The 288358-nt window shown below is 39.6% G+C and overlaps 6 protein-coding genes, 1 long non-coding RNA gene and 1 pseudogene across 11 annotated transcripts; 5 read left to right on the forward strand and 3 right to left on the reverse strand.

Annotated features, from left to right (window-relative positions):
* The first annotated feature begins 506 nt into the window (after positions 1-506).
* Positions 507-4244, forward strand: LOC134210244 (uncharacterized). Its single transcript, XM_062686287.1, has one exon. It carries the CDS (start codon positions 507-509, stop codon positions 4242-4244), a length of 3738 nt encoding a protein of 1245 aa, XP_062542271.1.
* Positions 4245-17814: 13570 nt separating this feature from the next.
* Positions 17815-68631, forward strand: LOC134213329 (neither inactivation nor afterpotential protein C). Of its 2 annotated transcripts, none has more exons than XM_062692311.1 (13): positions 17815-17876; positions 34859-35225; positions 35279-35582; positions 35645-35925; positions 35989-36264; positions 43715-44103; positions 44211-44759; positions 44823-44973; positions 48245-49253; positions 49322-49566; positions 49623-49996; positions 50053-50446; positions 68052-68631. In XM_062692311.1, the coding sequence occupies exons 2-13, from the start codon at positions 34935-34937 to the stop codon at positions 68484-68486; spliced, it is 4698 nt and encodes a 1565-aa protein (XP_062548295.1). In that variant the 5' UTR covers positions 17815-17876; positions 34859-34934; the 3' UTR covers positions 68487-68631. The 2 variants fall into 2 exon arrangements, with proteins under 2 accessions (XP_062548295.1, XP_062548294.1); XM_062692310.1 differs by lacking the exon at positions 17815-17876 and adding an exon at positions 18928-18947.
* Positions 68632-68675: 44 nt separating this feature from the next.
* LOC134217570 (cardioactive peptide) lies at positions 68676-80737 on the reverse strand. The gene is made up of 3 exons (XM_062696354.1): positions 80617-80737; positions 69659-69796; positions 68676-69390 (listed from the first exon to the last, which is right to left on the reverse strand). Exons 2-3 carry the CDS (start codon positions 69752-69754, stop codon positions 69019-69021), a joined length of 468 nt encoding a protein of 155 aa, XP_062552338.1. The 5' UTR covers positions 69755-69796; positions 80617-80737; the 3' UTR covers positions 68676-69018.
* A 14619-nt stretch (positions 80738-95356) lies between these two features.
* Positions 95357-103509, forward strand: LOC134217572 (uncharacterized). The gene is made up of 3 exons (XR_009981095.1): positions 95357-95441; positions 102864-103097; positions 103158-103509. It is a non-coding gene; the product is annotated as an uncharacterized LOC134217572 (long non-coding RNA).
* Positions 103510-108606: 5097 nt separating this feature from the next.
* On the reverse strand, positions 108607-110196 carry LOC134217573 (ficolin-1-like). Its single transcript, XM_062696355.1, has 4 exons — positions 110011-110196; positions 109700-109945; positions 108989-109648; positions 108607-108930 (listed from the first exon to the last, which is right to left on the reverse strand). The coding sequence occupies exons 1-4, from the start codon at positions 110184-110186 to the stop codon at positions 108804-108806; spliced, it is 1209 nt and encodes a 402-aa protein (XP_062552339.1). The 5' UTR covers positions 110187-110196; the 3' UTR covers positions 108607-108803.
* Positions 110197-122494: 12298 nt separating this feature from the next.
* Positions 122495-209967, forward strand: LOC134213330 (uncharacterized). Of its 4 annotated transcripts, none has more exons than XM_062692314.1 (8): positions 122495-122867; positions 133624-134109; positions 191995-192242; positions 192321-192496; positions 204634-204883; positions 204951-205097; positions 205513-206833; positions 207280-209967. In XM_062692314.1, exons 2-8 carry the CDS (start codon positions 134045-134047, stop codon positions 208031-208033), a joined length of 2961 nt encoding a protein of 986 aa, XP_062548298.1. In that variant the 5' UTR covers positions 122495-122867; positions 133624-134044; the 3' UTR covers positions 208034-209967. The 4 variants fall into 4 exon arrangements, with proteins under 4 accessions (XP_062548298.1, XP_062548296.1, XP_062548299.1 ...); XM_062692312.1 differs by having other exon boundaries at positions 122495-122807; XM_062692315.1 differs by having other exon boundaries at positions 122495-122807; positions 133828-134109.
* A 14271-nt stretch (positions 209968-224238) lies between these two features.
* LOC134210245 (uncharacterized) lies at positions 224239-224886 on the forward strand (annotated as a pseudogene).
* Positions 224887-228542: 3656 nt separating this feature from the next.
* On the reverse strand, positions 228543-230142 carry LOC134210247 (uncharacterized). Its single transcript, XM_062686288.1, has 4 exons — positions 230060-230142; positions 229756-230001; positions 229299-229631; positions 228543-228991 (listed from the first exon to the last, which is right to left on the reverse strand). The coding sequence occupies exons 1-4, from the start codon at positions 230127-230129 to the stop codon at positions 228543-228545; spliced, it is 1098 nt and encodes a 365-aa protein (XP_062542272.1). The 5' UTR covers positions 230130-230142.
* Between the last annotated feature and the right edge of the window lie 58216 nt (positions 230143-288358).

Consider the following 288358-nt stretch of genomic DNA (forward strand, 5'->3'; position numbering starts at 1 on the left):
CTGTTTGATTGGAGCGTGTAAAAGTTTGACAGTTCATTCAGAAGGGTGCTTTCGAATGTCGAGTGTATTTGTCAGTCTCATAATTGATGTGTAAGAGTAAAGTTCATGTTTTCCGTCGCGCTCACTTTATACGAAATCGGATGAAACAGTATCCGAAACGGAATTCACGACAATTCCGAATAAAAAAAAACAATAAAGTGAGACAGTTCCAAAGTGATAAAGCAGGTAGACTTCGACCGTGAAGCTGCCAATTGACAATCCGCGTAGTGTTTCCTGGTAGACTTCGACCGTGAAGTTACCATTCCCGAACGCGCTTTGCGAGTATTCCGTTCGACTCGTCGCGTCGTTTCCGCCGGTAAAATTCCACCGGGAATCTACCGTTTCCGAAGTATCAAAAGCCGATCCCGTCGGTATCGTTTGCTAGTACCACATGTGTTATGTGGCGTAAACTGCTGTATCCAGAAGAAGGTGTTTATCGAAGCCCAGTGAAAAATCCAGAAGCCATAATGTCCGAAGAAGACGTGAAATTGCTTGTGCATAAACGCGGGCAAGTGAAAGCGAAAGTGACCCGTATCAGAAACACATTAAGAGCTTCCGAAGAAAACCCCACAACGATAACTTTGCCTCAACTCCGAGTATTTGCGAAGAATCTTGACAACCACTATCGGGAGTTCAATGACGTCCACGATGCCATCATTGGTGCCTGTGCTGCCAACCAGAGGGATTCTCAGGAGAAGAGGTACGAAGAGTTCGAAGCGTTATACAACGAGACAAGTCTGGTGATTGAATCTCTAAAAGATGTCAAAGCACCCGAAGCAGTCGCCCTTGTTCCCCAGGTGGCGGCAATGCAACCACAAGTCATCCAACAACAAGCTATCCGAGCCCCTCTACCTACTTTCGATGGAAAGTATGAGCATTGGCCTAAAGCGATTAAGGCAATGTTCCAGGATATCATGGGTCGATCACCTGACTGCGACGCAATCAAGCTTTACCATCTGGAAAAGTCCTTAATCGGAGCTGCTGCTGGAGTAATTGATTCCCAAACAATACAAGATAACAATTATGCCCAGGCGTGGGCGATCCTGGAAGAGAGGTACGAAAACAAGCGCCTCATAGTCGACCTACACATCCGCGGTCTTCTCAATCTCAAACGCATGAACAGAAAATCATCAAAGGAACTTCGTCAACTACTGGATGAATGCTGCCGGCACGTCGAGAACCTGAAGTTTCTGGGCCAGGAGCTTGAAGGAGTATCGGAATTGTTCGTCGTCAATGTTCTAACTGCCGCCCTGGATAAGGAGACGCGCGAGTATTGGGAATCTAAGCTTGATCACGGAGACCTCCCGACGTATGATGATACCATCGAGTGTTTAAAAAATCGTTGTCTTGTTCTCGAGAGATGTGAGACCGCCAATCCTCCAACGGTGACAATGAAGTCTACCCCAAACTTCCAGAAGTCATCCATCCAGAAGGTAGCCAACGCTGTCACCTCGTCGTCCGCAGTACTCTGTGAAATATGTAGTGGGCAACATCCAAACTTCAAGTGTTCTATTTTCCGCAACATGACGGTAGCCCAGCGGATAACGAAGGTGAAAGAAGTGAGGCTCTGTTTCAATTGTCTCCGCAAGGGGCATCGAAGCAGTACTTGTTCGTCCGATAAAACGTGTGCTAAATGTTCCCAAAAACATAACACCTTGTTACATCTTGAGGATTCAGGTGTACCTATTGTGCCTGGACCACCGAAGCCAAATCAAGCAACTTCTCAAGCCAGCATCAATGTGGCCAACATCTCAGAGGAAGCCGAGCCGGTACCAGCAACAAGCGCGTTGGTAAGTCACATATCCAGCACCCGAAAATCTCGTTCGTCGTCGAAGGAAGTGTTGCTGCTAACAGCCTTGGTCAAACTGATTGATGATAACGGTCATCCTCATGCTTGCCGTGCACTACTAGATTGCGCATCCCAGGTATGCCTCATTTCCAGCGATATGGTCCAGAAACTTGGAAAGCATCCGTGGCCAACAAACACCGAGGTTGTGGGAGTAACAGGTAGAAAAAGCGCAAACGAAGGTGTAGTTGTTTCCGTCGCTTCCAGCTACAGTAAGTACAAGGTCGAAATTCCATGCCTTGTTATGCCTAAGGTGAGTGGAACCATCCCTACAAGAAGAATCGAGATTAGAAAGTGGCAATTACCGGTCAACGTCACGTTGGCGGATCCTGAGTTTTATTCTCCCAATTCAGTAGATCTTCTGATAGGTAACGAGTTTTTCTTCTCCCTGGGCCAAATAAAAATTTCCGATGATTTGCCCCTGCTCCAAGAAACCGTCTTTGGGTGGGTTGTTGCTGGTCCCGTTGATGTTCCAGAACAAGGTGTAGTGTTTTCCCACGTTGTTACCGAAAAGCAACTATCCGATCAGATCGAAAGGTTCTGGACTATTGAAGATGTTGCCGAATCATCGTTGGCTACGAGTGAAGAACAGAAAATCGAAGACCACTTCATAGGTAGCCATTACCGGGACGAGACGGGTCGGTTCGTAGTCAGGCTACCCTTTCGTGAGTTAGTCACTGAACTTGGTGACAATCGAGCGCTGGCGTTAAAACGTTTCTTCTTGCTTGAACGACGACTACAACGCCAACCTGAGATGAAGCAACAGTATGATGATTTCATCGCTGAGTATGAGCAGCTTGGTCATTGTCACGAAGTGTTTGAAGCAGCTGATCCACCAGGATTACAGCGATATTACCTACCGCATCATGCGGTTATGAAGTTATCCAGTTCAAGTACCAAACTGCGTGTGGTATTTGATGCCACAGCACGATCATCCGGGCCATCCTTGAATGATGCCCTACTAGTGGGACCAACCATCCAAAATGATTTGTTCTCAATCCTCTTGTCATTCCGTCGTCATCGTTATGCTATTTCTGCCGACATTACGAAAATGTATAGGCAAGTCATTGTGGACCAGCGTGATACGCCTTTTCAACGCATCTTTTGGAGGAAGCAGTTAACGGATACATTGCGCGTACTGGAGCTCAATACCGTTACCTACGGTACATCTTCGGCCCCATTTTTAGCGACAAGGTGCCTTGTACAGCTTGCGAAAGATGAACAGTCAAATTTCCCAGCTGCATCCGAGGTGGTCTGCGAGAATTTCTACATCGACGATGCGCTGACCGGTGCGTGTACAGAAGCAGAAGCAATTCGTCTGAGAACAGATTTGAAGCAAATGTTAGCCAGAGGAGGCTTCGACATCAGGAAGTGGTGCTCAAACTCCGATGGGGTTCTAGCTGACGTACCTGAAGAAGAAAGAGAGAAACTAGTGAAAATAGATGATTCCGAAAATACCGTTCGCACACTGGGCTTGCTTTGGGATCCTCGCAATGATCAATTCCGATATGAAGTTCCAACTACTGAGGAAGATATGTTGCAACCCGTCACCAAAAGATTTGTGTTATCTCGAATTTCAAGACTTTTTGATCCTCTTGGATTTATCTCGCCAGTAGTCGTTTTGGCCAAGTTACTGATGCAGTCCTTGTGGGTTCGAAAATTGGAGTGGGATGAACAGATTCCAGAAGATCTGCTTGCTCAGTGGTTAAAACTGAGCAGCACCTTGTCTTTTCTGAATCAAATTAAGATTCCTCGGTGTGTCATTCCTGAAGGCCAAGTTTTTCTCGAGATCCACGGATTCGCCGATGCTTCAGCATTAGCTTATGGAGCATGCCTTTATCTTCGTGCTGTAGGAGAAAGTGGGGCTGTAAGTTGCAATCTTTTGACCAGCAAGTCGAAGGTGGCCCCACTCACGGATATGACCATTCCACGCAAAGAGTTATGTGCTGCGCTCTTGCTATCGCGTTTGTTGGCGAAGGTCCTGTCCACTTTCAAAGTTTCCATTTCCAACGTAGTGTTGTGGTCCGATAGCCAGATTGTGCTATGCTGGTTGAAGAAACCTCCTACGCGTCTGGAGGTGTTTGTACGCAACCGTGTATCAGAAATCAACCGAAGCACACAGCAGTTTTCTTGGCAATATGTTCGATCTGCCACTAATCCGGCAGACATAGTTTCACGTGGGCAGTTAGCAGAAGCATTAAGCAGCAATACCATGTGGTGGAATGGACCGGAATTCTTGCATCAATCTAACTACGAACCAGACACGCTACAAGAGATTCCCGGATATGATTTGCCCGAAATGAAAACTGAAGTAATTGTCAACCTGGCTATAATTGAGCTTTTGCCAGTTTTGACGTAAACTACGTCTAAGGGGAAGACTCGGATACAGGGTGTCAAATGAGAATTTCAAAACTGGAGACCGTCACGAAATCATGTAAGATTTGTAACATTAATAGGTCCTTTATCTTTCAATGGATTTTATTTATTTATATATCAATCGATTCGTAAACTTTCCACCAATTTGCCAGTAGTATTGAAACTATTGATTATCAACGCTAAACTATTGAAAATTTTAGTTCTTTCATGCATCATGCATCCCCTATACAGCACGTTCCAATCCTTGATAATTGCCTACTTTTAGGGTATTATCTATTATTGAACTGGGTTGTATGAATGGGTTGGCTCAGCCGCTAGACAGTGGAGTCCCTACTCCAGTGGGAGATGCTGCTAAAGCTGGGTAGTATTGTCGTGGGATGGTTCCTTCTCTTCTATATAGAGCGGAATAGTCAGTTCAGTGTACTATATTTGGTTTTACGTAGTTTACGTCGAGCGGTCGTGTCTTGTATACAACCCCACTTTTTTACATCGTATAGCTCTTTCCGAAAACTTCAACGAGTCGTAGCTTTAGTATTGCGATTCATCAGAAATTCCAGAATGAAGATTTCGAGTGCTAGACAGCTGTCACGGTTGATTTCAGTTTCTGAAATGAGAGCATCGTTAATTGTCATCGTACGTGTTATCCAGCATACCGAGTTGCCTGATGAGGTACACAGTCAATCTGCTGCCACATCTTCTAAAAAACTTGCTCGTCTTAATCCGATTCTGGATGAATCCGAGGGTGTATTGCGAGTTGGAGGACGTCTGGAGAAATCGACTCTCCCATTCGATGCAAAGCACCAATTAATTCTTCCTGATCATCATCCTGTCACGAAAATACTGATCCGAACACTGCATGAGGAGAATTTACATGCTGGTCCATCCAATCTTCTGGCAATTCTCCGTCAACAATTTTGGCTTTTGAGAGCACGGTCAACAATTCGAGGTGTTATAAGATCTTGCGTTTCATGCTTCCGAACAAGTCCTACGAGAGTGAAGCAAATGATGGGAAATCTTCCTGATTTTCGCGTGAATCCTGCTATGCCTTTCGAATACACCGGAGTCGACTACGCGGGACCTGTAATGGTGAAAGAGGGAAAATACCGAACGAAAAATATTAATTAATTTCAGTATTTGTCTGCCTAGTCACAAAAAACGTTCACTTGGAGCTGGTATCCAGTCTCACTACGGAGGCCTTCCTTGCTGCTCTTGACCGGTTCGTCAATCATCATGGGTTGGTTAAAAGAATCCTGTCGGACAATGCGACTAACTTCACCGGGGCGTCTAACGAGCTTCACGCCCTGTATCAACAGTTTCAGGATGAAATCGCGGTATCCAAAATCAACGACTTTTTACTGCCACGGGAAATTGAATGGCGGTTCATACCACCGCGTGCTCCTAATTTTGCGGGATTGATGGAAGCCGGTGTCAAAAGCGTGAAGACGCACCTTAAGCGAACTTTGCAGAATGCTTCATTGAATTTTGAAGAATTTGCCACCATCCTGACGCATGTACAGGCTGTTTTGAATTCTCGGCCTCTGTATGCGTTGTCTGAGGATCCAAACGAACCGATGCCGATAACCCCGGCACATCTTCAGATAGGCAGACCGATGAATCCAGTTCCTAAGCCTTCCTATTGGAATATCAAGGAGTATAAACTGTCTCGGTGGGAATATTTGACGCTGCTTCGGGACCACTTCTGGAAAAGGTGGTCCAGAGAATATCTCGCTACCCTGCAGAATAGGGGAAAATGGACCAAACCATCTGCCAACATTGTACCTGGAATGATAGTTCTGGTCATCGAAGATAACTTACCTCCCCTTGCCTGGAAATACGCCAAAGTGGTGAAAACTTACCCTGGAGAGGATTCCTTGGTTCGAGTTGTGGATATAAAAACAGCTTCCGGAACCTTCAAGCGAGCCATAAGTAAATTGGCCCCTCTACCAATCCAAGATAACGAGAATCTTCAGCGACAAGAACTTCCATTTTCAGTTCTTGATGGTCCCATTGCACGGGAAAAGGCTTCTGCTCCTTGAATTTTGAAGTCTTCCTGTCTTCAACCCCGGGGAGAATGTTCAACTTCCGCTAACGAGTTGACAGCTTTTATACTTTTTTTCTGTGTGTGTTCCCGATTGCTGTGATTGCGTTTCTGTGTTTCCTGTCATGGCAACGTTGCGAGTGATACACTCAAAAAAATCTGCACGTTCTTTCCACCTGAAAAAATACGTAGATTTTTTCCACCTGAAATTCACGTAACTTTTACCTGATTTTCCGATATAAATTTCATTCTACGTGAAAATCAGGTAAGTTCTACCTGAGTTTTGGATAGAATTCACCGGACACGTAAGTTTCACCTGAATTTTCTGAAGCATTTGCAGCTACGTGTGCATGTAAAATGTACCTGAAAATTCAGGTGGAAACAACGTTTAGATTATTTGGAGTGTACTACCACATTTATAAAAACGAATCGGCGTGCGGCATATCCGCATGCGAAGCGGTAGAAGAATTGATTCATTGGACTGCGTGAAGTCGCGAAGTGAAGACAACTTATATTTTTGTTGTAGTTTTAATAAAAAATGAGTAAAAGTAATTTGAAATGTGTTTTCTTTTCAACGGAATAAGTGAAGAAATCTCCAGTGCTTACCGAAAAATTACAGTCCGCCAGTATAAGTGTCCGCCCCGAAAAATGAGTGTTGGATAAGTAACACTATCGCTTTAAGAGCAAAAAGCAGTTTTTCATCTTTGCTCTGATGCAGTCCTCGTCCTCAAATATATATAGATATAAATTATGAAGTATTGCTGAAAACAAATCAAATTGAAACATGAATTAAATAAACAAGGTTACATTACTTGACTTAATCCCAAGCAATATGAATAACTATTTGACTAACATTGTCGTAATCAACACTGACGAAGGAAATAAAAACTCTAATCAATTGAACTAGCATTTAAAATGGCTCCGCGGTAAGACGCGCGGCTACAAAGCAAGACCATGCTGAGGGGGTTCGATTCCCGGTGCCGGTCTAGGCAATTTTCGGATTGGAAATTGTCTCGACTTCCCTGGGCATAAAAGTATCATCATGATATACGAATGCAAAAATGGTAACTTGGCTTAGAAACCTCGCAGTTCACAACTGTGGAAGTGCTTAATGAACACTAAGCTGCGAGACGTCTCTGTCCCAGTGTGGGGATGTAATGCCAATAAGAAGAAGAAGAAGATATAAGAAAAAATAAGATATATATGATAGGAGTATTACGAACAAGTGACTAGTAAGGCACAGGAAAAAAATGGAGCAGAACGATATGCGCAGGTTTTACGAAACTGTCAATGGCGTGCAGAGGAAGACAGCGCCATATCTCGTCATGAGCAACGACCAAGAAGGGAATTTGCTGACAGATAATACTAAAGTGGCTGCCAGGTGGACTCAACATTTCGAGACTTTGTTGAACATAATAAACATTGGTGACGATGGACAACCAGACGAAAAAGGCAATACATTCAATGAAGTAAATTATTCAGGATATAAAAGCATTTTTTTTAAACACACTTGATCATGTGCGATTCCTTCTTCAAAGGATGCATTTTCCCAGCATATGGCAAAGGAAAATATCTCGCGTAACATTTGAAAAGGGCCTACAGCCAAAACGTAAACATTGAGAAAATGCCGATCGAAAAAATGCATAACAATTTCTATTCCTATTTCCCAGGTTTATGATATTGTATGCAGCAAAAACTCCTAAAAGCACATAACCAACACTATCTATGCATCCACAATCTAAATTGCATCGAAAACATGCAAAAAATTGTCGAAATCGTTAAAATAAAATTTTAAGTCTATTTTCATTTTTTCCCTGGAATAGGTTTTCTTGATAAATCATTCTGCGTTTGCTTGTTTGCTCATACACCATTTTTTTAAATTCATATATTTATTTGGTAGGCACTCTGTGTTCTTGATCGCTACTGTGCCGTGATCTACTATGGTATTCTGCTGTACAGAATCCACACAGAATCTATTTTTAGATATTCATTATTCGTTATTGTTGTCGTTGCCAGTTCATCTTGTCGTGAGTCCATTGTGTCCGTTGGTCCATGTCGTATATCCAATGATCGTTGCATTGCTCGATTGCCATTTATCCGGGTAACGTTGGAGGAATGCCTCCGAGAAGAACAAGTTGTCAGTCGCCATCAGGCAGCCGCGACGGTAAGGCGCGTACCCCAAAACGTCACCGTATGGGCTGCGGATCAAGCGACTGACGGGGGTTTGATGGAGGAGCTGGGAATCGAACCCATGACCATTCGCTTATAAGACGAACGTGTAGCCAACTACGCTACGGGGCCCCCTTCTTATTCATAGACCCTTTGCTTGTTGCATTTTTCGAAAGTAAACACGGGATTAGGCTTTCCGGTAGGGGAATTTTTTTCTCTCCGAGGTCGGGCCGATAACGGTTCGGAAAAAAAAATCCCGTTATCGGCTCGACGTTGGAAAAGGCTTATCCCTGACAGAAAAAAAACGAGTCGCTTGGGCGTTTTTTAGAGTGGACCTACAAGTATTTTGAAAATAACACGTTATAGGCCCAATCGAAAATAGTTTTTTTTCTAATTAAATTAATCGAATATACGGAATATTTTTATACGATTGGTAGCTATTAGAGGATGCTATCGAATGGTGTTAAAATTGATTTTGTTTACTTTTCAATTGTTAAGCGAGATATGACCCTTTTTTCAAATACACTAACAAAGTTTTTTAGACTAGAATTAAAGCTCATCCCTTTGATTCCTTCTTTAAATTGATTCTTTCTTTTAATCAATGCATTCGCCCGGCAGAAGAAAAGAGATTATATGATTCCTTCTTTCAGCTCATGTAGTTTCCCGTTTCAAGGCGAGGAAAGATATGATTCTTTCTTTCAACGAATGCATTTTCCGGCAAAAATCAGAAAGCAATATGGTTCCTTCAATCAATTCAGACATTTGCTCTGTTTAAGGCAAGAGAATGCATTTCCCCGACAGAAGGTAAGAAAGAATATGAGTCCTTCTTTCAAAACAGGCGTTTGCTTGGGTTAAGACAAGTGGGCATATGATCCCTTTTTTGAGAGATGCATTTGCGCGGCAGAAGGCAAAAGAAGATGTGACTTCTCTTTTCAATTCAGTCATTTGCTCGGCTTAAGGCAAGGGGAGATATGATTGCTTCTTTAGAAGGATTCACTTGCCTGGCAGAAGGCGAAGAGGATATGATTCCTTCTTTCAATTCAGACATTAGCCGTTTTAAGGGGCGATTTAAATATGACGTCCACTACTTTTTTGGTTTTCTAGACCCCCTTCCCCCCTCTGTCACGCTTTTTTGTATACCTAGTACATGTACTGTCTCAAAATCTTAGACCCCCTCCCCCCTAAAACTTGTGACATCATTTTTGAATGACCCCTAAGGTAATGGGGGTTATAAATTAAACTATTTAGATTGGATCTTTTCAATTCTAAATGAACTTCATGGGGTTTCTAAAAAATCAATAATGAGCGAGGAACTGTTAAAATACTTATTAATACGTATTAAAACAACATGTTTTGCCCTTTCAAAGTGACAAATATGTTTCATCCTCTAATAGCATTTGTTCATATTCTTTTTTGTATGAAGTAAAAGAAAATATAAGACTTTTTCTCCTAATGACATGCGCTCAGATTAGAAATTGATAAGTTTTCAAAATATTTTCTGATGATTTAACTAAACTTTGAAGATACCAATCAAATAAATTCGTAAATTTTAAATTTGAATTACCATTTGGAATTCTAGCTGATTGGTGTGGAACGAAACGCGGAATATGGGCAAAAACACGTGAAAACATTCGCGTAAAAGCGATTTCCAGGGTAGTTCAAAACTAAATTTCGCTTAATAAAAAAAAATTATACTAGATAACCAGAGATTGCAGAAATCGCTCTCAATAGAAAACGAACAACGATAAAAGAGAGGCAAAAACCTTTTCAAATCATAATAAGTGAAAGCCATGAAAACAAAACTATGTATACAAGTTGAAAAAAAAAACTGATTCGAATAGGCGGCCCCCACCGATGGGGTTTGATAAAACGCGTTGTTCTCGCTCATTTCATGTTGGGGACCATATTTTTTTCGCACAGCTGTGTAAAACAAGTTGAAATGCATCATCAGAACCGGTGCCTCCGCAATCGGGGCTTATTGAAAACAAAATATAGTGGGTTCTAGCCCCGCGAATCAGTTTATTATCGTAACAGCTACCGAAAAACGTCTCTTACGGTATGCTATTTATCGAGAGTGTATACAGACATGATAAGTGGGAGATTTTCTCATTCTCCTTTGGATTCAAACCCTGATTTTCTGTTATTTAGGAATTGCCTGGTATTTAAATATTTAATTTAATTTGATTTCAATAATTCCTGGATTTCTCATATAGCATGAATGAACATGACAATAATATATTTTATGAATTCATAATACGATGCAGATAATATTGGCAAGCATCACTCAAAACTTTCAGAACACAGTATTCTTTTACGAAATTCCGTATATTTTTTCAACTTTTTTAAAGGTTGTTCAATCAACGGCTCCACCCCACTACCCCGAATGACAGTGCCCCGAACGCCATTACCCCGAATGGGACAGTACCCCGAAAACCATCATCCTGAATGGGACACTATCACGAAAAAATTTTACCCGAAAGGCAATTACCCCGAAAACATTTCGTATCTGTAGTATTCTATTATTGTGTTTAACATCAACAGATATCGATGAATCGCAAAATGACAATCTGTGCAAAGAATAAAAAAAGAAATACTTAGATAAATGCATTACAGATTCTGTTTAAGATGATTATACAATGGCTTGATTGTTTTTTTTAAATTCACCACACGGTTTTCTACTCCTATGATCAAAATTTCAAATCTAGCGTAATAATTTTCGTAGAATGCTGAAATTAAAGTCGATTGTTTAGCATGAGTAAGCAAACGATCTACGGATGTTTCATCCCCATGGGCGTTGTGGATCTCTCAATTCGTGCTCTTGAAAAATCACTAGAAAAAGCACGTGGTTTCCAAGATGGCCGAATTGTGGCTTTGTTGTATAACCACCTTAACCAACAGTTTAGATTTTTTTTAAATTAACTTTAACTGTCATTCCTGTCATTATAACCTGGAAAAATACTATTCAACGAAATGGAGTGAGAGAGCCTTGAGCCTTTTACACACTAGCTCACTCACTTTTACTCACTCATTCACCTACATGCTTCATCCAGAATCCGTTGCTTTTACTACAGCGACCAGAATACTTAGTTCTATACTGCATTGAAAGAGTCTTTTATTGAGTAACATTTTTTCATTGAAATGAAGTATAAACTTAAAATAATGACTAATTCGGGTGTTCGGGGTAGCGGAGGGTAATAGAATTATGGGTAGTGGCGTAGAGTCCAATCAACAGAGCAACCTACTGTAGATTAGCGATATGAGTCAAAGTAATCGACGACTAGGAATTATTATTTTTTAAATCTATCATTCAACGTGACATTTTTACATACAGAGCCTTGGGGAAAAACTCAAAGTTGCAGCCCAATCGGGTTGTACGCTAAAGTGACGTAAAGCCAAGTAGCCATACAAAATGGATGGTATTTGTCATAATTTGTGTCTCTTTATTAACATTAAAGGTAGCCTCACACCTCGGGAATTTGGTCCGCCAATTTTTTCCTCATGTAATTTTGCATAAGCGATGTTTTCAGAATTTGGACACGGAAAATAAAAATCCCGGCCCCCTTTGAAATACACGTGGACCAAATTCCGGCGGAAAATTTTCCCGAGGTGTAAGGCAGCCTTAAGCAAACAGCTCGGAGGTCAACTGAATCAAGAAGCCGAGATTATGTTCTCCAGCCGTGTAGCAGGGATTAACACGACTCATCAGCCGAATCGCCCCTGAAGCCTCTCGCCTGGCTTTCAGTGCAGGACATCACACTACTAAAAGACACCATCCTCAAAAATTGTCTGAAATAAAGAAAAAATAAGTAGAATTGGAAGTGGCGTGAAACCAAAAGTAGGGTAAGACGGTACAATGCGCCCCACCTGGCCAAAACGCCCCCTTTGATTTCGAGAAAACTATACCTAACTATGGGTAAAAATCAGTTGGTACCTATAAATATTTGTAAAACCATGATACTATGTGAATGTGGAAGTATTTTTACACAATGAAATATACAAATACAAAAAGTTACAGTTTTGATGTAACTTTTCATGTTTGTTTGCTCAACATTCTAGAGCGACTGTAGCATACTGTCCGCAAAACTTGCACTGGAACACTCAGTTAGGCAACAAATTAACTTTTCGCAGTGGTTAATATGATATAAAATTGCTTCCATCTTTAAAAATGTAACGATTTTCGAAAATATGTTTACCTGGCCAAAACGCCCCAGTGTACGCAGGACAATATGCCCTTACCAAGTGGACACAAGCGCAGCGAGCTGGCAGAAGTTGCTTCCAAATTGTATGGAGAATAATGTAATGTAATTCACACCTGCTTAAATGGACCTATGTTGGTTTTTTAATATCAAGCACATAAGGATTTGCAACTTTTTTATTATGGGATAGATAAAATACTAATGAAGGGCTATTAAACGTCTTTGGTTACGGTGGGGCGTATAGCCCAGGCACTTTTTGAAATCCATTTTTTCATTCAATTCATTCATTCACATCAAAAATGCTTTATTGCTCGTTCTTAGAAATATTTTTATAAGACTACTTAAACGCAATGCATTTGCGACTTTTTGGACTACCAAATAAGACAAAGTTTGCATAAATTGCGATGAAAACTAAGAAGTTTTCATAGGTATTGCCTTAAGGGGGGCATATTATACCGTCTTACCCTGAATATATTTATTTGCAACGCTCGGTTTCCGCTTGCGATGGAAGCGTATGTGTATCGTTTCTATGGAGCTAATTCCACATAGTCCTTTTGAGAACTAAAATTATTTATCCACGAAGAGGTATTGACAGTTGGGAAAAATCTTTACCTGTACAAACAGGCTATTCGGGTTAAGTTTTCGAATTTATCCGTCTAAGCGACAATGACAATTCTGGGAAAATCCTTTATTTTTAATAATGTGCAATTTCAAACACTCAAGCAGCTAAATAAAATTTTCCACTGAGATAGCGATTTCATCAAATAGGCTGTCGTCTGCGGAAAGTAAAATTTTCTGGCAAGATTCTTTGGTTTCGTGTCTGTTTTGTTCCATTGGAAATGAAATCGATTTTTTCCGGGCCATCATTTTATACAAATGAAGACTAATCCGAGATTTATTTTCTCCAAAGTGCAAATATAAATTTGTTCGAATGGATGACATCACTATCAGCAAATAAGCTATCTCGGTGATGCAATCATCCCTTTCTGACCAGAAAATGTTGGTCCTGAGAAGGACCAATTTTCTTTCCCTTATACGTCTTTCCAATAACTAAATGCAACCAAACGCAAATCGGAATCTTGCTTTGGAATTTCACTTCGTGCTGTTCTTGTCCGACTGCCACACGATGAGTTTTCATTAAGACGCCGCCATTTGGAATAAATTTTCAGCATCGCCACTGGTGAAATCTTGTTCCACCGATAATAAAAAATCACGATAAAAAGGATTACAAAAATCTTGTTCCACCGCTCTCTGCGGAATACCGATCAAGGCAGAAAGCAGCTTTCTTGAAATCAATAAAGTTAGCACGTTGGCTCCGCCCCTTTGTGATCTGTTAAGGCCTTTATATGCTGTTATGTTATATGATGTGCACTCATAACAATTAACGAAGGAGCGGAGCTAATGATATTTCATTAGATACTCGAAAGATACTTTCCAGCGCGCGCGCTTTTTCGATCGTAACTCTACAGAGAGTGGCTCCGAAGCATGGGACTGGGAATTCAAAGCATCATATGAAATTTTCTCGCAAGATTCTGAATTCGGCTTGACCCGTGGTTGCTGTAGAAATTTTCTTCTAAAGTTCGTCTTTATCAATTTGGCTGTAGTCGGCAGAAAGTGAACTTTTCTGGCGAACTTTTCTTTGGTTTTGTTTCTGTGTAATTTTTAAATGAAATCAATTTTTCCCGGACTATCATTTCGTACAGAAGAAGGTTGATCCGAGATGAATTTTCTTCAAAGTGCAAAACTTAATCGTTTGGCGATGGGCTACGAAATAGTGAGTTGACATCCGGGAAGGAGCGCCTAACATAGCTCTGGTCCTCACAAGTTCCAATACTCACGCTTTCACGGGTGTTCCGATGACAACTGACCGCCTACTGACATCAGCTAGAGAGAGAACCAATTTTCTTTTCCCTGTGCGCTTTTCCAATAACTAACTGCAACCAAACGCTCGTCGGAACCTTGCATTTGAATTTCACTTCGCGCTTGTATTGTCCGACGGCCACTCGATGAGTTTTCGCTAAGACGCTACTATTTGGAATACATTTTTAGCATCGCGCGGGATCGCAACAGACGCCATTTTTGTAATCAACCCTTTTTCACATAAAATGCTAATTCGTTGAGGTTGAATGACGACTACCGACGTCGACGATTACCACCAATGCGATGAAAAGCAAAGAACCCTTAAAATGATGTTGTACTTTTAATTTTGAACATCATTTCATGTAACAGCTTGTAACTCACTGACTTATTATGAACTTTAAATAGAAGTCCATTTTTGTTTCTTTTTACAACTGAAAGCAATGTAGCGGGCTTGGTAGTCATATAGCTACTGCTTCTGCCTCATACGCAGGAGGTCGTGGGTTCAATCCCAGGTCCGTTCCGTTCTCCTACTTTGTATCTTTCTCTTTATTTCTCATGTTCTGGCAATCGCTAGAACTGGAAATGGACTTCCATACCGTTTCCATTACTATTCCTATATCTTCAACTTGAGTATTCTATCAGTAATCTGCTAGAATTGGATATGAACTATAGAGCTCGTTTCCTACATCCAATTAGAAATTCCATCAGTTACCTTCTCCTATCTATCACATTGGCAGCTCGTTAACCAAGACGGACCTCTGTCTCTCCAACCTAACCCAAAATTCCAACAAATTCCGCATGAACTCGTGGCAAGTGCAGAGGTATATTCGGCTTGCAGTGGGCGAGTGATTGCATCATCATTTCCTCCCCTTCCCTACATTGACTTGCATTCTGACGTGGCAGGCGCCAGTATGACCTAACAAATGAGATCACCAGTACTTGTACATTGAAGATGTGTGCTAGTCCCAAGCAAACATCTGTTGGTTCCCTGTGCAAGAACAGCTGATCTGATCATAATGGAGTGCAACTACGAGCAGTCAATCAAGCTCAAGCTCAAGCTTTTTACAACTGAAAGCAATGTTGATGGTAAAGGTAAAATCAGCAAACCGAGCAAATTTTTTTGTGATTTTTAAAGAAAGCATCACAGTTGAGTGTTTTTTATGCAAATTCACCTGGTTTCATTAATTTATGAATTTTGAATTTTGAGAAAGTTTTGCCTGTCCCGATCATTCTGTCCAACCCTTGTATCTAGGTACTTGCTGCACAGAATATGATCGAACGCAAACTCCCGATTCACTGATGTAAAGCAGCACAGATTTTAAATTAGAATTAAAAATTCGTGCGTTAAAATATCCGCAACCATTACATTTGATTTTGATGTGTTCAGTGCTTCAATGATCAGTCGTAGTTTCGCCATTCGCCGTTTCGCCGTTTCATTTTTACAGAGCACTGTTTTGAAATCAATAAGCAGATGATTTGTCTGCAAGTTGTACTCCTAGAATTAATCGAGGATTTGTCTCAGTTAATGATAAACTTACTATAATATAAAAAATCACTTAAATGAAATTTATAAAAATTGTCTCTGTTTGACGTTTGATCCGTCGTTAATCGGTTCTCAAGAAAACCAAGTAAGCCTGTAACGCGTTTATTTTACCACTTTCTCCACACAATCCACTTTCCACAATCCATTTAAAGTTTATTTGGGAACAGTATGGTAAATGCAACTTTCAGTAGATCAATTCTGCTCACACGAATAACTAAAGGTATGCTTGTTTTCTGATATAGCTTCAAGCAATATTCCTCATCGAAAATTGCGTATCGATTGATCATCTCAATAACAGATAGGGGAATGACGGCTTTGGCAGGTTTTGTTCTATTATTGGCAGGGGTTTTTTTTATGTCTGACTATGCTCAAATTTGGCCTAAAAATTCTTTGCATATCAAAGAACATTGTGGCCATATTTCATAAAATTTGGTCGACAAAAAACCCCCTGCCAATAATAGAACAAACCCTGCCAAAGCCGTCTTTCCCCCTAGCTTACTTTATTTCAAACCAAAAATACTGCTGGTTATGAAAAGGAAGATTTCGAACGAGATTTCAACTACTATTAATTTAATAAGAATGCTTCTAATAGAGAACATTGGTAAAGAGGAAAAAAGACCATGGAACCATGACACATTTATTGCCAAATTCGTAACATGTTCATAACAAGTACTTCATTTTTCCTCCCTGTTCCGTTTACTCTGCCCAATAGAAAAAAGTATTTGAAAAAAAATCATTCAATGATAATAATCAATGCACGGACAAATCACAGCTTTACCCGCCTTTGAAGAAACCCGACGATGGAGGCGAAAATAGGATTACTACTGCAGCACAACACAAAAGAACATTTATCCAAACAAAATAATCTGCTCATCGAATTACTCGCTCGAGTGCTACCGTTTGGGCAAGTATTTTCATCGATCATCTACATTCCGCTGTCCTGTCTTACACTCGAGCCGTCAGCTGAACCGTGAAGGCGATTTGTATCTCTTTGGTACATTTCCTGGGCATTTGGAGGACTTTGGGACTGGTATCCTTTTTGTCCTTTTCAGTGCTAGAGCACCGTTTGATGGGAGATAATGTTTCAATTATGTGATGGGCAGTCCCAAAGAACTAGATCAAGCAGGAAGGAATTTCACGCAGTTCGACTTTCGGGCGCTTATTTGTTCTGTAAGCGCAGCTGACGGATGAGTTTGAAGATATGTCACCCTGATCGGATTGGGCTCCTATCGAGTCGTTCCCTTTGATCACGACGGATTCTTTAAATATACAAACGCCCAATTATTGCATTGATATTTTCAAATATATTGAATTACGGGAAATCAATTGCATTGCATAATAAGTCTGAGGTGCCATTCACACGATTGAAATGAAGCGTTGCTGTTAGATAATTACATTTGGCTTCACATGGTTCCCACGGTGTGAAAAGCACGTTGCTACAAACGCATCGGATTAGAATCAACTCTTGCCCCAATTATCGCTGCATTTGTTTACTAACTCTACTTATGCCGAGTACCACACCGTTTACTAGCCAGCTGGACTACCTGTAGTCAATAGTTATTTAAGCCTAACGAAGCATATGCGAGGAAACGTTTTTCCAGCATGGATCGAACGGGACAAACTTTCGTTCAGGTGGAAGGCTCCAGCACGACCAACCGGACTCAATTTAATTAGGAACAGCCGATGGCTGTTGAAAGGATTCCCCATTCGGGTGGCATAGTTTTCCTGGTGAACAACAATTGGGGGGAACTTTCAGTTGCGGTTTTCTAGTTGAGCGGTACGGTCGGGAAAGCAAAGAAATTGTCTACGGTAGGCATCGGTGAAAATTAATTAGAAGTAGAAAACGGATAACAGTTTTAGAATAGTGACAACTTTTACAAAATGCCAAATAATATTCATCATTCGGGAAATGTTGAATAAGATGATGTGATGTTGTGGACATCTGCTTCGAATAGATTAACTTTACTTCATAATTTGATTTGAGTTTTCAACTTATTGGGGTGAAAAAATCGCATGAAAAATATCTTGCGGTAATTAAATTAACAAGTTTTTTTTTGCTTGTGTACCAAGAAGATGAACAAGATTATGTGAAATCGTTTCCAATAAATAAAATACTTGAAAAAGAGAAGCGTAAATAAAAAATATTTTTAGTGATTTATACGCAACAATAGTATATGCTCGAAATTCTAGTCTAACGTAGTATAAGTACACCGGCGGAATATTTAAAAAAAAACTTACAAAATCTGTATACAATTTTTGCATTTACAAATTTGGAAGATTTGAATACAAGCAATGTATTAATATCTCACAGTTTTGTATTATTTCAATACAGTATTTGTATAAAAAAAACTTACGCTTTCGTATTAAAACCTTGCAGAATCTTTATACGCCCAGAATTTATACAGAATTGTAATATTTGTTTTTGTGTGTAAAATTGCAAAGCAAAAATCCTCAATTTGTACGGGTTAAGTGCAACGAAAAGTAACCACACAGTATTGAAATGGAAATTTAGCAAATTCTTATTAAATCAACTAAGGTGAAAGTGGCGCTACAACAGCAGTGAACTATGCCCTGGAAAATCGATAGTCATAACAGGATTAAAAGCCACGAAGCCACCAAAATCCAATCATAAGTGGCGGATGCAGTCACGATAACTAAATCAATATTCCATGGCAACTGTTCTTGAACTCAATTAAAACGTCGGTAACTTAGTGATTCAGTGCAGTGCAAAAGAGAGTTGGTTTGGTGTTAAAGTGAAGATATAATTTGAACTCTTATGATGAGTATAGTGAAAAATTCACTACCGAGAAACAATCAATTTGAATGTGTATCACGCCGAGGATTACATACCGTCGTTCGGGGTGACATTGTGCCTAGGGGGTAAGATTGGGCCAAAACCGAAAAATGTTTTAACTCCTAATATCTCAGAAACTGTTACGAATTTTGATCAAAACTTCAAACAGTTCAAAATTATAGTAAAATTCACGTCTAGGAAATTACAAAGCAAATTCCAAGAACTAATTGTGCTCGTACCATAATGCTTGGAATTTGAATGAAAAATATTGATCGAATGAACCCGTGTTAAAATAGTATCAGTAATGCCCCACATATCTATTACATAACTAGTTTTTAGATCGATGGATACCTGGTTATCATGTTACGATAATCTGTTGTTGTTTTATCGAATTTTATGGATATAGCGGTTCTGGTTTTTCGTATCAACGAGCAATGCACGCTAAAAAGGGGTGAGATTGGGCCAAGCCTTTGGTTGATTTACCATAAATAGTTGGTAAGAGCCGTAATGTAGGAAATTATTTTCAATTAACGATTGAATCGTTGCATCGTCACCGTTGAACTTTATTGTACTTGGCCCAATGAGGGGTGAGGGATGAGAATGGGCCAATTTTAAACAACATTTAACTTTGAAGAATTTCCCTCATTTATTATTTTTTCCCCACACAGTGATAAATTCATTGTTCAAGCTTGTACCAAACTAATTAAAACTTGATTCCAATGTTAAGTACTAGAGCTTAGTAACATTTATTTGAAGCATACCACATTTTGGCCCAATGACACCTCCGTTGGCGGTACTTGAACTCCATACTAATGCAGTCGTAAAGACGTTGTCGGATCTTCAATTTCGCGGTTTTGAAATATGTGCTAGTCTAGTTAGGCTCCCATTTATAGAAGACTATAGAAGACAAATCTCAACGGCTAAGTGGCTACTAGCGCCGTAGATATGTGCAATGGAACATGGGTTTCAACCCCCAGTAAGCGAACATCTCTTGGTACTGTAAAATCTATTTAACGTTCAAAATTGAGGAGTGTAGGGAAAAAGTGTTTTACTGATCCATTGGGTGTGGATTGCCTGCCGGTGTTCAATATTAGGTGATAAGTGTCCATTCTTACGACCGCAAACAGTGACCCTGTTATTTTATTTCACTGCAGGTGTTTTTCCAAACGTTCTACAGTTTTGAATGTCCCTAAAATTATAGTTCCATTACAAGAGAACAATTTTGACATATCAGGCATATCAGCTTGTTCGTCGCCTTCAATGTGACAATGACCAGAAAAAATACAGGTTAACTCAATGCTGATTTATGTTCGACTGTCAGGCATTAAGACTAATCATGAAAGAATACAAAAATTGCAAACACCTTGACCGACCTAGCTTTCATTTCCACCAGGCCATAAGATCATTTCTCGCGCTTAGTTTCATAGGGGCGTAACTGTATTGATCGATTTCTTTTCGTCGATGTTTTCTTTTTATTATTGTGGCGAATTGTGCTAGTTTGTCGATGATTTAATGGTTTGGTGCGATAAAGGATAAATGTATCTTGCACCAGAATTGATAATCACGGTTGTAGCTTTTGAAACAATTGAGTTATAACCAAAATATAAAATCGATTAAGAAAAATCGATCAATACAGTTACGCCCCTATGAAACTAAGCGCGAGATTTGTTTTATTTCTCTGGCGTGCAGCAACGCAGCAATAAACCTATTCTTCGCTGTTCCCTAATCGTCAGAGGAAGGTTCGTCAGTTGGCCACTTTAACCTAGATACCTGGTTGGCTACAACGAGGATGCACATAAATATGCCTGGCATATTGTAGAGCTCCATAATCGTCGGTCTTGGGCGAGATAACTCCAGTTTTCCCGAACATTGAAGCTCCCCTCCCCAGGTTCGATTCCACCGCATGTAGCCAGCGTGTTCGTTGCCTTCCACGAAGTCGAAGCCTCTGTCTGGTTCTTTGTTCAATATTGTTTTCGCTATTCTTTCTTCCGACATTTGCGCTAAGTGACCAGCCCACTGAAGTCTGCCGTATTTTATACGCCACTTTTGTATGGACAAAAATTGTACACGGATATCGTGCATGAACTACTTTATTGCTTTTTTTTCTTAAAAATGTGCCACATATTATTTTAGGGGTGACGAAAATGAATGCGACTTATATTTCTACAGATATCCTAGATTCTCCAAATAATTCTGCATTTGAAAGCCTTTGTCTACCAGGTCAACACATGGGGTCCATACATGCCCTTATTGGCCATGCGCATGCTTTGCGATTCAAATATGTCCAAACCAGATGTTTTAAGTTCACCGAATCTGCTGGTGTTCAGATGGAATGGTCTACCAAGTCAACTGTTCTCAACACAAAGCCGATTGTAACACATGGTGTGCATCCATGCTCTTATTGGCCATGTGCATGCTTTACGATCAAGATATGTCTAAAAAACAGCAAAAAAATCGTTCATGCCCTATATTCGTTTTAAATTTTCGTCCATTTAAAAGTGGCCACTGGCTAACTGTTATTCCTTCATCCGACGATTACAGAATGTAGGTGTGGCTGATCAATAATCTGCGGTCACTTTCGGAAAATGTATGAGCTGACGATTATTTTGGTTATATAAACATGTGAGTTTGGCTGAGAAATATCAAATCCGGGTCAATATGACTCGAACACCGTAAGAGTGAGTTTTACAATTTGCAAGTGCGATTCGGGTCATATTGACCCGAACACGTTAGGAAGGTTAAGCAAACATTTGAATGCCTGTAATTTCGGCGCAAACATGAATAAGAGCGTTCCAGAATAGCCTGAACTTCAGCTTGGAAAAAAGTTGCCCACTTGCCCGTAGACATCGAAATATGTATTCCCAGGTCACGGCTGCTCCAGCATGGTTGTTCACTTATGAAACATCCGGTGTGAAATACAATTGATCCTGAGCCAAGATTTGTTACACCATTTGTTGATATATCTACTTCGCAAAAGAATAAAAACACCAGAACAGCGAGAAAAGTTGATAAGAAAATTATTTTGAGCTTTTTAGTGGAATGTCTTCACTTGTCATAAGACGAGTTTATACCATCCCATTGAATTCCACCACTTAAGTGTACTTAAGCACTTAAGTGGTGGAATTCAATGGGATGGTATAAACTCGTCTTATGACAAGTGAAGAAAAGTTGTATTCTCACCTCATCCAGTCATCATTGTTTGTGGTCAGTGTGTTAATACTTATTTTGTTTAGAATGAAGTCCTTTTATGTTACTCTTCTTCTTATTGATGTACTGATGCACCAGCAATTAAAAGTGAAGCAATTTTTTGAAGTTTTTCCTGGCTAACATTTTTTTTCGTTTCTGGCCACCATACTCATTCTGGGATTCACAATCGACGTATAAATAAATTGAATTTTTTTGGCTTCAATACTCGTCACCCGGGGGCCCTTCCTAGCCGTGCGGTAAGACGCGCGGCTACAAAGCAAGACCATGCCCGGTGCCGGTCTAGGCAATTTTCGGATTGGAAATTGTCTCGACTTCCCTGGGCATAAAAGTATCATCGTGCTGGCCTCATGATATACGAATGCAAAAATGGTAACTTGGCATAGAAACCTCGCAGTTAATAACTGTGGAAGTGCTTAATGAACACTGCGAGGCGGCTCTGTCCCAGTGTGGGAGAATAAGAATAAAAAGAAGACTCGACATTCCGGCGTGACGTTACAACGTTTTGACGTACTTTTAAATAGTTTTTTAAAGACACAAACATCAGTAAACATATGCATTTTATTACATATTCTGAGCCTTATAAAATTTTGGATCGAAGAGATACATAAATACCGAATATGAGTGGGAAAATGACGTTCTGCGATGCAATTTGTTGAGTGACGTTACAACGCTCGTGAATTCGTAATTTTGTACCTCGACTTAAACATGGTTAATTCTCTGCTCTGGTCGTTATTTTTTTTCTCCAAAAAATAATGAACACCCTTCAAATATATGGGGATAAAGGATGACCCTATGGGGAAATGTGCCTGAAATACGGACTAAGTTCGTTTACAATACAAAGCGAGGTGCTCTAAAAAATGGTTTTTAATGCGTTATAATGTCATGAGAAAGTACACCACTTTGAAATCAATTTTAACATGAGTTTATGATAGTATGGTACTGTACTAAAAAGAAAAAGATATATGATGTTCGATAATGTACTAGATGAAATCCGGGTTTATGATCAATGGCACCGAGCCTTAATTCCAATGCCCAAATTTGCAAATTGAAACACATATTGTGCCTTCTTCGTAAAATTCCACCGAGTAGAAACAAAAAGCTGATCGTTCGAGCATAATACACAGTGTTTGGTTTTATATTAAAATTGCGGCACAACTGAAATTGAAAATGTTATTAGAAAATACATTTAAAATCTAATTAATTTTATTATCATAGTAGAAGGAAGTGTGTACAATTAGACTTCATATCCCGAAAGCTCACTTTGATACTTGGGTTTTCAAACGCCAAATTATTTGAAGGTAACTGCAATAGTAGAACTAGTTCTGAAAAATTGTATTGTGAAATACACGATACTTCAAGTAATCTAACATTAATTATCTGATAAGTACATCGTCTATCAACACCATCGTTGAAGAAATTTTATATTTTATTCTCTGTGGGAATCAGACGCATGGAAGCACATACCCAACAAACATTTTTTGCTGAATAGGCTATTTTTTAGTAGAAGAAGACTTTTTTTGGGTGTACAAACGGATTTTTTGGAGCAACAAAACGCTTTATGTTTGTTGGATAGTCACTCTCAATACGGCTTGAGGTTCCTGCGCCCCGGAAGGCTATGGATACAGCCGCAACGACTTAGTAACGCCTAGACTTCAACACCGAGAAATATCACATTGATGGTTGCACAGTAATCTTCCTAACTAAACTGGCACCTATGGTCCTCTGCGGGCGATTCTCGACCAGTCTTCCCACGAACATGTGTGATGTTCAACACAAGTACATTTCCATCAACTCGTGTTGAACACTGAACATGGATTATTGACGTACTCGAGTACAAAGGGATACCCAGTACCTACCTAAACGAACTTGTACTTAAGTACATGTACATGTACAAACTTGCTTTCAGGTCCGAGAGTCGACCGGCAAGAGACAAAGAGAATGAACAAAATGGAATTCGAAAACTGTGCACGCTGAAATGAAGATGCACAGTGATGGGTGGATCTGGAAGACTTTTTTTTCGAATAAAAATGTTGCAAAACTTTTTCACGACGTTGGTAACCAACTGACATTGAGGTCTCCAAGCAGATTTTACCAACACTATCACAGAGTGAATTTTTTTTTGCTGCACACTGAATCAAAATGAAAATTATCATTTTCACCTGATGTCTAGTTCAAATTTGCGATATTTTTCTTAGTGTTTTCACGCATTGTTTGTTGTTTTCTAACAGCAAACAAGAAAAATATGACAGTTCTAACAGCAAACAAAGGAAAATTTTGTAAACACAGCACCAACACCAATGGGGATGGAGAGGGCTATGGGCTTTCAACATCACGTAAACAATAATTAAGTTTACAGAAGATGTTGATAAATTTGACTTCGATTCACATACCGCTATATAACTTTTGTTGAGCGTGTACATTCAACAGGGAAGGAATAGAAAGCGCATAATTATAAATACTATGCATACTCATAGATCAGTGGAACAATTTATCGACTCTGTTAATGTATTCCTAATAAATAAAACTAAATTGTGTATTGTCACGCTTTTAGAAATGCTCCATCGGGAGAGAGCCTTTCGTGTTGCACTACGGGACCGCTCACAAATTACCTAACATAAAATTGGGCGAATCCAGTCCTCTTCTTTGGAGCACATTATGTATTGACAAATTAATTCTTTTTTTTTAAACGTAACCCCTTAGGCCCTTCCTTTCTATATAACGTTACGTAATTTATCCACAACCCCCATGGATGCACAGCCTTTTTTGTCAAAAACCGGCTTCGTGTTGGAAAATGCCATACATAACATATCACGCAATATCCTCCACAGACTACCAACTCTTTGACTTAATGATATCAAAGATCACACACCTCATTTTATTTTAAAATGATATCAAATGACTATACTCGTAATCTGTACAGACTACAGTCGTCGGTTGACGAAATAAATAAATAAACTATAACCTAGGAATGTAGAACTGAACCATTCCGAATGACAACAACATTGTCCTCTCAGAAATGTCCTCAGAATTAACTAAACATGCAACAAGCGATTGACTCTGACTTTGCAACAAAATAGGGGCATAACAATTGGAAGATATAAACTTAATTTTTGCGTGAACACTTTTGGTGGCCATTCCCGAATAAAAAATATTATAGAAAAACAATACAATACAATACAAAACACAATAAATTTACAATAGATTTTATTGAAGATGAAATAATAGAAACAAACAATACAATACAAAACACAATAAATTCACAATAGATTTTATTGAAGATGAAATAATAGAAATACATTAGAATGTATTGTTATGAACCATTTGTTAAATTGTAAATGAAGTTTTCGCATTAAAACGTACGGGTTGTTAAGTATCGTAACTATACAAAATCTGAGATTTTTTCATACACTTTTTTTTGTAAAACAATAGAGTGTATCGTAAATATATTGTTGAAATATCCGAAGAAAACCGTTCAAATTACATTACATTGAATTGTATTTTTATAGTAAAACAATACAATATTGGATTTCTTAATTATGACGGCTCTACCGTTCAACAATGAAATTTAAAAAAAAACAATGCATATTTGCGGCAATGGGATAAATATTGTTAAATGCTTATATGCAATATGAACAACATTTTCAGAAGTTATCATTGATTAAAATTTATACAGTATATGTTCTAAAAACAATTGGAAGTATTGTTACATTAGAGAACTATGTTGACGTATTATATCCACGATGTTGATACAATATGGACAACCATCAAGAAACAATATATCTTATTGTATACCGTAGAGCATATGGTAATTCAATCGTTTACACTGTTGAGTATGAGCCTTTTATCCGGGTTTTACTGAGCCTTCTAAAGTACAAAACCTCATGAAAATATTGATAAGGTACCTCGGGACAAGTGGGACCCAAAAAAACGCTAGTTCAGCAAAATTATTAACGCATACTTAGAAAACAGGTTATTTCAGTACATTAACCACTGATACATCATTATACGCTTCCATTGTTGAAGTGTAGAGGTGTTGAAAGCCATTTATTCAATTACAAAAATATTGGTAGTGCAATAAATAAATTTTCCTTCAGGACCCACTTACCCCTTCAAACGGGGCAAGTGGGACCTAATCTGCATTATACTGTCGAACGACACTAATTTGAAGAATGTAGATATAATGTTCATGTTATTTCTGAGTCTTAGTATTTCAGATCATGGATGGTGGTTTATTGCTTGTCAGACTTTTGTTTTTTGCAAAAAGAAAGGGGTTACAATGTTAGCAGACATACAAACAAGACAACAGCCGGTTTACTGTTTAATTGGCCGTTGCCTGGCTTACCATTAGCTTACTTTCTTACCAAATGTGTTAGATGGAAAGGATAAGCAAATTTTTGTTCGAATGAATGTTTCTCTGTTTAGAACACAAAGTATTACATAAATCAGAACATTAAAAGGAACTTTTTTATTCAGGCGATGCGCAGTGTTGTAAATTTGCAATAGAACGAAATGGTCAATTTATTTCTTAAGCACTTTATTTATCTGAAAATCTGTAAATTTGATGCGAAGTTGAAAAATAACAAAACACAAGACAAAACCTATTGATCTATTGTAGAAAATGTAGATTATTTGTACTGTAAACGGAAAATTTCGCATTAGTTATAACCATTACTATTTTCCATGCGAGAGATAATTTTCAGAAAGTAAAATACACATATCGTAAATCAACTTTACAACTTAAACCAACGTTTCTTAACAACGAAACCAACGATATCAACTGCATTTGATTCAGATCCATATGATATATGATTGTCGAAATTATTTTTCACTAGACAACCATCTAAAAACTGGTAAAATGGCTCTATCGAAAATGTTGTTCAAATATGTCCCACTTGCCCCATTTATGTCTAAACTCAAGGGCAAGTGAAAATGGCAGATTTTGGCTTTAATCAAAGCTTTTAAATAGTTTTCGAAGTCACACAATTATTTAATTGCTCAAAATATTCACTTTCCACATCAATGATGAATTTAGAAACGAGTATTTTGTTGGAAATCTATTGAATTAAAATAAAAGTAATAGCTTTTGCCGGTAGTTAAAAGTCATGATTAAGCAATACCATTGGTATGGTGCCGCAAATGATTTTGATTCCAAATATTTTTGTGTCAGGCGTATTCGTGGATAGTTCTGCTTCATCTTCCTAGAACATTGTTACCATTAAAAACACTCATCGATTAATCGGCAGCCATAGTACCCACTTACCCCGTATTTTCACTTGCCCCGGGGTACCTTATATAATAAATTTGCTTATATCCGCACATCTATGAATTTGTTCACTGTCTACATTTGCTTTGTTTGAGAAGCTTCTGGAACGCTATTCAACTGCAAATTTTACAGCCAGAGTGTACATGTGTACTGTACAGATGTACAGTACATCGGTACAAAATGAAACTCGAACGCAAGTTCGGGTACAAGTATACATTTCGTGCGTATACGTATAAACACGAAGCAAGGGTACAGATGCAGTATTCGGACAGCTGTACTCAGCGTGTTTGATGTTCGTTTGGGAAGACTGCTCTCGACTCTCGACTTTCTACATATCGAGGTTCTATATCTCGATATCTCTCCCTATGTCGATGGTTTCTTCAGTCTCTTCAATCTACATACGTTTGGGCTTTCTACATCTCAATAACCTCCCTATCTCGATATCTCTCTAGCTCGATGGGTTCTGATCATATTTTGCTCATGATTCACTCTCTTTATGTCGATATGTTCAAATTTTTAGGCTACTAGACCATCTTTGGATAATAACAAATACATCAACAACAGGAAACGACTTTACTTTACTTACTTATGGATCCTGTACACCTCCGGTGGTGCAAAGGGCCGACTTGAAAGATCTTCATCCTGAGCGTTGCCCGGCTATCGCTTTAACCTGTTTCCAGGTTAGATTTCGGTCGACTTCTTTTATTTCTTTATTGAGACTTGAGCCTCTGGGTCTGCCTCTGCTGCGATGTCCCGCTGGGTTCCAGTCTAATGCTTGTTCATAGATTTCGTTTCCACCCCTACGTAGAGTGTGGCCAACCCAGCCCCACTGCCCATCCCGAATTTCTGTTGCTATCGGCCTCTTTTGACAACGACGATGGAGCTCGTTGTTTGAGATCAAGTTGTGAGGCCACCAGGCCCGAATTATATACCGCAGACATCTGTTAATGAACACCTGCAGCCGTTGAGAGTTCTCCACTGATACACACCATGTTTCACTAGCGTGTAACAGCACAGATTTCACGTTAGAGTTGAAAATTCGTATCTTGGTGCGTTCACTTATCTGCCTGTTTTTCCAGATATTTCTTAAACTCTCAAAGGCAGCCCTTGCTTTCTTGATCCGTGCGCCTATGTCGATCTTGGTACCGCCGTCTGACGCCATTTGGCTACCAAGATATTGGAAGCTTTCAACATTCTCCACTGGTTGCCCGGCTACTGTGAAACTGGAAGGAGTCACCGTGTTTACATCCAACGATTTGGTTTTGTTGACGTTGATGACTAAACCTGCCGAAGTGGAGCGCTCGGCAAGGTTGTTGAGCTTAATCTGCATAGCAAAGCGCGGTTGAGCGAGAAGTGCAACGTCATCAGCCAATTCAAAGTCGTTTTGGTGCTCCCTGGTTATAGGCTGCCATATCAGTCCGCGGTTTGGTTCACGGTCAATCGCATCTACCAGAATCTCATCGACAACAATGAGGAACAGTAACGATGATAGAATACACCCTTGCCTCACACCAGCTACGACCCGGATAGGGTCGAACAGGACCCCATTGTGCAGCACTCTACACGAAAAGGCCTCGTACTGTGCTTCGATGAGTCCGATGATTTTCTCAGTAACCCCCTTGCGTCTCAGGGCGCCCCACATATTCTCGTGATTGAGACGGTCGAAAGCTTTTTCGTAGTCAATGAATACCAAGTAAAGGGACTCTTGGAATTCGTTGACCTGCTCCAGAGTGATGCGGTCCATACAGGATCTTCCGGTACGGAATCCGGCCTGCTGCCGACGGAGAGTCGCATCGATCTTCTCCTGAATCCGGGCTAGGATAATTTTGCACAGAACTTTGAGAACGGTACACAGCAACATAATGCCTCGCCAGTTATCGCATACAGTCAGGTCACCTTTTGGGCACCTTCACGAAGATACCTTACATCCATTCGACCGGGAAAGTTGCGGTGTCCCAGATATTACGAAATAAACGATGCAGTAGTTGAGCGGATGTCATGGGGTCAGCTTTGAGCATCTCGGCTGATATGCAATTGACCCCTAGGGCTTTATTCGATTTTATGCTTTGGATGGCTGTTTGAATCTCTAGCAGTGATGGAGCTTCGGTATTGACGCGTGTTATTAGTCGGATCCTAGGCAGATCATGCTGAGGTGGTGATGGCCTGGCTGGCACTTGAAAAAGTTGTACGAAGTGCTCGAACCAGCGTTTCAGCTGGTCAGTTGGGTCGGTCAATAACTGATCATTCGCGTCTTTCACAGGCATCGTTGCATTCATCTTCGCCCCACTTAAGGTCACTCCTGACGGAATCCAAGTTTCAAAGTGCTCGCGTTTTCGGGGGCACACCACTCGATACGGAGGCGATGCACAACTGTAATTGTTGTTGATTTAGCTTTGCTGCGTCGCAGCATGCGTGAAAAAATAAAAATGACAGTTGTGCGTTGCTTCCGTATCGAGTGGTGTGCCCCCGAAAACGCGAGCACTTTGAAACCTGGATTCCGTCAGGAGTGACCTTAAGCGTCGTGAGATATTGTAGAGATGGCGAATGTCCCCGGTTGCGGCGGCTCTCTCTCCTTCGTCCGCCAGAGAGTCTGCCCACGCTCGCTGGTTCCGTCGACATGAGCGTTTTACTTCCTTTTCAAGAGCCGCGTATCGTTGACGGGCTAAGACTTTGGCTCCTCTGGTTTTCGATCGCTCTATCGCGGCTTTGGCTTCTCTTCGCTCCTCTAACTTCCTCCAGGTCTCATTGGTGATCCATTGTTTTCTCTGGGTGCGCAGTTCACCCAGATTTTTCTCGCTGGTGGTGATGAAGGCATTCTTGATGCGGTCCATTGGTCTTCTACGCTGCCACCTTCCAGAATATCTGCAACACGCGTCTTCAGTTCTTCAACGAAGGACCGTTTCATCGTGGCATCTTCCAGTCGGCGTGTGTTGAACCGTCGTCCAACTCTTTCCTCCTGCCGACGAATCCGCGCAATACGCAGGCGTATTTCGCCGATGAGGAGGTGATGATTGGACGCGATATCGGCACTACGTTTATTCCGTACATCAAGAAGGCTCTGTTTCCATTTTCGGTTGATGCAGATGCGGTCGGTTTGATTTTCTGTAAAGCCGTCACGGGAGACCCACGTGACCTTGTGAACCGGTCGATGAGGAAAGAGCTATCCCCCGACCGCCATGTCGTTATTACCACAAAATTCTGCGAACAGCTCTCCGTTTTCGCTCATTTCTCCGATACCGGAATTCTATCTACGACGGCATTGAGTTGACTGTAGAAGTTCTCTTTGTCTTGCAGATCGGCAGCATCGGTTGGCGCATAACATTGGATTATAGTAAGGTTTCGGACCCGTGTTCTAAATCTGGCAACGACTATCCTTTCACTTATAGGTTCCCACTTCATAAGCGCAGAGTGTGCCTGAGCGCTTAGTAGGAAGCCAACTCCGCGATGCCGGGAGCGTGTTCACCTCGTAAACCAGAGTATAGCAGAACTTGTCCCGACGGCGTTCTGTGTTCTCCAAAGTTTGGCCAACGGACTTCACTCAGTCACAGGATCTCAAGCTTCATGCGGCGTGCCTCATTGGCAAGTTGTGCAAATTTACCCTGCTGGGCTAGGGTTAAAACGTTCCATGTTCCTATTCGTGTCCGTTGTTTCGCGCTAAGAGTCGTCGCCGTAAAATCAGTCCGTATTCTTTCATTATCGGATTCTCGAACAAATTGATGTTTCGGGAACAGTAGGTTGTTGGCCCAAGGTTCCCTATCCTCCGGGATGGGGCTGCCATCTCAGGTATAGCTTCCGGGGAATAGCATTTCATACTCAGCCGCTGGATGCCAGAACAGACACTGTTGGAGCCGCACCTCCTTGGTGGACAGACGCTCGATCAGTCGGGTCAAATTTGTTTAAAGTCCCACCCAACACCAGGACTAGGCTAGTGCGCTTTGAGCGGCACACGGTCGCTTTGATAGGGCCTGCTTGGGGATAAATATGAGTATTGTGTTGTGTATTCCTGTTAGTACCTGCTTTATTTACTTTACAGAGAAACAGATTTTCACATGTCCTGCATGATACGGTGAATTCGTTCCATGATTGTGTTATATAAAACTATTTTCACTAAATATGCTCCAGTATCATAAATGTATATTACTGATATGAATTTTATATCCATGAAGTGTGAATACATTACATGTATTCATTTTATATCTGAGTGTATTTATGCGGGGCTTATTGTGCTGAAAACTATCTCAAGTTGTAGTTTGTAGATTCTTGTTATAGGTTTGTGGATGCACAGTAGAGCTATCACCTTCTATCTCCAGGACTAAAAGATGTTTTCATCTATGAATATTGAAATATTAACAAATATATGAAGACATTTTTCTTCCATAAAAGCATTGCCGGACTGTGCGAGATAGAATGGAAACACACACACACACACACACACACACACACACACACACACACACACACACACACACACACACACACACACACACACACACACACACACACACACACACACACACACACACACACACACACACACACACAGAGATTTTTCACTTGTCCTGCATATACTGACGGAAATTGATGACATCGCTGAGATACTTCTTCACCCTATGTCATATCGATCGAAAATTTGCTTTCTGTATTTATATTGATATGTTCAACCTGTAGCTAAACATAAATTGAGCAAATTTGTCCGGATATCTTACAGGCTTTGTAGGCTTTATGAGGAACGTTTTTCCGTGACGTTACAACTCAAATTTCAGCTAGGCGAAACTCAAGCTATTTACCCCCGATTTAATTTTTATTCTTAAGATGATTGTAGACCTCTCGCCCTCTGGAAAGGGGAGCTCCCCTACAAATGAAATACCAATTTCTACATAACTCAGGAAATACTCAAGCAAATGGAACCAAATTTGGCATGTGGAGGCTTTTATAGACACAAATATTTCTACGACGGTTCGAGCCCCCCCCCCCTCTGGAAAGTGGAGGTCCCATACAAATAGAACGATCAATAAAAAATGTGAATTCAAAACAAATGTGTGTGCTAACTAATTAATTTTGGAAACCAACTTTTTAGCGTGGCAATGAAATAGGTCTCAAAATATTGTTCAGAAGATTTTCTTCATCAAATGCTCACGGTAGGTAATACGCACAATGTTTATGAAAAATCCATAGAAGAACCATTGTTGTTTTTGGATTTTGTTCGTTTTGTACTGCGCCGTCTATTCAACCCTTCGGGGCAAAAAGAAATGCGTGAAGCGAGCCAAGTTGAAACAACGATTCAAAACGTCACCATCACAATTAAAAATAATATATTTTTTCCAGGATTTTAACATGGTCTATAAATTTATTTAAAGATCCACATTTCTGAGAATAATTTTAATAAATTTCCGTCGATCTCTTCATGAATGCAACCCTACTGCAATCTACACTAAAGAATAGAATGAAATGAGATCATGTTTAAACTGATCTGCTTGTCGTAAGACGAGTTTGTACAATCCCATTTTATTCCACCACTTAACTTAAGTGGTGGAATTAAATGGGATTGTACAAACTCGTCTTACGACAAGTAAAGCTCAAAATAATTTGCTTACCAAAATGCATGATCTGGTTTTCAGATTCTTAATCTACTTTTCCTCGTAGTGAGCACTTGCCAGAACCGAATTTTGGGGGGGGTGGGGTGGTTCTAATGTACCAAAACCAATCTTTTTTAGTACATTTTGGGGCTACTCCTTCCAAAGCGATGTAGAATAGCAGGCACGAAGGACCATCAACTTGCCGTAACCATCTGCGCGTTTGGAAGGGACACGAGAATGCCCCTAAAACTCGAACTACCCACATCACTCGATACATCGTTGCCTTTACCAACCGCATCAGTTTCTCCGGAAATCCGTGTACGTGAATTAGTTATCAACTATGGCAATCTCGATTGAATGTATCGTATGCGGAACTTAGATATGTGCGATATTTAATTTCAAGCTTAGACATATGTATGCTGTTGCGATTTAAATTTTCTGTGCAATATCGCGGAATTTTGTTTGCGGAAGGGAGCGGCAATATGCCCTAGCTAAGCAAATACTGGTTTAATGTCTTAGCTGTAACGATTTTTGCCTCATGCAACGGTTGAGTAATATAGCTAGCCGATGTTCAAAATTGTAGAAAATCACAACTTTATTGGTAGTCTAAACATTTTAAAAATGTGGTGATATTTCGTTACCGGAAAACTCATGAGATAAAACGCCCTTTAGCTGGCAGGCTCTTAGGGAACAACCCACCACAAGTCAGTGAATCAGATTTCTGGTATGGAAAGTGCGTGGAGACACGTTGTACATTTTAGATTAGTCCCACTAGGACGTTGTGTAGCCTCTTCCCCCTCAGTTTGTTGAAAGATTTTTTTTTCTTCTTTATTAAAGAGGCTTTCAGGCTGGTTCACCTCTGGATCTTGTTGAAAGATATTTTTCGGGCTTTTTTTCGGAATTTTACGAAACGAAACAACACACACAAATTAAGATTTTAAATGTTTTTAATGCATATATTTGGAGCATGCAAATACACGCAGAATTCAATCAATATTACTGTTCTCATAAATCAAAGTTAATTTAAACTGTGCTTGCTTGTAAAGTTCAATCGAATTTAATTGAATATCGATTGTATAGAATTGTTGGGATCAGCTGCAGTTTTACACGTCATTGAATTTTCAAAACTATTTGCTGTGAATCGAATTAGAAGTGACGTAATGACTAGGAACGAGCAAACCAATGATGTCGAGTCGGGATGCACAATAAGCCACCAGTTTTTGTCAGTTCCAAACTCTGGGAAATCTGCGACATTTTTGTAACCCAGACCAACAACAACGTGTTGTTGAGACAGTTGACACACGCTTGAACGATATCCGCAAATTCCGATGTAGCTTTAACTCACCATTGAATACAAAATACCACACGCACACATCATTCCTGCCCACCAACTGGTTGCCCAGCAGCACACTTCTGATTGGTCATCAGCTGGTCCTTCGTATGCAGTTTACCGCGCGGCTCGCAAGAACAAATCCCGACATATCTGGAACGCATCTCAAATTACGCGCACACGTGACGAATGCTCACGCGGAATTGCGTGCAACGAACAACCAATTAGTTTTGATCGACCGCAACACCTCGAATGTTGAGCGGTTCAAAAATGGCAATCGCACGAATCGATTAAAATGTAAATTGATAGCTGCGAGATGCATTCCTTTGTTTTTATTCTGCGTTATTCCTACTCGGCTACTATCCGCGGGGATGGTATCTCAGCCGCACACATAGAATGTATGTCATTTCAATGATTAGTGTCAATGTCTTGGGGGAACGCAGTCGCGAGAGGAACGTGATCCCCAGTCACGACCTTTCGCATGAACGAACATTAATGACGCGTGAAAATTTGTACACTCCGGGCACAGTGTGGCAATATGATTAACTTAATTGATTGAGGAAACCACGCTGCAAGCCCATAATTGACTGATCGGTTTTGTTTGCCTTCTTCATGGTGCAGCTCGCAACTTGTTTGACTGTGAGTGCAATTAGCAATTGCATGGAACGATCGGAAGCGACAAGACCCGCCAATTAAGATGTCCCACCTGAAAATCGACACGCTGCCAGATCCGGGCACTCGCTACCGGCTTGGAGAGGTTATCGGAACTGGTGTTTGTGCCAAGGTGTACAAAGCGGTCGATACCAAGGCGAGCAACAAGAACGTGGCCGTCAAGATTCAGAAGTATGAGGCGGAGCTGAAGATGGCCATCCAGGAGGAGTATCGCATTCTGCGTGATTTCTCCAATCATGGCAACCTGCTGGACTTCTACGGAGTGTATCGGAAGCGAATTAATGGGCAGGCGGACGAAATTTGGTTTGTTCTGGAGGTAAGTAGGTGAGGAAATTCTTCGAAACAATTTGTGCAAAACGTATTTTTTAGTACTGCGATCATGGACCTGTGATTGATGTGATCAAAAAGATCCATGTGTCTAATCGTCGTGTATCCGAGGAACAAATAGCTTACATTTTGCGTGAAACTGCTAAAGCATTAATCTTTCTTCATGAGCACCACGTTATTCACCGAGACGTTCGTGGAAGCAATATACTTCTAAACAAGGAAGGAGAGGTGAAATTGTGTGATTTTGGACTATCACGAGACAGCAAGTCTACGTTAGGGAAACGAGGGACATGCATTGGATCACCGAACTGGATGGCACCAGAGGTTATCAGTAGTTCTAAGAATGGTAAAATGAAAATAATTTTACTATAATCCAGAACTTGTGAAGATTTATTCTCTTCTTTCTAGATGAAGAGGCCTACGACAACCGGTCAGACGTTTGGGCCTTAGGTGTCACGGCAATCGAACTAGGTGATGGCAAGCCCCCGTTCGGAGATATGCATCCCACAAGAACGATGTTTCAAATTGTTCGCAACCCACCACCCACCTTATACAGACCAGCGAATTGGACCCAGAACTACAATGACTTCATCACGGAGTGCTTGGAGAAAAATCCAGATCATCGTCCATTCATGATGGAGATTATGGAGCATCCATTCCTTACGCAACTGCCGGAGAATGACTACCATGTAAAGTTTCCGTGGCCCTTGATGAAGTTTCAATGATATTAATTTATTTTATTTCATTAACAGTTGAGCCAAGAGCTAAAAATGTTGGCCGAATCCATCAAAGACATCCAAATCCCCCAGAAGGAAGAATTCAAACTGATCAAGGGGGCACTGAAGGCGGCCGACAATAAGACCGAGAAGATGTTCGTAGAAGACTTGGCGGCCCTGGAAACCGTGACGGAGGAATCGATTTTGGACGAAATGATACAACGCTATCAGGACGGGTCCACATACACCTTCGTGGGAGATGTACTGATTTCGATGAACGCCAACCAACCGCCTTCGGAGTATGTTCGAGGGGTAAGTGTTCACTTTTGGTCTTCGCATGATAGTTCCATTATTTCATTATTTCTGTAAATAAATCAAATCTTTATTAAAATTATATTTTGGGAAGTATATAAATTCGTCACTAGGAAACTCAAATAAAAGCATTTATTTTAGAGCTTTTTGGAATATCATAATTTAGGCTCTCTCTCAAAGAAGGAAAAATCAGCACATTTTGACAGTTGAGTACTTAACATGTTTGGGAACGAGAACAAAAGGAACCGCAGCGACAATTGTCCTCTATAGTTTATTGTCTCTATTTTTAAAATAATGGCTTACAATGATCAATTAAACCGAATTAACTTGAGCGATATTTTGAGGAACAGAAAAATCTTGTACCGTTTTTGTCTGGAAGTCGCAACGCAACGCTAGATTTCGCTCAGGTTTTTTTTTTAAAGTTTGTTTATTTGGCAAGGTCAGGCGCAAGGATGTTATCGATCATTTAGTAATTTACGTTCGATCATTTAGTAGTTTGTCAATAACTCATTTTAGAAGCTGAATTTCTAAAAGTGCTGTATGGTAGACTTCTAGTGCGAAGGTTTTTCTACAACTCTGCCTAATGGTTCGTTGTTAGAATTCAACTAATAACGGAGTTATAGCGCTAGTTGCAGTAACTCAAACTAAATGATTGGAATTTTGTTATCATTTAGTCTAAGTTACTGAAACTATAGCTATAACTCCGTTACTAGTGAAATTCAAACAACGAACCATTAGGAAGAGTTAAGCAAGCAAGCAGCAATGAGCATGATGACCGTGCATTTCGTAGTTGCTACTCCGTGATCGACCAGAACAATCGCAATTGCACAGGAAACTAATGGATGGAAGCATGGGATTTGCACTCCAACCTCAATGTCCATAGTCCGAGAGCTCTAGTATTTTGGAAGGTCGATAACGGCGCTGGCCACGTTCTCGCGGTCATCGGGGATGGGAAGGAATTGATGATGCAGTCACTCGCCCACTGCAAGCCGAGAACACCTCTGCATTCGCCACGAGTTCCTGCGGAATTTTATTGGAAGCAGGGGGTTAGGTTTTTTTATAACAGAGGTTCGTCTTGGTTAACGGGTTGCCAATGAAAGGGTGGTGTGTAATATTCTAATTCAATGCCGAAACGAACTTTTTAGCTCATTTCGAATTCTAACAGCTAGAACAAAATCAAGTTTTAGTTATAGGTATAGAAGATAGTAATGGTATGAAAGTTTCTTTCCAGTTCTAGCGATTGCTAGAACATGAGAAATATATGAAAAGATACAAAGTAGGAGAATGGAATGGGCCTGGGATTGAACCAATGACCTCCCGCGTATGAGGCAGAAGCGATAGCCATATGACCACCAAGCCCGTTACAACGAACCATTAGGCAGAGTTGTAGAAAAACTTTTGCAAAAGAAGTCCACCATACAACACATTTTGAAATTCAGCTTTTGGAATGACTTGTCATAAGACGAGTTTGTACAATCCCATTGAATTCCCCCACTTAATTGTATCTTGACAGATACGTATTTCGACCTCAACAGTAAGGCCGTCTTCAGTGTCTCGTACTTGATTCGACTTCGAGTCAGTTGAGTTGAGGTCGAAATACGTATCTGTCAAGATACAATTGAGTGGTGGAATTCAATGGGATTGTACAAACTCGTCTTATGACAAGTGAAGACATTCCACTAAAAAGCTCAAAATAATTTTTCTTAACAATTTTTGAATGTGTTATTGACAAACTACTAAATGATCGAACGCAAATTACTAAATGATCGATAACATCCTTGGTCAGGCGTGCATAACACTTTACAGAGCCACGGTTATTTTTCACATGTATAATCGATATCTTAGTATTATTGAATTGGTAAGAGAGGGCTATAAATTAACGTATTCGTGATGACTTAAGGTTAGGTTTACAATGTTTAAGGATGGAGGGAGCTAAGGATTCAGGATCATGGAATTTTGGCTGCACATACGGGCAAAAACTATAAATTTAAGACACAGGAATCTTTTCAATGATGAACGCCAATCGAAATATAAGGCGATGATTCGACTCAATTGACCAGTGTAAATTGAAATATCGGCATTAAACAGACTGATTGGGAGGTGTTCAAAATATGTAGGGGAGAACAGTACAAAATGCGCCCCTTAAATGTTTTCATCAATTTAAACCATTTCAACAAAGCCATTTAAACGTGTAGATGCAAAATATACAAAATCAACTAAATTTCAGAATTATCTCCTCTTCAATGCAGCAAGGTTTTTATGACTTTGTAACGAATTTAAAAAACGTTTCAAATATAGGCCTGGGGTAAAGCGTCTGAAAAGTGCATGTAAAATAATGGTGAGCGCATAAGAATGAAAAACGGACCTGAAAACTTACGAGATGTATGGCACTCCAAAAAGATGTCTTGAATTTTCGCTGTTCCGTGAAGCTTTCCAATTCAAATTAAGTTTATCCAGCTTTCCACGCTCGGTAATGGCGGCTAGTCGCTGTGTAAAAATCAATCGGTCACTGTACTTTTTGACACTAGCTGGAGGAAAACTCACTGGCGAAATGGCCTTTTTTCTTTTCCCCTCGCCCAGGAACGCCAGTGAGCTTTCCTCCAGCTAGTATCAAACAGTACAGTGACCGATTGACTTTTACACAGCGACAAGCCGCCATTACCGAGCGTGGAAAGCTGGATACATATTTTGAGAACTATTGGAGGCTTCCGAACCTCTTGAAAGGAGGCTTCCGAGCCTCTTGAAAGGAGGCTTCCGAGCCTCTTGAAAGGAGGCTTCCGAGCCTCTTGAAAGGAGGCTTCCGAGCCTCTTGAAAGGAGGCTTCCGAGCCTCTTGAAAGGAGGCTTCAGGCCTCTTGAAAGGAGGCTTCTGAGCCTCTTGAATGGAGGCTTGAGGCCTCTTGAATGGAGGCTTCCAGGCCTCTTGAAAGGAGGCTTCAGGCCTCTTGAAGGAGGCTTCCAGCCTCTTGAAAGGAGGCTTCCAGGCCTCTTGAAAGGAGGCTTCAGGCCTCTTGAAGGAGGCTTGAGCCTCTTGAAAGGAGGCTTCCGAGCCTCTTGAAAGGAGGCTTCCGAGGCCTCTTGAAAGGAGGCTTGAGGCCTCTTGAAAGGAGGCTTCCAGGCCTCTTGAATGGAGGCTTCCGAGCCTCTTGAATGGAGGCTTCCAGGCCTCTTGAATGGAGGCTTCAGGCCTCTTGAAAGGAGGCTTCCAGGCCTCTTGAAAGGAGGCTTCTGAGCCTCTTGAAAGGAGGCTTCCGAGCCTCTTGAAAGGAGGCTTCCAGGCCTCTTGAAAGGAGGCTTCTGAGCCTCTTGAAAGGAGGCTTCTGAGCCTCTTGAAAGGAGGCTTCCAGGCCTCTTGAAGGAGGCTTCCAGGCCTCTTGAAAGGAGGCTTCGAGCCTCTTGAAAGGAGGCTTCCGAGCCTCTTGAAGGGCTTCCTGAGCCTCTTGAAAGAAGGCTTCTGAGCTCTTGAAAGAAGGCTTGAGCCTCTTGAAAGGAGGCTTCCAGGCCTCTTGAAAGGAGGCTTGAGGCCTCTTGAAAGGAGGCTTCCTGAGCCTCTTGAAAGGAGGCTTCCTGAGCCTCTTGAAAGGAGGCTTCCAGCCTCTTGAAAGGAGGCTTCCAGGCCTCTTGAAAGGAGGCTTCCAGGCCTCTTGAAAGGAGGCTTCTGAGCCTCTTGAAAGGAGGCTTCTGAGCCTCTTGAAAGGAGGCTCTGAGCCTCTTGAAAGGAGGCTTCCGGGCCTCTTGAAAGGAGGCTTCTGAGCCTCTTGAAAGGAGGCTTCCGAGCCTCTTGAAAGGAGGCCTGAGCCTCTTGAAAGGAGGCTTCCAGGCCTCTTGAAAGGAGGCTTCTGAGCCTCTTGAAGGAGGCTTTCCAGGCCTCTTGAAAGGAGGCTTGAGCCTCTTGAAAGGAGGCTTCCAGGCCTCTTGAAGGAGGCTTCCGAGCCTCTTGAAGGAGGCTTCCGAGCCTCTTGAAAGGAGGCTTCTGAGCCTCTTGAAAGGAGGCTGAGCCTCTTGAAAGGAGGCTCTGAGCTCTTGAAAGGAGGCTTCCGGGCCTCTTGAAAGGAGGCTTCTGAGCCTCTTGAAAGGAGGCTTCCAGGCCTCTTGAAAGGATGCTTCTGAGCCTCTTGAAAGGAGGCTTCCTGAGCCTCTTGAAGGAGGCTTCCAGGCCTCTTGAAAGGAGGCTTCCAGGCCTCTTGAAAGGAGGCTTCCAGCCTCTTGAAAGGAGGCTTCCGAGCCTCTTGAAAGGAGGCTTCCGAGCCTCTTGAAAGGAGGCTTCTGAGCCTCTTGAAAGGAGGCTTCCAGGCCTCTTGAAGGAGGCTGGGCTTCCAGGCCTCTTGAAAGGAGGCTTCCGAGCCTCTTGAAAGGAGGCTTCTGAGCCTCTTGAAAGGAGGCTTCTGAGCCTCTTGAAAGGAGGCTTCTGAGGCCTCTTGAAGGAGGCTTGAGCCTCTTGAAAGGAGGCTTCCAGGCCTCTTGAAAGGAGGCTTTGAGCCTCTTGAAAGGAGGCTTCCAGGCCTCTTGAAAGGAGGCTTGAGCCTCTTGAAAGGAGGCTTCCTGAGCCTCTTGAAAGGAGGCTTCTGAGCTCTTGAAAGGAGGCTTCTGAGCCTCTTGAAAGGAGGCTTCCAGCCTCTTGAAGGAGGCTTCTGAGCCTCTTGAAAGGAGGCTTCTGGGCCTCTTGAAAGGAGGCTTCCAGGCCTCTTGAAAGGAGGCTTCCAGGCCTCTTGAAAGGAGGCTTGCAGGCCTCTTGAAAGATGGCTTCCAGGCGTCTTGAAAGGAGGCTTCCGAGCCTCTTGAAAGGAGGCTTCCGAGCCTCTTGAAAGGAGGCTTCCGAGCCTCTTGAAAGGAGGCTTCCAAGCCTCTTGAAGGAGGCTTCCTGAGCCTCTTGAAAGGAGGCTTGAGCCTCTTGAAGGAGGCTTCCAGGCCTCTTGAAAGGAGGCTTCCGAGCCTCTTGAAAGGAGGCTTCCGAGCCTCTTGAAAGGAGGCTTCCGAGCCTCTTGAAAGGAGGCTTCCAAGCCTCTTGAAAGGAGGCTTCCAAGCCTCTTGAAAGGAGGCTTCCAAGCCTCTTGAAAGGAGGCTTCCAAGCCTCTTGAAAGGAGGCTTCCAAGCTTCTTGAAAGGAGGCTTCCAAGCCTCTTGAAAGGAGGCTTCCAAGCCTCCTGAAAGGAGGCTTCCGATTTTAAAGAGTTCATATATGAGTGAGTCCATTTTTACCCATGCACAGTGGTCGAAATCCCGAAAGTCTTGATCATCAGCCTATCGGTATGAAATAATATAGAAATAGCATAGTCTTCTCAACAAGTTTGTTGCATACATCAAGGAGTATCGTTTGAGAAAATTATATTTTTATTAATTCACCTAAAAGTGAAATGGATTTTTTTTTTTCAAGAATGGTTGAAACAAAATGGCGTTTTTGGGAAAGTCGCCAGAAATAATGTACAAAAAAAACTTTGTTGAAGACGCTACGGATCTATTCAAACGAACAAGTGATACTTTGTCAATTTTGGATAATAGAAATAATTTCAATTTTTAGACGGAAACTCGGGACTCACGAACAAAATTACACCCAGGTTTTTTTACACGGTTTGGTTTTGGTCGTTTAAGACCTTTAGCGTCAATGAAGCAAAGAAATAATCCCACGAAAAAATTCACAAAAAATAAAAATAAAAATCAGGGGGTATTTAAAAAACTGTGTAAGTTCAGGTTAACCGAGAAATTAATGAAATCCAACCGTGTAAAAAAAAAACCTGGGTGTATATTTTTATCCCTACATAACATCTCGCAAGGTTGCAAAAAGGGGCAGCCAAATCAATACATATTCAAAAGATAAGTTTCGAAGCTTTCTATTCTGGTTTTATCTGTATCTCGTATCCTCGTCAATTTTTTAAAATAATTTTAGGCTTCAAAAATATGAATTCGCTAGTAAACTTGACCAAATAATAAAACGAGCTATACAAGCACGTTCTATTTGTACCGACTATGATCAAAAGAAAATGGGGCCTTCCTAAGCCGTGACGTGATATAGGGGCACTGCAGAGCATGAAATATTCACTTTCATGAAGCACATTCGCTCCGAGTTTTGACCATCGTGTTTTGATTATTCAAAACATAGAATAACTTACTCAGTTTACTTCTTCATGGATTCATTCAATAGATTACCACTGAGTATGGTAACTGTGCGCAAAAAACATAACTAGCCATAACATGCCCCTCAATTGAACGTCGGGATTAGATCTATGCGTCTATTTATTTAAATCATTAAACATGTGTTCAGTTTTACGATCATTTAGTAATTTGTAAAATTCAAGTAAATACTCACTAACCCATATAAATTCCGAAAATTTGAGGGTACAAAGCCGAATATGAATATGTTTAGAAGTGAAGTGACAAAGAAGACCGATGGGCTTCATAAACAAAATATTCGAATATTTAAAGCTCTGGGCAGTAGGGGCAATATGAGCCACCCTCAATTTGAGCTTATTGACAAGTGTTATCATGTTAAAGTTCTATGTTCTTTAAGAGAATGCTCCACAGGTGCTTCACAGTGAAGAACGCAGCCCATTCTGCCCCAAATTCCTTGTATTATATATTGCCCCGTATAGTCGGGAACACACATTGAAAACAATACATTTTGAAAAGTGCATTTCCAAACGCATTTTCATCATTCATCGTCGTAATATGAAAGGTAACACTCCCTAGTATAAATCAACTACATTTGAATGATAATTTTTTGAGCTTTTCATGGCTTTTCGGAACGATTTCCTTGGGCGGCCCATATTGCCCCGATCACCCCTAAATATGCGAAAATGGTAACAAGACTTGGAAACCTCGCAGTTGATAATTGTGGAAATGCTAAATGAGCACTAAGCTGCGAGGCGGGAATGTCGAATGTCCTAGTAAAGCGTTGCAAAAAATCGTTAATGATTGTCTTATGGTTTATTCGATTTTGCTCCGGACAACACGGAGTGCACGATCATCATAGTTGATTCTGATGATGGTACTTTCCATGAACATCGGCGACGATGAGATGTTTTATAAGATTACCTTTTCTTAAAATTTCAGGGTGTTTGCCGAACATTTTTAGGATCTCAAGATCCCTAACGTGTTATTTGCTATTTCATTTTTTAGGTTCAAAAATTTATAGAACACTTCACCAGACGAATTTGCATATAAACTGACTTCAGAACGTTTAGATTCGATACAGGCATACGATACATTGCACTTGGCTTTCCAAACTTGCATTCTAAAACCTTTAAGAAATTCCATGCATGAAATAAATATACATGCAGAAATGTAACACGTTCATGAAAGCGTAGTTACTAAGAAAAAAAATCCGTTTTGGAAAAAAACCTTGATCTCATGTGTGAGTTGTTCGTGAAGAAAATTTCAATTTATTCCACCTTTGAAATATCAAATGTGCAATTACTAAAACTATTCATTTATTTCTATCCATTTCCATACTTTCAGTTTCATACCAAATATATGTGCAAATCACGCTCCGACAACGCACCACACATCTTTGCCATCGCCGACAGTGCCTTCCAGGATATGCTGCACCACGAAGAACCACAGCACGTGATCATGTCGGGCGAAAGTTACTCCGGCAAAACCACCAACGTCAAATACTGCATGAAGCACCTCGCTATTTTGGGTGAAGGCAATCCCGGAGTGTACCAGCGAATCGAGTCCGGCTACAGGGTGCTATCGGCTATGATCAACGCCGGTACACCGCTCAATCCGGACTCAACTCGCAGTATTGTGCAAACACAAATGACTTTCGGACCGACCGGCAAACTGTCCGGTGCAATTTTCTGGATGTACTTGCTGGAGAAGCTCCGCATATCGTCCACCAATATGTAAGTACTAGAATTGGTGTACTAGAGGCAAGCTCGGTACGATTCGAGTCCGTACTAACTTATCGATTCCACCGATTTTACCTATTCTTCCATTCCATTCGAGACAGGAACCAATCGAACTTTCACATATTCTACTACTTCTACGACACGATGGATGCGGAGGGACGGCTGCGTGATTTCTCGCTGGAACACGGCCGCCACTATCGCTACCTTCGCATACCGGAACCAAACGGTGGAAGCAAGCTTCGTTACTGCCGTGATGATGTCACGGGGAACATCCAGGCGTTCAAAGAGTACGAGCAGTTGCTGCGCGAGCTTGAGCTTACACCGCAGCTGCTCGAAACGGTTTATCGAACGTTGGCGGCCATTCTGCTGCTGGGGGAGGTACGCTTCAGGGATAATGCCGGGGTGACCGAGCTGGAGGACACGGAAGTTGCTAGCAAAGTGGCGGCCTTGCTCAAACTGGACGCGAAGAAGTTTCAGTGGGCGCTGTTGAATTATTGTGTGATAATTCGCGGCTCGGCAGAGCGTAGGCGGCATACGGCGGATGAGGCACGCGATGCGAGGGATGTACTGGCGGCGACCATATACTCTCGTTTGGTGGACTGGATGATCAATACGATTAATCATAAGATGTCGTTCGGGCGCGCTATTTAGTAGGAATCGTACACCGTTGGGAGCCATGTAGAACAGTATAATAATTTTATTTCTATTTGCAGTGGAGACCAACATTCCATCACCATAACGGATCATTTTGGGTTTGAATGTTTCCATCGCAATCACCTCGACCAGCTTATTGTAAATTCTTTGAATGAACAAATGCAGTATTTATATAATCAACGTACTTTCGTGTACGAGATGATTGAACAGGTAATTCAATTTATGACATAATCACTGATGTACAAGCTTGGATGAGGAAAAGCACAATGTAAGAAACAAAAATAAAAATTAAACGGAATGAAAAATAGTCTACAGAATTACATTCCTGCTGCAATTTTAATACAAGTCAGTGGCGTAGCCAGACAATTGGTCGGAGGGGCGGTTTTCTGAACACTTTTTTTTCGAAAAAAAAAATGTCTACGCCACTGATACAAGTAATATTTATTATGTATTTGTGGTAAGGATAACAGTAAATATGTTTCACTGGCTTAGCGCATTTTCCATCAATTAAGTCAAAAATAGAAAGAAGGTGAAAATAGACATGTGTATTATTTTGACACAATTCAGTTTTCTTCAAGAAATTTCATGAGGAACATGTAAAATATCTGGAGGAGTATCCAGGGAAATTTGTCTGGGAAATTCAGGGAAAGTAGACATAAAAATGTATAAAGTAATCCCCAGATGAATTTCAGAAGGAAATTCCGAGGTGTATTTTAGAGATAATTCCCGAAAAATTCTTGAAGAAAATTTGAAATTCGAAAATTTCTAAAGGAACTTCTAGAAGAATATCTGGATTGAAGATAAATAGTTAAAGGAATTTCCGAGGGTCTTAAAAAAAATGTAGATGAACTTTCGGAGGAATTCCTGGAGGAACTTCCGGAGGAATTTCTGGAGGAACTTCCGGAGGAATTCCTGAAGGAACTTTCGGAGGAATTCCTGGAGGAACTTCCGGAAGAATTCCTGGAGGAACTTCCGGAGGAATTCCTGGAGGAACTTCAGGAGGAATTCCTGGAGGAACTTCCGGAGGAATTCCTGGAGGAACTTCCGGAGGAATTCCTGGAGGAACTTCCGGAGGAATTCCTGGAGGAACTTCCGGAGGAATTCCTGGAGGAACTTCCGGAGGAATTCCTGGAGGAACTTCCGGAGGAATTCCTGGAGGAACTTCCGGAAGAATTCCTGTAGGAACTTCCGGAGGAATTCCTGGAGGAACTTCCGGAGGAATTCCTGGAGGAACTTCCGGAGGAATTCCTGGAGGAACTTCCGGAGGAATTCCTGGAGGAACTTCCGGAGGAATTCCTGGAGGAACTTCCGGAGGAATTCCTGGAGGAACTTCCGGAGGAATTCCTGGAGGAACTTCCGGAGGAATTCCTGGAGGAACTTCCGGAGGAATTCCTGGAGGAACTTCCGGAGGAATTCCTGGAGGAACTTCCGGAGGAATTCCTGGAGGAACTTCCGGAGGAATTCCTGGAGGAACTTCCGGAGGAATTCCTGGAGGAACTTCCGGAGGAATTCCTGGAGGAACTTCCGGAGGAATTCCTGGAGGAACTTCCGGAGGAATTCCTGGAGGAACTTCCGGAGGAATTCCTGGAGGAATGTCCGGAGGAATTCCTAGCAGAACTTCCGGAGGAATTCCTGGCGGAACTTCCGGAGGAATTCCTGGCGGAACTTCCGGAGGAATTCCTGGCGGAACTTCCGGAGGAATTCCTGGCGGAACTTCCGGAGGAATTCCTGGAGGAACTTCCGGAGGAATTCCTGGCGCAACTTCGGAGGAATTCTGGCGGAACTTCCGGAGGAATTCCTGGCGGAACTTCCGGAGGAATTCCTGGCGGAACTTCCGGAGGAATTCCTGGCGGAACTTCCGGAGGAATTCTTGGCGGAACTTCCGGAGGAATTCCTGGCGGAACTTGCGGAGGAATTCCTGGCGGAACTTCCGGAGGAATTCCTGGCGGAACTTCCGGAGGAATTCCTGGCGGAACTTCCGGAGGAACTCCTGGCGGAACTTCCGGAGGAATTCCTGGCGGAACTTCCGGAGGAATTCCTGGCGGAACTTCCGGAGGAATTCCTGGCGGAACTTCCGGAGGAATTCCTGGCGGAACTTCCGGAGGAATTCCTGGCGGAACTTCCGAAGGAATTCCTGGCGGAACTTCCGAAGAATTCCTGGTGGAACTTCCGAAGGAATTCCTGGCGGAACTTCCGGAGGAATTCCTGGCGGAGCTTCCGGAGGAATTCCTGGCGGAACTTCCGGAGGAATTCCTGGCGGAACTTCCGGAGGAATTCCTGGCGGAACTTCCGGAGGAATTCCTGGCGGAACTTCCGGAGGAATTCCTGGCGGAACTTCCGGAGGAATTCCTGGCGGAACTTCCGGGGGAATTCCTGGCGGAACTTCCGGAGGAATTCCTGGCGGAACTTCCGGAGGAATTCCTGGCGGAACTTCCGGAGGAATTCCTGGAGGAACTTCCGGAGGAATTCCTGGAGGAACTTCCGGAGGAATTCCTGGCGGAACTTCCGGAGGAATTCCTGGCGGAACTTCCGGAGGAATTCCTGGCGGAACTTCCGGAGGAATTCCTGGAGGAACTTCCGGAGGAATTCCTGGCGGAACTTCCGGAGGAATTCCTGGCGGAACTTCCGGAGGAATTCCTGGCGGAACTTCCGGAGGAATTCCTGGCGGAACTTCCGGAGGAATTCCTGGCGGAACTTCCGGAGGAATTCCTGGCGGAACTTCCGGAGGAATTCCTGGCGGAACTTCCGGAGGAATTCCTGGCGGAACTTCCGGAGGAATTCCTGGCGGAACTTCCGGAGGAATTCCTGGCGGAACTTCCGGAGGAATTCCTGGCGGAACTTCCGGAGGAATTCCTGGCGGAACTTCCGGAGGAATTCCTGGCGGAACTTCCGGAGGAATTCCTGGTGGAACTTCCGGAGGAATTCCTGGCGGAACTTCCGGAGGAATTCCTGGCGGAAATTCCCGAGGAATTCCTGGCGGAACTTCCCGAGGAATTCCTGGCGGAACTTCCGGAGGAATTCCTGAAGGAACTTCTGGAGGAATTCCTTGAGGAATCACTGGAGGAACTTCTTCAGGAATTCCTGGAGGAACTTCTGGAGGAATTCCTGGAGGAACTTCTGGAGGAATTAGTGGAGAAATTTCCGGAGGAATTCCTGGAGGAACTTACGGAGGAATTCCTGGAGAAACTTCCGGAGGAATTCCTGGAGGAACTTGCATTTTTTTTCATTGGGCCGTGTAAAAAATCGGTGTTTTATTTGGATTTCAGTTGGATGATAATTTTAATTTAGTTCCGGATCAGGATAAGGATATGGTTTTCAAATTGGATTTTGATATGAATTTAAATTGTACTTGGTCAGAAATTGATTCTGATTCGGATTGAGAATTATATTTTAACTTATATTCTCATTTAGATTGAGATTTTGTTGCATTTGTTTTGTATCTATGTCGATCCATTTTTTATTACTTATCTTTTATTCATAGGAAGAGGAGCAAGTCCCGGTCGTCCAGCTGCACTTTTACGACAACAAACTGGCGGTGGACCATTTGATGAACAAACCGAAAGGCATCTTCAGCTTCATAGACGACGCAAGTCGAGGTCGGCATGGCCAAAACTACATCATCGACTCCATCCACTCCAACAACAGTCCCTTCATCAAACGAGCTAGCGGGCACGAGTTCAGCATCGCCCACTACACGGGTCGCATCACCTACGATGCTCGCGATCTGGCCGACAAGAACCGGGACTTCATCCCACCGGAAATGATCGAGACTCTGCGGAACTCTACCGAGCCTATCGTTTCGATCATGTTCTCGAATCAGCTGTCACGGACCGGAAACTTAACCATGGCCGCCGATGAAGTCGAAGGCAAACAGACTCAGAAACCCACCAAAAAGAAACGCTGGGGTGCGGCGTTGGTCGCCGAAAAGGGTAAAGCCAAGAAAATGAACACCCTGTCTAAGGGTCAGTACTCGCAGGTTCACAAAATGCGTACGATATCGAATGTATTCCGTGCTACGTGTTTGGAGTTGATTCGGACATTGGCAATCGGCCCGAATAGTGGGGGTACGCATTTTGTCCGTTGCATTAGATCCGATCTGGAGTACCAACCGAACGGGTTGTCGAAGGAAATGATTCGTCAACAGGTGCGAGCGATGGCAATCTTGGATACGGTTAAAGCGCGGCAAAAGGGTTTCTCGCATAGGATACCGTTTCAGGAGTTTTTGCGGCGCTATCAATTTTTGGCGTTCGAGTTCGATGAAAATGTTGAAATGACGAGGGATAATTGTAGGCTGTTGCTGATTCGCTTAAAGCTAGAAGGTTGGGTCATTGGGAAAACCAAAGTGTTCCTTAAGTACTACAATGTGGAATATCTGTCGCACTTGTACGAAACCCAGGTGAAGAAGATTATTAAGGTTCAGGCGATGATGCGAGCATTTTTGGCAAAGAGGTGCATTGCTTCCAAATTGAAGAATCTGCACAGAGCGTCGGGTAGGTTTCAGATCTTGAAGGCTGTAGTGTAGAATCACTGATTTAAACGTTTATATTTGCATTTATAGTTAAAAAACGTCAAGCCGCTGAAAATCCAGATCAAGCAGCCGTGAGAATTCAAACAGCTTTCCGGGGGCATATGGCTAGGAAAAAGTTCTGTCCATTGATCAACGAGCGTACAGGAAAACTGGATAACGAAACGGCGGAGTTTCTGAAACCTTTTGCCATACGTTGGAGGACGAAATCTATGTATCAGGTCCTGTTGCAGTACCGTGCTGCTCGTTATCAAGATCTTGTTAACTTTTCGCAACAGGTACTATTGATTTTGTTCGTAATTTTTATTCGATCTAATTTTCATTTAATTCTTAGGTACACATCTACAATCAACGATTCGTAACTGGTGCTACACTTTGTAGCAACTGTATCCTACTGGAAAAAATAGATTCATCTCAGCGAAGCAAGGCTCTACTTGGACCTACACGTCCAGCCGTTTGGAAACTACGTTTCAGATGGGACGAAATTCCATTCTTCGATACGACATACATGTGCGATCCCTCGGCCGCCACATTTATGTACACCGGAAACGATTCCGACACCGAAGACTGGGATGCTCCGCTGCGACGAAGAAGCAACTTATCATCGGATATCACTAAATCTGCGCAACGGGGCAACCCAAACGACCCTTTGGATTATGGAATGGCCAATGAACCATTCCATCGAGATCCTAGCTTACCCATTCGGAAGTAATAATTATCGAGCTTAAATGTAAATGTCATGACTGTAAAATATTACCACACAGATTATCGCCTCGCCATCACGTTGACTACTCGGCGCGGAAGTCTCCGGTCCATGTTCCGGTCAACATGTCCTCAGTTTATGCCCCTGTACCATATGCACGGCAGAGCGTCGACGACATTCGTAGCAAATTTAATGGGCCCTATGCAGACGATCCAATGTCGAAGCCAGCCGTCTATAAAAAACGCCCAGCACCGAAGGCTCCGGAAATGATGGAAAAGGAACGATCGCCACCGATCGAAAGCAGAAACCACAAGAAACGACCAGCTCCGCAGCCCGTCAAACAGTGGGAACCCAAATCTGGCCCTGAGTACAGCTACGAGCCGATTATCAGCCCGACCCGGGTCAACCCCATCAAGGAAATGGAGATGATTGGCAAGAAAAACTTCAGCGACGAGGTAAGGGTGGTTCTTATTCTAACTACATTGTATGGTGGTGGTGGACGTTTTCTTCGCTTTTATTTCGTAGGGCGTTATACAATTAGGCCGATACAAATATTAAATTTATTTTATGTCCGACAGCTCTTGGAAGGTACGAGGGGGGGGGGGGAATAAAAAAAATAACAAGGAAACGAAAAAAAGTCCAAAATGCAATTATTCCATGGAAAATTTTAAATTTTAGTGGAAAATGATAGCAAAGAATGCTTAGAGAAAGCAAAGAATATGAATATTTGTAACATATTTATCCAGTAGTGAATTTGGTACAAACTTTATATAATTGAAAAAAATACTGGAACTTGTTTCCGTAGATTTTTTTTGGGTGGGTGCTGTTTTTGCTGATGGACTCTTAACTGTGGAGTCAATAACACCATGAAACTTAAACTGATTGAATCGATAGGGCCAATGGTCAGATGTACTTTAAAAATTTCAGATGTATTGTCTGAATATGGCTGTTTTATTAAGTTTTTGCATAGGTTCGGAATTGCAGACCTCCCGTGCTATACGCAATACATAAGTGAAGTCTGAAGTAGAACCGATGTAGCACGTGATATGACGTGATATAACATGCCCACGTTCCCAAAATTATTGAAATGCTACGCTTCTTATTCGCGTCATAGATACGACCTCGGATGAACCCTTAGAGAGGATGCATTGGACGCTAAACTCACCCATGCAAGAAACATGCGCGGAGAGCTGCGGGTGTTTATGGATAGTCGTAAGGAGGTAATTTTGGCTTAAGTACGGTAAAAGCTGCCTGGGCGCTAAGCTGCCATAGTTTTATGAAAAATAAAACATTCTTTCAAGCAAGTTCTGAAATAAATCTGTAATATAACTTTGTAAAAATAGTTAATCAAAGTTACACAATACATAGGCTATACGACACTGGGATTGGTTTCCTTCTCAGCACGCACGTACATGTACATTAAGTGGGATCCAATTCTCATACACTCGCCTTCCTTACATGTCCCCAAGTCTGATTTCTGTCAACTTTGTTCATTTCTCTGAGAGTTTCGTGGCCAGGAGATCCTAGGTCTGCCTCTGCTGTGATGTTCTGCCGGATTCCTGTCCAGCGCTTGCCTGTAGATTTCGTGTCCGCTCTTACGTGGTGTGCATCCGGACTACGTTCATTCACACTGTGGAGTTGATGTTGATGTCAGATTTCGATGGCATCGTCGATGGGACTCAGCATTCGGGATCCAGTTGTCAGGCCACCTGATCCGAGTTGTAAAACGTAGACATCGGTTGATGAATACAAATCTATGTGTAATCTGTTATTATACGCACCAAGTTTCACTGGCATATTACATCACAGATTTCACGTTAGAGTTGAGTATTGGAGGTTTGAGGCGTTGCCTGAACCGATTGGATCTCCATGTTCTATGCAGATCTTAGCCCGCAGTTGACTGGTTTTGGTTTTCGGTTTTGTTTGCCCGGTTACCGTAGAGCTGAACTTGTTAACATCCAACAATTTGGTGTTGTTGACGTTGATCAGTGGGAGCGTACGACCAGGTCATTCAGTTCACTCTAGATGGTAGAGCGCTGTTGCGTTGTTAAAGCAGTATCACCATCTGGGTCAAGATCGTTCCATTGCTCTATGGTGGTGGGTTGCTTAAGCGGTCCATGATTTCGTTAATTAAGATGGGCAACAGTAACAGAGATATAATACATCCATCTTGCCTCACTCTAGCGATTCCATTGTGCAGAACTATGGATTTTGTTTAAACCTCTCTTGCTTCTAGGGACGCCCCACAGTTTTCATGATTCAGACGATTGAAGGCTTTTCCTTGGTCAATCAGCACAAGATAGAGGGACTCTTGAAATTCATTGACCTGCTTCTGGATGATGCAAAGCATAACAGCATGGTTGGTTCTCACATGATCATCCGGGGTGGTATCATGTGTAAAATTGTCAACCATTCCGTATATTCGAGTTAGGATAACTCATCAAAACTTCAAGAAGTTGTTCTAAGTGATTCTAAGAGTAAACGTTTCAGCTGATCAGTTAGATCGGGAGTGACTGACATGTCGCGTCTTTCTCTGGCACCCACGAATTTGCCCTTGCTCCAATCAGGCGTCGTCGTGAAATATCGTAGAGGAGGCGATATCACCGGTTGATGCGGCTTTCCTCCCTTCGTCGGCCGTGGAATCCACCCACTCCCGATTCTTTTGTATGCAGCCTGCGGCGTTAGACTTCTTTCTCTAGAGCCGCTTTCAGTTTGCAAGACTAGTATTTGGCTCCTCTGGAAATGGATCAGTCAAAAATGGAGACGATGCCCTCATGAGTCCGCAGCGCTGACATCGCGATTGACTGTCATCTTCTAATTCTCGAGATCCGATAACGCATTTCTCCGATTCAGCGGCGGGAGAAGAGGCTCGGGCGTCGAATCAACATACAGCGACTAGAAGATCCAGCCGTGAAGAGATCGTTCGTTGAATAACTTGGAACTCGGGTAGTGAATGTTCTGGAAGGTGACAGAGAGAAGTGGGCGACGAGGAATGCTTGGGTGAGCTGCACACTCAGCAAAAAGTATGGATTACAGATATAACACGATGGAAGATTGAGGAGCGAGCGTAGAGAAGCAAAGGCAAAGGAATGGGAAGAATCAGAGGAGTAAATGACGAGTCTCGTCAATGGTATGTATCTAGTATCTCTGTAAATGGGAGTCGGGCGCTGCTGCAGACAGGATAGGCGGGTTTTGGTCGATTCCTAAGGTATACTCCTAATGGCTGCAGCAACTGGAGATTATTGCCTCTATTACTCACTGACAGCTGAAACGTTGGCCAGTGCACTTCGTACAGCTTCTTCAAGTCTCAGCCAGTGTTCTTCAAAAAGCAGCAATCTGAAGCATGAAATCTAAAGGGTCCCTCAAGGTCGATCGGGTGACGGCGAAAGAGTTCAGGGCTGACCCCATGCTGTATGTGCGAATGTTGTATTAAATGCTTTGCAATATTTTGCCCCGCTCCGCATAGTTTTGGAGCAGGCCAACAAGTTGGAACTGCCCCTTTATTTGCTATTCATTGATTACGGAAGGCGGAAACTTACCAGCTGATCAAAGCAACGGTGGATGGTGTGCAAAACTGTGTGAAGATTTCGAGCGAACACTCCAGTTCGTTCGAATTGCGCCGGGGACTAAGACAAGGTGATGGACTTTCGTGCCTGTTGTTCAACATTGCGCTAGAAGGTGTCATGCGGAGAGCCGGGTGTAACAGCCGGGGTACGATTTTCTACTGAGCTCCTATGTATACAAAGGTGATTGCAAGGCATGAAGCAACTCATAAGCAGGATCAGAAGCAGCATTCCGAACATCGATGTAGCAGATCCGTACAGCGGGCATGTCATGCCAGCAAGACTAAGCTGCGCCGCACGGCGAATCACGGACCATATGCTAATATTCATTAGTCTAAGTTTGAATACTAAGGACAACTCTTTGTATAACATACATCAGATTAAACTGTACTTCTTTGTAGTTCTTTTTCCCGAGCCACTCTTTTCATTCAAGTTTTTTTGTTGCCACCCGTTACAAGTGTCAACCGATGTTGGTGATGAAACCAAACATGCTTTACAACATGATAGGGGGAATGACGGCTTTGGCAGGTTTTGTTCTATTATTGGCAGAGGGGTTTTTTATGACTGACTAGTCTCAAATTTGGCCTAAACATTCTTTGCATATCAAAGAATATTGTGGCCAAATTTCATAAAATTTGGTCGTCAAAAACCCCCTGCCAATAATAGAACAAAACCTGCCAAAGCCGCATTTCCCCCTATATAAAAACCAGGCCAATTGAAGCATGTTGAAGCATAATTTTGCACAATAGATTAATAGGCCTTTTCACGCGACGTTTAAAAACAGCTGATTTCATCGTTAATTGACAGTTCTTCTATAAAATTGACAGCTTCGGACTTGCGGGCCTGTTCAGCGGTTGTGAACAAGTACAGTCTCGGCAGTGTCACATGAAAAGGCCTATTGACTACAATCATACAAGAAACCAGAGTTGGTTAGCCGAATTTTGCTTTCGGTATGTCTGTACTAATTCTGGTTAGACTTTTGAAAAAGTTTGCTGTCATGAATATGCATGTCTTGAGTACATTTTAGAGTTTTTTCTTCTATGAAAAAAATAAACTGGAAAAAAGTTATGAACAAACAAATGTGGCAGGAAAAATCGGTCAACCAACTTCAGGGCTAGGGTAGGTAGGCCAATTTTGATAAAATAAGTGAAACATATCAAATAAAGGGTGTACGGATTCAAATTGCATCACTTTGAACTAGTTATTTAGCGAAAGGGTCATTTGGTCGAATGGGTCGTTTGGCCGAAAAAGTTGTTTGGCCGAAAAGGTCGTCTGGCCGAAAAGATCATTTGGTCGAAAGAGTAATTATGCCGAAAGGGTCATTAGGCCCAAAGGGTCATTAGGCCGAAAGGGTCAATAGGCCGAAAGGGTAATTTGGCCGAAAGGGTCATTTGGCAAAAGGGTCATTTGGCCGAAAGAGTCATTTGGTTAAAACGGTCGTTTGGTCGAATGGGTCATTTGGCCCAAAGGCCATTCAGCCGAAAGGGTCATTTGACCGACAGGGTCGTTTGGCCGAAAGGTCGTTTGGCCGAAAGGATCATTTGAACGAAAGGGTCGTTTGGCCGAAAGGGTCGTTTGGACTAATGGGTCATTTAGCCGAATTGGACAAAGTGATAAATTGGGAATGAGAAGAGAGAAGTCTCACTACTCACTTTGCGCTTCTCACTTTCAACAGCGAGAAGTGAAAAATTAGGAGTGAAAAGTGAGACGTCTCATTTCTCTTTCCTCATTTCTCACTTCTCCCTGTGAAAGTGAATAGTGCGACGACTCACAACTCACTTCTCGCTTTTCACTTTTGACAGCGTCTCACTTCTCACTACTCATTTATCATTTCTCGCTGCAAAAAGTGAGAAGCGTGAAGTGTCATTTCTTTTTCCTAATTTCTCACTTCTCACTGTGAAAAGTGAGTAGTGCGCTCTTCTCACTTTTGACAGCGAGAAGTGAGAAATTAGAAGTGAGACGTCTCACTTCTTATTCCTCATTTCTCACTGTGAAAAGTGAGTAGTGCGAAGTGGGGAGTGAGACGTCTCTTTTCTCATTCCTAATTTATTGCTTTTCAAAAAAACTATTCGGCCAAATGTCCTATTTGGATAAATGACCAGGGCTTGTAAAAAGTGCAGATTTGTGAATATACTCTATGATAATTTGTTGCATGGAAATTCTCAGATTCATCGAGAGAGAGGAGATACACATATTCGATGTACTGTGTTTGTCGCACAAATACTGCACGAGAGAGTTGTCGTGCTTCATTTTTGCGTTTGAAGCATTGTTGCTCTGTGTTGCAACCTACTCACAACATCATTTAGCAACAAAACTTCTCTCTCGCTTTGCTTGTGTTGCTGGCATAATTTACTGGTTTGTTTTGCTCGGAAGTTCCATTTCTACGGGTCGGAACCGAGAAGGATTGCTTCATGCTACAACATGGCACTGAGGAGATACATGTTTAATTCGTTCAGTACTGTAGTAAGAGAGCGTATAGACACAATCAACATACGTTCACCATTCGCATGCTGGAAGCGTGCAATTAAAGAATGGTGTAGCATAGGGAATGCACCTAAATGTTGAAGCTTCTAAAAACGAAAATTTCAATAATTCAATTATTTTCTATGAGAACATTAATGCTTTCAGAGAAATAAAACCTTATGTGAAAAAATCCGTAGAATATTCAGAAAATTGTCGCCCACAGACTTTTACTCCAGCATGTTTAATTATTAAACATGTCATCAAAACAGGAAGTACTGTGGCGCGCATTATACAGTACTTTTAAGCGAACAAAAATTGAGGGAAAAGTACACGGTGGACAATATTAAGCGTGAAAATGTTTCGAAAACTGCTAAAGTATTTTTGGTCTACTGAGCTCCATTGTATACAAACGTGATTTGAAGGCCAAAGACACGAAGCAACTCATCAATAGGATAAGAAGCAGCATCCGGAAATGGCATCCGTTAAACTACGCCGCGGAGCGGACCACGAACCGTACACTATGATTCAATAATCTATGTTTAAATACTAAGGACTACTCTTTATAATAACGTAAATCAGACTGAGCTGCACTTCTTTGCAGTTTTCTTCCCGAGCCATTTTTTCCATTCCCGCTATTTAGTGGCCACCCATTAGATGTGTTATTTTCAGGGAATGTAAAACAACAACATTGCTAATGACAACAACATTTTTTTTTTGAAAATGTTAGGACAAACTCAACTCGCAATAAACGTTTGTCCCAAACTGCAACAGAATAGGACAATGATCACCTGCCGCGCATTTCGAGAATTAATCGATTTTCGACGATGTGTTAGGTTTAATAAGTATCAGTTATGGGCTGAAAGTCTCCTTAATAAAGACAAAAAAAAGTATCAGTTATCAATATTTAGACATAAACTTAACCATCTGTTAACATGATTTGTGTTTTACTTCTGAAATATACAAGTTATTGCAGTTTGGAAAGTTCCCAACATATACCTCTCCATGTTTGTTGCAAATGTTGCAAATAAACTGGAACTCAGCGTTGTCTTTATCCTCTGCAGATGAGGGCAAAGACAAAAGATATTTCAGTTACCAGATAAAGATTGTCGCTGTCCGGAACATCTTTTGCTGGCGAGGATAGGGGAACTAAATGTCAATGAAGGAATTTGATAGTTAGGTACCACACATGTTTCGGACAGCAGAACAAAAAGAACCGAAGCGACAATATTTATCTGGTAACTAAAATATCTTTTGCAAAGATTTATCGCTCTTCTCTTTTATAACATTGCTTTGTTTTTTGCAATAGAAAATTTTGTATATATTTGTTTAGTAGGCTTGTGAGACAACCAGTTGAATTAGATATCTCGGAATCTGTGAAATTGAGAAAGTTGTGACATTCTACAAAGTTGTTCGAAAGATCAAACCCATTGTGGACAACATCTAATTAGTTCGGAATATATCCACTTGGCGGCGCTAGCGTATATGACACTACCAGTTGAATAAGATATCTCGGAATTTGTGAAGTTTTGAGAGTTCGATTAAAAAAAACATGTGTTGATAAGTAGCCTAACATGTAGTTTTCCAAAATTCTAACCATACATTAGGGTGGCTCAAATTAGTATGAGAAAAACTTTTTTCAATTTTTTTGATAGGCCGCCCTCTTATTCGATTCTATTTGATGCCCTGATGCTCTAGACAAAATTTCAGCTCAATCGGTCCACGTTTGGGCGGTGCTAAACTTGTTGCAAGTTTATATGGAAAAATGTATGCAGAAATATCCAAAAACAGTAAATTGCAGCTGGACTACACAACTTACGATGAAGAACCATGATACTCATTCAGATTTTGGAGAATTTTATACAGAATGTTAAGCAGAAAACCGCGGGAAGATTAGAGTTTGCCCGGCTAAGTTATTAGCATTTCTCTGAAGTGGAGTTTGAGCAAATTTCGTTTCTTTTACCTTTGAAAAGAAATAAATTCACCCCTACAACACTCCAGTAAAATGCTAATATCTTTGCCTAATAAACTCTAATCTTCTCGCGGTTTTCAGCATAACATTCTGTATTCAATTCTACAAGAACTGAATGTGTTTCATGGTTCTTGATCGTAAATTGTGCCGTTCAACTGCAAATCATTGTTTATGGATGTTTCTGCATGCATTTTTCCATATAAGCTTCCAACGAGTTTAGCACCACCCAAACGTTGACCGATTTGGCTGAAATTTTGTCCAGAGCATCAGGGCATCAAATATAATAGAATAAGAGGGCGGCCCATCAAAAAATTTGAAAAAGTGTTTTTTGAGCCACCCTACCATACATATTCAAAAGATTTCAGTATAACTCTGTTAAACACATTTTAAAAGCTTTTACAAAAATAATTCCTATCTTCACCATGTCGAAATACAGTGATTTCACGCACACGTCCATCTCCGCGAGATGGCAGCAGCGCGGCTTCGTCAAGGCGAATTAATTCGGAATTCATCTGCTTGGCGGCACTAGCGCATATAAGTATACCAGAATTAGATATCTTAGAATCTTAAAAATTTAGAAAGTTGTGATATTGCATAAAGTTGTTCGAAAGATCAAAACCATTACGATGAACATCTCATTATTTCTAAATTCATCCGCCTTGCAGCGCTTGCGCATATGAGACTATCAATTGAATTAGAAATCTTGGAATCTGTAGAATTTAGAGAGTTGCGATATTTTACAAAGTTGTTAAAAAGATCAAACCCATTACGCAGAACATCTAATTAATTTGAAATTCATCCGCTTGGCAGCGCTAGCGTATATGAGATCACCAGTTGAATGAGACATCTTGCAATCTGTAGAATTTAGATAGTTGTGTTTTTTACAAAGTTTTTCGAAGGATCAAAACTATTACGGTGGACGTCTGATTAATTCAGAATTCATCTGCTTGGCGGAGCTAGCGTATATGAGAGAATTAGATATCTCGGAACTTATAAAAATAGATTTGTGATATTACACCAAGTTGTTATATATCAGAATCTGCTTAATTCTGAGAGCTGTGATGTTCCACAAAGTTAGAATGATCAAAACCTTACGGTGAATTAAGTCCATAACTCGGGATTGATTTTTTAGGTGGCGGAAACGCACATGAGGCTACCAATTGAATTAGATATCACAGAATATATATCATTTAGAGAGTTATGATTCTCTATGTTTGTTCGGAAGGTCAGAACCATTATACTTCAAATCTCATTATTATGCTATTCATCAGCTTGGTGGCGCTAGCGCACACAAAACTAGTGGTATATGCGAAATTTAAAGAGCTGTGATGTCTTCAATCACTATCAACAACCACCGCTGCTGCACCTCGATGATTGCCGTCAACGCCATCACTGCGGTAGCCGTTTTCGCAGACAAACAGAAATAACACTCGTCAAACCTCCATCGTTCACTGATATACTGGTCAATTCAAATAATCATTAGTTGGCCAATTGATTACTCGTGGCGTACGCATCGGATATGCTCTGGTTTGACATTTGCTCACTACCGCCATCTGGTTCGTGATTTGCCAAATTAACTGAAATCAACAGTTGTCGTTAGTGTTTGAACGAAGATGAATTTGATGAGTGAATGTTCAACATGTTATGTCTGTTTGTCTGTGCTTTAATGTAATGATTTCGACCTTTCGAACAAACTTTGTAGAAGACGGCTTCTTTCTAAATTGTATAGATGCCCAGATATCCTACCTTGCCTAAAGACACTAGCGCCGTTGGGTGGATGAATTCTGAACTAAACTAATCTTTAACGTGATGGTTTTGACCATTTGATCTTTCTAAATTGAATAGCTTCCGAGATATCCTACCACCCTGCCGAAAGTCTCTTGTACACTAGCGCTATTGAGTGGATGAATTCTGAGCTAAACTAATCTTCAACATGATGGTTTTGTCCTTCCGGCCAACTTTGTAGAAGACGGCTACTTTCTAAGTTGAATAACTTCCGAGATATCCTACCTTACCGAAGCGCCGTTCGGTGAATCAATTCTGAACTAAACTAATCTTCAATATAATGGTTTTAATCTTTCGAACAACTTTGTAGAAGACGGCTTTTTCTAGATTGAATAGCTTCCGAGATATCCTACCTTGCCGAAAATCTCTTGTACACTAGCACCATTGAGCGGATGAAGTCTGAACTAAACTAATCTTCAACAAAACAAAATGGTTTCGACGTTCCGAACAACTTTTTAGGAGACGGCTACTTTCTAAGTTGAATAGATTCCGAGATATCCTACCTTGCTGAAAGTCTCATGTACACTAGCGCCGTTCGATGGATCAATTCAGAACTAAACTAATCTTCAATATAATGGTTTTGACCTTTTGAACAGCTTTGTAGAAGACGGCTTCTTTCTAAATTGTATAGATTCCAAGATATCCTACCTTGCTGAAAGTCTTATGTACACTACCGCCTTTGGGTGGGCGAATTCCGAACTAAACTTATCTCCAACATAATGGTTTTGACTTTTCGATAAACTTTGTAGAAGACGATGAATTTCTAAGTTAAATAGATTCCGAGATATCCTACCTTACCGAAACTCTCACGTACATTAGCGCCGTTGGGTAGATGAATTCTGAACAAAACTAATCTTTAACATAATGGTTTTTACCATCCAAACAAATTTGAAGAATACAGCTACTTGCTAAATTGAATAGATTCTTAGATATCCTACTTTGCTGAAAATCTTATGTACACTAGCGCATAATTGCAGTAACTTAAACTAAATGATTGGAATTTTGTTATTATTTAGTCTAAGTTATATAGCTATAACTCCGTTACTAAAGGAATTTTAAACAACGAACCATTGAACAGAGTTGTAGAAAAGCCTTCGCACTAGAAGTCCACCATACAACACATTTTGAAACTCAGCTTTTGGGATGAGTAATTGACAAACTACAAAATGATTGATAACATCCTTGACTTTAGGTATAGATTCCGAGATATCTTATCTTATAAGTCTCATGAACAATGAATTCCAAAATAAACTAATTCTCAACAAAATAGTTTTGACCTTCCGAAGAACTTTGCAAAATACGACTACTTTCTAACCGCTTCCATAGTAGGCGAAAATGCGCGTTGTGAACTGCCCATGCGAAATATCCATATGAATCTTAATTTCAGTTTTTCACGATTTGATCATCCTTACCATTGACTTTCGCATGAGGAAATATCATATAAACCCGTCGGAAACGATAACGAATAGAGAAGAAGACTAGTCGACCCAGCAGACGTTCTCCTGCATAGTAGGCGAAAATGCGCGTTCTGAGCTGCCCATGCGAAATATCTTAATTTTTGTTTTTCATAATTTCTCCACCCTTACTCGTGATTTTCGCATGAGAAAATAAAAATCTATATACATAAAAATGAATTTCTGTCTGTCTGACCCTTAAAGACTCGGAAACTACTGAACCGATCGGCGTGAAAATTTGTATGCAGAGGTTTTTGGGCCGGGGAAGGTTCTTAACACGGTACGAGACCCCTCTTTTCTTTGGAAAGGGGGGCTCCCAATGAACCAGGAATGTTTGCATAACTCGAGAATTAATCAGACAATAAATCAATTTTAGACGAAACAAAGTTCGTCGGGTCTGCTAGTATCACATAAACCCGTTGCAAACGACAACAGATATAGGGGAACTGTTCCGTTTTCCATCTCACTGAACATATATTCATCTCATCGCAAAACAAAGAAATACAGCACCAATCTCGTGGCTTCTTTTTGCTAACACGCGTGCTCACTGCTGAAAATAATTACAAAAATAAGAAACAAACCATATTCCTTTTCATTGCTTTCTTTTTGATGGGATGGAAATAGGAGCTATGGAATGAAGTGCCAAACCGTTTCCCTATTTGCTGAAGGAATGTAGAAAATCTATCCAGCCGTTTTCGAGTTATGCGGATATGAACACAGACCATTTCATTTTTATTGGGGGTTTGGCAGGTTTTGTTCTATTATTGTCAGGGGCGTTTTTGTTGTCCAAATTTTATGAAATTCGGCCACAATATTCTTTGATATGCAAAGAATGTTTAGGCCAAATTTGAGCATAATTGGTTATAGAAAACCCCCTGACAGGGACAATAATAGAACAAAAACTGCAAAAGCCGTCATCTCCCCTATATAGAAGATAGATTATACCCAATTAGTCTCTAGCCCTTCGAAAAAACCGCATTTTTTTGTTGCGCGTGTGGATCAAAACTGCTTCGTAAAAACATGTATTCAGAGAGAAGCGCTACATTTGTCTCGTATATTGCAGCCTGAGAACAGTTGCAAAATTCAGAATTGTTTTGCTTTGTAATGTATCAACTTCTCTCGTAATACAACGCAGGAGTGACATCAACACAAGAGTTCGTTACAATCGCTTCCCTCGGTAGGCGATCAAACAACGAACATGTATGATTCAGTAGCTTATGTGTGACAAGAGCATCGAAGCTTCGTGTTGCTTGCCGAATTTGTTTCCTCATTACCACTGGCTGCTTGTGAAGCAAGCAAGAGAATGAGGCATGCGTGGTTTGCTCATCTTCATTGGATTGCAAGCCCTGTAAATGACCCATTCGTCCAAACGACCCTTTCGGCCAAACGATCCTTTCAGCCAAACGATCCTTTCAGCCAAACGACCTTTTCAGCCAAATGACCCAGTCGTCGAAATGACCCTTTCGTCCAAATGATTCTTTCGGCCAAACGACCCATTCGGCCAAACGACCCTTTCGGCCAAACGAACATTTCGGCCAAATGACCCTTTCGGCCAAATGACCCTTTCTGCCAAACGACCCTTTCGGCCAAATGCCCCTCTCGGCCAAACGACCTTTTCAGGCAAACGACCCTTTCGGACAAATAACCCTTTCGGCCAAATTACCTTTTCGGCCTAATGGTCTGTTCGGCCAAACAACTTTCGGCCTAGTGGCATTGGGCCACATGGCTTTCGGCCGAATCGGTTTCGGCCAAATGACCCTTCTCCTAAATTTACAACTCGGCGAACCAGCCCACACAAAATTCTGACTAAAATTAAAACTCATTTGTTAAGAAAATTATTTTGAGCTTTTTAGTGGAATGTCTTCACTTGTCATAAGACGAGTTTGTACAATCCCATTGAATTCCACCACTTAATTGTATCTTGACAGATACGTATTTCGACCTCAACAGTAAGGCCGTCTTCAGTGTCTCGTACTTGACTCGACTTCTGTCGAGTCGAGTCAAGTATGAGACACTGAAGACGGCTTTACTGTTGAGGTCGAAATACGTATCTGTCAAGATACAATTAAGTGGTGAAATTCAATGGGATTGTACAAACTCGTCTTATGACAAGTAAAACTCCCTTGCTTTTTTGCCTTTATCGTACAACAAAGTTGTACTGAAAGGCTATCATTTCACTCCCAAAACGAACTTTTCATAAAATGGGGGGGGAGTGTTTTGTTATTTTATTTCAATATAACTCCCACTGTCCGAAAGTGGCATAATGGATACAATATACGTGCAACCTGATTATTAATATAATTGCAAGAATCTTAGATCCGGGAGCTAGAAGGTGATAGATCTATTGTAACTCCTATAGTCCGTTTCAAGAACGTGTGCGTTCCGAAGCTGTTCTGCCGTTTTATGCATATTTGTCCCATGTTTGCTGGGATTCCCTTTGTACATGGGACAGTTAAGCGTATAACGGTAGTATAGTCGTATACAATAAGCCCCGCATGGTTGATACATATAATAAGAATATTTGAAGTGCACACTTCTTGAATCAGGATTGAATCCTTTTGATTTTGGCGCGAAATTTATAATAGAAATATAATTAATATTTTGCGGCTCTACTTTTTGTTCCAAACTGGTACGAAACACCGCCCAAAAAGGAGAGCCCAAAGGCCTACCGCGCTGGACGACGGAAGTAATGAAACTCACGTTGCGGACGGGAATAGGGGGTGCTGCCAAAATGGTCCGATACCCTAGTTTAACGTTGATAATCAGAAGATCCAATACAACTGGCAAATTGGTGGAGAGTTTCCGAGTCGATTGATATATAAATCTCAAAAATCCATCGAAAGATGAATGCGCTAGTAACGTTCAAAATCTTACATGATTTCGTGACGGTCCTCAATTTTGAAATTTTCATTTTACACCCTGTATCCAAGTCTTCCCCTTAGACGTAGTTTACGTCAAAATTGTGCTGTGTCTTGGCCAAATGTGAGTAAGGTAAAATTGGGTTTTATTGATTTATGAAAAATTTTATATTTTTTATAGCTCTTTATTGTGTTTTTTTTTTTTTTTTGAGACAGTTTTTATTTTTTCGTGTAAAAAAAATCTATGTAAAGTTTTATAATTGTTTATTTCTAATATTGATTTATCTTTGAAATATTATATATTTTTGATGGAAAATTTGATTTCTTTTTGGAAAATTCCTTTGGCCAACCAGCCAAGAAACCTTCTATGGATTAAATTTGATGACGTCAATATCAAATAGTATGCATTTATCTCATAAGCAAGATATGATCTTGAAAAGAATGCGAGTGCTAAAAAAAACCAAGGACTGCATTTGTGTGTAATATGTAAGTCAAGACGTAAGTGGATGTGAAGAATTCATTGAGGTTTTGTCTCATTTGCCAAATTAAACTTTATTTAGTTTAAAAAGCAGAAAAGGCAGCAGGGACTATGTCCAAGGGCTGGACGATCTCTTCCGAGGCCTAGACTGTGGTTTGTGATTTGTCATTGGGCTCTGTTGAACTACTGTAAAAGGCCGCATGTTTCCGCAAGCAGGCCTCACCAAGGCGACCGTGTGCCGCTCAAAGCGCACAAGCTCAAGTCTTGGTGGTGATGGGTGGGACTTTAAACAGGCCTGACGAGACGGCACTCCGGCGAGTCAGGAGGTGTGCGTAGGCTTAATAAGCCACATGTAAAACTAACAACTACTCTCCCAAATTGTATGCCGTCGACTACATTTTTTTCCTCAATTCGTCAAAAAAACACCAATTAAACAAATAAGTCTACCTGAAGCTTCTAAAAGTCATTGCAGTTCCTTGGGTTTTGGGAAAATGAATATAAGCTTCAGAACCATCGCATAGAGCTTAAAGGACGCTAAAACTTCATAACAGACTATTTAAGAGGTATTTAAACAAATAGTCTTTGACTACACCTATATAAGACTACATACATCATTGGATCATTTAAAAACTAGTCCAACCAAAAATGCTACATGCTGTGCCATATCTGTGGAGCAAGCAAGCGAGTATTGTTCTTGATTTTCATAAACGTTGAAGGCGTGTGTATCAGTAAAATCAGGGTATTTGGAAGCATCGATATAAGTGATACAATCTGTGGTAAGGTATTCACGTTGTCTTTGAATGTGTTGTAATTCAATAATAATTATAAAGTTATGACCAAAACAGCAAAGACGGATAAATTTTGCCCCACCCTGTAGGAGGGAGTCATGGACGAAAGTTGTTTGGCCGAATACACCATTTCGCCGAAAGTCAGTTGGCCGAAAGGGTCATACTTAACTTAGCTTTGACTGACTACACATATCTATTGTTGCTACTCCGTGTTTGGCAAGAATCAGTTAAATTGCATAAAGAATCAACAAGACCTCTTCACCTCACCTCTGCGTCTCTTAAAACCACAGGAAAGGTTATCAGTTAGTCGGTACCGTTGGGTCTGGATTCACTCTGATAAGCGTGCCATTTTTTTACACAATGATTTGAACTAACTATGATTCGGCTGCACAAAGCAGAACTAACTAACTATCTGCACACCGAGCAGGAACACGATCAAACGCGTATTAGTTGATTTACTTCTCGACCGCACAAAGCACAACGATAGCACATCGTTTGAAGTGTCTATGAGCCGAGCATGAACACTCTTCACCATGCCAACCGTTGAGGATCGCGTTTTGGACGATCGAAACGACGCGTAGCACTAACACTCGATCCTACAAACATTAATCAATTACCTTTGCTGTCCATCGACGAGAGAGCCTTGTGGGTGGTTAATCTGTCACCTGTGGTTGCTCCTCGGTAATTGCACAGAAAACCAACAGAAGATGTTTTTGACTAACTTCGTCTACAATACTCGTAATGATTAAAATATTAAACAACACCAGCACTGGTTGTATCTGAATGCAGTTCATGTCTAACTCATGATCAGGAATGACCAAGAGTCTTGAACCTTTTTAAAAAGAGTGAATAGATTCTCGTTTTCCACGAACAACTGTTGGCGGCATACCCAATTTGATTCTACTAGTTACGAAGGGCACGTACCATTTTCAAAAAGAGGCAGAAGAGCTGAGAAGAATAGATAAGTTTGCGTATGTTTTGACAGTTTTCACATGGAACAACTGTCAAAACTTACGCAAACGTTTCTATTCCGATTGGCTTTAGAGTCTTTTGGTTACGCGTCTAGACCTCAAGGCCTATCATTCTTTTTTATTTGCACGGTATACAGAAAAACTGAGCCTGCCTTATTTTTTGAATGCCGTGATTATTTGTTTAGACTAATGTCGGAGTACCGTGGGGCATTAATATCCGTACACTTAAGAACCTCAGTATATAAAAAAGGGTCTAGAAAATTGAAAACAAATGCTAATGAAACAAGGGGCATGTAACTCTAAACTTTGCGGTAATATCACTCATTGTCTCGCAATAGTATTTCATGATATTTCTAGAATCCACGATGTTCGTCAAACAATGAAACGGTTGCTAGTTCGGTTGTCAGTTAGTTGATGAAACACAATGCTCCCCCGTATAGGAAACAGCTGATTTCTACCTTCCACAGATTCTAGAAAACTTTCAAACCGCATTTTATGTTTCTAATACCATCAAACCAAAACGTAGGCCCCAAAGGTTGCTGAAAAAGTAACAGTAATAGAAATAGTTATTCAGTGATTTTTTAGGAATTTAAAGGAGACTGAAATTATGTGTTGCCTAAAACTGGTCGGACTGTATCGACTGGATGGTGTTGTGTTTCATACTTTCCCAACCAGGGCTCTTCGATCAATTTACCGTAGATACAACGTAGTTTTCTGCCAGTATTTGTCAGTATTTTTGGATACTGTCGAAAGTTTAGAGTTAGTTGCCCCTTGTAATGAAACGTTTATCGTTGAAAAAGGAGCACGAAGGCCTCTATTTGTGTTGCGCATTACAAATTACAAAAAATATGATAAAATAATGAATTAAAGCAACACTGTAAATACTACAACTGAGAATAGTTAAATACGAACCTAGAAAAGCGATACCTTTAATTTGTATTCCGCTTACCTTACTTTATTAATCGTAATTCACAATAAAGCCGCACGTAATTTTGATGTAATTATGTTCTACGCGCTTAAAAATGCCGCTAGAAACTGTGCGTTAGGTGGGTGGCAATTTGTTCTCGATTTATGTTGTTTTAACTTCAAAGCCTACTTTCCAGCTTACTGTCAAGTATATGAACAAGATAAGATACATTATTTTTAAATTAATTACTTTAAATCCGCTATAATTTATTAATATCTCGGATTTCGATGCTGTACGAATTTTGGTCCCTCACGATAGCGTTAGCACTTGATGAATTTCTGCAGTCAACTCGGTCCACAGCTACACGTCGCCAATAACTAGAGCCCGGCTCTCAACCTGCACCTCGTGCCTGTGGGGTCGCTATCGAGGACTACTTTCATCGGGTTATTGCCCGACCTTCTAGGTCTTCTGGTCCACTGCAGTCGTCTGAATGTCTGATTTTCGCAGTTTCGACGATGGACGATTCTCTCAACAGCTAAAACAACTCAATCACCTAATCCGTTTACAGTTTTTTATCTGTACTCCACCATAGATGGTACGCATTATATTTATTTCGAAGATTCCAAGTTGGTCGAAGGTGCGAAGGTTCTGTGGAATTTTCAAATGGAACACAAATATTTCATAAAGGGTGTTGTCGGAAGTTAAACAACGGCTTGATCATTCAAATCCCAAGCTCATGAAAAATGGTTTCTTATCTTCATAAATTCAGGGCAGCGTTTCGTATTTTTTGTTTAAGATTTTCTGATTTTGTATAACCATTTCAGAACGACAACGCAGAAGATGAACCACCGTTCAATTTCCAAGGAATGCTCCGTAAGACCAACTACAATCGAGCGTCGATGAAACGTTCCAATGAAAACCAAAGAATGTCCGTCGCCAGTTTTGACTTCGACGATGTTAACAACAACAACTCGTACATGGATAATTTCAACCGCTCGAATGCTAACGTTGTCTACCAGAGCAAGGTCGGAGAAAATCGCCCAAAGTCTTGCCAGGGATTGGACAACGATGACAACGAGGCAGCGTTCGCTTTGTCGCGAAAACTTTCGTTATCGCACGACACGATGATGTTTAACGAACCGAAAGCGGGACCATCCCGTAGCCGCTCGCCAACTCCATTAGATGAAAATAAGAACAACTACATTCAGGAGGAAATTGCGCCAGGAGTATTCATGCAAGGGTACGTTGAAGACATCTGAGTCCGAGTAGTAATTAGGTTTAATTACTATAAAACCTTTCGAAACCACAATGTTATTTGGATGGTTTAATGTTCCAAATGTTGTATGTCACATATTATAACTGTTGATTGATTGTATTCTGCAAGATTAAAGCTTCCCATTCGTTTCACCAAAGCTGAACTGTTTCTCAATGACTCAAAAAGAAATCCCTTTTACACTGTTAATATTCAAATTTTATTGCAACAATCTCAAGTGAATGACAATTGGAAATTTATGAAACTTCGTTTTTCATCAGAGCACTATTTACAGAGAAATCTTAATGTTAAAAATGTTCCACGATTCTAAAGCGAAAAATAGACACATTATTATAAATAGTAGGTAGCGGTAATCTTTGGCAACAGGATTTTCATTGGAGCAAGGATGATTTTTTAGGACAGCAACCGTTTCCCATCGTCGTATTTCAAGCTAGTTCCAATCAAAGGAATGTAATATTAATTGTCACGCATGTGACTACCCAAACGGAATAATAAATCTAATATCGGGAAACGATTGTTTACTGCGTGCTGAACGAGATCGGGACCTCATCTCCGCCCGACTTGTGGTTCTGTTTCTGCAGAAAGATCTCTCGGTTGGCTTCCTGGATGGCTTCCCACAGTTTTGCTTCGGACATGATTTGCCTCATGAGGTCCTCGACGGCGGGTTCCGTGTTCAGATCGATCAGGTTGGCCAACGAGTCCTCGTTGGGGTCGAATCCTTCCGTAACCTTGAGCCGGTTCTGTTCGGACGTGAGCGCGTGTCTAATCATGCTTACTGGCGTGACGGGAACTACGCTGGATCGTTTCTTGCCACATCCGGTGAATGCATTGCAGAACGGTCGCTTTGCTGGGGGAGGTTCGTTGCTGTACTGCTTGTAGGCACGTGGCTCCTGTCGTTGTGCAATTGAAAGAAGAAACATAAAAGAATTTATGAATGATTGTTGGATGAGGGTATGCGATCTGAATTCGTTTCAAAATATGTTATTAAATATCGAATAAAAAGTTCTTGCATATTTACTAAACAAAACGACAATACAAAAATGATATCTAGATTGGCAATTTTAATATTTTCGTTTCGAATCTTCAAATGTCATTGGTGTGGCGCATATTCTTAATTTCAATCAAATCGGAGAAAGCCATTATTGTTGAAATACCTACCCTATCCACAACGCCACAATCTATCACATGCGCCAGGCAGAGGATTGCCACAGCCAGGGCCAGCAGGATGGAGGCTGCGGTGGAATTCATCTTCATAGACGTTGTCGTTGTCTCCTTAGGTCTGGATCGGAAGCGCGACTGAAATCGGGAACATGCAAACAGAGAAGACACTCGTTAATTAATCGGTCGATAGCCATCCATCACGTGCATTAACACGCATTTTCCCACAAATGAAATTCAAGGTCCTGACCCGGAATCAAGAAAAATGAAAGGCTTCCCCGGGATCCAACAAGGGTGTCAATCTTACGAAACAAGGAAGAAACCAGGAAACGATTGTGTGCCGTCAGCATAATGGCTCGTGTCCATTCCGTAGTCTGGGTGGACTATGTGGTATCGTTGCTCGTGTGTGTATGGATATTCGATAATTGATAACAAGTGTCGTGACAAGGAATCCTGTCGTGAACATGGAAGTGAAATTGCATGTTTCGAAAAATGGGCTAGTGGAAACATGTGTGCCATTTATTAATATGTTTAACGGATAGGAAGCTGCTCTGTAGCTTTACGCATAACTTCAATCGGAAACAGTCAGACGAACCACCCTTGAGCTGAATCACTCATTGATGTCGACTATAATGATAATAATTCATTCGAAGCATGCATTAACCCCAATTTTTCAACGAAAAAGAACATATTCGAAAGTCTAATGAAACGTAAGTTGAGTATTCTTCTTATTATTCTTCATAAGAGCTACATTCCAATTGAACCGTTTGTTTGAGAAACTGCATATGTAACATTTTTGGCCAAAATGAGATTTTCATATAGGGGAACTGTTCCGATCTCAATCTCACTGTACATATATCCATCTCATCGCTAAATAAAGAAATACGGCACCAAATTCGTCGCTTCTTTTTGTCAACATGCTCACTGCTGAAAAAATCACAAAAATAATAAACAAACCAAATTCCTTTCCATTTCTTTGTTTTTGATGGGATGGAAATAGGAGCTATGAGATGAAGTGGCGAACCGTTCCCCTATTCTGAATCCTCGTCCAAAAATATGTATTCCGGCAAATACGATAAAAATATTTTTTCGGAAATGTATGAAGAATTTTTCGTTTGTGTCGTTTGCACTTTAAAGAACAATGAAGTACTGCTTGCAGTTTTCAAACCGCCCCAGGATGTGCCCCAGGATGTTGAGTTTTGCCAAAAACTATTTATCTGTATCGAAGAAATCACAAAATTCGGTGCCAATTTTTTCAAAAACCGTTTTTTGTTGTTTTCTCGGAATTGTGAATAATGGATGTATGCAGTTTCTCGAACAAATGATTCAATTATAAACTGGCCAGCTTTTTTACTTGTTAGATAATAATATTTTCGCAGTCGTTAATTGCATGTTTTTCTATGTACACCTTAAGCTTTTTTGATGTTTTCTCCGATATAAACAAGAATTCCGAACCAATTCAACGTGCAGATGCAAAAAATATAAAATCAGCTAAATTTCACAATGATCAGCTATTCAAAACAACAAGGTATTTGTAACTTTCTACCGCATGTTGGTTTGGTTTGTCTTAAACGGATTGAAATCCCGAAAATTTTACGGGTGAGGTGACAGAATTGCAAATTGATAAATTGAAGTGAAAATGAAGGGATTTTGCTCAATTTTTCCATTGCAGTTCAATAATAAATAACTAATATTGAGTTGTAATGATAATTTTCATTCAGATATCCTGTACTGTACCAGTGGATTTATGAGTCAGGCCAGTGATGCTCAACATTTTAGACATTTTTTTCTTAATTTGCTTCTCACACAGTAAAAATGAGCTTTGACCATACAAGTTAATATGAAAGCTTTTAAATATATCTATCAGCTAATGGTAATGAACCGGATGTTGGTATACGAAATAATCAAAGTAAAAAAAGGTTGCCCGCGGGTCGCGCTGTAATTTCACTTCATTTTATCTGAAGATGAAGAATTTTTTTCCAAATTTTCATTATTTTTAAATCATTAGAAACATAGAGCATGAAGAAATAAGTATTGAAAAAGAAGTTGTCTATCGCATTAGCATAATAATTTCAATGAAATTTTACATGCAGGAATCCAGCGATAGAGTCGCTGCAACAATAATCGCGCATTGATTTGTGAACAATGTACGGTTACAAGATCATCAATTTGGAGCAGTTCAAGACAGTAGTTTTAAAAATTTGGTACGAGTACCCATGCAGACCGTGCGTGTCGCTTGTTTGTGTATCGGAACATATTGAACACCCTAAGAGCTCCAATTCTTCATTCGCTCAGGTGGATGATTGTTGGGGCACAGTTGGTCCCAGTGCGTTTTTTGTGCACAGGGTTGTGCACGGGGAGTAATCGGAGAGTTAAGACGCATACGTATTATATTGTGTACGTCTTGTGGGAGCGTAATTGGGCCCTTCATATCTGTGCGGTAAGATGTGCGGCTACAAAGCATGAGCATGCTGAGAGTGGCTAGGTTCGATTCCCGGTCCGATCTAGGAAATTTACGGGTTAGAAATTGTTTCGATTTTCCTGGGCATAAAAATATCGTCGTGTTGGACTCATGATATTAGGGGTCGTACACATATTAAGTAACCAATTTTTCTGGAATTTGCCACCATGTAAAAGCCCCTTGGTGAAGAACATTTGTCTTGTTCGAAAAATTTCCGAAGAACGGCATAACAGATGCTCCGAATCTTCTTTTTCTATGTCACAGAAGCGACACAGATCATTTTGTAGTTTCCATATCAGCTTCAAATGATATCGACTCGGAAAATGACCTGTAATGAGCCATGAGTGTTAGTTAACAGTCACTTAAGTGAAATTTGAATGTCACTGCCACACGGCATAAACCGCTTTTCCGCTTTTCGATGTAATCACTCATGTAGTCTCGATGTAGTCATAAGCCCAAAGACAAAACTTTTAGAAGAAATTTTTGTTTCGAATCTTCTCGAATAAAAAAAAAGTTTTCGCTATCTATACACTACTGGTGGAAAAAAGTATAAAGACAAGCTCGGTTTCCATACAAAATGGCCATGTTGGGAGGTCAATATCTCGATTCTTAGCGATTCGAGTGGGCTGATTTTTTGCCAGCAGGCCAAAAATGACTTGAATTTTTATTGAATGAAAGTTACATTTATGCATATATTCTACTTATACGCGTTTCTGCTGGAAATAATTATAAGACCTGTTGTATGGAGCCCCATATAAAAAGTGGTGTCTTTATAATTATTTCCAGATTCGGAGGTCAAAATTATTAGAGATGTATACAATTCACTCAAAGATCGAAAGTTCTAGTGGAAAACAGGTGCCTAGTAAAATTTTAGCCAAATCGAATCGCTACGAGTCGAGATTTCGATTCTCAAACATGATGAAAATGTATGAAAAACATGCTTGTCTTTATACTTATTTCCGGCGGTATAGATTCTACTATCTATAATACGTATTGAACCTGCCTTGTTTTTAAAATTCTGTGAGAGGTCCATATCTGTCATTAATACATAATGGGTATGTACTACCCAATATGCAGTATATTACACCCTTACAAGTAGCAATCCTGAGGCGGTTCGAACGTTGGAATTCAAAGTCTGCAACATAGTTTTTGACGAGGTTATTACGGTGGGCGATACAGGTCAGCTCCAGGCCGTAGAATAGGTGGCTATCAATGGTGGCATCCCCGATCCTAAACCGGAGCCTCCTGTTGTTGATTCAATGAGGCTTAGATAGAGTCCTAACCAGGTTGGCTATGGTCTGACAACTTACTATAAAAGGATAGGCTCGGTCCGTTATTTTTTATTTTATTTATTTTCGATGTTTTCGCTCAATTCGAATTCTAGCATTTTTTTTGTTAGAATTAGATAGAACTTCATTCAAATACCACATCTACTATAACGTTGGTGACAGAGCAGAACGTGTGGTTGGACCCATGGTGATCCAGAAGCAGATGAAGCGTGAATGAAAGGCAAATTCTGCAACTACTACAACCTGACCAGCATCTATGTCCCATCGAACGATCCGCCTGATGGCGTGAAGGATGCGTCCTATGAGAGCCTTGAAAAGGCCTACGGAGAGTGCCCAAAACACGATGTGAAGATTGTCATCGGGAATGCAAACGCACAGATCGGAAGCGATAGCTCCTTTCGCCCTGTCATATTGGTACGGAAAGCCTTCATTCCACTATCAACCGTAATGGTCTGCGGCTTATGACTGCTACATGGATGGCAATCAGCAGTACCTATTTCTCAGTGAGAATATTCGCAAACATACCTGGCAACATCCGAGTGGCGACTCTTGCTCACAGATCGCTACCTTGTAGTTGCAAAGATTCGGGCGCGACTATCCAGTGTCACGAATTCACGAAAAAACAGAACGATCCGTTTCAATATTCAACGCTCATCAGTTGAAGGGGTTGCTGAACAGTACCAGCTGAAACTGGACGAGCGGATAGGGGATGCCAATGGTTCTGACGAAGTCAACAGATTGTGGGAACATATCCCTGAAGATGTGACTACAACAGCGCAGGAAGTGTTGGACCCTGCGCAGCGACGCAATTGAAATGGTTGGTTTGGTGCGGAGTGCCAGCTTGTGACGGACGAGAAAAATACTGCTAGGAGTCAAATGCTATTGATTCGTATCAGTTGCAATAGAGAGCGGTACAGTGTAGCAAAGGCAGAAGAGAACCGAATTTACCGCAGAAAAAAAGCAGCTCGAAGAGAGTGTGATAGTTCAAGCGCAAGAGAACATGAATAGAAACGATATGCGGAGGTTTAACGCAACTGTCAGTGGCGCGCGGCATAAGATTGCGTGAGTGCAGTTTCTGCCATGTGCAACGACCGAGAGGGGAATTTACTGACGGATAAGACTTTGATGGCAGCCATGAGGAAGGAGCACTCAGAAGATTTGTTGTTCGGTAAAAATTAAGGTATATTAAGGATCAGGATGGACATAGTCGACGACAGTAAACCAACTGGAAAGGACGAGATCCCGGTTGAACTGCTCAAACACGGAACTGAGCAGCTGCATCAATCGATCCACCACATGATCCAGAAAATATGGGAGGATAAAAACTGATTTGTTGGATGGCCTCATATGCCAAAGACCCTTTTGAACTTGGCATACAAAATTCTGTCGCGTATTTTATTTAACAGACTGAAACCGCAAGCAAGAAGCTGGCTACACGCGGTTGAATCGGATATGGGGACCCTGAACGTCCGGAGAAAATGAAGGAACTTCGCCCAAGACTGACGACTATGAAGCTCTACAATAGGCCAGCCATAGGTGTATCGACGCTGTAGCCAACTAGGTATCCGAGTAAGACACTGGTCTAGCATTGAACTTACGAACTCCTGCGTATGAGGCAGAAGTGGTAGGTATAGGTAAAGGCTATAGGATCACTACAAAACCGAACTTTTGATAGAAGGCGTGTGTGTGTACAAAAAAATGTTATACAGATTTTTTTTTGTACTTAGCCTAATCCGATTTGCTTGCATTCGACGCGGAATCTTTCCAAATTTATCACTATTGAAAATTGGCCTTTGCGTTCCGGAATTTAAAAAACCCAGATTAATCCACCTAGTGGTGATAGTGCCTTTCTCGCGCAAAAAGGTAATAAATGTAGTCTTTACGCTTACACCTCGATGATGTACAAGAAAGGCAAAACAGCTACACCGTCTAATATTATGATAGAAAATTTACACTAGTAGACGACAGATGGCGCTGCCAAAAGTTTCTCGAATTTCCTATGTTCGAATTTTGACTTTCGTACAATTTCATAGTACTATGAAACTGAACGAAGAGCATACTTACGCCTAAATGCGCACAACACGAGCATCTTTATAGTACGATGAAACTCGTATTGGGAGCAAGCCATGGATAAACATTAAAAATATTCATAGATGCAAGGCATTTTTCATAACACAATATTGTTCAATGTGATTATGTTTCATCACTATTTTAATATTATCTATTTTTTGCAATTCGCAATTATTATGAAATTCAATAGTGATCAACAGCGTTTTAATCTCTGTCGGATGCAACTTGTTGCAAGAAAATCGGTTAAGAGTTTCTATGTGAAAATTTGGCTAATGTTTTTTATGGCATTTTGTGCACACACACACACACACACACACACACACACACACACACACACACACACACACACACACACGCACACACGGACAGACAGACATTTATTCAGCTTTTCGAGCTGAGTCGAATGGTATATAACACTATGGGTCTCCGGGACTTCTATCAAAAGTTCGAATTTGGAGTGAAATGATAGCCTTTCGGTACAACTTAGTTGTACGAGAAAGGCAAAAAACCCAACTTAATTCACCGAGTGGTGACACTGCCTTTCTCGCATTTAGCCAAGACACCAACCTTTTATGGCGCTTGCAAAGTTCGATTCCATTTTCTTAATAACTTTTAAGCACAATGGTCGATCGTTATCAAATTCAATAGTGATCAACTAGGGTTTGTCCCCCGTCAAATGCAACTTGTTGCGAGAAAATCGGTTAAGAATTAGTATATGAAAAAGTGGCTAATGTTTTTCGGTTTTCGTGTCAGGGCTGGTAGCGATCGAAGCCACTCAAAATAGTGACTTTAGTGACCAAAGCTGACGAAAAAAGGGACCAAATAGTGACTTTCAGTTGCAGAAAAAGTGACCAAATAGTGACTTCCAATTTCAGTTTAAGTTCGATGAGACGAAATCGGGCGTTTTTGGGTCGAAGGAGAATAATTTTTCCGTAATTTGTGGAGGAAAACATCTTTCACTCACCACTCTTAGAACCTCTCCTAGAACATCTCTTATAACAAACTCAGAAGAGAAACGAAAATCGTACACGCTAACTTTTATCTACTCAGGGACTAAGTAAAATTTGATTGCCCTCTCTTTTAACTCCACGAAAATTTTACTCAATATCAGTCAAAAGCAGGACTACTCAAAACTATGAGTAGTCTTGCAAGCAAATCACATTTTCACGCCGCTGGAAGTGACCGAAATATGGTTATCAGATCGCACATAGTACCTGTTTTTCTTTCCCGAGAATGATTTCTCGGCGAAATAATTGGGTTAGCTAAACACCTACTTTAGAAAAAAGCAGAGAATTCTACGATTGGTCACTGGTACCACGTAAGTTTTTGGCATTCTAGTGCGACAGGAACAACAGTGCGGATCGTTTTGGAAGATAACGAAACAAAAATTATGAAGATTCATGTACAACGAGCCTGGGAGTGAACGCTCGTCCTCCTGCTTGTAATGACGACCATGTTCTCTGAATTTTTAAATATTATTCCTACAAAATACGCAGATTTTCCGACTTGCTGCGTATTCATGAACGATTTTTGCTATGGAATAGCGCATGCAATCTTCAAAATTGGGGAGACTTGAATTCCTTTCTATGATATCTAATCAATAAATATTTATTTAGAGCAAACCATTACATTACATTCATTACATCTGTCCAGTTACAAAAAAGAAAACAAATTATATTTTCTTGAATTTTTTAGACAAATTTTTATATAGATGACTAATGACGGATCAAGTCTCCTCAAATTGAGGCTTGACAAAATCCAAAAATCCTGAAATTGGGGATTTAATGTTGGCATTTTTATCAATGAAGATCATTCAGCATATTTATGGATTTGTGCTCTGACATAAATGATAGCATTTGATCATTATTGGGAGAAGTTATTCAAATTTTGCGTGGCCACTAAAAACATCTTGAGGAGGAACAAAACACAGTAAATAACAGAGTAAATGAGGTTGTCCTGTCAATAAAAAAAAATCGCCACATAACAATCATTTGTCTAGAGGATCTATTATAAACATACGGTATACCACTACTACTTTAGTTCTTGGTCAAACAGGGGAAAAGCATGTATCCCAAGGGTTCAAGTCTCCCCACCTTCCCCTACTGTATAAAGATTGAGTCTTACAATCTTGAAATCGAAAGGTCGCCTGCTTGAATGACTGTAAACCAATTTATCAAATTGTGACGTAAAGCACCTTCAACTAGCTACTGGTGGAATGCCAATAAGAGCAGCGAGTTAAATGGCTTAGAGCTTTCATTTTTCCAAGATCCGTAATTTCATTTCTTCCATGAACAAAGCATCATCCGATGGATACATAAAGCTTTATAAATCTTGGTCAATAGTTTCAAAATAGTTGAAAATAGTGACTTTTTGCGAGAAAAAGTGACTTTAGTGACTTGAGGTCGAAAAAAGAGACTTTTTAGTGACTAGGCCGAAAAAAGTGACCAAGTCACTAAAAAGTGACCCGCTACCAGGCCTGTCGTGTGCACACACACATCCACACACACACATCCACACACACACACACACAGACAGACATTTGTTCAGCTCGACGAGCTGAGTCGATTGGTATATAACATCATGGGTCTCCGAGACTTCTATAAAAAGTTCGATTTTGGAGTGAAATGATAGCCTTTCGGTACAACTTTGTTGTACGAGAAAGGCAAAACAGTGTTTTTTTCTCCATTTTTCCACCCTTAGGAAACCACCCCTTTCCCGTGGGAAAAAAAATCAAAATCGAAAAAACATTTTTTTTTGTAAACTGCTGCAATACATTCAAAGGAATGCAAATAAATGTGAACTGATTAAAATAGCTGAATCTTTCTCACTGTCACTAAAGTGCAATTTGGACCTCTTTTATGTGCTTTCATTGTTACTCTTATGTGTTTTCTTATTGTATAATACACCAGAAAGGCACCATCACTGCTAGGTGGATTGAACCCACGACCTTCTGCCTATGAAGCAGAAGCGGGAGCCATATGTCCAACAAGTCTGTTTAATATGATAAAAAAAGGATTGAATTAAAAAACAACGAGTTCCAGGGGGAATTTTTCAGTTTTAATGAAAAAAGATTCTGTGCGAAATTCTTGGAAGTTTTTGCTAATGTTTCAAATATTTTTGGAAGCGTACAGTAGTAGTGGGGAAAAAGTTTGCACTATTTATTTTTTTCGTCTAACATTATTAAAGAATATCTGTTCAGATCACAGTGTCATCTGTGGGGAAATATTATATTATTAGTTTACAAATATCAGTAGTTCTGAAATATCCACTACATGGAAATATGAACTCTTTTCCTTCATGGCATGGGTATATCAGAATGTTCTATCGGGGGATCTACAACAATTTTTACATTTTTCTATATTTTAGTGCAAATGCTACGTAATTCGCAAATGATTGCTATTTTGACGCCTCTACAAATGTATGTAAAAATGACCCCACAATAGAAAATTTTGGAAATGAATTTACATGAAAAAGGAAAGCCCTTACTTTTGTGTATTGTTGGTGTCTTATAAATACTGATTTTCTTTTTCTAAATGAGGTCCTTTGGCCAAAGACACCGTGAGATATTCGTTCTCCGACCTCAACAGTAAGGTCAAGAAGGGCATATCTGTCTAGGTACAAGATGCCAAGTTGTTTGGAAACGGGAAAACAGATTACTAGTCTTTTTGTACTTATGAAGACATTCAGTAAAAGCTTGAACAACTTATTTGGGCAACATCTTAATAATAATCAATTGCCTCGCTTTAAGAAGTTCTTCAGAGGCATTACATATTTATTGTTTAAGTTTTCATTTGCCGGATTTACGAACAAGTGAGTCTGAAGATAAGAATATGTGCAAACAGTTGTAGCCCATGATTATCGTTCACATGCTTTGTCGAAGCATTTTTTCAGTTTCTTTTAAATCCGACTGTAGGCTGGCAGCCTGAAAGAACATAAATAGAGGAACTGCTAGGCACTTCATCTCATAGCTCCCATTTTCATCCCATCAAATACTCAGCAATGAAAAGTAATTTGATTTGTATCATATTTTGGTGATTTTTTTCAGCAGTGAGCACGCATGTTAGCAAAAAGAAGCGACGAGATTGGTGCTGTATTTCTTTGTTTTGCGATGAGATGAATATATGTTCAATGAGATGGAAAATGGAACAGTTCCCCTATGTGCATAGTTTATAATCAATGTTTAATTATGTTTAAACCTGATGCAATATCAACCTTCGGGGACTCGCTTAGCCCTGTACCACTCATGCAGCCTCACCTCCGTTGAGTATAACGAGCGGGCTTTTTCGCTACTGTTGAACTGTTTACAACGGTGCGAGTCCTCGAGGTTGCAGAAAAAATACTTAACGTACCCATATGGAGCAAGAGTTTACACGTGAATATGTAGAATGTGTGGCAATGGAAATCTTAATAATCCAAAGAACACCAATATTTTTTTGGCACCGAGTTGAAAGTGGTATTAAACACAAAAATAAAGCAGATATTGCACACTTTTATGCCCTGTCACGGAACAAATATTTTTTTGAGATTTTTGTAGCATGCCATTCATTCTTCGCGTTTCTATAGATACTAAAAAAGCATTTTTGCAAACATCGCGTGACATCTCTCATCGAAAATGAGAAATTGCAGTACTGTCCATGGAGGTTTGAGTGTAGTACCCAAAAAAGGTTAAAGCTTAGTTTTCAAAACTGTTCAAACCACAGAAGGTATCACATTTACTGTAACGCAACATCCACGGTTTTTTAAAGAAAAATGCACTAAAATCATCCCAATCAGTACTTCCGAGATGATTCATTTTGTGGGGTTCTGGTGTATTGAAAAATGAGACATCCATCCGAAAGCGAGTTGGTGGAGTGGCCGACTAATGTCAATTCACCCCTATCACATGAATTCAAATCACTTTATGGTTTCATGAGCTCCAATCTAGTCCCATTATACCGCCCTGTGCCAAACATTCAATTAATTAACATGCCTCTTCCACCGATTATCTGCGGAATGTTCTACCAGGCACTCCGATCTATCTATCTGCATTCTCTATAGTTCTCGCATCCATAGGAAATAGCTCACTTGAATGAACCAGACTCTCACTTAACAATACAAAACATTCCAAGCACACGTGCATTCTAGCCGCCGATTCCCACCTTTAGCGCTAATTTCCTCCAAACAGTGCGTTGCAATTCAGCTTCTTCCCGATAATCGGCGATAATCTCACTCGTTAGTCGGAACAACTACCACACCGTATTCGAGCCCGGGCTAATGAACAATCGGAACTAAGAATCCATTGGCCCGAGCTGGGTGCTTTTATACAAGGATCTGAATCGGTGCCGAGAGCGAGGGTTGCGACCTCCTAGCGCGCATTTTTCCTGTCGATAATCGTGCGGTTGGCTGGTGGGTATTGGCTTTCCCGAGGAAAGTGCTTGTTATTATTATTATATAAAATGGATAAATGACTTTTTTGCATAAACGGGGACGATTTTTCTGGGAGGATTGTGCCTCCCTTTGTTTGCTTTGTCGCAGCAAGAGCAAGTGGGTGCTGATTCGGGGCAGGGTGCCGTATCTCATCCCTCCGAAGTCGCGAACATGTCGACTGCCACGAGATGCAACTGACTGTTGCACAAATGTCATTGCACATGGTTCGCGCAATTGCACGCCAAATGCAATGTGTTTCTTGCAGTTTGAACAGCTGAGACCATTCAAGTTCACGTCAGGATACATGTGGCTGATCGCGAAGACATTCACTGATTATGTCAAATGTGGCGAAGCATATGCTAATTTATTTCTCTGCTAACTTTGCGACTATTGAATGGAATAGATACCTCTGGGCGGCATCATATGGTCCTTAGGCAAGAGCTGCCCTAAGTATTTGAAGTAAGACACACTGGTTTTGTCGTCATCATCATAGTCACATTAGCCATCAAACTGGGGTGGGTTATTTGGTGATAATTGGAAAGAAATTACGTCATATGGAGAGTTAATTTATGACGATGCCGCGAGTGTACTTTCTGGATGCCTTTACTGCATAAGCAATGTATTATTGTAATATGCAGATTTTCTCCAAAGGTAATCCAAATTAAATAGCGTAAGTGGTCCCTCCTTAGCCGTGCGGTAAGATGCGCGGCTACAAAGCAAGACAATGCTGAGGGTGGCTGGGTTCGATTCCCGTTGCCGGTCTAGACAATTGTCGGTTTGGAATTATTTCTGATTAATAATCTGCTCATTATCCTAGACTAGCGGAACTCACGTTTCTGAGTGTGAACCGCGAAGCCTTAATAAATAATTCCTAATAGAATTTTTCTACTTTTGTATGTAACTTTAGATCTGGATAAATGAGAAGTACACTTCTACGTGACGTTACAACGTACGTGAATCTATTACTATGCGCTTTATTCCAATTACACATTCAATTATAATTAATTTTCTGCTGTGATCTTAACATACACCTTCAATATTGTTTACGAACCGTGATGAACTTATGTCAAACCTTAAAAAATCACGTTAATAAAGAAATTAAAAAAAAAATATATTGTTTACGATTCAAATATATGAAGATCTCACGGGCTTAACTCAATTTACTCAACTTCAACATATGCGCTTGTTGTTATAGCTAAGCTATAGGTATCTAAAGATAATCAAAAATCAAAGTTTTTGAGTTGTAACGTCACGAAAATGCATATCACTTCAAAATCAATTCCAACATAAGATTTCCCATCTGTAATTATATAATAATGAATCTGAAAACTGTCGAACCAAAATCTGTTTACGAGCTTAATAATAATAATAGGGTTTCTTACCCCAATCCTGCATTGTTATGTCACCATAGTTTTAAAACGCTATTCAATAATTTAAACAATTGAGAGTCTAACTCGACTCCCTGGGCATAGTGTATTTATTTTTCTTGCCACATAAGATACATACTCATGCAATGGCGGGCATAGAAAAGCTTTCAATTAATAACTGAAGAATAGCTAATAGAATACTAAGTTGAAAAGCAAGCCAAGTTCCAGTTGAAATTTAGAGCCATTGAAGAAGAAGAAGAATTCATGTTGTAACAATTATTGAGTATGGAAACAATACCGTTTGAATTAATTCTATAATACCAGGTGCGAGCTTGTTTTGATTTGGATCGTAGTGTGCCGTGCGCGATTAATGACGTTTAAATTTTTGCTCCCGTGATTTTTTCCGCTGTTCGAACCACTTCATTCATTTATTTAGTCTACATCTAAACAGATGACACTGGATCAACAATTTGACGCCACAATACACGGTTCGAGGGCGCATCTCTCCATCCTCGAATACGCCCCACGCTCGCCAAGTCGTTCTGCACCTGGTCTGCCCATCTCGCTCGCTGCGCTCCACGTCGTCTCGTACCTGCCGGATCGGAAGCGAACACCATCTTTGCATGGTTGCTGTCCGGCATTCTTGCAACATGTCCTGCCCATCGTACCCTTCCGGCTTTAGCTACCTTCTGGATACTGGGTTCGCCGTAGAGTTAGGCGAGCTCATGGTTCATTCTTCGCCGCCACACACCGTCTTCTTGCGCACCGCCAAAGATGGTCCTAAGCACCCGTCTCTCGAATACTCCGAGTGCTTGCAAGCCCTCCTCGGGCATTGTCCATGTTTCTTGTCCGTAGAGGACAACCGGTCTTATTAACGTCTTGTACATGACACATTTGGTGCGGTGGCGAATCTTTTCTGACCGCAGTTTCTTCTGGAGCCCGTAGTAGGCCTGACTTCCACAGATGATGCGCCTTCGTATTTCACGACTGACATTGTTATCAGCCGTTAGCAAGGATTCGAGGTAAACGAATTCCTCGGCCACCTCGAAGATATCCCCGTCTATCGTAACACATCGTGCGTTGGAACCTAGTATTCACGGCATTTTTGAAGGATTTGCCGTACAGTAAAGATCTGGTCCGTTGTCGAGCGGCCGTCAACGAAGCCGGCTTGAAAACTTTCCACGAACTCATTCACTAATGGTGACAGACGACGGAAGTTGATCTGGGATATCACTTTGTAGGCGGCATTAAGGATGATGATCGCTCGAAAGTTCTCACACTTCAGCTTGTCGCCTTTCTTGTAGATGTGGCATATAACCCCTTCCTTCCACTCCTCCGGTAGCTGTTCAGTTTCCCAGATTCTGACTATCAATTTGTGCAGGCAAGTGGCTAGCTTTTCCGGGCCCATCTTGATGAGCTCAGCTCCGATACCATCCTTACCAGCTGCTTTATTGGTCTTTAACTCAGAAAATTATATTAAGCTCTTTTAGTGGAATGTGTTCAACCGTCTAAGACGAATTAAGTACTGTCCATTTAATTCCACCAGTTAATTTTCGTTATCTTTGCAGATACGTATTTCGACCACACAGTTGTGGTCGAAATACGTATCTGCAATAATAACGAAAATTAACTGGTGGAATTAAATGGACAGTACTTAATTCGTCTTAGACGGTTGGTCTTTAACTGTTAGATGGCATCCTTAACTTCCCTCAAGGTGGGGGGGCTGGTTGGCTTCCATCGTCCGTTGAACTGACGTAGTCATCTCCTCCACTGCCTTGACTTTCACTGCCTGTACTCTCAGCGCCATTTAAATGTTCCTCTTAGTGCTGCCTCCACCTTTCGATCACCACACGTTCGTCCGTCATGATGCTCCCATCCTTATCCCGGCACATTTCGGCTCGCAGCACGAAGCCTTTGCGGGATGCGTTGAGGTTCTGGTAAAACTTGCGTGTTTCTTGAGAACGACACAGCTGTTCCATCTCCTCGCACTCCGCTTCTTCCAGGCGACGTTTCTTCTCCTGAAAAAGGCGGGTCTGCTGTCTCCGCTTCCGTCTATAACGTTCCACGTTCTGCCGGGTACCTTGTTGCAGCGCGACCGCCCGCGCTGCGTCCTTCTCCTCCAGAATCTGTCTGCACTCTTCGTCGAACCAATCGTTCCGTCGACTTCGTCCCACATACCCGACGTTGTTCTCCGCTGCGTCGTTAATGGCTGCTTTGAATGTATTCCAGCAGTCCTCAAGAGGGGCCCCATCGAGCTCACCCTCTTCCGGCAACGCTGTCTCGAGATGCTGCGCGTATGCAGTGGCGACATCAGGTTGCTTCAGTCGCTCTAGGTCGTACCGCGGCGGTCGTCGGTACCGAACATTGTTGATAACGGATAGTTTTGGGCGCCGTTTTACCCAGCACCAGATAGTGGTCAGAGTCGATGTTAGCGCCACGATATGTCCTGACGTCGATAATTTCGGAGAAGTGCCATCCATCAATCAGAACGTGGTCGATTTGTGATTCTATCTGCAGTGGTGATCTCCAGGTGTACCGATACGGGAGGCTGTGTTGGAAGTAGGTGCTGCGAATGGCCATATTCTTGGAGGCGGCGAAATCAATTAGTCGTAGGCCGTTTTCGTTTGTCAGCCGGTGTGCGCTGAACTTCCCAATAGACTGTCTAAACTCCTCCTCTTGACCAGCCTGAGCGTTCAAATCTCCTATGATGATTTTAACGTCGTGGCTTGGGCAGCTGTCGTACTAACGTTCCTGTTGCGCGTAGAATGCGTCCTTATCATCATCAGTGCTTCCGGAGTGTAGGCTCTGGGCGTTGGTTATGGTGAAGTTGAAGAACCGGCCTTTGATCATCAACCTGCACATCCGCTCATTGATCGGCCACCACCCGATCACACGCCTTTGCATATCGCCCATCACTATGAAAGCTGTTCCCACCTCTTGTGTGTTGCCGCAGCTCTGGTAGATGGTATGATTGCCTCTAAACGTTCACACCATTGATTCCTTCCAACAAACCTCCTGCAGCGCTACGATGCCGAATCCACGGTCCTTGAACACATCGGCGAGTATGCGTGTGCTCCCGATGAAGTTGAAAGATTTGCAGTTCCATGAACCGAGTTTCCAATCGCTAGTCCCTTTCGTCGCAGTGATCTTCGCCGATGGTTCCGGTGTTGATTATTTGTTGCGTAAGTTTTTTGTTAGGCTGGCTTGCAGAGCCTGACACCAAACTCCCTAAATTTTCGGAGGACCATTCCTCCTTATTTCCGGTGGACCATGGTGCACAGTTGCACTAAGAGTCCCTCGCTGGCACTTGGACGATGATCAGCCGCCCCTAACATGTAGAACATACGCTGTTGTGAGCCGCTCCTAACATGGAGAAAAGACGCTCAGTAAGATCTACACTTCCGGAGAGGAGGGAACCCCCCCTTCCCTGTCAGCATACGACCAAAGTTCCCACCGGGGTTGGTTACCCGATCTTCCCTAAGGTTGCTCGTATCCCGGCCAGCGCCACGAGGAGGTAGGGATAGGAGTTGCTGGGTAAGAGGTTAAGGACCGCGAGATAGGGTCTATTTTATTCCTTCAGGCACGCGAAGTACCAATGGTACGCTTTACCCAGCATTTGCCGTGCCTGATTAGCCCCATATCCCATAACATGCATAACAAAATTATATCTCAATTCTATCAATGGTTGTTATTTAAAACAACGTGTGTTATAATTAAATAATTCGATAAAAATGTATATTCGGCCAGTTTTATTTCATATCAAAATTATAACAACATTAGTTATGAATATTTTCACAAAATAATTGCCTACATTTTTCGTAGATATTGGAAACAAATCACTAATCACCTTCAGTATAACTTGAACCCGTCCGATATTAATACATAGCTGGAACAAAGTTAATTGACTACATTATGAATGGAAATCCGTCGTGGTAGCGTACCCGATTTCTATCCGTGATGTAGGCAATTACCTTGAAAGTAGATTTTTGTACAGAAAAATTATATCAACGTTTGTTATAATGTTGATATGGAGGTATCAACCTCTGTTTTAATTGTGTTATGCCTAGAGGTATTTTTGATATAATTTTTGTTATTTTAACAACTAACCAGCAAAATTTATATCACATTTTGTTACAATATTTTTCTGAAATAAATAACTCCCCTTGTTATAATTTTGTTATGCATTATTGATCGGGATGAATGCCAAATAATATTTAAAACTTGCAAGCAAATTATGTGGGTGCGTGACATTAAGCATAAGTACGTTGGGTCATTAGGTACAATGTAGTTAGGCACAACGGAAATCCCCAATCGGTAAAACAATGCTAGAAACAACTGTTTGGAGCACCTCCACGGGAGTCCTCATCGCTATTCTCATTATAGCGCTCCCTCCCGAGTGCTATTTTAGGATAGCGCCAAATCTTCCCACCGGTGGTTTTTGTTTTAGGTATAGTGACTTCGTAATCATATTGAGTTCTCACCGGGCGTTGCTAAAAGTAGTCATCATCTTCTTCAATGGCTCTACATTTCAACTGGAACTTGGCTAACTGCTGAACGTAGTATTCTATTAGTATTTCATCAGTTATTAATTTAAAGCTTTTCTATGCCCGCCATTGCGTGCGTATGTATTTTGTGTGACAACTGACTACTATGCTCAAGGAGCCTACTCGAAAGCATCCTTGACCGAATCGAGAATAGAACTCGGCATCTCCGGAGGGCAATTCTACGCTTTTGATCACAAGGCTAAAGCACAAGGCTGGAGACTCGTCGTAGTAAATTTTTTCACCGTTATTCTTTCTGGACTTCCTTCCTCCTGGAAATTTCTTTCGGGGATTTATAGTTGCAGTCAAAGAAATTCACTCCAGTTTTTTCCCACAAGAATCTCTTGGCAAAATCTAGCAGGAATACGTCCACAGTTTTTTTTTTCTCTGGAGAATGTCTCGGAGAAAAATATTTGTAACAACATCCGAAAGAATCCTGAGAGTTTTCAAATTAAACCACAAAAAAATTATAGGGCATTTCCAATAAAAAAAATCCCGGAAGAATCAGGAAGAAATTCTAAAACTATTCTGGGAGAATTGCTAAAAATTCTTTAAAAAACACAAAGATTTCTGGGGAGTTCCCGGAGGGATCCAAGATGAATTTCCAAAACAAATTATTTCTAAAAGAACATAATTGAAACAGATTTTACGACCGTAATTGTGGTGAATGATTTGTTTATCGGCTTTATCGGTCATTTCTACTCAAAGTATGAGGGAGTAGATAACCGAAAGATAATTGAAAATCATTAGATTGAAAGCCGTTCGCTAGGGCGCGAACAAGTAAAAGAACGACAGAAAAGATAAACTTGCGGGAGGTTTTCTGGAGGAACTACTTGAAGAACATACTGAACAATTACTAAAAGAACCTTCTGAGGCATTCCTGGAAGACCTTCCCTTGGAATAACTATAATAACAATATAAAACAGTTGAATTTTCTTTCGCGAAAAATCCATGAATATTTCGGGCTCTATCGGGCGCCGGTGCGCATCGTTCCTCATTATAGCTGACCCATTACTGTAATTATTTCTTTGCGGAGTTGAACTGGGGCACCATGTAGTTTAAAAAATTGAATATTTCCATTGTTTTTTAGTTTACGTCGAAATTATTCTGAAAAAGAAAAACAGATTTTTTGCAATTTTTTATTAATAGCAGAGTGACGTTTCACAAAATAGCAACTCTGAATGGAAATTTAGCAACCCAGTATGGGGCGCTAAATTTGGAAACTCACGGCTAATTTTGATTTGCGTTCTTATTTTACATTCCCGTTTAGATACCTCCGGTGTAAAAGTAGGTCCCTATTAGGGGCCCGGAAATAGCGATAGGGACCCAGATGGGGACTCCCGTGGAGGTGCTCTTACAAAAGCCGATGCGATGCATGATGTCTGTTTTTATTTGTGACGCAAGAGAAGTTCGTATGCTGATATGTTTACACAAAAAAAAGTCCAAACCTACCCCAACATACGCCACAACACCAACCTACCTCCAGAGAAACAGGTTCGGTATGGTCATGATTCCGTCAACAGATAAGTCAGTTCGATTCATCCTTCGTTGCGAAGAAAGGTCCAGGCAAAACGCTCATATATAAACTAGATCTTTGCTTCTTCTCTTTGTTTTGGATTTATTAAAACCTCCATCCATTAACTCGGCTCTCCAGGCATATCCATCCATGTTCGTGGCGTTAAATAGCTAACCTGGGCAGTGCTAATCGGTGGTACGCACAACGGTGCTAATTAACTTAGTTCGAATATTTTTAGATGCAATTTAAAAGTCGAAGGAATGACAAAGTTAATGCTATTTTTGAGTATTATCAAGTAAAAGTAAGTTTAAAATTGAATAAACTTGCCCTGATAAAAATGTATGTTTGCAGATTTGTACCATTGCGTTTGCATATTTCTTTTGTGAAGTAAACATGAAAGGTCAAGGGCTGTAGCTGAATTAAAAACACATTTTTTTAGAAAGTCCCATTGTGCGATTTGCAATTTTTTTACCACTGGTCATCTAATATCTAATTCACTTAGATGGATTTTGGCGACATGACGCAACAGGTTGTGCGGCTTTGAAATGGAATTTCCTGGGATGCCAAATTAAATTTGCATGACGCTTGCAAAGATGATTGATACTGTCCATTCAGAGAAATCAAAACGTCAGGCTACTGACTTAGCTACTACTTGTTTCGCATTGTGTGTCTACGTCTATATCACCCCAGGAGTTGTTCCCAAATTTATTAAAACTTTGCACAAATGTTTCCGACTGAAAACTCTATCTCCGTTGCTTGAGGCTATAAATGAAAAGAGTGGTTTGGTCACAGTAACTGTCAGTAACGACTGCCAGTAACCGTCATATGTACTGTAATCAATCAGCTATGAATCAAATCTGACATAGGAATTTTTCCACTATGTCCTGTTTCAATTAAATACATAACTTAGTTTGCGAAACACTGATATAGCGATGTCCCGTTTTGGAGAAATTGAGTTTGGACATGGTGGCTAGACTCTGAGGATACCCTTTCATAATTCCATAACGAATCAATTATGCAAGTGTCCAATCCAATCTGTCAAGTCTCACATAAATACGCCAGACATTTTGATGAAATTCATCAGTTGCTTTTCAACCACTTCAAAGGACATTTCAATATGGTTTCGTCTAAGATCGCCATCATAATTCTCGGTTGCTTGGCGTTGCATGCAAAGGCCGAGGGTGAAGACAGCTGCAACAAATACATTAAGAAGTTTGCTGACGAAATCAATCACCAATCGATACAGATACAAGAACAGTAAGTCTTATATTATTACTCATAAATGTTTTCAACGCTGATAACGAACGTTTTACTTTCCAGAATACACTCGATGAAACCCGTGTTGAAGGATTTCATGTGGCAAGCCTTGGAGCTGGAGTACAAGGTTCGCGAAATGCGGGAAAATTTGGAACACTTCACTGCCGTTACTGGACTGAACCATTCCGGTCAAGAGTCCAAAACCGCGTCGAACATTTTCACCAGACAGACTCCCTCGGGATTCGGTGCTGCTATTAGTGGAAAGTTGAGTCCTCCGGTGTCAGATCGAAGCAGTTCCAATTAAAAGTTTACTACTAGGATGGACTACTAACATTATTTATTGTAATCATTGTTGAACATTTTAAGACTGCTGATTCATCTATTATTAGAAATTCATTTCCATTAAAAATTGAATTAATGTTTACGTAATTAGTTGTTTGAAAAATAAATAAAATATAAATATTAAATATATCTCTTTGTTTGTAATGTTTTGAGAACGAAAAAGCGTGGCGTTGTAACTTGAAGCTCCAGCCTCAGAAAGCGCTTTGTGTCCGCTTGTTCGTAAGTTTCGTCGTGTATTGTCTATCCGGAACAGATACAGGAAATTTTCCCGACTTAGGAAGTAGTGCGCTGGATTCGCCTAAAGACATTGGAGTAACTACAGGGGGCCAGGGAGGGCTTTAGCCCCACCTAGGATTTAATTAGCCTCCCCTTGAATTTTTTGCTACTTTATATAAGTGTAGTACATAGAATTTTGTACAGCCTTTTAATTCCGAACAATTGTTATATCTTGCAATAATAATGCTAAACACGAAAGATTTTACGTTCAATTTATCCGGGCACCAGGAACTATCGTGTAGTACTTTTTTAGCGCCACTTCTATTCTGAATAGAAGTGGCGCTAAAAAAGTACTACACGATAGTTCCCGGGGGCCCGGATAAATTCAAAAATACCTCTACCGAAAAATAGAGATGGCAAATATACATAAAGTTGTGACAAAACGTTCTACGCTAAGACAATGTAACAATAAAACAGGACTTAGTTAACTCCTTGATGAAGGTACAATATATGAAACCGAAACGTCGGATAAAAACGTAAAACCCGTTTTTGAGCATAAGAAGACTGAAAGCCATAACCTCAAACATAGTAACAATCTATCAGAACAAACACAACTTCTGAGATTTTGAGATTGAGAGGACAATTTAAGTAAAATGCTTAACGGCTTATATGGTCTTAATATTGAGACAATATAAAATTTTAAAAACCCTGATTAATCCACCTAGCGGTGTTGGTGCCTTTCTCGTGCAGAAAAAACTTAAAAATATGAGTGAGTGTTTTTTAGCGTGTTTTGCGAATTGAAAATAGTATTTTGGCCATAACTTCCGATTCCATAGTCCAAACTGGCCAATTTTCAAACAATAGCAAACAATGGGACAGGATTCTCAGTCGAATGGAACTTGTTGCGAGTAATTCGGCCAATGCTAAGCATGAGCATGAGCATGAGCATGATTGACCGCCCACGGTTGCTACTCCGTTATTGCCAGGTCAGCTGTAATTACACAGGGAACCAACAGATGACATTTGGGACTAACATCATCCTCAATGTGTAAAAACTGGTGACCCAATATAAAGCAATACCAGCGCCGGCCGTGTCCGAATGCAGGTCAATTAAGGAATGGGTAGGAAAATGTTGACGTGATACTCGCTTTGATGGAAGCCGACGAGTCATCTGCACTTCCACGAGAAATCACTGGGATGTTGGATATATGGGGTAGGGCATGTAGCGAGGCTCGTCTTGGTAAACGGCATGCTGTGTATAACGTGTAGTTTGAGTATCGCGCACTAATTAGTTCAATTACTGACCGCACTAAGTAGAACAAAAATTCCGTGATCTCGAGGCCGTTCTGTTTTAAACAAACACGTCCGATCGCGCACTTAATTTAAATAACTTACCGCACAAAGCAGAACAAAGATCCGTGGCCTCGAGACCGTTCTACTTTCAAACGAATACTAACTTAAAAAAAATTACCTTCGTGGTATCGATGAAAAAACTAACACAATGCAAGTTCGGTGGCTTCTGCATACTGATAATCGCGTTCCTACGACCGAACCGACGCGCACTAATGAACTCTATCAATTTTTATTCATCACCTGGATTGTCCCGCAATTGAGAGAAAATCTCGCAAAATGTAAGCTCGGTAACTTTTGCATACCGAGAAACGCGTAACTTCAACCGAACCGACGCGCACTTTAACACGATCGTTCAAGTACTTTTCCTATTTTTACCATGATTTGGGGATGGAAATGGTAGACATTCTTTATGCCATTCATTCCGCAATGCATTCAGAGAAATAGGATTTATATATGAAATAATGAGTATAATGAAAGAACATGTATTGAACACAATTAATAAAATAAAAATAGTAAGTTTTATCAATTTCACATGGAGAAGGTAGAATGTAATAAATCCTATATATCTTAGAACATCATAGTTCATTATCACACATGTTTCCTGTATAGTTTATATTTATTTTAACAAGTTCACTGAAGGCAATATGCTTTCGAAATATTTTCTGTAGCTTCATACACCTTGTAGTATATGGTGGTTCCATCAGGAGCTTCGTGCATAATAGGGTACTCAAAATTTGTTCCTATGTTACGGGTGATGTGTTTCCTATGTTATTTCAACATTTCCATCGTCATTAGATGGATAGATATCATTTTTGGTAATGAAACATGAGTATGTTACAACACTGCATTTTTCTAGATCCTAAATCTAAACTTTTGACGCTTGACAGTTACGGCATATCTGAGCAATGTCAAACTTGTAGCTGGACAGCACCCATAATCAGAGCAAATATCGAAGCGTGCACACGCATATGATTTCTTTCAGCGAGAAAGCAAAAAAAATCAGGAATTGAAATTCTGTTGAGTCTCCTAATTCATCAATTTTTCAAGTGCGATAAATCAAAGCAAAACATTAAAAAGAGGTGAGTTATATACTTTGTGATTTGACGTTTAGTGTGCTTTGTGATGTGATATTAAATTTCAGTGAAATGTTAGTGTTGCGAAATTTGCTGAACAAACGAAAAATGTCTATCATTCCCGGTAGTGCACTAAATTACCTAAATGTAAGCCGCTGCATACTCTACCCATTGCAATGGTTGCGATCATGGCATGACAACCCGCTATTTCACATACAAGAATAATTTACTTTAATTTTGCAATTGAAAACTATTTTTTGTAATTTTTGCCACTGAAGGTTTCAAAAATAAATAAACTTTCGTTTTTCATCAATTCATGGGTATTTTACTTCAAATTTTTACTGGGTGCAATGTTTTTTTGGCCAAAAATCAACACTCTAAAAGTAGTCGCATTTTTTCCCCGTTTTTTGAAGCAACATAATTACTTCGGAAAAAGTTAGCTAAGGTCTGTAGCTTTCCATTGCATTGGTGTTTGTTTTACTGCATAATGTTGACTTGAGAAAAAGTTATAAGCGAAAACCGCAACCCGACCTACAACCAGATACCCTTCCCTAATATTAATCTTTTTTTGGAAAATATAGAATATACAGAATATAATCAGGTTTCTACTTCCCGTCGTATGTATATGTTCAGCTTTTCTTTAATATTTTTTGAACAGAACAACTTTTCGTCTCTGAACAGTTTCATTTCATTCAATTTGTTTAGTAGAAGATCACGATACAAGAAGACAAAGCTAAAGCAATGTTTGAACATTTGTCAATACTAATAAATAGTATCTGAAAGCTAGTTGGCGTCTTCAGAGTTAATGGAAATCACTGAATTAATCCAAAATAATTAGGTTCAATAAAGCGAATCACATTCCTTACAACGATAGCCTCATCTACCATAGAATGAAAAGAGAAACTTTTCAGAAAAAGGTAGTAAAAACAAACAGGCCCAGAAAATGCATTAAGTAGATAATATGAATGAATAAATGAAAAATAAAGTGATACTTAACAGATTCCACAGGATTCAACCAATCCTGTCTTCATCCACCAGTTTCTGCATGCGGCCGGAGTGACACCTGTTGTCCAACTGCAGGAATCGTTTTGGCCTGTGTGGCTAGATCCAACAGTTATCGTATATACATTCGTTTCCGTTTCGAGCCGGCAAACTAGGTTGGGTGGACTTGAAACTGCGTCCGGATTCATTGCCAATTGCTGCTTCCTTCGATACCGTCTCCGTCGAACGATACAAATCCCATCCGAAAGACTGTCACCGCTGCTGTGATAACTTTCTTGTGTTAGATACCTTTTCTTGATAGTGATGTTGGATAAAAGAAGTCCGCATGTGTCGCCTGTAACGTCCCAGTCGAAATCCAACCGTCGTATCTTTCCGGATCCCTCCGCTCAGACATCCAACCTTCATATAACCTGCATTTTCCAACACCAGTCTTTATTCGATCACTAGGGCACCGCGGCTATGTAAATGGTTGTGGAGCACTATGTAGTATATTGATTTTGATTAAAAACAAGCAAAAACCAAGTTTTTTGCTAAATTCAAATCTATCGCGGAATACAAAGTGGAATTAGGAAAATATGAAGCTTCAAAATTTTTGAGCTGCCATTCTCGCGCACAGATTACTTCGATCAGTCTGCGAGTAATTCGGCCAATGCTAAGTTTCAAAAAGTGTGTCTACAAAATTTTGTACACATACACACATACACACACATACATACATACACACAAACAGACATCACCGCAATTCGTCGAGCTGAGTCGATTGGTATATAACACTATGGGTGTCCGAGCCTTCTATCAAAAGTTCGGTTTTGAAGTGATCATATAGCCTTTACGTATACTTAGTATACGAGAAAGGCAAAACATATTTAAGATTTACAGAGACACAGAATGTTTAGGTTAGGTACTGAAAAAATTCAAACAAATCCTAATTTTTTTATTGATTTTATTAGCAAGTTTTTAGGTTTTTCTATGGTGTCGTTAGTAATTATTCTATCAATGGAATACTTCCGGAAATATGATAGCCAAATTCGCGAAGTCGAGGCATATTCTGCTCTTCCCTCATATGGGAAAAACCTTTGCTATCTGTCATAGTTTGAGTTATACAAGGCCGCCATCCACTCCTCTTTGTGGCTCTACTGTAAGAACCAATAAAGAATTGTCATTAGTTGTGTGAATAATGTTGCTTCGACTTCGCAAATACAACCTATTATATGACTCTATATAACAGAGAACGGCTACATTCCAACACTGAGATTAACTTCATGGTAATTCAAACTACATCTATGTGGTTATTTCTAGAGTGCTTTGAAAACAGGTCGTATGTGCAAAAGAGAGTCTCTCTTTGGATCTATTGTCTTTTGATTATTACAAAACTATACAAAAGTTTCATTCGAAATTCTTGGCAGATATCCAAAGACAATAGCTTTGTCTATCATGCTGAAGTGGAAATGTAGCAAAACATGCAAAACAAGCCGATATATTAGCGAAGGAGAGCGTGATCAAAGAGAATCTCTCTTTTGCACATACGACCTATGTCTTTAGTATTTTTGAAAAGAAAAGACCAACGATATTCAACCGAAGTTGTTTCTCTGTCAAATTAACTACAGTTGTGATTGTGTTGAGTAACAGCGGAAAGCGCAAGACGTGAAAAAAAATCTCCCGTGAAAACCTGCAAAAAATGGAAATGGAAACGAAAGAGGAGCTTGTTGAAATAATTGTTGCATAGGACGAATTATCCGATGGTAAGTATTTAAATAAACTATAAAGAAAAGCTTTTTTATTCTCACATTTTTTCAGATGCTGATCCGGATGTTCCCGAGAATGAAGCCCTTCGGTGTTTGATTACCGAAAGTTGGCGCTTGAATGCAACTGTGTACGAGATTCTAATTGGTAAGTTTTATAAGGAAAGGATGACGAGAACTGAATTCGATTTTCCTCCCGGAAGAGGAAACTCATGTTTTGTTCAACAATCCGTTCAAATCCGGTGAAGGATAAACCCTTCAACGCAATGGAACGGAACAGTAAAGGTCCCCACGCAATACAGCGGAACGGCGACGGAAATGGCAGCATTGACAGTTAGCTCATATATTTTCTAACGTCCAAGTATATAACGTCCAAGTCGGGTGGTTTAATCCCCGGAAATAGGCAATTAACTTTGATTGAACTGAACCTGAGTTGCGTGCTCTTGCTTACGCAATGCGGGCGGGTCTGAGCTTGACGACCGACTGGCAAATAGCTTACACAACCTCACTTGACCTCCAATACATTTTCCAAATCAATATCTTCCACATAACGTACATATTCACATATAAGTTTTCACAACATTGTAAATTAACGTCCAAGTCGGGTGGTTTAATCCCCGGAAATAGGCAATTAACTTTGATCGCACATATATTTTCTGTCAAATTTTCCGTTTCCGTCGCCGTTCCGCTGAATTTCGTTTGGGGCTTAACGGTAACGGTAAAATATGACCGAAAATATATGGGCTAAGAGCCTAATCCTGCCGTTATCGTTGCCGTTCCATTACATTGCGCTGAAGGGTTTATCCATTAAAGGATTCGAATGTATTGTTGGACAAAAACTGAGTTCTATTATGACTGGTTATGTTGGTCCTATAACGAATAACCATAGTTGACACTAAAAGAATAAGTCAAGATTAAGATACCTATTCCGGGAGTACTAACGAATATAATAGTTCTCGTCATCCTTTTCTCTATTCCAACTAACAAACTAACTAACTTCAGCGTTAAGTTATTAGCCCGATTATTTCAGCAAAATTTCCGATGTACATGGAACAACTATGCGTAGAACGGCAGTATAAGACAGTTATGTTTGCGGCGGTAGATGATAGACAATAATTCAAGACAACATTTTCAAAACGACTTATCTGCTTTTGTAAACAATGATTCAAACGACGATTTTACGAATCTGATAGCTCTCCCACGCATACTAACACCATCAATAAGTAGGTGAATGTTTCCGCTACCTGTTTATGGTGTTGGTTTGCGTGGGAGAGCTATCAGATTCGTCCAATCGTCGTTTGAATCTTTGTTTACAAAAGCAGATAAGTCGTTTTGAAAATTTTGTCTTGAATTTTAAGATAATTATACCATGATATGAATTCCCTAGTTCTGCTTACTGACGCGAACTGCATCTTCACTTTCTAATTAATTTACTCACCCGCACAAAGCAGAACAACATTTCGATGATCGAGCGATCGTTCTGCTATCCGCACAAAGCAGAAAAAATTATGTCATAACCGGCCGATCGTTCTGCCTACTGAATAAATCACGACTGTACGTGACCTCTGAATGCTGAACATTTGTCTTTCAAGCAACAAGCACACATGATCTACTTTTTCCACTTAATTCCGACAGAAAATTTGATACTCCTAAATAAACGTCTCTGAGGCATGTTTCCAAGTACAGCATTGCGATTAATGAAATCTATTCACATATTGACCGCACAAGCAGATCAAAAGCTTCTGATTCTCGCGAACAATCTGCATATCATATAAAAACGTACTCTGATCTATTTTCTTACCAACCTAATAGGTCCAAGCATTTCTACCACTCTTCAAAGAATTAGCTATGTTTAAAATGCATTTTCTACTAACAAAATGGAAAGCGAGGAAGATAGTTGACACAAGAGATATCAGTACATTCAAAGTTAATTGCCTATATGCCGGGTATTAAGCCACCCGGAGTGGAAATTAATTACTATGTCTGAAACTTGATTATGCATATGTACAACATGTGATAGATTTAGTTCGGAAAAGGTATTGGAGGGTAACCGCCCCTTCGGTGGGGTTTGATCCCACGACCCCAGTACAAAAATACATTTGAGAGAGTTAGTTCTGAAAATGTATTGCGAGAGATCGGCTGGTACCTGGTGCTGGGAATTTGGTTTCATCAGTACCCGCTAAGCTGCGGTGGACGACGGAGGTCCTTCGTAGCTTAGTAGGGAAAGCACCTGTCATGCGAACTGGGGTCGTGGGATCAAACCCCACCGAAGGGGCGGTTACCCTCCAATACCTTTTCCGAACTAAATCTATCACATGTTGTACATATGCATAATCAAGTTTCAGACATAGTAACAAGAGATATATTTGAAATAGGCTACGAGAAGGAAGATTTGAAGATAGTCAAAAAGAAGACAAGCAAAGGCCAGAATAAATATATATTGTGATCTGGGGCTGAAAGTCTCTCTGAAAGAAGTTCCGTTGGTGTTCAAACAGAACTCCATTCGGACTTCAAAAAAAAAACTTTCAAAATTCGGACAAAATTTAATTCGAAATTCGAACAGAAAAATCCATACACAATTTCATAAGAGCTCCATTCGAAATTCAGACACAGTATTGCATTCGAAATTCAAACAGAAATCTATTAAAAATTAGAAAAAAAAATTGAATTCAAACAGAAGTAAATTCGGAATTCAAAAAGAATTTCATTCGCAATGCGTAAGGAGCTTCATTCGGAATCTGAACAGGATTCCAATCCGATTTCAAGAAAATTCTATTCGAATTTCGAAATTCGGACAGAATTCCATACGAAAATCGAATAGAATCACATTCGGAATTTCAATTTGACAATCGAAACAATTTTTTTAAAACTCATACAGAATACCATTCACAAATATTAAAGAGAACTCCATTCGGAAATCGACAGAATTCCGTTCGGAACAGAACTCCATTTGGAAAACCAACTGAATTACATTCTGAATTCAAACAGAATTTCATTAAACAATCGAAAAAAATTTGATTCGGACTTCGAACAGAATTACATTTAAAGAACTCCATTCGCAATTCGAACAAACATCCATTCTTTGCGTCCTACATTTCAATGCCTAAATATAAACCATTAACTGTTGAGATTACGCTCAACACATTCTGGCTACAAATATTCGACAAACTTGTTGCGAAAAATATATCTTGCACATGACACATAAACCACGCGATGACCCTTTCGTATGTATACGAACATTACGATTATTACCGATCGGTTCAACTTTATGCAGACGAAGATCGAAAGCGTAGATTAGTTTAAAACAAATAATTTCAACAATGACATGATTATTATTTCAATCTAATGTACTAATTGTAAAAGCAAATCGTAAAGCGATCACGCATTATGCAATCAATATAAATACAAGTTCAATAAAAACTGAACCACAACGTGATAGGCAGAAAGCAGTGAACAACAATAAGTTTTTGAATATGTAGATTTGTAGAAGACAAATCAGTAGGGTCTAGAATTTTGTCATTTGAAATTAATGAAAATTGTACTTAACAGACTCGGTGTTCCTGTCATGATCTTGATTGTCGATGATCACTAATTTCACATGCTTGCATCCTGCACACGAAGCTGTTTAAATTAAATTAATAAAACTGCTTATCCTCTTTCTTCAGAGAGGGAGCTGCCATTACAGAGCCCGAAAAGTTACTCGAGGTTGATCCAGTTCGCATTACGGTTCGCATTACGTATACATATAACATACCCTACACCCAACCACATAGGTTACTGCAACTCATATGTGACCAGATTTAGTTACAATCAAGCTGTTGCAACCATTATTGTCTGACTTGTGCTGCTCGGGTACTATAAATAGTGGAATATATAGATGAGCAAGAAGGCAAAACTGCATACAGACACCTGAAATTATCACTCAGGGAGTGGGGTTGGCGCGAAAGGCAGAAGGGCAGACCGCCACTAAACCCACCCGAGTAACAGAGGGTTGCTTAAGTTGCTTTCTCTTCTAATGCCCTGCCGCAACCCCCCCCACCCCCCCCCCCCAAACTACCTTACCCTATTACTTCTGTGGGGGAGAGCAGTACTGAAATACTCCGACACCTTTCACAGTGCCTCTCTTCGATGTTTGTTCTGCTTCTGAGCCCTTTGGCGTTGGGCCCTTGAGCCCTTTATTTTTTTTCCATGTGCCATTCAGCCCCACATCTATTTTCTTTTTATTTTTAGAGCCGTTTAGCTCTCAACGTACTCGTAAGCTACTAAGCTAGTCCCCGGCGGCGGAAGCTCCTCCGATACCGAAGACCCGCATCCGTGGAAGACTGTTACATTACCAACACCACACTTTCACCTGGTTAGTATGTTTATAGATCCGCTTAAGTCCTATGCATATTCTCACTTCAACGAGTAACCGGACGAGTGCCGAGGTCAGACCAAAGATTCCGGGTGGAGATAGCTTCCGGTTCAGTGGTGCCCCGACGACCCGAAGCCGGTGCAGTCGCGCGCCACGATCTACTCAACTGGTCCCCGGCGGTGGACCTAGCCTACTCCGATTAACCGATTTCCCATGCACTGCGCCTTTTAGCTTCTTGCTTAACCGATGAGCCATATAGCTCACGCCTTGGTCGCGAACTACTCGGATAGTCCCCGGTGGTGGATCAATCCTACTCCGACGGGGTACCTCCGACGTTCCCCGACATCGGAAGCTCCCCCGTAACCGACCACCCGTCTCAACGCACGAGTGCCGAGGTCAATCCAAGGATTCCGGTTCAATAGTGCCCCAATGGTGCGGGGAGATAACTTCCGGTTTAATGGTGCCCCGACGACCCGGAGCCGGTGCATTCGCATGCATGATCTACTCAGCTGGTCCCCGGCGGTGGGCCTAGCCTACTCCAATAACTGAGTTTCGATTCCCTTGAGCCATTCAGCTCTCACCTTATTCGTTGAGCCATTTAGCTCCCACCCCGGTCGCGATCGCGAACGTCTCGGATAGTCCCCGACGGCGGATCTAACCTACTCCGACGAGAAGTTCCCCGAAAGCGGGAGCTCCTCCGAAACCGGCCGTTTCGTCACGTTCTGAGGCTACACGCAGTAGCTGGCGCTGGCGTTCCCATTCATTATCGACATATATATTCACGACTTCCGCGGCGGAGTACTCATGATCCGCTATCCGTAAAGGCTGCCTGCTGCTGCTCTATTCGCCAACTTCGTTGTAGGATGTCGGCTATCCTGGACGTCGCTCTTGCGACCGCTCTCCATTGTTCTGGGTTCTGGCACATTTTTCTGACGATGTTATCGGTGGTAGTGTCCGTTCCACATGCTTCCAACATTGCACGCCTCTCTGTTTCAAATCGGGGGCATGTGAACAGGATGTGTTCAGCCGTTTCTGTCACGTCTGGGCATTGCGGACAGGCGGGAGAAGCCGCGTGTCCGAACCTGTGTAGGTACCACTTGAAGCATCCGTGGCCGGTTAAGAACTGGGTCAAGCCAAAGTTTGGCTCTCCATGAGGTCTGCTAATCCATGCCGACACATTTGGGACTAAGCGATGGGTCCACCTTCCTTTAGCCGTGTTGTCCCTCTCCCTCTGCCATTTGGCTACCGTTGCTGCCTTGATATTCCTTCGAGTGTTATCGGTGCCCCTGAGGGCGTAGCACTCCTCGTCTTCCTCCACCACCAGTTTGATAGGCGTCATGCCCGCGAATACACATGCCGCTCCGCGAGATACGGTGCGATATGCGCTGATGATCTCAGGCACATCAGCCTATGAGTACTCTCCAGCTTTCGCACGTTGCAGTTTACACTCAACGCCGATCCCCAAGCTGGACCTCCGTATCGTAGTATTGAAACCGCCACGCTTGCCAGCAACCTGCACTTGCTGGAGCACACCCTAGAGCTGTTCGCCATCATTATCGATATTACCGCTATCGCCATCAACGCACGCTTGCAGGCGTAGCCGACGTGACTTTTAAAGCTCAACTTATCGTCGAACATCACCCCCAATTGTTTCAGAGATCTCTTGAAGGTGATGTCGCAGCCGCCGACTCTAATTGTCGCCTCTTGAATCGATTTCCGGTTGTTAACGACTATCATCTCCGTTTTATGATGCGCCAGCTGGAGCTTCTTCACTAAACTGATCGAATAGGCTGCAGTCAATTCGACCTCCTCGATGGATTCTCCATACACGGTCATGGTTACGTCATCGGCGAATCCCACTAACTTGACTCCTGGTGGGAGCTTTAACCTCAGCACGCCATCGTACATCACGTTCCACAGCAATGGACCCAAAATTAGTACCTGTGGGACACCTGCCGCTATAGAGTAGGCAATAATTTCATGTTTTTCATTGAATATTCAACCAAAAGACCTGTTACGTAGAAAAATGATTTTTGAACGCAATTCAATGGTGTTTAGTTTTTCTCTGAAGATTGTTTTAGTCATTCTGGAAGAATGAGAAAAAACTTTGATTATTTTGAAAATATATTTAAAAAATTGCCGTGTATTTAATTCTGAAAATTTGCCCGTGGCTTGCATTTGTTGGGCAGCCCTTATTTATGTGGTACCTACATAACGAGAGGCCACAGACTTAGCAATATTTTCTCAAGTGCTACGGAGTTGATAATTAAGGATGGAATTCTTTGAATAAGTATTTGTCTAAAGTGGGAATGTAATCACGGTAAATCTTATCACACCCCGTAAAGGTGCCATGTACATTAATTACCTATAATGTTTAGAAACTCAATGTTCATATGCATACCATGTGAAAAATTTAATTCGCAGAGATAATTGGAGATATGGATTGATTAGTGATGACTACGGTTACTGATGAAGTATGTGCGTTTCCAAAGTATTCCCAATTACGCCAAGTTATATCTGATGAACGTAAAAAAATACTTCGCTTTCCATCTTACGTTTCACGATTATTCATTTAGTCGAATCTTTAAAATACAGTCAAACCTCCATGAGTCGATATTGAAATTACCATATACTCAAGCAAATATCGAGATGTGGTATAGAAATTCTTTGGAAAGCTGTTTCAAGGGACCATCAAAGGAACCCAGGACATATTTTTCAATATGGAATAATTTGCTTTTGTGAGTCGATATCGAGTCATAGAACATTGACTCATGGAAGTTTGACTATAACATGAGTGCTCACTGCTCTGCTCAAGAAATCACAATTATTAAGAAATCAGTAATTTTGATTTTCAATCCTATGTGTTATAACGATGTACAACTTCTCTCATTTTGTTACACATTCTAGCTAAGCTCATGCTTATGTAAATTATAAAGTAATTAGTCTCATCATGAATGACATCCAGTAATATTTCCTAGCCCTTGCAATCATTCAGAAAAAAAGGTTATCAAAGTCTCCAGTCTGACGTGAAACATCAGTATCGGTTTAATTTAATTTCAGGCAAAATTATGCAACAGGTTTTGCAGTGGCAAAGCTGTCTGTGGGAGAAATCAAACTTAGTTTGCATGCTTTTTTTGTGATAGACTAGCTCAGCATTAACCGGTGTCTTTTCCCATTCATTTCGTACATGATTTCAACCAAAAATAACTATGGAAGTGGAGGACACAGAGCTGATATGTCAACCTTAAATAAGCCAGCCGGTCAATGCAAAGGATCAGTCGGTTCCTGAGCTTTACCAAACACATCCATCATGAATGTCACAAAGATAACAGTCTTTATACTGCTGTGTTTCGCGATTCATACTATGGCCGACAGTGGAGATAGCTGCAAAAAATACATCAAGAAGCATGCCGACGAAGCAGAGCAGCGAGCGAAAAGTATACAAGAACAGTGAGTTCATATTTCATTAGGTATTTAAAGCTAAGGTTAACTCAGATATTTTTTTTCCAGAATAATTTCAATGACACCTGTATTGAAAAATTTTATGTGGCAAATCTTGGAGCTGGAGTATAAAGCTCAAGAGATACGAGAAAGCCTGGAACGTTTATCTACTGGTGCGGATGTAAACAAACCCAGGGAAGACCCTCAAGAGTTGGAATCCGAGGTTAAATCAAGTGAATTGTCGAACGTTTTCTCGCGGCGAGCTCACACCGATTTTGCTACCAAACTAATCTGGAAACTAGAACAGGCTGCAGACAAATCGTAGAAGGGCTAAGTAAAAATAGCAAGAGAAGGAGACAGGTTCACACCATTTTATTTAATTCATTTAGATACTGAAAATGACCAAGTGGAATTAAAAATAATTTGAACTTGATATCTAATTTATAAAAACTTACAACTAGTTTATTCTACTAAAATGTGTTGTAAATAATTTTCAAACTTTTATATTTACCTTCTTTCTAATGTCAATTTATTAAATATATTAAGAACAAGTAATTGAACATTAGAGTGGGACGCAGTTGTATGGAAAAATGCAAACTTCGTCCGATTAAGTAAGATCAAGGTTTTTCTGAATCGTCCGGGACCCCAATCAACTGTGTAAAATCGCGTTTTAAATTTACATGGAGATTAGTATGGGAAAACGTACTTTTTTACATTTTTGCTATTAGCGGCTTCAATTTATCATCAATCACGTGACTCAATACGTTAGCATATAGTCTGGAAGATGCCGAAAGACTTTGCCGAAGAAGGTACGTAGCTGGAAGGTCTACAAAAAATGTTATTACGTTTCGAAAATTGATTGTTCAAACCATATGCAAGAAATCAATGTTTCTGCCAGCACTACCGGACGACCTATGGTTATCGAAGGGCAAAACCCATCTTCCTTCTTGTCGGATTTTTTTTATTGTGAAATGATTCCGGATAGCTCCCATTAGCTCTGAAGCCCTATAAGATCAATTATTTTGAAATAACACTCAGTTAAGGTGATTATAGAATCAAGCCAGAAATCGGCCATTTTGTAAACCACGTGCTTTTCCAATATTTTTTTCAAGAGCACGAGATGACACGTATGGGGCTGAAATAAGGGATGATCGTTTGCTTAGTTATGCTGAACAATCATAATTTGAGTTTCGGCACTGTACGAAAACTATTACGCCAGATTTGGGCTTTTGGAAATGTATGTAGATAAACGTGTGGTGAATTTGAAATTCACCACGGGCTTCATTCTATAATCACCTTAAATTATTGGTCTACGTCAGGGAATCAATATTCGAGCAACGCCTAACAATATACCCTTTGTCGTCAACAGAGTTTGTTACTGACAAACGCACCCAGCGACAAACCTTTATCAGAACCCGAACACAATATGACAAGAATCATTTGCCTTGCATGCTCTGATATTTCCGAGAATACGGTGCTAATTTTGTAATCATTGTTCGATTCTCGAATATTTGCATAAAAGCAGAAACTATGATAGCAAAGAAACCGAAATTTGCTCTTGAAATAATGCAAAATAACGGGATGAAAAGTTAGCAACAAGATTGTCTTCTTTTTTGTTGCTGACAAAATTTTTCGAATCTTTGTCATTATTATCTCCGACAAAAACAAAGCTTTGTCGTTGGTTCTCTTTTGTCGCTTGTTTCGCAAGCGCATTTCAGAAAAATTGATTCCCTGGTCTACGTAGTTCGGCAGTGCTGGCAGAATAAACGATTTTTTGCATACGGTTTGAACACTCAATCTTCGAAGCATTATAACTTTTTTCGTAGACGTTCCAGCAACGTGCCTTCTTCAGCAAAGTTTTTCGGCATCCTTTTGGTTATACTTTAACGCAATGTGCCACTTTGTTTACGATGAACTGAAACCTCTAGTAGTAGAAATGCAAAAATATACGTTCTCCCATACTAATTTCCATACAAACTTTAAACGCGATGCGGAAAGCGAGGAAGCAACCGATCGGTTCCAAATTCTGCACAGTTGCTCGGGACCCAGAATGGCTTCGAAAAACCATTGATTTGAAAAAAATGACCAGGACGCCCCACTCTATTGAACATATGCTAAAAACTAATAGGCATAATAAAACTAATTGTGTGTTATTTTAAGTTATTGTTTTTTTTTTAAATTGTGTAACTTAATTTTTAGAAAAGTGCGCTGTTGAGTCTATATTTCCTACTCTACCACTTTATTTATTACAAGGAGGAAATTTATTCCCATGTTGATCGTTCGAGTAATTGATTTATAACGTGCATAAATACCTACCTGGTACCTGGTACCTGGTACCTACAGCGTCGATACACCTATGTCTGGCGTATTGTAGAGCTCCATAATCGTCGGTCTTGGGCGATGTTCCCCGTTCCCCGTTTCCCCGAACGTTCAGGGTCCCCAGGTCCGATTCCACCGCGTGCAGCCAGCGTGTTCGTGGCCTTGTTTTCGCTATTCTTTCTTCCGACATTCGCACTAAGTGACCAGCCCACTGAAGTCTGCCGAATTTTATTCGATTCACAATATTTTCTTCTTTGTATACTTGATACAGCTCATGATTCATGCGTCTGCGCCACACACCATTTTCTAGTTTCCCTCCGAGCTCTCCGGTCTGCCTCTTTTAACGTCCATGCTTCATGTCCATAAAGGGCCACTGGTAGAATCAGAGTTTTGTATAGAGCAAATTTCGTTTCCGTCTGCATGTTGCGGGACCTAAGCTGGTTACGTAATCCGTAAAAGGCCCTATTCGCAGCAGCAATACGTCTTTTCACTTCACGGAAAACGTCATTGTCACATGTCACAAGCGTTCCAAGGTAAACAAATTCTTCAACAACAACACATCCCCATCAAGCACTACCTCAGCACCAACTCCACTAGGTTTTCCTTTATCTCTACCTGCCACCATGTACTTTGTCTTGGTAGAGTTAATGGTTAAGTCTATCCTCGCCGTCTCCCTCTTCAGTGGGACAAAAGCCTCCACTACTGCTCTTCGATCGATTCCAATAAGGTCGATGTCGTCCGCAAAACCCAGGAGCATATGCGACCGTGTGATGCCGTTCCTCTCCACGCCAGATCTCCTATAGAGCCTTGTAGTGCAATGTTGAACAATAAACTCGAAAGTGCATCAATCCGTCTAAGGTCACAAACGAGGTTGACACTTCGTCTGCAGTCCGAATACTTGATTTCGAGCCATCCAGCGTTGCACGTATCAGTCTAATCAGTTTCGCCGGAAAACCATGTTCGGACATTATCTGCCACAGCTCATTTCTTTTAACTGGATCGTACACTGCTTTGAAATCAATTAACAGATGGTGGGTCTGCAACTCCCGAAATTTATCAAGCATCAACCGCAGGATATGCATCTGATCCGTCGTAGATCGGCCCTCACGAAAACCTGCCTGATATTCGCCGGCGAAGGATTTCTCAAGCGGTCTCAGTCTGTTAAACAGGATACGCGACAGGATTTTGTACGCCGAGTTCAGAAGGGTGATCCCTCTGTAATTGGCTCACTCTAGTCTGTGCCCTTTCTTATAGATTGGGCATATGAGGCTATCCAACCAGCCGGTAGGCAGTTCTTCATCCTGCTATATTTTCTGGATAATGTGGTGGATTGATTGATGCAGCTGCTCACTTCCGTGTTTGAGAAGCTCGACCGGGATCTCGTCCTTCCCAGCAGCTCTACTGTTTTTCAGCTCGTTTAGAGCCTTCTTAACCTCATCCAGCGTTAGTGGTTCCACAGCTTAACCGTCGCCGACTATGTCCATCCTTAATACTCCTTCATTTTCACCGTTCAAAAAATCTTCGAAATGCTCCTTCCACCTGACTGCCACCATAGTCTGTCTGTCTGCAGATTCCCCTCTCGGTCAATGCACATGGCGGGCACTGGCGCAGTCTTATGCCGCGCGCCATTGACATTTGCGTAAAACATCCGCATATTGTTTCTATCCATGTTCTCCTGCCCTTCAGCTATCACACTCTCTTCGTGTTGCCTTTTTTTCTGCAGTGGATTCGTTTCAACAACATGAGCAACATTTTTCTCGTCCGTCACTCGCTGGCATTCCTCATTAAACCAACCGTCGTGAGCGTCGCTGTGCAGTGTCCAACACTTCCTGCACTGTTGTAGTCACAGCTTAGTGGATATTTTCCCACAATCTGGACGTCGCCAGATTCGGTGGCATCTCCTATCCGCTCGTCCAGTTCTGGTGGTACTGTTCTTCAACTCCTTCATCTGACAAGCGTTGGATATTGAAACACATCGTTCTGTTGTTTCGTAAATTAGGGACGCTGGAGAGTCGCGCCCGAATTTTTGCAACTACAAGTTAGTGATCCGAGTCGATGTTCGGACCTCTGAAGGACCTTACATCTATAACATCCGAGAAATGTCGTCCGTCGACCAGCACGTGGTCTATCTGTGAGCAAGTGTCTCCATGTGCATAAATATTAATCCCTATTTCAATTATCAATAGTTCAACATTGAAATTCTGAGAATTGTTTTTTTTTATCCTTTTCCCTATCTACAGAAGACAACGACAAAATTACGTTCAATTTTATCTGCAATAAATATATTATTAGGTATTTGCCGTGAGCTTTTTTAAACCGCGATTCTTGTTGTATATCCCATATGTAAAACTGAAATCACGTCAACAGAGGGCTATGTTTGTGTCTTAACTTTGTTATCTCATTATTTACACAATAAATTACATCTTAAGATGTTTTGCACGTTTGGCTATAATTTATTTATTTCGTTACATAAAATAATAAAGAAGAAGAAGGAAAGAAGAAGAATGCTAAACAGACACACGATGATTAGTTTTTTTTTTACAAAAATGCCGAAAGTCGAAAATATATAAGGATGTTCGAAATACATTATTTACCTTATCGGTGTGTTCAATTTTTTATTGGACTGTTATGCAGAACATGGTTCAGGATGGTTTAGTTATGCAGAACATGATTGAACTGATGGTTTAGCATGTTGTTCCACAATTGCACTTAGATTTGTCATCTTACCCCAATTTTCTCTGCTGAAAAGTGCTGCACATAATCCACAATGCAATTAAACTCGGGCCTACCATTATGCTACTTTTTGACAGGGCAAGTGAATGGACCAGCACAGTTGAATTCAAAATGATCATGTTCAACTTTATTTTCATTCAGGTACGTTGAACGAAGGTGGTAAGACAACCAATTCACATTCAAGAGACTTGATCAATTTACTTACTTAACAAAAAAGAAAAAAAAACGATTTATATAGGAGGGGACAATTCGCAACTTCCGTGCTGCATTCAACATTTCAGCGTTCTTGCGTCTAATGACTTTAAAAATATCATAAAACCGCAAAATCCAATTTACTTCGCATCAGCTGAGCTTGGTGATACTTTTGTTCCGAATTGTTTTTTTTTTCACTTATCGCATTATTTTAAGATCCTTCGCTCGACCATCAGCTTTGTATTATGATTGACAGCATTTCGCAGGAGGTTATTATCACTTACCACACTACCCGTTTTCACAGTGGGCGTTCTTCAGTTACAGTCATTAGTTTTGTATGTCGGCGTAATGAGTTTCATTACTCTCTGGGCTGAGATTGCGTCATATAATATTAAACTGTATGCTTACAATGTATTATTTGAACTTGATTCCATATGAATGAAAAGATGTGCTTGTATAAATTAGTATTTACTAGCTAACGGGACGAATCATCATTCGCGAGCGTTTGAGGCCGTAGTTATATCCCCGGAACGCCTTCCAGCACATCATTGTGGCAAACTCCTCACGTTTTCCTTTCAGGTACAACCCATTCAGATTACTGAAATGAATCATTTGTAAAATTTAATCCAATCAAACGAATTCACTTCAAATTGTACCTCTCGTGGCACGCTGCCATCCACCAGCCGCTTTTGTACTGCACCGCACAGTTATCGGGAGAATGTGCATCGTTATCCGAATCCAAAGTGGTGAACTTCCGCGTAACCGCATAGCTGAGTGAATCCCCAGCATCTCCACTGTACGTTCCTAAACTATTAAGAATGTACTTTTCCTCGGGACCACCTACCTGCATGTTACTGTACTTGGCCACGACGGTTTTACCATCGAAATCCTCCATCACTATGTGGAGTTCATGCTTCTTGGAATATGTAAGTTCGTGGATTTTACTTAGTCCAAGCCAAAACTCCCCGTCACGTAGATTACCGAACCCGTGCTCGTACTCATTCCAACCACGGTAAAAATTTACCGACCCGTCGAAACGATTTTGAATCACAGTCCAACCACCGTCCAGATATGTTTGATCGCAATAAACCTCGAACGATTCCTTGAAGCCCGGCTGGGGGTGAATTCGATGGATGCCGGATCGAGGGGAACCAACATCCAAGCAAGACTGCGGTAGTTGCGTAGCTTCGAGTGTCACCATTCTCGTAAATGATGACTTAGTTGCCTTAGTTCGTATCGAGTCTCCCATTTGTTGCAATAAGAAGTCGTTCAACATTTCCGTTGTGGCAAGGGTTTGCTGAGCGCGATTAATCTTGCTGTGGAATTAAACAGTCAATAGTGACACTAATGTTAAAAATATGTCTCACCTTGTATCGCTCAGGATTCGAGTGATGTTATATGCCAGCATTTCAAGTTGATTCTTCATTATGGGAATCTCTTCTATTATTTCGGCATTCCTAATAACTTTTTTCATCTGCATCTCAATGTTATTCAATATATTATTCTGTTTCATAACCAAAGCTTCCGTATTCGCCACCAGTTTCCGGAGATCTTCAATTTCGGCGACGATAATCTGATGGTATTCTTTGGATCGAAGGTGATCTTTTTGCATGCTGAAACATTTGATTCAAACTAAAACTCCACAACTGAGTGTGCTTTAAATGGTTTGATCACTCACTTATAATTCACAGCATCTAACCCAGTCACGGTCAACTCGTAACCGAAACCAGCTGAGCTAACGGTACTGTTGCCCTCAACATCTAATCCCTTCGCCAGACCTATGATTGCAACCACCAAAAGAAGTAACCAAATGTGCTCCATCCTGCGCGGGTGTTCGACTGCAACTGGCAGCATCCAACCGCTTGAAACATTGAAATGCGTGATCTGCAGTAACTGTCGCGCGCGCATGATGCTCAAGACCGGCTGACGAGCCTACCCTTTCGGTGGATCCCCTGTGCAGTGATTAGGGATCTGGGGATTCTTCTCGCATTTCTTTTCTCCCAAGTCAGATGCGCGTGATTCATTCTTCTACAAGAAACCGTTGCTAGGGCATGATTAATTATAAGAAAATTATTTTGAGCTTTTTAGTGGAATGTTTTCACCTGTCATAAGACGAGTTTATACAATCCCATTGAATTCCACCACTTAATTGTATCTTGACAGATACGTATTTCGACCTCAAAAGTAAGGCCGTCTTCAGTGTCTCGTACTTGACTCGACTGATTAATTATGCTTGTGAGGTGCAACTGGGCCGACTGGCTTAACGCAGGACCAGATGCATCTCATTGTGGAGCAAATTATTCATTCGACGCTATAAGTAATCGATGCTGGGACTTCGGTAACATTTAATCGATGAAGTAACTAAAATACGTACACTTTAACCTAAATTGCGCGATAAAGTTGTTTTTGAAAATAATTTTATTGCCATGCACAGGTCATGGGATGCAATGTTAGCATAAGATGAAATGATATTCATCTTCATGAAGCAGCTTCGGTCCGAATTTTGACAAACATCGCATGAATATTCAAAACATAGAATGACATATGACATAGTCAGACGACTACTCCACGAACTCATTCATTCGACTGTCACTGAGTGTGTTTACTATGTACAGAAAAAAAACATAATTAGCATTGTTGATGTTGATGCTGAGGGTGGCTGGGTTCGATTCCCGGTGCCGGTCTAGGCAATTTTCGGATTGGAAATTGTTTCGACTTCCCTGGGCATAAAAGTATAATCGTGTTAGCCTCATGATATATGAATGCAAAAATGGTAACCTGGCTTAGAAACCTCGCAGTTAATAACTGTGGAAGTGATTAATGAACACTAAGCTGCGAGGCGGCTCTGTCCCAGTGTGGGGATGTAATGCCAATAAGAAGAAGAAGAAGATGTTGATGTTTACCGTTGAAAGTGCCTCGCGGATGAAAATCGGATTCAGTCCTGTGTGATAAATCTCTTTACTCATTTGAAACGTGTTCAGATTTCAGATAATTTATCAATTTGTAAAATGTGCATAAATATTGAATGACTAATATTCATCTGAATTAAAGATGGGCAAAACAGCTCATTGCAGTGAGCGGATCCGATCCGTTCAGCTCATTGAATATAGTCAGCTCCTTGATCAGCTCTTCAGTTCTTTGATGCTACATATATTAAAAATAATTGTTATTATTATTTTGATTTTATTTATTTTTCAAAATTTGAAAAATTTAAGTCAATCATTTATTTATTCATTAATTCATCATTCATCTATTTACCTCACCTTAAAATTTTTTAAATGTTAAGCTATAGTGGGGTAATAATTTCTATTGAAAACCCGACAATTTTAAACTAATAACATTTATTACGCTTTCTCTGACCACCCAAGTAACCATGAAGCTATATATGTTTGCAAATAATACAGCAATTAAAGTTGACTTAAAGTTGAAAAAGGCCCTTTTACGACCGAAATAATGCCTAATTACTTCGACGTGTTAAAATAAAGCATAGGTAATGTATCGCTGCATTCGTAATGCTGAAGTAGTGTATCGTTGCCTGACAGTTGATGAATAAATGCATCCTTACATCGGTAAAACTGATCTAATGCCATTAGCATTTAATATGCTGATTTTTTATTGATATTAGATGCTTTAATTAATGCTTGGTGGTTACTTGGGCATCTAGTTTTGAAGTCTAGGAGTTCATTTGGAATCATTACATTTATTTTTATACAAAAACTAACTCAACCTCCTTAGCCCTCCTTAGCCGTGCGGTAAGACGCGTGGCTACAAAGCAAGACCATGCTGAGGGTGGCTGGGTTCGATTCCCGGTGCCGGTCTAGGCAATTTTCGGATTGGAAATTGTCTCGATTTCCCTGGGCATTAAAGTATCATCGTGTTAGCCTCATGATATACGAATGCAAAATGGTAACCTGGCTTAGAAACCTCGCAGTTAATAACTGTGGAAGTGCTTAATGAACACTAAGCTGCGAGGCGGCTCTGTCCCAGTGTAGGGATGTAATGCCAATAAGAAGAAGAAGAAGAAGAACTCAACATTATTTTCTATTCATAATTCTCAGTTACATTTTGTTGATAACGTTTCTCAAATCGTTAATTTGAATAATTCAGTCCCTAGTCTCTGATACGTATATGAACCATATCACGTGTCATATGTTTCCTCTTTATACTGGGTGCAGTAAATCAATGCCTTGTTTGCGCATACAAGCGATGATGAATGGGCTATCTATATTGGTTCCCGAAATGCGAGAGAACTAAAAACAAGAGAGTAAAGAATACAGAGCTCGGTGCTACAAACAAACAGAGTGCACATGTAGCAGTATGCTGGCGGGAAAACCCGTCGCAAGCAAAAGATCCGCTCCGTGCAAGACACAGCTCACAGTTCGGTTCGTTTGAACCACACGATTGGGGGCAACAGGGACTATGTCCAAGGGGGCCTGCCAGGTTGTGGTGGGGTTTTGCAGTGGGCTCTGCCAAATCTCTATAAAAAGCTGCATGAGTCCGTAAGCAGGCTCTATCAAAGCGACCGTGTGCCGCTCAAAGCACGCAATAGCCCAGGGAGTGCCAATGGGCACATCAGGATTAACGCCAGTGGTATCCTGATTATGGCATACTGGCTGCATGTCTACTGGCTTTGTCTTTGGATATTGTAATACTGTGAAGCGAGGGCTGGTAGTCGGGTCAATCTATTCTCTTAGTAAGGCCGGGTGATACTGACCTGAAACGGCGAATGGGCTAATGGCCAGGCTGTCATCCGTCCCGTAAAACCGTGGCGGGCCTTATAGCACGCGGCACAATTCTGCCACCAGTCTGACAAACTGCGTGGGAGTAGGCTCAGATGCACATTCCTGACTTGCGCTGATCTGGTTCTGAACACGCAAGTGTCAACCCTCGCATGGCCTCCCTGCTCCCTCCCTGTATAGATAACCATGGGATCACAATAGGCGACTACTCCAGTAGGATTCTACAGCAGCCGTAAGGGGGACCCAATAGCAATGATTTTTTCAAATTCCTACAAAAATACCGTTGAGGATGTTGATGGCGGGTCTGGCGAAAAGGAGAATCCTTTCACCAGACGAAGTGGCCTTAATAGGTCACCCCAAAGATCGCCCGGGGGAAGGCGACGGGGAGGCTCGTGGTGGGTCTGAGGATGTGCCGGTTGAGGTAAAAATGGACGGCCCTACTCTAACCTGGGTCATCAAGTCGTTGATGACCAGCCACGAGGAAGGCGGCGGCCAGGAAATGGAGGTGATCACGGACATTACGGACGTGATTATGTCTTTTCTGGACAACTGTTGCAGATATAGTAGGGACTTCAAACAGGCCATACTAACCCTCTGCTCGGTGGTGGTAGAGGCGAAGTCGGAGTGGAGGTCCCTACTAGAGGCCAGTAAGAAGGCAGAACGGAATATTCGCCTTCTTACTGAGGAAAAGGACTTGGCGATAAGTCAGGCGGCGAAGGTCAGTGAGGAGGCTGAATCAAAGATTCGTCGCCTCACTGATGAGAAGCGGTTGGCCGAGAGCCATACCGCAGAACTTCAAAAACGCATGGCCGTTAGCGGAGCAACTCCGAAGCTAAGTAAGGTCGTGCAGGCCGACCTGAATGAAGCTAAATCGAAACCAGTTCCTCCACCAAGGAAGGAAACTGTATTACGCCGGGAGAGGGTCGTGCAAATTGCCGATCCTAAGGAACAGAGGAAGTCAGTGCCTCCACCTAGGAGGGCAACTGAAGTTCGCCGGAACGATGTACAACCCTGGACTGTGGTTGTAAATCCCAAGAAGACGAAGCGACGAGCGAAAGAAGCCGCAGGCAAGGAGGCAGGTGGAACGCAGCTTACATCTGCTAAGAAGGGTAGAGCCCGTGTTGAAAAGGGTGCGCCTTCTAATGGCGGTAAGCGGAAAGACAGAGGCGAAGCGATCATTGTCAAATCTGATGATAAAAGCTATGCCGATGTCTTGAAGGCCATGAGGAGCGATGATAAGCTTACTGGCCTAGGAGGCGACGTCAACTGCATCCGTCGAACGCGGAAAGGCGAGATAATTCTCGTCCTAAAGCGGGATGCTGCTCAGAAGAGTGCTGAGTATAAAAAGTTGACAGAAGAGGTACTGGGCGATGGGGTTCAAGTGAGAGCCCTATGCCCAATATCGGTCATCCAGTGCCGCGGCCTGGATGAAATAACCGAAGCTGCGGACCTGGTGGACGCGCTGAGAGATCAGTGCAACGTCCAACTCCAGGAATCCGTGATTCGGTTACGTAATAGCTTTGCTGGGATGCAGGTTGCCACATTCCAAGTGCCTCTGGCTGATGCCAAGAAAGTACTAGATAAGGCTAAGCTGAAGGTGGGCTGGTCGGTATGCTCGTTGAGCATAATCCAGCCACCTCAGTCCTGCTATAGGTGCCTCGGCTACGGTCATAAATCCTTTGACTGTCGGGGTCCCGATCGTAGTAAGCTATGCCGCAGGTGTGGAGCTGAAGGCCACAAAGCTCGCACCTGTCAGGCCGCACCGAGGTGTCTGATCTGTCCCCCTAAAACAGACAACAGACACCTCACCGGTGCACAGGCCTGTCCGGCCTCTAGAAGGGTCCAGACATGCAAGTAACACAGCTAAACTTAAACTACTGCGAGGCATCGCAAGCGCTGCTACAACAGTCGGTTACTGAGTGTAAAGCTGATGTTGCCTTGCTGTCCGACCCATATCGCATTCCTGCTGGAAACGGCAGTTGGGTTGCTGACAAGTCCGGATCGGTGGCAATCTGGACTTGCGGGCGGTTCCCCATTCAGGAGATAATATCATCTCCTAACGATGAGGGTTTCGTTATAGCAAAGGTAAACGGCGTTTACTTTTGTAGCTGTTACTATCCTCCTAGATGGAGTATAGGGCAGTATACTAGGGACACTCTTGCGGTCAAACTAACTGGTCTAAAACCGTTAGTAGTACCAGGGGACTTCAACGCGTGGGCGGTGGACTGGGGATCCCGGTTCACCAACGCTAGAGGTCATATTCTGCTAGAGTCTCTAGCGGGACTTAATGTAGTCCTGCTGAATGAAGGCCAAGTGTCAACATTCAGAGGACCGAACGGTGAATCTTGCATCGACGTGACCTTCTGCAGCGCGGGATGGACGTTGAATCCGGATTGGAGAGTACATGAAGGGTATACAGCTAGTGACCATCAGGAACTTCGTTTTATGGTTAGCTATACCCCCACTGGATCTAGAGCTACGAGAAAAGTCAGAGGTGCTGACCAAGGATGGCGCACCTCACAGTTCGATCCTCACAGAACTGCTGATTGAATCACTACAGTGGGAAGATCGGACCTTGAACCTTAATGGTGACGAGTTGACCGATATCTTGACACGAGCTTGCGACATGGCTATGCCAAGGAAGTGTAAGCCATATGGGAACCGCAAATCAGCGTACTGGTGGACTGACGCGATAGCTGAACTTCGTAGATCTTGCCTTAAAGCCAAAAGACGACTACGACGTGCAAGAAACGAGGTTGATCGACTTGATAGACGCCGGACATTCCATACAGCAAGCAGAGCTCTAAACTACGAAATAAAGTGTAGTAAAAGAGCATGCTTTGAAAGGCTGTGCAGTACGGCAAACAACACTCCATGGGGGGATGATTACAGAGTGATGGCTAAAACAAATAGCACACCTCCTGAGAGATCTCCGGAGATGTTAGCTAGGATCGTTGAAGGGCTGTTCCCGAAGCATGATTCACCAGACTGGCCTGATACACCGTATGGATCGGTTGACGTGGTCCCGTTAGTGACTATCGAAGAGCTTATCGAAACCGCAAGAGGTTTTAAGCTCAATAAGGCGCCGGGTCCGGATGGTATTCCGAACCTGGCCCTTAAACACGCGATTCTTGCCGCTCCAGATATGTTCAGGAGCTGCCTCCAACGTTGTCTGGATGAAGGAAACTTTCCAGATCGTTGGAAACGACAGATATTGGTGCTATTGCCCAATCCTGGGAAATCCCCGGGAGAACCTTCGGCATACAGACCGATTTGCCTCCTCGACGGAGCTGGTAAGCTGCTTGAGAGGGTTATTCTGAACAGATTGTCGACCTATACCGAGCGTATTGGTGGGCTATCAAACAACCAGTATGGCTTCCGTAAAGGTCGTTCCACCGTCGAAGCAATTCGATCGGTAACGGATACGGCCAAGATAGCGCCCTAGCAGCACACATGTTCAACATAGGTTACTGCAACTCTTATGTGACCAGATTCATTCACAATCAAGTTGCTGCAACCATTTTTGTCTGACCTGTGTTGCTCGGGCGAGAGGTTTGAACAGGCGAGGTATCAGATACTGCGCATTGATTACACTTGATGTAAAAAATGCGTTTAACAATGCTAACTGGGTAGCTATTGCGGACTCCCTGCACCGATTGAGAGTTCCGGATTACCTGTGCAGGATACTGAAAAGTTATTTTCAGAATAGGGTGCTGATATACGACACGGATGCTGGTCAAAAGTCGATCGTAGTGTCAGCGGGTGTTCCACAGGGGTCGATCCTCGGACCGGTTCTGTGGAATATTATGTAAGACGGAGTATTACGCTTAAGTCTCCCGGCCGGTGTGAAAATAGAAGGCTTCGCGGATGACGTAATGCTATAGAGGTAACAGGAGACACTCTCGACGAAGTCGAACTGAAGACTTCATACGCGATTGGCAGAGTGGAGGAATGGCTCAACTCGAGGCGGTTGTCCCTTGCACACCACAAGACGGAAGTCGTGGTGGTGCATAACCGTCATGGGTTGCAGCAAGCGAGGATAAGAGTAGGGACCTGCACAGTTAACTTCGTGAGGTCTCTTAAGCATCTGGGCGTGATGATCGACGATAAGCTCAATTTTACGAGCCACGTCGATTATGCATGTCAGCGGGCTTCATTGGCGATAAAATCTTTATCACGAATGATGTCCAACAGATCGGCGGTGCATAGTCAAGTGCGTAGGTTGATAGCGGGTGTAGCATTGTCTATCATCCGCTATGGCGTACCGGCATGGGCTGTAGCACTAAAGGCCGAGTACAATGTAAAGAAACTGATCAGAGTACACCGGCTGATGTGCCTACGTGTCGCGAGCGCATATCGCACCATATCATATGAGGCGGTGTGCGTTATAGCTGGGATGATGCCGATAGACATACTCCTAGAGGAAGATGTGGAGTGCTACAACGAAAGGGACTCGGTGCAAGTGCGACGTGTCAAGAGAGCAGCCTCGCTGCTCAAATGGCAAAGAGCATGAGACACCGCAGTCAAAGGTCGTTGGACCCACAGACTGATTCCGGATGTGTCCAACTGGGTCGATAGAAAACATGGTCAGGTCAACTTCCACCTAACACAGGTGTTGCCTGAACATGGTTGCTTCCTACACAGGTTTGGCTTCGCAGATTCTGCGGAGTGTCCAGAATGTGTAGGTGAGGTAGAGTCGGCAGAGCATGTGATGTTCGCATGCCCGCGATAGGAGGTAGAACGCAATGCCATGCTGCTTGTTGGCGGTATGGATACAACCCCGGACAACCTCGTCGAGAGGATGTGCCGGGAGGAAGTTATATGGAATGCGGTGAACACAGCATCTCAACAGATTATGTCGAAACTGCAGCGGTGGTGGCGTCTTGAACAAAACCAACGAATGCAGTAAGGGCACCTGTGATGCAGTGAACACTTCGCTCACCCCGACAACCAACATGTCGCGGTTGGGCTGCGGGGACCTCCGTATGTAGATATAGAGGTCATTGCGGTTCATGCGCGGTGGTTGTTGTCGGGGTGCTTGTCTCCAACGTGAGATTATGATACGGACCGCTAGGTTACTATCATAGCTTGCGATCGACGGGTGGTGAGGTTACCACCCTTGAAGTCGATGTGTAATAACGTTAAGTGCGTTAGCATAGGCGTGAGCGTTCTCAATAGTCCCCCCCCCTGATGTATTGCTTAATTGCGGGCCGGGGGTACGGACTGGCGAAAGGGTTTTGGTTTTAGTGGGTCGGGTAACATACCCATCCCCACACTACCTGAGTTAACCTCCTCAGGTGTCTGGATGCAGATTTCCGTTTACCCTTGCTAAAAAAAAACACGGTTCGCTAGAATCGGTCGCGACTGATCCGAATCGAGATCTCGCTTCCATGTCACATCAATTTCGAGCTGGACGACGACATGAGCGGAACTGAGAGTTGTTCGGATCTTCGGATCTTTTGCTTGGTACGGTTCGTTCGCTATCGCACTACTAGGTATCTTTTGTGTGTCCGTTCGTAGCGCCGAGTATGTAGGTATGGGTTAAGAAATAGACGGCAAGCTAGAATATTTTTGCTTGTGTGTTTCTTATTCCTTTCTGCAGCAGAAATGATTTCTGTTGCTTGGCTAAATGGTGCTGTCGCTTGGCTTGATGGTGCTTAAGGTGCAAATAATAAACGATCAGCACGTGCGCGGTATTGGACAGGAATGCTCATACAAGCTCGCTTGTGTTGTGTACCTCGAGCGTGGTATTTTCGTTTGTGTTGTACAAAATACAGCAGCGCGCGTACTAGAGTGCGTACACTCGAGGAAGTTTTTATAGGCGCGTGTTTGACAATGATTTCATCAATTTAAAGTGAGCTGCTGAGCTGGGGTTCTTTAAAAAAGATCCATGGTTCATCAGCTCAATGTAAGGAAGCGAATCTTTCGAACAGCTCCTGAGCGGAGCGCCCATCTCTAGAGAAGACCGCCAGCTGTCATCGAGAGAAAAACTCCAAGGTCCAGCCCAATCGGGTTATACGCAAAGGTGACGTTGAACTACGTAGCTATGTGTAATGTACGGGTTTTCGACTCTTCCGTTCGATGAGACAAAAGCAAACATTTTTCAAGCCCTGGGTGAATCTGTTTTCGTTGTTTATCCTATGCTCCTGAGATTGAGTGAGCATTACGAACCTTGATGTATAAAGTTTTTAAAACAACATTTAAAAAGGATGATAAAAATAAAATTTTCAAATAATCGAGGATGAGAAACACTTTCAAGCGATCACATATCCAAATTATCGATTGATGAAAACTTCGATTCGAAACATTGGTATATGCTACTTTTGAACTTATTTTCCTACATAACACAAAAACACAATGCCAATCATCCGATTCCGATTGAACTTCATTGTTCACATTAAATTGTTGTTAGTTAAGTTTACATTAAAATGAATCGATTCCAAAATTTGAAAAGTTATCGCCGATAACAACTCGCCTACGTTTCACACCTGAGAAGTTATCAAATGATAATTCCAATAATTATCGTATGAGAATGATTCTGCACAACCCTGGCTTATAGTGTACCGCTGCAACCATAACCGACGCAAACTGGAGCAGATACTTAGACTAAGCACCCGCCACTAAGTCTGTCTAAACACCCCGTGGCTCATTACAGAAAAGCCCATCGTGAAAGCTGGACTGCCAACGGCAGTGGTCACCCTTTGGAGGAAGACAGAGTAGACTTGACGCGTCTAAAATTTGACAGTTTATTCATAAAAATTATTATTCCTTCACGTGAGTTGCATCGGGCTTTGCGTTTACTCCGGCAGACAATTAGAATTAGCATAAATGAGCTGAAGATAGTTTCAGAACGCATCCACTGCAGCAGCGAAGACGATTACGAGCCCCTCTAATGGCATCAATAGACGTAAGCCGGAAGCTGCCGTCAAACGCCCCCAAGCTTTCGAGAGAAAATGCGCATGTAAGTTAGCAGAAACGAACTGCATAAGCTAAAAACCCTGTAGGGGAAGAGGCCCCAAAACGCCCCCCCCCCCCCCGATGCAAAACGCCTTTTGTGGTTTCCCTCATATTTACCGTCATTAAGATGTCCGTAACAAAACTAGATCTAAAATTATGTAGGATAGGCGAAGAAAGTTTCAAAATAGTGCATGGGAAGGTCGAAAAAACCTAAAATTTCCACATTTTGAAGAAACATCTAACATTTTGGCGAGGCAAAACGCCCTAGTAGCAATAACCTACAAAGTACTTGCGTCTCCACGGACTATCCATACTAGAATGCTGAATCGCCGACGCGTGGTACTTTGTTCCCTAGGAGCTGCCAGCTTAAAGGCGTTTTGCCTCATGAGTTTTCCGGCAACAGAATATCACCACTTTTTTGAAATGTGAATATTATCAATATGATTGAGATTTTTGACAATTTTTGAATGGCATCAACTAGCTATCTTGTTTAACTGATGCATAATGTAAAAATACCCATGAATAGCGTTACAAATAAGACAATAGAGCAGTGTTTGCTTAGCTAGGGCATATTGCCCCCCCTTCCCCTAAGTTGCATTATTTGACATCTATGCTGGCTTGAGGTCTCCAGTTAGCCTTGCGAACAAAGGCGCAAAATCTGGAGATGGCGAGATCGATTCTCGATCCGATCTACGATGTTTTCGGGTGAGGAAGATTCTCGACACCCTTGGCATAGTGTATCCATTGTATTTGCCACACAAGATGCATACTAATGCAATGGTGGACATAGAAAGCTTTCAATTAATAACTAAAGAAATTCGAATAGATTACTAAGTTAAAAAGCAGGCCAAGGAAGAAGAAACTTGCGCTGCACTTACAAGATCATCTAATTCACCGAAACCGATTGCTAAACTGTTAGCAAGTATCCAATAGTAAATATTATCTTACATAAATATTGTAACACACTGGAGTCGGTTTTTACGCGGAGGATATGGGCCGCGTGAATTAAAACAAAGTAAAAAAACTGGTTAAATCACATAATAAATCTGAATAAACCACGGAACTCCCAAAATTTGGGCGAAAAAAATAGCATAAAAAGCGATTTGTTTAAAAATAATCGCGTAAAAAACGACTTCAGTGTACATAGGGTATGAAGCGTTGACTCTTCCTTGATTGAATGGTCCAAGAAAATTAAAAATCCATCGAGAAACGGCTGAGATATTAACGATCAAAGTCTATCATATTTTCGTGACGTTTTTCGATTTTGTGCAATCGTAAAGTGTACCCCAATACTGAAAAGACAGACGTAGTTCTACGTCAAAAGTAGAACCATTGAAATTTCACACGGTGTGGTACAGGAAATAAAGTATATTTTTGTTATAAAACAAAAATTAAAGATGTTTTCCAAAAAAATCTTGGTTTATGGGGTTAGAATTTTAAAAGCACACAAAATAGACATGATATATCGATTTTTTTGTCGAATAAGCAGTTAATGCTTAAGATTGTTGAAGTTCTTACCCCACAAAATAAAAATTGTTTGACCAAAAAACTAACGTTGTATAGGCATTTTCTGTATCATGCCGTGTCAAATTTTCATGATTCTACTTTTTTCGAAATTTTTCCAGGTGACAGCACTGATGAAGGAACTTCCCCCTATTTCTCTTCCGGAGATCACCTGTGATAAATAATCTGCAGTAAAAATATGTCCGTTCAGAATTCGGTAAAGAAGTGGTAGGTATTGTATTAGTGGCTGATACAAAAATACGTAGGAATAGAATGTTATCCATGCTCAATCGGTTCTATGAGTTGAATGGATCCGTTCAAAAAACTAATCGCTTCAATCCAAATTCAACTTCAGTGATGATGATGATTTTTGGCGATAGGTGGAATAACTCAGGCTCCCGAACCTGTTCAAGCTGCTGTCGTACTACTCTGCCGTGAGTTCTGCACTCTATATGAAATCGACGAGGCCCTCTATTTTATGTTGGACCAATTATCAAATCAAGCCACAGAAATTGCCGCCAACTTATTCGATGCTCTCAAAGAACAAATCCAAGAGCAACGATCAAAATACAATATTTAATGCATAAGAAAACCTATATCATGTATTACCGACATACCAGCTATAAACCTTAAATGTTTATAACCCTATTTTATCTTCATCGAAGACACAAACCTTTTAGGAAAGAAAATTTCCCGCGCAGCATATAGATTCAAGTCAGAGAATACGCCACACATTGATAACATAAATAACGGAATGAAGCAGAAGCATGCATACTTGCGTCCAGCGCTTGAAACACGACGATCCGAGTATCATGTATACACGATACACCCACCATGCTTCATGCTGCCGATGATGCCATTCATAGCAACATAACGCTCATGGTGTTGGTGCTGTTCCACACCACCCGACCCGACCGATAGATTCTATAGTCTCGCAATCTGCATCGGTATTTTCCCGTCGTTCTCTCGTTCAGTCCATTGCGATTTCTTGAGCTTTGTGTATCGTGCGTCGTCGTCGTCGTCTGTTTCCCGTGATCCAGATTAGCGCCTCAAGCGCATAAAATTCGCTAATAAACGCGACGATCGAACGCTCGCACTGTGTCTTTGTCGGTTGTTAGGGAGTTCGTGATTTTGTGATTGGAAAATACGCGAGTGAGTGTGGCGAAGAACAATAAACATGTGATGTCAGCCGCCTGCAGAAAAAAGTGCTCTTCTGACAAGGCCTTTGAAAGGAGGCAGTAGTTCGTGTTTTGTCTACGAAAGGAAGAAGGAAAAGGTCTGAATCATCTGTTGAAGACTTTGTTGGGATTTTGTGATTTTTTTTATTGAAGTGAAGGTACATAGTGGAAGTTTTGGTGGAATTCATAGTGATACAAATTAGTAAATCAATTACATACAGCATATTTTATCGATTAGAACATAATTACTCAGCGTTGATTGTTCCACTGAATTTAATTATACCACTCCATGTTGAACAGTGTAGGATTTATGCAGTGAATGAAACAGAAGTATTAAAAAGACAAGAATAAAAATCCGAGTTCAATGTCAAATTTGGTATAAGTTGAAAAATTTGTGCAATTTTCTTCCCTTTTTCATCGTATGCCCCAAAACATTTGTTGTGTTTGTGTAGCTCCTTCATCGTTTATTTTACCCGCAATAATATGGGTGGATAATGTTCTGCTGCTTACTACTAATTTAAGTATATATGCTCCATAAACAAGATTTTAAATCAATAAATAACGCAAGCCGAACAATTGCTCAACAATTATAAGAATAATGGATTGGGCCACTTCTTAAGGCTATAGTACGCGAAAGCGAAAAGAACTGTGAAATTTAATAAAGTTAAAAAAAATGCTGTGCAAATAGAAAGGTCACGCAATGATTTCGCTACTGAAATTCCGTAAGCAGTACGGATCTGACAAGTAGAGAAAAATTCGATACGCTAATAACGTCTGATGTGTAAAGTAAATGAAGTTGTAACTTTTCCTCACGGAAAAATATTCCGTACCATTATTGCGCACGGAAAAATTGAACATTCTCCCATATTGAATCAGCCGAGCAATCAACTGTCGAATTCACTTTGGTAGTTTGATCAAATTTTGTGTAAACCCTTTCCATATCAGCAGCATACTAGGCGTTAGTTGAATAATGATTTAAGTATGTCTCGGGTGTTTATTCAAAAGGTCGTATGTGATTTTGTAAACAAATATTCATACGTCGATTAATGCAATCTGATGCACTCCCACGCAAATCAATACAACTAACAGGCAGCCGAAGCCTTGCCTTACCTGTCTGTGGTTTACGAAATCACATACGCACGTCCTTTCGAATAAGTACCCGAGATTTGTTCATTATTTAAACGGCTTTAATTATTGACAATGAAAAATACTACTACTCAACTAGGGACGTTTCTCTGTCAAATACAATCTGCAGTCGAATCGATCAAGTTCTTCTACGTAAAACGTGTTTAACAAAAAAGTGCACATATTCACACAGACAGACATTTGCTCAGTTTTTTTTAGCAGAAGTGGAAAAGAAAGCAAAAATTCGGTTTTGTGCAGCTCCGGCCCCTCACTCATGTTCTGCTCCACTCATCGGCCCTGAGTGTCTAGTGCTAAATTAAACTTTGAACATTTAAACATCTTCTTCTTATTGGCATTATATCCCCCACTGGGGCAATGCCGCCTCGCTGCATTTACACAGCATTTACACAGTTACTAACCGCGAGGTTTCTAAGCCAAGCTACCATTTTGGCATTCATATATCATGAGGCTTACACGATGATACTTTTATGCCCAGGGAAGTTGAGACAATTTCCAATCCGAGAATTGCCTAGACCGGCGCCGGGAATTGAACCCAGCTACCATCAGCATGGCCATGCTTTTATCCGCGCATCCTACCGCTAGGCTAAGGAGGACCCCTTACCCAGTTTAATTTGGTGGAAACCACATGTGACATATCTAAACAATCAATGTTTATTTGAATTAAAAAAACCCAGATTAATCCACCTAGCGGCGATGGTGCCTTTCTCGAGCATCGTAAAATGTACTGAAAAAATCACATAGGAAAGGTCAAAAAAGCATTTTAGGGGGATAGATCGCATATTTTCTATCATTTTGCATGTTTTTGCATTAATTACTATGCATTTCCACCATTCCTGAAAAAAAAAAATTTTTTATTCGGTTTTGAAATTTTTTTCCAAGGGGGGACCCTTGGGAAAAAAACAATGATTTTTCAATAATTCCGAAATGCAATGTCCGATCAGGCCAATTTTCAATAGCAAACAATGGGACCGCATTCCCCGTCGAATGCAACTTGTTGCGAGTAAATCGGGTAATGCTAAGTTCCAAAAAGTGTGTCTACAAAATTTGTACACATACACATACACACACACACATACATACATACACACAAACAGACATCACCTCAATTCGTCGAGCTGAGTCGATTGGTATATAACACTATGGGTCTCCGAGCCTTCTATAAAAAGTTTGGTTTTGGAGTGAAATTATAGCCTTTACGTATACTTAGTATACGAGAAAGGCAAAAAATTCAAATCACCTTTTGGAACCTATTAGTAAATAATTTAATAATAATAAATAACCCGATATATCGATTCATTCATTCTCATTGAAATTGATGCAATATAATTGATAGAAATGATTTAGGAATTGTAGTTCAGTTATTTATCAGATTTTTTCCTCCATTAGTGATTTTTATACCTTTCTTAAATCAATGATTTTTTTTTCTACTTTATATCAAGACATTCATTCAGCTACCCCTCGCCAGCGATGAACCCTCATCTTGGCGATTTCGTTACCGTTCCCGTGGCCGATGATCTCATTCATACTCAGTCAATCAGCAGCAACAGCAACTGGCTTACTGGCTAGTCTGGTCGCCCCCGAAACAGGCTGGTGTTGGTGTTGAAGCGCCTTGTTTACTTGTTTGCGGTTTTTCACATCGCATGCATCTTCCGTTTCGGGGCCGCAGAGATTGCGCGAGAACAAACTGTAAACAGTAGTGCACACACGTTGCGCGGCTGTGTTAGTGAGCTTTGCACTATGTTGTGATGAGTAAGCTTATGGTGCACGGTTGGTTTGTTTTGGGATAATATGCGAAAAATACAGGCAGGCTGCAACTGCAACGCGATAAAACAGCAGTTTCAAGAATGCACATTGGTCCAGGTAACAGACAAAGTGGTAATTAGTTTTTCAAGGCGAATATAGCAGAGATAGAAAAAACGTTGTGAGGGGTTTTAATAAAAATTGGGAAGGCCCACATTAGAAAAAAAAAACTTTTTTCATTTGCAGAGATACGGGTATACAATATTCCGGGAAGTTATAGTTTAGCTAGTTTCCAAGAATTTTGCCAAAAAAATATTTCTCTAGCTTTTAAATTGGCCGATTTAGATCAATTTTCCCATGTTAACTTAGGATGACCCTTAAAACAGTTTTTTTCTCTTACGAAATTTTTTGCTCCAGGTGACTTTAGGTGTAACAGAATAAGCTGCTCAAGGTAGTCCTCAAATTGAGCTCATGCTTTCGACACAAGCATTGAACGGGCTATGAGATCGTGCATAACTTCCTGTGGGACGTCAGCAAATCCGCTCATCGAAGCACTCATCCCTTAACCTCTGTGATACTGATATGATTTGCTTAAAGACAATTTGAGATCTAGGGTTTTTTGCACTATTTTCCCTTGATAAGCTGTTTTATGATAGAAATGCCTTTTGCTAAATAATAAAATTACTCTCAGTTAAAAGGTGTTCCAAATCTCTGAACTGCTAAAGTAACTACAATATTTACTTTACCGTTGAATTAAGGACATAATAAAACAATTGAAAAAAATTAGAACATTAATCTAAATTTCACTGGTACAAAGTGATTCAGATTTAATCTTCGATCATGATTTCCTCGGTAATCAACGATTCCGTAATCAACCGTTTGATTAATATCCGGAGAGCCCTTTTTCAATCATAATTGAACATGATCGTATCAGAACGTGGACTCAGTGACATTTTCGATTCCATGAAACCACAGACTTGTATGAGTTCAATGATGAAAAGAAAGAGACGTTAAATATTCGATGAGAAGGGATAACATGAATTTATTTTTTTCTTTCGAGGATGAGTATCTTGAATGATCGCGACCGCACTAACCTAACGGCATTCTGAATTCAAGAATCTGCAACGAGGGATTTCAATAATGATGGCGACTGACCTACTTCAAAATTAAATTTTATTGGTCCAAGCAATTCCACCAGCGCCAACAAACTTCCGATAGATCCACTCCAGAAATGCATATATTTTGATCCGAATAGATCCGATGGCTATTCTGGCCAATAATCAACCCACTCCAAAGTTGGTGTTGGTTTTGGACTAGGTCAACAATTTACACCAGAGTTGATTTTTTTAAAAGTTTTGTAGTTCCTTCAAAGCACCGACCAAACCACTCTAAAGTTGGATTCTTCTTCATCGATATGTGTAATAGTGATTCTGAACGTCATCCAATCCACTCCCAAGTGGTTGTTTTTATTCTAGCGAAGCTTGATAGCTTGTTGTTGTAAAATCGCCTAATTACGATAACCTGGGTTGATTTCCTTTTGGTCGTTTTAAAGGTTAAAAGATCAAAATCTATAACAGAAAAATCTTACTTTGACAACAAATCGAAAACTATTCCTGCTGTCGATGAAAGCAAATTGAAACCTAATTTTGATGTCGGATTTCGTAAACAAAATAAATAATCTTTTTGATTTCAAATCATTCAATTTAGAAATCTACAGCAAAATGAAATCAATCACGAAAATTATAATTTGAAAACAAATCATGATTTCAATTTGATGTCGGCTTCATTGTGGGCTTCGTGGCCGTGCGGTTAGCGACGACAATCGTCTAGACGCATGCGCATAGGAGCGAGGGTTCGATTCCCGCCCCGGTAAGGAGAAAACTATTCGTGATCGAAAAATTCTCCACCGGTCCACTGGGTGTTAGGTGTTCTGTCCGTTTTCTAGGTGTTAAGTGTTCAGTCTGTACGACCTCTGGTCGAAGACGGTGTTCCTGTCTTTATTAAAAGAATATGTTTTCAATTTGCTCTATTTATGATATCTGACTTTGCTCGGGTAGCGATCCAAACACCGATCAGCAGACATTTGATTGGCCTAGCTAGATTCACTACAAGTGTGTAAATTCACAACAAAAACAGTTCTGAATTTTTTGTCCAAGATCCACGCACTACTGGATCAAGTTTTGCCTTTCTCGTACAACTAAGTTGTACCGAAAGGCTATCATTTCACTCCAAATTCGAACTTTTGATAGAAGTCCCGGAGACCCACAGTGTTATATACCATTCGGCTCAGCTCGATGAGCTGAACAAATGTCTGTCTGTCCGTGTGTGCGTGTGTGTGTGTGTATGTGTGTGCGTGTGTGTGTGCACAAAATGCCATAAAAAACATTAGCCAAATTTTCACATAGAAACTCTTAACCGATTTTCTTGCAACAAGTTGCATCCGACTGAGACTAAAACGCTGTTGATCACTATTGAATTTCATAATAATTGCAAAAAATAGATAATATTAAAATAGTGATGAGACATAGTCACATAGAACAATAATGTGTTATGAAAAATGCCTTGCATCTATGAATATTTTATCCGTGGCTTCCCATTAAGAGTTTCATCGCACTATAAAGATGCTCGTGTTGCACGCATTTAGGCGTAAGTATGCTATTCGTTCAGTTTCATAGTATTATGAAATTGACCGAAAGTCAAAATTCGAACATAGGAAATTCGAGAAACTTTTGGCAGCGCCATCTGTCGTCTAGTAGTGTAAATTTTCTATCATAACATTAGACGGTGTAACTGTTTTGCCTTTCTTGTACATCATCGAGGTGTAAGCGTAAAGGCTACATTTATTACCTTTTTGCGCGAGAAAGGCGCCATCACCGTTAGGTGGATTAATCTGGGTTTTTTTTTATAATTTGCCTAGATTTATTGAATTCAAAATTTCGTCAAAATTTCAATAGAACTTAATGAAATTTCAATTTCAATAGAACTTAATGACTTTTAGTGATCCTTACTTCTTACCTCAACATTGAAACATATGTAGGTTGTAGAGGCTTAGGGAATTCATAAAGTAAAATTATTTAGGTACACAAAGCAAAAAAGTTAATTATCTCCCTACTTTTATCACACGCTTTGTTTTGAACATCTGCATGGAAGTAGGTAAAAGGCGCACAATAAGGGTTTCGCCAAGGGCGCCGGAAGTTCACGCTTCGGCTTCGAACCTTCATTCTTTTAAAATTGATTGCTCGGAGCCAGAATGGCCAAACTGCAGAACTCAGTAAATGTATCTCAAATAACTTAGCTCTCAGTTAAAATTATCTTTCATCGGATAAAATCTGGAAAAAATATTATCAAGCTAAAATTATCGATAAAGTGTGATAGTGACATCTATTACATTCTCTTATTAAATCGTTTATATGCTGTGTATACAGATTATTTAGTAATAAATAACATGATCAACGAAGAGTTTTGAATCTACGAAAGGAAGAAACGGGGACAGCCGTACCAACTGTTTCACATTCAGGGGGAAAGATGATTGACGAATCGTTGGGAGTGACTTTGCTAAGAAGATTAATGTACACTCCATGGGTCCTCGACATCTTGGGATGGGACACAGTTTTTAGTCTAGTGCCCCGGCTTATACAGTGATGGGCAAAAGTATTCGCATAAATTCAGATAGATTATTAACCTCCTTCTGGACAAAACAAATACAATACTAAAAATGGATTTCTCTTTGATATTTCGTATATGGTATCATTTTGTTTTCGTTAACTACATTGCATATTTGTAGCAGAGTCTCTCTCATGGTATTTTAACGTTCTTGGATCCGCGCGAGATGAACCGGCCTAGGGCCGAAAATCTCGTAAATAAAGATAATTCAATTCAATTCACGTTCTGGGATCGAAACACAACCTTTTTGGATATGCTTAAATAAATGATCTTGTATTTCTGACTCTGTAACGATTTATTCTTCGATAGTTTTTAATCATGAATCCATTATCTAACGATTTTCGTAATGTGTTTAGGGTCGTTAATTTGTCAAAATATTCAATTTAATAGCAAATAACATTCCGTCTAAGGCATTACAAGATCTAATTTTTTTCAACCGATTCTCCTAATTTTTAGTTTGTAGTTTGGTAAAACTCGCCGAGATCTGTCCCCTAGGTGTAAATTTGCTTGAAAAATCTTGAAAGTAAGTGCTGCAGTGTACTTTTTTCAAAAAAATTACGTTGCCTGTGCTCTGCGGTCAAATTGACCCCAAATTGTAATTGTTATCAAACTTTATCAAAACACATATCGGGATATCTTGAGTAGTCTAAAATAACGAATTCAAATATACCACCACCTAGCGGCCAAGTTATAAACTAATAAATATCTCATGTCAAAGCACATGCCTTCCTGCATAACCTTCCTGAAAAGGTGCAGTTCAAAATGGGTGTGATTTTCAGATATAAATAAAATAAGCACAAAAAATCCTCGAGCATGACGACACGCCACATCGTTTCTCACGCCAAATGCACGGATGAGCAGCCGAAATTCCCTGATCCCGAATCCTAAGCCCTGTCCATCCTTAAATATTGTAAACTAACCTCGAGTCACCACGAGTACGCTGGCTCGTAGATAATAGGAATACGAATAGGCTGGTACGTAGATTGGATTGAATGTATCTGAGCTCAAGAAATCGTAAATATAAGTAACCTTTTTGAACGAGGGTACGAGGGTTGTGATGGCGGTATCGTAGATCCAAACATTTTCCAATCGGTTTTTGCACACGAGGCTTCCCGTCGCTTCCTCTGAGTTTGAACTTTGATTCATCACTTAACACAATTGTCTACCATTTCTGAATACTTCAATAAATAAGACGTCGAGCAAACAGACGTCTTTTCTTCTGTTTGTTCACCAATGTCAAAGTCTGCCCCACTGCAACAATTCGTCTTTCAATTGTTTAAATCGAAATTCACGATACCTCCTGAATTCTACACTATTACTTGGAAGGATCATTTCTTATACCTTAACTATCAAAATGCTTTCCTTAAGAGTGGTGGAATTTGGATTCCCACGTTTCTGAATCATTGCAAACTTTTTTGATACACGGAAATTGATACAAAATCGCGGTTTTGTCGAATTCTGCACACTACATTTATGTCAAAATGTTTTTGTTGCAATTCGTGGAAATTTGATTTTTTTTTATTTCAAATCCAAGACTGGCGGGGGAAGATTTCACTAGTGGATGTTACATTTTTTACCAAAACTTTCTAAAAAAGCGACATTTAGAATATATCTTCAATATTTTACTTTTACTTTTCAATAAAACCCAAATTAATCCACCTAGCGTTGGTGGTGCCTTTCTCGCATTTAGTTAAGACACCAACCTTATATGGGGTTTATATGGTCCAATGCTCCATTTTCCTCATAACTTTTAAATGCAATGACCGATCGTTGTAAAATTGAATAGAGATCAACAAGGCTTTGACCCCTGACGAATGAAACTTGTTGCGAGAAAATCGGTTAAGGATTACTATACGAAAAGTTGTCTAATGTTTTTTATAGCTTTTGTGCACACACATACACACACACATACACACGGACAGACAGACATGTGCTCAGCTCGTCGAGCTGAGTCAATTGGTATATAATACTATGGATCTCAGAGGCTTCTATAAAAAGTTCGTTTTCGGAGTGAAATGATAGCCTTTCGGTACAACTTAGTTGTATACGAGAAAGGCAAAAACATGTCCGTGAATTGAAATTTGACAAATTATGTGTTACAAGCAATCTGGCATCTGGTGACGAAAATTTGCATTAGTTTCATGAAAATAAATCATATTGTCATAATTCCACTAAAATAGCTTAATATTTTTATTCAAAATAAATGTTCTGTTGTTTTTGGTTGATATCAGTTGCATGTTTTGTCCAATACTGTGAGCACATCAAGTTTCTAAGCATTTTAAAACAACGGCTGTTAAAGGCGTTTTTGCCTTTCTCGTATACTAAGTGTACGTAAAGGCTATAGCATTGCTCCAGAACAGAACTTTTGATAGAAGGCTCGGAGACCCATAGTGTTACATTCCAATCGACTCAGCTCAACGAATTGAGGTGATGTCTGTATGTATGTATGGGTGTGTGCATGTGTGTATTTGTACAAAAAATGTGAGACACACTTTTTGGCACTTCGCATTATCTGGTGTACTCGCAACAAGTTGCATTCGACGCGGAATCCTTCCTTATTTTTTTTTATTGAAAATTGGCCCAATCGGTCCTTGCGTTCCGTAGTTATTAGAAAAATATTGATATTTTTTACATTTTGGAAAAAAAATCAGATTCAAAAACAATTTTTTTTTTCAAAAACTGCAACAAATAACCGCAAATAAATGTGAATTAATGGAAATAAATGAATCAATCTCCCTAAAGTGCAATTTTGACCACTCTTATGAGCTTTTCTTGTTACTCTTATGTGTTTTATTGTTTTATAATTGATTATTCTGGGTTTGTTTTTATTTTTATTTTAACTATGTTATTTGGTTCATATTTATTTCACAACAAACCCACCGCGGCTTGCATGGATTATCACCTCTAATGATCCGCGTAAACCAACTTACCCATCACAACACATCGTAGCTCTAGCGCCACACGCTCATACCATAAGAGAATTTTCTTCACGGTATGGTGTACATTACAAACTTTAAGCTGTTCGATACCACCATGGGACCCAGTCCATGTTCCTAATACAAAGTGATGGTATGTTCGGTGCGTACAGTTAACCCTCCAGTAGTGCGGTTCAACAAGATTTTCCTGTCACCGAGTTGACACCAACCCGCATAAATCCAAACGATAGCCAAACCATTATTAGAACGGTTTACGTTCCACGTTGAACCATAAATTTCTACTGGATCATAATCGTACTTTAGTCTGATTACGTTTTGACCAGAGTGGCTACGGTTTTCGTAGACCGGATTGTATGAGCAACGTGTTATTAAGAATGGTGACCGTAAGAAAAAATGATTTTCTTCATACATTGTTGGAGGAAAGATTTTATCAGTATTATATTGATTATGGTTCGTAGACTGTAAATCTCATTGATTAAAGTTGAGGTGATTGTTTTGCCTGTTCAAAGAAATTTATATTAATTGGTAACGATATCAACTATATCTATGCTATATTTGTAACTGTGCGAAGAACGGTAAATAATTACACCCGATTCTTTAGATTCAAACGGGCAAGTTAATTCTAATATGTATTGATAATAGTCTGCAGTCGCACAACGCAAAGCATACAATTTCATTACAATCAATCTACCATGTGCCTCCACTGAATCAACAAGACTTCACTTAGTGAAGGCACATACTGGTTTGATTCTCTAAAAATACAAAAATTCAAGAGTTAATTTGCGTAGGCAGTAGTGGTTTCCATTATTAGTGTTTCGACGAATTGATGTTATAGAACAACAATTTTGAAATTTTCATTTAACTATTAAGCACAACACAACTCGGATACCGACTGCCTAACCCACACATCGCTTCTCAACACATGCCCAAGGCTTCGAACAGCGCGGCACACATTCCCCTGATGTGTCTGCTTGTGGATGGTCTTTCCAGCCAGCCAGTTCTCCGTCAGATTTCAAACACAATCGTAGCGGGCGAGTCGCTTTACCGGGCTCTCGACGAGTTTTGCACTGCGCTGCTATTTCTGTTGTTGTTCGCTGGCTGAGGAGTGTTGTCTACCCACAATTTGACAGCTCGTTATCGCTTTATTCCTCCGTTGAGCAAACATTCGCGCTGGCTGGTCGTCGTCTCAGGCGAAATTTATTGATTTGTTATCACCGCAGCGGCGGCAATGGCACAAGACGGCGAGGACAATTTCGTGGAATGATAATGGGAAACACCCGTTTTCGATGGTCAGTGGTGCGTTGACATATTAGTTCTGCAGTAGAACGCATATAAGGAATACTGTTGAACGACACTGGAGTGGTGGATACAAGTGCTTCAGTGAAATTCGGAAGAAACAGCGAAGCAAAGTTATTTTCGTTTTTCCTAGTGGTGCTGTCCTGTTATCAGTTGTTGCCTCCCTGGAAATTTGTTCATGCCGGTCGTGTGATAGACAACCTTATGAAGAATACGTGGCCGAGGGTTGTGAATTGCAAATGGTGCTATCAGTTGTAATCGGGAAGGTTAAATTAGTGCTATGAAGAATATATGTTTCTAAAAGCAAAGTATGTTAAATAACCAAATAAGTCGTCAGGTATTCCAAGTTGATAAATAGTGATGATGCAGTGAATAAATTGTTGGAACAAAGTGAAGGGGTTTGGTGAATCACGCTCGACCGAAGGTGAATAGCGATAAGCCAACACACATAAAAAAGTGAAGAAGACATCATTACCAAGCAGAGCTGAATCAATGCATCAAGAGACGGGCATTCCGTCAGCCAAACAGTTTGCGAGAACACGAAACGAAGATAAATGAGCAAGAACATGAAGCGGCAGCTGGAAAAGTTTAAGGAAGAGATCAAGTCGAACTTGACCAGGTGAGTAAAAATTCATGAACATGCAAAGCAATGACTTCATTATTGTTGTCCAAAAATTTGGTGTTGAGTTTTATTTTTCTCGTGTTAAATTTGCATATTAATTTGTATTATAAGAATATATGATATGATTACCACCCATGGTTAGTGGTTTTACTTGTGCCATTCAACTTATACAAAGAATACAATACAAAATTTTTAATTGTTTTGGTTCTCTATCGGAAATAAGTGTTTATTTCTTCATTTCGCAGAATATTTTGTTTGATCAGATTCTTTGAAACTAAGAGATTTTCTACCAATGATAGAGACAATTCTGCCAAAACCATTCCGCTCCCCTAATTAGAGATAGCAATAACTTTTCTTACACGAGCAGTTATTTTTCCCGAGCTGGTATCGTTGGTTTGATTGTGCTAGACCGTACCTGCTCTGTTCGAGGAGAACGGGTTTTTGTTTTCCGATGTTTGTTTTGATTGCCTCATCGCTTCAATGGAAGGTGCTATTGCGGGCATGCGCTTCATCATCATCTGAACAAACGGTTTGATTGGTTTGGCGATGTTCGATTGCGAAGCTATCTTGTGTTTTCTGTCATCATGTGAAGTACCTGATTGAAAACTGTTGCAGAGAAGTCAGCTCTATCGAAAAATATTGGTTTTGGAAGATTGTTTAGGCTCCGTATCAGAATAATTAGTATGAACTTCGTGCAGGAAGAGTTTGACTATTGCTCCTATTACATTTTCAATAAATTAACTTAACAGAATTCAAATTTCCTAATCTATCTATCTATCTATATATATAAAACTCAATGTTTGTATGCTTGTATGTATGTTTGTATGTATGTTCCAGCATAACTTCTGAACCCATTGACCGATTTCAACCAAATTTGGAACACACATTCTTTATCTTTAGGAGTTGACGATAGGGGGGTTTGAGATGCTCTTTGGAAAAGGGGGAGGGTGTGGGGGGAGGAGTATTGCTAAGTTATTGATCAACTCAGTGCACCTTTTGAACCCCTTGGCCGATTTCAACCAAATTTGGAACACACATTCTTTATCTTGAGGAGACGACGATAGGGGGGTTAGGTATGCTCTTTGGAAAAGGGGGAGGGTGTGGGGGGAGGGGTATTGATAAGTTTTTGATCAACTCAGTGTACCTTTTGAACCCCTTGGACGATTTCAACCAAATTTGGAACACACATTCTTTATCTTTAGGAGTTGACGATAGGGGGGTTTGAGATGCTCTTTGGAAAAGGGGGAGGGTGTGGGAGGAGGAGTATTGCTAAGTTTTTGATCAACTCAGTGTACCTTTTGAACCCCTTGGACGATTTCAACCAAATTTGGAACACACATTCTTTATCTTTAGGAGTTGACGATAGGGGGGTTTGAGATGCACTTTGGAAAAGGGGGGGGGTGTGGGGGGATGTGTATTGCTAAGTTTTTGATCAACTCAGTGTACCTTTTGAACCCCTTGGACGATTTCAACCAAATTTGGAACACACATTCTTTATCTTTAGGAGTTGACGATAGGGGGGTTTGAGATGCTCTTTGGAAAAGGGGGAGGGTCTGGGGGGAGGAGTATTGCTAAGTTATTGATCAACTCAGTGCACCTTTTGAACCCCTTGGCCGATTTCAACCAAATTTGGAACACACATTCTTTATCTTGAGGAGACGACGATAAGGGGGTTAGGTATGCTCTTTGGAAAAGGGGGAGGGTGTGGGAGGAGGGGTATTGATAAGTTTTTGATCAACTCAGTGTACCTTTTGAACCCCTTGGCCGATTTCAACCAAATTTGGAACACACATTCTTTTTCTTAAGGAGACGACGATAGGGTGGTTGGGAATGCTGTTTGGAAAAGGAGGAGGGTGTGGGGGAGGGGTATTGCTTAATTATTGATTAACTCAGTGTATCTTCTGAACCATTTCTCGCTTAACTTTTCAAAAGGACCTAAGTAACATTTTTTTCATGAATTAATTTGAATAACGCAAACAACAGAACAACATGAAAGCTATTGATTCAAATTAATTCATGAAAAAAATATTACTTTGGACCTTTTGAAAGTTAAGCGAGATTTGGCCGATTTCATACAAATTTGGAACACACATTCTTCATATTAAGAAGACGACGATAGTGTGGTTGGGAATGTTCTTCGAAAAAGGGGGGTATGGGGGGAGGGGTTTTGTTCAGCGATCGATCAACTCGATTTGAACCAAATTTGTATCAAATATTGTATTTCCTAAGGAAACAATTTTAGTGGATGAGTAGGTCATTTTAAAAGGGGAGGGGGGGGGGTGGTGTGATATAGGAGTATTGTTTAGTTATAGATCAATTCAGTATAACTTCTTGGCCCATTTACCGATGTCCACCCAATTTGATATCCATATTCTCTGTGTAAGGAAGACTATATCAGACTGGATAGGAGTGTCATAGCTGAATGAGAGAGAGGGTATATTTATTAAACAAACAGTTAAGTATACCTTTTTACCGCAGATGACAATTCAAACCAAATTTGTAAACACGTATTCTCTACCCAAAGGAAACTATTATAGAGTGACTGGGAGAAACTTTTGGAATGCGGAAGGTTATTGGGGTTGGGTATTGTTTAGAAAACAACTTAATTTAAAATCCCTCTTATTTAGTTCGAGGTTTCGAGGTTTCTGACATTGTACAATGCTTCGAAAACAAATTTCCCGAATTCCTCAAAAACAGCAAATCCTCAAAGATAACATTTCCCCAAAAATGACTTCAACGAAATTGATATTTCCCAAAAATGATTCTTACCGATACACATATCCCAGAATATGACATTTCCCTGAAAATGATATATCCCTGAATGAAGCAGGACATCAACATAACACTATTTGGCATAAGGTCATTCGACGTGAAGGATATTTGGGATAATTTTGAACAGCATCAGAAAAATCTTTCATAGAAAGCATGCATTTGCAGGGTATACAGCAATGATAATTGTTACCCTTCATCGGAATCATGGTTTGCCCAGTGAAAAGCAATGATTAATGTGTTTTGTTCTGGACGGTGGATGTATGATTGCTTCTTAAAAGTAGGCATTTGCCCCGGAATAAGGCAATGGTGAGTGTGATCCCTTCTTTGAAAATGGGCGTTTGCCCGGAATAAAGCATCGATGGATGTTTTTCCTTCTTTAGCAATTGACGTTTGCCCGGAATAAGGCTATTCAAACCAACAGCCCCTTTTTCAGTCAATGCTTCCAAAAGCCTTCTTCTAATCAAATGATGAAGTATCAATAAGTTAACACAATTACTCTGTTGACCAATTGGTTTTATCTTTTTCTGATTGTGAAACAAAAAATTGAAAACCAAACTGGCAATTCCGAGCAAGGCCGGGTACATAAAGCTAGTCTGTATGTATATAAATGAAATGGGCTGTGTTTGAATCCGCATTTTTTAGTATTTTATTTTATATTTGATTCCTTTTGGAAACCTTTTTTTTGGATTTTATCTATTTTTAATCGATTATGCACGGACCAGTTTTATCTATTTCGAACTGCATAGAAATCTAAAAACAACAAGGCCACTAACTGTCAAAATGGACAGTTACTAGCCTTGTTGTTTTCCATCTTTTATGAAGAATGAAAGAGAAAGACATTTGTTCAAGCAGTGTCCATATTAAAGCTTCCCTTTTGGATTTTTTGTAGCTAAGGAAGGAATCAAACCAACGCATTTAGGGTCCAGTGCAATGTAGAGGCATTGCGTGATCAATTCTTCAACAGGTGGATCGTTTGATAACATTTAAATGTTTTGAGTAAAACATGTCTAAAAGGAACCTGAATTCCAATTGTCCGTGTCTATAAGTTGCAAAACTTAAACTGGCTACACAAACCGTAGAAAGTCCTACTTGCAGCCTCAAAACGTCTTATCACCTCGCGGCTAACGTCATTATCACATTTTACGAGTATTCCAGGATATATTTATTCGTCGACAACCTCAAATCGCATCCCATCTATTTCCATCTCGTGACGCCGTCACGCCGTGAAACGGCTGTCATCCACGAACAACTCGCCTGAAGCCAAAAACATGGTGCTGCAACATGGTGCTGGATGTGAACATTGCCGGTTAAGCAATAAACACACGAAGTCAGAACTGTCGGATGCGTAAGCGTCATGTGTTGCATTGCGTTGCATTGTTAAATTATATTCAACGAGATGTATTGCATTGTTGTGTGATTTTCGACGTAATTAATTGGCGCTTAGATGTTGCATGAAGAAGAAGAAGCAGAAAGATGATATTTAAGAATATTCGCACTGGAAACATACGAAGAAATTTTTGAAACTCTTCTTTGAAATTCTAGAGACAATTTAATTAAAAACGGTAAACAGTACGGGGTTGGACTTTTCTTATACTGTGCAGTATGATATCACAGAGTAAAAATTGAAATTGAAATATTGTGTTTATTGTGCAGTAGAAAACATGTCTAACCCCGTACTGCTTACCGTTTTTACCGTGCTTCTAGAATTTTAAAGAAGAGTTTCAAAAGTTTCTTCGTATGTTTCTCGTGTGAATATTTTTGATTATCATCTTTCTGCTTCTTCTTCTTCATGCATCATCAAAGCGCAAGTCGCCAATGCTCTCGCGGCGGTATGAACGGAACTTAAAATATGAAAGGCAACACTAGCGCCACCCAATCGGTAGACGGCTTCAAGAACTACATCTCATTTCAGGGGGTGTTCTCTGCCAGCCACCAGTTACTTATTTATGACATAGTTTATGGTCAGTCCTACTCCTTCAGTCTCCCATTTAAAAGGCATGAAAGCCTCTTCATTTGCTGTGCGATCTACATCAACGATGTCGATGTGATCCGCAAAACCAAGGATCATGTGAGACTTGTCGATGATGGTTCCGTTTCGTTGCACACCAAATTTTCAAATTGTACCTCCCAGAGCTATGTTGAATAGCAGATTAGGGAGCGCATCGTTCTGCTTTATTCCATCTAACGTCACGAAAGAATCGGATATCTCACCATAAATTCTGACGCTCGATTTGGATCCATCCACCGTCGCACGAGTCAGCCTTGTCATTTTTGCCGGAAAGCCATGTTTTAGCATTATTTGCCACAGATTGATCCACTGAGTCATACGCTGCCCAAAAATCCACAAACAGATGATGAATCCGCAAGTTGTATTCCTGGAATTTATCTAGGATTTGTTGCAGAGTAAAAATTTGGTCCGTTGTTGATCGTCCTTCTCGAAAACCGCTTTGGTATTTGCTGAAAAAGGTCTTTGCAAACGGGCGCAGTCTGCTTTGGAAGATAACCTTGTAGGCAGTATTGAGGAGTGTTATGCCTCGGTAATTAACAGAATCAAGTATGTGCCCTTTCCTGTAGATAGGGCATATAAAGCGATCTAGTCAGGTCCAAAGCTTTCCTTTTCCCTCCCAAATAATTTGTGGATTATTTTGTTCAGCCGGTCACTCCAAACTTTTAGAAATTCGGCCGGGATCCCATCCTTCCCAGCTCTAGAACAGCCCTTCTAATTTCGTCTACCGTAGGTGACTACACTGCTTGTCCATAATCATCCATCCTGATTCTGTGTGTGCCCTCTATGTACGATTGGACGTTCAACAATAACTCAAAATGCTCCTTCCACCTAGCAGCCACCCCTGCTAGGTCGGTCAACAGATCTACGGAACTGTCACTGATCATGACTGGCGCCAGTGCGCTTTTCGTGGGCATGTTGTTGGTCGTTTTATAGAACTTCCGCGCGTAGTTTCTAGAAAATCTTTCCTTTGTCTTCAAGAGTACTTTTTCCGTCATTCCTTTTCTTATCGTACCATTATTTTCTCAGTTGCTCTTAGTTCTTTATAACGTTCTATACTTTGACGTGCAACGAGCATGCGGCTCCTGGCCTGGTTTTTCTCATCTGTCGCTCTTTGGCACTCCACTTCAAATCAACCTTTTTGTTGGTTTCGTTGCGGGGTTAGGGACAAAAGGTCGAAAGACAAAAGGTCGAAAGGACAAAAAGCCGAAGGGACAAATTGTCGAAAAGGACAAAACGTCGAACGGGACAAAAGGTCGAAATAAACAAAAGATCAAAAAGAACGAAAGGGACAAAATGTCGAAATAGACCAGAAACATTTCCTAAATCAACAATCTATTTTATTTCTAACAGAACTATCTAGATATTCATAATATTGTTTCAAAGTAATTACTCCTTTTTTGAAAATGGCTCATTTTTCAACTTTGATCGATGAGATGAGTGTGTAATTTATGCTTGAAGTTACCCAACTTGTTCTTCACCGACCTTTGGTCCCTCTCGACCTTTTGTCCTTTTCGACCTTTTGTCCCTTTCGCTTTCGACTTTTTGTCCTTTTCAACCTTTTGTGCCTTTCGACTTTCTGTCTCTTTCGACGTTCTGTCTTTTCGATCTTTTGGCCTACCGGCCTGTTGTATTTTCGACCTTTTGTCATAGATTCTTCGTTGAGCGGTACCAAGTTGCTGTGTCTGTTGTATTGATCGCCTAATGAACTTGTTGCCACAATGCATTAAAATTTTCTCCAGTTTGGTATCCTACGATTCTTTTGTCGAGCAAACGCCCTCGCACGGTGTAAAAAAATGGATTATTATCGAAGTTTCATGTACCTCTGATTTTTTTTCACAGAAAGTTAGGCAAGGTCACTAGAAATGAGGTACGGGGTGTTTAAAAATATTTCATCGGCGATTTTTTGAAAAAAGTGATTTTTATTGTTTTCTTCCTTAATATACCGTCTAAAAAGTCGATTGATAACTCAGCAATGGATAAATTATTGTAATTAGCCCTAAGAATAAAAAATATACATATTTGTTGCCTCTTTTGTATAGAAAACCTATCTAAGAAACGAATCTAAAGTTTTGTAATTTTTTTTTCTGTGAATTAAGCGTTTTTAAAGTATGTTTTCGAATATTTGTTTTATTTTGCTTTATTCACAATCTTATTTATTTTTTTAAAGAAAGAATCATCTATTTCCAGTCTTGGTTATCTGTTGTATTCACAATCTTTTCTTCCGACATTCGAACTAGATGGCCAGCCCTTTATCAGTTTGCCATATTTCATAGGATTCATAATATTTTCCTCTAGATACAGTGTCTCATCATTACTGTGGCCATGTACAAGAACCTCACTGAATATTGATCGCAGCACATTTAACTTGAAAACCCTAAATCTTACTGGCCTGCTTCTTACAGAGTACACGCTTCACATCCGAAATAGGCTATCGCATGAACTAGGGCGAATTTCATTTCCGACTGCATGTTGCTGAAGCAAAGCTGTTGTTACAAGCACAACTGTCCCATATTTGAGAGATTCCATTTCTGTGTGGGCCATTCATACTTTTATGGGCAGTAAGTTGGTTACGTAAGTCGTAAAAGACCGTATTCGCAACAGCAATCCACAAGTAGTCTAAGGAAACAATTTCTCCAACACTCCAACCACATTTATATTTCTATCTATAACAATTTGTAGAGTTAATTACAATCTCAATCTTCAGTTAGACAAAAGTTTCCACCATTTCGTCTGCAAAACCCAAGAGCATATGCGTAAGAACTTGTGAGATGAAGTCATGAAGTACATGGTTGCGTGTAGAGACAGAGATAAGCTGAGTGTTGCTTGTGCTGATATAGTGCTTCCAAGGGGTGTGTAGAAAAAATACCTTTGAAATGTTTGCAAATACTAACAAAGACGTTTACTGTGAAGTATCTCTGTTACGAATAGAGTTACCTCCGGCGTACATAACAAGTTTAGGCCTAAGTTAGGTCTTGTATAATGCAGACGGAAAAGAAATTCGTTCTTTATAATACCTTTATTCTACCGGTGGGCAATTACGGACATAAAATGTGAAGAGGCAGTGTGCGATACCGAAAGTGTCCCTGACGTTAAATATGAATATGAAGTTTATGGTGTTGGTGCTAAGTGAGTGCTCTGGTAATGCTACTGGGAGCACTGCAAGTAACACTCAATCCGCTACAAGCACATAGAGTTTGACATCTCTTGTCCTTTCACTTGCGGGCATTCGCGTAGCAAGGTTGTATGACAGTGGAGCGGTTCTTCCCGGCAATAAAACAGTTTCGCATAACTAGGAAGCTTTCGAATTTTCCGAGCGGAAGGTGCTGCGTATAATATATAGTGAGGACCAGTAAATGACGAGTGGTGCTTACGCACGAATTACAAGGGGAATATCATATGTTTAAAAGAGAAAGTATTATGAATCTTTTAAAATACGGCGCACTTCAGTGGGCAGGTCATATATTGCAAACGTCAAAAGATAAAATTGTAAAAATAATATTCAAGTTAATATTCATCAGACAACAGTTATAGATGCTGGAGATAGAAAATTATTAAAATCGTAAAAATTAAAAACAAAAGAAATACTTGAAGAAAAAAAAACACCTTAGCCACAGAAAAACAATATTCTTACAAATTTTAGACCCGTTTTAAGATAGGTTTTCTATACAAAAGGGCTAGAAATATGTTTATTTTTCATTCTGCGGGCTAATTAGAATAATTTATCCATTACTGAGTTATCAATCGACTTTTTAGACTGTATATTAAGGAAAAAACAATAAAAATCACTTTTTTCAAAAAATCGCCGATGAAGTATTTTTAAACACCCCGTACCTCATTTCTAGTGGCCTTGCCTAACTTTCTGTGAAAAAAAATCAGAGGTACATTAAACTTCGATAATAATCCATTTTTTTACACCGTGCCTTGCTCTACAGTAAAAATGAATTTTAAGTCAGTGTTTATTGGAGATAAGTAAAACTAGAGTGAATGTAGCATAACAGTAGTTAGAAGCTAAAACATGTGTTTGCTGATATAGTTGATCACAGCACCTAATAACCGATCGTTGTAAATGTGAGATTATTTGGGTGCTTTGAATAACTGCCAAATATATTCGAAATCGGAATGAACGGACTCGGAAGCTTGTTCGTTATTTAAGCCTAGACCTCTAGCGGTTTTCCTACATAAATCTGGAACATAATACATACATCAAAATATGGTACTTCGACGTGAATGGATGCTGTAGTTTTTCCCAGCTACTGGCAAAACCATCGGCTGCTTCTTCAAAACCTATGTGATGAACTTCTTATATTTTCGAAAAAATCACTATAATAAAGAAATTAAAAAAAAAATCTTCAAAACCATGCTCGAGTTTGAAAGTAAAGCATTTAGCGTACACGTTTTTGAAATCATTAAGAACCTAATGATTGTTAAATGAAATTTGTTATAGTTTAAGTAGAATGACTTGCCATAATCCGCAGGATATAAATATATCAATCAAATCTATTAAAAATGTAGTGAACGTTAATGGATCGTTGTTCTGCAAAAAACGTTTTGCCATTTCTAAAGAATTCCTGGAGAACTTCCGAAGCTATTCTTGGTGAAGGGGTTTAAAAAAAGTGTAGAGTGATTGGTGAAAGATTTTTGCTAAAGGAATTCTTGAAAGAATAGCCGAAGGATTCCCGAATGGATTTTTCAAATGAGTTTCTAAAGGTATTCTTGGAGTATTTCCAAAGAATTCTTAAAAGCAAAATATCCGGAAAACTCCTCCAGGTGTTTCCTACACATTTCCTCAAGATACTTCTGAATAAGTTCCTAAAAAATCCCAAGGAATTTCAAAAAAAAATATCCGAAGGTTTTTACAGTAAAGCAGTAATATAACGCTAGTGGCACTGTAATCATTGAAATTATTCTGCCAAAATATGCTCCAATAAGCTTAATACCTAATTCAGATTACGATTAGATTATTTTTCGTAATAAATATCGTGTTATGGGGATGGCAACAGGTTGTTGTTTATCATGATATTTATGATCATAAATGGCGTAATCTGAATAGGCTATAACTTGGCCGTTTGACACTTATAGTACCGTTACCTTAGCTGCTAGGTCCAAGCAAACTAGAACAAACTAGATGTTGGTCACGCGAACTGCTATACAAACGTTAGGCATAAAGGATGTTGAGCATAAAATGCCCCAAAAACAGCTCACGACATAAAGAAGATATTATGCCTAACATCATGTACTCAGCAATCTCATATTTTTACATCAACACATTTCCTGAAGGACTTTGCGTAAGAAGTTCTGAAGGATTTCCTGAAAGAAATCCCAAACAATCTTCTGGAACATTTCCCTAAGAAGTTTTCTAAAGTTTCTAAAAAAAACAGCTGAAATAAAATTCAAAGAGATTTCCGAAAGAATTCTTAACCAAGTTTCTAAAGAAATTTCTTCAAAAAAATCAGAAGAATATCTGAAGAAATCTGCAAAGTATTTTATGAAGGTATTTCCGAGAGATTTTCGCAAGACATTTACGAACAAACAGCTAAAGGAATTAAACAAATCGTAAAGGAATCAAATGCATTCTATTGTAATTCTATTGGACTTTTTTATTCGGGAAGCGCTTGACTTGTATTCAGAGTAAGAACATGTAAACAAAGAGTGAGAATAAGTAAACAAAGAGTTGCGTAGAACGTTGTTTATGATTTATTTTTTCGGATTTTGATGCAAGATTGATGTTCTAGAGCCTGGTAAACTCTATCCATGACTGCATTCCGAGATCAGTGTTTGGCTCAATTTCAGTGTAAGAAAATGTAAACAAAGAAAACAATAAGCATTCCGAGATCAGTGTTTGACTTTCGTTCGGTGTTCGGTGAGTTCGGTGTTAGAAAATGTAAACAAAGAGTAGGAAAAAGTACGCAAAGAGTTGCGTAGAATGTTGTTGATGATTGTTTTCTGATTTTTGATGAAAGATTGATGTTCTAGAGCCTGGTAAGTTCTATCCATGACTTCATTCCAAGATCAGTGTTTGTCTTGAGTGAGGTGTTAGAAATGTAAACAAAGAGTAGGAAAAAGTGAGCAAAGAGTTGAGTAGAATGTTGTTAATGATTATTTTTTGATTTTGATGCAAGATTGATGTTCTAGAGCCTGGTAAGTTCTATCTATGACTGCATTCCGAGATCAGTGTTTGTCTTGAGTTCGGTGTTAGAAAATGTAAACAAACAGGAGAAAGTAAGCAAAGAGTTGCGTAGAATGTTGTTAATGATTTTTTTTTATTTTGATGCAAAATTGATGTTTTAGAGCCTGGTACAGTGGCGTAGCCAAAGGGGTGGTTTTGGGCATAAAACCCCCCCCAGAGACATCATTTTTAGAAGAAATTTTTTGTTTCGGAAAAAAATGTTCAGAAAACACCCCCCCCGCCCCCCGACCAATTTTCTGGCTACGCCACTGGCCTGGTAAGTTCTATCCATGACTGCATTCCGAGATCAGTGTTTGTCTTGAGTTCGGTGTTAGAAAATGTAAACAAACAGGAAAAAGTAAGCAGAGTTGCGTAGAATGTTGTTAATGATTGTTTTCTGATTTTGATGCAAGATTGATGTTCTAGAGCCTGGTAAGTTCTATCCATGACTACATTCCGAGATCATTGTTTGTCTTGAATTCAGTTTTAGAAAATGTAAACAAAGAGAAGGAAAAAGTAAGCAAAGAGTTGCGTAGAATGTTGTTAATGATTGTTTTCTGATTTTGATGCAAGATTGATGTTCTAGAGCCTGGTAAGTTCTATCCATGACTGCATTCCGAGATCAGATAGATAGATAGTCTTGAGTTCGGTGTTAGAAATGTAAACACCGAACACGACAATGCATCTCTAAAGGAATTTCCAAAACAATTCCTTGAGATGTTTTCTAGCAAAGAATTTTTCAAATTAAATCCTGGAGGAACTTCTGAAGCAATTCTTAAAATCCGGGGGATTTTCCGATGGAATCTATGGAGAAATTTTCAAAGGAGTACCTGAAGGAATTTTGATTGAATGGCTGAAGCATTTTCTGGGTGAACTTGCAAAGGAATTCCTGGAGGAATTTCTCAAGTAATTTACAAAATTGTTTTTGTGAAGCCACCAAAATATTTTTTAAAATAATAGTTTTCGCAATATTTACTTTTTCGAATTGATTATATGCTGCTAAAATCTATACATATATGGCACGTTTGTTTTTGTCTGGAAATTAATGTAAAACACCTGTAAAAAACCTGCAAAAATCAGGGAATTTCGTTTTTGCAGATGAGTAGACACCCTGATGTAATTTGTTTCAAATAAAAAACTAATTACCAAAGGTTTTTCTCATGCTCAGGTTATTCTTGCCTTTAAAGTTCCTGGAAAAGAGGTATCCTTCTTGAAGACAGACGACTTCCCACGAAGATTTAGAAGAATGACTCTGCCATCTTTTTGAATCAAATATAAATACTTTAATATTAAGTTATAATTTGAGAACCAGATGTATCCGGCTTTGAACGCATATAGTCGCATTCTGCCGCATTTGCAGTACTCGACGAGGATTCTTTTTTTTCAACATGATTTTCAAATTTGACGTTCGGGTGAATTGTGTGCAACGGTGCCTCTTCCGTATTCGCTGTAACATGTTTCACAAACTGCGCTTGAGTTTCTTGGATTCAAAAACTGCCATATTGCTTTTACCCTCACGTGTACTGGCTGCGTCACAAATTTCACATTTGCACATTTGTGATCGCGTGACGATTGAATTTTTGAGATTGTATCTGTGAATCTTCGGGACCCTTGTACAGTACTGCAACTTCTCATTTTCAATTAGAGATGTCACGCAATGTTTACATATCTGGCCCTTTCAATATCTATAGAAACGCGAAGGATGAGTGGCATGCTACAATAATCTCAAAAAATATTTGTCCCATGACAGGGCATGAAAGTGTGCAATATCTGCTTTATTTTTGTGTTTATTATCACTTGGGACTCGGTGAATTAAGGGAATATGATTAATTTATCGACTAGTCACTATTCTTCACATGTATTTATTAAAATACCTACTTTAGAAATTTTAATTTTAATATGAGACACAACATCCTTTCATGACTGCCTTTCAAGCGAATTTATCAAAGAACCCACGATTCTTTCATTTGGTCGCCTGAAATAGAGAAAGGCGCTTTGCTCTCTTGATTTAAAATACCTTTGACTTAAAATATCTTGCACTGAATGAATGCAACAAACCGCACACAACATTCTCACAGAAAAAAAATACAGAAGATTCAATTTGCACAGGAATTTTTTTCACTTCTCAACTTTTTTCTTATTTTGCAAGCCTACTTTGATGCTCGTCGTTGAGGATTGAAAGAATGATTTTATGTAATTTCAACCAAAACCCTAATTATTTATAAATTACTATAAAATCATATAGGGGAACGGTTCGCCACTCCATGCCATACAAAAAAAAACATACTTAAGTCAGTTTGACGCGCAAATCTATTGTAAACGCAATAAGGGACCGACTGTTTACTTCGATGACATTTACTTCCAGGGTGCAGCAGCCGTAAAAAGTGTAGACAACAACCTTCCGTGCACCATGTTTACGGTACTCGTCACTGAGTGGCGATACCGGCGTTTCTATCTGTTTTGTTAAACCCGCTACTCTATGTTTTGAGATTTTCACAATTTTCACCATGAGCTCATGGAAGAATGGTAGTTGGAAATCGATAAAATGTATGGAAAAATAAGGTATTTCGCAAATTTATGGAAAATGGAAGTGTTTTAGAAGAAAGTAGTGATAAGGAATGAAGTATGAGGTGAAAAGATTATCTCCTGCACTTAGTTTGCACTGATTAGTAGTTTTATAGTGATGAAATTTCGATTTTACTACCACTGAAAAAACGCCATCTCTTGCATTAATCGTTTCGACTGGTACCTTATTGTAATAATGACAACAAATAAAAGCTAGTTAAAAACGAATTTCACCACTTTTTGGGCGATTTTTTAAAGTTATTTTGAGCAGAGCTTAAAATATTCATCTTCATGACGCAACTTCGGTCCAAATTTTGACAAACATCGCATGAATATTCAAAACATAGAATGACATAGTCAGACGACTACTCCACCAATTCATTCATTCGACTATCACTGAGTGTGCTTGCTATGTGCAGAAAAAAACATAATTAGCACTGTTTTTATTGCTGTTTACCGTTAAAAGTGCCTCGCGGATGAAGATCGGATTCAGTTTTATGTGATAAATTACTTTACTCATTTAAAACGTGTTCAGATTTAAAATAATTTATCAATTTGTAGAAAGTGCACAAATATTCAATGAATAATATTCAATCGAATATTGACAGTCCAGAGCCGACTTTGAATGTGTCTGGAAGTGAGCTGACAAGTGAAGAAAGGTGGACTTCACCAAACATTTTCGATTATTTTACACTCTGATTTTGAGGATATTAATAAATATTATATACCTACCTATTGACAATATATTCCACTCTTGCTGAAAACAGGCGAACACGACGCAAGCGCTACAACGGATGGCGGTCGAACTATTTTATCACGGCAACGCGTAGAAGCTCATCGTTGCTATGAAAACAATCAAAACAAAATGAAATGCTAAACGTCATATATTTTCGATGTAATTGAAATACTGGTATGTTGAAATACTTCTGGTGGATAGTTTCTCAAAAACTGCAAATGACTAGCTTCCCGAAAACCTGAAGGTTGTTATTACTTTCTTTCTTGATTCATGATTATTCTTGTTTCTAATATTCCATTTGAAAATCTTCGATCTATCGCGTGTACTCAGCCCCCTTTCTTCAATGAACAAGATGGATTCATTATCATCCGGCAGCCTTCACCGAAATGATTTGCTACATAATAAGAAAATGAACAAAACTGTTCCGACTAGTAAGCTGTTCGAAAAGGTTTTAAGAACTCCCACTTATGACTTCACTTTGGCCATTTCGTACTGTTTTTGTTGTGGAAATAAATTAAATGGTATCTAAGTAAAAATAGTAGTTGATACTAGATTGAAAAGCAGACCAAGTTCCAGTTGGAATGTAGAACCATAGAAAAAGAAGATTATGAAGAAGAAAAAGAACAAGATGCTTGAATTTAATTTTTAGTGGGTTGTTGAAGTTAATACTGGAAAGTATCTCCCTAACAAATTTTGTATGGCAAAAAAAAGTTTGACTAAACATTTTTCGGGAAAGATTCGGAACGATCTGGTATTAAAATCTATTTTTTGTCTACTTTCCGTTGGTTAGTGTGGTGATTTGCTCCTAGCTGCTCCAAACCTGAAAACTGACTGTTTCAATGTTATAATGAGGACGCTGTTACTGCTTTAGACCTTAAGGTATTGGCTTCCGGAAGTACTTGAGTATCATCTGTTGGATAACAAATCTAACCTTAAAATGAATTAAGCGTTCCAAAATTACTCTTTGGTGAAACATTCGAGCAACATATAAGGTTTTGCATTTGTTTGGGGGCCGCGACTGTGAGACGTGACGTCGAATACGCCGCAGCCACCGAGCAAAATTATTACAAACAATGCTGCTGATTTTCGGACCTGGGACACCAATTTCTGGGATCCAGGAAATTCCAAAATTTTGAAAATCTCTAGATTTTTGTCTAAATGGCGAGATGATCTCTCGAAATGGCGCTAAAAGTAGTGTACCACAACGAATTCAATAGCGCATGACCTGTCCATCGATGATGATGCACATATATAGCGGTTCTTTGCGGTTTAGCGATAATGAAGAGCTGTAGCTCAAGCTTAAGCGATATTGAAAATAATTCCTCCGGTCAACATTTGAACCCATGACTAATGCATACTAAAATTGCGATCCAGTTTCCTTAAGATTGGTAATTCACATGTGCAGGGTTTTTGATTTTCGCAGAAAAAGCAGTTAGACAATAAAAAGTATCCCCCAAGGTTTGGATTGCTTGAACCATTAAAAATCAATAGACCGGTTTGTCAACACCCATCGACATGTATGTTGGCCCATCGTTCCAACCAGACAGTACTGAGCCGCACACATGCCGTAAAGCCTGCCGATGATTTCAAGGCAACGAACGTCAGCTCACCATGAACTTCCCACTTTATGGATAATCCATTATACGAACCCAACTGACTTGTGGCGTCAGAGCCCATGTACAATAAGCTGCAGATCCGTCTGAATCTATGCAGTTGTCACCTCGCATGACTTGTTCCCGGTGTCACCATCCGCTGCCTGTCGTCGTGTCACCCACACCCTCACTGGCAACGTGCGCCCCACCGCCCGATCACAATCGCAATCGTTGAAGTTGCGCTGCTGCACAATGAAAATCCTTTCATGCGATATCGACGACACACGGTGCAGGTAAACGACGACAGTTTGAAACCAGATAAGATAACGGACCTCTAAACTGTTTGGTTCCGCTTGACAATGTAGGAAAACGACCGGATCGGGATGGAGCGAAATATGTTGACGAACCGTCAGTCTTATGCACTGTGGGAATTGGATGCGGATTAAACCAAGCGCCTGGGAATGCATTGGACGCATTTACTTGTTATACATATTTAGTTTGTTTGGTGCATTAAGAGCTTGTTAAAATAAAAGCGTAGAAATTTCTGATTAACTGATTAACCTATAGTTGACATCATATTTCTCAATTCAATCCATCATTTTTGTTCAATTTACGTCGTGTCTCCACCACAGTGCCAAGGTGTGCGATTTATTCTAGATAGGGCGTGGTACAGACCAGCCCTTCTCCCATACAACTCCCCGACCGCCATGCGCACACCTGACGTTGCTCCCCCGTCAGAACTTCCTTGATAAGAGGTGCTGGCAAAGGTACGCTATCATCAGTTTGATAAAATGCTTATTTCATTCGTCTCGCGTGGTCGATTCGCATTGACTAGGGGAGGAGTGCTCAAAGTCGGCCAAATTGAAGCTTCGGCGTACGAAGATTATTCAATCACTTGCGTTGCGTTGGCTCACCACATTTTGCTGTATGGAGAAGATGATTGAGGTTTTGTACTGGCGGAGTCGCGTCGAAGAGTAGGGTAAGGATGAGACGCGATAATATTTGCATACCTATGAATCTACCTTGTCTCACGTTTGGTATGCGGTTTGATATCGTTGGCATTTTTTTGCATCTAATAAACTAGGAATCATTTCTGCCGCGGACAAAACTCGGTTGGATCTATTCGGTGATGATGTGTGTGAAAAATCGATTGGGCTGCTGCACTTTGTCAGTTTGTTTGACGCACCAAGATGGATCACAGTCGGTGCACTGTCGATTATTCAACCCTGATATAGAGAGATAATTTATGTGATAATTGGCTGGCTTACATGTGTGCACTATAAGTTTCGTTTCAGAAAAAAACAATTTCGCCAATTCCATCTCATGGGTCTTTGGCAGAGATATTTTATTAATAACGTTAGTCATTCATAGCTTGTTTAAAAAACGTTTTGATTTCTACATTAACACACAATAGTACTTATGTTATAATCATCGTAACATATTGTTTTTTTTTTTTTTTCCATCAAATAGCTAGCAAAGAAGCTAGGATCAAATTATGAAGATTAGAAATGATGGATGCTACGCAAGTAGAGATTCTCCCTATAACAAGTCGTTGTAAAACTGTAACATCGTTAGGTACCTTCTCGCATGCAACATCTAGAGCTACCCGCCAGCACCTTGAAAAATTAGAAAAATCGATTTAGCGTCATATTTAACGGAACAATTTGCAGACCCCTCGACTGATGCAATATTCATCATCCCAGCATATGGGTTTTCATTTTTTCTATATCTTTTCCACTTCTCGGTACGCATCTGCGCCGCACAATTGCTGTTTGTTTTGATTTTGCACTTACTGCCCCCGTCGTCGTTGTGTATTGTATTACTGCTCTCTATGATTCCCCATAAGACCGGCATCAGCATTACTGATGACGACAACATCAACGGTGCGGCGACTGAGACCGTGTTTTACGGTACAAAATTGTGGTTCCATTTGCACCTTCTCTGTTGCGGTGCGGCATCCACTGCTCTATCATGTAGGTACCTACTTCTCAGATTATTGCGAAGAGAGGTGTTGTATAGTGTTTCAATTTCTTCACATTTTAATTGTCGACACACTGACAGACTGCCAGACTGACTGACTGATTGTACATTGGAATCAGTTGGCGTCTGGTAGCGGGTGGGTAGTTGGGAGGTGCCGTGCGAAATTTCGACCCAGTGGATATGTGCATTTGCTTAATGTAAAATGAAAAAAAAAAACAAAAAATTGAGAGCTTTGTTGCTAGTTGGTTAGTGTAGCGTAATGGTTCTCGTTTGTTTAGACAAATTAATGCAACTTTTATTGTGTTTGCTGCATGCTCGAAACTTTGCAGCAATCAAGGGTACGACAGCCCCTTGATCCGCAAGAAACAGATAACAATAACAAAACCGCCAAAAATGGGCCAACATCGCGTGGTGGCGCAGTATGAAATCGGCGACAACGGCACGGCATTGACTGAGCATATATGTAAATGTGGTGATTTTCATGCTGCATATTTCCATTCAATGACCGGTATGGGACCTGAAATCTACTACACGGTCGATACACAATAACGGGTGTTTCTCGACAGAAGTGTGTTTATTAAGGCGAAGTCGACCTTGTTATTAATGGGGTACATTTGCTGACAACAATTACCATTTTGATTCAAATGCCGATCATACCTTGAGAACCAAAAACTCGGGTTGAGTAATCGGGGATATCCTAATGACTTGATATTACTGATCTTTATATCTTTGCTTTGCTTGGGTGTGCCGCTATGATCAGCATGGTATCGTTAGAGCGAGTTCATGCCGATTTGACCTTGAAAGGCAAATAAGCAATTGTTTCTATATTTTTCTTGGTAATATTTTAAGGGGCATCGAATAAAATCAAAAGCTGTTTAAATCTTAGGTTAGTCGAAACATGCTATTAACGTTCTGAACGGGAATAGGGGTCCTGTTCAAATGATATTTTCTCTATCAAAAGAAATTTAAAAAATTAAAAGTAGCATTATTAGTTCAGAAAAACTGTACTTGTAACTGTACAGTTAAACATTTTGAAAATTATAGGTGAATGTTTTTTTGAATATATATTTTACTAATCAATAGCACCAAAATAACATCATATTTGTACGCAATCTTGCACACATGATCACTAATCAATCTACCTGAATTTTAGGTAACAATTAGAAACGAAGTCCAAACGAGTGGGATTTTTTTGCTATATCATAGTAACATTTTCATACTGTGCATAGGAGTATTATTGTTTGATTTTGACACTTTTTGCCTTTCTCGTACAACTAAGTTGTACCGGAAGGCTATCATTTCACTCCGAAAACGAACTTTTTATAGAAACCTCTGAGACCCATAGTATTATATACCAATCGACTCAGCTCGACGAGCTGAGCACATGTCTGTCTGTCCGTGTGTATGTGTGTGCACAGAAGCTTTAAAAAACATTAGACAACTTTTCGTATAGTAATCCTTAACCGATTTTCTCGCAACAAGTTTCATTCGACATGGGACAAAGCCTTGTTGATCACTATTGAATTTTATAACGATCGGTCATTGCGTTTCAAAGTTATGAAGAAAATGGTACATCGGACCATATAAACTCCATATAAGGTTTGTGTCTTAACTAAATGCGAGAAAGGCACCACCAACGCTAGGTGGATTAATCTGGGTTTTTTTCTGAAAAAGTGATGAAATTAAACTCGTATTGACAGATTGCATATTCGTTATTGAAAATTTGCGAATTTGCCTTTGAGTTCCGGAGTTATTGATAAAACATTTCTTCAGTCATGGCTGCTATGCATTCAAATGCATGCAAATAAACGTAAATTGATGTAAATAAAGGAGTTTATCTCAATCAAGAACATTCGTAGCAATCACAAAAATGATTAGGTTGGGTTATCTCTATTGTGCAACCTTATTTACACTAAAACACTCACGAACCTCTTTTTAGGTGTAAATGCTCAATCATTCAATTATCCTAAGATGACTTAGTACTATCCCATTTACAGGGCTGTTACGCCAGTCGCGAATTTCACGATTCTCGCGTTTTTCTCGAATTCCGCGGATTTGTCGCGGATTATCTCTGTTCGGTTCGGTCGTGGTTCCTTAAAATGCTATCGCGAAAATTGCGACACTTACGCTCTTACATCGGAAATGCCTTTAACAATTCTTTGATAAATTCTTTATAAGAAATTTTCCAACGAATTATTAAAATGATTGAAGGAGGAATTCCTGGATGAATTCGCGATAAAACTTTTTCCGAAGAAATATCCGACTTTCTTAAACTTCTCCAAAAATTTCTTTAGACACTCCCCCAAAAAATCCTTCAGGGATTAGTTAAGGAATTCTTTGGAAATCCCTCTATTTACTAAAATATTTTTGCATGCAGTATTAATTTTTTAAGAAATTCCTTTCTAAATTCATTCAGGAACTAATTTGGAAATTCTTTTGGAAATTCCTTCGAAATTTTTAGAGACTCCTTCGAAAATTTCTTAAGCAATATTATTCGGAAATTTCTTTGAGAAATCTCTCAGGATTTTCTTTGGGAAAGCGTTTAGAGATTTTTTTCAGTTGTTCCTTGGGAAAATATTTCAAAAAAGCCTGCTTGAACCGTTCTCATTTGTGTGGGAAAATCCTGACCTCGTGACAATCAATGGTTCAACAGAACCACAGTTGTGGATAAACCTGTAAGAACTGAGTTCCTGAGGAAGGTCTCAAACGGACCGAAACGTTGGACAAGATTAAATAACAGTGTTTTGATTTTGTCAAGACTGAAAAGCCATCTCCGAAGTATACCTACTAAGTCATTGGGACAGCGGTTGGGACTCCATGAGAAACCACTGTTGGTAGCACATTCGATAATGCACTGCTCGTGATAGATGGGTTTGTACATTAGATGACGGAATCACGCAACTCTTGCATAACTTTCCGCTCCAATATTGTCCAATTTTCCCGAAAACCCGCAGATCTTACAGTCGTTTCTCTCCTCCTTGCATCCTTTTGTTAGAGAATTCTTCAAACTTTGTTGGGTAGAATGTTTGAATATCTCTGCAGAATCGCCTCAAAGAATCTGGACCTTTTGATTTTAAAGCAAATTTTAAATTCTAGCGGAATAATGCAATGACCAATATACCGTGGCGCATCGAAATCCGTACACCTAAGCTCCTCAGTATATGAAAAAATCTCTGGAAAATACGAATCAAATGCAAGTAGAACGTTATTGATACGGGTGCACAAGGGCCTCTATTTCTCATATGATAAAATAACGAACAAAATCATCGCCTCCTGAATCGAAATCCGTCCTCCGTGGATGGATTTCGAATCCTAGAATCTTAATCCGTACAGCTTGTTTTAAACAAATTATTATAATTTAAGCATTCCAATTGATATAACTTTTGTTTAATCTTTCGTTTATTTGGAAGGCTCATTTGCCGTGAAGCGTTACGGAGCAGAAATCAAGTTTTACAATACTTTTCTTGATTCTTATACATAGTGTTAGTTTTGGGGAATCGAAAGACTCGCGGTTTGGTCGAGGTTAGGGAATACAATAATACAGTAGGAAAGGAAAGGATTTTAGGATACTTAATTAATTACGATGCTGATGCTCACAAAGTTGACTTTCTTCGCGATGTTTCACAACTGTAACGGGATAAAAAAAACTTGGATTCCTGTGTCGAATGCAACTTGTTGCAAACTAATCGGTTAAGGAAAAGTGCATAAAAAATGAGTGAGATTTGTTGGCGCACACACATACACACACACAGACATCGATTCAATTCGTCGAGCTGAGTCGATCAGTATATAACACTATAGAAAGTTCAATTTTGGAATGATCAACTCGTACAATAAGAAAGGCAAATATTATTTTGACCATAAGTGCAATCTGACCAGTTATCGTTATCAATAGGAAACAATGGGGCAGGATTCTGCGTCCAATCCCACTTGTTGCGAAGAAAATCGAGATAAGAGTGACAAAAAAATAAGTGACACTTTTTAGGCGATTTTTCTGATTTTTTATTTTGGCCATAGCTTCCGAGCCCATAATCCGATCTGGCCAATTTTCAATAGGAAACAATTGGGCAGTTTTCTTCGTCGAATGCTACTTGTTGCGTGCAAATCGGTTAAGGATAAGTGCCAAAAAACGATGTCTTCTCCATTCGGTTCGGTCCATGGCTACACGTCGCCAACCACGCAGTCTACGGAGGGTCCGCAAGTCATCTTCCACTTGATCGATCCACCTTGCCCGCTGCGCACCTCGCCTTCTTGTGCCCGTCGGATCGTTGTCGAAAACCATTTTCACCGGATTACTGTCCGACATTCTGGCTACGTGCCCGGCCCACCGCAGTCTTCCGAATTTCGCGGTGTAAACGATGGATGGTTCTCCCAGCAGCTCATGCAACTCGTGGTTCATTCGCCTCCTCCACGTACCGTCCGCCATCTGCACCCCACCATAGATGGTACGCAGCACTTTATTTTCGAAAACTCCAAGTGCGTGTTGGTCCTCCACGAGCATCGTCCAGGTCTCGTGTACGTAGAGGACTACCGGTCCAATGAGCATTTTGTAGATTGTCAGTTTGGTACGACAGCGAACTCTATTCGATCGGAGCGTCTTGCGGAGTCCAAAGTACGCACGATTTCCAGCCACTATGCGTCTCCGAATTTCTCTGCTGGTATCATTTTCGGCAGTTACCAGTGAGCCCAAGTACACAAATTCTTCTACCACCTCGATTTCGTCATCATCGATGCAAACTCGCGGTGGGTGGCTCACGTTTGTTTTCTCTTGAACCTCTTCCACGACTTCGACGTGTTGATGACCAGTCCGATCCCCTTGGCTTCCCTCTTAAGTCTGATGTAGGCTTCCTCCATCTTCTCAAAGTTACGTGACATTATATCTATATCGTCGGCGAAGCCAAATAGCTAGACGGACTTATTGAAAATTGTACCACTCGTTTAAATCCCTGCTCTTCGTATTATCCCTTCCAAAGCGATGTTGAATAGCAGACACGAAAGACCATCACCTTGCCGGAACCCTCTGCGGGTTTCGAAGGGACTCGAGAATGCCCCTGAAACTCGAACTACGCACATCACCCGATCCATCGTCGCTTTGATAAACAGTGTCAATTTATCCGGAAAACAGTGTTCGTGCATTAGCTGCCACAGCTGGTCCCGATCGATTGTATCATATGCGGCTTTGAAGTCGATGAATAGAACGTGTGGGCACGTTGCATTCGCGGCATTTCTACAGTACTTGGCGAATGACGAACACCTGGTCCGTGGTGGAGCGTTCGCCCATAAAACCCGCCTGGTACTGCCCCACGAACTCCCTTGCAGTTGGTGCTAGTCGACGGCATAAAATTTGGGAGAGTACCTTGTAGGCGGCGTTCAGCTATGCGATTGCGCGGTAGTTGCTAATCCAGCTTATCGTTCTTTTTGTAGATGGGACACACGACAAATTCCATCCACTAGTGCGGCAAAACTTCCTCCTCCCAAATCTTGGTAATGACCCACTGCAACGCTCTAGCCAGTGCCTCACCACCGTGTTCAAATAGCTCTCCTGGTAGTTGGTCAACCACAGGGGCTTTGTTGTTCTCCAGCCGACCAATCTCTTCCTGGGTTTCCTGGAGATCCGGAGCCGGTAAAATTATGTCCTGTGCGCGTTCTCCCAGGTCTATCACCATACCGCCATCTTCGTCTGCCACATCGCCATTCAGGTGTTCTTCGTAGTGCTGCCGCCGCCTTTGGATCACCTCACGCTCGTCCGTAAGAAGGTTCCCGTTTATGTCCTTACACATATCAGGCTGTGTAGGCAAAAGCACGCAACTCAGGTTCAGTTCAATCAAAGTTAATTGCCTATATTCCGTGTACTATACACATGTGGAAGTGTTGGCTTGACAAATGAATTGCGAGTGATTTGTATTGTAGGGTCGTGGGTTCGAGTCCCATCGAAGGGAAAGTGGTTACCTCCAATACATTTTTCAAATCAATATCTTCCGCATAATGTACATATTCACATATGAGTTTTCACAACATTGTAAGTTAATCTGAGGATCATTTGCAATCGACTCGTTCACTGTGATCCTGAGCGTGGTGAAAGAAGGGCGTGATCCTTTAGTTTGCTCCGTGGTGTAATTGGTTCGTGAATTTAAACGTGAAGTGTTCGACACCCTAATTAATCTTTTCTGTGTTCCCCGTATAGGCTAGCCTAGTTGTAGATTGTGCGGTAGAGTTTTTTGTGAGCTGTGCGACTGTCTTGTTTGTTGAAGGTAACCAGACCAAGAATTGAGTGTCATTAGTGTAGTCTAATTGTGTTAATGACCTATCTGTGCGGTGAACGACCTTCGCTGTCTTTATTTTGAACAGCCTCGACGACAAAGTCACCGCCTGCACGCCATCACCATTTCTCGTCGCCATCGCCAACCCTTTCCACGATCTGGACTCAAGGTTCCAAGGCCTTGACGAAGGCGGAAGGGAGTAGCAACCGTCAATACTGCACTCCAACCGGCGACCCCCAGTCAAACCCCGGCCGATTGAGTCGGCCCGAACCGTAAGTGTTTCCAAACCTTTTTTTCCGGACCCGTTCGCGGTTCCGAGTGTGCTGTAGTCAGCAAGAATAGGCGAACCGTCATAAACTCCTAACGAAATATACTGTGTTTTGTAGTTCCTAGTTAGTCAGATGTGATTGAGAGAGTCTGGAGGGTATTTCACGTTCCGCGTTAGTATTGTCTGTCCGCGTATGTTGATCCAAAGTGTTCGTCTTTCGAAGCGAGAGGGTGAACACGTGATAGGATTTGGAAGTGTGTTGGGTTTCGTTGGTCAGGATTGTAAGAGTTTGGTTGTCGCTGTCGTGGGTTAGAAAATTTGAGTGTGGGTGGTCGGTTACGCGTGTTCCTGGTGTGTTGAATAATTTCCAGACTGGTTCAGTAACCAGTCTTTAACCACTTCGGAGGTGGCGCGTAAGCCATCTATTGAAAAATCCTCCAGGAACAGCCGCGGCACAGCGACCACTACAATTTGTTGATATCTCACGAAGTGTACGGATTTCGGTGCCTCACGGTAAATCATGTTCTTACTGCTGTGCCGTTCAGTATATTATCACAAAGTTAACGTAGAAATCATTTGAAATTTCCGAATTTCATGTTACTTTTTTACTTCTGGCATATATTGAACATTGATTTTTTTGTAATATGCCTCCTTTGATTGATAATATTAATTTCCAACCTTATCGTCCGTGACGATTCGAAATCATCGCGAAGCAAATTAACGCCAAAATCGTCGCCAGCATAAGATCTGTCAAATAAATTGTGAATAAAATTTTATAAACTCAATTGAGGGGGTGTAATAGTTAGTTTTGAGGAAAATTGGGGCAAAGTTAGCAACTTATAAATATTTGCGTAATCCAACAAAAATACACATCTTATGAGCATGAGCATTATGACCTACAGTTTGTAATTGCTAGTCCGTGATTGACTAGAACTTACAAAAAAAAATGGAGGTGAAGATTAGCTATCCACTCTCAATGTACACATTTCGGAAGCTAACATATTTCCAATTTTATTTATTGAACGCTACTAAGTCTTGCAATTATTACAACGAGTTTTTTTATTTACTCGACGTTTCGACACGGGGATTGTGTCTTTTTTAAGGGTAGAATATTTTTATTTCCCCTTGAAAAGGACACAATCCCCGTGTCGAAACGTCGGGTAAATAAAAAACTCGTTGTAATAATTGCAAGACTGAGTAGCCGTTCAATAAATAAAATTAAAACGTACAGTCGATCTATAATCAGTAAAATATTTCCAATCAATAACGGCGCCGGCCACGTGCTTACGATAATATAGGAAGGGATGGGTTGTTAGTCCGACTCTCGTTGCTACTAAAAACTGAATATTTGTTACTTACAAAGGATATTTTATCTGGATTCACTTCGTTAAGCGATGCGACCTACAAATTCTTGGCATTATTACAGTATTTGTAGCGCATTTTTCTCATTGAGTACATGTCGTAATCGTATGAATTGTTTCATATTGAAGAAACCGTTTGATTGCTGGATATCTCCTTTTTCTTCTTAATTGCTCTACGTTCCAACTGGAACTTGTTCTGCTAGAATTTAGTATTCTATTAGAATGCATTTCCACACGTAATAATTAAAAGTTTTCCTAAGCCCGCTATTGCATGAATATGGATCTTGTATGACAGGCACAATGTTCATGTCCAGGGAGCCGAGAATGTTTCATACCAGATAATATCCTAGACCGGACCGAAAACCGACTACGTTAGTTCAGCGGACGATGGAAATCAACTAGCCCTTTTAATCAAGAGCAATTAAGCAGCTGGTAAGGACGATGTCGGTGTTGAACTCATGATGTACCCGAATAAGCTGGCTAATAATCTGCACAGGCACACAGATAGTCAGAATTTGGGAAACAAAACATGTTCGGAGGAGCGGATGAGCCTGGTCATATGCCCCTCCTGCAAGAAAGGGTTGTCGCCTCAAAACTTTCGAGAGTTCAGCATCATAAATGCCGCATACAAAGTGATATCCTTGATCATCTTCCGTCGTCTGTCACCAATAGTGAATGAGTTCGTGGGAAGTTATCAAGCCGGCTTCGTTGACGGCCGCTCGAGGACGGACCAGATCCTTAAAAAATGTCGTGAATATCAGGTCCCAAGACACCATCTGTTTACCGATTTCAAGGCGGCTTACGATAGTATAGACCACGTAGAGCAATAGAAAATCATGGACAGCTTTCCCGGGATGGATGGTGTGCAAAATGGTGTGAAGATTTCGGGCCAATACTGCACTTCGTTCGAATCCCACCGGGGACTATGAGAAGGTGATGGACTTTCGTGCCTATTGTTCAATATTGCGCTAGAAGTACGATTTTCAACAGATCCAGTCAATTTATTTGTTTCGCGGGTGATATGGACATTGTCGACCGAACATAGCCGTGGCAGAAATCTACACCCACCTGAAACGTGAGGCAACAAAAGTTAGGCTGGTGGTGAATGCTTCGAAGACAAAGTGCATGCTAGTGGGCGGAACCGAGCCCGACAAGCCAGCCTTGGGAGTAGTATAGTAAAGATAGAAGATACCTTCGAGGTGATTGAGGAGTTCGTCTACCTTGCATACATAATAATGTTAGTTGAAATACGAGCCGCATCATCTGTGGAAGTCGGGCCTACTCCGTGCTCCAGAAGAAACTGCGATCAAAAAAGGTTCATATCCGCATCATGTACGGACCTTTGGTTCTCTACGGACATGCTACTTTGACCATGCTCGAGGTATTCAAGAGACGGGTGCTTAGAACCATCTTTGGCGCTGTGCAAAAGGACGATGTGTGGCGGCGAAGAATGAACCATAAGCTCGCCCAACTCTACGGCAAACCCAGTATCCAGAAGGTAGCTAAGGCCGAAAGGGTACGATGGCCTAGGCATGTTGCTAGAATACCGGACAGCAACCCTGCAATGATGGTGGGCGCAGCTAGCAAGGTGGGCTGACCAGGTGCAGAACGACTTGGCTAGCGTGGAAAGCGACCGAGGATGGAGAAATGCGTTCTCGAACTGTGTATTGTGTTGTCAAATTGTAGATTCAATGTTATCTATTTAAATGTAAGCCAAATAAATTAAATGAATCTCAATCCTATGACCCTAGCCTATATAAGATATTGGGATAATGTAATAAATTTTTCATTAGGGGCCCTTCTTAGCCGTGCGGTAAGACGCGCGGCTACAAAGCAAGACCATGCTGAGGGTGGCTGGGTTCGATTCTCGGTGACGGTCTAGGCAATTTTCGGATTGGAAATTGTCTCGACTTCCCTGGGCATAAAAGTATCATCGTGCTAGCCTCATGATATACAAATGCAAAAATGGTAACCTGGCTTAGAAACCTCGCAGTTAATAACTGTGGAAGTGCTTAATGAACACTAAGCTGCGAGGCGGCTCTGTCCCAGTGTGGGGATGTAATGCCAATAAGAAGAAGAAGAATAAATTTTTCATGATAATGAAATCAAATTCTCAATCATATTTGAAATATTTGAATATTTTGTTAATCCTTTGAAATCTCCAATATGCTTCAACTCTTTTTGACAAATTGGTCTTTTGTTTTCCCTTGTTTATTTGCGTGGACTGGTGACGCCATTTTCAGCCGTTCTACACTTGACAAGTCTTCGGTTTGACCCTTGTACTAATTAGGCACATGTCAGTACACTTTTTACGTTAGGTTCTAAAGATAAAATAAATCATATTCTAGTTTGCCAACCAGCTTCAATTTGCGCAACATACTGCCCAACATTGACTGCTAGAGGCAACGGAAATGTTCCAATTAAATGTAAATCATATTTTTCTTTTGCTCTTCGGACTGTACCAGTACCTACCGGCACTGATCATCAACAATGATGCAATCTCTGCCAACAACGTATCCAAGCTCGGTAATCATCCGCAATCAAGAGTTCACCAGCTACTATTACTGCTGCTGCTGCTGCAACGACGAACTGTGCTGGTAATGATGGAACTAGTATTTATAGATTCAGTACCGTTGGAAGCAAAGAATTTATTGGAGATCCCTCGCGGAGTAGAAATAATTCAAAGCTCGGCGCAAACCAATCTGCACCATTGCTATTTGCGACTTTTTTGCGGGTGTGCGAGCTTGACATTGGTGTAGCAAGAGAGACGACTAACAGGTTCGACCGACGATCTCGTTGCTCCAATCTATAACACATCACTACTCTCAAAGCAAACAGAGTAATACAAATGATAACTTCCAGTAAATATCCTAACTACACCAGTGAAGTTTAAGTTCGTTGCTTCTTGGTGTGCTGGAAGACAATTGCGAGTCATAAATAATAAGGAAAACAATAAAATCGCGGATGTTGCGATTTTGCTCTGTCTTAGTCCCTTCGTCATCCGACCAAAGATGACCGAAGATGCGCACAGAACTTTGCGATAATTGCCATGACATGTACCTATTTATAGATTTATGTACTACGGCAAAGGTTCGAAAACGAAACGAACAACAGCTCACGGATAATTACCAAGCTGGTCATTTATGGCCGTGACATTCCGCGATACATTCGAGGGGTGGTAGGTTGGGGTGCGCTTCACAGATAGGGAAAGATGCGCCAAGCGGTGCCTGCACGGTGTGCTGCTGGAGTAAGATGGAGATCCAGTCGACGACCTGGCACTTGAGTGAAGTCACTTAAAAACATCAGATAGAGTCCGCTGCTGTGGTCGATTCATATTGGTTGAATATGTTTTCTAGTGTTATCGCTGAGTGGCTAATGGTGAGGCGAAATGGAGCTAAGTGGGTGTATCACTTGAGGAAACGAAATTGGTGGTATTGAAAACATTGAATCACCGTCAATTTTGTGTAGTATCTTGATTGAGCACTGGAAAATGAAAATCGGACAGAAGTATAATTTGATACTTGGTGTGAGTTATGAGCTGCTAGATTTTGGTCACGATTACGTTATCGGGCTCTTAATAACAAGTTTATGTCAACAAGCATTGAAGTGCCTAATGGAGAAGCTACAATCGTTTCATGGTTCCGGATTCGATTTTATTCTTTTCAGTTTTATTTTTTCTCCATGTTATGAATGAAAAACAGACCTGGTAAACACTTTTAGGAAAGGAATGAGGAGAACAAAACTTCTGATGTTGTTTGAAATGCTCGCTTTTAAAGTATGTAAGAATTCATTGAGTTTTACATCAGCAACGTTTTATTGTTGTTTGGTGAAAAATTTTGTCATTCAGACGGTCGTGGCTGACTTGACCACCAGATCTGGTCTCTGCAACGGCGGTTCACGAAAAATGGTGAACATACTTCGAAGAGCAGGACGTAGTTATTTTGTTGGCCTGATGGACGTGGCTGACATGTTCACAGAATGGATTCGGCAACGGTGGTCGACGACAATGAAAGGACACATAAGCTAGGACCTTGAAACTGCAAGTTGCTCGGTTTCGCTAACCGAATTCTCGCCACTTCGACTTCGTAGTACTACACGAAATGTTTTATTCCACCTAGAAAGCATCGACTGGCTACTTCCTGTCAAAGGCTGATCTTTTACCTTTTCTTCTCATAGTTTGAACAATTTTCAATCAGCTTCAATCAGCTTCGCGTGGAATTTCCAATACTGAGGTCGATATTGGGTTATTTTTTGGCGTTGGCTGTTTTCGGATGGGAAACATTATCGACAATCTGCATAACTGTGTCCATTGTGCGCCACAAAAGATACATATTCATGCAAAGGTGCCGATTAAAAAAATGTGGAAATGAGAAGTGTTCAGTCAGTGTTTCACTTAGAATGTAGGGTCATTGGAGATGCACATGCACCATTAAACGATATTACGATATTATTGTTTAATTATTCATCTTGTGTAATCATAATCATCAATGCCACAAGGAGCAAGTTTTCTCACAAACTTGACTCGGATATGTATATTATTTTATTAACGTTTGCTGAACTAACCTAACACCACCTTCAAAGAAAATAATGTAGAGCATAAATTTAAAATAGACAAAACGAACAATCAAATCCATTCAAGTATATTAGTTAAAGCAACCCCAAAACCAAGCACTCAAATATCTGACTGGGGCAGCCAAAGTCAGCGCCGGTCATTTGGCGCGTCGTCATCGACGCTCAGCCGGAGATTGACTGCTAGAGGCAACGGAAATGTTCCAATTAAATGTAAATCATATTTTTCTTCTGCTCTTCGGACTGTACCAGTACCTACCGGCACCGATCATCAACAATGATGCAATCTCTGCCAACAACGTACTCAAGCTCGGTAATCATCCGCAATCAAGAGTTCACCAGCTACTATTACTGCTGCTGCAACGACGAACTGTGCTGGTAATGATGGAACTAGTATTTATAGATTCAGTACCGTTGAAAGCAAAGAATTTATTGGAGATCCCTCGCGGAGTAGAAATAATTCAAAGCTCGGCGTAAAACCAATCTACACCATTGCTGTTTGCAACTTTTTTGCGGGTGTGCGAGCTTGACATTGGTGTAGCAAGAGAGACGACTAAAAGTCTCGACCGACGATCTCGTAGCTCCAATCTATAACACATCACTACTCTAAAGCAAACAGAGTAATACAAATGATAACTTCCAGTAAATATCCTAACTACACCAGTGAAGTTTAAGTTCGTTGCTTCTTGGTGTGCTGGAAGACAATTGCGAGTCATAAATAATAAGGAAAACAATAAAATCGCGGATGTTGCGATTTTGCTCTGTCTTAGTCCCTTCGTCGTCCGACCAAAGATGACCGAAGATGCGCACAGAACTTTGCGATAATTGCCATGACATGTACCTATTTATAGATTTATGTACTACGGCAAAGGTTCGTAAACGAAACGAACAACAGCTCACGGATAATTACCAAGCCGGTCATTTATGGCCGTGACATTCCGCGATACATTCGAGGGATGGTATGGTTGGGGTGCGCTTCACAGATAGGGAAAAATGCGCCAAGCGATGCCTGCACGGTGTGCTGCTGGAGTAAGATGGAGATCCAGTCGACGACCTGGCACTTGAGTGAAGTCACTTAAAAGCATCAGATAGAGTCCGCCGCTGTGGTCGATTCATATTGGTTGAATATGTTTTCTAGTGTTATCGCTGAGTGGCTAATGGTGAGGCGAAATGGAGCTAAGTGGGTGTATCACTTGAGGAAACGAAATTGGTGGTATTGAAAACATTGAATCATCGTCAATTTTGTGTAGTATCTTGATTGAGCACTGGAAAATGAAAATCGGACAGAAGTATAATTTGATACTTGGTGTGAGTTATGAGCTGCTAGATTTTGGTCACGATTACGTTATCGGGCTCTTAATAACAAGTTTATGTCAACAAGTATTGAAGTGCCTAATGGAGAAGCTACAATCGTTTTATGGTCCCGGATTCGATTTTATTCTTTTCAGTTTTATTTTTCTCCATGTTATGAATGAAAAACAGACTTGGTAAACACTATTAGGAAAGGAATGAGGAGAACAAAACTTCTGATGTTGTTTGAAATGCTCGCTTTTAAAGTATGTAAGAATTCATTGAGTTTTACATCAGCAACGTTTTATTGTTGTTTGGTGAAAAATTTTGTCATTCAGACGGTCGTGGCTGACTTGACCACCAGATCTGGTCTCTGCAACGGCGGTTCACGAAAAATGGTGAACATACTTCGAAGAGCAGGACGTAGTTATTTTGTTGGCCTGATGGACGTGGCTGACATGTTCACAGAATGGATTCGGCAACGGTGGTCGACGACAATGAAAGGACACATATGCTAGGACCTTGAAACTGCAAGTTTCTCGGTTTCGCTAACCGAATTCTTGCCACTTCGACTTTGTAGTACTACACGAAATGTTTTATTCCACCTAGAAAGCATCGACTGACTACTTCCTGTCAAAGGCTGATCTTTTACCTTTTTCTTTTCATAGTTTGAACAATTTTCAATCAGCTTCAATCAGCTTCGCGTGGAATTTCCAATACTGAGGTCGATATTGGGTTATTTTTTGGCGTTGGTTGTTTTCGGATGGGAAACATTATCGACAATCTGCATAACTGTGTCCATTGTGCGCCACAAAAGATACATATTCATGCAAAGGTGCCGATTAAAAAAATGTTGAAATGAGAAGTGTTCAGTCAGTGTTTCACTTAGAATGTAGGGTCATTGGAGATGCAGATGCACCATTAAACGATATTATTGTTTAATTATTCATCTTGTGTAATCATAATCATCAATGCCACAAGGAGCAAGTTTTCTCACAAACTTGACTCGGATATGTATATTATTTTATTAACGTTTGCTGAACTAACCTAACACCACCTTCAAAGAAAATAATGTAGAGCATAAATTTAAAATAGACAAAACGAACAATCAAATCCATTCAAGTATATTAGTTAAAGCAACCCCAAAACCAAGCACTCAAATATCTGACTGGGGCAGCCAAAGTCAGCGCCGGTCATTTGGCGCGTCGTCATCGACGCTCAGCCGGAGATGGAGAGAGGAAAACGTGTTTGCCGTCTTTTATTTTGCCGCCAACTAGTGAACAAGATCAGCTGCACAGTGTCAGACCGCATCGTGCTTTCGTGCTGTGCGGTTCTTTCTCTCTTTGCGGAAGGAAGTTTTTAATACTACCCGAAGCTATTTTAATTTCAACGGTGCTTCTTAGCGCTATTTGTACCCACTGATCCCGTTACGATCTTTGCAAGGACCCGTGCCTTCGTTTTACGTTGGACCCGTTTGCGGAAGTAAAATTCCGACAAGCGGTGGTAATCCTGCAGGGACACCGTTCTGGGAAAAACCTCTTAGAAGGTCACGTCTCCACGCTCAGCAATGAGTATTAACAAAAACAAGAGGAAGGGGAGTCTCTGAATTCTCCACTTCCTTCAAAGAAACAAGGTTTCAAGACCGTCCTGCCCAAGCGCGGAAAAATAGAAGGAAGCTGGAGAATTCAGATATTCCTTCTAACTCTAATATCGGAAATAATTCTTCTCCAATCGAACTGAGCAATCAGTTCGATTTGATTAATGATGAAATTGAGCAAATCGAATCTACCTCTAGCCCAGGTGATTCGATTCATGCGAAAAGCAAAGGATTCCGCCAATTGTGGTATCTGTTGCCGAGTTTTCTGGCTTCCGGAATGAGATTTTGATTAACCTTCAGGGGATCAAGGTTTCATTTCAGATTGCTAGGAAGGGTGACTGCCGCGTTTTGCCGGGATCCTTTGACGATCGCAAACGTCTTCTTCACTATTTAACTGAGAAGCGCCATAAATTCTTCACATACGACGACAAAACTGAGCGATTGTTCAAAGTCGTCTTGAAAGGTCTCCCAGTGATGACAAATCACTGGATGAGATTAAATTGAAATTTCTCAATTACTTGGATTTTCACCAGTCCAAGTAATTAAGATGAAAAAGAAATCCCATTCTGGTACTTCCCAGAGGGGCATTTCTCAAGAATTTTATTTAGTTCATTTTAACAAAAGTGAACTAAATAATATGAAAAGTTTGGAAAAGGCCTGTATTATGTCTCATGTCCGTGTTACATGGGAACATTTCCGCAGGCCTGGGGGAAATTTCCAAAACCCTACCCAGTGCCGTAAGTGCCAAAAGTGGGGTCATGGAACCAAACATTGTCACATGGATGCTAAATGCATGATTTGTGGTGGAACCTCTCACGCCAAGGACGCATGTCCTGTGAGAGAAGATTCCAATAAATTTAAGTGCGCAAACTGTGGGGGCAATCATAAATCCAATTTCTGGGAATGCCCTTCACGCAAAAAAGTTTTGAATTCCCGTGCAAAATTGATGACGGGAAATTCCAATCGGATCCCAGATTCGACGGGTAGAAATTTTTCAAACGCTCAAATTTCGAAACCGGTTACCGGTCGAGCAATTCATACCCACCACAATTCACAAACAAATTTTGCCGCTCGTCAACGGGTAGCAAGCACTTCAGTAAATTCCAATTTTTCCAATGTACCTACGTATGCAAACATCGCTGCTGGTAGACAAAATTTCTCTTCTCAAAATGAGGTTTATACCCATGTCCCAACGGAAAATAACGGTCATGTTGCCGATTCAGGTAGCATGACTGCTTCCGATTTTGATTTTTTAACTGAACAATTGCATCACATGATTGATGCAATGTTCAAAGCAAATACCATACCAGAAGCTGTTCAGGTTGGTATAAAGTACACACAAAAAATTGTTATCGGACTCCGTTTTAATGGATCTAAATAATTGTGTGAAAGTTCTAAATTGGAATGCCCGCTCTCTAAAGGGTAAGGAAGATGAATTATTCAACTTCCTAACAGTTCATAATGTGCATATTGCCATTATAACTGAAACCTATTTAAAACCAGGACTCTCCATTAAACGAGATCCAAATTATTTTATCTACAGAAATGATCGTCTTGACAGCGCCTGTGGTGGGGTCGCCATTGTCATTAATAGACGTATCAAACATAAATTATTTTCTTCGTTTGAAACCAAAGTTTTTGAAACCTTGGGAGTTTCTGTTGAAACAAATTTTGGACAATTTTCCTTCATTGCAGCCTACTTGCCTTTTCAATGCAATGGGCAGCAAAAGAATTTGTTGAAAGCTGATCTTCAAATTCTGACTCGCAACAAATCAAAATTTTTCGTAATTGGTGACTTCAATGCCAAACACCGTTCATGGAATAATGCTCAAAGCAATTCCAATGGTAAAATTTTATTTGAAGATTGTTCTGCGGGATATTATACTATTCAATATCCCAATGGACCAACTTGTTTTTCTTCCAGTCGAAATCCTTCTACAATTGATTTAGTTTTAACGGATTCAAGTCAGCTGTGTGGCCAATTGGTAACTCATGCTGACTTTGACTCTGATCACCTTCCTGTGACATTTGAAATCTCACAAGAAGCCATTTATAATCCAATCAGCTCTACTTTTAATTATCATAGAGCTGATTGGGATTTATATAAAACGTATATCGATAGGAATTTTGATGTTGATATTCCTCTCGATACCAAAAGTGATATTGATAATGCTCTCGTATCTTTGACAAATTTAATTGTCGAAGCCAGAGGCATTGCAATTCCTAAATGTCAAATTAAATTCAACTCCATTATTATTGACGACGATCTTCAGCTACTGATCCGTCTTAAAAATGTGAGAAGAAGGCAATACCAAAGAACTCGCGATCCCGCGTTGAAAGTTATTTGGCGAGATTTGCAAAATGAAATTAAAAAACGTTTCGCTATTCTGAGAAATACCAACTTTGAGAATAATGTCTCGAAGTTGGATCCCAGTTCGAAACCCTTTGAAATTAACAAAAATTCTTAAAAACCTCAAAAGCCAATTCCAGCGCTTAAAGAGGGAAATAAAATTTTATTAACAAATGGCGAAAAGGCTCAAAAACTTGCTCAGCAGTTCGAGAGTGCCCATAATTTTAGTCTAGGTCTCACTAGTCCAATTGAGGATCAGGTTACACGAAGCTTCGAAGACATTCTCAACCAAGATAATGTTTTGATCCTTCGTTGGGAACTAATTTGGATGAAGTGAGATCTATTACTAGAAAATTTAAAAATATGAAAGCCCCGGGTGATGATGGTATTTTCTACATACTTATCAAAAAACTTCCTGAGAGCTCTTTATCCTTTTTGGTTAATTTATTTAACAAATGTTTTCAATTGGCATACTTTCCAGATAAATGGAAAAACGCCAAAGTTGTTCCTATTTTGAAGCCGGACAAAATCCAGCTGAGGCTTCTAGTTATCGCCCAATCAGTTTGCTTTCTTCAATAAGCAAACTGTTTGAAAAGATTATTTTAAATAGAATGATGGTTCATATTAATGACAATTCTATTTTTGCTGATGAGCAATTTGGTTTTCGCCATGGGCATTCAACCACTCATCAGTTATTAAGAGTTACGAACTTAATTCGGCTCAACAAATCTGAAGGATATTCGACTGGAGTTGCTCTTCTTGATATAGAGAAAGCATTTGACAGTGTTTGGCATGAAGGTTTGATTGTAAAATTGATGAATTTTAATTTTCCTCTGTACATAATTAAACTGATCCAAAATTATTTATCAGATCGCTCGCTGCAGGTAAACTATCAGAATACTAAATCTGATAGATTACCTGTAAGGGCTGGTGTCCCCCAAGGCAGCATACTGGGGCCCATATTGTATAACATTTTTACTTCTGACTTACCTGATTTACCACCAGGGTGTCAAAAATCTTTGTTTGCAGATGACACGGGCCTTTCAGCCAAAGGGCGAAGCCTTCGTGTCATTTGTAGTAGATTGCAAAAAAGTTTGGATGTTTTCTCCACTTACTTGCAAAAATGGAAAATTTCCCCGAATGCTTCCAAAACTCAGCTTATAATTTTCCCACATAAGCCGAGAGCTTCTTATTTGAAACCTTCTAGCAGACATATTGTCACTATGAATGGAGTTCCAATTAATTGGTCTCATGAAGCTAAATATTTAGGACTTCTGCTAGATCAAAAATTAACTTTTAAAATCACATTGAAGGCCTTCAAGCCAAATGTAACAAATATATTAAGTGCCTATATCCACTTATAAACAGAAAATCAAAACTTTGTCTTAAGAACAAACTTTTGATTTACAAACAAATTTTTAGACCTGCCATGTTGTATGCTGTGCCAATATGGGCTAGTTGCTGCAATACCAGAAAGAAGGCACTCCAGAGGATTCAAAATAAAATTTTGAAAATGATTCTGAAGTTGCCTCCGTGGTATAGTACCAATGAACTTCATAGAATTTCTAATATTGAGACATTGCAACAAATGTCCAACAAAATAATTTCAATTTTAGATTAAAAATCGTTGCAATCTTCTATTGCAACGATTAACTCCTTGTACCCTTAGTATAAAATAGGTTAAGTTTAGTTTAAGTTGAAAACATTGTAATTCCTACATGGTTCACTTCAACCAGAGGAAAAAATTCTAACTGCCAGAGGCAATTGAAATGTATTAATAATAAATAAAAGCGTAACATAGCAAATAAGGATGATAGTGTTAAGAAAACACGGAACACCTAGTCTAAGAGATGAATGCATGTATTAGATAATTAGCAAATAAAATTACTAAATTAATGATTTCGTGTGTGTTACTTCTACGTGAAGTTAAACGATTTACAATGATATGGAAATGCTAATATCATCTTCCAAACTTGGACGTACATGTTCATGATAGCATTAGAGGCGAAAGTATAGAATTGATAGCCAGTGGAGATATATCAGCTTCCACACTGATATTCTTCCCTCCCCCTTCATACGGGAGCTTGGCAGAAGGAAGGTCGTGCGATATGTGCCATCACAAATATTGCCCTCCGCTCGCTTTCAAATCGACTTCTATAAATAACATTCTTCATGCCTGCCGTATCCTAACGGAACTATCAATTCTATACTTTCGCCTCTAATGCTATCATGAACATGTACGTCCAAGTTTGGAAGATGATATTAGCATTTCCATATCAAATAAAATTAGTTAAAAAAAAAAAAAAAAAAAAAAAAAAATGCGGAACCGATAGTGTTGTAAAAGCTTATTAAAAAAAGCTGCACAGTGTGGGTTCAACGCCGTCGATGCGAAAGACCGTCATCGCATCGTTCGCTGGTATTATAAAGGTTGAACTCATGCCAAAAAGTTGATTATTTGGACCATTTTTTGTACGATTGAGAAATTCTATATTCGTCCAAGGGAAAAATTGCTCAGTGTTAAATAATCGAAGTTTCCACAGCATCAACTTGGAATTAAATCTGTGTTTCGGTTGTTGCTGTAGTACCCAATTTGAAGCTCCCTCAGAAAGGTATACGCTTTCATGACTAATAACAGATTTCATTTATGGTTCACGTAGGTAATCTGTTCGGTAACGCACCATCATTTCTACGCAAAATTCAGTCCAACGCGAGTTTGAATCGCATGTTAATGGAAAACGATTGTTAAACTGTCGATGAACGAAAAAAGATGATCTTTCGATTCGGTAATCGACTTATGCACCGCGAAATGAACATATTAATAGAGAAATACCCCACAAATTAGTTCTCGGCATGCGATGGATGCTTCACTTTTCAACAAATGTAGGCTTAACTTATTTTTTGCTTAAAGTTAAAAAAAGTACTGTTGAACGGGAATATAATATAGCGCTTTGCCAGTTCCACGTTCGAAGACACAAAATTCCGGCAAGCCTAACACCTCCATCGTATGGACTAATATATTGAATTTGCATCCTTCGTGCTAAGTACACTATATGGTTAATAGAGTGGGGCGTCATGGTCATTTTTTCAAATCAATGGTTTTTCGAAGCCATTCTGGGTCCTGAACAACTGTGCAGAATTTGGGAGCGATTGGTTGCTTCCTCGCTTTCCGCATCGTGTTTGAAGTTTGTATGGAAATTAGTATGGGAGAACGTATATTTTTGCATTTCTACTACTAGAGGTTTCAGTTCATCGTAAACCAAGTGGCACATTGCGTTAAAGTATAACCCAAAGGACGCCGAAAAACTTTGCTGAAGAAGGCACGTTGCTGGAACGTCCACGAAAAAAGTTATAGCGCTTCGAACATTGAGTGTTCAAATCATATGCAAAAAATCGTTTATTCTGCCAGCACTGCCGTACTACGTAGACCAATAATATGTGCCAATAATTTAACTGAGTGTTATTTCAAAATAATTGATCTTATAGGGCTTTAGAGCTAATGGGAGCTATCCGGAATTATTTCACAAAGAAAAAAATCCGACAAGAAGGAAGATGGGTTTTGCTTTTCGATAACCATAGGTTGTCCGGTAGTGCTGGCAGAAACATTGATTTCTTGCATATGGTTTAAACAATCAATTTTCGAAACGTAATAACATTTTTTGTAGACCTTCCAGCTACGTACCTTCTTCGGCAAAGTCTTTCAGCATCTTCCAGACTATATGCTAACGTATTGAGTCACGTGATTGATGATAAATTGAAGCCGCTTCTAGCAAAAATGTGAAAAAGTACGTTTTCCCATACTAATCTCCATGTAAATTTAAAACGCGATGCGGCATGCGAGGTTGCAACCAATCGAGCCCATATTTTGCACAGTTGATTGGGGTGCCAAAACGATTCAGAAAAACCTTGATCTCACTTGTTCGGACGAAGTTTGCGTTTTTCCATACAACTGCGCCCCACTCTAATGGGTAATGTAGCCAAATGGAGCGAACCAATCTAAAAATACTTGCGAACATCCTAAATTGCGTATAAAAGCTACTTACTGTGCGGTAGGACCAAAAGTAGACATAACATTTGGCAAAGCAGCGCCATAGTATGGTGCCAAGTGTTTCCGCTCATATCGTTTGGTACGGTGGCAAGGCAAACGTTCGTATGGTGATTAATTTGCATGTTTGGCTCGGATATGGATGGCGTCACATGTTGGGGAGAATAGCCCAATAAGCACCAAATCCGGCTAGAAGAGCGTTTGACTGTTTTGTTTTTCTTTTACTCTCACCTTTTCGTAGAGAGAAACAATAAATTGTCTTGCAGAGTCCTTATGATCTGTTAAAAAAAATAATTCTTATAGGATACACAAATAATGCTTTTGTTCCATTTTTTCCAAAAATTCAAGAATCTGTTGAGGAGCTCGTACACTTACTCATGAGGGAAGGTGTGGCGTTTTCTTACACACTATATAAATAACAATTATGTGTATAAAGAGGTGGAGATTTGACATTTGGCCGAAGGCCACTAGGCCGAATATACCATTTGGCTGGACAGAGCGTTAGGCCGAAAGTGATTCGGACGAATAGGTCATTTGACCGAATAGGTCGTTTGATCGAACTTCTCAATTTTCACAGTGAAAAAAATCATACATGGGGGTGCGGGGTTAAAAACTCATAGAAATGCCGTATAAAACAATTTAGTGTACGAGCCCTAAGCTACTATGAGATAATGCTATCATAACCGTATGCAGCGTGTTCAGACCTTGAAGTCTTGTCATTGGTACAGAAAGTCTTCATTTCGCTACCAATGATAATGATCAGCAACTTTTTAACTTTGCCGGAAATCAGCTGTACCAATTTTTTAAATTATTAGGTTTCTATCAACAAACCTCTCACAACCCGAATGATGATACTAAATCTCATTTTTATTATTCCCAGTAAAAAAATACCTGTTTTTTTTTTTTTGTAAACACGTTTATTGGGGCTTCAAACATTAAGACTCATTCTACAATTTACATTTGTAAACAATTTAAAACAAATTCTAACGCATCTACAGAGAGATCGTTGGCATTTAAAATGAAATTTATATAACTAATAAATAATTTAAGTGCCTGATATCTGTTTCTCCTTGGTACGTCCTTAAGTTCCGGGCGCTGTAGATCATGGAAACGTACTCTCCGACCCAGGATTGTTTCCAACCTTGGTTGAAAATGTCTCCACAATGCGCTGGTTCGTTCGCAGGTGGTAAATTTATGTTCCAGATCCTCTACGACGTTAGGACACAGTTGACATATTGGACTAGCTATACGGTTCTGCGATGTAGAAGCGCAGCATGTGGGATTTTGCCGTTCACAAGAAGGAAGTATGTAGATTGCTCCACAGATGTAAGTTCCTTGGTTCTTATGTTTTTCCATACCCTCTTCCACTCAACTCCTGGATTATCTTCGACGACTTTTGGAAGTTGCAAACCATCTCGATTAAAGTTGTGTATAGCTGCGGTGCAAGGATTATCTTTTAGTTGTTGCGGAATGTATGGTAATGTCTTTGTTATATTCTTCAGGCAGGGATACAGGGCTGGTATTGCAGCCACATTTGGAGGATTATCCATACAATATCTGAAGGAGCTGGCAAATGGTGTATCCTTAATTCCTTGAGAAATCTGGTGTTGAGTAAAGCTTTACATTTGTACATGGGAAGGTGAAGATTGAGACCCCCCTTTTCTTTAGGTAGTGTAAGCTGTGCTATAGGTACTCTGTAGGGGTATCGCTCCCAGATGAAGCTTCCGATGTGCGAAGTAATGCGCGCGACTGCTTGATTCGGGATACTTAATGTGGATGCAAGGAACCATAATTTTGACGTGATGAATGTATTGAGAGCTATCACCTTCTGGTGCAGATTCAAATTTCTTGGTTTGAACATCCACATCAAACGTGACGTATTCCTAATGACTTCATTCCAATTGAAATCAATTGTCCGTTTTTGCGAGTTGAAGAAGGTCACTCCTAAGATCTTGATTGATTCGCACACCCGTGGCCAGAGAGTATCATCTCCATCACGCTGAGGTCCAATATTTACTGCAAATGATTTGTCAAAGTTCAATAACGATCCAGAGCATCGACCAAAGCCCAGGAACGCTTGCTTGATAACATTGAGTTTCCTTATGTCCGTGATCACAATCGATATATCGTCAGCATACGCCACTATTAGATCCAGCGGACCGTCACAGATGGTGTGCAGTTTTTCTAGGAGAGGATGCAGGAAAAGGACAAAAAGGTGCATACTTAAGGGATCGCCTTGACGGATGGAACGTTGGATGGGAAAATACGGAGTGAGATTTCCATTGATAAGAAGGCGAGAGCTAGAAGTGGACATGATCTTCCCTAAGAGCTGTATGAAGTTTGGATTCAAACGAAAGTTCTGCATCACACTCAGGAGGAAATTTTTACTGACACGATCAAAGGCATGATCGAGATCAAAAGAAATCAGTTTCCCAGATCTACGACGACAGTTAAGCTCTGCAATTCTATCTTTAATAGAGTGCACTGCTTCAAAAATGGTTCGATCAGCATTTGAGCATTTTTGGCTGCATGTTAGCAGATTGTTTTCAACCATCACATTTTCCAAACGCTGTTTCAATATTCTTGAAAGGAGTTTGTAATCATAGTTAAGGAGACTTATAGGTCTAAATGCCTTGATAGTTTGGTCATTCGTTTTCTTGTTGCCTAAAACAATTACTCGCTCAGCATATTTTTCGGGTATATTTCCCCTCAAACCTTCATTAATGATTAAGTTTAACTGTGGGTGGATAATATCAAAGCTTTAAGATAAAATTCCTTGGGAATTCCATTGTTACCAGGAGCTTTCCTAGAAGCACTTTTTTATGGCAAAAAATATTTCTGCCGTTGTAATTTCGTTCATCATGGTGTTGTTGGTATCAGAGTTAGGAGGAATTATTCGATTGTGGAGAAATTGGTCGTTGTTATCCAAATCTTCTTCCCTGTATAAATCCTTGAAAAAATTGAACACATGGTTTTCTATTTCAGATAAATCAGAAAGACGATGCTCCTGATGCCGTAAAGAGCTAATCGTAGTTTTTCTCCGATACCTCTCACCTAACTGATAAGCAGAGATCTTTTCTCCACAGATAAATCGATCATTTAAACGTTCGTATGATTTAGAAAACCGACTTTGAACAAGGAGCATTTTGGCTTTAATTTTATTTACATCTGTGGTTCCATTTGGGTTCCGATGTAGATCATTATAGGCTAGTTTCAGTTGTCGATATAAAATTTCGTTAGTTACATGAAATTGCCGAAACGATTCGTTAGTTTTCCATCTAAAAAAACTACGTATTTTTGGTTTGGCGTATTCGATCCACCAGGACATCCAACTGTCGTAGTTTCGGCGTTCACGCAACCAACGATTCCACTTATGGGAGAACTCCTCCAAATTATCAGCATTCAACACATGAGCGCGGATCGACCAGTAGCCACGACCATGTGGCTTACCTAAGTTGGGTAGACAACAACGAATTTTGTACGCTTTATGGTCCGAGAAAGACGTTACAAATAGCTCTGAAGCACGAAGATGCGGAACAAGCGACCTAGACACGTAAATCCGATCTAATCGCGAGGCAGAATTTGGGCGAATGAAACTGTAGTCAATTGTGTTTCTGTGTAAACAATTCCATGAATCGGACAAATCAAGATTCTCTACCAATTGTTTGAGCGACATACTGAAGTTACTTGTACCAGTTGCATCTTTCGCGTCAATTACACAATTAAAATCGCCACCTATTATAAGATGCTCGGCCGAGTTCTGTAGATAGAAGGGTAACAGTTCTCTAAATACATTTTCACGAGAGGCATGATTCTGCGTCCCCGAATGGGCATAAACATTGCAGATTGTTACAGAATTCGATATTTTGACCGTTAAAACACGACTATTGAGGCTGCGTTGTATATTTGAGTATGGAATATGGGATTTGAGAGCGATAGCAGTTCCTCTTTTGGCTTCATCGACATTGGTTATTAGATTATAACCAGGAATAAATAAATTAGCAGATTCAACCTCTTGTAGAAGAATAATATCTAATTCTATCAAGCGAACGAAGGAGCGAAGAGAGGCTATTTTGTTTTCGCTAGAGATAGCATTTATATTGATTGAACCAATACTGTAACAGAGAAGGGGAAGTTGGTTCATTTCAACAGGTTACAAGACAATGGACCGTATATACTCGCGGTGACTCGAGGTTAATTTGTCAGGATTGGAAAGGCTTTATTAAATGTGAGCTTTAGTTTGTTGGAATAAAGAAATAGTTTCAGAACGTCGTTAGTAATGTTAAGCAGAGTCGATTCTCTAGGCCGAAGAGGGATTCAATTTTTGCTTTTTCGGACGTCCTCTTCCCCGTTTGGCTAAGACGAACGGGCCGCCTTCAGTGGATGACTCATTGCTCTCACTCTCAGAAATCTCCATGGATAGGGACTTGGATGGGAGTGGGACTTTGAATAAACTGACTTGACATGGTGAAGCATTTCTGTGGAGTTGTCCCTTTACAGCTTGTTTCTCCGATGTACCATTCGCCAATTCTGCAACAGCAGCATCAGCATCTGTAACGGTTGAACTTGCAGCATCAGTAGCAGTACCAGTGACGGTCGAACAACTAGCAACAACAGCAGCAGCAGCGATGACGAACGATGATCCATCAGCAGCAGCAACAGCAGCAGCAGCAACAGCGGTATTATCTTCCCCATTTGTAGTTCCCTCATTCTCGTCCATTCGCTTGTCCGTTTCTGGAGGCGGTGAAATGGTGGAACAGGAAACCAGAGTGGCTACTCTATTTCCATCATCCACAGTTTGTGCTCTTGACGATCGAGCTAGATCATTCAGCTGGTTAAGGTTTGTACCTACAAACTCTGGCATGAGCGAGGCCACACCAGCAGGTTGGTTTAACACATTTGCGTAGCTGGATTTACTTTGTGCTGCTTTCAGCCTGTTGTTGAGATCGGTCTTTTGTCCCAACAGCTTTTTATTTTCGACACATGTACTCCCTGGATGAGATGGGTTAGTACAGTGCCGACACCATTGAGGCTGATTTCTGTAAGAAATCAGGGTCTCCTCGCCACAAATTGTCACAAATGATTTGATGTGACGACGCAGAATTACTTTTGCCACTCGCACTCCCGATGATATGCCTTTGAAAGCGAAATTTTGTCCCCATACTTGCTCCTTAATGGATACGACATCTCCGTACTGCTGCAGGTATGCAACAATATCATCGTTCCGAACGTTTTCGGACAAATCGTGGATCTTTACTTCCACTCCCCCGTCGTCCATAACCAACCGCACCTTGACTTTGGTTTTGTTCACCTCCAGCTCATGGCGATTGTTGTGGCGATCAACCACATCTTGGGCAGTCTTCAAATCACAGCACTTAACATGGGCACACACTTGCGCATGGTTCATCTGTAGACGTAAGACTTGTTCTACGGTGAGACCGATCGTCTCATGAATGAAACCATGAATTTCTTCAAAAGAAGGTCTCTTCGGGAAGTTCGATAGATCGATCTTAAAGGTGTTTTCACGGGCGCGCACGGCGGTCATGTTTGCTAGCGAACGATAGCACAGTTTCCGAAGTCGCCAGAGTAAACTGACGCAATTTAACGTTCTTCACACTAGAGTGTGAGACAAAGCAGAAAAATAAAACCGATAGCGTTGCACAGAGCAAATTTGAAAATACGTCTGGTGTCAGCAAGAGCTTGAACCTAACTAACTCATTCAAAATGTCTTGTGAAGTTTTCTCAATTCTTACTAGTCGTTTTGAGGTTTGTTCCTGACTGTGATGGTTGTAGTCCAGGTTTCGCCATTCGTGCTTTGCTTATGACACGTACCTTCTTAACTTTTATCCATCACTTCCCGTCATGACGCGTCACTTGGGGGGCTCGGCAGGAATGGATTTATTTTCGTTGACATTATCCTTGACTCCTGGCATTTTATGGGAATACTCGGTTTCATAGCTCCCACCATTTCCAATTTGGTTTTAAATGCTCATTCAATTGGCTGCTTATTCTGCTGCCTAAGCTCGGAATGTTCGACAGGCAGGTCTGTCGAGTGTTTTGATGTTTGTTAGGTCTGGTTTACATTACAGTCAAACTGTCCCAATAATCTCCGCCAATAACGTTCACATCTGCGTCCGAGTCGATGAAGAATTCTATTGCTAAAGTTGTGTTGATTTTGAAGCGTATGAGCACGTCTCTCATGGTGAGGGTAGTTATGTATGTGCTGACTATTCTCCTCTTCGTACTTTGGCAGAACTTGCTTTCCTATAGCGTTGATCTTTCGTTGCCGGCAAGTTACCGCAGAATGGCCGTGAGGTCTAAAGTTGGTTGCGGTATCTGCCAAAATCCTTTGCTGGAGCCCTCCTTAACCGTGCGGTAAGATGCGCGGCTACAAAGCAAGAGGGTGGCTGGGTTCGATTCCCGGTCCGTTCTTGGCATCTCTTGGTTTGGAAATTGTCACGACTTCCCTAGGCATAAAAGTATCATCGTGTTAGCCTCTAACCTCGTGATTAATAACTGTGGAAGTGCTGAATGAACACTAAGCTGCGAGGTGGCAATGTCCCAGTGGAGGAAGCAATGCCTATGAAGAAGAAGATCTGCCAAAATTCCTGATGCTTCAATTTGGTTTATGCTGGGTTCCAAACGTAGGTCTCTCTGAACGCCTTAGAACGGTGCTAGTATTCTCTCTTCTGCATACGTGTTTCTTCTTGTTGCTGCTTGGTAGTCATATGGCTATTGCTTCTGCCTCAAACGCTGGATGTCGTGGGTTCAATCCCAGGTCCGTTGCATTATCCTTCTTTGTATTTTTATCAATATTTCTCATGTTTTAGCAATCGCTAGAACTGGAAATGGACTTCAATACCGTTTCCATTACTATCCTATACTTTTAACTTGACTTGGAAATGAACTAAAAAGCTCGTTTCCTACATCCAATTAGAAATTCCATCAGTTGCTTTCTCCTATCCTATCACTTTGCCAGCTCGCTCGTTATCCAAGGCAGACCTATGCCTCTCGAACCTAATCCAAAAACTCCAATAAAATTCCGTATGAACTCGTGGCAATTGCAGAGGTGATTGCATCATCATTACCTCCCCCTTCCCTACATTGACTTGCATTCTGACGTGGCAGGCGCCAGCATAACCTAACAAATGAGATCACCAGTACTTGTACATTGAATATGTGTGCTAGTCCCAAGCAAACATCTGTTGGTTCTTCGGCTACAGGACATATTCAGCAAATCGTCATTTTTGGCCAGACGGCATTGTCGGCCTAATGACATTTTTGGCCTGACGGCATTATCGACCAAATGACATGTTAGGGTAAACCACTTTTCTGTCGAATTACCAATTACCATGTTACTCGCGGCCAAATGACATTTCAGGCTAAACCAATTTGGCCCAATGGAATTCGGCTAGATGACTTAATGGGCATTCGGCTGAAAATGTCGTTCGGCCGAAAGGGTCGTTTGGCTGAAATAGTCGTTAGGCCGTCGTTTATCGTTTAGTAGTTTATCAAAATCCGCAGCAGGATCAGAACATGATCAGGAATAGGATAAATTGATTGATCAGTGAACCTGCTTCGTACCTAGAAGAATGTGCACTGGATTGGATACCGCCGGAACAAAGATTTTAAACTTATTTCTTGGATTGAACAAAAAATCTAAGTTGAATTGAACCATTTGAAAGCTGTAAGAAACGGATTCTGGAATATACCCGCAACACATAATCACCGGAAGTGTTGTTCCGATCCGATTAGAAATGACTGCGAAGAAATGTTATCATTCAGAGGGAAGATAGGGCGCAAGAGGAATCAAAATTTCCCTGTTGATCGGCTGGTTATAATCCAACCAGAAAATAGGAATGAAGAACGGAGACGAGCCAGCCTCGGGCTGAAAGAAAAAGGAATGAAGAATTGCAGGTAAGCTTCGTTGCCAAAATTTGAAATTACCCGCTGGAACGAAATAACAAAATAGAAAATAACTCCATTTCATACATATTGCAGGTTACCAAAACGCCAGGCCGCAAACAAAATACACTCTGAACTATTGTACGATTTTCGAAACCTATCTGTCCCAATTTAAAGAATAGTAATTTAAAGAATGTCTACAAAGTTGTGTTGTGTTAAACAGAGGGTGCATGTTAAGATTTTCTGCTGGTGAGTAGCGAAGTTTGTGCCACAGTGTCTAGATGCAAATCGATTTTTTACATTTGTGCTGAAATTGAAACTTTGAATTTTAAAATTTTATTTAATTCTTAATTTTCAATTTTTTAATTTTTAATTTTTAATTTTTAATTTTAAATTTTAAATTTTTAATTTTTAATTTTTAATTTTTTATTTTTAATTTTTAATTTTTTATTTTAAATTTTTAATTTTTAATTTTTAATTTTTAATTTTTAATTTTTAATTTTTGATTTTTAATTTTTAATTTTTATTATTAATTTTTAATTTTTTATTTTTTATTCTTAAGGCCGATACGAATATTTAAAATCCATTTTGTCTCCCCCCCTCGGTTTTTTTTTGCCAAAAAATGATATTTTGAGAGGGCAACAAAATAAAATTCGAATAATTTTGAGGATTTTCAAAACATTCTTTAACAAATCCGAGGAGTTTTTTGATTTTTTTCATTTTAATATTTATTTTTCATTATCCCCCCCCCCCCCCTTGACCTTTCGGAGACTAGTAGGACAAAAAGTCAATTAAATATTTGTAACGGCCTAATTTTTTATTTTTTATTTTTAATTTTAATTTTTAATTTTCAATTCTTAATTTTTAATTTCTAATTTTTAATTTTCAATTTTTAATTTTTAATTTTTAATTTTTAATTTTTAATTTTTAATTTTTAATTTTTAATTTTTAATTTTTAATTTTTAATTTTTAATTTTTAATTTTTAATTTTCAATTTTTAATTTTTAATTTTTAATTTTTAATTTTTAATTTTTAATTTTTAATTTTTAATTTTTAATTTTTAATTTTAATTTTGAATTTTGAATTTTTTATTTTTTATTTTGTATTTTATTTTTTTATTTTGAATTTGCAATTTTAATTTTTCATTTTCAATTTTATTTTTAGTTTTTAATTTTTAATTTTGATTCTTTAATTTTTAGTTTTTAATTTTAAATTTATTTATTTATTCAATTATTTATTTAATTTTTAATTTTTAATTTTACATTTCTAATTTTTAATTTTTTATTTCTTATTTTTGATTTTTAATTTTTAATTTTTAATTTTTAGTTCTTATTTTTAAATATTCAAATATTTATTTAATTTCTTATTTTTAATTTTTAATTTTCAATTTGGCCGATACAAATATTTAAAATCCATTTTGTCTCCCCCCCTCGGATTTTTTTGCCAAAAAATGATATTTTGAGGGGGCAACAAAATTAAATTCGAATAATTTTGAGGATTTTCAAAACATTCTTCAACAAATCCGAGGAGTTTTTTGATTTTTTTCATTTTAATATTTATTTTTTATTATCCCCCCCCCCCCTTGACCTTTCGGAGACTAGTAGGACAAAAAGTCAATAAAATATTTGTAACGGCCTTTTCAATTTTAAATTTTAAATTTTACATTTTTTAAATTTAAATTCAAAATTTTCAATTTCTAATTTTACATTTTTTAAATTTAAATTCAAAATTTTCAATTTTTAATTTTTAATTTTAATTTTTAATTTTTAATTTTTAATTTTTAATTTTTGATTTTTAATTTTTAATTTTTAATTTTTATTTTTAATTTTCAATTTTTAATTTTTAATTTTTAATTTCAAATTTTTAATTTTTAATTTTTAATTTTTAATTTTTAATTTTTAATTTTTAATTTTTAATTTTTAATTTTTAATTTTTAATTTTTAATTTTTAATTTTTAATTTTCAATTTTTAATTTCCAATTTTTAATTTTTAATTTTTAATTTTAATTTTTTAATTTTTATTTGGGCCGATACATACAAATATTTAAAATCCATTTTGTCTCTCCCCCCTCGGATTTTTTTGCCAAAAAATGATATTTTGAGGGGGCAACAAAATTAAATTCGAATAATTTTGAGGATTTTCAAAACATTCTTTAACAAATCCGAGAAGTTTTTTGATTTTTTTCATTTTAATATTTATTTTTTATTATCCCCCCCCTTGACCTTTCGGAGACTAGTAGGACAAAAAGTCAATAAAATATTTGTAACGGCCTTATTATTTAAATTAAAATGTAAAAGAAACTTGGAAATTTGGAACAACTCTTGGAATTCCTCCAGAAGATCCTTCTGGGATTCCTCCGGAAGTTGGAATTCCTTCTGGAAGTTCGTCTTAGAATTCTTCCGGATGTTCCTCAAGGAATTCCTTCGTATGTTATTTTTGGAATTCTTTCGGAAGTTCCTCCAGGAATTGTAAATTGCTGAAGGGACTTCTGTAGGAATTCCTGAAGGGACTTCTGTAGGAATTCCTGAAGGAACTTCCGGAGGATTTCTTGGAGTAACTTCCGGAGGATTTCTTGGAGTAACTTCCGAAGAAATTCCTAGTGGAATTTCCTAAAAAAATCCGTGAGGAGCATTTGAAAGAATTCGTGGAGGAAAATGCCAAGAAATTCCTAGAGGAACTTCCGGAAGTTCATAGAGGAACTTCCGGAGGAATTCTTAGAGGAACTTCCAAAGGAATTCCTAGAAGTATTTCAGGAATGTCATTACAAATTTATGGAGGAATCCTAGCAGGAACTTCCGTAGGAATTCTAAGTGGAACTCTCGGAGAAATTTCTGGAGGTACTTTCCGTTGCATTTCAGAAGGAATTTTCGAAGGATTTTCAGAGGGAACTTCCGGAGGAATTCCCAAAGGATTTTCTTTAGGAACTCCTAGAGGAACTTCCGAAGAAATTCCTAGAGGAACTTCCGCAGGAATTCCTAGAGGTACTTCCGGAGGAATTCTTAGAGGAACTTTCGAAGGAATTCCTGGAAGAACTTCTAAAGGGATTCTTAGAGGAACTTCCGGAGGAATTCTTAGAGGAACTTCAAAGGAATTCCTAGAGGAATTTCTGCAGGAATTTCCGGAGGAATTTCAGCAGAATGTTTTGGAGGAATCCTAGCAGGTACTTCCGGATGAATTCCAAGAGAAATTTCCAGAAGAATTCCAATAGGAACTTTCGGAAAAATTTCTGGAGTTACTTTCCGTTGCATTTCAGGAGGAATTTTCGGAATTCCAGAAGGAACTTCCGGAGGAATTCCCAAAGGATTCTCTTGAGGAACTTCTAGAGGAACTTCCGAATAAATTCCTAGAGGAACTTCCGGAGGAATACCTAGAGGTATTTCTGAAGGAACTTTCGGAGGAATTCCCAAAGGAACTTCCGGAGGAATTCCCAAAGGATTATCTTGAGGAACTTCTAGAGGAACTTCCGAATAAATTCATAGAGGAACTTCCGGAGGAATACCTAGAGGTATTTCTGAAGGAACTTTCGGAGGAATTCCCAAAGGAACTTCCGGAGGAATGCGTGAAGGAACTTCCGGAGGGATTCCTAGAGGAACTTCTGGAGGAATTCCTATAGCAACTTCCGGAGGAATTTCTGGAAGTTTCTCTAGGAATGCCAGGAGGAACTCAAGCAGGAACTTCCGAAAGAATTCCCGCAGAAATTTTCGGAGGAATCCTAGCAGGAACTTCCGTAGGAATTCTAAGTGGAACTCTCGGAGAAATTTCTGGAGGTACTTTCCGTTGCATTTCAGAAGGAATTTTCGAAGGATTTTCAGAGGGAACTTCCGGAGGAATTCCCAAAGGATTTTCTTTAGGAACTCCTAGAGGAACTTCCGAAGAAATTCCTAGAGGAACTTCCGCAGGAATTCCTAGAGGTACTTCCGGAGGAATTCTTAGAGGAACTTTCGAAGGAATTCCTGGAAAAACTTCCAAAGGGATTCTTAGAGGAACTTCCGGAGGAATTCTTAGAGGAACTTCCAAAGGAATTCCTAGAGGAATTTCTGCAGGAATTTCCGGAGGAATTTCAGCAGAATGTTTTGAAGGAATCCTAGCAGGTACTTCCGGATGAATTTCAAGAGAAATTTCCAGAAGAATTCCAATAGGAACTTTCGGAAAAATTTCTGGAGTTACTTTCCGTTGCATTTCAGGAGGAATTTTCGGAATTCCAGAAGGAACTTCCGGAGGAATTCCCAAAGGATTCTCTTGAGGAACTTCTAGAGGAACTTCCGAATAAATTCCTAGAGGAACTTCTGGAGGAATACCTAGAGGTATTTCTGAAGGAACTTTCGGAGGAATTCCCAAAGGAACTTCCGGAGGAATTCCCAAAGGATTATCTTGAGGAACTTCTAGAGGAACTTCCGAATAAATTCATAGAGGAACTTCCGGAGGAATACCTAGAGGTATTTCTGAAGGAACTTTCGGAGGAATTCCCAAAGGAACTTCCGGAGGAATGCGTGAAGGAACTTCCGGAGGGATTCCTAGAGGAACTTCTGGAGGAATTCCTAAAGGAACTTCTGGAGGAATTTCTGGAAGTTTCTCTAGGAATGCCAGGAGGAACTCAAGCAGGAACTTCCGAAAGAATTCCCGCAGAAATTTTCGGAGGAATCCTAGCAGGATTTTCCGGAGGAATTCCTGTAGGAACTTTCGAAGGAACTCCAGAAGGAACTTCCGGAGGTATTCTAGAATGAACTTCCGGAAGAATTCCAGAAGGATTTATTTGAGGAATTCCAGAAGGAACTTAATGAAGATTTCCAAAAGGAACTTCCGGAGGAATTCCCGCCTGAACTCTAGGAGGAATACCTTCAGGAACTTTCGGAGGAATTCCAGCAGGATTTTCTGGACGAACTCCAGAAGGAACTTCCGGAGCAACTCCAGAAAGAACTTCCGGAGGAATTCCAGAAGGAACTCTCGGAGGAATTGCAGGAGGAACTTTAGAAGCAATTCCAGGATAAACTTCCAGAGGAATTGCTTGGGGGAACTTCCAGAGGAATTATAGGATGAACTTCCGGAAAAATTCCATGAGGAGCTTCCGGAGGAATTTTAGGGAAAAATTTCCTCAGTAATTCCAAGAGACAGTTCCGGAGTAACTCCTGGAAGTATTCCTGGAGGAATTCCCGGAAGAATACACAGGTCTATTTTAAATTCAAATTCAAATTTTCAGTTTCAAAAATTTAAAATTTTAAAACCGAAACTGAACCTTTAGATCAAAAACTCAAAACAATGCATTTGGACATTAGGCGCCGTACACTAATTTCGTAGGCACTAATGGGGGAAGGGGGGGTCTGCCATTATCTTACGATCCATTTAAATAAAAAAATATTGATATGGGAGAAATCTTACATTGTGGGGAGGGGGGTTGAAAAATCCAGAAAAATTGCTTACGTATTTAGTGTATTTATTTACACTGGATTTTGTTTTTACACGATTTACATTTTCTCAATTTTCCACTTATCCTAAATGTTTAACGCACATTAATTATCATGTGATTTCTCTTTGATTTCTTCTGGATTTTTTGAAACATGTTTCGAACAGTTTGATGGTAAATTGAAGTCAAACGATCAAAAATACGAGTGTATATATATTAGAGTGGGGCGTCATGGTCATTTTTTCAAGTCAATGGTTTTTCAAAGCCATTCTGGGTCCTGAACAACTGTGCAGAATTTGGGCCGATTGGTTGCTTCCTTGCTTTCCGCATCGCGTTTGAAGTTTGTATGGAAATTAGTATGAGAGAACGTACATTTTTTGCATTTCTACTACTAAAGGCCTCAGTTCATCGTAAACCAAGTGGCACATTGCGTTAAAGTATAACCCAAAGGATGCCGAAGAACTTTGCTGAAGAAGGCACGTTGCTGGAACGTCCACGAAAAAAGTTATAACGCTTAGAACATTGAGTGTTCAAACTATATGCAAAAAATCGTTTATTCTGCCAGCACTGCCGTACTACGTAGACCAATAATTTAATTGAGTGTTATTTCAAAATAATTGATATTATAGGGCTTTAGAGCTAATGGGAGCTATCCGGATTCATTTCACAAAGAAAAAATCCGACGAGAAGGAAGATGGGTTTTGTCCTTCGAGAACCATAGGTTGTCCGGTAGTGCTGGCAGAAACATTGATTTCTTGCATATGGTTTACCCAATCAATTTTCGAAACGTAATAACATTTTTTGTAGACCTTCCAGCTACGTACCTTCTTCGTCAAAGTCTTTCAGCATCTTCCAGGCTAGATGCTAACGTATTGAGTCACGTGATTGATGATAAATTGAAGCCGCTAAGAGCAAAATTGTAAAAAAGTACGTTTTCCCATACTAATCTCCATGTAAATTTAAAACGCGATGCGGCATGCGAGGTTGCAACCAATCGAGCCCATATTTTGCACAGTTGATTGGGGTGCCAAAACGATTCAGAAAAACCTTGATCTCACTTGTTCGGACGAAGTTTGCGTTTTTCCATACAACCGCGCCCCACTCTAATATATATTGATATTTTGAAACAAATAAAAAACAATGAAATGTACCGGAAAGATGTTGAAAATAAATATATCGTATCGTATAAAACTATTGACATTTGTTTTTGTTTCTTCCGTAGTGACATTCTGCAAGTGCAAGTGAAATTCGGCCAAACGACCCTTCCTCTTTTTGATTTTTTTCTTGGAATTCCAGAAGTATTTCTTATGGACTGAACAAAATCACAAAAATAAGAAACAAATCAAACACTTTTTCCTTGCTTTGTTTTTAATGGGATGAATATCGGAGCTATGAGATGAAGTCCAGGACTGCCGTAATCTGGAAAAGTGGCGTAACAACCATTTAACAACATGCATGTTTTCCATTTTTCTGTTAAAGAGCTCGATGAGTAGTACTCGTTAACACCATTTTTGGAAAATGGCGTATACGTCACTTTTTCAGATTACGGCAGAGGAGCAGTAAACCTATCTCTTGAAAATTGTAAAACATTTCCCTTTGAAGTACACATTTTGAACAATTTCTCGCGGAAAAAACTCAATTTAACGTTAAACGTTAGTCGTGTCAAGTACGAGACACTGAAGACAGACGACCACACAGTTGTGATCGAAATACGTATCTGCAAAGATATCAAAATAATTGGTGGAGTACTCTCCATGTAGAGTACTAAACTCGTCTTAGACGGTTAAATGCAATACACTAAAAAGAGCTTAAAATATTTTTTCTGAACGTTTTTTTTGTAAATTCCAAAGATTTCTCGGAGTTTTTTTTTTTGCTTACATTTCGAAAGCATTTGCATAAGAAATTCTGAACAGTTTTCGTTGGAAACTGCAAAGAGCTTCCTTTTTAAATTCCAAATAATTACCCATTTCTTTATGAAAGTATTTTCCGTGGAAAATACGTGAAAAAATTTCATATTAATATGTTGGGAAAACTTAAAAGAATTTCCTGGGGAAGTACATTGGATTTTTACTGTGAAATTCAAATGGTTCCTGCAATATACTCTGAAAATACTCCGAAAAAGTCCAGAGAAGAATCTTCCACAGGGCTTGGATGAATGAAGCAATGAAGATGAGGACCAATGCTTCAGCACCAGATATACTCCCGAGGAAGGTAGCTTTATGAGAGCACAATTTCAAAGTGCTTGGTGAAGAATGCTTCATCGCTCCATATAGCACTGCTGTACGAACTAGCTGGAGAGTGAAATCAAACACCCGCCAGTGCAGAGAATATTTAACTCTCTTGCCTCACTTATACTGAGTTGCGCATTTCAGTTGGAATGAATGTGTGAAAGAGAGGTATATGATACATTCTCTCTTTTTCTCGCTAATTTTGTTTTGTATTCACACAACACTCACTAGCATCTGAAACACTGCTGATGAACGAAGAAACCATCCTCATTTCACACTGCCCTACTGAACGATGCCTTCTCGGCACTACCCGGCTTGTGAAGATGCCACGTTCAAAACTTCCCACTTTCAACGTATGAAACGAATGCTTTGTATTTGCCTCTTCCCTTGTTCGTGCAGCCAGCAGCACGTCGTCGAGAGCACATCAATCGGTGCACTGAAATTAAAACCTCACTACGGGCTAAAAACGAAGCATTCGTTCGTTCTTGAACAAATTTTCCAAGGCCTGATCTTCCAAAAACTAATGCAATGAAAAAAATGCCACAACGATTCACCCCGGGGTCATCATCAGCATCGATCTTGGTTTCCTTCTAATTTTCTAATAAATAATAAAAAAAAACATTTTTTGTCAAAAAATGAAACTAGTTTCATTGTCTCTGTCGATTCTTCGACTCATTATGGTCAATTTACGCGAATAAGCTTTTTTAAACCTCTGGCTATTTGTAAAATCCAAAACAAAAAGTTGCTAAAGTGCTGCAGTGTGAATCTACTTAAAGAATTAACCTGATGTTGTTTTAAATCGTGTGAATGTAAGAACAAAGGTAATTTACAGCACTTTTCGAATTTTATTTTATCTTTGAAAAACAGAGGCGTCAAAGAACATGAGTCTTTTGGCAAAGTTGATCTTAAAGTGAAAGGTAAAAGTCAATTGATAAAAACAATCTTTCCCAGGACTTTTTTTTTTAGTTTTTTCCAAATGTTCGTTTAGGAATACATTTATAATTTATGAAAGGATCTTCTGCATTCGTTTGTCTGGCTATTAAATTGCTTCAGAAATTTGTGTCCTCGGAAAATTCATCTAGAACTCTTTCTGGAAAGCCTGTGAATGCTCTAATGAAAATCTTTCAAAGATATGTTTTTAATATTTCAGGAAAAATCCATCAGAAGCTTTTATAAAGATCTGTTTTTTTTTCTAATCAGATCTTTTTAAGATCTAATTTTAAGTTAGAAAATGCTCAAAGCGGAGCTCCGCCAAAACATTTACAAAAAACACTTAGAAGGCTTCATGATTATTATTTTTTAAATATTATTCTTTCCTTCATAAGAAACAAATCTCCGAAAACTTTAACACGGTATCGCTGAGTTTTTTTAAAGTTTCACTGCTACTAGCTATTGTGGTATTTTTCTGAATTTTTTGAAGATGTTTGATTACTAGAAATTGAACCAGAGATGCCTTTCGTCATACTCGTTCCAAAAAGTAAATTCCTACAGAGTCACTGTAAGCACGCTCAAAGCGGGTAATTTCTGACTCATCTATCGTCTGCAATATTTTAGTATTAATAAGTCTACAGTTGAGGTGGAAGTACATTCTTTCAAGTACATACCTTTCGTTGTTGTCGGTTGACTACACGCGTCGTACGTCTTCGTTCCGTTGTCTTCGCTCCATTCGAATCACCTACATCATCTTCCGTTTCTTCCCGTGTCGGTTGTTGTCTCGTTGGAAGGTCTCATTCCAGATCAAAAGGCATCCCTCGCCACCTCTATTTAAATAGCGTTATTACATCGTGCATCTCATTACTCATTCGTTGTTTATTTATAAATTCTGTTTGTGAGTTTATATGTTCTATAGGGATAGGGACACGCGTTTTAGTTGTTTTGCTCAGATTTACTTCGAAGTGCATGAGTATTTTTAACGGTAGCCTCATGCACTCCAGCTGTACAAATAGCATCAGCTGCAAATCAAGATCGATCTAACCAAAGGTGTAAAATAGATTAAATAACATGAAAAATTTCGCTGTTTTTTGTTAAACGATTTACCAGCACGGTGGTCTTGTATTGTAGTGCAGGGGTTATAACACTTAGGAGGCAGAAGCATCAAACTGCTTGATCGAACCAACCAAAACTAGTGGACTACTTATGCAAATCAATTATCAATTTATCAGTATGATGACACGTGCTGTGCACGAGGTTCTGCTAAAACGCACCAAGCGGCTTATTAACTGAGTTGTGATATTTTGATCGTAAAAGTAAAACGGAAATCATTTCATTCTAATTCATTCACACATTTGTTGTAGGATATCCTTAGTTATGGGGTAGTGGAAATTCCGATACGATTTTAAATCAATTAAATCTGCTAAGCAACAGCAACAAAATGGGTAATTTGTTGTTGGCGCTTGGTGGGATTCGGCAGAACCACGGCCATGTGCTGTCAAGTAACTAGCGAATCTGAGAAAAGTGTTCCATATTTGCATTTTGTATTTAAAACATTTGTATAATAACATCGTCTCTTATTATTTGTGTATTGAAACTGAACGCTTGGAAAATCCAAGCTGCAATATTTAAATGCGTGTACTCAAGGCAAAACCATAAACGCCAATTCAAAAGGAAATATAAATGAAAGTCCAACTTTTATTATGAATCATTTTTGGAACCCCCATCTATACCCCTGCCTTTCAACTTCATACACAACAGAAACTTTTGCTTCCCACAACCAGATTGTAATCTACCCACCCATATATGTACGTGAACACTCATCAATGCTTGTTTCGTTTTGCTCTCGTTTCTCGTTCCAGGTCCAACAAAGCGGAGAAGAATGCTGACGGTCTGCAGGAAATCGAACGGGAGGTCGACCGGTACAAAGACATCCTACAGAACCTCATCAAACGGGTAGCGACAACCGTGTCCGCCGGTCAACCCCAAGATGCCGTTGCCAAAGACAAACGAATACGCAAGGTGGCTGAGTTCCAGCTCGGACAGCTGATGGAAGATTCGGTCAAAGATCTACCCTCCGGTTTGCTGCGGGACGTTCTCGACAGGAGTGGTACGTAACGAGTCCATCGCCGAAAGCGCACCGCTCTGACCCAGCCGTTATAATTGATTTCTTGTTCGCTATTTTTAGCTCGCCTGGAAAAGACCATCGCGTCGGAAATTGTTAACAATGAGGTCAACATAGAGAATTCGGTCAGCAAAAATCTGAACGACATCATCGAACGGCATTTGGCTACGATCCAGAAGCAGAAGCGAACCGTTAGCAAGTGTCATCAGGAGTACGAGGCGACGAGGCAAAAGTATGATGTAAGTGATCCGTAGTCTACGTAATCAATGGTTTATTGGTCGATGATTCACGCACAAAGTCATCTGTTGCGGTTCAGGCTCTACTCGTTTAGATTAGCAATACATATTGCTAAAACTGGTTGGATCATGCTGACGACAAATGACGCATTTTTAAACTCCCTTCCCTTTTCCACCTTCAATGAACAAATGTCTTTCGATCCTCTTGTTGTCCAAAAGTTATGGAAACTCACTTATAATATGTAATTAATTTATTTCGAAGGTTTTTAATACTATTAAATACTAAAATGATTGTGTAGAATAGTTTCTCAAAATTAGCCCTCGTAAGTCGTAGTATATGGATGGCCCTTGAGTTGTAGAGAGAACTCAAAACGTGAATACGCCTGTTTTGCCAGTTCTTGCTTTAGTACAACAATCGCTTTTCGCGTTGTTTGCTGAAGTAGGGGATCTCAATGGGTTTGAATTGCAGTCATCACTCGAATGCAAAATGCTAAGCGCGTGCCATTGCCATTGGTATGATTCATAGCACAGTATACTTCTTGTCCATGGGCCAAGGTTCACTCACAGTGTTATGTGTTTTTGCAATTCCGGTATAGTATTTAGTCGTTGATATACCTAATTTTGTTGAAATTTCGTAAAATAATCGAAAAGAATTAAGACTTTACTTGAATACTTTAGATATAGAAGAGTATGACCGTGGTTGTCATTTGTTTAAATTTCCTTAATTCTTTTAAAACTTCCACAACTAGCACTAATATTTAGGGGATATTTTTTTCATTCTTTATTTCAATGTATTTTCGAAGCTATGCTGAATTTTCACTTTATCAAGAGGAATGCCATGAGTCCGCTGGAATAGAGGGAGGTGTTTAAAGATGTTTGCCCCCCTTACAGCGCATTCAAGAGGACTCAATACAACTTTTATACCATTAGTCAACGATTAGCATAAAAATGTAGAATTAGAGGAATTTAAGTATAGACTTGATAGTTCCTTTAAGATATGGTAGGTATGATGAATTTGTGTATGAGTGTTTTTTAAGCATTATAAATCGAACGACCTATCTTTTGGCAAGCCTCCTTTCAAAGAGGAATGGAAGAATATTCTGCATGCCTGCCATATCCTCACGGAACTGTCTTAGTAAGAGTAATCACCATGCTACTACCCAAGCCGTTCCTGGGTAGACGTTAGGCAAAACAGCGATTTCAGCAATGTTGTTCTTACAACTGGCCCTCTGCTAGACTTTCAGTTTTCTTGTTGGTTAATAGCGCCTGCACACGATGGCGAAATGGGAGGACACTCAGGACAGGAGGACAGTCAGCTTCAGCAGGCGTGGAGAGAAGAACCCCCGAAGCATTGCGGAGGTAATGGACTGCTATGTGGAGGACTGGTAAAAGTATGCTGACAAGCTCCCGACGTGCTACACAAGTCAGCTTCAGTCAGAGGACTCGATTATCCGGGGTTCGATTATCCGGGGATCGATTATCCGGAATTTTAGACTTGATTATCCGGAGTATTTTTTTCGGCTATCATTTGAGATTTCTATGGAGTTTGTACCAAAAATAGCGAAAAAAATAAAAATTGTTCTAGATCCCCCGATAGAACATTTTAATTTACCCACTATTTGAAAGAGGAGAGCATATAGTTTCGCGTGGTCGGTGTTTCAGAGATACTGATTTTTGAAAAATAATATTTCCCATAGAGACAACGTGTTGAATGAAATCGTCCCTCATGTGAAAGACTGTTCGATTGGCAGCGCATTAACTATTTAAAAATAACAAGCGATTTAAGTAAATTTTAAAAATGACCTTCGGCAAAAAAGTGTTTATTGTGGATTATCTGCAAAATATTTCCCGAACATCAGCAATAGAAACGTCACTTTTACTGAAATCCCGGCAAGTTAATGTTTGCTGAAACTCGGCGGTGCTCACCTCGGGAAAATAAAAAAATGCTGAGATCTCGATGAATAAAATTAAGTATGTAGTGGAGTGGAAAATTCCGAAATTTGAAACACTTTAATGTAGATATTATTTGGTTGGCTATTGGAGACGCCATGAACGGCAACCAGAAATTGGGTCACCGCCAGAACAGACCCCTGTGGAACTCCATTTTCCTCCTGGTATGTCCTGGAGGCGGAGTTGCCGATAAGGATCCGGAAGAACCGGCGGATAAAAAGTTGTGAATAAAAGCTAAAATGTTACTAGTAAAACCCATCAGTAAGTCCATCAGCTGCTTCAGCACTAGTCCAAGTGTGGTTGAACGCCTTCGAAATATCCAGGGAAACTAGATCAGCGTGTTTCCCTTGGTCGAAGACACTTCGGAGTACGTCGCCTAATCCGGCGAAGTACGAATTGGACCCGTAGTAATCCGGCGAAGTACGTACCCCGGGGAAGGGCGTGTTGGCGGAAGCCAAATCTTCCATCAGCCTCAAGCTTTTCACGCAGCCTACGGTTCACCAACCTCTCAACGACCTTCGATACACAGGAGGTCAGCGAGATTGGTCGGTAATCAGCGGTATCGCGGGAGGAGATACTCTTTTTAGGCGCCACTCGTCGGGAACGGTTTGATTGGTCCAGGCTAGACCTATGCACCGCCGTTGATTTTCTTACGCTGTCACTGGCGTAAAAATGATTCGGCGCGCCGCAGAATGAAAATTGTCCACGCCGTTGGATTTTTTTTTTATCATGCCGACAGCTATCAAATTCAATAGAGCATTTTTACAGTTAAGTTTAGTCTCAGCTCTGTTGTTTATTGCTGCATGGTATTTCTAGTCGTAAATACATATTTTCAGCAAAGTTCCTATGACAATTATCTACTTACAATTTTGCAGCATTTATTCTTATTCCGGCGAAGTCTTTTAATCAAAATAATTGGATGGCGATCTACTTACAAATACAATTAACACGCAGTTGATTTCTGGCTAATGGGCTTATTTAATACTAGGGAGGTCTAACCGGTAATACCGGCCAATTTTGAGTACCGAAAATACCGGTATTAGAGACGGAAAATACCGTTTTTTTCGGTAATTAAAATTGTGCTGCCAATATAAAGAATCTCGTGTTTTTAATATATATCAGCTAAAGACTCATCGTGCAACAAACACAACAATTGCGTTCGCGCTTGAATAAATCTTTGCACAAGTAAGCATCATTAACGACGTTCACGCTACTGCAAAAATCGATCACATCGTCATTAATCATACATGTTGGTTAATTCTCTTAGCCATCTGTCTAATTGCCGATGACTTTTTTCGTCAATGAACATTGTTTAACTCGTCGAGGATTTTCCTGTAATATATGGAATTGTGTAAAAAATACGTGCCGTAGTAATTTTCTTCAGGAGATGACCTATGATAAATATTTTGCTGTAAAATATGTCCGTTCTGAGTTCGGTAAAGAATATGTATTGGTGGCTGAGGTGGCCAAGACACGTTTGAATAGAATGTTATCCATGCTCGAACGGTTCTATGAGTTGAAGGGATCCGTTCAAAAACTCTGTGCTTCAATCCAAATTCAACTTCAGTGATGATGATTTTTTGGCGATAGGTGGAATAACTCAAGTCCTCAAACCTGTTTAGGCTGCTGTAAAACTACTCTGCCTTGAGTTCTGCACTCTAGATGAAATCGAGGCGCTCTATTTTATGTTGGAGCAATTATAAAAAAACCACAGAAATTGACGCCAACTTATTCGATGCTCATAAAGAACGAATTCAAGAGCAACGTTCAAAGTCGCCGATCTTTTTACTTTTTTGAATAATCCTGCAGTGAATTGATCAGAAACAATATTGACATTTTATTAAAAATATCCAGACGAGATCTTGAAGCGACTTATCATTCCAGATGCGATCCTTCAAGAGACTGCGGCAGAGCAAAACACTTGCGACACAAGGATTCTTGCAAGGAATCTGAAAAGAATTTTTCTACAATGAATCGGGAGGGATTATGGGCAAGTACTTGACACTGATTTTCGACGCTCTTGGTACCATTTGTCCAACTTACGTTGAACCAGAGAGGGCATTTTCAGTAGCAAGAAACATTTCGATAGCAAATCGCAAAACAGTCCCAAAATATTGTTTACCAACCAAAAGTCCCATTTTTTTTTTATATTTCTTAAATTTTCACAAATACCGGTATTTGTCAAAAATGTCCAATACCGACCACCCTACTTAATACCTTTTGAAGAAACAGTTTTTCAAAAAAACATGGCTAGCTTTGCTCCAATATAAATATAAAATGTTTCCATCTCACTGAACATATATTCACCTCATCGCGAAACAAACAAATAAGGCCTTTCTGCTAACATAAGTAACAAATCAAATACCTTTTCATTGCTTTGGGTTTCGTAGGATGAATTCCGGAGCTATGAGATGAAGTCCAGGAGCAGTAACCCTACATGTTCAGCTACCTTTGACTAAAATTCATAATTAAATCCATTACAGTCAAACCTCCATGAGTCGATATTGAAGGGACCATCGACTAATAGAAATATCGAGATGTGGAATATAAAACCCTTGGAAATCTGTTCAAAGGGACCATCATAGTAACCCAGAAACAAAATTTTAATATGGAATAATTTGTTTCCATGAGTCGATATCGAGTCATAGAACATCGACTCATGGAGGTTTAACTGTATTAGTTTTCCTCTTAGCGCTACTTACTTCTGCAATGTGTTCTTTGAACTTCACATCTAAAGATAGTTTTGTTTGACCTACATATACTTTTCGCAAACATAAACTTGTTTTTACCGAGAAACCTTTCAGAAAATTTGGGAATCGTCCTTCAGGAAATTAAGGGATTGCTCCTAGAAGGCCCTCTAGAAATTCCTTTGCTTTTTCAAAGTGAAAGTATTTCAGAATTTCAATTTAATTTTGGTTGGAAATTCAAAAATATTTTCTTCTATAACTTTCTTATAAACGTCTTTTAAAAATACTTTTTATTTTAGAATTTATTTTAGTTGTTTTTCAGATACTCATTCAGGAGTCCCTTCGATAATTTCTAATTCATTGAAAAACCCACTCCATATTCCATCGGAAATTTCTTCAAGAATTTATTTTAAAAATCCTAAAGTGATTCAAACCAGGAATTCTTTAGCAAATTTCTTCAGGAATTACTTATGAAAATCCTTCTTCCACAAAAAATATCGATTTGTTCTGAAAAAAAAAGTGGTGGAATTTTCTGCAGAATAACTTGAGGAAAATCCTGAAGCATTTTTGGATCAATTTCTGGAGAAATTTCGTGGAGACTTCCGGCAGAATCTTAGGGGGGATTTCTTAAATAATTGCCGGAGGAATATCGGAGGGGATTCTTGGGGGAATTTCCTAAAAAGTTCCTGAAGATATTTCCGGGGGAAAGCCAGATGAAATTGCAGACGATTTTTTCTAGGAAAAAAATCCCAAACGATACGATTTTCTGGAAGAGATCTTACAGGAATGTCTGATTTAAACCCAGGGGCTTGCTTTAGAGGAATTCCACATGAGTTTCGAAACAAATTCAAAGGAAATTTCTGGATAGTTCTCGAGATAGTTTTACAGAGTTTTCGAAGTTTCAAAAGTTCACGAGGAAATTTTTGAAGTAACTAGTGGAATTTATGAATTCAATATTTTCCGAAGAAATGCTTGGAGAAACCTTCGGAGTAATTGCTGGAAGAATTCCTGAAGAAATTGCTGGAAAAACTTCCACAGGAATTCTTGGAGGAACTTCCGGAGGAACTTTTGATGGAATTCCTGGAGGAACTTCTGGTGGAATACCTGGACGGACTTCCGGAGGAATTACTGGAGCCCCTTCCGGAGAAATTCCTGGTGATACTTTCCGAGAAATTCCTGGAGAAACTTTCGGAAGATTTTCTGGAGAAACTTCCAGTGGAAGTCCTGGAGAGATATCCGGGAGAATTTCTGGAGAAACCTGTAGAAGAATTTCTGGTGGAACTTTCGGAAATATTTCTGAAGGAACTTCCGGAGGAATTACCGGAGGAACTTTCGGCGGAATTACTGGAAAAACTTCTGGCGGAATTCGAGACGAAATTCCAGAGGAAAATATTCCTGAAGAAACTACTGTGGAAGCTTCGGGAAGATACCTACCTAGATACCTGGTTGGCTACAGCGTCGATACACACGAAGTCGCCGGCCCCTATCTGGTTCTCTGTAGAATATTGTTTTCGCTATTCTTTCTTCCGACATTGGCACTAAGTGACCAGCATATTTTCTGAGTACTGTAGTGGATTCATTGACGCAGCTGCTCACTTTCGTGTTTGAGAAGCTCAACCGGGATCTCGTCCTTCCCAGCAGCTTTACTCTTTTCAGCTCGTGTAGAGCCTTCTTAACCTCGTCCAGCGTTGGCGGTTCCACAGCATGACCGTCGCCGACTATGTCCATCCTGCTCCTAAATACACCATCATTTTCACCGTTCAACAAATCTTCGAAGTGCTCCTTCCACCTGGCTGCCACCATAGTTTTGTTTTTCAGCAAATTCCCCTCTCGGTCATTGCACATAGCGGGCGCTGGCGCAGTCTTATGCCGCGCGCCATTGACAGTTGCGTAAAACCTCCGCATTTCGTTTCTATCCATGTTCTCCTGCGCTTCAGCTATCACACTTATGGGGTTTGAGTAAGTTACCATCAGCGTGTGATTATACAATGACACCTCAGCGTGTCGACCAGGGCGCAGCAAGCCATAACTCGGCCTCTTCTGGTCAGACCTCCGTGGCGTGCACACACACACACACACCCACGGAGAGCTGCTGTGATCACATTTCGCTCCGGCCATTTGGGGCCGCACATTTTGGCGATCCTGCCAGGTTGTTTGTTGGTTCCTGACGCTGATTTCAAAAGGTGAGTTGAATTTAATTTGTTAATGTGCTTATGGTTTAAAATATTTGATGATTTAAAAAAACACTAGGCAATGGGTTTGTATTGCTACAAAGCGCGTCTGAAAGAACGCTGCAAAATGGATTGTGGTTTGAATTCAAGAGGCTAGCTTATAACAAAGAGATGCGAAGTCAAAATTGGAAAGGTGCGCTTGCTGTCAAATCAGTTGTTCCAATCGAGCACAAGGTTCTTAAAGGTAGGAGTATTGCGCTTGTATGATGCAGGCTAGTTTGAATAATTATAAAGAGGGTGTTTCAAGACCGCTGCAAAATGGATTGTGGTTTGGAAAATCACAACGCGTTTCTGGAAGAGCGCTAGAAAATGGATTGTGGTTTGGAAAATCGCAAAGCGTGTCTGGAAGACCGCTGGAACATGGATTGTGGTTTGAAAATCACAAAACGCGTCTGGAAGACCGCTTGAAAATTAATTGTGGTTTAGAAAATCACAAAACGTGTTTGGAAGACCGCTGGAAAATGGATTGTAGTTAGGAAAATCACAAAGCGCGTCTGGAAGACCGCTAGAAAATGTATTGTGTTTTGGAAAATCACAAAGCGCGCCTGGAAGAGCTGGAAATGCGCGTCTAGGAGACTGCCGTGAAAAGGGATGACAATCTAGAAAATTCCAAGGTGGGTCATGGAATCATTGATTTTGGTTAAAATAAATTTAGTTTGAAATGTATAACTTGGCAACTTTAGTGAACATGCTAGCTTAACAGTTTTAACAAAATCTGAGAGATATGGAGATTTATCGTACCGTCGTTCGGGGTGACATTGGGCCTAGGGGGTAAGATTGGGCCAAAAACGAAAAATGTTTCAACTTCTAATATCTCAGAAACTGTTACGAATTTTGATGAAAACTCCAAACGGTTCGAAATTATATTAAAATTCACGTCTAGGAAATCACAAAACAAATTCCAAAGATTAATTGTGCTCGTACCATAATGCTTGGAATTTGAATGTAAAACTATTGATCGAATGAACCCGTATTAAAATAGTGTCAGTAATGCCCCACAAATCTATTACATAACTAAATTTTAGATCGATGGATACCTGGTGATCATGTTACGATAATCTGTTTGTTGTTTTATTGAATTTTATGAATATTTATTTAGCGATCTTGTTTTTTCGTAGCAACGAGCAATGCATGCTAAAAAGGGGTGAGATTGGGCCAAGCCTTTGGTTGATTTGCCATACATAGTAGGTAAAAGCCGTAATGTAGGCAATTATTTTTAATGAACGATTGAATCGTTGCATCGTCACCGCTGAACTTTATTGTATGTGGCCCAATGTCACCCCCTGTAAGGGATGAGAATGGGCCAAACAACATATAACTTTGAAGAATTTCTCTCATTTATTATTTTTTCCCCACATAGTGGTAAATTTATTGTTCAAGCTTGTACCTAACTAATCACAACTTGATTCCAATATTAACTACTAGAGCTTTGTATCATTTACTTGTAGCGTACCACATTTTGGCCCAATGACACCCCCGTAGACGGTATGCTACAATGTTGTTTGGAAGATTAAATATATAATCTTGAAATTTATTTGGGAATTTATAGACTTAGTAGTCTTAGCGGAATTACCCATTGGATGAGATATCCAACATTCACGAAGCTCAAAAACGTTGTAAGCAGTTATACAGTCATAAGTTTGGAGTTATTGGCTAATAGTACTGGTTAACATAAGCCTAAAATTTAGGTATACATATACTTACGCTATCTCATTTAAGTATGATATATCTGCAAAATTTTAGATGAATATCATATCCTAGGCCAGATGTTCCCAAACTACTTGTACATGCGACCCACCTAGCAGAATCGCATATTGCTTGCGACCCTCCCTTTTAGAATTTGGATAAAAATGAGTTCGCGTTAGATGGAACATACCATTATGAATTGCTTCATATCCCATCATTATATTACTTTGAATAGATTGAAAATGATTTGGAATTCGAACGGATTTGTATAGGATTAGATTTTGGTTGGATTTGGACTTGATTGGAATGGATTCGAATTGGATTTGGATTGGATTGGATTTGGAATGGATTTGGATTGGTTTTGAATTTGATTTGGATAAGGATTTCATTTGATTAGATTTTAATTAGGAACGGATTTAGATAGGATTTGGATCGGATTTGGATTAGATTTTGATTGGATTGAATTTGGAATGGATGTGGAACGGATTTGGATTGAATTTGGAATGGATTTGGATTGGATTTAGATTGTATTAGGATTGGATGTTGATTGGAATTGGATTGAATTTGGATTGGGTTTGAAATGTTTGGATTTCATTGTATTTGACAAAATCATAAAATTTTATGTTCTCGATTCATTACATAGATCCAAATCTAATGGCTGTGATAGATTTGTGAGACAAAATAGGGGCAAAAGTATGAATCATGATTCGTCTTTCACAACCCATCATTGATCAGCCCACGACTTCCCTGGGAGTAACGGCCCACAGCTTGGAAACACATGTTCTAAGCGTTTGTTAGGAAGTTCAACATCGATATGTTGAAGGTCAGCTTGCTAGTATTACGATATATGAAGCTGATATTGGGATTGAATGGACGGTATAAGATATTTAGATTATTGCTAAAATATAAAATGTTTCTTGTGAGATCAATACCATAACACTTGGTACCAATTTAGTTTAACATTTAAACCACAGACAAACAGACATAACATATTGAACATTCACTCATCAAATTCATCGTCGTTCAAACACTAACGACATCTGTTGATTTCAGTTAGTTGGGCAAATCCCAAACCAGATGGCGGTAGTGAGCAAACGTCAAACTAGGGCAAATCCGATGGGAGCGCCACGATTGATCGATTGGCCAACTAATGACTATTTGAATTGACCTGTAAATCAGGGCACGATGGAAATTTGACGAGTGTTATGTCTGTTTGTCTGTGTTTAAACGATATAACCAATAGACTTGCATTTCGTTGTTCTGCGATTGAAAACCACGATGATCAGACAAGTCCATTTTGGAGTTCAGTTTTCAAAGGAAATTATCGGTTTCTCTTTTTCTAAAAATAAACCGCAGGTTGTAATTTGCCGCATACGCAGGGCTGGTAGTGACCCATGCAGGTCAAAATAGTGACTTTAGTGACCACAGCTGACCGAAAAGGGACCAAATAGTGACTTTCAGTTGCAGAAAAAGTGACCAAATAGTGACTTTCAGTTTCAGTTGCAAGTTCGATGAGACGAAATCAAGCATTTTTTGGTCGAATGAGATACTTTTTTTTCGTAATTTGTGGCGGAAAACATCTTTCACTCATCACTCTTTTCTCTTAAGCAGACCCCAGACGAGAGATACATTGAAAAAACTTTTCTCATCAAACTTTTGTTCAATATTTCCACTGATTAGCCGGCATGGCACTCACACCTTCAATCTTTTTCTTCAATAATCAAGAGTTTGTCAAAAAATTTCTATCGTCTGGGGTCTGCTGTAGAACGAACTCAGAAGAGAAACGAAAATCGTACACGCTAACTGTTATCTACTCAGTGACTAAGTAAAATTGTATTGCCCTCTCTTTCAATCCCACGGAAATTTCATTAAATATTAGTCAAAAGCAGGACTACTCAAAACTATGAGTAGTTTTATGATCAGATCAAATTTTTACGCCACAGGAAGTGAGCGAAATATGGTTATCACTCATAAGACCTGTTTTTCTTTTCCGAAAAATGATTTCTAGGCAAAAATTTGCGTGAATGAGCATTCGTTCACTGGATTAGCTGAAAACCTACTTAAGAAAGATGCAGAGAACTCTACAATTCGTCATATGTGCCACGGAAGTTATTGGAATTTTACGTGCAAATATAACAACAGTACGGATCGTTTTGGTAAAAAACGAAACAAAAATTATGAAGATTCAGGTACAACGAGCCTGGGATTGAACGCACGACCTGCAGAATCATGCTCTCTGAACTTTTAAAATATTTTTCTTCCAAAATACGCAGATTTTCCAACTTGCAGTGCGTGTTCATGAACGATTTTTGCTATGGAATTCGATAGCGCATGCAATCTTCAAAATTGGGGAGCCTTGATTCTCTCTCTATGATATCTACTCAATAAATATTTTTTTAGAGCAAACCCTTCATTACACCTGTCACATCTACAAAAAAATAGCCGCTTCAGAACAATTTATATTTTCTTGATTTTTTTGCCAAACTTCTCAAGTCTCCTCATAATGTGGCAACCAATAAAAATCCAATTATCCGGAAAATGTGGTGGGATGTTGGCATTTTTATCAGTGAAGATCATTTAGCATATTTACGGCTTTGTGCTGTGAAAAAATGATATCATTTTGTCATTATTAGGAGAAGTTGTTCAAATTTTGCGTGGCCACTTAAAACATCTTTAGGAGGGACAAATTACAGTACAAAAATAATCGGGTAAATAAGGTTGTCAATAAAAAAAATAGCTCGCCACATAACGATCATTTGTAATAAAAATACGCCACGACAATACTATTATACTGCCGTGAATTGCATGTTTGTTTCATATGAATAGGAAAGATGAGACATATATGCAATTCACGGTAAAATAGCGGAGAATTATGTCTCCCAAGGGATCAAGTCTTCCCACCATCTCTACTGTGTGAAGTTTAAGCCTTAAAACTAAATTGGAATCGGCAGGTCTCCTGCTTGCGTGACTGTATACCAATTTATAAATTGTGACATGAAACACCTTTAGTTAGCTACTGGCGAGTTAAATGGCTGGCGTAGTTTCTGAGCGATCATTTTTCCAAGATCCGTAATTTCATTTCCGCCATGGTCAAAGCATCATCCGACGGATGCATAAAGCTTTATTTAAAAAAATCTTAATCAATAGTTTCAAAATAGTTGAAAATAGTGACTTTTTGCGAGAAAAAGTGACTTTGGTGACTTGAGGTCGAAAAAAGAGACTTGCTCGGAAAAAGTGACCAAGTCACTAAAAACCGCTACCCGCTACCAGGCCTGCGCATACGTCACTTTTTTAGATTACGGCAGTACTGGTGTAAGTTTCACGAAAAATGAGCGACGACGAAGCATGTTATCGTAGCTTGTCAGTTAGGGCTGCTCCGATTCTGTTCTGATCGTACTTGTATCAGGTTGCGAGAAACTGGCTTGTTACATTTATGAGATATTTATGTGTCTATTAATTTTCATTAATTATATGTCATTTTCAGTAGAGAACGATTTCTGCAAACCCTAATAGCGTGCGTGCGATCATATTCAAAATCAGAAATCCAATATCAATCATCAATTAATATTTCCTTTTTCCGCTTTAGTCTGCCCATCGCAACAGTGACCAGCCTGGCAACCAAGCCAAACTCAGCCAGCTGAAGGATGATCAGGAGGAGCTGCACAATAAGCTGGAGAAAGAGCGAGACCTCTACGAGTCCTACATGTACGAATTGTTGGCCGAGGAGGAGAACATTGCCAACTACGTGAAAGAGTACGTCAAACATCAGGAACTGTACTATACCTCAGCTCTCCGGGAAATCCATGGCACCATCAAGAGCATGGATGGATTGTTTAGTAAGTGTTTTAGCTCCAATAGTGCAATGTTTAACAATGACTCATGTTTTCGCTTTGAACATTGTAGGGCGGAACAACAAACAGATCTTCCACACACCGCTGCACGAGCACCTGAAAGCGACGGATCGTAAAATCGCTTACGTTATCGAGCTTTGCGTTTGCTGTTTGCTGGAGAAAGGCCTCTACGAGGAGGGGCTATTGCGGGTTGGCTGTGGTAAGTGAGTTGCGATAAGAAGGATTTGATCATATTTGTAGTAGAATTTAATCTGCGGTTGAAAGGTTAGAGTAACGCGTGAACTTATCAGCGATTTTAATACTCGTTACTGGTTGATGAATTCATTTCATGGTAATAAGCTGTTAGAGCTGTATTTAAAAATAGGTTATGCATTAACGTGGGACAAGCGTTTCCAAATGATATTCAATCAGCTATTTCTATGTCTGTTATCGAATATATTTTCTGTGAAGATATATTTTATATAATTGCTCACATTCGTATTATTTACGAATAAAATCAAATTTCTGATGAAATCAAATACAATTCTACATTTGATGATCTTACTCGTTACTGTACAATATAGAATAATTTTATCTTCAAATAAAAATCTTTTAAACTTTGTATGCCATTGCAGCATCCTCAAAACTACGACGGATGATATCTGCTATCAATGCCAACTATGTAACTCCTCCATTGCCGGATAAGTACGCCGATCCCCACGTAATTGCTGGAGTTCTAAAGAAATACCTACGGAGTCTGCCCGATCCTCTGTTAACATTCGAGTTCTACTCTGACTTTGTGGCGGCTGCTCAGAAACAAAATGAAACCCAGCGAAAGGCAGCGATTCTGAACATCATCAACCAGCTCCCGAAAGAAAATTATAACAACTTGCGATACCTCACCAAATTCTTATCCTATTTGTCGGAGAAAAATCAGGCGAACAAAATGTCCCCCCAGAATATTGCAATTGTTATGTCACCCAATCTTCTGTGGTCCCCAAATGAAAACGAAAACTACATCGATCAAGTGAACAGCACGGCAACTGTGAATACCATTGTTGAAGCGTTGATCGCAGACTGGGGTTTCTTCTTCGATGGTGATGTAAATTTCTACGTTAGCATGACTAGGGACTCGCTTTTTCCGGACAACGGAGGGTTTCCGGTGGACAAAGACTTGCCAGTACGATATGTTCCTAATGAGATGATGTCGCGATCGATGATAGTAACGACAACCGCGGGCAGTCAAGACGAGGTACGGTATTATAACAGTGGGGGAGGAGGAAGCGGCGGTGGCGGTGGAGGAGGCGGAATATACACCAACAGCTCCCAGAAAGCGTCTACATCACATTCCCGCAGCAGTAGTCACGATACTAGTCTTATTCTAATCAACAGCAACGATCAGCTCAACAAACACCGGAGTCAGTCGAACAGCTCCCTATCGGATCATTCCAGTCCGCCACAGGAAAGTAGTCCAAAGCCCACGGTCCGGAGGAAACACAACAAACAAGCTGCCCCAACGCCTCCGGACAGTCACCACAAAAACAGCGGCAGCGGCAGCAGCAACAATAGCAATAACTCCAGGGAATTCAGCAACAAACTTCAGTCGAGTTCATACTTCAAACAACTGAACAACAACGGGGATCGGGAGGATGAAGGATTCCAATCGTTGCAGCATCAAGCGTACAAACAAGCAACCCAGGAGTATGCCAACGATCGACAAACGATGATCCGTGCCGAGAGTCACGATAATCTACTGAAGTTCAAGTCACCGTCTCCGGTGGTGGCAGCCGCCAGTGTGGGGGACAAAATTCCGCCTCCCAGACCGGTGGCAGTCAACATCGGAGATAGTCAGACGCTGAACCGAAGCAAGGGTCAGCACAACCTGCACCAACAGCATCAGCACCAAAACAACAAACAACCAAATGCCCCCAATTGTGATACTTCTAGCAGTATAGGGTGAGTATGAATAGTTTTTAGGAGTAGATGAACAAAACCGTGCAAATCAAAAGCATTCTATTTAGAGAATTGATAGAAGGTTAATAATGTACGAATAGCAATTTGTTTCCAACGAGAGATTTCCTTAATATAAAAATGAGTAGCTTTTATTCGATAGTATCACACAAATTCAACTAACAGGACAGGAGGTCTCTTGTGGAAGCATTTACCTATATGCAATAAAAACGCTTTCCTGTTATTTTAAAGTTAGCGTTAATTTTGTGACAGTAACAAAAGCAACCTAGCCTTCAACACAACGAAATAAAACTTATTTCTTTATATGTAGTTTAGAAATTTCAGGTTTCATGTTTTTTTTATTAAATAACTTAAATAAGTCTCTAAATATTACTTCCAAAAACATTTTAATTCATCTTAATTTTTTTGATTATTCTATTCCTATTGAACAGTAATAAAGAAAATAAGGAAAATCATCACCGGCCGACGTTTCCGCTGCCGGTAAAACCGGTGGCCCTGCCGAGGACAACAATAGTCATAGCAAAGACGCCCACCCCAACTGGACCGGGCCCGCATTCGAGCAGCACTGACGACGATAGCAGCTCCACATCACAAGCCGCAATTCGCGAAAAACCTGTCATCCCGGAACGACCTGCTATCTTATTACGGCCACAGAGCTTCAAAGGCTCCATCCCGGAGATATCCAAAGTGAGCGAGGGAACCAACACACTAATCAGTGCGGGTACATCTATCAAAAAAGCTCAAAGCTTTCGGGGCGAAACATGCACGGGTTCCAGCAAAGAAAGCGGTTCAACAGTTCTAGAGAGAGCCCAAATGTACAACATCGACAAACAACAGGTCGCATTTATCGATGTAGCGGACAAACCATCATCAGGTGATGAGAAAGGCAAAACTAAAGACAAGCCACCATCCCTGGTGGCCACGGTTCCGGAGGGTGTTCCGCCCCTAGCGATGATGGAATCCACCGGATCTCTTGGTAGCGACATCCAATCACCGACGGGTACGGGTGGTCTGCCGGAACTAACGGCGGACTTGACGTCCAGCGCAACAACAACCATAACTAGTCTCCAGCAGGTTCCGCAATCGCCCCGCGGATTCGATCAGGCCAAAATCAAGCGACCTCAAGTTCCGGCTCCACCGCCACCGGTTGGACGACCTAAATCGTCCGACTCGACGGACTTATAACAAAGTGAACTTTTGATTTAACGCGCGAAACCACGCACGCGGAAGTAGATATTTGTATTTATGTGTAGCACACTGTGTTGCGTAGGTACGTGGATAGGAGAAGTGATTAGCAATAATGCGTTTATGCCCAAGTGAATTTTGGATTATTTGTTGAGTTTGGAGATGTAACCATTAGACTTCTTCAATATGAGGATGTGCATCTAAGGCTGGGACACAAAATGCTGAACAATTATAAGGTTGAACATGACATATTGAAATAATTAAAATATGAAAGGCTACGAACCCCAGCAATTTAAAAACATTTTGGATCAGCAAGAAACCAATAGTGCGATGGTTTTGAGAGTTTCAATAATGGGATGACGTAGATACCAGAAAAAGGATTGGATTTGTTTTCTCTCTCGTCCCCTACATAATTAGGAATCTACCAATGCGAATTATGTAAACTCGGTGGTGCTGCCCAAACAGTCTTTCTTTATCTTACGACTCGGTCCTTATATTAGAATTGCATTGCACCAATTTTTTATCGAAAGCAGATTTATTCGCCTGTGGACTCTGTGGACAAATGTTAAACATGAAAAAATCACACGGACAATGACCGATATTTGCTCAATTTGACGATTTGAGCTAATAAGTGCGTAAACAGCGAACTTTTCTACATAATTAACAATTGGACCGGAATAGCTTTTGTACCAAAAAGTCGTACGAGAAAAGCTAAATCCTTTTTATAAGTCTTCAAATTTTGTGATTTTCCTCTGTCAAGCTTAAGCTATTGAAATTGAAGCCTCATTCTCCGATTTTTCGTGAGAAAATGCAAGTATTTAATAAAAATTAACCGAAACCAACATATTTCGTAAACAAATCATTTGTTAATCTAATGTATTTGCGCACTGATTGGGCTGAACCGCCATCAGCAGAAGCAGTGTCCCGGCGACCAGTCAATTTGAGTCACAGACACCGTTTCGTATACAATGTCATCAACCAAAAGCAATTTCATCATCATCACATCTCTGTCGCATCCATCGCACTAAGTGACTGCATAAAGCGAACCATCTGCATGCGCCGCACAGCGAGAAATATGTCATTCACTTCAATTTTGAAACAAACACCAACTATTTCGAGTCAGATAGCTTTTAATTAAATTTTATTATTTTAACGTGTTTTCAACGTCCCCTCTTGTGTGTGGCGGTCGGTTTTAACTGATTTTTGAGACGGTATCATTTGTCAGGTACTCTGTTACGATCGGACGAAGCAACAGGGCATTCTAATTGAATTCAGTATGGTTGTTATTTTGTTGCTTCCAATTTGCGTTGTGCTCTTCACCATGAACAGGCGTAACTAACTATCCATGTTTTATTAGGGTTCGTCTACTAGCTGTTGTTGAGTTTATTGAATAGTAGTGGTGTAACAAAGGTTCGCTTTGTTTCCTTCTTTTGTTTTCTACTTGCAACGAGAACTTGTACACATCATTCATTATCCGTATCAGAAGATAATATCAGCATCAAAGATAGGCCAAGGAATGAAATCAATAGATAATTGAATAAGAAAGGAGCTTGCTATGGTAGTTAGTTTGATAATGTTATTGCAGTTTGTGCACCGTTGATGTAGACTGAATCCTTGGCATTCTAATGTTTGCCATCATAGAACAGTGTCGTCGAGGCTTACGACAATATCTTCAATACCAGCATTGAATGACTTTGTTAATTGATGAGTTGTTTGATCATTTTATCACTTTAATTGCATTTGTCTACGGCTTTTATCATTGCTAATCCCGAACGGGTTGATGATCGAACGACTCATCGTCTTCAATTGACAAGATTGCTAATAAATTACTGAAGTTATCTTTAAATTATCGCTACGTACTCACATCTAATCAATCTTATACAGTAACAGAACATATTCAATCATGAAAGTAATAAACCTGCTTGTTGCCTTAATTTCTTTTTGTAAGTGTTTGTGGTCAAGATGACATTCCCTATCGTTGCTTGAATCTTCATATTTCACGATATCCTACCAGTCTGGTTAGAACAATATACAGTGACCGGCATAATAAAAAGCCCACTAACTTTGGAGATCTAGATCTCGATTGCGTGTGAACCAATTTTGCTTAAAATTTGACCAGAGCTCAGATATAACTTGAATTTTACCATACCTGAGTTTCGACCATATTGATTTATAGGGTAAAAAATAATTGCGGGAATACCAAAATGATTTTCTTGGCAAACATTTATTTTTTAAATATCTTGAATTCTATAGGTTGTAAACTGATGACTTATTCAGCAAAAACGCGTATTTTGGCAATACAAAAAAAATTGCGGAATATACTTGTACACTAAGAGTTGTAGTTTTCAAGATATTATAAAATCATTTTTTTGCCAAAATAATCGTTTTGGTATTACCGCGATAATTTTTTACCCTATGAATCAATATGGTCGAAACTTAGGTGTGGTAAAATTCAAGTTTGGTCAAATTTTCAGCAAAATTGGTTCACACGCAATCGAGATCTAGATTTCCAAAGTTAACCATTTTGTATGAAAACCGGCAAGTTGGCTTTTTATTATGCAGATGACTGTACCTTTAACGTTTGTTTTAGTGCATTCGAGAGTATTTCTGTATAACACCTATCAATGGATTCAAACATTTTGTCACGGAAGCTAACGACCATATTACGATTCTCAGATGCAGTCGCGATTTGCTGGTTGGGCCACATCCTCGACCCAACAAACTTCTTCTTCTCTGATACAGACCGACCCTCTGTCAGTCTGCAAGGGTAGAGCTTCTTCTTCTTCTTCTTCTTATTGGCATTACATCCCCACACTGGGACAGAGCCGCCTCGCAGCTGAGTATGGGAAACTAAACCCTTTATTACACTGGCTTCATTGCCTCCCCTCCAAACGCTGGCGAAAAGAGAACCCACATAGCTGAAAGCAACATTCCTGAGACTTCACTGAACGAGAACCGCACCGCAGGAAAGATCCATTGATTACGTAACGCAAAAAAAGCATTGTATACCCCACTCACCCCCACGTCACACTTTTTGTATGAAGCATTTGTCCCTTGCGCGATTGTGTAGACTAGACTAGACTAGAAGTATCTGCCCATGGTGCGATAGATATCACAAACAAATTCTGGGTATTTTGTTGAATTGCACGTTTCACTGTTGCATTCTGAGAAGCCTAATGATCATGCTAAAGATTCGCCACCTCGCTTAAAATCGACTCCCAACTATTGGAACGACCATTCTATATGTATTGTCTATAGAGCTGAAGCTCTTGAATATTTCATCCAGTCATATGGTCTCCCCCTCGCCATCGCATAATGACGGAGTGCCAGAATCAGAATAATGTTAAATTTAACCTCGCCATATCAACTGTCATACAAACCTGAAACGACCTGTGCACGGTAAGCCTCTAATCAAACCAGCCCAAACCATCGGATAACACCCAAATTATAAATCATAATCGACTGAGCGTGGCGGAGCAAAATTATTTTTTGAACCACCCTGTTTATTAGTTTGCTGCTGCCGGTGCCGTTGTTTACATTCGCTCCGCGGTCAGTTTTTAATCGTTTTTTTTTCGGGCAAAAATAGCAGTTTATATTAAGTTTTCGGTTTAAACAAGTGACTGATTTTGAAAATTGATGTTTAATTTGCATTCCATCAACATTTCGGGGTGTTCATGTGCGGAGAAGTGAGTAAAAACTTGATATTTTCAGTGCCCTTTGAGAAGAAGTGAAGTGCAGTGATAAACCCACCAAATCGCGAACGGCTAATAAATTGGCACGAAACTGCTGATTAATGATATTATTCGAGCCGAAATGCAGAGGACTCTTTGGATAAACATGTTTATTATCACGGAAAGTGAATAAATATGCTGTGAACAGGTTAGTAATTTGAATATAAAACTTTTGTTCGATGTTGTTCGAAGCATTCGAATGCTGGTGGGAGAGGGGTGCGGGAGGTGTGGGGTTGACCCGTGGAAGGTCCGGTGCCATCTTGACTGCCATCGTGGTACTCTTCCAACTATGTCCTTAAAGAGTAATAAAGAGATGTCAACTCTATCGAAAGCCTTACTGAAATCCGTGTACAAAGTTTCAACAGAGTTACCTCTATCCATTGCAGCAAGTGAAAATGTCACGAAGTCTAAGAGATTAGTGGCAGTGGATCTGCCTTTAAAGAAACCATGTTGGCGATTTGTGATCAAGTGCTTAACCTGTTCAAAGAGTTTCATGTTCACAATAGATTCATTTTGTACGTCTGAGCGTTTGCCTGATTTGAAAATTGGAAGAAGATAAGATTTTTTCCATAAATGTGGGAATACTCCATGAGCTAATGATTTATTAAAAAGCCAAAATAATGGTTTTACAAATGAAGTAGCTAATTGTTTTAGCAATAAAGGGGGAATTCCATCGGGTCCAGGACCCTTGGACGCATCTAATGCTTCTAATGCTGTTACAATTTCATGTACAGTAATACCGGATATTGAAATATCATTTGTCTGATCAGGTAAATAATGAAAATAATCACGATCATAAACAGCACCAAGAGGTTTGTAAGTGCTTTGGAAAAAAATCGCGAAATAATTGCAAATTTCCTGGCTATCATGGCTAACCAATTCTTTAAATTTCATGCATGATGGAAAAGTATCCGATTTCTTTTACTCTTTGACAAAGTTAAAGAAGGTTTTAGGATCCTTTTTTATATTATTTTCTAAAATCCTATTATAATTTTCGTATAATTCTGATATTTGATCGTCAAGCTCCCTGCATATTTCAATATATTGTTTCAGATTATCAGAAGTTCGATTTTTCCTATATGTTTTATGCATTTTTTGTTTACGATTTCTTAGATTGTTTATCTCACGAGTGAACCAGACCGGATTCTTAGAATTGTTGAAAACTTTTTTGCGTTTCTTAGGTACTAGCTCATCTACTAACGCAAACAGTGTTTGATTAAAAAAATGTAGACTGCTGTTTATATCTAAGTTACTATTGAGTATTGTTTGCCACTCAACTGCGTCAAGTTCATTTCTCATTTTATCAAAGTCACAATTGTTGAAGTCATTCACCATTTCAAATGCACATTTATTCGGGCGAGTGCTGGCAGAATTTATTATTAACTAGTTGACCCGGCAGACGTTGTCCTGCATAGTAGGCGTAGATGCGTGTTGTGAACTGCCTATGCGAAATTCTCATACGAATTTTTGTTTTAGTTTTTTTACTATTTACTTAAATTTGCCTATGATTTTCACATTGGGAAATATCATATAAACCCGTCGGAAACTATAACGAACGTAACTGCTGAAGGAATGAAGAAAATCCGTCCAGCCGTTTTCGAGTTATGCGGATACGAACACAGACCATTTCATTTTTATTATATAGATGAGTATTCAATTGCTGTGTGGTATTGTTCGTTTTTCCACAAAAGATGCTGGGCCTTATCAACATTGAAATCTTCCGTACAGTTAGTGAAGAGAAGATCTAAATGGACATTACGGTCGTTACTGACATGATTCACTTGATTTACCGCACGGCTAAGGAGGGCCCCTAGGGTAGGGCTAGTTTCTGTGACTATATGCCCTGTTTCTTTGTCGCATGGTATACCTCAGTTATGTTTAGAGATCTAAACCCGTTTCTCGAACAAACTCCACCACTTCTTTATAGATTGCAATATCTTTCGTTCGGAAAAGTTGGAATAGATTTGGGAATTTACAGTCAAACGAGTACTTGCAACGAATATGTTGCCACTTCATATAGTGCAATATGGAATGCCCTGCTGTTTCTATTTCGTCGCACATTTCGCTTTCAGGGGAATCTTTTAGCTTAATTTTGCCAACCAAAATGTACTCCAGTCATGTCCAGCCAGAAGTCTATTTAGAAGCCGAGTCTGTTGGCTATTCAGATTTAGGTCTTGAAACCATGGTTTCGTTGTGATTGTTTGTTGTAGCTCAAAAAACTTCTTACCCTTGTCTTCTGCGTAATTGGTGTACCATTGATTTGCATTCTCCGACTTTCTCCTTTCTAATATCCAGTATATATCCTTGAACGTTAGAAGGTTGTCCATTGATTTGACGTTCACTTCCGTTGTAGCCAACTTTGCTAAATTGTCCACTAGTTCATTGCCAGCCACATTCACATGGCTAGGGATCTACTGTATTGATATGTTCCAGTCCGCCGCAGCATGTAATATTTCGTTTATTATCAGCTCTCTGTCTACATCCATTTTAACGCTTTCCAATATTTCGCAGGCTGCCTGTGAATCAGTCAATCCTTTTTCAATTACCATTTCTAGAGCTATCCTAATAGCCACGAGTTCAGGTTATGGTTAATACATCAAAACAATGTCAATACACACAATGGTTAATACACCCAAAATGTCTCGATGGGCCGGAGCTGTGGGCAGTTGCGTGGATTTATGTTTCTATCGATGAAATCTTCGTTATTATCACGGTACCACTGAATGACTTCCAGACTGTAGTGGCAACTCGTCAAATCTGGCCAAAACTTCACGGGACCTTTTTGGGCTTTATGGAAGGTAGACCGCGGTTTTTGAGACATTCCTCCTTGTACAGCTTCGAGTCCATCGTCCTATTCGTCACAAACACTTAGGTCTTTGCTCCACAGCTGCTGTCCCTTGCCAAAATCATCTGTTTTTTTTTGCAAGTTTGGCCAAAAAGCAAACTTAAACTTCGCAGGAACTACTCCTCGTGCCGTCGCCATGTAGAATTTTTGACTAGAAAGCTGTCCGTAATCCGTTTTGACGTAGGTTCCATCGTCGTTGAGTAGGATTATCAACGTGGGTGTGGAAAAGTCAAAAATCGAATTTTTTTTTGATGCCAAATGATGTCTTTTTTGACGAGCTCGGTGGTCTAGTGGCTACCGCTTCTGCCTTATAAGCAGGAGGTCGTGGGTTCAATTCCAGGCTCGTCCCCTTCCTACTTTGTATTTCTATCTTAGTTCTTTCTGTGTTTCACGTTCTACCAGAACGATTCCTACTGTTAAACCTTCAACACTAACAATCCAAAAACCTCCCGTGGCACCTATGAGAGGTCGTAGAGTTCTCTGCATCTTTCTTAAGTAGGTGTCCAACTAACCATCCTTCCCCTTCCTCAGCATTCGCAAGGACGTGGCCAGGACAGATCTCGACTATTGGAGAGTGCATTGCTTTCATCTAAGAGATAGCGATTAGTCCCAAATCAATATCTGTGGTAACGGATGAAAGTGTTGCTACTTTCATACGATAGTCTTGGCTTGTACCACCTACGAATTTGTGCGAAATGCTTAATGCTAATGCTAATGCTAATGCTTGATGCCAAATGATGTCTTTTTCATCGAATAACACCGGGCGATACACAAACGTTTTCGTAGCCAAAAATATCCCCCTGGGCAAAATTTGAGCTAAATCGAACATGATTTAGGGGCGCTCAAAATTAATCAAAACTTTTTTTTTCTCACAAAGGAGAAATAATTTTGAGTGCAGTGCGTGTTTTCTCTCGTTTCGGACAGCAGAACGATCGCGCGATCTGCCGAAATATTGTGTTCTGCATTGCGCGGCCGGTAATAAAGTTAATCAGTTCAGTGCGTGTTTTTTTCGGAGTAGCCATCGAACAAGCGTTGTGCAGTGCGTGTTTTAGTAGTTAAGATATAGTTAAGTCTTTGGGAAAATATGTAAGACACGTGTTGCTTTTCCATTTTTGTATTATCATGAATATGACGACGTTCAAAAGAAACAATTAGTCGCTTACCAAGGCGATTTCCAATATATTTCCTTCCCAACTAACATACTATTCCTTTCCAGTGCGCTCATGGAGATGCAGAGGATTCCTCGGTCTCTTGTAGCAATGAATGTCGAACTAATTTTCCTCGCCTTATCCTTATTGACTGTGAGTACGTGGCCGGCATCGTTATTGGTCTTGAATTAAAGAAACTCCGAAGCATGTATAGTGAGAATAGTCCTGAGAAAACTATTCAATTGATGAGCTGTGCATTATTTGTTGTTTCTCGGTCAATCACGACTAGCAACTATGATGGGTACAGTCAATCAAGCTGAGCTAAGCTCACAAGGGGGAAGTATCTTTGTTGTTTTTTTGATGCCAAAGGATTCAAAATGCATGAAACCTTGAAATTTTTTTTTAAATAAAATCGACTGTTTTGGGTTTTTGAAAAAAATTCTTAAGGCGGAAACAATTTTCCATCGAATCAAAAAACCGGACGTTACGCAAACATTTCCCCTTAAATATGCCCCTATGCAAAATTTGATCTCCATCGAACATGATTTAAGGGTGCTCAAAATCTTACTATCAAGATTTTGAATTTTTTGTAACTTGAGTGTTGACTTGTTGTGACACGTTGTGTTTTGAATTCATGCGATAATAACCGCGTAAAAATAAACCTTAGTGTAATAAACATTGTCTAGCAATCTGATAATTTTCTCCGTAAATCTGATCTCAAAAGTTTCAAAAGTTACAAAAAATCAAAACTTTTATAGCAAGATTTTGAGCACCCCTACATCATGCCCGATGGAGCTCAAATTTTGCAAAGTAGCATATTTTAGGGCTAAGGAAATGTTTGCGTATCGTCTGCTTTTTAAATTCGATGAAAAGTTGTTTTCGCCATAAGAAATTTTTTCGAAGTCCCAAAACAGTTGATTTTATTTTTAAAAAAATAATTCTCAAAGTTTAATGCATTTTGAGTTCTTTGGCATCAAAAAATAAAAAAAGATTTTCCCCTTGTGAAAAAAAAGTTTTTTTTTTAATTTTGAGCACCCCTGCGAGATCATGTCCGATTTAGCTCAAATTTTGCGTAGGGGAATATTTTTGGCTACGAAAACGTTTGCGCATCGCCCGGTGTTAAAATTCGATGAAAAAAAATTCCCAAAAATTTTCTAAAAGAAAAATTGATTTTCCGTCAAATTTTTTTTTTTTTTAAATAACTTCAGATCTCTACGTTTCATGCATTTTTAAGTCATTTGGCATCAAAAACAAAAATTCGATTTTCGACTTTTCCTTGGAAAAATTTTCATGGGTAAAATTTCCAAAGTTTAATGAATTTTAGGCACCGCTAAATCCTGTCCGATTGAGCTCAAATTTTGCCCGAGATCTTATTCGGAGGTAAGGAAACTGGTGAGCAATGTCGTTTTTTGAAATTCGATGACAATTTTTTTTCCTTCCATTCCATTGTCACCCTTCTACATAGGTATGACACTCAACACGAATGAGTGGACACAAAACACATTATAACACACTAGACAAATCATTCGATAATAATGTTAGATAAACAGATCCATTTTTATGTTGAAAATATGGATAATTGTTTGGAAAAAATGCACGCTCAGACAACTTGCAGATTAAACCGTGATATCTCTAGGATATTCCGTTGTTTAGTTGTCCTGCAACGACCATTGCAAAGTTACCTAAGTAATCTGACTGTTCAGGCCAGACATTTGGGGATCGAGTTTCTCCGCAAAAAAAAAATCAATTGATTGTGCGTTTACTAGGAAGCGAAACCAAGGTGAACTGCAACACATATGTCTTTGATATATAAATACCTTGGGTCTGGTTTGATTCTAAATGTACCCAAGAAACTATTATCAAAGACAGGAACATAGTTCTCGACCACAGGTCGTACAGACTGAACACTTGACACCTAGCATGAGTGGAGAATTTTTCGATCACGAAAAGTTTCCTCCTTACCGAGGCGGGGAATCTAACACACACTCCATAGCACATGCGTCTAATCGATTGACGTCGCTAAACGCACGACCACGAAGCACACAATGATTATTTGATAGAGAATCTAGTTTGGGTCTGATTTGCGTATTGCTTTTGGCTGAATGCATTCAATGTACAGTCGACTCTCTTCATCTCGATATCTCTCCCTATGTCGATGTTTTTCTCAGTCCCTACATACATTTGGGCTTTCCATATCTCGATAATCTCCCTATCTCAATATCTCTCTATCTCGATGTTCTGAGCATATTTTGTTCAGGAGTTACTCTCCTTATGTCTATTTAATTTTTAGGCTACTAGACCATCTTTGGACAATTACAAACATATCAACAACAAGAAACGACATTTGTTTTGTTGTCGTTTCTTATAAGTACCTACTATGTTGAGTCAGTGCTCTTGAACAGTGAGCTGTGTTCAAAGTGTTGTGAACACGAACACGCGTTCTCGTGTTCAAAATGCATCTCTGCTTGCAAGAGTCACTCCTCTGAGGAACAATTTCTAGGAGCTTTCTTCTCCTATTCTCGCCTCTTCTCCTACACGCACAGCTGAAAGTATGCTCTTTTGGGCAGAAATACACTCTTTTGCGGGAAAATGGGACTACCCACAAAAGGAGTAAAATTTGATGCATAAAAAGGATAAGTTTTACACACTTTTCCTTTTTTATGCATAAACTAGCAGACCCGACGAACTTTCGCTTGAGATAGATCTATTATCTGATCAGGTCTCGAGTTAAGCAGGAATTTATGCTTCATTTGTATGGGAGCTCCCCTTTCCAAAATAGGGAGAGGTGTCGAACCATCTTAAGAACCTTCCCCGGCCCCAAAAACCTCTACATGCAAATTTTTACGACAATCGGTTGAGTAGTTTCCGAGTCTATAAGGGTCAGACAGACAGAAATTCATTTTTATGTATATAGAAGATGTGAATCATTTGTGAATAAAATATAGTCATAATTGTGCATAATATTTATTCCTTTTTGTGTGTAGTCCCATTCTCCCACGAAAGAGCGTACTTTGAAGTCATAATTGGCATTCAAATGCAAAACATAAACCTATGGTGGCGACACCTACATTTCAGTTGTGTAATTGACGAAGTGATTAGAAGTTTAATTTCCATAGATTGCAGCGATACGGTGCTGAGTGAAATAATCCTTTTTCGTTTGATAAATCCAGGATGCAGCAAATGGAAACCAGTTCAAATGGTAGAAATTATAGTTTTCTTTGTCATATGCGTATTTGTGATTCAAATATTCGTGTTATTGTATGCAATAATTGAGATCCGGTTTCATTTAGTGCAATTTGAGGTTAGTATATTTTGTTCAAATTTCAGGTACCGAAGATCGGGATGTCGAAGTAACTATCGTCGACATTCTTGATTACGTTGGTGACTCTGTACGGCCAATCAAGGAAGGATTTGCGGTTTTCAATGCAAACCATATAGTTTGTCTTGGATATCGAACATTCAATTCGAGTAATGTCCATATCACAGCATAGGTTACACAAAGTTCTCATCCGGGTCATTCTCCGCACCAAGTCAATCTCAACTTGGGATCATCGGTGGACGATTGGAAGCTAGGCTGTTCATGTAAAGCTGGGACGGCGAAGTGTAAGCACATTATTGCTTGCCTTCTTCACATTGAAAAGTGAGTAATTTTCTTCTGCATGTAGGATCTTGTTATACATGGGGTTTATCTGAATATCATTATTAATCATTTTAGGTACAGGAAGCTGGAGTTTCTTTCGTGCACTGACGTATCGCAAGCATGGGGTTTGTCAAAGTCCCAAAAAATGACACCTTGAGGAGCTAAACGGGTTCAAGATATGTGCTGTGCGCCTACTGTTAAAAAATTAGAAGACAAACACAGTTTGGAGGAAGAATGCATAATTTCCGAGTCATTCACAAGGATATTTTCGGGTAAAAACAATTTGTAATTTCTAGTTTTTGTACGTATACTTCGACATACCAGAAGACCATTTATTCTCTTCAAAGAAATGATGTTTGATAATTTCCCAGTGTCTAAATATTACATTTAATAAATTCAATTGATTCACACCCACTTTATATCTATATAGCTCATCATCATACGCATTTTTTATTTTATTTTTCAGTTGCGAAAAATTCAGCAGTTTCCAAACATATGAGTGGACGACAGATGAATGAACCTATAATTAGACCTGTGCGCCGCCGCGCCACGCCGCCGCCGCCGACACTTATTGACGTACGCCGACGCCGGTCAAGGTATCGGCGGCGCGCCATACGCCGATTGGCTCCACGCCGCCGAATTTCGTATTTCACGCCGATGATTGACCAACACAAAAATCACAGTATGCAGTGCGTTTGCACCTACCGGACCAAGGCAACCTATCCGGCATTAATTAAATAGCTATTATACCTTTAGCAGATTTGTTTTTATCTCTGTCATTTTTACCGGCATTGGCGTATTAAATGCTAGGTCATCCAAGAACTTCTTGGCTACATACCTACAAATCAACGAGCGTAGCGATGAGCTTCTAATCTCATATGTAACTTCATGTGGAATCTTTTTAAAGGTTTGAAGGTTTGAATGTTACATTTATTAATTGGTCTAGTGCTTATATTCGCGGCTACTTGTCAACACTTTAAAAGTTGGATTTGGATTCTCAGTCTGGTAGGATTTTTTAAACTTCCTTGAGCATGGAGTATCATTGTGATAGCCTCGTGACATGCGAATGCAAAAATGGTAACTTGCCTTCTGGGGCTGGAGCACGATGGGACACGTGACCCATCAAATTGAACATTTTCTTCACTCCTCCTTGTACTTGATAAAGTATTCCCAAAGAAATGTCTTGGTTTACCTGACATAATGTCCAAAGGACATCCTGGAGGAAGTTCTGAAGGAATAACCAAAGAATTCTGAGAGTTTTGAGGAATTTTTGGATTTATCCCCGCAGTGATTTCTGGACGGTTTTCTGAATCCCCAGAGAAAATTCTGAGAAATTCTTGGAGGAATGTCCAACAAATTTCTTTTAATTTAAGAAATGTCGGCAATTTCTTTAGGAATTCTCTTGGAAATTGCTCTAGGGATTGGTATGGAGATATCCGAAATTTCGTCCTAGAGTTTTGGAAGCAAATGGCGGAAAAAATTCCGAAGAAAATACTAGATGAATATCCGAGGCAGAGTAGAGACACTTACGCGAAGCCCGCGGGATAGAGAGAATCTCCTTTCAACAGTGTAATCCAACAGACTTATAAATAAATACGCAATACTTTATTTTGATAAACAATACCCAAATAAATTTCTGGGTTTTCTTGAAATATTTTCCGAAGGAAGTCCTGGAGAAAGTTCTGAAGGAGTACCTTGAGAAATTTCTGGATCCATCTTCGTAGTAATTTTTGGAGGATTTTCTGAAGGAATAGATGGAGAAAATTCAGAAGGAATTCATGGAGGAATGTCCAAAAAAATTCTTGGAGGAATTTAGGAATGTCGGTAACTCCTTTGGAATTTATATCTGATATCTGAAAATTCGTCCTAGAATTTTGGATGAAAATGGCGGAGGCAATTCCGAAAGAAATACTAGATGAATTTCGAGGGAATGGAATGTCTTATGGAATACCTGGAAAAGTTCCAGAGGAATTGTTAAAATAATTTCCGAATGAATTTTTCAAAAGTATGTGTGTATGTACAGCTATTCATCATTCTGGTTTAAGTCTTGCTCTGCATACGGCTCCACCCAATATTACAGTCGAATTTAAATACCATTCTGCTTTCAATGCACTGCTGTATGAGACACTTACGCGAAGCCCGCGGGATAGAAAAAAATCTCCTTTCAACAGTGTAATCCAACAGACTAATTCATAGATTCGCAATCCTTTTTAAGCTTTTCGAGGGGTGGCTTCTTTGAGGAAGGGTGCGTCAAATCCATTACAACTGTGGGGAGGTGTACACATCTACATGGGTAGAAATTTTTATTTCCAATTTCAAAAAGAATTTCTGAAGGAATTTCTGATGCAATTGTCAAAATCAATCATAGAGGAATTTTTATAAGAATTTCCAGAAGAATTCCTTACGATATTTCCTAAGGTCCTAAGAAGTTCCAAAGCAATTCCTGAGGGAAATTTCAAAGAAAAAGCTGGTTTCATTTGTGGACGTTTTTTGAAGGAATTCCTGGAGAAATTCCCGATGGAATTCCTGACAGAATTTTTGAAGGTATACTGAATGAGTTTCTTGACGTCTTACCGAATTAATTCCTGAATATATTTTCTAGGGAAATAATTAAGGTATTTACGAAAAAATCTGTAGAAATTTTTGAAGGAGCTCCTGCAGTAGATTCTCAAGGAATTCTCGAGAATATCCGATCTCGATATGTTGGGAATTTTTCTTGGCATGTAGTCTTGATTCTAGAGTCAAAATTTAGTTTGTTTCACTACTGCCCAGATTTTCGAAGAAATTGTTAGAGAAATATAAGATTTTCTATTTATATTCCAAAATCTATTTGTTTGGAAAATCCACTAAAAAATCCTTCATTCTAAATTCTGTTCGAAATTATTTTCAGGTTCTCTTTTGGTTATTCATTCAAGAATAGAGTCGGAAGTTCCTCCAGGAATTTCTTCTCTTTTGAAAAGCCACAGGAATTAATTTGGACACTCATCCTTCAGAAAACCTTCCGGAAAGGCGTTTTATTTTTTTTTCGGAAACTCTATTGGAACTTCCTCTAGAAAGTCCTTAGAAAATTCCATCATTAAACTAGGGGGAATGACGGCTTTGGCAGGTTTTGTTCTATTATTGGCAGGGGGGTTTTTTATGACTGACTAGGCTCAAATTTGGCCTAAACATTCTTTGCATATCAAAGAATATTGTGGCCAAATTTCATAAAATTTGGTCGACAAAAACCTACCTGCCAATAATAGAACAAAACCTGCCAAAGCCGTCTTTCCCCCTTTATAAAATTTCTGCAGGAAAAATTCCGGAACGAATCATAATATGGAGGAATTTTTCAAGAAATTTTCGAAGAAACTCCTGAGGGAGTTGGAGTGTTATACTTATTTTCAATTAAAAAAAAACACGTTTACAACGATTTAAAAAAAAATAAGGAATTTACAAACAAAATTTCCGAAGATTTTTCAAAAGAATTTCAGAAGAGATTCCCGATTTTAAAAGAAATTTTCGGAGATCTACAGGAATTTCTGGAAGAGTTTCTAAAGGAATTTCCGGAGGAATGTCCATAGGGAAATTTCAAAAGAATAGCAAAAATATCTTCCTAGAGTATCAAAAAAAATTGTTGAGGAATTACTGGAAGAATTTTTATTAGAAATTACAAAAACAAATTCCTGAAGGAATTAAAAAAAAAATCGTAAATCAAATTCCAAAGGTTTTTTTCCAAAAGGGATTTCCGAATGTATTCCTAAAATAGTGTCCGTAGGTATTCCTATAGAAGTTCTTAAAAGATTTCCCATGAGAATTTTCTAAGGAATTCTTAAAGGAATTTTCAAAGGAACTCTTAAAAAGTTTTCGAATGAATTTCTAAAGAAATTCCAAAAAAGACAGGAACACCGTCTTCGACCAGAGGTCGTACAGACTGAACACTTAACACCTAGACAACGGACAGGACACATAACACCCAGTGGACCGGTGGAGAATTTTCCGACCAAGAAAAGTTTTCTCCTTACCGGGGCGGGAATCGAACCCATGCGTCTAGACGAATAACGTTGCTAACCGCACGGCCACGAAGCCAAAAAGACTCCTTAAAGAAATTTCCGAAGCAATCCCTAAAGTAATTTCTAAGGAAATTCCTGAAGGAACTTTTGAAGAAATTTCGGAACGAATTTCCGAAGAAATACCCAAATAAATTTTCAAGAAATTCTTAGAGGAAGTTCTAAAGGAATTCATTAGGGAAATTCTTAATTAATTCTAAGAATTCCTTTTTCGAATTTTCTGAGGAATTTCCAAACGAATTTCTGGATTTGTATCCAAATTACTTTCCAATGAATTATGTGCTGTGATGCGGCAATGTCCTAGTGGAGGATGTGATGTAAATTATTTATATTTTATGTAAATTATTTATTATTTTATGTAAATGTAATTCTATGGAGATACTAGGATGTTCACCTCATCAGTCTGCCTGTAGCTAGTAATTGTACAAAACATAATAAAAAGCATCATATGGCTTGCTGCGTGAAACTTTTTTTCTCAGCTCAAAATTCTTCACGCCGATTCGCGCCGCCGCCGCCGCCGCCGAACAATGCTTACGGCGTGACGCCGCCGACGCCGCCGCCGCCGGTATAAAAATGGCCTTACGCCGCCGCCGTTCACAAATACTTCGGCGCACAGGTCTACCTATAATATATCCAAATCGAGCCGTGCAGGCTGTATCCAGTGTTGATACTTCGCCGCTATTTTGCACAACGGAAGAAATCATATACGGCTTATCGCTTACGCATAATCGAATTGAATCCATTTCTTGTGTGTTCAGAAATGACAACGAACTTGATTATTACAATTCAAATATGACTACTGATATTAACCGATCAGCAGAAATAGCTGTGTCTACTAGGGAGCAAAATTCAAATGAGTGGATGTTCCAAAGATCTACCAGAATAACAGCCAGTTCATGTTACAAACTATATACTTACCTCAGAAACAAAACACCTAACTGGACTAAGAAAATTGATAACTATTGGAATACAAAACCATTAGGGGTCAAAGCGGTTATATATGGAAGAAATGTAGAGGTGAAGGCATTTGAATGCTATCGTAGAATGTGTAACCCGCTGATAAAAACCCAGCAGAACCTTGGATTGCAGGTTCTCCAGACGGAGTTGATCCGCTAACAACAACATTACTTGAAATCAAATTTCCTGTTGGCAGTGAAGCTAGTTTGGAAGACATTTTGCAATCTCGAAACGTGAAGCGATATCTGAAAAGGTCTGAAAATGCACAGATATATGAATTAAACCAAAACCATGAATATTACTGCCAAGTGCAAGTTAATCTATGGATATTGAATTGCTCAATTTGCGACTTTATCGTATATTCAGAAAAGATAACGATTTCATAGTTGTTGAAATTCCATACAATCTAGAATATACGAGCAAAATCGTTAACTCCTGAAACAATTGTATTTTGACAAAATGTTCCCAACGCTAATAAAATGATGTATTTGAAGCTTTTCAATTATTTGTGTAATAAAAACTATCGTTGAGCTCTGATGTAACAGTTATTTTATTGAACACATATGCTAAAAATGAAACTTAACATTAAAACTTTATTAATGTACAGCAGTAGTAGAACCAATAAATGCAGGGTTGGTCCAAATTCACATCCAACCCAATGAAAAAAACCCAGATTAATCCACCTAGCGGTGATGGTGCCTTTCTCGACTTTCGTAAAATGTGTTTGCTTGAAAGTAGATGAGCTAGTAGCTAGGAGTAAAAAAGAAAAACTTCTTTGTCCGTTCTATGAAAATCGGATTATTTCAAGCCAAGATATTTTAGATCCAGTTGAAAACGCGAGATCTCGGTTCGGTTTTCAACTTGATCTACAATATGCTAATAAGAATTTCTACAATTTTTTTCCTTTTCCAATCTTTTTGATGTACATACCCCTGTTTTATTTTACCCAGTTATATATTTTAAGGATATCACATTTGGATGTTTGTTAAACTGAAGCTCTGACTACACAAAAAGAAAACGAAAATGTCATTCCCATCAAGCGAGCGGAGGGCAATATTTGTTATGATATGAATCTCATGGCCGTCCTTCTACCAAACTCCCATATGAAGATGGGAGGGAAGTGTATCAGTGTGGAAGCATCCGATAGTTCGTTTTCGGAGAGAAATTATAGCCTTTCGGTACAACTTTGTAGCACAAGAAAGGCAAAAAGTATTTTGGCCATAATTTCTAAGGTTATAGTCCAAGCTGGCCAATTTTCAATAGAAAATAGTCCAATGCAATTTGTTGTGAGTAAATCGATTGAGGGTAAGTGCATTAAAAATGAGCTAGACTTTTTTACGCGCTTTTTTATAACATAAAGCATTTTGGCCATAATTTTTGTGCCCATAGTCCGATCTTCCAAATTTTCAATAGAAAACAATACGACAGGATCTCGCGTCGAATGGGATTTGTTGCAAGTAAATCGGATGAGAATAAGTACCAAAAAAGTGAGCTAAACTTTTCGCACTTTTGGTGCACGCACCGTACACACATACATACACACACAGAGACATCATCTCAGTTCATCGAGCTGAGTCGATTGGTATATAACACTATGGGTCTCCAGGCCTTCTGTAAAAGTTTGGTTTTGGAGCGAACATATAGCCTTTTCGTATACTTTGTAGACAAAAGGCAAAAATGGTGTTTCGGTCATAACTTCCGATCCCATATTTCGATCTGGCCAATGTTCAATAGGACACATTGGGACAGGATACTGCGTCGAATGCAACTTGTTGCGAGCAAATAAACTGAAAATAAATGCCTAAAAATGAGTGACATTCTTTACGCGATTTTTTCGTAAAAGTTTGCATTTTAGCCATAACTGGCCAATTTTCAATAGGAAAAAATGGGACAGGAATCTGCGTCGAATGCAACTTGTTGCGTGTAAATCGATCAAGGTTAGGTGTCCGAAATATAGGTAACATTTATTTTGTAATTTTTCTATTAAAAAAGGTAGTTTGACCATAACTTCCGATCCCATAGTCCGACCTGGCCAATTTTCAATAGGAAATAATGGGAAAGGATTCTGTGTCGAATGCAATTTGTTGCGAGCAAATCGGTTGAGGATAAGTGCCCGAAAAATGTGTGACATTTTTTACGCGATTTTTACGTATCAATTTGTATTTTGGCCATAATTTCCGATCCCATAGTCCGACCTGGCCAATTTTCAATAGGAAACAATGGGAAAGGATTCTGTGTCGAATGCAATTTGTTGCGAGCAAATCGGTTGAGGATAAGTGCCCGAAAAATGTGTGACATTTTTTACGCGATTTTTACGTATCAATTTGTATTTTGGCCATAACTTCCGATCCCATAGTCCGACCTGGCCAATTTTCAATAGGAAACAATGGGAAAGGATTCTGTGTCGAATGCAATTTGTTGCGAGCAAATCGGTTGAGGATAAGTGCCCGAAAAATGTGTGACATTTTTTACGCGATTTTTACGTATCAATTTGTATTTTGGCCATAACTTCCGATCCCATAGTCCGACCTGGCCAATTTTCAATAGGAAACAATGGGAAAGGATTCTGTGTCGAATGCAATTTGTTGCGAGCAAATCGATTGAGGATAAGTGCCCGAAAAATGAGTGACATTTTTTACGCGATTTTTACGTATAAATTTATATTTTGGCCATAACTTCCGATACCATAGTCCGACCTGGCCAATTTCCAATAGGAAACAATGGGAAAGGATTCTGTGTCGAATGCAACTTGTTGCAGGCAAATCGGTTGAGGATAAGTGGCCCGAAAAATGAGTGACATTTTTACGCGATTTTTACGTATAAATTTGTATTTTGGCCATAACTTCCGATCCCATAGTCCGACCTGGCCAATTTTCAATAGGAAACAATGGGAAAGGATTCTGCGTCGAATGCAATTTGTTGCGAGCAAATCGGTTGAGGATAAATGCCCGAAAAATGAGTGACATTTTTTGCGTCGTTTTGTGCGCACACACACACACACATACACACACACACACACACACACACACACACACACAGACATCACCTCAATTCGTCGAACTGAGTCGATTGGTATATAACACTATGGGTCTCCGGGCCTTCTATAAAAAGTTTGTTTTTGGAGCGATCATATAGCCTTTACCGTATACTTAGTATACGAGAAAGGCAAAAAAGGAATCAAATCGTTTGACAAATTCTCAACTTTTATCTAATTACATCTATATTCCTTTGACCTCATCAGAACTTGTTATCAGCCAGAATTGGTGCAGAAAGGTTTACAATTCCACAAACTATTATTGTTATGTCATCTATATGTCCAAGGATTGGAGGTGTTACACAGTCAGTTAAAACATTGAAAATTTTAATCCGTTGAATCACCCTTTCAACATCCTTGCTTTGGCAATGGCCTCGTTATTGCTGGCCTCCAATGGACTAAGCCGCTCACTTCGCATAAATGGGGGTATATGCAATTTTATATGATTTGTGAGGCATTCATGTTGAATCGAAACACCCTTATCTACCATCACTTCGTCGCGGTGTGCCTCCAGACGATTAATAATTTGCTCCTGATTGAAGATATATTTGTCCGATGATTTGCCAGTGTATGCATTACTTATAAACGATATTAGTCCCGCGGGGGTGACTCCTATTAGAAACTTGATTGTTCGACGACCTTTATAATTCGAATAGCACGAAATTCTACAGTTAAGGCATTTCGGTGTCGCGACTGGAACTTCCGTGCAGTCGAGCATGATAGTAACGTTTGGAAAATGTTCTCGAAAACACAACGGAATGTTCTTTAATATTTCTTCCTTTGCTGGCCAGTACACGAATGGTTTGAGAACCCTGCGCAATATTTGTACCATGTGCGAAAAATAATTTGAGACTGTTACGCCTGATATGCGGAATAATATTCCTAACGCTTCAAATGACAAATTCTGTTTCAGTTTCGCCAGCGTTAAAATAACGCGATTGGTAGTATGCATGCTGAACTGTCTGCAATAGAAGATGTCTCAAGCTTTCTACAAGCTAAACAAATTTCTTCCAAAAGACTAGAGTTGGCACGCCAGTCCAAATGTTAACCTCTTTGTCTGTCAATAACAAGTCCGACAAAATGAAGTTTTCGGATTTAGCTTTGCTTACTTGTGAGTTAGATATTGCAGATATTGCAGATTTGAAGCTTGCCTTAACTGAATTCTGCAAACTATCTTTTTCCGCAGGTGTTTTTTAGCGGTGCTCTCCGCAATCGGTGTATTTATCGAAAGCTGAGATGTGTCAAGCAGTAGAGTATCGTTTAAAATTTGACTTTCTTGAAAGCTCTGGCCAACCGCAAAATCATTTGATCTATTTCCACCGATTTCACCATCGTTATGATCCTCACACGAATCCATCACGAAAACCGGCACATGCGTGGATTGGTTCTCCGAAATCCGGTCACTTGAAGTATTTTTCTTCGCTTGATCCTCTTCGTGGCAGTAGGTAGAACCGTGCGTGGGGCTAGCTTCAGAAGAACTTGTTGAGTCCGAGCCGGTAGTTGTATTTGAGAAATTCAACGATGGAATGGCGTCTCGTTTTAAACGTGATCCACCTGTCAGATAAAAATGATAATTAGGGTTGGTATACCATTCGGCGCCATACATAACAACTTTTTTAAAAAGCATGTAGGTGGACTTTATATATCAAGCATAATAAAATTTGTAATAATCCTCAAAATTGCTTAATCAAAAACAGGAACGCATGCACCAGTTGTGCACTATTCTTAATTTGGGTTCCTATTATTGCAATTCCTATTGTTTCCTATGGAATTGGTCATAATAGGACTACTAGTGTGACAACTGGTGCAAAGTACATCAAAAAGCTAAAGTTCGAACATAGAGTAACCACTTATTACTTACCGGGAAAATAATTAGATTTCGAGAAGTGTAAACTGCACACTTTAGAGTTCGCCGTAGGTAGTTTAGAACACTTTAAAACTCGTATCCACTCCTTGAATCTAACATCTTTGCGACCAGGAAACTTATGTAGTTTTATGTCCCCTTCCGTTTTCGATCGACATCCTTCGACGTAACATATCCGGTTACTCCGCGGTGGGCAGGCATACTCACTATAATTATGATCTTCTAAGTGGATTGGCAAATTTAGCTTCTTTAAATCCCTTCGTGGAAGCTTTATTATCCGACTAATCTTCTTGGACGGAACTGCGGTAGCTTTCAAGTATCTGGAAGTCACTATAAAACAAATAAGAAGATTGAAATGGGCTTCAGATATTTATATATATATAATATATATACTCAATTGTAAGCATTTGTCTTGTATTGACGAATTGGATTTCAAGTATAAATAATAAATTACCTTTAACAAAATCAGATAACATGAAATGACGATTACAAATCAGTAGGCCTGTTGTGTCATCAGCTTCTTTCAAACCCAAGGCAATCTTCCACCTACGTCGGATTTGCTTTCCAGTCGGAAAACGGTGCAAACTTGTCTTTCGTTTGCTGGGTTTACATTTAGTGACGCAGCAGGATCCTCCATATTTCACCGAATGTTCCAGCTTCACTGATGGAACTGCGGTCTTCCTGAGTTTCCATCGTGTGTCTGAAGTCAAGTAAAAATAAGCACAACTAATATGAAAATTTTTAATGTAGACACTTACTTTCTATAAAATCGCTGGTCACAAAATGTTGGCTGCAAATTTTCTCCTTGCGGTCTCCGGATAGGACCATGTATTTGGTCCACCGCGAATAAACTTTGTGCCCGGTAGATGGAACGGAAAAAAAATTACTTTGTAGCCGGCTACACCGGAACGATTTTCGCAGCCAGGAATTACGCACTTCTGAACTGTCTTCATTTTGGCAACAACCACTCAAATACACAAAATGGAAAGTTTTACCGATCTAACGCGTCAAATAAAAACTTTTTCAGCTAATTTCGGCGAAAAATTGAAAAAAAGATCAAATATTTTGAAATAACAAATCTGTTTGACATTTAAATCAGATTATATCATCGTCATGGCAACAGCGCCATCTGATAGTGAATTTTTACTCTTGACAGCGAATCGCAAATTTGAATTTTGTATAAAAATAAGCTTGCTGTCTACAAGCGAATCATCCTCCCCACAATCGTCTGGTTGGGAGAGTTGCTCCAAAATACACCATTAGATGCTGCAACGCATTCAGAATAAATTCCTCCGCATGACTACAAACACTACGCGGGTTACGGTGGCAAGCTGTTGTTCGTAATTGCGTCAATATTATCTCAAAAATGTGAAAAGGATTACAACGGATACAAAAGGTTTAGCGACGAACCTGGTTAATTAATAGACGGATAATCTTCGACAAGCGATAATTACCTACCAGTTTGATTTGTGGTTCTGAAACTGACTTTTTTACGCCAATCAAATTTGTTTCGCTCATCCATATCGATTGTCACTATGTTCATTGTGTGGCATCTCAATAACTATTACTACCTTGAGTTGGGTAACGTTGGGTATGGGCACGTTTCTTTTGTATGACAAATGATACCCTTCTTCTAAACAGAATAAAACACAAATAAACTATACAGTCAGTGTTACTTATTGGTAAATAATGGGGTGATTTATTTTTGTTTGTCGTTCACAGTTATTTACTGAGAAAGTCGTGCCTTCAAAAATAAACGACCCAAGGTTCGTAGAATGCGTTATTGGATCCCAAAAGATTAGCTTTTTAATCGATTCAGGTGCCACCGTTAACACTGTTACAGACTCTTGTTGGCAAGAGATCAAAAGAAGCTGCCGTACAGTTATTCACGATGTTAAACTTTATCCTGAAGAAGTCCTACAAAGCTATGCTAACCAACAACCGCTTGACGTAAAGTGTTCCTTTATGGCATACGTTGGAGTTGTTGGAGGAATGAAGTCGATGCAGATTGCCAAGTTTTTTGTAATAAGCGGTACACAGTTATCTTTGCTGGGTTACGATACCGCGAGCAAGCTTAACTTGTTGCGAATTGGTCCACACGAAACCATTAACTCTGTTCTTGTAGATGAAAAGTCTGAGGTTTCCTTTCCATCGGCATTTCCCAAAATACCGCTAAATGCTGTAAAGTTCAAAGTGAATGATTCGGTCACACCAAAGCAGATCATAAGGTACAATATTCCAAAAGCATTTGAGTCAGAAACGAACCAAAGGTTGAAAGCCATGGAAGCAAAAGGGATTATCGAGAGGGCTGATGGGGAGCATGACGTAATCTCGTTTGTTTCACCATTAGTGCTAGTTCCGAAAGGCTGTAAAGATTTCCGCATCGTCGTCGACTACCGAGCAGTGAATAGAGCCATCATTCGGGAGCCTTATCCAATGCCGTGTCTGGAGAAGGTTTGGACTGAAATTCCTAATGGAGGTGGAACACTTTTCTTCACTAAATTGGACCTTAAAGATGCCTATTATCACATCGAACTCCATGAGCAAGTGCGGCATTACACTACTTTTATGACAGCCAATGGTCTAATGCGCTTCACTAGGCTTCCGTTCGGATTGTCATGTGCTCCGGAGCTCTTCCAGCGTACGATGGAAAAGCTGTTAGTAAAATGCAAAAATCATTTATCTGGACGACATTTTGGTGTACGGCAGAACTTTGGATGAGTTGAGAAGATGTGTGGCAGCCGTTAAAGAAGTACTCAGAAGCAACAACTTGACTGTCAATGAAGATAAGTCTGAGTATGATCAAACGAAAGTAGATTTTTTGGGTTTCACAATCGATGGTACTGGTATACTGCCCATGGAGAAGAAAATTTCAGATATTCAACTTTTTGAACGACCCAAGGACTGCTCTGAGTTACGTAGTTTTCTCGGAATGATGACGTTCATCAGCCCCTTTATTAAAAATTTCTCACATAAAACGAAACCTCTTCGCGATCTAATTACATCAGACTCTCGATTCAAATGGGAAGGTTGCCATCAAGAAGCTTTTGAAGATCTTAAATCAGCCGCTGAAAACCAATTGATAAAGAAAGGTTACTTTGATGAAAAGGACAAGCTCATTTTGTACACCGATGCATCGCCTTGGGGTTTAGGTGCTGTGTTAGTACAAGCGAAAGAGGACCGCGTAGACAGCCCACCTGAAAACCGAATAATTGCATGCGCATCGAAAAGCTTGACATGTGCGGAAAGCCGGTACCCACAGCTGCATCGAGAAGCACTAGCTATTGTGTGGGCTATGGAACGTTTCTCTTACTATTTGCTGGGACGAAAATTTATACTGCGATCAGACAACGAGGCTCTTCTGTTCATGACCAAAAAAGCTCACAAAGATGTTGGTAAACGAATATTGTCAAGAGCAGAAGGTTGGTTGTTACGAATGGATCATTTTCAATTCGAATTTGAACATGTGAAGGGAAAGGATAATATTGCCGATGCTGCATCGAGGATCGGCGCTAAAAGAGAAGATCAAGCATTTGAACAGGATAGTGAACCACATGAATTGTGTGCTGTGACAGCTGAAATAGGAGAAATTAGTCATCAATTGCTAGTTTTAACCAACGCGCAAGTGAGAGAGGAATTTACCAGGGACAATGAACTTCAGGAGGTCGTAAAATGGCTAGACGAGCCGGAAAGATGGCCCACCCAAATCGCCAAGTATCAACCTTTCCAGCAGGATCTATACATGCAAGATGGATTGCTAATGAAACGGGAAAAGATAGTCTTACCATTTACGCTACGCAGCCGAGCACTATCTCTGGCACATCGCAGTCATCCCGGAATGTCGACTATGAAGCATTTCCTAAGGCAAGGCATCTGGTGGTTAGGAATGGATCGTGAAATCGAAGATTTTGTTGCAAGTTGTCCAGAATGTCAGTTGGTTGTTAAAACGAGTAGGCCACTTCCTATCAAGATGACTGAGCTGCCCAAAAACCCTTGGGATTATGTATCTATGGACTTCGCTTCGGCATCAGACACTCACAACTGGAAAGCATTGGTTTTGACCGATAACTACTCTCGATTTTTGGTTGCTGTACCGATGGAGAGATCAGACACCGAAGCAGTTAAAAGAGTACTCAAGAGAATTTTCAATACTTATTATATCCCAAAAACCCTTAAGTGTGATAATGGGCCCCCTTTTAATAGCTCAGAATTAAACGTGTGGTTGAAGAACGTTTGGGGTGTAAAGCTTATCCATAGTACGCCACTAAATCCTACAGAAAACGGAATGGTCGAAAGAAGTATGCAAGGCATAAATAAAATAACTGCCATCGCCAGTCTACGTATAGATAACTGGAAGGAGGCTCTAGCGGATTATGTAGCGGCTTACAACTCGTAGCCACATCATGTCACGAAGATTCCACCTGCCGAACTCATGTTTGGAAGACCAATCAGAGGATTGCTTCCGGACATACGTACAGATCAACAACTAATGGATGATAGCGAACTGCGGGAACGTGATCAAGCGGCGAAATTCAATAGAAATATTCGGGAAGATATTCGGCGAGGAGCCGGTAGTTCTGAAATAAGCATTGGAGATAAGGTACTAGTGTCTCGCCAGAAGCGTGATAAGGCCGATTCTGTTTACAAAAACGCATTGCACGAAGTAGTAAAAATAACAGGAGAAGGACGGGCAACTATTACAGACTTGACATCTAGCAAGACATTTGATCGAAATGTTAAGCATCTGAAGAGATTCAGAGAGAGAAGCCAAGAAAAGATGACAACTGGTAGAAACAAAAAGGAAGCGCCAGGGGAAAATACACATTCGACAGGACAAGATTTAGATGGCTGTGGTTTGCAGGGAGAGGAGTCACCGATCGAAAACGTAATCTCATGCAGGGGTGAGACGGTTTCTAAGCGACGAGCGGCAAGAATAATTAAACGCCCACAACGATATGTAAATAATGTAGATTATTGTTAAGCTATGGATTCAACTCTTCTGTATGTAATTTGTATTCAATTCATTCGGGGGAGGATGTGGCATCTCAATAACTATTACTACCTTGAGTTGGGTAACCGGCAGTGTGCGTGTAGTGTGTATGAAGAGCGAGTATAATAAACATATCGATAATGTTGAGCTGACAAGCGGTGTTTCTGCTATTCATAAATTCCTGGATATCACACATTGTTCAGCACAGCATCGTTCAATGATGCAGCCTTATTCCCTAAATCATATCAGCAACAACCTATTTCATGTTATCAAGCAAAATCATCGCCGTGTTTTATCAATTGTTAACAAAACCACTCTCACGTGAACATATGTATATGAAATTGCTCACCTACTAAATTCAAGCTCGATGATCCATTAAATTTTATCATAAATTTAAATTACAATCTGGTCCCAGTTAGGGAAATTAGCATATCACCTCAAATTTCACCCGGCAGCGCAGTGGATTTGGTGGATAAACTACCCATTGCGATATTTTAAACGGACACTTCCCACCCCGGACCGAGTGACCCCTGGAGGGCAGCGCATCGTGCCTAAAAAGCTAATTAGATTATTCGCCAGGCAGAGCTCGGCTAGTCAGCGCCTGCCACCGATGTTTAGTGCAGGCAGCATCGCAAATGTACTCTAATTACTGTACAGACTTTATGCAGAGTGATTAATGCTGTCATGCTACCGCATCCCCTCTATGACCCCATGTCACGGTGTAATCTCTATTTGCAGTGCGGGGCGCATTTCGTTCATTGTTTCAACTCCCATCATGGCCACGTATTTTAATTGCATTGCGAATTTAATCGCAACACATCCATGCGCGCGCGATGTCCGGTAATAAATCAACGGGGCCAGTTTTTAATCGATTCGAATTGCAGATTGGGATTTGACGAGAAAAAAAGGCGACGTACCACTAGGGTGGGCTGATACGCATGAATACAACTGTGATAGTAAATAACCAATTCAATTTAGTAAATAACCAAAGCTGCTGTTTGCGCTTTTCCTTTCAACTTTTCTAAATTTAAGATTTGGGGCCTTACTTAGCCGTCTCGTAAAATGCGTGACTATAAAGCAAGACCATGCTGAAGGCCATCCATCGAAAATATCGTAAATTTATCAAAATCTGATTATAATCGTGTTAAGAAATATCAAAAAGTTCAAAAGATCATACAGTAAACATTATTTTTAATGTTCTGTGACTTATTAGGTGACTCTAGTCCGATGTAAGTTCTGGATACTGTACCAGGTGTCAAAGCTTTACCTCTTTAACTCTATATTTTAAAGAGTTGGCAATCGATGAGATCCAGAATTTTTGAATAACAGGATCCAGGTTTATGTATCTCTCTTCCGTTTAAAATTGTGGTTCTTAAAAACCGATTTAGGCATCTTGATGCATCTTTACAATCACTAACAACTACCAAACTATTGTTCGAATCTTTCGATACTATTTCACCTACTGCCGATAATGGTCACTCGATTATTTATAGCAACATCACAACAGACTCCCACGTTGGGCTTCAATTTTCTGTAGCAACTATGCCGACGATCCACCGATGCCGATACTGGATTGCTCTCCGATGCGTGAGTGTACATCGACGGTTTCGTGCATTACCAGACACTACTCAAAATATGAAAATTATCAAAAACGACGTTTTTAACTTTTGACTCTAACTAAGGAAACTATTTTTTTATTATTTTGAGTTTGACGGATCTTTCTGCATGTGTCCAATGGATTCGATTTGTGTGTTTCAGCTAGAAATCTATAAAAAAAACGACAAACTTATGGACTTATGAATGATTTGAAAAATTGTAAACTTTTAAAATACGCTTAACTGTTAATAGATAGTGAATTTCTACCAGGGTCTTTGTCAGGTGAAACTTTATACCATGCTTTGCTATTAAAGTATCAAAAATGAAAATTTATTATGCCAGTATTGCACGGATGCATTGACATAATGTTTGTACTTATAACGATTATAAAATAGGCATGACTAATGAGCTTACTTTATTGGATACAAAAAAAAATGTTTTCTCCATTTTGTTCGAGCTTCCACAGGAGAGCATCGTCACTTCAAAGCATAATCTCACGGTGAATGCAGATAATTTGATAACGTCGGTACCGGTCCCATTGGTGGCCGTCGGCGGGTGATTGCTGCAAAAAATTCGCTAGTAGAGCGATTCCAAGCAACAGCATCAAAATTTAAGAAAATTTTTAATTCATGATTTTCTATTGAGTTGAAACTTTGCACAGTTTTTCAATTTCATCTAAATCGTCATTTTTCGATATCAAATCTTCATATTGAGTCACGACTAACTTTTCAAAAGGGTGTATGTGAAAATGGTTCAAAAATATTTAAAAAGCTGCACAGCAAAAACGGAATGTTCGATTGTTATGATTTTTTCAGCAAAGTTAGACAACTAAATGGTGATTCTTAAGAAAATGTGCACAGTAAAAAAAAAAAATTTTTGCCTTTAAAAATATAATTTTTGTCACAAAAACTCAAATATCTCAAAACCCTATCTTTTTTCGAACGTAATTTGTTTAGGGAAAACGGTCCATTATATTAGCTATCTACCATAAAAATTTGGTGATGGTAAACTAATAAACAAAAAAGTTATGACATTTCAAACATTTCACAATTTTCACATATAGTAAACAAAAAAAAATTTCCGTGTATTTTTTTTTCAAGAATCGCAGTTTGATGCTGATTTTATTGTTAAGGGCCTTGCGTGAGTTAAACAAGTTGTTTGTATGATATTCCATATTTATGTATTCATCGATATTATGTATATTATATGTATAAATATTATGTGTATAAATAAATAAAAATGAATTAATATTATCCTAAGTATTAAATTAAATGTGGCAGTTACACAATGTTGTTATAGAAACTCTAAGAGTTTTGGGTTTGAATTTTGGTATGGGTTATGATATCATGAAAACAGTTTATTAATACTTATTTTTTATTTATTTTATTCAAATTTTTTAAAATATCGAACACTTTTGAATTATTATCAGCACAGTTTGAGTATAGTTTTGCTTTAATTTTATTTTCCGACAATGGAATGAAACAGTGAAATTTTTGGGTTCCTTGGATCGTTTTCGCGTTATTAAATTACTCGCTGAGCTCTGAAGCCTTTATTTCGTACTCTTCAGTAGTAGTAAAACAAAATGATAATTTGGTTAAATCTTTCTCTTTTCTACGATTTGCCCAATCAAAAAGTTCTTTCGCAGTTTTAATTGGATGCTCACGTTCTTTGGCTAAACTTGCTCTTGTGGCCAAGCGCTTTATTGTTCCTCCAATAGCATCACAAGGACCTTTGCCATGTGATGTAGCAAAAAAATGCCATTCTGCATCAATTCCGTACATTGATTTAAATTGACATAGGCTCGAAAAATTCTTACGATTTTTGTACTGCGACGCTGCTCCATCAGACATGAAATATATCTTTTTGACTTCTTTATGCTTATCAACGCGTAAAAAGTTAATCATTTTTCAATGAACAAGTTTACGGATACTGAATCGTGTCTTAAATCTTCGGAAATTATAATAAAACTTAAGTGTTCAATTTGCGTACTTCCATTAAAATAAATAACGAATGGATGAATTGTAGCTTGTTGTACGTTCCAGTGATGGGACTGCACTTCATCTTGCAATACAAAGCTGTAATTTTCAGAAAAATCACAAATGACTAAAAATTCACCATTTTGTAATGTATTTTTCGTATTTTTAAAAAGCTGGATTGTTCTGTTTTAATGAAATCGTGAGGGATTAAACTTTCTAATTTCAAGCAAAATATGACACAAACTCATCTACAGGTTTTACAATAGTTTCTATGTCACACCTATCCGTGGTCACCCATTGCTCAAATGATAACTGATCAATATATTTTTCTTCAAACTCAGCGAATAAAGTATTTTCCAATGATGAAGAATCTGGACAATCCGAACAAGATCGTAGATAGCAATTTGATGTTGTATTTTCACACAAAAGACTACCAGTTAACATTTTAATATCCTTTGTTAAATTGATTCTTTTCAAACTATGTAAAATAAGATTAATATTCTCATGGGTTGTGCACACACACATTATGTGTTCCTGAATTGGAAAGAAGCTTACATTGCCTTGGCCGAAGGCTTGCAAATGAGGAAAAACCTATTTTAATATTATCGTGAATTTCCTTGAAGCGTGTGTACGCTTCTTTCAAAGTCGTCATCATTAATCGTTTTTGGATTGCTTGACGCTTTCCATCTTTTTTACTGATACATATTCTTTTTGACCAGGCATAGCTCGACTTACTTCATCATCTTCAAAATATTGAACTACTATTTCTTTTGTCTCATCTGTTAATGCAGTACTAGACCTAGTATTTTTGGTTGAAAGACAGTTATTCTTCAATTGTTTTGCCTCTTTTACTGTATTTCTATTGGTTTTTAACTCATCAATGGCATCCTGAATAGACCACGAACTTGGCAGCATCGACAAAATCAATAATTTTTCTTTCCTTGTCGTGGCTGCATTCGAGAACCTTTCCTTCATATTTATAATTACCTCATCGTAGTCTGTATTTTCCACATCATCAGGTCCTAATTTGAAGAGGTTTCTTCGTACAGCTTCGTTTATTTCACGGTATTTTTTCTCCGGGTAATAAACGTAGTCCATCTTACTCCATTTAATCGGAGTCACTTTTATCCCAGCTATGCCCTCGTTAAAGCGTTCGATGTTGACCTTTTGGATACACTCATCTTCCGATTGATTTGTTGAAACAGATTTCGCTGATGGTACGGTGGCAAGGTTCTCAGCACTTAATACTTCTGGTAATTCCTCAGTTGTTGTCGATACATCTGGCAATTCCTCAGTTGCTGTCGTTTTCGAACTTCCTGCGCTCTGCTCAACCGATGATATACAGATTGCTCTTTTGTCAACGTTTAGACGGCAGGACGTGCAAATGCGTAAATTTGTATTCAATGTGGACATTGGAGCATAACCAGTCGCTTTCAGTTTATCTATGGTGCTTTCGGTGAGATTTCGTAACTATTTTGAACACTTTTTTCCATCAAACGGCCTACAACAGTTGAGAAAGCGGCTACTCATGTTGTTCGTAATATTTCAATAAACAAAATCACTTTTAAGTTTTTACTGACTAGTTTGGTGTCATTTGCTTGACTGAAGAAAAAAATTACTATAAGATCTTTAACAACCTTAGTAGTAGTAATTTTTTGCTTTTTCGTGAGCATTGTCATGGTATGTACCTATCATGCATTTGTTGTTGTTGAAGATACCCGTTTCCTCCCGATCATAAAGTCTATTCTCTAAGAGGTATATTTTTTGCAGGTAAACTATAGACGTACACGTGTATATAAATCTTTGATTTTGCAGCTTTTGTCTTAAAAATAACATTTCTGATATGTTTCTATCAACGTTATTATCAACAGGTTTCAACACTATTAAAAGAATTTTTCGCCAGTCACGTGCAATGAAAATTATGACACTATCAATACTTTTGATCACAACACTGGATCGTGTCTAAGTTTCTTATAGATGCTATGAATAATTAAATCAAAATATCATGAAAACAACTTGTTTAAATCACGTCCCTTAACAATAAAATCTGCATCAAACTGCAATTCTCGAAATAACTTACACAGAAAATTTTTTTTTACTAAATGTGAAAATGGTGAAATGTTTGAAATGTCATAACGGTTTTGTTTATTAGTTTACCATCACCAAATTTTTATGGTAGATAGCTAATATAATGGACCGTTTTCCCTAAAAAATTACGTTCGAAAAAGATAGGGTTTTGAGACATTTGAGTTTTTGTGACAAAAATGATATTTTAAAGGCAAAAAATGTTTTTTTACTGTGCACATTTTCTTAAGAATCACCATTTAGTTGTCTAACTTTGCTGAAAAAATCATAACAATCGAACATTCCGTTTTTGCTGTGCAGCTTTTTAAATATTTTTGAACCATTTTCACATACACCCTTTTGAAAAGTTAGTCGTGACTCAATATTAAGATTTGATATCGAAAAATGACGATTTAGATGAAATTGAAAAACTGTGCAGAGTTTCAAATATTTTCGAAATGGTCGCTCAGGATCGACTGACATGCCCCCGTGGAATGCCTCAGTAGGGATGGCGTCTGTAGCATTTCAGTGGTAAATCGTCGGGGCAGCAGTACGGCAGTACTGAAGTGAAATTCTTTTACAAGACTCCGACTCGAGTTTTGTTGACGATAGTGAAAATGCACATTATTGAAAATAATTGCTTTTAACAAACACCAGAACAGCCAGACATTTTTCTGACTCTGAATGACTGCAATGAATTAAAAATGAATTCATAATATTATCAGTATGAGTTTGATGACGCTTATTCAAATTTTATTCTTTACGCTTTTTCCGACTTTGTCGTTGCGAGTCAAAAAACGAGGTCTGATTTATTTTCTATAACCAATCATGCTTAAATTTGGCCTAAACATTATTTGCAAATCAAAGAATATTGTTGCCGAATATTATAAAATTTGGTCAACAAAAACCCCCTGACAATAATAGAACAAAACCTGCCAAAGCCGTCATTTCCCCTAATACGCATTTGCTACAACCAAATGTCTGAATCTGACGAAAAAATCTCACTTTCTACCGCTGAATGGCTACTTCTCCTACTATTTACTCCAGCAACCTCCGCTAACAGCCATCATAACTGATGCCTTTGTAATCGGAACCGACGTCATCATTGCTATAAAATGGTTTATCTTTTTAAATAAAATTCGTCTCAAATCAAGTCTCTTCCGATCAAAATTGTGATCATGAAAAGAATCGATTTGCGCTTCTTGATGCTTCTTTATAAACACTAACAGCCTCAGCAACCAAATGATTGTTCGCATCTTGCGGCCGACAATAACAATTGTCAGATTTTTTTTATCTTTATTGGAAGGGCCAGGGGGTTCAAAATGGGAACCCTCAGGTCCAAGCTTGGGACCTTCCATAGGCAAAGTTTAATTAAAGAATGATTGATAAAACTTATAACTAACACTTAGAAATTTTATTAAATTTTGGTTTGAAGTTAAAAACTAGTCGGTGAAAGTAACATAGACAAAACATATGTAAACGATTTTAGTGTTGATCCAGCAACCCGGTAACCAGTCGTACAGTTGGAATCCAGGTAACCAGTCAGTGATGGTCTTGAAGCCGGACCTGTTGTCATTCAATGCGCTGCTCTGCGGAGATGCTAAAATAGGCTCAAGACAAGGACCATACCCCAGAAAGTCGTCAGAAAATGTCAACTGAGTGCTGCTGATTATGGCCACACGTTGGTATAGATCAACCAGGAGGGTGAAACGCCTGTCATCCGCGGTACAATGGCACTCTACCCAACATCGTTTTTGGTAGGTACTTCTGTTTTTGGTACCCAGTTTCTGGGTGGTATACCCGAATTCAGCTGCTCATTTGGGTGATTGGTTCGTACGCAGTTAGTGCTAATTATCGACAATTAACTTCTCCTGGCAAAAACTTGCAATTAGTTGAGGTAGATCGAGCCTTTTGTGTTTGTATGTGTAGCATACCATATTACCATTATTTTAATAAACCCCATAACCATAAACAGAACAATCACATACCAAGCCATCCTAGCACCGAATCAATCATCGAGCATAGAGATGCATGCTATGCAATTTAAAACGGCACATATGGAAGTCATTCACCATCAAGCTACATTGCTCTATCGCCTCTTTCTCTACCTCCGCTTGTGAGGTCCGGAGCCGATAGCATGTAGTTCGAAGGAATCAAATTACAAAGCCAAGCCAAATTGACTACGGCAATAACCGATATTGCTGAGGGCGCAAGGATGAGCACTTTGGGTTTATTTGTCACTCCCGTTGTCTCACACGACGCAACAAGTTACCTCCTATCATTGTAAACATATAAATATCAGTAATTCAATAAAGAAGGGCAGACCAATTCTGACTTTTGAGCTCGACGCTTCTGGGTCCAACCCTTAAGCCATTCGACAACTCAAAGAAACTGTTTTCTCTTGCGACCCAACTGGTGGACACCAGTATGGCCATCGCATGCCTTTAGAGAAAGCCCCTGAGGTCTAGTAATGTATTTATGGTCTAACATCGTGGTGTATAAACAAGTAGTTTATATGGCGACCCCTGAGGCAGTGTTCCTGCGTAAAAGTGCGTTATAAAAGTAATCATCAATGGCAACAATAAGTGAACTTAAACTTACCCTAACAAAGATAGGAAGATCCAGCGATGAAATCGTAAAAATAAAGGTGAACAATGTGATTAATAAACTCCTGGAGAAATTAGAAGAAGAACTATACACTGAAGTGCTAGTGCGCGAAAAGGACGAAGTAACCATCAAAATTAGGCCATGCACAAAATCATTTTCGTTACAAACAACAATTAACGCGCGACGAAACGAACTAACGCAGTGGGCAACATTCTTTCTGCCAACGGTAGGCGGCAGTTTAATAATGTTCACGCGGATGGGAGTGAAAACCCACCATGAAGCAATGCAGTGTGGCATCGGTGGACAAATAATTGGACTAGTGTTTTAAAAAAGTGACCATTGCTTAAAAAAAAAACTTAAAATGGGTAACGAAATTACAACCCCTGCCCCACGAAGGGTACCAGAAGAAATTATTAAGATAGTGAATGCAAATGTACTGCAAACAGCTCATTTAGAAAGATCAGCTGACGCGACAACGAAACTCGTGTACATCGGAACTACAGTGTTAGTGCTTGTGCTCCTTTACGCAATTTATCGCGTCATGATCAAGTTCGAAAGACTTCGAACTCAGGAAGCCATTAAGCGAGCAGTTTCGCTTGCTTCCATAGCATCAGTTTAAAAGAACCAGAAACATGAACATATAAAGTGAAGTGCTTTGACATAGAGACCAACATGGAAATCAGCAGGAAGGATGGACTATTATTTGGTGTGGCAATATTCTTGATGATGTTGCTGTTCAACTGGCTGTGCGAGGAACTGCGAGACTGGAAGGAAAACATGGAAATGGCGAAAAACGTAATCCAATGATGCAGACATCCAAGTGAGTTTGTTCCGTAAAGAATTATTTATATTATATTTTTATCTATTACGAAACACAATTATTATGAAAATATCTGAAAACAGACTTATAATCGAAACAGGTTTAAAGAGTTTGAATAATATCCTGAGTAACCTAAACAAAGCTCCAAACAGAAAATATATGCAACTAACTTTGAATCAAAAATTGAATAACGCAAAGCTTATTTACAGTAAAGCTACGAATGCTCTTGCTGAGATCGAAACTAAAATAGAGGAGTCTGAATTAAAATTTTTAACCAAATGTCTTAGACAAACTTATAGTAATGTACATATTTTAATTTCATCTAAACTTGACTTCGCAGCAATTCATAAAACCAGCGTATTTACATTAGCATGTATATTTCTTTTTATTAACAAACTGAAGAAAACAATTGAATTAAAAATGGCGAAAGTAAACATTAAAACTGGTTCCACTTTGATCAGTATGTATGACGGTAATCCAACAAATCTAGACTCTTTTCTGGATTCAGTTGAACTTTTTATCGATATAGTTAACAGCGATAATGCGAGCGCTACACAAGCAATCAAAGATGCAGCGTTAGCAACCGCCGTTAGGTTTGTCAAAACTAGGACTACAGGGCAGCTAGACAATCAATTCCCGAAAACGCAACGCTCGAACAATTAACCGATGCGTTAAAGGCAAATTGTTCATCAAAAATTACAGCTGAAAATGTGTTAGCAAAGCTTAAGTGTATCAAGCAATCGTCTTCCACGGAGGATTTTTGTACCGAAGTGGAGAAGCTAGCTCAAGAGCTCAAGTCTATATATATACGTAATAAAATACCAGCAGACGTAGCATCACAAATGGCTACCAAAAGTGGTGTCGATGCTCTAATTGCTGGAGCAAAGAATCCCGAAATAAAAACAATATTACGCGCCGGAACATTTACTAAGTTGAATGATGCAGTTCAGAAAGTACAAGAGAACGACGCAATGCAAAAAACTAATGAAGATAAATCTAGGAACTCAAACCCCATGCATGCTCAGGTATTTTTGGCAAACGGGAACCAATATAATCGAGGCCGTGGACGAGATAGCAATTTTACCCAAAGGAGAGGAAATTTTAATCCTAACAACAGATTTAGTGGGAACTGGCGTAGTAATAATAACAATTTCAATCAATCCCAATCCTCCTATTACAATTACCAACAACGCTTCCCAAACCAGAGACATGAGTGGAATAGACGAGGATATGGAAGTTCAAGGGGACACTTCCACCAAAGAGGTCGACAAACAATATATTACATGCAACCTGGATTCCAAGTTCCAAATCAATCCGGTCAGCAACAGGCTATAGCACAACCAGTACAAGCCCAACAACAACCAATAAGCCAAAATCACAATTTTTTAGGAACACCGTTTGGTCTTCATACACAATAAATGCGTCTATTTCAAATTACATCAATTTAACACTCGATTTATCAGATAGTCGATGCAATTTCATTGTAGATACAGGTGCAGATATATCTATTAAAAAAGGCAAACAGAGTTAAACATACCCACATATTTTATCCGGAGGAAAAATGCATTATTACAGGTATTGGACACGATAAAGCAAGCTCACTTGGTTCCACCTACGCTAACATACTAGTCGATGGGAGTCATATTGAGCATAAATTTCATATAGTTAAAAACGAATTCCAGATTCCAACCGACGGAATCATAGGAAGAGATTTTCTTACAAAATATAAATGTAAAATAGATTATGAACCATGGATTTTATCATTTACCATAAATAATCAGAATATTTCAATACCAATAGAAGATAATTTCCAAAACAATTTCTTTTTACCACCTCGATGTGAAATTACCCGCTGTATGCCGAATCAAAATTTGAAAGAAGATATGGTTGTACATTCACAGGAAATTCAACCTGGAGTTTTCTGTGGAAATACAATTATATCAGCTAAAGAACCAATTCTGAAATTCATTAACACTACCGCTAAATCAGTTTATATTGCATATACAGATTTCAAACCTCTTATGGAACCACTTAGCAATTTCCAAGTGGTCTCACACAAGAAAAATTCAATTGATAAAACCATTAGACGAAACAATATTTTGAAAAATATGGATACTAAACATATTAGCCCACATGCTAAACTAGAAATTGAAAAATTGATTATGCAGTACGAAGACATTTTTAACTTGGAAGATGAAATATTATCAACCAATAATTTTATACGCAGAACATCAATTTAAATGATAATGTTCCTGTGTATATACCAAATTACAAAACAATCCACGCCCAAGGCGAGGAAATCGAAAACAAATTCATAAAATGTTACAAGATGACGTAATTGAACCCTCAGTTTCGTCATACAATTCTCCAATATTACTTGTACCAAAAAAGTCAGATAATTCAAATAAAAAATGGCGTTTAGTTGTTGATTTTAGGCAATTAAACAAAAAAATTATGCCGGATAAATTTCCGCTACCAAGAATTGAAAGTATATTAGATCAACTTGGTAGAGCCAAATTTTTTAGTACACTAGATCTGATGTCAGGATTTCATCAGATTCCATTAGACAGAGATTCTAGAAAATTCACTGCTTTTTCTACTAACTCTGGGCACTATCATTTCAAACGATTACCATTTGGATTGAATATTAGTCCAAATAGTTTTCAAAGGATGATGGCCATTGCGATGGCAGGTCTAACACCTGAACGTGCTTTCATTTATATTGACGACATTGTTGTGATTGGATGCTCACTGAAGCATCATTTATCAAACTTAGCATCAGTATTTGACCGAATGAGAAAATATAATTTGAAATTGAATTTATCTAAATGTAAATTTTTGAGAACTGAAGTGACCTATCTTGGTCATAAAATAACTGATAAAGGGATATTACCTGATGACTCAAAATTTGAAGCTATCAAGAACTATCCCATTCCCAAAAATTCAGATGAAGTGCGAAGATTTGTTGCTTTTGCAACTATTATCGCAGATTTGTAGAAAATTTTGCTGATATAGCTCATCCACTAAACCAACTTTTGAAGAAGAATGCTATGTTCAATTGGACTGAAAAATGTCAAAATGCATTTGATATTTTAAGACAACACTTAATGTCACCGAAACTGTTGCAATACCCTGATTTCACCAAAAATTCATATTAACGACCGACGCCTCAGACATTGGATGCGGAGCTGTCTTGTCGCAAATTTCTGAAGCAGGAGAACAACCAATAGCCTTTGCTAGCAAAACGTTTATTCCAGCAGAAAGAAATAAGCCAACTATAATGAAGGAACTAATAGCCATACATTGGGCTATAAATTATTTTGAAGCCTATTTGTATGGAAGAAGATTTACAGTACGAACGGATCACAGACCTCTTGTGTATCTATTCGAATTAAAAATCCTACATCGAAATTAACCCGAATTCGTATAGATCTGGAAGGATTCGATTACGATGTTGTATATATTAGAGGTAAGGAAAATGTTGTAGCTGACGCATTATCGCGAATAGCTACTACATCCGAAGAATTAAAAATTGTAATATATTGTTAGTTAATACCAGGTCAATGACCAGAAATGCGCAAAAATCAACCAAAAATAATGAAAATGAAATGAAATATAATGAAAATATAAATGAGAAGACTGATCATCTCTCAACATATGAAACAGAGTGCACTACGGAAACAAGAAATATGATGAAGCTGTGCACAGCCGTAGTGGACAATACTTTGAAATTGATGATAACGAAGAAAAATAGCAAAACGATTGTTGCACAAGTGCATCAAGACGTTAGAAATGGAAGTCACGCATTCGAGTGTGCTCTTCCAGAAATTGAGAAAATTACAAAAGATTGAATATAAAAGAGCTAGCATTGTCGACAAATGATTTCATTTTTACCATGGTACCATTAAATTTATTTAAAATAATTTCTAACAAATTATTAAAAACATAAAAATTATTATTTATAAAGAGCCAATCTTTATACACAACCCAACTGACATTCAAATGTTATTAAGTAATCATCATAACACACCCACTGGAGGACATGTAGGTCAATTTCGATTGTACCTTAGACTCCGTGAGAAATACAAATGGCACGATATGAAAAGATCTATTGCTCAATTCGTCAAGGCCTGCGAATTGTGCAAAAGAAACAAGATTATCAAGCATACAAAAGAGCCGATGGTTATAACAACAACACCATCGAGCGCGTTCGAAATAATTTCTATAGATACCGTAGGTCCATTACCAAATCCAATAGAAACAATCGCTACATTATTACAATCCAATGCGATTTAACAAAATATATTACACTGATACCGATTCAAAACAAGGAAGCCAACACCATTGCTAGAGCACTAGTTGAAAATTTTATTTTAACTTTCGGAAATTTTCTCGAAATACGTTCTGATCAAGGTACCGAATACAATAATGAAGTACTTGAGCAAATTAGTAAATTACTCCAAATCAAGCAAACCTTTTCAACACCATATCACCCACAATCAATTGGTTCATTAGAGAGAAACCACAGATGTCTCAATGAGTATCTGCGATCCTTCACTAATGAACACCAATCAGATTGGGATGAATGGATAAAATTTTACGAATTTTCATACAATACGACCCCTCACACAAATCATAATTTTACCCCATTCGAGTTAGTTTTTGGCAAAAAAGCAACCCTTCCCCAGGATATTATTCAAAACAAAAATGAACCTATATATAACTTTGATTTATATAAAAATGAATTACAATACAAACTTCGAAGATCACAAGAAATAACAAAACAAAAATTAATAGAACACAAACACCTAAGAAAAGAACTATTCGATAATAATCTCACCCCAATTGTTGTTACAGTTAATGATATAATTTATTTGAAAAACGAGAATAGGAGAAAACTAGATTCATTTTATCTTGGACCATACAAAATTACAAAAATTGATGAACCAAATTGTGAAATAGAGCACATACTTTCAGGAAAAATTATAACAGTACACAAAAATAGGATAATCAAATCATGATTTTAAATAGTTAGTTTTACTAGAGTTCTACCGAGCCTAACCTCTCACAAAAAATAATAAAGTCAAAAAATAAGTAAAAAGATGAGGTAGGTGAAAGTTCCCAGCTATACGCTGAGGAGTGCAAAATTCGGTTAGTAACATACAAACTTAACAAGACCCTTATAAACTGATTATAAATAATGAAAAATCTATAGTGAAAGCAAGCAAACAAAAAAAAACATGTAAGAGTCAACTGGAGGAAGACAATTCTTTTTTTTTCAGAATAATTTCATTATTCTCCCAAAGGGGGATGGTGTAGCATACCATATTACCATTATTTTAATAAACCCCATAACCATAAACAGAACAATCACATACCAAGCCATCCTAGCACCGAATCAATCATCGAGCATAGAGATGCATGCTATGCAATTTAAAACGGCACATATGGAAGTCATTCACCATCAAGCTACATTGCTCTATCGCCTCTTTCTCTACCTCCGCTTGTGAGGTCCGGAGCCGATAGCATGTAGTTCGAAGGAATCAAATTACAAAGCCAAGCCAAATTGACTACGGCAATAACCGATATTGCTGAGGGCGCAAGGATGAGCACTTTGGGTTTATTTGTCACTCCCGTTGTCTCACACGACGCAACAAGTTACCTCCTATCATTGTAAACATATAAATATCAGTAATTCAATAAAGAAGGGCAGACCAATTCTGACTTTTGAGCTCGACGCTTCTGGGTCCAACCCTTAAGCCATTCGACAACTCAAAGAAACTGTTTTCTCTTGCGACCCAACTGGTGGACACCAGTATGGCCATCGCATGCCTTTAGAGAAAGCCCCTGAGGTCTAGTAATGTATTTATGGTCTAACATCGTGGTGTATAAACAAGTAGTTTATATATGGCTTTTTTATGTGGAAAAATAGCCTGTCGATACTTCCGAAGGATTGTTATCATGAATTAAACGAAATTAAAACAAAAACATTGTGCGCCATATTCAATGAATGGTGGGTAGGCGTATTAGCCTTCTCTTCAGTCCCCTGAGATCAACACCGCAACAGGCTTCCAAAGTTTCTGCAGCATCCATTCCGATGGTCACCAATGTTGATAAAATCATTCACAAATCTAAATAATCGAGCCTTCCCGCGCGAATAATCACCATCAACAGAAGATAGTTGATTTAGGACGAATTTTCTGAGTGCCAGACAATTTAAGTACCTACTAGCAACGGTAGCGTCGATAGCCGTTAGCGATGATTTCGGCAGAACATTTATTCGCGGCGGTGGCGTCTGAGGCCTCCTAATAAGTCTAGACCAACATTTGAAAAGGGCGTAACAGCCAAAATTTATTTCTTCTGATTCTTCGTCTACATATATAGCTATATATGTGGACGAGGAATCAGAAGGAATAAATTTTGGCTGTTACGCCCTTTTCAAATGTTGGTCTAGAAGTCTCCTCGTATGTTTAACCCATTTTTTTATATTTTTAAGGGGCATATAGTGTCTGCTGTAGAATAAAAACAGCTCCTGATTTTCGCTGGTTGTGATAGATCTGATAAAACTTGAGACAACATGTAGGTTAGTTATTCCTTACAAGGTTATAGTGCATTGGAAAACTTCTTCAAAACGGCATCCTTACCTTTAAATAAGTTTGTAATCATCGAAGAGTCCACATCATCCTCAGCTCACCCTAACACGATTCCCAATCACTGGTGTTGCCAATCAGTATATAGATTACTATCAATGTTTAATTCGAGTTGTATCATTACAACCTTCCACCTCATTTTCACGATTATGGCCTGGGGTGCCACCCCTTGAATTGCCTAATATTGGATACCAGATGCAATCAATATTCGGGAAGAAAAATAAACTGTTGAAGTGTTGAATAGGCAGGAAAGCGGGGATCATAATTGTTCCGCACACTGCTATTATTGTTTGCATGATAGTAATCCGTTTATAATGAGTATCCTCAATTAAATGCGAATAAAATTTAAAACAAAAGTTAAAAGCGAACAAAATTAAGAACAGGAAATATATTTCAATAAGTCAACACCGATACGGTTCACCGATGATAAATAGGTACATGAATTTGACTTCAACAAATTGGAACCGTCAGTCCCACTATCGAAGGCTAAAACATTTCTGTATCATCATCGGATCTTTCTGTGCTAATTAGCATATTTAGCAAATTTTACATTTTGCTTCGACAAACATAAGCAGATATTTTTTGACATTCATTTTCGATTGATAAAGTACTGCAACATTATTTTAAAAGTGTTTCAAATTGTCTATTGACGAACGGAAATGGCCTTCAACGTAATCTTGATGCATTCTTGATCTGTATTTAGGCAAATTACTTCCAGTTCTGGGGAGAACAGAGGGCAAAAAAATCATTTTCAACATATATGTGTATTAGAGTGATTCAAATTTTGACTTTTTTGGCCCCCTATGCTTAAACGATTGCATTTGCCATTTTAATAATCCTCTTAAATTTTTAGCAATTTTGGATGTAATTTGACTGTGCACACGTCATTTGAAGTTTGTATGGAAATTACTGTGAAAACTGACCCTTATGTGGAAGACCGTTCCGTGAGGTGGCCCATGAACTATTTAAATATAATCAACACATTGCCTACACAGAATACTTCTCAAGCTGAAAGGCAGTTGTTGTTGCGAAGCGATTTCTCGTTTGGAAGCAAAGTTATGAAGAAAACAAAACTGCTCATTATTGATATTGATGTTATTCTTTTACGTGTTAAATTGAATTTTCCACGATTCAGTATTTCCTTAATAACTTTTCTTGTGAGCATCAAATCGTTTCGCAACAAAGACGGCCTGTTTCATTGTAAAATTTCCTATGTTGCCGATGTACTCATATGTTTTTAGAGCTTAAAGGGAAGCGTTGGGGAACGGTTTTCCAAGAAAGTTACTGTTTTCATAGCAATTTTCATACAAACTTCAAACCGCGCGTGCTCACTCAATTTACTTCCAAATTAGCTAAAAATTTAGGTGGGTTAATAAAAAGGCAAATGCAATCGTTTAAGCATGGGGGAGCAAAAAAATCAAAATTTGAATCACTCTTATGTGTATACTACATAAAAATCTTAGTGTTTTATGCTTGTATGTAGGGTGAGAATCCACACCTTTTATAGAAGCCTCGGAGACCCATAGTGTTAAAGCATTAGACAACTTTTCATATAGTAATCTTTAACCGATTTTCTTGCAACAGGTTACATTCGAAAAAAGGTAAAGCCTTGTAGATCACTATTGAATTTTGTAACGATCGTCTTTGGCAAAACAAATAACATCAGACTGTACTATTTACATTTGAATGAAAAAATCAAATCCGGGTGAGACAGCACACCTCAAGGGGAGACGTCGCACGTGGGGAATATTGGAGAAATGAGATTTTAATTTGTTTTTGGCGTTGGATGCTCTTTTTCAGACAAACATAATCATTTATATTTGTATTTTCCCAAAAACAAATAAATTTCTTCGCGTGAACAATTTATTATTTTTGCTTTGTTGTTTTTTTCCCACAATCATTTATCATTTTAGCGTTCGGCGTTTAGCGCATTATTGAGCGTCCACAAATTACATTTCGCTCAGAGGGAAGGGAGGGGGGGGGTGAGCTAAGTGTGATGATCTATACAAAATGTTTAGATGTGTCATAGAAAAAGTGTGACATAGAGGGAGGGTTTCTTGAAAATGCACAATGTTTGCGTTACGTAAACAATGGATCTGCCCATAAAATAACATAAATTGTTAAAAATTGCAATAATTTTTGGAAAAGGGGTATTCTTTGGAAATGATCAATTCAGTTTAGTTTCTGAGCCCTTTGACCGACTTAAAATTTGGAATACATATTCTCTGTGTCAAGGAGATGATCAATGGGGATGTCAATGGAATGTGTGCTTTTGTTTCTGTTCGGGTGTGCCACTGCGACCAGTTATTAGATCTATTGTAGCATTCCCCGTATCCTTACACGCAAAAAAAAGCGTTCATGAATTCGTGAACTAACGAGTTCACGGTGTTTTTTTTCGGGAACAACAGTCACGGATTCGGAAATACAGTCACGTTTTCTTGAACGTTCTGAAAAACGTGACTGGTGTTCCCGAATCCATGAATTAAATCACGGTGTATTTTTTCTAGTACACGAATTCGGGAACGCCTTTTTTTGCGTGTAGTGTTTAAGTGTATGTCGAATTACTCCATTACTATTGAGAAGCAATGAAATATCGGTTTCGATACAGTTCTTGTTTTGTTTTTCCAAGAGTACATGACACGGTCCCGCTATTTAGACCCTTCACAGAGAGCAATCTCATTGAAAGCGCGCCCCTTATCAAATCTTTCCTTGAGAAAACAGTACAGTAATACTTTTAATTGGCCATGCATCGGAGCCATACATCGGAGCTCATTTAAATGAGTAGATCCACTTATTCTCCCAAAATAGGTAAATTTTTCAGCAGAGCGAAAGAGATAACAAAGAAAAAGTACCCATTAATGAGTAAACGTGTTTCTCCGTGTACCTCACAGATAGGCGCGGCAGAGAAATAACGTTTGCCATTTTGATTTGCACGTTGAGAAATTAAGGAAATAACTTCACGTGAAAAGCAAATTTGCCGTGCAGAAAACAAATGAAACATATAGTAATAAGAAGAACATGAAAAATAAAATGATACTTAGAACTCCACTTCACAGCATCGACACGGCAAACTTGACGTTCGAAAGAAGCACTCCTACAAAATCTTCATCCTACGAATTCTGTAATCGTGATTTCATGCATCTATTTCTGCATGTCACAGGTCAATAGCCATGATAATATCGAGCAGCTGCATCCGCCGCATTGGCCAGCTCGATTTACTGCCGCATGAAGCTTTCGTTTTCTTTCCTAGACAAGGAGTTTGGAGGGACTTGTACCTTGTTCCGGTTTCGATGCCACTGTCACCGTCGCAATCATTTCCACTTTTGATGGTCCAGTGCTTGTATCGTTGATGAAGAGGTTCAGGGTTATCGCTGGGGTGGGAGTCCGAAGCGATTTCCCGCGGAAATCCGAAGCGATTTCCCGAGGAAATCTGATGCGATTTCCCGAGGAAATCCTATGCGATTTCCCGAGGAAATCCGAAGCGGTTTCACGAGGAAATTCACAGCGATTTCCCGAGGAAATCTAAAGTGACTTCTCGAGGAAATCCGAAGCGATTTCCCGAATGAATTTACACGATTTCCATTTTTTTTGAAAGTTCCTTCGGATGTTGTTTTTGGAAGTTATGGATTTTTTGGAAAAATTACTTTGAATTCTGAAAATTACCTTGTATTTTTTTTTCATTATTTCCAAATACAAATCCAAAGAAATTTCCCAAAAAGAATTCAAAAGAATCCAAAGAAAATCCGAAAAAAATTTCCCGAAAGAAAATCTGAAGCTTTTTTTCCGAAAAAATGAATCCAATTTTTTTTTCGAGATAACACCAGATATCGACGTTTTATGCATTTCTAAGGCATTTCCCTGTACCCCCCCCCCCTTGGGAAATTTTCGTGTTTCATAGAAGTCAAATTTTAACCGCTTTGGTCAAACCCTTAACGAAGTCCGATTTAGCTGCAATTTTGCATGGGGCCTTTTTTTGGTGAGAAGATAAAACTTTTGAGCACTACTCGTTGTTGAAATTCGAAAAGTCGATTTTCATTGGCACCCTAAACGATCATATAAGTCATTGGAAATGAGGGAGGGATACTGTTTGGTTATCGATCAACTCAGCGTAACTTCTGAATCGCTTGACCGATTTCAACCTAATTTGGATCACATATTCTCTGTCTTAAAGAGACGATGATAGTGGAGATGGGAGGGTTATTGATGAGAGGAGAAATATTGTTTAGACATTTGGCAACTTAGTGCCGCTTCTGAGTCTCTTGACCATAATTTTCACCAATATTGGGACACATATTCTGTAATGTCAGCAGACTCTAGTCGTGGTGGAACGGAACGCATCACGTATAGTATACATTATACACGAAGTATACATTATTTAGTTTATGAGTTTTTTTTATTGTACCAATCTTCCAAATGCCAAAATTTTACAAAAATAGCAATTCCCGAAAAAAAAACACATTTTCCAAAAACTGAGTTTCCTCCGAAATTGATATTTTGCGAAACTAACATTTCCCCGAAAATAGCATTTGCTGAGAATAAGATTTTCGAGAAGATAACAATTCTAGGAACTTTTTTCGAATAGGTCCTTTTCTCTCTATTCTGCATATTTCGTTATTACCTACGTTACTATCAGATAGATAGCAATTTATTATTTGTGTTAGGTACATTAGTTGACCGTACCCTTAGTGGAGGTAGCACCAATAGTGGAGGTAGTGAGGTTTTAATGAGATTTATCATAATTCTATACTTTACAATGGTTTCAGTTGATGCATCGTGCTTTAAATATCCTGTTAAATGCAACTTACCCTAAGATTTCGCTTGAAAAACTATTGAAAACAATGATTTTCCTTAACAAAATTGACTCCCTTGCACCTATAGTGGTGCAACTGTACCAATAGTGGCGAGTCTCATAAGAAACCAATGGATAGCACCACTATAGGAACCAAAATTATTTTTTACCGCCACTAAAGGAACAGTGTACCCATAGTGGTGCAAGCAATATTTGGTAATAGCTGATGATAAATGACATCTATCTCATTTTTGTTAGCAAATTTATTAGTTTATCTATTGACTAAGATAATAAAGCAGTAAATTTCCCATAATAATCAATTTTTCAAAAATATTTTCTTTTGTAGATCTACTAATACCTCCACTATTGGTACCGTTACCCTAGTTGACCAAAATATTTTGAATTAAGAGCATATTCGCCGTTCCAGAAATCCAGGTCAGATTCAATTACGCTCATTTGAAAAAAGTTTCTAGATTTCTCTGGAAATATCAAGAATATAATAAGAGTTTAATCAGCGGAGTAAATGTTTTCAATAGTGAATTTTTTAATCAAATGATAAAGTAGGTATCATTAACGAATCACAGTTACCCTGTTGACCAACTGGTTTTTTTCATTTTCCGATAGTAACGAAGACTGCGAGTTAAACTGACAATTCTGGGCAAAGCCGTGCAGATTATTTTTCTATAAAGCTTGGAACCTCTCCAGGGATCGCTTTAAGAATTTGGATAAAGACTAAAAACAAAAAAAAACGTTATTTCCAATTTTTGAGTACGGTTATGCGATTGTCAATTTTGAAACAAATTTATAATCGAAAAATTTATTAACTATTATTGTACTAACTACACTTCTTCACCCCTACATATTCCAGTATTGGTGAAAATTCCCAAGTAACACGGTTTGTTGCATGAGTGTAAAAAATCCATATTTCGAACATATAATATGTTACGTTTTGGTATGAAAAACTGCTTTGATTACTTTCACACAACCCAAACAGCGCAAAAATTATCCATATTTTCAACATCTTTCAGTCGCAACCTTGTTTTTGATTGCACTTTCACAAGACTAAGCTTAACTACTAAGGATGTTTTCGATAACCGACTTTCAACCTGGTTCTGTCAAATTGAATACCAAAACAAAAATGCGGTCAACACGTTCAATGAAATAAATTTTATACAAAAAACGAATGAAAACAATCATGCATGAAATGATGAACACCATTTTAATAATATTAATAAACATATGCAAACTGAATAAATAAATCAAATTTCCCCTGTCATGAGACGAGTTTATACAATCCCATTGAATTCCACCACTTAATTGTATCTTGACAGATACGTATTTCGACCTCAACAGTAAGGCCGTCTTCAGTGTCTCGTACTTGACTCGACGAGTCGAGTCAAGTACGAGACACTGAAGACGGCCTTACTGTTGAGGTCGCAATACGTATCTGTCAAGATACAATTAAGTGGTGGAATTCAATGGGATTGTATAAACTCGTCTTATGACAGGTGAAAACATTCCACTAAAAAGCTCAAAATAATTTTCTTATCAAATCAAATTTGTTTCGAAGTCTCGGTCAAAACATTTTATGCGGCTCATGTTTCATTGACTAAGTGCCCGAACACAATGTGAACGGCAATGCGGCAGAACGGTAACGGCAAATTTCCAACACATGGAACTATATGGTGCAGCCCACAATGACGGCGCTGCGGCAAAAGTGACATTGTACTAAATCTCAGAAATTTGGAAACTTGCGAAACAGCAAAGCGGTAAACGTCAAACGTCCAAATCAAGATCAACGAATGAAAATGCCTGAGGTACTTTTAGAGATAATTTGTAAACAAATATATTTTTGTAAACAAATATGCTCATGAATGTATATATTTTCTGAGAAACAGCAAGTCATGATGCCCTCCTTTTATTATACTAATAAGAGTGAAAATAATGAAAATAATGTTACAAAAATAAACTGTTTGTGGCTATTTTGAACTGCCAGTATCGTCTTTCAACCGTTCACATTGTGGTCTGCGGCAAAGCGGCAACGGCAGAACGGCAACGGCAGTTTTAGAAACATTCCGCTCTGCCGCAGTTCCGTTCTGCCGCATTGCCGTTCACATTGTGTTCGGGCACTAACTTTTCATTTTACATGCCCTAAATTCATGCGCCATTGATTGAAGAAAAATATAACTATGCCAAAGCATAATTTTGAAATTTATATGTAAACAAATCATGGAATCTGCAAAAGAAAAACAATATGGCGAGTTGTCGATAAACAACAGGGTCGATGAAGAACGTCCATAACATTGATCTTAAAAGATGTTGAAATTACGTTATAATTCTATCATTGGGGTATATATTCTGACAAAACAAATGTCAAAAAAATTAACATGTTATGACCTTGTTCGTAAAATCTTCCTGTAGTCTTGTTTTATGTTGTGAGAATGTAAAACGAAACATCTCAAAAACCAAACAAATGTCAAAAATCGACATGTAGTATGAAACTTCTTCTCTGATCAATTTGCTGTATGTTTTGCAAAAACCTTTTTATCCAGCTGTTTACGCTAGCCATAAATTAACAAGGGGTGAATCGAATTTGACATAAGCTGTGAACTTAATTTAAAATAATATCTTGGGAGCCATGGATTAGAGTTATAATTTTTCCCGTTACCAACGGAGATATTTAGGCTGTTTATTTTTAAATAACAAGGAAATTGATACATCAATAATTTCTTTATTACTAACCATTCTTCTATTTTAGGCATTTCAAGGGATGAATAAAAAATGCTTTATAGCCACGCAGAACGCCGCCAATAGCAGTTTTGATACGTTCATTTGTATCAAAATTGAGTCTTTACGAGTTCGTCAGATGCAACATTGAACGATGCCGCGTCTGTAATTTTGGATCGTCCTTGGTTCTACGAACAATCCGAGACTCCGTGCTTTGCCTCTGCGACGTAACCATTTGCAGCTATTTTCCACGATATAATCCTAGCTTTCGGGGTGAAATTTCGCACAGCTGTTCCTTATTTATTCAATGTTAATCTTTGGTGGAATACTACAGTTAATTAAGTCACGAATTGCGTAAAGATTTTTTTTCCTGGAGTTTCCAACCCTGGGGAGGGTCATAGTTAGAGTTTTTCTTAAATTTATGACCACGAGCCTAAATCGAATGCACTTTAAATACGCGCTATCTGATTTCGAAATGGCTCGTATTTTACGAGTGAAGTAAGATTAGGGTGACCATATGATTTTTTTTTTCAAAGGAGGACAAATCACCCAACTCGTAGCGAAAAAGGAGGACATTTGGTTAAAAAGGAGGACTTGAAAACATCGATCGATTTATGGTTTTAACATGAATAAAAATATTATATTTGTTAGAGTTTTGCACACTAATGTTTATTGGAAGAAGTTTTCGTAAGAGCCAGCAACTAACCCAGCAAACAAGAGATCGTATAACAATGCGAATAAGTGCACAAAGTGAAGGCCATATATGTACACTTTGCATGAACTCAAATAAAGGCATTTGCCTATATCGCCTCCACCTTACACTTATTATCTAGCACATGCAACTTTGTTTTAGCTGGGAGATACGACATCTTCTTCTACTTTATTAACATTACATCTTCAGATGAAATATTCCCAACTGTCATTATAGTCTATATCACTTTCCATTTATATACGGCAAGCACCTTCTTTGTAATGGTAAGATTTTAGCTCCAACTAATTTTGAAATCAACAGTGAATCGAATTTTAACAAGAGTATGCGTTCATACAATTCTGAAAATTTGTCATTAGATAACTGACTGAACATTAGGTTCTATAAGGACTGAACACAATATGCTTAGTTTTTCTTCAATGCCATTGAGAGTCACAATTTGAGGCATGTAAATGAGAATGATATTGTTAACTGTATCACCAAGTTCTTAACTGTTTTTTTTAGCTGTTCAGATTTAGACTAAAGAAACTCAATTGTTCAGATTAGTTCAAATTTCTATTCCATTCTATGCTGCTATGGCTGCTCGTTGCCGCACATGTTTAAGAAACGGTGTGTGCGATGCGTTCCAAAGGCAATTCGATGGGTGTTTACCCGTGGAAAATTTTGAGAAGCATTTGAATTTTTTCTAATCCATTTTTCCCAATACCTATTCTTCTGTTATCTTCAACATCCGTGTTACTGTAACTCAAGCATTTAATTTCTGATTATAAACATTGATTTTATTCAAAAACTTAAAGGAAAATATTTTATATTAGAAAGTAAAACACCAAGCAACGATTAATTTGCTATTGGATCTCTGTTGCAGTATTGTTCAATAAACGAGAATTACTACAGAAGAAAGTTATTTTTTGAAAACATCCAAAAAGGAGGACATTTCAGCGAAAAAGGAGGACATCTGATTTTTAATGAAAAAGGAGGACATGTCCTCCTTTAGGATACCATATGGTCACCCTAAGTAAGATGGACATTCTGTTTCGTGAACGACGAATTTAACAAAAGAGCATTCGACTTTGATCAATGAAATATTAATTCGTCTCGTCTACTACTACTCTCCACTACTCGTGAAATAAGCCCATGTGAGAAAAACATTTAGCTCATTACGCTCTTTCTCTCTTAAGCAGTTCTGTAATTAGTAGATATTGTATTTTATCCGTAATTGAGGAGAAGAAACGAGCGGCTTTAAGAAAATTATTCAGGTAGGCGCCTTATATTTTAGATGCCATACATTAGTGATCTCATTGGCCGCACAATCATACATTCAACCAACCATAGCAAGTATTATAATACCACACTGCTTAGAACGAGTGTGTCCTTTATTCTTGAAATAATGCATGAAAGCCAAGGGGTGTCTCACATAGAATAAATTGAAAATATTTGCTGGAAATGAACCAAGCAACCGAAGCGACTTTATTTCGATGTAAATCGAAATTTGTTTATGACACATTGCTGATTTTAGCAACGCCACGAAAAAACCATCTGTCAAAACGAAAAGTGGGATTGCAAAAATGTGAAAACGCCTGCACCATCACTCAACTTTATGAAGTTGGTACCGAAAGAAGATTATCTTTACATGTTTTTCATGATAAAGTACGTGAATTTTTATTCTCAACTGCAAAATGGACAAGTACACGATGTATCGATAGATCATTTTCATGTAATGGAATGAGTGGCAGAGAGTTTAGACAACATTCTATTTGGCTGAAAATGTCCCAATGCAATCGTTCACCGTGTATGATCGATCGTATTGTCACCTCTCATTCAAAGTCCTCAAAAATTTGATGATGTAGGAGTGATAAAGCCTTCGTGGATGCTGTAGTGCTCTTGAGCAATTTTATCTAGTCCCTGATATGGTGCAGCATTTACAGAATATAGAATACATGTTCCACATTGCTCCCAGACTGAACTGAACTGTCGATGAACGACCCACGATGCTTTGACAATCAGAAAACGACAAATATATCTTCGAGCAGCGAGTTACAATTTGAAATACGAGGTGAAATACAACACCTAATTGTTTCCACAACGAAACAATGTCAAAGCAAATAAATCATGTCTCATGAGCAGCTTGTAGTCGATCGTTAGATAAGATTTATTCTCGTCCTGCTCGTGTTAATTTGTTAACAAAAAAGATCGAGTAGCATGGAAGAAACTTCGATCGACTTCATTCTGCTCATTAGACAGGACTATTGATTAAGTCTCGGAATTAAGAAATGAAATATCTGAAAAAATATTTTATTTGTCGCCACCGATTGTAGAAAATATTTAAGTTCTCAAGAACATCGTTGTATGCAATAAAATTTTCAATTTCAGTTTCCGCATATATATTTTCCTAACAATTCAACGAATCTATAGCGATAGTGTCGTTTCGAAGTATACTTTAGCAGCCAAAACCTAAAAAAGAGAAAAAATTCTTTAATTATTGGTGCAAATTATAGGAAACTTCAGGAATCATGCCCACTGATTTGTTGATATAAAAATAAACAACTCACTTGATGTCATGGGTAACGTGCAAAATTCACGATTGCTTAGACAAAAATTACAGTTCAGTGTCGTAGAAGGTGTGTTGCAATATTGATCAAATAGCACCTTCTGATAAAATCAATACAAATCGACTTTATTTCGATTGAAATTCGTTGCCATCGTTAGCAGTGAGACACCCCTTGATGAAAGCTCGTTAACCAATAATCTATACGCTAGCCAGGCTCACATTTTCACAGACACCTAAAAGAAGTACAAATAAATTATATGTTTCAATGCAGATGGAACATTAAAAGAAGTTAAAAAATCATGCTCGAGTTCCAGGTAAAATTATGACAGTTTAATGTTGTAAACAAAAAAATCTTGTATGAATCACCGATTGCTAAGATCCGTCTATAAATATTATAGTGGACACAGCATGTGTCATAAGGGGTGATTCAAAGTATTATCACAGACAAACAGACATAACACTCGTCAAATTTCCGTCGTTCACTGATTTACTGGTCAATTCAAATAATCATTAGTTGACCAATCGATCACTAGGGGCGCGCGCATCGGATTTGCTCGAGATTGACGTTAACTCACTACCGCCATCTGGCTCGTGATTTGCCCAACTAACTGAAATCAACAGATGTCGTTAGTGTTTGAACGACGATTAATTTGATAAGTGAATGTTCAATGTGTTATGTCTGTTTGTCTGTGGTATTATGGCATCAACCCGTAAAAAGCTGGATAGCTTTCCTTGAACATAACATGTTTTGTATTTCATTTTCCCGACCTTTATTCAACATCATTATTAGATCTTCGTTAATAATGATGTTTTCAGTGTTACTTGGGAAGTATGATATAACACAACACATGACTTGACTTATATTCCAAACATTGGCGTTTTAGCGCATCAAAACTGAAATTACCATCAATTTACGTACGGAGCATTAGGATAAAAAACATTTTCAATATCCTGATGAAAGAATCACGCGATTTTTCTTAAATTGAGCGTTTAAAACCGAGTGTTCGGAATATGGGTCATGGTCGGGATTTGAATCAAAACTGTAATCTCGGCTTAATTAAGGAATGCAAAAAAACTAAGCAAACATTCCTTATTTAATACTTTGATTGTGTTTAAAAGTTATATTTTCTGGAGTATCTAATAAACAACGTAATGCATAGGTATGAAATCTCAATTCCGCACCATCATATTTTCTGCGTCTGGCACAAAAGCAATGTAAAACACCTCGGTTCGTCTGAGAAACTATGTGCGACTATAGGGTAACGGAAACTAATGTTAGCCCTATGTAACGTTGGCTCATCACACAAAGTAAGAAAAAATTAAGCGATAATACATCGTTCTGTAGAGAATTATTTACAACTGCTTTTTTAAAAAAGCATATTTTATTTATAATAGGCCAGATTCGTGCAATTTTTCAACTGATGAACGCAATAAACCTGCGTGAAAAATCACTTTGACTCGTTTTTTTGGCAGTCACTTAATGCTATGCAAAAGTTTTTTCTTTTGCCCAATAAAGTAGTTTTCTGAATGGACAATCATACTGTTTTAGATTCTTATTGGTTTCTAAGACAAACTACCATTTTTACATTCGTATAACATGAGGCTAAAACAATGATACTTTTGTGCCCAGGGAAATCAAGACAATTGGCATAATCCGACAATTGCCTAGAACTGTACCGGAGGCACGCTGTAGCCCAATATGGTAAAAGAAAGGTGTGGAGGAAGTGGAGGCTTAATAGTATTAGTAATGTGAAAAACATAAACAAAATTTGAGGGGAAGTGAGTGACGTCACACGGTCTCAACTTCTTGAACCAAGCACAAGAAAACTCCTTTTTTCAATATTTTCAATATATATTTTCAATCTACTGACGAAACAAAAATATATTTTATAGAAAAAAAATAAGCTTCATCAAGAATAACATCACTAGACGAAAGTATAATAACTCTAAATATCAGGATTTCTATTTTCAAAAAGCACTTCTTTTATGCTCCGCGTAGTACAGAGGGTTGAATAAGAAAAGCTAAAAACTGCACTGTTATGTTTTTACACTATTTTCTCGGCAATGTACCTATCGGCATAATCAGAGGGCGGTCAATGTCCCAAAAAAATTATTCCTCAATTATCCGGTATAGCCGCATTATCCTGAAATAGCTCAATTAATCGTTATCCTTAAAGAATGAACAACTATGCTCACCACGAAATATTTTTTCTTGTTATTGTTAGAATAACAAAATACTGGTTACTCCTAGATACGACGATACGCCGCGTTGACGCTAGGAGGGGAAGTTGAAGAAAAATTAATAACAACCTCTGTGACGTAGGCCGTCGTCATGTGACTAAGAGGTTGCTAAGACGCAATGGAAACGACGCACTACTACATGCAAACTGCTGTGTAATACACTAAATGATCTCCTCACCTTTCTTTTACCATATTGGCTGTAGCCGGCTGGTGATATCCAAATGACGTTCTGTGGAATCTAGATTGTAGCAGATTCGTGGAACGCGACAGCCTTGAAGGCGTACGGAAATCCAAAAGTGACAGTAGATTCGGTGAGTCAGTTTCTCCAGTTAGAAGCTTCCCAACAACCAACGCTTGCTGGATCTTCCTTCGTCGTTGTAACGTGTCCAGCCCTAGAAGCCTACACCGATCAGGATACGGAGGGAGATTTGAATAATTTCGCTAGGGCAAGTTTCGCAGGGCTAGTCGAATAAATCGCTTCTGTATGCGTTCAATCCTTAAACACCATGAAACTTGGCATGGGGCCCATAAACAATCGAAACTGTCTCCAATATGGGTCGAACCAAGGCACAGTGAAGTGATTTCAGGCAATATGTGTCTGTAAAGTCTGGCGATAAAACCCAACTGACGAGTGGCTTTAGCATCTAGCATAACACCTAAGTCTTTTACTTGTTGTGCTTTAGTCAGCGATACTCCGTTAATGCAATAGTCGAAAACAGTTGGTGATGCAATGCGATGGAACGTTAGCACCACGCATTTAGGGACACTAACAATCAGCTTGTTATTGCTGCACCACACGATGAATACATTGAGCAGCGCTTGGAGGCGTTCACAGTCTTCAATTGAACGTAAAATGAAATACAGCTCCAACTCGTCTGCATATACAAGCTTACACGCACCTCGCAGTAACAACGTCACGTCGTTGAAGAACAATGTGAACAAGAGAGGCCCGAGATTGCTATCTTGCAAAGACCCTAGACGTATTAGAAAAAGTCGTCGGAAGACAGGAGCCAATTTTAACATGCAATGCTCTGCTCTGCCAGTTAGATACGATTTCAGCAAAGACAGTAGTTGTACGGAGCATCCAAGTCGAGATAATCTACAAAGAAGTATACGGTGGTCAATTTTATCAAAGGCAGCTTTCAGGTCCGTGTAGACGACATCGATCTGCGCTTTATCCTCGATCTGTGGTATGCACGTCGATGTAAATTTCATCAGGTTAGTAGAAACTGATCTTACTTACTTGATACTTGATGGGCTACAGCTCTTCGGTGAACCTACGCTGAATGGAGTATCCTTCTCCATTGGACTCGATAAAGCCACCGGAAGAATCAGAGTAGTATACAGCGCGAGTTTTGTTTTCGTTGGCAGACTACGGGACTTAAGCTGGTTACGAAGTCCGTAATAAGCCCTATTTGCAGCTGCAATACGTCTTTTCACCTCGCGGGTAACATCATTATCGCACGTCACTAATGTTCCAAGATACACAAATTCTTCTACCACTTCAAACTTTTCACCATCAAGCACCATTTCGCTACCACCACCACTAATGAACCCACGTTGATTGTCAGCGACCATATACTTCGTTTTGCTGGAATTGATCGTGAGTCCAATCCTCGCTGTCTCCCTCTTAAAAGGTACAAAAGCCTCTTCCACGGCACGGCGATCAATTCCGATAATATCGATATCGTCCGTAAATCCCAGGAGCATATGCGATTTTGTGATAATGGTACCGCTTCTTTGCACACCAGCTCTCCTAATCGCTCCCTCGAGCGCTATATTGAACAGTAGGTTCGAGAGTGCATCACCCTGCTTTAATCCATCTAAGGTAACAAATGACGTCGATATTTCATCCGCAACCCTTACACTTGATTTCGATCCGTCCAACGTTATACGAATCGGCCGTATCAGTTTCGCTGGAAAACCATGTTCAAGCATAATTTGCCATAATTCATTCCGTGTCTGCAAGTTGTACTCCCGGAATTTATCAAGGATTTGTCTCAGGGTAAACATTTGATCCGTTGTTGATCGGCCCTCACGAAAACCTGCTTGGTATTCGCCGACGAAGGACTCTGCAAGCGGTCTCAATCTGTTGAACAGAATACGGGACATAATTTTGTACGCCGAATTAAGGAGGGTTATTCCTCGGTAATTGGCGCACTCCAGTCTGTGCCCTTTCTTAAAGAGAGGGCAAATGAGGCCGTCCAACCAGCTAGCAGGCATTTCCTCGTCTTCCCATATTTTTGACATAATATGGTGCAGAACTTCATAAAGCTGCTCACTGCCATGTTTGAGAAGTTCAGCCGGGAGCTGGTCCTTCCCGCAGCCTTACTGTTTTCAGCTCTTTACCAGCTTTTTAACCTCATCTAGTGTAGGTGACTCCACAGCTTGTCCATCGTCGCTAATATTTATTCTGATGCACCGTCACTTCCTCCATTCAACAAAGTCTCGAAGTGTTGCTTCCACCTGGCAGCCACTTCAGTTTTATCTGTCAGCAAATTCCCTTGTTGGTCGTTGCACATGACGGGAGATGGCGCTGTCTTTCTCCGCACGCCATTGACTGACTCATAAAACCTCCGCATATCGTTCTGCTCCATTTTTTCCTGCGCCTCACTAATAACTTGTTCTTCGTACTCTTTTTTCTTCCTGCGGTGGATTTGTTTTTCGGCTGCTCTTGCTTCCTGGTACCGATCTCTATTCGATCGGGTACCCGACACCAACATCCGGCTTCTGGCAACGTTCTTCTCGTCTGTCACTCTCTGACACTCCACATCGAACCAACCCGTCCTGGTTCGGCTCTGTGCAGTGCCTACCACTTTTCGTGCTGTTGTGCTCACCGCTCCATGGATCGACTCCCATAGATCGATGATGTTGTCGCTAACGTTGATTGTACTTATCCGTTCTTCGAGCTTCTGGCGGTACTCAGCCGATATTCCTTCCGCCGGCAATCGCTGGATATTGTAACGCATCGTTCGCTGTGATCTTTCGTTCGATACAGTTGACAACCGTGATCGAATTTTACTGACAACGAGGTAGTGATCAGAGTCAATATTCGGACCTCTGAATGTCGGCACATCGATAACATCCGAGAAATGGCGCCCATCCACCAGAACATGGTCTATCTGGTTGCAAGTTTCACCATTTGGGTGTCTCCAGGTGTGCTTTCGGATGTTCTTTCGTGCAAAGTAGGTGCTACTGATGGCCATCCCTCTGGCAGCAGCAAAATTTACTAGCCGTAGGCCGTTGTCATTGGTAGCGGAGTGAAGGCTCTCCCTACCGATTATGGGACGGAAAAAGTCCTCTCTACCGACCTGAGCGTTAGCGTCTCCGATAACAATGTTCACGTCATGCTTTGGGCACTCTCCATAGGCTTTATCAAGACATTCATAAAACGTGTCCTTCACGTCGTCGGATGTATCGTTTGTCGGTGCGTAAATGTTGATTAGGCTGTAATTGAAGAATTTGCCCCGTATCCTCAACACACAGATTCGTTCGCTAATGGGTTTCCACCGCATCACTCGCTTCATCTGCTTGCCCATCACTACGAAACCAACTCCATGCTCTGCTTTTTCACCGCCGCTGTGATAGATGTTATACTTGAATGCAGTGCACAGTGGTCCAGGTAGCATACAAAGCGGTAATAAGTTGTTCAAGCCGAACATAGCAGAGATAGAAAAAAACTTTGTTCTACAAAGTTGCTCCTAACGATGAGGGGTTTTTTGAGGTTTTCATAAAAATTAGGGTGGGCCACATTTGAAAAAAATTAAATATAAAACTTTTTCATTTGCAGAGATACGGCTATACAATGTTCCGCGAAGTTATAGTTCAGCCAGATTCCAAGAATTTTGCTAAAAAAATTATTTCTCTAGCTCTTAAATTGACTGATTTAGAGCAATTTTCCCAAGTTCACTTAGGGTGACCCTCAAAAAAACAGTTTTTTTGCTCTAACTTTTTTGTTTCAAATTTCTCAGCAATGTGATGTTCAGAGCACTTTTTGTGCTTTGCAGGGCGCAACTTTTCATGGACTTAGCGTTGCCATATCTCATGCGGATCAAAAGTTATTGAGGTTTTTCTTCGAAAAAAACGTTTTCTTCTAACGGCTGTATCTATGAATGGCGCAAACATTTTTTCAATCTGTTTTCTCGACCTTATTCTACTACTTTCAGGCTTCATTTCAGGGTGTTTAAATCGAGGGGATAATTGAAAATAACCCCATATTATTGCAATGAAAAATTACCGTTTTTTCCATTTTCAAGCACTAATTTGCTATTTTTAAGTGTTTTGCTTCCATGACTTACTTTGTGATATGGCAAACGCCACACCATTTTGTTATAGAGCCTGAGCAGAAGCTAATATCTTGAAAACAGCAGTTCTTATGAACTTGATATGAATAAGAGGTAACATGACAAAAAATAATAACAAAAATTAATATCCAAAATAAATACTTTAGGCATAAAATTATCAGATATTTTAATACAAAACAAAAAATAATTATGTTTTGCCTTTGATATTGTAATAACAACATATGTTATGCTTTGAATAGTTTGTATATTACTTTTTGTTATTTCATATCTTATACATGTCAGTAATTTTCGCTGAGACCGAGCCACTATTTGCACGAGGTCTTCACCAAAACTGTCATAACTCCAACATTTCTCAACCGATCTTATGGATCAGCATATCGTTGGAAAGAGGAAGAGTGTATCCTCAATTTGCAATAATAACAATGGGGCAGCCATATTGGATTTGGTATTGGATTAAAGTTTTGAGCCTTCCAAATAAATTACTGCTGTAGATATGCTCTTCATTTTCAAAATATATTTGGCGTAGAATAGTGTATGAAGTCAATGAACTGATGTCGTAGTCTCATATTGTTTGTATAAATAATGTTCTTTCCTCAGATGGGCCTTAAAAAATAGTTTGGTGAATCGTACATAACTTTTGATAGAAAAAACATACACCTGAGATTTTTGAACACAAAGCTCTATATAAGCTAAGATTTCCATCGATGTGGTGATATTCAAAATCGGTGATTGCAAATCTAGCGGAAAAATAGTTTAAAAAATAAATCCAAGATGGCAGCCAAATCAAATATGTCTGCCCCATTGTTATTATTGCAAATTGAGAATACACTCTTCTTCTTTCCAACGATATGCTGATCCATAAGATCGGTTGAGAAATGTTGGAGTTATGACAGTTTTGGTGAATCAAGAATTGACAAAAATCGAGGGTTCAAAAAAAGTGATTTCGTCCATAACTAACGAGGGGTCCATCTTTCTGAAAAATTTAACTCGGATCCCTAATAATCTCGTCGAAAGCATTCTAATGAACATAAATTTGGGCATTTTCAAAGACCTCGTGCAAATAGTGGCTCGGTCTCAGCGAAAATTACTGACACGTATAAGATACGAAATAACAAAAAGTAATATACAAACTATTCAAAGCATAACATATGTTGTTATTACAATATCAAAGGCAAAACATAATTATTTTTTGTTTTGTATTAAAATATCTGATAATGTTATGCCTAAAGTATTTATTTTGGATATTAATTTTTGTTATTATTTTTTGTCATGTTACCTCTTATTCATATCAAGTTCATAAGAACTGCTGTTTTTAAGATATTAGCTTCTGCTCAGGCTCTATAACAAAATGGTGTGGCGTTTGCCATATCACAAAGTAAGTCATGGAAGCAAAACACTTGAAAATAGCAAATTAGTGCTTGAAAATGGAAAAAAACGGTAATTTTTCATTGCAATAATATGGGGTTATTTTCAATTATCCCCTCGATTTAAACACCCTGAAATGAAGCCTGCAAGTAGTAGAATAAGGTCGAGAAAACAGATTGAAAAAATGTTTGCGCCATTCATAGATACAGCTGTTAGAAGAAAACGTTTTTTCGAAGAAAACCTCAATAACTTTTGATCCGCATGAGATATGGCAACGCCAAGTCCATGAAAAGTTGCGCCCTGCAAAGCACAAAAGTGCTCTGAACATCACATTGCTGAGAAATTTGAAACAAAAAGTTAGAGCAAAAAAACTGTTTTTTTGAGGGTCACCCTAAGTGAACTTGGGAAAATTGCTCTAAATCAGTAAATTTAAGAGCTAGAGAAATATTTTTTTTAGCAAAATTCTTGGAATCTGGCTGAGCTATAACTTCGCGGAACATTGTATAGCCGTATCTCTGCAAATGAAAAAGTTTTATATTTAATTTTTTTCAAATGTGGCCCACCCTAATTTTTATGAAAACCTCAAAAAACCCCTCATCGTTAGGAGCAACTTTGTAGAACAAAGTTTTTTTCTATCTCTGCTATGTTCGGCTTGAACAACTTATTACCGCTTTGTATGCTACCTGGACCAATGTGCAGTGTTGGTCGTGGGGTCCACGGCTCGGAATTCACGTTCTCCGGATCTAGGCCATCGGACTTCTTGAATAGCAGCCACGTTCACTCCAACCTTCTGCCGTTTACGAGCCAGAAGGCTCACTTGTCCAGATTCATTTAGGGTCCTGACATTCCAGGTACCGAGTTTCCAATCATAGTCCTTATTTCGTTGCCGGGTCGGTTGCCAAAAATAACGTTCTCTTTTTCTTCTATCTCCATTTTTCGTGGTATTTGAGAGGTTTCAGTAAGCTACCTTACCGGGGTCGCGTTACCTACATCGCGACCTACATGGGGCTGCCACCTTAGGTATAGCTGACGCGATACAGCATTTCGTTAATCAGCCGCTGGGTACCAGGCAGACGCTGTTTGAGACGCACCTCCTGGTGAACAGACGCTTGAGGCGTACCTTCTCACTCTAGCTGATGTCAGAAGGACAACATTGCCCAGGCTGCACTACCAGCTAAGTACACAACCCTTAGCTGGCGGTCTTTTGTCATCGGACGACCCGTGGAAGCGTGAGATAGGGACTTGTGGGGACCAGAGCTCTGTTGGGCGCTCCTTCCTTGATGTCAACCCACCATTTTGCAGCCCACTGAAACTGATCTACCGGGCATAAATCCATGCTGGTCAAAGGAAACGTAATTTCGAGTGCCGTCAAGGATCAAACCACTCACTATGATTTCGAATAATTTAGAAGCAGTTGAAAGGTTAGTTATCCCTCGATAATTTTTAACGTTACGACCGTTACGACGGTCACCCGTTTTGTATATCGGCATCATAACCGATTGTTTCCATACAAATTTTCCTTCAGCGAATGAACGGTTGAAAATGTGGCACAAGGGTTGTGTAAGAGCTTTTATGTTCTCTTTGGACAATCTTTGAAGCACTCGTTGCCAAAATACAGTATACCAGTATACGATTTTCATTTGAAGCAGCACATTATAATTACCTACTTTACGGCTTTTACAAACTATTTGTATTGAATACTGCACCAACCTTTCATGGGTTGAAGAAGCATCCATCACCAGTTTGTAACGGAACGCCTACCATACTTAACAAAAAGCGATCATTTTTTTTCTCCTGGAAGAAGACATTGACCCGATGTCGAAACGCTGGAAAAAAATTAAAAATATGTTCTAATAAATCAGACTGTATAGCCGACAAATCTCGAAAATTATCACTACAGTAGAAGTCAACAACTAGAAATAATAAGAAAAATAACAATGCTCCTTTGGCACAGATTCTGACAGTACTCAATGCTCGATTGGCTCAAGATCTCTGAATGTAGGATCCCTAGCTCAACAAGTTCAACTCACATCATGTTCGTATGTCGTTATTATTTTAGTAAAAACTTCACTTGTAATCTAAGCAAGTTCGACGAATTTTATGTAGCTCGGATCTTTTTTTGTTTCAAGCTTATGGAAAAATTTATGATAAATCGTCTGTCAGTTTGCGGGGAATAATTAAAAAAAAAACTGAGTTAGATGTGCGGATTTTAAGCAGATTTGAGCACTCTGCCTAATTGCATAAAACGAATAATACGATCACTTTGAATGTTGGCTAAATGAATCATGCAAACAATACAAATAAGTTTAACTATCAGGAACTCGCACCGTTGTAAAAAATTGAACAGATTCATTCACAACAGAGGTGGTATTGTGTGATTGATCCAGGGCCAAGCGAGTCCAAGAGGGGTTTATCAAATTTTAAAATTTTGACTTAAGCACATTTTTGAATAAAAACAATGATTTACAAAATTTTGTCCCGCGCTGGTACAAAATATATCTGGTCACTTTTTCTTACCCTCAGCAGATAGATATTTCTGAAAGCTTTCGACCAAGTTCTAATTTGTGAGGTGAAAGCTCATTTTTATTGTGTGAGAAACAAATTAATGAAAAAACGCTCAAAGTGCTGAGCACTACTGGCTCAAATAATTGATTGTACACAATTGATGTTGTTTTCGACTACTTGGCGTAATAACCAAAACATGCCAGCCGTCTGCTGGCAAAGTTTCCGTAAGAGCTTCAATATATGAAGATTTGCAACGATAAGTGTGCTCAACCACAGCATAATATGCTAAGGTTTGAGCCATATACCCTATGCTACAGAAAACCACTTCAGCTAGTGACTATGGCAAAGCTCGGAAACGACGCAAACATGCATTTCTGTCAGTCTGCTACCGGCAACCACTTTCCATGGTTGAGTTCGCATTCCGCTATCGGAAACTGGTGGTGAAACATATTGTGGCCGCTTCGAGGTGACTGGGACGCAACACTTTGAAGCATTTGCAATGCCATTTTTGCCGAAGGAAGGAAGTCGAAAAAAAATGAATATGTCTCGTACTGTCGGCCTCGATTCTTTTCATATGTACTCAACGGTATCATCGACGAATAAAGCGTTGACGGGAGGAAAGCATGAAAAGTTCTCTGCACCTCAAATGAGTTACATACTGCAGTAGATGTTGAATTGTTTCTGTATGTTTTGAACTATGCGAATGGCAAAAATCATCTTACCGTTTCATCAATCAAAAATTAACGAGCAAAAAAACCTCATTGAAAATAAAATAATGAATTTAATTGACGACTTGATTTGATGAAATGTAGCGTACACCATTCATTGTTGGGTTGACATTCAACCACTTGATTAAATATAGTTTATGCTGCTAGCTAGTAGCAAATTCAATAAATATGGCATTTGATTTAGTTTCCTTACAACAAGTGTGAGACCAGTAATATTGACTAAGCTTTGTATTAACCAGCCTTCGTCACGTTTTAATGAAATCTATGACATGAATATTTACTTGAATACCAACATAAGAAACCTCGCAGTTGATTTAGAAGAATCACTTCGTAACACATTTTTTAAATCTGTTTCAAACAACAGACAGAAGTGTGATAGACAATCCTTTCATTCACATTCACATTCTTTTTCTAAATTGTTCAACCTACCCAACTATCAGTCTATCGATAAAACTAATTATGTTTAATAGTAGGTAGGGGAAAAGACGGCTTTGGCAGGTTTTGTTCTATTATTGTCAGGGGGTTTTTGTCGACCAAATTTTATGAAATTTGGCCACAATATTCTTTGATATGCAAAGAATGTTCAGGCCAAATTTGAGCCTAGTCAGTCATAAAAAACCCCCCTGCCAATAATAGAACAAAACCTGCCAAAGCCGTCATTCCCCCTAATTATGAAAAAAAAAATCCCATGTGCTATGCAAAGATTTTAATTAAAATTTCGTGATTGCGCCACAAATGTCAACCAATTAGATTTTGTCTAATGATACAAAAATGCTTCCTGATCCTTCACATCTTTCATGTATTTTTCCTAAATTCTTGCAGTGGAGCACCATCATTTTGTTTCTTCTGCTGAAGCAAAAACTGCCTTCAACAGCGTGGTTCATATGAGACCTGTCAGAGATTTTTGTTCACCAGCCAAAATGATCAGTAACCGTGAGGACATTTTGCGCTTCCACTCCCTAGCGAAGATTAAAGGTTTCATGGTGGCACCATATCGCTTCGTGTAATTTAATTTCGTTCCGAAGAATTCAAAACACGCCCGTTTTTGTTGTCGAGCATTCGGAATGTCAACTGCCAAACCACTGGGACCAGATGCGATGAGATGGAAGTAACTTTTACTTCAAACTGCTTGAGCAATGGATGTTGGAGGCGGGAAGTCTCGAAAGCAAATACATTTTTAATTACTGTGAGCTTTTAGCAAACATCGAGCAGTGTAAGTTGATTCAAACTTTCGCAACAGTTTGACTACAGTTAGCGGCGAACTCCGTCGTTGGTGAACTTAATTCAATTTGTTCAGAAGTATTTGGGATGTTTGTTCTCTATCTGCTTCCAACCAACATGTGGCAAATATTCAAAAATAATATATCGCTTTACATCCTCTGGCACTGCCAATTGGGAAATGGACCATTTCGCTGTGTGCTGCACCACTCACCAAAGATGCATGAGGGCATATCGCAAATGAATTCCTTACCAAACAAGAAACTATTGCTCTGAAGACTGGTGGAACTTTCGCAACGAACTGTGAATAGTGGCGGGGTAGCTGCTGGCTGGTGGTTTTAGTTTTCCTTTCGGGAGGAACATTTCCAGCTATACGAGGCGTACACAGATCGGAAGTGGCACCACTCATTAGTATCGTTTGACTAATGCACGAGTTGAAAATTTATGGCGAAAACTTTGCACACGATTCTTGAACTTCGAGTACAGTTGGATGCTGGTTCATGGTTGTGCTTTATGATAATCATACATATTTGATGTTACTCTGAGTCGCACGATAACACAATAAGGATTCATTGGCAATGGTCACTTTCAAAACCGTTGCAAAGAATCAAATAAATGTTGAATGCGTGAAAATCTTTCACTATTGGGCCAACATACAATCATTTACTCCTTTCTGAACAGTGTATTTTTTTTGCCATCGCAAGACACTGCGGTCGGCATGTTATGTTTATTGGATTTGTTAGACATTATGAGTACATTCTTTTGAGCCTTGTCCGATTTGTGTAGAATAAAAGAGAATTATCTCCTTCTGGAGGCAGTTAACTTCGTTATGTTCCTATATACATCAAATCTAGACCTGTGCTCCGCGCGACGCGCTGCCGCCGTCGGTGGTTTTACTCACGCCGCCGACAATTTTGGGTCAGCGCGCCACCGATCATAATTTTGTCACGCCGATGACTAATCGCAATAAAAAAATAATTAACTTGAGCCGAGTCGCGTGAAGTACGAGACATCGAAGATGAGGACGAAATACGTATCTGTATGGCAATACAACGCAACGTGGTGGAATTAATTGGAATAGTACTAAACTCGTCTTATAATAGTTCATAAATATTGTTTAAGTAGAACTCGTTAGAATTCAATTTTAAATCTACCTCAAGTGATGGTGTCTCTAGGTCATTGTGGTGACATACATTGTCATGGTTAATGAATAGGTTGGTTGATGAGTTTGTGAGTTTGAATGGTGCTTCATCTAGTAGATTTAATCTACTAAGTAGAATAAGACATTAAATGTTTAACTGATCTTTGAAATTCTTTTAAGCCAAGGCCTCATACAGTTGGGCACCTAAACCTGTAGGTGACTAGTAAATTATGTTTGTTCTGGTACATAAGCTTTTGTGAGGGCTTGAAGGCATGCCCAAAGAGCCCAAATTCTTATAGGATCTTTCACTGGTGTAGGCAAATCATTGTAATTCGGGAATTTCCAATTAAGTAGCACATTGACAATCTTGACAACATTAATTTTTTATTTTTTAAAACCAACCAGGCAACTCATTTAATCATATTTCTTTGTTTTTTGATTTGTGCTATTAGAACACTTGACTTATTTGGCAAACCAATTTAGCAACATTATTGAATCCCTGCTGTGAATGCTTTTTCAGTTTTTTGTCCAGTATAATTAGTTTTTATTTCGAAATCAATTTTTGAATATTGTCAAACCACTTGGTTTATTTCTTTGTAGATTCTTCCAGCTATCCCTCCGAAAAGTTTCCTTAAAAAGACCTTAGAAAATTACTTTAGAATTTCTTCCGGAAATTTCTTACGAAATTAATCCGAAAATTCCTTCCGACTTTCCATTACGGATCTCTTCAGAAAATCCTGTTAGAATTTCTTTCGGAAATTCCTTATGGAATGCATACGAAAAAATTGTTTCAGGAATTCCTACGAAAATTTTGTTAAGAATTTCTTCGGAAACCCCTTAAGGAATTCTTTCGGATGGTTATTTAGCAATGCCTCCGGAAAATTCTTAAGGAATTCATCAAGAAATTGAAATTGAGAGTTTCTTCGAAAATTGTTTAGCAACTCTTGCAATGCCTTCGGACATTTCTTCGAGAAATCCTTCGGAAATTCCTCCTTTTGAAATTTATTCGACAATGAATTTGAATTAATGGAAAAATAAAAATAAATTCTTCCATATACTGCATAAGGGATGCCTTCGAAATTTCCCTAAGGGATTTATTTAGAGCTTCTTACAGCAATTCCTTTAAAACATTCTCTGGGAATTCTTCCAGAACTTCATGCAAAAATTCTTTCGAAAATGCCTTCATAAGTTCCTTCCGAAATTCTTTCAGTAATACTTTTGAAATGTTTTAGTGTTTGTTGTTCATTGTTTTGTTTTATTCTTCGAAAATAACATTAGTAACTCTATCGGAATGGGGGCCCTCCTTAGCCGTGCGGTAAGATGCGTGGCTTCAAAGCAAGACCATGCTGAGGGTGGCTGGCTTTGATTCTCAGTTAGGTCTAGGAAATTTTCGGGTTGGAAATTGTCTCGACTTCCTTGGGCATGAAAGTATCATCGTGTTAGTCTCATGATTAGGGTGGCTCAAATTAGTATGGGAAAAACTTTTCTCAATTTTGTTGATGGGCCGCCCTCTTATTCGGTTCTATTTGATGCCCTGATGCTCTGGACAAAATTTCAGCCAAATCGGTCAACGTTTGAGCGGTGCTAAACACAACTTACGATGAAGATCTATGATACTCATTCAGATCTGGGAGAATTTAATACAAAATGTTGTGCAGAAAACCGCGAGATTAGAGTTTGCCCGGCTAAGTTATTAGCATTTCTCTGAAGTGGGGTTTGAGCATATTTCGTTTCTTTTACCTTTGAAAAGAAATAAATTCACCCCTACAACACTCCATTAAAATGCTAATATCTTTGCCTAATAAACTCTAATCTTCTCGCGGTTTTCAGCATAACATTCCGTATTTAAGTCTACAAGAACTGAATGAGTATCATGGTTCTTGATTGTAAATTGTGCCGTTTAACTGCAAATCACTGTTTTTGGATGTTTCTGCATACATTTTTGCATATAAACTTCTAACGAGTTTAGCACCGCACAAACGTTGACCGATTTGGCCAGAGTATTAGGGCATCAAAGAGAGCTAAATAAGCGGGGGCCCATCAGAAAATTTGAAAAAGTGTTTTTTAGCAACCCTACTCATGATATATAACTTGGCTTAGTCGCAGTTAATAACTGTGCTGCGAAATGGCAATGTCCTAGTTAGGGATGTAATGCCAATGAAAAAGAAAAAGAGGAAGAAGAACTCTATCGGAAACTATTTCGTTATATAATTAATTTTCAAACGATTTCCAGCAAGAAAATCTACGAAGCAATTTCGGACGCTTTTCGAAGAAATTTATAAAGAAATCCCTGGGAAATATTCTAAATTCTTGGCGATTTTTTTTATTATTTAAGAAAAAATAATCTTGAGGAGTTCTCAAATGAATTTTTGGAGGAGATTTGAAACAAATTCCTGGAGGGATTTGTGCAGAAATTTCCAAACCAATGCATTGTTTCAGAAAGAAAGCTTGGATTTTCAAAAATAATTCCCGGTATTTAAAGTATTTCTAAGAGATTTCTCAAAAGAATTCCTAAATGTATTTCCGGAGGAATCCATAATTTATGGAAGGAATTTTTAAGGAATTTCCGGAGGAGTTCTCAAAGGAATTAATCAATAAATTTCTAATTCCTGAAACCTTTTAGGCCGCTTGAAAGTTGCCTTCCGAGCTTTTTAAAAGTAGGCTTCCAAACCTTCTTAAAAGGAGTCTTCCGAGCCTTTAAAAAGTAGGGTTCCGGGCCTCTTAAAGCGATGCTTCACAACCACTTGAAAGAAGGCTTTCAAGCCTCTCGAAAAAAGACTTCCAAGCCTTTTGTAAATAGCTTTCTGAGCTGTTTCAAAAAAACCTTCCGAATCGCATGAAAGGAGCCTTTCGAGCTTTTTGAAAGAAGGCTTCCCACCCTCTTAGGAGCTTTCCAAACGTCTTGGAAGGAGGCTTCCAGGCCTCTTAAAACGAGGCTTCCGGGATTTTTAAAAGCAGGCTTCCGAGTGTATTAGAGGAGCCTCCCGAAGGCGGGCTTCCCGGCCTCTTGATAAAAGGGTTTCTGAACCTCTTGTAGAGAGACTGCCTGCCTCTTCAATGGCGGCTCTCGAGCCACTTTAAAGGAGGCTTGCTTTGCATCTTGGAAGAACGCTCAGGAGAAGGAGGCTTACAGGTCTCTTGAAAGGAGGCTTCCGGGCCTCTTGAAAGGAGGCTTCCGGGCCTCTTGAAAGGAGGCTTCCAGGCCTCTTGAAAGGAGGCTTCCAGGCCTCTTGAAAGGAGGCTTCCAGGCCTCTTGAAAGGAGGCTTCCAGGCCTCTTGAAAGGAGGCTTCCAGGCCTCTTGAAAGGAGGCTTCCAGGCCTCTTGAAAGGAGGCTTCCAGGCCTCTTGAAAGGAGGCTTCCAGGCCTCTTGAAAGGAGGCTTCCAGGCCTCTTGAAAGGAGGCTTCCAGGCCTCTTGAAAGGAGGCTTCCAGGCCTCTTGAAAGGAGGCTTCCAGGCCTCTTGAAAGGAGGCTTCCAGGCCTCTTGAAAGGATGCTTCCAGGCCTCTTGAAAGGATGCTTCCAGGCCTCTTGAAAGGATGCTTCCAGGCCTCTTGAAAGGAGGCCTCCAGGCCTTTCAAAAGAAAGGAGGTTTCCGGGCCTTTTGAAAGGAGGCTTCCGGGCCTCTTGAAAGGAGGCTTCCAGGCCTCTTGAAAGGAGGCTTCCAGGCCTCTTGAAAGGAGGCTTCCAGGCCTCTTGAAAGGAGGCTTCCAGGCCTCTTGAAAGGAGGCTTCCAGGCCTCTTGAAAGGAGGCTTCCAGGCCTCTTGAAAGGAGGCTTCCAGGCCTCTTGAAAGGAGGCTTCCAGGCCTCTTGAAAGGAGGCTTCCAGGCCTCTTGAAAGGAGGCTTCCAGGCCTCTTGAAAGGAGGCTTCCAGGCCTCTTGAAAGGAGGCTTCCAGGCCTCTTGAAAGGAGGCTTCCAGGCCTCTTGAAAGGAGGCTTCCAGGCCTCTTGAAAGGAGGCTTCCAGGCCTCTTGAAAGGAGGCTTCTAGGCCTCTTGAAAGGAGGCTTCCAGGCCTCTTGAAAGGATGCTTCCAGGCCTCTTTAAAGGAGGCTTCCAGGCCTGTTGAAAGGAGGCTTCCAGGTCTCTTGAAAGGAGGCTTCCACGCCTCTTGAAAGGAGGCTTCCAGGCCTCTTGAAAGGAGGCTTCCAGGCCTCTTGAAAGGAGGCTTCCAGGCCTCTTGAAAGGAGGCTTCCAGGCCTCTTGAAAGGAGGCTTCCAAGCCTCTTGAAAGGAGGCTTCCAAGCCTCTTGAAAGGAGGCTTCCAGGCCTCTTGAAAGGAGGCTTCCAGGCCTCTTGAAAGGAGGCTTCCAGGCCTCTTGAAAGGAGGCTTCCAGGCCTCTTGAAAGGAGACTTCCAGGCCTCTTGAAAGTACAAAACAGTCTTGAAAAAAAAACACACAATTATCAAAACTTTATCTACACATTTCGATTGTAATTGTAATTTGTCCGCCATTACTAATAATAAATCACTAGGGGTCTTAGATGAAAGCAATGCACTTCCCAATAGTCGAGATCTGTCGAATGCTCAAGAAGCAGAAGGATGGTTAGTTGGACACCTACTTAAGAAAGATGCAGAGAACTCCACTTCTCATAGGTGCCACGGGAGGTTTTGGGATTGTAAGGAAGGTTATAACAGTAGGAATCGTTTTGGTAGAATGTGAAACGCAGAAAGAACTAAGATAGAAATACAGAGTAGGAAATTGATGAGCCTGGAATTGAACCCACGACCCCCTGCTTATAAGGCAGAAGCGGTAGCCACTAGACAATCGAGCTCGTCTTTCTTAAGAAATTCCTAGATTCCACCAGGAGTTCCTTCAGATTTTTCCCAGTAATTGATTCGCAATTTCCTCTAGACATTTTTTTTGGAGAATCGTCCAGGAACTCCCTCGGAAATTTCATCAAGGAGTTCTACAAAAACTCCTTCGGAAATGAATTCCAAAAAGTCTTTCTAATTCTTTAAGGTATTCCTCTGAAAATTCCTTCTGAAATTCTTCCAAGAACTGTTTTGGATTTTTTTGCAAAGTTCTAGGACGAAATTTCCTTAAGAAATCCTGAACAAGTTTCTGAAAGAATATCCGAAGAAATTCTAGAAGGATTTTTCAAAGTAACTCCTGGAGGAACTTCTGACAGTCTTGGATTTCTCCGAAAATTCCGTCAAAACTTCGTTCAGAAATTCGGATATACTTTCTGAAAATCCTTCGCAAACTCCTTTTAAAATATCTACAGAAAATGTTTTAGGAGTTCCTTCGGAAATTGTTTCAGAATTCCTCCTAATATTCTCTAAAAACTCCTTAAGAAATTCATTTACGGATTACTTCGTAAATTTCTGTAAGCTTTGGCAATTTGCTTAGGAATTTCTTCGAAAATTAATTCATGAATTCCTTCGGTATTTTTTTTTAGAAACGCCTCTAGGGGTTCCTTTGCAAGTTCCTTGACAATTTTCCTGAAATTTCCATAGGAATTCTCTTAAAACTACTTTATGCAATTTCTAGAGAATTTCTCCGGGTAATCCTTCGAAAATTCCTCCAGAAAATGCTTTGGTAACCTTAGGAAGCTACCTACAGACACTGACAAAACTGTACACATCGATCATTCTTCCAGTCGCCCTGTACGATCATGAAGCATGGACATTAAAAGATGCAGACTTTCGAATTCTCTACGCACAATTCGCGGCGGTGTGATTTAATGATGGCGCCATTCATCATGAACCGTATCATGACCGCATGAATCAAAAGTTGCACCAAGTGTACAAAAATGCTGACATCAGTGGGCTGATAAAATGTGGAAGATTCTACTGAGCTGAACATATAGTATGTATGCTGGAAGAGACACCTGCAAAAGTCATGTTTAGCAGAAAACCTGGAAGAGGACGTGGGTATACTCCGCACTCTCTGCCTGTGTGCGGTCGTGCGGCCGGCGTGCACGAAGTCTGGCGACAAGACATTACAGTCGGTCTTGCTCCGGACCATTCCTTCGAACATGTCTGGGGGGATTCCTTCGAAATTTTCTTAAAATTACGAACTGTTTTTTCTTCGGGGATTCCATCAGTTTCCAAAGTTTTTCCCGAAATTCCTTAAAATTTTTTGCACTAAATGCTTTCAAAATTTCAGGAAATATATTCAATTTGGTTGATCATCGTGCCCCGGTCCGACTCACCCAGTATTCATTTTCAGTTATGTTGATCATCTATTGATCTTTGTGCATACAAGAACGGAATAAGCTCCCCATTGTGGTTGTCATTAGTGGATTCCCTCGTGTATGTCCTTCCAGGACCCAGGTGTCACTCAAACATTGCCTTATTCTGTATGTAACTCAAAGAATAGTAGTTCGAAATTTTCTGAAATTTAAATTTATTGAGAAGAAAAACGACTGGAGTGTATCAAAATCCTGAATTGGAAATAGCTTTTGAAAAAGGTTATTGACAAATTAGTTCTATGACACCGAAATCTAATTCTCAGCATTGCTCAGAAGGTCACGACAAGTGAAGCAGGATTTATTGTTAAAATTTGATTAATCAAAATCAGAGAATAATAAAATAGTGTTAATTTAAATAACATTTTGAAATCAGGTATTGATTAGTGTCGCCGGCAAATGACTAATATAAATGTACTGTTTGATGATCGACAAACTTAGAATATTGCAGTTCTAATCCATTGAAGTCGATTATTATTATACGAGCAGTTCCTACCCCGTGAATCAAACCCGCGTGAATCCAAAAATCAGCGTATAAATTAACTTTTCAGCCATTCATTTGTCTATCCACGCCGGTTCACGCCGCCGCCGCTGATAAAAGCCAACTGCCGCCAGGGCAAAAATGACCATAACGCCGCCGATAATATGACCGGCGCACGGGTCTAATCAAATCATGATAAATCTGCGTGTAAAATGGAATTTCAGTTGTTTCCTGTTGTGTAAAATTGACTAAGAAATTGTTGACTGATTGCAGTACTGTCTGCTGGCGTCACACTGCGCTGCGAAAATTTTAAATCGTGGTGACCGATAATGCGAAAAATTGGATAATTGAAATCTCCAATCTAGCTCTTCCAGTCGTTGGATGAGAGGAGATTCAATCTTTTCAATGTGAGAGAAATATTCGTTTGACACTGCATGAAGCTATCATTTTCAACATACCTATCGTTCCAGGTAAGTGGAAATGGAATTTGAAAGGGTTTCCACTCGGAAGAAGAGCACATTGAGCTGAAGTGATTGGAGCTGATTGAATTGGTGTTTGCTGTGTGTCTGCGATCGTTTCAAGTAGCTTCTCCATTTCCACAATTGAATGGTATCTACGGTACGACCAAGCTAGCCATCAATCCGACAAGCGTACTAGCAGCTCATCGAATATGTTGCAAGTAGTAAATATTATCTTGATATTTATCTGATGAAAACAAGTAGAAGAGTTGTTCCATTTTCCATCTAACTGTAACCAGTTCAGTTGGTTCTTTATGTTAAGACGCGTGCTCACTTCTGAAACAAATTTAGTCAGATTGCTTTCCGTTTCTTACAGTTAATATGATAAATATGGGTTCTATGGGATGATGAATCGGTACAATAACTACGTGAAATAAAAATATGGATAAAATTCGGGACTCTATAAAAGTAATCAGACTTTTAGGAAATGCGTACAGAAAGTATTTGGAAACGTATCATCTAAGCTCGATAAACAAATGTTTAAATATTGCTACCAATAATGTGTAGCAAAATTTCGGTACAGAAATCTGATGAGAATGTGGTTTAAATATTGCAGCATATTAAGCTGACGATATTTGCTTTGAAAGGTGAGTGAAATGTGAATCACTGATAAGTGCACCGGGAATAGGCGGTTCCACCGATGGGCAATTAGCGATTTGTGTACTAAATTTCTATCGGCATACTGCTGTAACTAATTCCGTTAAGCACATGAGCCCCGAATGATTAATTCTGTGTGAGCAGACACATTAGTGTGCTTGGGGAACAAAGGTAATTAGCTTTATTAAATTATGCAGATGATTAGTATGAGCACTCCCATATGGTTCGATGATAAAAAAAAATGCATGGTTAAATAGATAAACTTTATTTTCTATTATTTATTATCATTTCTGAAAAGCGTACATACTGCCGCTAATCGCAAGTCGTGCACATCTGGATTCCATATACTGTTGCTTGCCTTGCGGTATGCGGCAGTATAGTTTTGTTTGAAAGTTCAGTAGGTTATTTTGTACTGCCTTGGTATTTATTTCATGAAAGTAGTACATATGTGTCAAATTAGGTGAACCGCCATCATAGTCCGGCAGCCATCATGTCCGTTTTCACTTAAATCATCAACATTTTTTAAATTTTCCATCTGGATGCCACTGTTATAATTAACTTACTTTATTCTCCCATTCGGTAGATTTATGCCAGGATGAAAATTATATTCATTCCTGCTCAGCATGTAGAAATTATTTATGGAGATATAAATTTCACATAATAAAACAGTGCAACCGCCCGAAGGCCATTTCGTCTTTCATGAGATCCGTGCTGGAAGCCGAAGCGTTGCGGCGAAGATCACATCTACATACTGCATGATTAAAGCTGGAAAATTAACTCACAACCGAGTAAACCTAGCGTGGTGAAACTTTTTGCAATCATCTTTTCCTTCCTTCAACCGTATTCATCACTCTACAGCCTAGCCAGTTACATTTTTTTGTCCGTAATATTTTTTCCTGTGAGCGATTGCTCAAAAATTTACGAACTCGTTCAAAATGAAGATTGATTGGCACCCAAAGTTAAGTCTACGGTAGTGGATTTTCCCCCATTTTTTGTCATCGTTGGAGTTACAAACATCGGGCCGGAATCGTGAGCTTCCATTAATTAGATATTGATGAATGGGCTCCAAACGCAGGAAAGCGCTTCCTGTGAAATGGAAATTATCGCTCGGATGGCTGTACCATTGTTGGACAACGAAAAAAAAAGTATCGTTCATTGGCTGAAGTTACATTAATCGATACTGGATTTAGTTCAGTTTTCAGTCATTTTGATGACCGATAATAATTGAGGGAGTTTGTAGCAGGGTGTAAGTGACAATGTGGTCAAAATTGAGATGACTTCAGCTAAAAATGCTTTGGTTCTCGAGCTTTGCGGCAACAACCGATATAGTTTTTTACGATGTTTATAAGAAATGTGAAAATTCATAGAAGATTGTAATTTTTTTGAACTTTCATACAATTTGTATGGAACAAACAAAAATACTAATTTTTCTCAAAACCTACACTCCATTTTGCTTTTTACTTCCTCAATTTATTTACGTTTGAGAAGAGTAAACACCTAAAAACAATGTGAACCATCATTTTGAATTAGAAATTTGTACTCCTTTTCGTCAAATGTAGAGGAATATTCTACGTACAACGTCAATTATAACACCTTTAGGAAAAATGAATTGGATTATGTTCGTAATCTTCTTCTTATTCTTATTGGCATTACATCTCCCACTGGGACATTGCCGCCTCGTTGTTTAGTGTTCATTTAACACTTCCACAATTATTAACTGCGAGGATTCTACGCCAAGCCATTTTATGCATTCGTATATCATGAGGGTCTCCAGTAGCCTTGTGTAGGATTGCCAATCCGGAGATGGCGAGTTCGATTCTCGGTCTCGGTCTAGGATGTTTTCGGGTTGGAAACATTCTCGGCACCCTGGACATATGTAAGTGTATCCATTGTACTTGCCACACAAGATACATACTTATTAGGGTGGTACAAAAAATCGATTTTGCTTCACAACGCTCATTTGATTCTGTGTCATGTTCTGAGTGTCTTCTGAAAATTTGAGCTCAATTGGATTAAAACTGATTTGGCACAAGCCGTTTTAAGTATGCATGCAAATTAGTATGGGGAACATTATTTTTACATTATACTGATTATGGCGCTTCTTCATTAAGCGCAGGTTAAAAGAAAACCTACATAGCTAAAAGGAATACTCAAGAGCTTTCACTCAGCAAAAACCGCATCTAAATTAATCGTTCCAATAATTAGTAATCGAATTTAATCTATACAGTAGTTTTCTGGAGCCAATTGCGTAACTCCTCAACAGGCAACATTGCTGCTTGTGGCGCGAAAGATAGCACACACAAATTCAGGCTACTATGTTGCACGTTTCAGTGATGCCCTCAAAGAAGTTTAACGATCATGACTAAAGTTCCGCAAGCTGTATTAAAATCAATTACTTTTTCATTTTCCGTGTAAAAAGTTCTTCTTCTTCTTCTTATTGGCATTACGTCCCCACACTGGGACAGAGCCGCCTCGCAGCTTTGTGTTCATTGAGCACTTCCACAGTTATTAACTGCGAGGTTTCTAAGCCAGGTTACCATTTTTGCATTCGTATATCATGAGGCTAGCACGATGATACTTTTATGCCCAGGGAAGTCGAGACAATTTCCAATACGAAAATTGCCTAGACCGGCACCGGGAATCGAACCCAGCCACCCTCAGCATGGTCTTGCTTTGTAGCCGCGCATTTTACCGCACGGCTAAGGAGGGCCCCTGTGTAAGAAGTTAGACATTTTTTTAAAGCGAATCATTCACCACCATAATCTTCTATTGTTTAAAGTTAGTTGTGGAAAGTTATTGAACTACATACAAACTCACTCTTCAAAGGGGATAAAACACGAAGTAACAGAAAATTACGTGTTTTTTCCGCGGAATTATGGTCCCCGGGCATTTCAAATGGGGCCGGGATTTTGATTTTCTGTGTCCGAATGCTGAAAACATCGCATATGTGAAAATACATGGGGACAAAATCCGCGGACCTAATTTCCGAGGTGTGTGTAAGTCAACCTTAAAGCACAGTCTGTGGTTACAGTACCGCAAATGTGTCACGGGATTTGATCTCCAATGTATTTTTAAAGGGCAGAGATTTCGTTTTCCATGCCCAAATCCCGCCCCTCTGCATGGGGGATTAAAACTTGTGACACGTTTCCGAAACCAGCCAACCAGGCTAAAGGCTACCTTACACCTCGGGAAAATTTTCCGCCGGATTTTGGTCCCCGTGCATTTTAAATGGGGCCGGGATTTTGATTTTCCGTGCCCAAATCCCGAAAACATCGCATATGCAAAAATACATGGGGAAAAAATCCGTGAACCAAATTCCCGAGGTGTGAGGCTACCTTAAAGGTAGCCTCACACCTCGGGAATTTGGTCCGCGGATTGTTTCCCCATGTATTTTTGCATATGCGATGTTTTCGGGATTTGGGCACGGAAAATCAAAATCCCGAAGAATAATAAGAATCTCAACAAGGAAAGAACATTAATTAAAAGTAATTTTAATCATTTCCATTAATATGGTTGGCGCATGTGAAGAATTGTCAAATCTAATCAATTCACAGTGCTTTTCGATCGAAATTGATTCAAATGACGCTAAAAGTAGCCTTACGTCTCGGGAATCTGTCCATTGATAATGTACCCATGTGCTTCCAAAAAGGCGGGACTCATGGTTTACAACTCGGACTCTCGAGAGATTTCCGCCGGATTGCATTTAAAATCGGGCCAAAATTTTAATTTTCTACAACGGAATCATACATCCCGCCCACACATATGGAAGCAAAATTTGCAGGAAGCTCCTGATCTGTACACTATGGCACTACATTCCTCAATCCACCAACCTTTTTTACGTAGGTTTCGTCGGGCGTTCGTGTTTTGTACACAGCCCTTATGGTTTTCAACTAAAAAATCGACTAATCGCGATTTCAAAAAATATCTGAATAAAAGAATAATCCACAAATAAAGAGTCAGGTCTCATGAAGCCTGTAAACCAATCGTGTCTCATGAACACCTAGAATTCTTTTTTTTTTTTCATTTCAAACAGTCAATGCAAACGAGGATTTATCGAAAACAAAAGTTAGGTTCTGGCATATGTACATTGTATAATAACCCCTTATAAGTGAGATACACAGCTTTGAAGATCGGGGAGCCCCGTTTTGCCCGAGTAGCACACATGTTGTTGATCAGTTTTTAAAACTCTAAGGTTTTGTGTAGGTTGCTGTAATCAGAGTGTAAAATAATCGAAATTTTTTAGTGAAGTCCTCCTTTCTTCACTTGTCAGCTCATTTCCAGACACATATTAGTCATTGAATATTTATGCGCATTCTACAAATTGATAAATTATCTGATAATTTAGGGTAAGACGGTATAATATGCCCCCCCTAAGGCAAAACCTTGATAACTTTTTACTTTTCATCGCAATTTATGCAAACTTTGTGTTATTTGGTAGTGCAAGAAGTCGCAAATGCATTGCCCGTGAGTAGTCATATAAAAATATTACAGGTAACACGTAATAATGCTTTTTTGAAAAGTCGTGAAAAAATGGATTTCAAAAGGTGCCTGGGCAATACGCCCCACCTTAGCCAGAGACGTTCCATAGCCCTTCATTAGTATTTCATCAATCCCATAATAAAAAGGTTACAAATCCTTATGTGCCCGACATTAAAAAACCAACATAAGTCCATTTAATCAGGTTTTAATTACATTTCAATAATTTCCATATAATTTGAAAGCAACTGCTGCAAGCTCGCCGCGCTTGTGTCCAGTTGGTAAGGGCATATCGTCCTGCCTACACTGGGGCGTTTTGGCCAGTAAAACATATTTTTGAAAATCGTTACGTTTTTGAAGGTGGAAGCAATTTTATATCATATTAACCACTGAGAAAAGTTATTTTGTTGCCCAACTGAGTGTTCCCGTGCAAGTTTTGCGGACAGTATACTAGCGTCGCTCCAGAATGTTGAGCAAACAAACATAAAAAGTTACATCAAAACTGTCACTTTTTGTATTTTGCTATTATTTTCATTATGTAATACAAAAATACTTCCACATTCACATAGTACGATGGTTTTACAAATATTTATAGGTACCAACTGATTTAGGCCCTTAGTTAGTTATAGTTTTCTAGAAAACAAAATGGCGTTTTGGCCAGGTGGGGCGCATTATACCGTCTTACCCTATCACATAAAACTGAATCCGATTTGCATTCGTGAAGCACTTTCAATGGTAAACATCAATATAAACAATGCTAATTATGTTTTTTCTTCTACACATAGTAACAACATTCAGTGACAGTTGAGTGAATGAGTTGGTGGAGTAGTCGTCTGACTATGTCGAATGTTTTATTTTTAATAATCATGCGACGTTTGTCAAAATTATAAACGAAGTTGCTTCATGAAGATGAATATTTTAAGCTCTGGCTGTAACTAAATCAGCCTGAAAAGTGCTACTAGGGTGGTGACCGACGAGTTATCTTTATAATTTCGCCCAACGCCTTCAGATACAATGACCGTAGTTGTTGGAGTAAGGGCTTTGGTAAGGTTGCTGGACTATACCCAGCGTATCAAGAGTATCTTATGTATCATCATTCCGATTGCGAGCACGTAGGACGACGACCAACCAAAACAATTCATTTTTTAACTCCCAAACTGCCGGGACGAATCTTGGCAACTCAAAACAGCTCGTTCTGGACCATAATGCAAGTGGTTTCAACTGTGATCAAGAGGAATAATAGTTTCAGCATGTAAATGGATAAAATGCTCAGGATGACCCTCCCTCTTCTAGAGGGGGAGTTTAGAAGTGTAGCATAAGTCATTTTTTGAGCAAATGTTCAGTATTTTGAAATTGTTAACGTCGTAACAGGTGTTTTAGTATAAGTAATTAATGGTCAATGTGAATGGTTGACAACAATGGCAAAATATACATAAATTCACCCCCGGAAAACCTCCGAATAGGTTCCGGAAACCCGGAATATCCGGTATAAAAGGCCAGCATAGAATCACCGAATATATCGGTCTTCCGACACCTCAAACTGCTTAACGTAACTAAAAAAACGCCATAGTTTCTAGGTACGGTAAAACTGGCCATTTGATGGCCACGGAACAGGTTCTGGAAACCCGGAAGTTGCGGTACAAATGGCCTAAAAACAAATTAGGACTCCGACACCTCAAACCTTTCAGAATCGCATAATTAACTTAGAAAACGCCATAGTTTTCAGTAGGGTAAAACTGGCCATGCGAACTACTAAACAAATTAGACTTCCGACACCTCAAAATTCTCAGAATCTCACGAGTTATTTGGAAAATGCC

The sequence above is a fragment of the Armigeres subalbatus genome, chromosome 2, assembly GCF_024139115.2.
Source record: "Armigeres subalbatus isolate Guangzhou_Male chromosome 2, GZ_Asu_2, whole genome shotgun sequence".
Taxonomy (NCBI): domain Eukaryota; kingdom Metazoa; phylum Arthropoda; class Insecta; order Diptera; family Culicidae; genus Armigeres; species Armigeres subalbatus.

Coding starts and splice junctions, on each gene's coding strand:
- LOC134213329 (XM_062692311.1), top strand. CDS start 34,935: ATGTCCCACCTGAAAATCGACACGCTGCCAGATCCGGGCACTCGCTAC. Junction 44,760..44,822: donor TCGTTCGGGCGCGCTATTTA/GTAGGAATCGTA, acceptor TTCTATTTGCAG/TGGAGACCAACATTCCATCA. Junction 49,997..50,052: donor CCTAGCTTACCCATTCGGAA/GTAATAATTATC, acceptor ATTACCACACAG/ATTATCGCCTCGCCATCACG.
- LOC134210244 (XM_062686287.1), top strand. CDS start 507: ATGTCCGAAGAAGACGTGAAATTGCTTGTGCATAAACGCGGGCAAGTG.
- LOC134217573 (XM_062696355.1), bottom strand. CDS start 110,186: ATGCTGCCAGTTGCAGTCGAACACCCGCGCAGGATGGAGCACATTTGG. Junction 109,946..110,010: donor TTAGATGCTGTGAATTATAA/GTGAGTGATCAA, acceptor CAAATGTTTCAG/CATGCAAAAAGATCACCTTC. Junction 108,931..108,988: donor ATGGCAGCGTGCCACGAGAG/GTACAATTTGAA, acceptor GATTCATTTCAG/TAATCTGAATGGGTTGTACC.
- LOC134217570 (XM_062696354.1), bottom strand. CDS start 69,754: ATGAAGATGAATTCCACCGCAGCCTCCATCCTGCTGGCCCTGGCTGTG. Junction 69,391..69,658: donor ATTGTGGCGTTGTGGATAGG/GTAGGTATTTCA, acceptor GCACAACGACAG/GAGCCACGTGCCTACAAGCA.
- LOC134213330 (XM_062692314.1), top strand. CDS start 134,045: ATGAGCAAGAACATGAAGCGGCAGCTGGAAAAGTTTAAGGAAGAGATC. Junction 192,243..192,320: donor GGACGTTCTCGACAGGAGTG/GTACGTAACGAG, acceptor CGCTATTTTTAG/CTCGCCTGGAAAAGACCATC. Junction 206,834..207,279: donor GATACTTCTAGCAGTATAGG/GTGAGTATGAAT, acceptor CCTATTGAACAG/TAATAAAGAAAATAAGGAAA.
- LOC134210247 (XM_062686288.1), bottom strand. CDS start 230,129: ATGGTCCTATCCGGAGACCGCAAGGAGAAAATTTGCAGCCAACATTTT. Junction 230,002..230,059: donor GACCAGCGATTTTATAGAAA/GTAAGTGTCTAC, acceptor ACTTGACTTCAG/ACACACGATGGAAACTCAGG. Junction 229,632..229,755: donor GTTATCTGATTTTGTTAAAG/GTAATTTATTAT, acceptor TTTGTTTTATAG/TGACTTCCAGATACTTGAAA.